General features: G+C 39.0%; 3 protein-coding genes across 5 annotated transcripts in view; 2 read left to right on the top strand and 1 right to left on the bottom strand.

Annotated features, from left to right (window-relative positions):
- Positions 1-4,897: 4,897 nt before the first annotated feature.
- GLRA2 (glycine receptor alpha 2) lies at positions 4,898-154,876 on the top strand. 2 transcript variants are annotated; one of them, XM_063304381.1, is made up of 9 exons: positions 4,898-5,091; positions 7,124-7,257; positions 28,650-28,717; positions 40,585-40,808; positions 53,959-54,041; positions 55,357-55,494; positions 57,378-57,592; positions 133,068-133,217; positions 153,436-154,876. In XM_063304381.1, the coding sequence occupies exons 1-9, from the start codon at positions 5,006-5,008 to the stop codon at positions 153,715-153,717; spliced, it is 1,380 nt and encodes a 459-aa protein (XP_063160451.1). In that variant the 5' UTR covers positions 4,898-5,005; the 3' UTR covers positions 153,718-154,876. The 2 variants fall into 2 exon arrangements, with proteins under 2 accessions (XP_063160451.1, XP_063160452.1); XM_063304382.1 differs by lacking the exon at positions 28,650-28,717 and adding an exon at positions 28,817-28,884.
- A 38,292-nt stretch (positions 154,877-193,168) lies between these two features.
- FANCB (FA complementation group B) lies at positions 193,169-202,630 on the bottom strand. The gene is made up of 9 exons (XM_063305107.1): positions 202,447-202,630; positions 200,484-201,509; positions 199,125-199,277; positions 197,966-198,058; positions 197,486-197,614; positions 196,784-196,941; positions 196,037-196,473; positions 194,974-195,211; positions 193,169-194,284 (listed from the first exon to the last, which is right to left on the bottom strand). The coding sequence occupies exons 2-9, from the start codon at positions 201,405-201,407 to the stop codon at positions 193,891-193,893; spliced, it is 2,526 nt and encodes an 841-aa protein (XP_063161177.1). The 5' UTR covers positions 201,408-201,509; positions 202,447-202,630; the 3' UTR covers positions 193,169-193,890.
- A 1,457-nt stretch (positions 202,631-204,087) lies between these two features.
- The window catches only part of MOSPD2 (motile sperm domain containing 2), a 20,559-nt gene continuing 16,137 nt past the window's right edge, over positions 204,088-208,509 (top strand). Inside the window, exons 1-4 of one of the 2 annotated variants that reach the window (XM_063305123.1) lie at positions 204,088-204,268; positions 205,495-205,558; positions 206,571-206,726; positions 208,002-208,088. In XM_063305123.1, coding sequence (XP_063161193.1) covers positions 204,260-204,268; positions 205,495-205,558; positions 206,571-206,726; positions 208,002-208,088 — 316 coding nt within the window. In that variant the 5' untranslated portion in view covers positions 204,088-204,259. Of the gene's footprint in view, positions 204,269-205,494; positions 205,559-206,570; positions 206,727-208,001; positions 208,089-208,509 lie in introns of those variants that run through there. The other variant, XM_063305124.1, reaches the window with a different exon arrangement.

Below are 208,509 nucleotides of genomic sequence, written 5' to 3' on the forward strand. Positions count from 1 at the left end.
AATTTCTCTTACATTCTCCCCAATCAGTATGTAATGTATACTTTTGCATATATTCTTTACTTCCAGATGAATGTAACTTTTAATTCAAACCTAGACATACACACTCAAAAGTTTGGAGGCTATGTGTAGTGCACGGACTATGAGCTGCCCGCCACAATGCAAAGGGTATGTCCAATTTCTGCAGGCACCGAAGTGGCATTTTTAAGATATTTCACAAGAAATCGTTTCTTCCTTTCCTAACTTTTAGAAGGGCTGGACCAACTCCCATAATCCTCAATCAGCATGCTCAATAGACATGTTGCTTGGTGCTTATGGGAGCTACAAGTGCTCTAAAAAGACTGCAAGTGTTCTAAGATAGACTTTCAGGGGACAAAATGTCCACTGATGACACAAGATACTCCATGCAGCTAAAACTAAGGAATGATTTTCAGTGCAGAAGCCATAGCCTACATCTTTTACACGTCATCCTGAGATGTGAACACACTGTTCACATTAAACATGCCTCCAATTGTGCTTTTAAAGTAAGAACTGCTTCGTATCTATATGTTGCTTTCTTAAATAAAATGCAATATTTTGGGAATAATATAGTATTTGACTATGCCTATGGAAGCAGCCTTTCAAAAACATTGCCCATGAAACTCTGCATTTGGATGCGCAAAACAATCTTCATATAAGTTCCACTCATGGGGATTCACACCTGCCATCTAGGCTTATGATTGGTTATGATTGCTTGCCTGCCACTAAAACATGGCAATGCCCCAAAGATTTTCACTAAAACCTTCCTTTTTAAACTTTCTAGTTAAGATTTATTCCAGTCTGGGATTGAATTGGAATGGTGTAAAGAGAAGAATCAGCATCACTTTCACCTCCTCCATTCTGGCAGTAGAAGGAAGTACTGTTTCTGAAACACCTTTCTCTCTTTCCAGAGATAGCTGGCTTACACCCAGTTGTAGATACAATGGAAGTATGTAAGTCATCCTATACTGATATGCTGAAGATATATAAGCCACTTCTGTGCCAAATGATGAAGTATTTTCTGATTTGTGAAGATAGTTTTCTTCAGGAATACAGATAGGCTGCTCCATAAGTATATGCAGCACTCCACAGCTGGAAAGTCTGCAATTGAGTGGCATATGCATCTTTCTTTAAAATCCAGCAGAGGTCCTGTCCTCCTTGTAAAGCTTTTTGAAGAAATGTAGATGTGAGACATGATAGCAGCTTAGCTCTGCAGTGTATCCAAACTCTTTTAAAAGTGGAAATATTGGTGTTGCTGCCTAATTAAAAGGGCTGGAGGGGAGGGGGCTTCCTAGTTTAGCAAGTCAACTGATCTAACAGCAAGATGGGTACCCTTAAGGAATATAATATTGCCAAATTATTGTTATTTGGTATGTTGCATTCCTCTGATGTTTTAGTATTTCTGGGTTCTAACTTCATTAGAACCCATTCATTTAACTTATATAACAGTAGCCCTTCAAACAAGACTCAGCTGCTGGTATCTTACATGAAAGTCCAATCTTCTTGGCATGCTATGGAAGTAGTTTGCCATTGCCTTCTTCCACACTTTTTTTTTTAAAATCCAGTCTAGCCTATACTCCTGAAGTCCCAGATGTCCCCATCCAAGTATTAATCCTGGACTTACTGCTAAGTTTTCTAATCAGCCAAAGATTCACCCATGCTAACAGTTAATGCTCATAAATGGCCTATATCCATGCAGTTCTGTTTTAAAGCAGGTACCGTATTGCAAAGAAAGAAATTCTGGAAAAGCTCTGCTACAGAATGGATGGCAATCCTACTGGAAGAAAAGTGGCTCTGTTCTGGAAACAGTCATAAACCAGCTCAGTTTTTGTGGATGAGAATCTTCCATTGGAAGGTGGCACAAACTGGGACAAGTGTAAGGATTTTTTTTTCATGGCTAAACCTGGAAAGTGGATATATTTCATCAAATGAAAGAACTAGCTAATACTGACGTGGTGGGAAAATACATATATTACATTTGTGATGGTCTAAAAGTATATGTGATTCAACAAGGCAGAGCAAATTCTAACAATGTATCTTCAATAATCCATTTTCCTTGCGAATAATGGAGAACACAACTTCAAGGCCACATTTAGCTTTAACATCCTAAAATGTCTTTCCCAGGCTGGTCCTACCATTATGCACATGGAGGCAATCATACAAGTTGCAGATTTTAGGTATTATGAGATGACAGCAACTGATGAATTCCCACCAAGAAGAGAGATGCTTAGAAGATCTGTGGTTTCAATACTCAGATGGACGGGAGACACCAGCTTATGAACCCTCACATATGAAAATGACAATAGGATTACCTCTTTTTAAAAATTTTTTAAAGAGCAGCATATTCACAGGTAAGATTTAAACAAAAATTATTTAAAACTAATTGAAACTTTCATCAGCAATGGCTGCTCACTTTATATAATTTTTACTAAACATTTTTAAAACGGAAGATGAAAATTAATACAAACTAATATAAAGTAAGAAAAAGAAAAAAATCAAAGAGAAAGCTAAAAATGCAAGAAAGAGGAAAAAAGTAAAATAGAAAAGAAAGAAAAAATACAAGGAAGTAGCTTCCAATCTTCCTTACAGAAGTTATAAGTACAATTATAAATTTATCTCTAACTCTATTGTTACAACATAACTCTCTTCTTTCTACAAACTATCCTGTCTAATCATCAAAACCAAAAAAATCATTTCCTGTTTATGCAAAAAGTCCATAAGGGGTTTCCAGTCAGCAATAAACATAGATATTGTCTTTTCTCTGATTAAAGGAATCAATTTAGCCATCTCAGCAAGGTCCATCATCTTTACCAATCATTCCTCAGTTGTGTGTAGTACTGAATCTTTCCATCTTTGTGCATACAATAATCTTGTTGCAGTTATCATGTACAAAAACAAAGTTCCATGACTTTTTTCCAATTGTTCATTCATCAATCCCAAAAGAAAAATCCCTCTGGTCTCAATTGTATATTACTATTTAAAATCCTCTGAATCAGTGTATGTATTTGAATCCAGAATTTTCTAGCTTTTTTACATGTCCACCAGACATGTCCCTTCTTGTTCACATTTCCAACATAAATTTGAAGAGCCTTTATACACTCTAGACAATTTCTCTAGTGACGTAAGCAATGGCTGCTCACTTTTAACTGCCCAGATCCCCCAATGGGAGGAGATAGACAGGGACAAATTGAATAAATAAATAAAATAAAATAAACAAAAAGTATTCATTCAGAAGATTAGAGTTTTGGAATCTTTTGTAAAGATCTCAGGCAATTCAGGTATTATCAACATGTTTATTGGAGTGGTTATGATGTATATAATGAACAAATTTCAACAGGAAATGATGCATGGTATAATAGTTGTTGGGTCCAAGCAAACTTTGGCTATCTTGGTTGGCAAATCCTGGAAGGTGAAGTTCCAACAAATCAGGAGTCTGCCAGTTGAGATAGGCTGACTAAGTCATTTGGCTACATCTCTGTTGTAGCTTGGTCTTGCTCATATTGCCTATTGGTCAATGCAATTGATTGGGAAGAATTTTGATTTAGTGCAGGAAGGAACATCTCAAAAGGAAAATTACAACTTCTTGCCATTTAATAGAGGACATTCCTTCCTAATTTTTCCAACCTCAAGGTTTAGTCTTATGCTTGTTCTTAGAGTATAGCTTAAGGAGAGAGAAATGTCTGGTTTCTTTCCATTATCCCCTAAAGCACACACTCTCTCTCTTCTTCAAATTACTTCTCTCTTCTTTCTAAGATAAGCATAGTATAAGATATCCCACAGACACAGATGATGAGGGTAGAATGGGTGCTACTCCTGGCTTATATTCTTCAGTAGGGACATGCTGTTTTAGAAGCAATTGTGGAATGTTTTAATTCATCACATTTAGTTGTTTTCATGAGCAGATTGCTATTACCAAATATGTGTTTTATATTCTTTTCTTTCTCTCCCAAACTTGTACAGCTCTTCTGCTGTTTGTTTTTGCAGCTCCCTTTGCTCAGTATCTCCTTTTCCAGTTCTACTTACACTCTGCAAAGAAGTTGCAAAATATTATTTCAGATTTTGGACTTTATTATTGCAATCCTCATTGCCTTTTCACACAATCCGCTGCCCAGGTTAAGTCTCTTTCAATGTGATAGCAATTTCCTTGTGCAATTTCTATTATTCATCCTTATCCACTAATGTATTAACTCAGCATCAGAGAATCCATTTGTGCACACGTACCTGCTATTCTCTGGCACAAATACAGCATTTCTAAAACAGGGAATGGGACAGCAGGACTACGTCCCTGTTTCTCGAAAAGAGAACGTCTCTGAACTCCAGTCACGTTTGATGGAACCAGAAGCATGCGCACAAGCTGAGCCTGGAGCTGTCCAAGTGCTGAAATTTATAGTCAGTGTGTAAGATCACAGCCCTCCTTCATTCCGGCACAGGGAGTGTAGCGTTTTTCCCCCCTTCCTTCTTTTTTGAGCACAACATCAACCACGCACCTTTGATATTTACAACTAGCTGCTAAAGAAATGGGTGAAAGGCAAATAGCTTCTCTCCCATTTTTATAATGCTTCAGACAAATACTGATTTGTAAGCCCAAGGGAACTGTAGACAGCTCCGGAAGACAGACCAACGTGGCAGCATTATTCTCATCTCCATAATGTTAAGGTAGAGAAAGATTGGGGTTTCCTTTGGGAGGGTGGGAAGACATTCAGCATTTCCAAAAGAAGCTTCCCAGAGAACTGTCAGTTCCAGATGGTCTGTACCTTTTGTGTTGGCTGCTTGGGAATGCGCTTAGGTTTAACCTAACCATGATTTTAAGGACTGATGCTTTGGATGTTTTTTCATCTCCAATGTATGCAAACACAGCTCTTCTCTTTCTGATTATAAAGAAATTTAAATTATTGCTGGATTTGGGAATTTAGAGAAGACAGAATACTTTCTGACAACCCCTTTTTATTGATGCTGGAATCGTTTCTGGAATATTTTTTTTCCACATTCAATGCAGAAAACAGGAGGAATGAACCGACAGCTAGTGAGCATTTTGACAGCCTTGTTTGCAGTTTTCTTAGAAACATATCATTTCAGGTAGGTAAAATCATTGTTTCTAAGCTTCTATTAAAGATGCAGGGATTTAGAGCTGCTTCACAATCACTATTCATTTTGCTGAATCTGAAGTCTGAGTATATAGGCTAGGTATAATTGTGCCATTGGAAATAGCTGTTGCTTGGTAACACACTTAATAATTCCACTCAACTTTAGTCTATGGAGAAGTTACTGAAATACTCTTTCCTTTAGGGTAGAATGTTTATGAGTAGCTAAAAATATTTCCTCAGGTCAATGAAATTTCATTTATCTTAATAATTTAAAACTATCAAACAGAATTATTTTCTTCTGGTGTGGGATAGTGAAATTAATTTGTGGCTGGGGATATACACTCAATTGTTACTCTTTAATGCATGTTAATAGCCCTGCTGAACTAAAAATCAAGACAATAAACAGGGGAAAAATATCCATGCTCCTCATGTATACTTACCTTTGTTGCAGCAATTCTAATCTGTGTTACAAAATCTTGGAGAACTGAAACTTTTCTGGATTAACTAAAATAATCTGTTAATCCAATCTCATGTATGTGATAGCAAAGAGGCAGATTTTTACTTGTGGAAGAAATCTAAAAAGAAGCCACCATCTCAACAGATGTTGATCAAGGAGCATCTTCAGTTCAGCATGCACATCTGATTCTACCCACTCCCCTACAAAAGGAAACAGTGAAGATATAAATGGAAAAATCAGTGTTTTAGCTTTATTCATTCTATTTTATTAAATGAATAATTCTGGGGAATATGTGAATTGATAAATACGTATATAGAGAAGAAGCTTTAGAATATTAAAATATGAATATTAATACATCAATATGTCAGGTTAAAATGATGAGGACTTTTGAATGTTACTTCCCATGATTACCATGTAAAGAATGTATTATTATACATCATATCCATTTATAGAGCAGACTAAAACAAACAAACAAAAAACCCTCCCTTGCTTAGTAAAGAAAAGTGTTGCTATGCTCAGTTTTGCAATATGTAACATGAGAAGATTTATTATTCTATAAAAGTTGATGAGGTTGTAACATGTTGCTGGCCTATAGTGCAGAATCTCAAGGAACTCTCATGGATTTTCAGTGTCAGATTATGTACCTTTCATGTGTTTTTAATGAGATGCACTATAGGTTCACTGTATAAGTGTAGTAATACATTTTTAGTTTCTGTGATCACATTTAACCTGTCTTTATCAGTTATTTTAAAGTAATGTAAGAGAATGAAATATAGTAAATTAATCTTCAGAAGGATTACTTCTACTCCCCTTTAGATAGTACACTGAAACAGATGTCAAATAAAGTACATAGTTTTAGACATAAAGGAATACATTAAACTCTTATGCAGTGGTGTTGTGTTAGAATTAATTTCCTTATGAATTAAATTCATGAGGGTTTTGTTCTTTACTTTGCAGGGAAGTGTTTTTACTTTATATTCAGAAAGCTATGATAGTAAAAGAGAACAATTAACACCTTATAGGCCACAAATGGATATGGATTTTGCAGTAAGGGCAAATCCATGGATGATATGGGCTGACAGAAAAATAAAATCTTCATACTTTTCTTTTTCCCAGAGTAAACAGACTTGATGAAGAATCAACTCATTTAATCAGTGCCTGTTAAGATATTTAACTATCTGATGTTTTCATATGGTTTGAACACTAACACTGTAAAAGTATTTTCTGTATGTGTGATAAGTTTGGCCAGTTAGTCTTTCAGAGATAATGTGGATCCATCATGGAAAGCAAAGGTGCCTTGAAAAAGGAATGCATGACTCTGCTCTGCAAATATAAACATTCTTTGAAAACAATTAAGTGAAATACTTTATTGAATTAAATACCTTAATATTTTTTTCAACTTGATTCCTAAAAGTTTTGATGTTCTTCACTGTTCTGCAAGAGTTATATTAATGTTAAGTGAAATGCATACTGGTGAACTATTCAAAATGACAGTACATTTCTCCCATGAAAGTGATGTGACTACACAGAACAAGCAACTGCTAATGGTAACTAATAATTTGTCTAGGACAACTTTCTGTAAAGAACATGATTCCAGATCTGCAAAATCCCCTTCACAGACACTGTCTCCTTCAGATTTCTTGGATAAACTGATGGGGCGGACATCAGGTTATGATGCACGAATAAGGCCAAATTTTAAAGGTAAGCCCTTTTTAGCTCATACAAAATTAACTGAGTGTTTGTAAAGCACAAATTGTGATAAATGAATATGAAGATTTTCAGGTACTTTATTCTAGAACAGTTCTCACCCACCTGGGGCCCTTCAATTATTTTGGACTATCTGGTTGCTCCATCAACCCTGATGGTGAGTCAAAATGGTTGGATCTGAAGGGACTTGTAGTCTAAAACAATTTAACTTGATACTGAAGGGTACCGTATTTAAAAATATATGGAGGACATCAGATGGGGAAATCTGATGAAGGTTTAGGTGTACAGGGAATTGTTTTCACAAATAATTAGAAGACTATATTTCATATATGAAGAAACCATCATAGCTCAAACAGCACAGAGAGGTTTGATATGTAATTTTGCATCTCTTCAAATGTTACATTAAAAGAACAGTTTACATGTGCAGTTTATGCCCTCAAAACACTTAGAGAGAAATTTGGTAAGACATTAATTTTGTAAAGTTTATCCTGTATATTCGATAATGAATATGTAAACCTGAATGTAAAAAAAAAAATGCTCTTATGAAGACCTCAGCCAGAATGAAACTGTGATGTATCACTGATTACCTGATATTTTGGTTCTCAAATAATGATAATCCATATATGAATCAGCTCTAAATGTTCAGTACTCAAATAATATGCATGACATCAGAACTTATTACTTTTGAGTTTAGAGTCACAGAGTTTGATGATTTCAACAGGTGGAACATAGCACAAATCTAAGGTGGCATAGCTGAGCACCCTACTCCAACCATGAAAATATGGTACAGGACTAGTACTTTGTTTGCATCTGACAAGTTGAATATATATTAATACTAATGTAGACTTTGTAAAATTAAATTAAGTTTGCTGATTATCAGAAGCAATTAATTTCCAAATAGAAGCAGATACAAATAAAGCAGGTGTATATTTGGATTCTTTATGTTTAGCCATAACATGGCATTTTAATTATTTATTCTAGGTACTTATTCTAGGTTACTCTGCAGAAGCTTGGTTTTTATTTAATGTACTCTGAAGTACTGAATGGTGGTTAAAGGTATAGAAGCTTCAATTCTGAACAGGAAAGAAGGGAGGGAGGGAGACTTGGAAGTCAGAATCCCTCAACTTAAAATGCACAATTGCTTTCTTGTCTATTTGTAATGTTGACCTCTACTATGCTTAAACCTGCCATACAAGATTTCCAGATTTTCCATCTTACTGGAAAAACAGATGATTCCTGTTCTTTGTAATTTTATACTCATACTTACAGCTGCAGGACATGAACCACATAATGTAGTAGACGTGATATTTGCATCATCAGAATTGTAAAAAATCCCACTTGTAAATATATTTAGCTGCCACTTTGTAAATCAGGAGCTGTATGTTAAAACGTTACTCACTTTTGAAAACTATTCATTATCATCAATTTCCTTTGCCTTCCAGTTGTTCCTTATTAATTCATTATAAGAGTCTCCTGAGAAAGTAAGGTAAATGTTATAAAATATGGAAAGAAATATGCTTGACTGTATTGACTACTCCACAATCAAATTGTTTCTCTGGTTAAAATGGCTGGTGAAGTCTCAGGTACAGTGTTGAATCCCAAGACTGATAGCAGATGATAGATTGGTGCTATGGACAAACTGCTTCAATCATAATCCCATACCTCTCGTGATTCGTCCTCTAGAAAAAACATGTGTCACCCCCTTCACCAACTTTTAATGAAAAAAGTAAAAGCAGGTTAATTAAAGCTGGTATATAGAAGCCACTCAAGACATAAGAAAGGCAGAAAACTAGAATGCCTCTTCTAAGAAACATTTTAAAAAATTCAAAAGTTGCAGTTCTAATTGTGCCAAACCCCTTAAAGTAGTTTACAACCAGGAAAGCAAGATTCTCACAGATGCAGTGTACACATACTTATTACAATAAGCAGGGGGACTTTTTTTACAGAATATTGGAAACTGGATATGTATACCTTCATTTATCAGTAAGTATGTTAACACAGGGCCTCCTTATTGCATTTGATCATTCCAATTGAGTTTTGGTTTAATAGGTAGGATGCTAAATGCTTATTTAACATTCTAACAATTTCATCTATTTTTGAACTGCAGTGTTTTCACAACATCCATTTTAATTCCCAGGTCAGAGAATTCCATCACACGCAGTCTGGATTACACAACACAGTAAGCCAAGATTTGGTTTGCTTCTTTGTTGCTTACCATGCTGTGTGAACTCAGCCATTGTGCTTTGTAAACCATGATTTATGGCTTAGTGATTTGTGTGAACTAAGCCAATCATGACTTAATTTGATGTGTGGACCACAATATATGAACAATCAATGTTAGTGCTTGACTTTGTAATTTAAATCCTTTATTAATTTTTATGAGACTAAGCATAAAATCTCTCAAGAGACTAAGCATACTTGTTAAGAATTATGAAAGATGAAGCCATTTATCAAACTCTTGGCTAGTGAAGTTCAGCAAGCCTAATGGGGATTTTTCCTCTTCCCTAGAGCTACCTATATATCTTCAAAATTGCTCTGGAAAAATGCAGAGCAAAGTTTAAGGATGTAAAAACTGCTTCAGGAGGGACTCAAAAAACTGCTGTTGTTTTTATTGATGAAAGCATATAACTAAATTTCACACAATATTTTTAATTACATTGAATTCTTCATAGGCAAGACTGTTCAAACTTTTGAATTGAACAGAACTCTTCATAGAATAAAAAGTTATCTTTTGAAACTCCAAAGCTTCATCCCACATTACTCAAATCAATATAGGAAAAAAAAAATTTCCTTCCTTGAAGCTTGTATTGCAAAAACTGCCTAACATAACAGTTGGAAGGCAAGCAATTGTACAAAATCTAATTTTGAGAGTGTGGGACTATGACTGTTATCCAAATATATCTCAGCCTTTCATCTCATGGAGCTTTTCAAACTGCAGCGTGCAAAGAGCTTTCAATACAATCTATACAAGGGTACATTGGCATTTATAATGCTTATTTAGTGGTTCATGTGGGAATGTTACAATAAACTGCTTATTTGAATTTACAAAAATCCAGAACATTTTAAACAGGAAGACTGGCTTTAAGGCAAAGGGAATAAAATTAATCAGAGATAATTAGCCTTTAGTTGAAGGCAAATAATTATTAAGAACAGAAGAAACTCTTTTTTTTAGTATAGTCTTCTAGTGTCACTTTCCTGTCACTAATTATTAAATAAAGACCAGTTAGCTAAATAGATGCCATTGAATCAGTTCTGATTCTAGGTAACTGTATGTGCAAACACCCTCTGTTTTGACCAGACCCTGGCAACAATTCACAAGTCTACAAGAGATATCCCAGTGATAAAGCTGATATCATCTATCAGTAGTATTCATGGCCTTTCCTTCTCTTTATCTTGCCAAGAGTAGTTGCTTTTTCTAGTCCATAAACCACTTACATCAGATGCCCAAAGTATGTGACTTTCTGCTTGACAATCATTGTTTCAAGGAAACAGCCTTTATTGCATCCAGGACCAATTGATTAGTTCTTCTTGAAGTTCATGATAATCTGAAAGACCATCTCCATATTCATAACTTAAAGCAATCTATCTTCCAGGGTCTGCTGCAGGGGGATCAAGGAGGGGCAAATGATGAAACAAATATTGTGCCATTGCAACACAAGCTCTGCTCTTACATATTTCCATCATGCTGTTTCACACATGTACAACAGAAGCAGGACTTGCGTGATGACAGCATGTCACTTGTTTCAACACTCTGACAAAAATCATTGGATCCTGGAGACACCTTTGCTATCTTCTTCTCTTTCGCAGTGTCTAAGTTTCACAGACACGGGGAAATGCCATTGCTTTAAGTATTTCGATCTTTGCTGTCACAAAAATATCCTGAAACTTCATGAGCTTGTCTAAGTTTGTCATTGCCTGAATGTCTAGGACTAGTCTCCTCTTTACTTCTCAGATACTCAGACCATCATATTCTATTCCTAGGACCAAAGGAAGAAAGGGAATATCTACCACATTTTCCACTGTATCAAGTGGTGAATTCACTAAGCATGCTGACTGACTCCAGTTTTCTTTTAGTATTTGACTTTAACTAGATTTTCAGATTTCATCTTTATTTTTCCTGAAGAGGTCTTCTACTTTCAGTTAACAAAGTGGTGTCATCTGTATATCTCAGATGGTCAGTACTTCAGTCCACAATGTTGATTCCAGTTGCCACTTTTATAATAGAGTTGTTTTTATATAGATATGCTGAAAATATGTATCCCTATATTACTCCTTTCCCTTCTCCATCACTATTACTGCGGTTCTTACAGGAATTTCTTGTTCATTACAAAATTTCCTCAAAATAATAATCAGTAGTTCAAACATCCTCCACATAAAATATAAAATACCCAATATTCTGACATAATCTACAAAATCAAAGCCATTGTTGTAGTTTATAAAACAAAGGTAAATTTCATTATTAAATTCTCTTGCTTTTTCCCATATCTATCTGTTTCTATCTGATTTCTTGTGCTTTTGCCTTTTCTGAAAACTTTACTGTTTCTCTTTCCATGTATAGCTCCATTCATCTTGGTAATATATAAGCAAAACATTTTTGTATGTGTATTTAGTGCAATAATTCACTAATAAGCGCATTCTCTAGCCTGTTCTTTGATCAATAAAAGTACGTAAACAAAACTAGCCCAGTCCCTTGGCTGCACATTCTTTTTCCATAATTGTTCACAACAATTTGTACACTGCAGCTTTAAACAGTTCTATGGGTATTTCATATGCACCTGATACTATTCTGTTTATTCTTGTTTATTGCCTCTCATACCTCACTTTCTATGAAGTTTGTTCCCAAATATATTTTTCTTTATTCATGTTTCAGTCATTGTATAACCCTACTTGTAAAGGATTTCAGTGTAGCCTTTCTATTTTCCTTTAACATCATTTGCCTCTATTAGTCTTCTTCCATGATTACTCAAGTACTCTTTCTTTGGCTGTATTTTGCTCTGAAGTTTCTCTGCTCTTCTAAAACCCTCTGTCATTTTTTATTTCTTGTTTCCAAATAAATTGTTGACAATTTGACTGTGATAGCTTTCCTCATCCTCTCTTGCTTGACATTGAAAGGCTGCATTTAGTCATTATGTATGCTTATTACTCCATTCTCCATCTTTCCCTCGCTATCGTAATGGCCCATCCTGAAACCCACTTGGATATCTTTTTTCTTCAATATTACAGGAATATTCTGCTTTGGATTTTAGAATGCCTCTTATATCTCCCCAATTTAGCACAGGTTGAGTGTAATGAATCTGCTACTTAAGTTTAGTGCATTAAACTTGTATTTCGACTGTATGTCCTCTGGTAAAATCTTATGGGCACACCTACTTTCTCTAATTTTCTACATTTAACATATATTTCCGACACCAGTAATTTATGGTCTGTTCCATACTCTGTATCTGGAGGTATCCTGGCTGACTTGATTGCTGTTCTCCATCTTCCATTTCCTATCATGTACTTGATTTGATTCTGAGATGGTGCCCATCTGTATTTATGTTGCTTGAAGTAGGTAGCAGCAATGAACAAAGACTTCTCTTCTTAAGACTCTGTAAACCTATCTTCTGCATTATTGCATTTTCCAAGTACAACAGTTTCTCTATTATCCAGTTCTGGATTCCTATCACCCATTGCTACTACACCCTTCTTAGAAGCTGCACTTACCACATTTTCTAATTTGCCATAGAATTATTCAATATATTCCATTATTGTTTTGATAGACTACTTTAACATTGATCGTCACTAATGGATCATATCTAATAGATCTGATGTTAAAATTCATTGAGTTGTAAATAAGCACATGCTTAGCAATGCTCTTGTTAAGCATCCTTGCTGCTCTTTTCTTCATGTGGTCTCGTGCTCTAAGTAGATATTCTAATTTAAAGGTTCCACATAAGCGCATTTTTCTTAAAACATCTAATTTAGGCAACTTCATTCCTACTTTTGCAGTTACAATTTCAAGTTTTCCTTAATTCATGCTTCTCCTATTCTCCTATTCCATTTTCCAATTGTATGTGTCTATGTTAAACAAGGAACTCCTCTTTCAATTTTTGAATTATCAGTTATCACACTTCCATGCAGCTTTGATTGAGACATTTCATCTCCTAATCTAATTGTGAAAATTATTCCCCAGTAGGAAGAACCTCTGAACTTGGGGGTCACATTATTTGGCATATAAATGAGTTTAAATGTTTGAGCTAGAGTATATCCATACAATTTTCTTGGCATCAGTAGAGAAGTGGTTTGATATTATCTTTTTCCAAATTTGATTTTGAAGTTCCTTTTCCCAGGTGAATTGACTTTCCTGATGCTTCCAGAGGACCAGTTACCCTCATGCCTCTTGTGGATTTCTTTTAGTTTCACCCTTCCTTTTTAAACTTCAATAGAAGTGAGCCCATCAGCAGCTCATGTCATGATAAGGTCATTGGAGTGCTGAACTCTCCTACCTCTGAAAGGATGAAGATCAAATGTATCATAGTCTAGCAGAAAAGAATACTTCTGACAGCCTTCTAACATATAACCTTCTACATTGTTGAAACATGCCATTCCTAAAATATGCAGTAATTTTATTATTCATATAAGCTTATTGAAGCTGTTATAGGGCTTCTAAATCTAGATTTGTCAGCCCTTCAAGGTAGACCAGACTAGGAAACCAAAGTTATGAATGCTAATATTATTTTTATTATAAGGTTACAGTAACAGAATCTTGCAAGTCTAAAAGCACCTCCTCCCTCCCTCCCTTTATCTTCAAAGAACTAAGGAGTGTCAAGCCTGAGACATTTTCTCAAATTACATTTCTGCCTGGGACTCAAATTTCTGTTGTCTGACCTTTGTCTTGGTTGCAGCTCTTCCTCCTGTTCCTCAGGGTTACTCTTACAGCCCGTTACAGGATTCCAACAATCCAGATTACCACAAAATGGTAGCAAAGAGATACAGAAAACTCTTACCTTATACTGCCAACTAGTGCTCATGTGAATTTTTGCACCCAGGACTTCTGGAGAAGAAATGGCAGACTGAAGATGGCTCTACAAAAAGCAGAGCTGATGACTGCAGTGGAATGAACAGCTGACAAGTAGACCAGCTATTCAATTCCTCTCTGGACAAGGAGAGGACTTGAGATCATCCACAAGTGTTCCAGACAGTTGCTCCTCATGAGGAGACCACAAGACAGCAGTCTCTGGCAGGTTTAGAACTCTGGGAAACGAGGGAATAGCCATCTTGCTCAAACTGCAGTCTTTGAAAGGACATTAAGTTTGCATGCTTCTTTTCTAATCACTTTTGGAAATTGCTTATTAACCGTTTTCCAGCTGTTAGGAACCTTCAGATCGACAGGTTTTACAGCACCAGGTGAGTTTCCTTCAATCCTTAGCAAAAAACAGTCTTAACTACAAGTTTAAGAACTTTTTGGGGGGGAGGGAATAAACAGCAAAAGGGTGATTAAAACTTTGATTTTAGAAAGTTACAAATGGGCTAAGGGACCAGATAAATTTGAAATAAGATTTTGGAAATAATTATAAAGAATCTTTCCTGTGGGAAAATGCTTTTGTTTTAATTTTTTTTTTTAAAAGTAAGTTAAGACTGTAAGAATTTGACAGTAGAGAGAACTAGAAGGAACTAAAGATTACGATTAAAGGAGAACACTCATACTCAACTTACAATTACAGAATGAAGCAAAATATTTTAACATTGGACATATTGACAGATATTTTTGAACAAAGGACCCAGAAATTAATTTTAAGAGTGTCTGCCTCTATAGATAGACTGTGTTTAAAAGATGACGAACAAGTTCTACCTGACAAGATTGAGACTGATTTGAAAGTGGATTTAAAATTACAGCCTACAAGAATGATATGGAAAAAGATTTTACACTGGACATACAAAAGAAACCAGCTGATGTCTTAATAATTAAAAGGGATATACAAATAACAAACCAAGAGAATGACCTGGATAATTTTCCTTTACTGGATTTACAAAAGAGGCTTGTTAAGGTTTTGAAGAATGTTGTCAGAAGGAGAAAGAAAAAAATGAAAAGAAATCAAGTTCTATGAAGTTGTTTGAAGGGACTAAAGATCAAGATAGTTAGAAATAAAAGGAAAGAATATAAAGTTGGCTTATTTGATCAAGGTTAAAATAAATATGTTGTTATCTCTGGTAAACCTTAATGGGCTTTTGTTGACATCATGACTGAAGTGACGATGCTTTATGGATATGTTTATAGATAAGAGATGGGATATGGGAAGAAGAGATCATTTGTTGTATTTTAAGAGAAGGTGATAGATTACTAAAGTTGTTTATACTTGTTGAATGAGGGGGAAGTCACTACTTTATATATTTTTCTTTTTCTTTACTATATTCTTATTTTTTCTTTTCTATTTCTCTGTTTTGTCTCTTACTTTTCTGTTCTGCACCTTTTACTTTTACTTTTTCTTTTTATTCTTTTTTTGTTTGTATTAGTTTTTATTGTTGTAATTGTAATCTTTAATAAAATCACTATAAAAATGAATTTTTGCACCCAGATCTGATAGCCCTACTTTCAGTTCAATTAATAATTCACCCATTAAATTTCAAATAATTTCACTGACAATGATTCACACTACTTCCTAGTTCTATACATGTTTACTCAGACATAATATCTGTTGATTTCAATATACTAGTAACTTTGCTTTTATGGTAACAATCTTAAAGGTATCTCTTTCAGCAACTTTTAGAAACTTCTTCCTATTTACAGCCTGGCCAAGTATTTCTTATATTTCAATCTCTTCTATTCCCTAGAGTAAATACAACTCAGTAACTCCTGTTTGGAAAGCTTTATTTATGGTGGAAAGAGCATTGTGTTTTGAAGTATTTTATCTGTAAGCTAAACTGAAAGCATGGATTTTTTTCTAAGGAACACCTTATTCAACCTTTTCAGTCCTGGACAAGGGAAAAAAAGGGGAAGGGGGAGGGGGAGGGGGAGGAGGCACAAACATCTATTTACAGTATTTTAAAATTCAGATGTACTACGATTGCATCAATGATGTTAATTTATTATGTATTTAATAATTTCTACTAACATGTTGTGCCAACTTTTGGAATGGCCTTTTGGTACAGGGCCACATAGGCCCTGTGGGGCTCATGCTGTACTTTCTGCTGTAATACATGATATCCTCATGAGTGTAGCCTTGACCTTCTCTCATGCTGATATGACTCCTTTCCAGATCTTACTGGTGATTTTTTGGTGTCAGCACCATTAACCCTACACACTGCTTGATGTCTCTTTTAGTGAATCTAGTTTAGATGTTGAAGAAATAGGATTCTACTAGGAATACCCTATGTACTTTCAAGCAGCAATATTACATTACGGCTAAACCAAAGATGTACAAATATTTGACATTCAGTAACTTTTCCATTTTTTGAATGAGAAATGTTGAAACTCATATTTTTGAAAGCAGTGTTAATATCAGTTTTCATAAATAAATGCTTTTGATTTGCTGGCATTCTTTCAAAGACTTCAGAGACAAAAAAAAAATAGCTGTTAGCTGCCAAACACTAGATATAATTGCATGTCATTGATCAAATATTTTTATGGCAAAATCTGCCATAAAATATCTAAAGAGGAATTACATATACTAGTGAAGCCTAATTCAGTGGATGATGATGAGGTGAGATTCAGCAGTGCCTTATAGTTATGTAGACACAGTGAAATCATCCCAGAGTTCTTTGCAATAAACAGGAGTTCCATGGCATCAGTCTGAAATTTCTTGATTTAGAAGCTGTTCTAAATATGGAAGGTTTTAAATCATCTGCAATAGGGGGGTGGAGCAACATGGCCACAGAGTGATAGCATTTTTAGTGAGCTCTTAACTCTTCTATTTTAGTTATTCTTTTGTTTAGTTTTAGGGTAGTTTACTTAGTGATTTTATTTCATACCAATCATCTGCAATATGCCACTGCATATTAGTACTGTCAAATATTAAATATAACCATTTTATTTATTTATTTATTTAAAATATTTCATCGTATTATTTCCCATTGCTGAAAATTCAGAAGGAGATTTTTGATGTCCAACTACTTAAATCTCATATTAAATAATGGAAGATGCAAACATTTGCTTTTGGGAAAAATTTGCAAACATTAAAAGAATACTTAGAGCAAGGATGGTTATGTGTGCTGCTCCAGATGCTTTAGGGTGAGGGCCAAACACATAGCAGTCCAAGCAAGTACACTGTCCTAACAGTCAGGAACCACGCTGAGACAAGGAATAAGTCTCTAGTGTTTTATTACTGCTACATTAGACAGAAAATCCTAACAAACTGAAGAAGCGTGGGAAAAACCCAGACGGATAAACCCCAAAAGTTAAGGCGGGTCTGATCTGTGTCTCTTTGAATGGCTGCTTAACTCCTCAGTACTACGCATGCGTTTTCCCCCCTGGATAGGGGCCCCCTCCTGCTCACCATCAGTACTCATGACATACACCTAATGGAGCTGCAGCCAATATCTGGAAGACAATAAATTTTCAACCCCCAACTGGAGGATATTTGAATTCACAAAGAAAAAAAAAATTAAGAGCATTCATTGTATTTTTCCATGTACTATGTAACATGGTTTAGGTTTTTTTTTAAATATAAAAAGCTATAACCACCAATGGGATAAAAATAAGAATCCTTTCTAATAGTTCCTACAGTTCCTGCTAGAATTTTAACAATATTGGAATTACCAATAACGTTGTTCTGTATATTTATTTGGCATTACAGATCTGTTACGGTAAACACTGTAATGAACTAAGCTGATAGAGATAGAGATAGAGATAGAGATGGAGATATATAGATATTACAAATGTGTGTCTCATCAGGAAAACATACAGATTACTTCAAGGCATCCTAAGTTTCAAAAAAATATACTGTATACTCTTTTTCTTGACTCCTGTGATACTTCATTATTAAAATTAGGCAAAACTTCTTTAAAATTTTCCCATCCCATTTCACACCTAATGAAGACTTTTATGGTTGTTCTGAAGATTCCAGCCTTCTATTTTCTTACTGTTTGTACTCACTGAAAGTACAAAATAAGTAAAGCTGGATCAAGAAAATTGTGCAACTCAGATCATAAACCAGAAACTCTAAGTATCGATTAGCACAATACCTTAGCTTACCTCCCCTTTTTTCTTAGTAAAAATATCACAATTGTGCATTTGTTTTACAAAGCAAGATTCAAGACAGATGGATTGAATTTAAGATTAAAGGAAAACAACAAATAGCAGAAAGTCCTTCCTGATTTCTAGATATATAAATTCATGTCATATCATGCTCTCCTTTAGGATGGTATATAAGACAGGCTGGTGTCCAGAATTTCAAACCTCCATAGTCTTTGTCCATCCTGCTTGGATTCTGGCAGCTATACTGCTAGCACATCTCCTGGCCATCAGGTTGAAGATAGGTGGTGTAACTTGGAAGCTACTCAAGCGTGAAAGTAAATTCTCATGCTGCTCCTAAAAATTCTAGTTACCAAACCAATCAACAGATATAGATTAAATTTAGAACCCTCTTTCTAGCCCCCTCCTTTGTAAAAGAGAAAACAAACTAGGGTTTGCTTGCCATATATAATCTTTATAGAGGTACAACATTTAAAAGTACTCCCCGCTAGACTTATACTTCCCGCTAATAAATATTACTAATCTGAGAGACTTGTTCCTTGGATTAATTGCTTTCCATCCAGACTGCTACAAGGGAAATCTGACATCTCCCTGAAGTTCTCCATTTTCATTTTCCAATTGGGAGTCAGCATACTGTGGCTATTGAGCATGCTCAGTTTGCAGAAGCTTGTGTATGTGCCCATTTATGATTTGGTTCTGGTTTTGGTTTTGTTTGGAAGCATTTTTATACATATTTCTGTTGGGCACATTCTGTGTCCCTCAGATGCAGAAACCTTCCTTTGCCTCTTATATTTTGGCTACAATTCTTTTGGCACTCACCGCCTGAATTCACAAAGTACTGAAATGGTGAGGATGTTGTCGTGGATGGATTCCTGGTGGTTTATATCTGCATGAAGCTCTTGCCTAACTTATGCTAAGACTGATTATTGGCTTACCCAGTACAGTGCAAACTGGAAGGCAAATACTGAGTGGGTATATATTAATTTGCAAAATACCCATTCATTTCTACTGAATTAGGATGCTATACTTATATTCAGAATTGACAAAAGTGCATCAGTGAAATACGGTTGGGCTGTATTAGTTGCTACTGATTAATGCTTTGCCACTATGTTAATGTTTGTTATGTGTCTGTAGTAGTGCAGTTGAAGTAATACCCGATACTAATGCAGCTTGTGTCCTCCATACAAGATTCTCTTGTGGGTCCTTTGAAAATCACTGTGGCTGGTTAATATACACACGTCTTCACCCTAGTATTAGAGAAAGTACTACCAAATAACAGGAAGTAACCATACGATAAAGGTGATGGACTATGTGATAATGGGATTCCTTAGATAGAAAGCCCAGGCAAAGACTCAGGAACAGAAGCAAGCACTAAAAAGGAAGGGCTAGGTAGAACACTGTTTTCTGTGCCTATTTAAGAGGGTCAACTTTTTTCCTGAAGAGGTGCCAAAAGGCTTTAAGTTTGTGTGGTAGGCAGAAACACAATAAAAAATGCTCTCCTTATATCTGTATTGCAACTTTGGGGAAGGGCCATAATTCAGTATAAACATACCTGTCCAAAACCTTGGGGAGCTGTCAATATAGACAGTTGTTGAACTGAACTGATTGATGATCCAATTCATTAGAAAGCAGCTTTGTATATATGCTGTCCCACCTGCAGAGTTTCTGCTTCCCATGCTGTTCTTTAATGGACGAAATGTTCGCCATTTTGTGGCTTCTTCTGCCAGTTAGCAGAAGAAATAAGGTTCATTTTTTGTGTCCTAGATCAGCCATTATATCAGTGTTTCTCAACCTCAGCAACATTAAGATGTGTGGACTTCAACTCCCTTGCTGGCTGGGGAATTCTGGGAGTTGAAGTCCACACATCTCAGTGTTGCTGAGGTTGAGAAACACTGCATTAGATCAATCTTTAGAGAATAAGGCAATTTGTCTCACTCTATTTAGGCAAGTCTCAGACAGCAATAGGCACCAGATTTAGGGATGATTCAGATAAATTCAGAAGATGTCTAAATTCGAGATCTGATCAAAATGAATTGTTTTATTTAATTTGATTTATAACCCACATTTATTTTGTACAGCTCAAGGTACTGTACATAAGGCTCCCTCCTCCTCCTTTCATCACCACAACAGTCCTGTGAGGTGAGCGGGTTGAGAGAAAGTGACTGGTTCAAAGTCATCCAGTGCCTACTAGAACTCACAGTCTCATGGTTTCTGCTTCAGCACCTTAACCACTCCATTAAACTGTTTGCACACGTGCTCCTGGTTTCGTGTAAGTTCAGAAAATATGAATATGATACATTTGCACAAACACTGAGACAGAATTAATTTTTCATCTATATGATCAGGGAGAAACTAGACGAGGTCACCTTCCATGGACATGTTATCAAGAATGTGGATGGGGATATGCTTCCCTGACTATAGTCTAATGTGCTTCAGTCCTGGGACAATTGTACCATGTAAATCTTCATACAGCAGTACCCATATTGCTGTTATGCATGAGTACATTTATAAGGACTATAAGGACTATTATCTTTTCTCTGTTCAGCTATTGAACAGCCATTTATCCAAAAGGTCTGGGGGGACCTTTTGGATAAACGAGTCTGTCCTATATATAGTGTCATCCCTGCCAGACACCAGAGTGACAGGGCTATTATTTCATGCCCAAGAATGATAGTGTGCCCCAAGTTGTTCCTTCTGATGAAGAATGACATGCTACTTCAAACTTCCTCTTAGCTCATTATTAAGGTAAAGGTAAAGGTTTCCCTTGACATTAAGTCCAGTCGTGTCCGACTCTAGGGGGCGGCGCTCATCTCCGTTTCAAAGCCGAAGAGCCAGCGTTTGTCCATAGACACTTCCGTGGTCGTGTGGCCGGCATGACTAAACGGAACGCCATTACCTGCCCGCCGAAGCGGTACCTATTAATCTACTCACATTTGCATGTTTTTGAACTGCTAGGTTGGCAGGAGCTGGGACTAGCAACGGGAGCTCACCCTGTCACATGGATTCAAACTGCCAACCTTCTGATCGGCAAGCTCAGCAGCTCAGCGGTTTAACCCGCAGCGCCACTGTTAGTGAGCTACAATTTGGGTACCAAGGACCATAGTTATGAAAAAGAATCTTGTTGGATTGTAATTCATCTCTTGGCATAATATCATTCCCATGCTGGACCAATGAATTTAAAACTGGATAATAAACATATTGGAATAGGTCATTTATTTATAATTTACTCTGACAATAGTTATATATAATGGTTTATGTACTTTATCTTCTGACAGAATATTTTCCCCCTGCACTTAAGCTTAATTGCTTAGAAATTGGAAAGTTTTGCATAGAAAGAATGGGTTACATAAACTACTGAGTAATAATAAGAAAAAAGAGAGCATTGAATATCAAGTAAACAATAGCATGAAAGTAAAAACAATTGTTAAATGGAAACAGCCATTTAGTGTGCCATGAGAGGTGGTTTGCAAAACGATTGGTGGAAACAGATTTATTTTTTGTATTGTTTTAAATACTGATCTTTGCTTTGAAAATGGCTCTGTTATATGGAACTGGGGAGACAGAGGCCTGATTAAATCATTCACAGGGCTGGCAGGGCCAGTTCAAATGGTGGGGAAGCAGCACATCTGATGTCCTTCAGCAGGCACAAGCAAGCCATGGCCTGTTTTGAGCAATCTTTCAACCACCTTTTTCAGGAAGGAAGGAATGACACAGATTGGACCTATTAATTTTACAGCCTTGCACATAAACTGATACCTGTGGTGGAAGAGCAGAGATCCACTGATACCCATCACATGATCTCCATTGGGTGTCTGATGCTTTAATAACTTACAAAGACCTTCCCCAGTCTGAGAGCCAGTTTGGTATACAGGCTAAAGTGCTATGTTAGAACCCAGGAGGTTGTGAATTCTAGACCTCCCCTGAGCATGAAATGTGGTCGGGTGAGTTTGGGCTGGCCATTCTCTCTCAGCCCAACTCATCTCACAGGGTTATTGCTTTGGGGAAAGTAGGAGGCAGGAGCATTAGTATATTGAATTGATAAAAAATAAAGGTGAGTCAAAAATCAATTCAATAGATAAATATCCCCCCTTACTACATGACTAGTTGAGGCTAAAAGTTGATGTGATGGTAGGGTGCAGAAATGACATCACAAAGGAAGATCGATTTGGTACATTGAGTATTTTCTTTCTTCTGGCTATTCACTAATGGGAAGGTCCCTAGTTATTTAAAAACCTTCCTTTAATTTGCTACTGCTACTACCAACTTGGTCCAAAAGTAACATAATTGCGTCAGCTGTATTTTAACTACGGAGGAAGGAGTAAATCTTGTTTGTATCTCTGAGACCTGGACATCTAAGGTGTGAGGAGTTAACTTCTTCCCGCCAAGCAGATCTAAATATTTCATTTATCATCAGCCTAAGCTTTAAGTTGTGGAAAATCTTGCTTCTGAAGATTCTGAGAATTGCTGTGCCCAAATTTACTTTGCAATTTCTCAAATGCTTTGCTCCTTTGAGCAGGAAGCTTCTATCTCATTATTAGGGTAGTTGAGAATTTATTTTGAATTTCTTTTAGTTGCTGTGTTTGAGCTTACCTGAGATTTAATTAAAGCATTGAGAGCCACCAGAGATAATTGTACAATAAAATACAAGAGATTTACATGCATCCCTTTGCCAGCTTGTAGCTAAAGAAGTACAAAAATATCCCATTCTGCTTATGAGAATTTTACTAAAATTTCTATTTTACTTTGAAAGAATTTTGAAAAAAAACCCCACTTCCATTGAAGTGAATGAGAACTGGAATTAAAAAAATGGGTACATTTTTTGCTTACCTGGTTTCAATTCCAGTGAAGCTCTTGGCTGGTTGCTCCTTCCTATTTTATTCAGAAAGAAAAATAAAACTGTGTAATAGTGTTGGATAGATTAGGCAGGGCTTAAAGGGGTATCCTATAAACCAATGCATAGAACTGTGTATGCTTAATTAGTTTTTAATCATTTTCTTGTACCTTAATTGTGCAATTTGTTTTGTGAGCTGCCCAGAGAAACTGTAATGAAGCTATGTAAATTGAAAACTACATAAAAGCTGCATGAAAACAAAGTAAAACTGTCTGGGCATCAAAGTAGTGCTGAACTAGGTTTCTATGACCTGTTCAGGTCAAAAAAGTCAAGATGGCAGCTGCAACCACACAATTGTCATATTGACTTTTTTGACCTCACTCCACATATGCTTCTGTGGCAACAGATGTAACTCCTTTCTATGCCTCACCTCTGCCATTTTGCTAAGTTAAAAAAATTATTTTAAAAAATCTGATTAAGAGAGCTCCCTAGTGTGAAGGCTCCTGTTGCTTTTTTTTTTTTTTTTTAAAGTCTGGGGATGGATGAATGAGTGAATCAATGAAATGATTTCCATTGCATTTATAGTAAAGTTTGTAAAGTTTAGTAAGTGCTTTAAAACACACATACATCCCAATGAAATCCTCACCTTCTACATTAGCTAAAAACCATTCCCAGCATGAAGAAAATCATATTGTTTATATACTAATGCAGGGCATCAGAAAAAAAGAGACGACAGTCCTAATTCACCAACATAACATGGCTGAAGACATTCAAAAACATACTTTTAACAGCTATTTGGTTGGATGAATGAATCTGTCACTTCTCTTTTCTCCCACTCAGATTGTTTCTGTCCCAGGAAAATAAATCAAACATGATGTTCACATTTCTCTAGTGGTATCAAACAGGCATCTCATCCCTCAACAAGGCCCAGTCTCCTGCTTTCAGAATTGAGTGGATTAGTAGCTATCTCCTCTTTTAACTCTGGAGCACTCTCTTACTTTTTAAAAATATATTTTACTATGGCAACAGATTATTTGTGAAACAAGGCTACGATGACAATCAGCCTACTCATGTTTTTATTTTGCATGGATATGGTATGATATTGAGCTGTGGCAATGAGAACACAAATGAGGTCTTAGGGCATATGTAGGCCTCAAAGCTTTCACCCTCCAGATACCTCCAAAGTTGCCTCCAAATTGTGTAGTTTAAATAATTATGGAATAAACACATTGATTGTAATTTATATTTAATTTAAATGTAAAACTAAATCAGAGTTTGTTTGTTTTCCCCCTGACCCTACTTATTTCTTTAGCCCAGATCTGCCTACTCAAAGATTTAACTTAAACATTTTCAGCCCACAGATGAAGTATACCCCTGGCTTATTGGCCCTGGTCTTGAACTGATGCTAGTATATGATGAAATCTGAATCTTGATAAAACAAAAAGAATGGATCTTTCTGAAAATATTCTGATTCTTCTTTTACCTTATAGAAAATGCAGAAAGCTTCCCACTATTTAGAATGTAGGTATTATTCTTTCAGGGCTTGAAAACTTGAATTCAAATTTTGCTTATTGCTGCAGAGGAGGCAGAAAATCTCAAAGATGATGCTTCCCAAAGATATAATTGAATCATAGTGTCATGCAATGATATTGGTTTGAAGGATAGGTTAGGCTGACATATATAGAAGCTGAATATAGATGTCAGGCTTACAGTCCATATAGGAAAACAGGAAGAATAATAGAAGAGCACAAGACAAAATATTTTAGAGTGCGGCAAAAGTATTAAGTGTCTTAAGTCTTACACTCATTTGACCACAACATTTCTATTCCTTTTGTGTATCATAACACGTCTTTGTTGACTTTATTGAAATAGTTTATATTCATATATTGCCAGACCTGAGTAAGACTCAAGAGCAGCAGTACAATAAGCCATAATTAAACCAATTTAAATAAATTTCATTTTTTTAAAAATCTGCATAGTTGACAAGTGTCAATATTAGAAAATTGTTATTCTGTTATGTGAAAAATTCTCAGATGCTACAACACTGTGTAAAATTTGAAATTTTGTGCAGAAAAAAAATATTTCCAACATGTCTAGTCACATTTGAATCCCATGGTCATGTTCCTTTTCCTCAGCTAGAGATCCTAGTTGCAACTCTTTTTCCTTATGGGCCATAATACAATGTTAATGCTTTGCATCAAGAATCCTCTTCAGTCTTCCCCCAGGGATTGTTCTTGCCTTGCTTATTGACTTCTTGGAAGCACCCAACTTACTAGATTTAAAATGGAATAGATGTACGATATAGTAAGTTGTGCTTGCCTGTTTTTTGTTTTTTTTTAATGATCTAAAAGCTGAATTATAAAAAAATCCAATTAGGAAAATGTATGTGTGTATATATATATATATATATATATAGAAGGAAAGTAAGGGCACCAAGGAAGGGTACAAGGAAGTAGCAATTCTAGAGATGGTGCCAGAAAAGAGAAAGCTTGAGTGAGTTGAAATTAGTGAAGAACATTAAGAGTAACAAAAAAGACTTTTTACAAGTTCAAAAGAAAATCAAAAGAAAATAATCAGTATACCAACTGTTTGATGAATAGATCAAAATGCTAACAGGTAATAAAGAAAAGGTAAAGTTACTCAACTCCTATTTTTGTTCAGTTTTTTCCAACCAGAAAGTAAGTATTCCACCAGGAAATTGTAATGAAGAGGAGAGAATTGAAGCTTGACACTGATATAAATATTTTTAGGAAATACCTTGTTATTTGAATGAGTTTAAATTTACAGGATGAGATGAATTGCATCCTAGGTTACTGAAGGAAGTAGGTTATGGTCTGGCTGCATCTTTATGTGCATCTGAGAAATCCCAGAAAACAGTGCTAGCTTATTGGGGGAACAGCAAATGTTTTTAGGCCTAGTGTTCTTATCCTCAAAAAGAGGAAAAAGGAAAATTCAGCAAACTACAGACCAGTCTGACTTTGGTACCTGGGAAGATATTAGCGCAGATCATAAAGTGATGGATTTGTAAGTACCTTGAATACAATGCAGTAATTTTCCAAAAATCTACATAAATTTGTCAAGAACAAATATTATCAGGTTAGTTTTAATCATATTTTCTGATTGGGCAATTTCTTTAATGTATTGTGGATTTGCTACACACACATATCTATCTATCTATCTATCTATCTATCTATCTATCTATCTATATCTTGATTGCTGGAAAGCATTTGAGAAAATATAATATGACCTTATTAGCAAACTAGTTAAGAGTAGCTTAAATAGCATGACAATTAAGTGGAAACTTAGATGTGTCAAGAACCACACTCAAGGAGTACTCATTCACAATTTATCTTCACATTTTAGAGAAATATTGAAGGATGTGTCAGAAGCTAAGCCCTCTATTGTTCAATATTTTTAATATTAGCAATAGAATCAGAGGAACTGCTTGGCAAATTTACAAATGAGATAAAATTGGGTTTCATTATTTTCTTCAAAAGATTTATATTACATCAAGTTGGTGATAAAGATACCATTTTCCCAGAATTACATTGGGACTAAGTAGAAGCTATGGATTGACTGATTGATTGATTATGTGCCATCAAGTCATTTTTGACTCCTAGTGGACCTATAGATAGATTTTCTCCATGACAATCTGTCCTTAACCTGTTCTTTCAGGTCTCTGAATGGTGCACTCATCACCTCTGTAACTGAGTCCATTCACCTTGCTGCTGTTCATCCTCTTCTTCTTTTTCCTTCCACCTCTCCCAGCATTAGGGCCTTTTCCAGAGAGCTAGGTCTTTGCATAACGTGTCTGAAGTAGGATAATTTGAGTGTCCTTTTTTTGCTATTGGAAGGGAGTAGGCATACAGGTCCTAATATTTTAAGCCCAAATTTTAATTAAATTGATTGATTTAATTGAACAAATGAATTAATTGTTTAATTTAACTGTCACTGGCTTTTTTGCCTGTCCTTGGCAGCTGTAGGTTTATCTGCAAATATTACTAAGTATGAAATACTACAGCAGTGGGAAGGGCAAAATGGTGAGAATAGAACAGTTTGCATTGCTCAGTTATATGGCTTTGAGAATACAACTGTTTGAAGTGAATCACGTTGGAAACAATTTGCATTCTGACAAACTTGTGCTCTTCCAACTCAGTGATCATCTGCTCATTTGATTATTGTTGATTATAATGTGTAGTGCTGTTGTAATATTATAATTAAAATTTGCATTGTGAGTCAGGAGCTCCCATTCTATTGTCATTTCTGTTTTGGGTGTCTTAATTGCCCAACTAAAACACTCATCTCTTTTTCCTTTGTGCATTTATTCAGTAGAGACATCATACTGGCTTACCTTTTTGTGTTGATTATAGATTATATATCTGTAGTGCTTTGCAGTATAATGCATATTTGCACATAGCACATACAATATAAATGCCAAGCATGAATAATGCAGTATGTCACGATACCTTGATCTGAAAAAGCAAATAAATTAAAGCGTCGTTGTTTATTATCTAGTTCATTGGAGAAAGTCCATTGTCTTTTCACACCTAATTATAGTCTGTGAGTCAGCATATGAATTATATATATAAATTTTAATTGAAATAGATGTACTTTTTATGAGAATGGAAAAGATTGCGGCCATGTGAACTAATGCCTGCTTAGTTGCTGTCAAGTTCCTAACTACAGATAGACCACTACCACCCATCTCTCCCCTTTACATCTTTGCTGTCTTTAAAATGGACATGAACCAGACAACTCCTCCAACAGAAGACTGTTTTCCCTAAAATACACCTGTCACCATATGCTTTTATGCTTTGCTTATTACAGGAGACAGTGGCGTTTAAGGTCGCTTGTTTAACACAATGGGATTCCAGAAATCATTGTTTTAAGAAAAATATCCCCATATTCACCCAAGAAAAATATCAGAAGCCAGTTTAGCTCACTCATTCTATGTGGCTATTTTCTAAGAATCCATTTCTCCTCCTCCTACCCTAATCTAAGACTGATGAGGGGAAATGTGTAGAAAAACAACATATCCAAAGAGTCTAGTTTGTTTGTTATACTATTTATCAGAGATGAGAATTCCAGACTACAGTACTCTTATGCGTACTTTCTCGGTAGGGACTCCTACAGTTGTCTCAGATTACAATGACTATTTGCTCTACAAGATAATTTTTGTTGCATTTGTCATTAACCAATAAATTGAATTAGTAATGTTCACTGCAATGGTGGGGGGAAACTATAAAAATTGATCAATTAATATCATTTGTTGTTGTGTCTCACGTTTTGCTTAATTTCAGCAGCCACTGCTCCAGATGGCTTAGATGCTGGTGGAGAAGAACTTTTCTATGATATATATTGCAACATTTTTATTGCATTTCACAGGTCCTCCAGTAAACGTTACTTGCAATATTTTTATCAACAGTTTTGGATCAGTCACAGAAACCACAATGGTAAGTGCTGCAATGCCACTGGCACTGAAACAACTATCCTTGATATATGTCATAAACACAACCTGTCATTTTTTTTTCTATTTATTATTCAACTTGCAGGTCCTCCTGTAAATGTTACCTGCAACATATTTATCAACAGCTTTGGTTCAATAGCTGAAACTACAATGGTGAGTGGGGATGACCATTGAAGCCATCTTGTGAAGGAGAGGCATGTGCCATTGATCTGAGATCTCCTGCATATGGAGGCCTCAGATGTGAGGGTGACCAACAGTGTATATTATTGTCTTTCAGACAAATCTAAAAAGTCATTTCAGGGCGGGGGGGGGAAACAACTTTTGAGGTGATTTTTTTCCTCCCTAGCATTCAAATTACAGCTATAAATTGGTTGTTGTATGCCGCCCAGAGTCACTTTTGGTGAGATGGGTGGCTGTATAAATTTGCTTAATAATAAAATAAGTAAATGAAATTCTTTAATTTCAGAATAGTGGGCCTACACAAATACCAGGTTTACAAGGCAGAATAAAAATGTAATAAACAACACTTCATGAAGATCAAATCAGCCAATTGAAGTAGTTGCCTTTCTTATATTGCCTACTGGTAAGACAGGCCCCATGACTTTAACTCTGCATGAAGAATGGGGCAAATAATCATTTTTGTTTACATCAGCGGTGGCCAACTGTTCTGGCAACTGCATCACAAGTCAGTCTAGAGTATAAAAGAACATGATAAGTAATCTATTAAGCTCTTCCATCTACTGAGGTGTGTTTTTACCTCTTGGTTTAGAGGGATGGAAGATGATAGCAGCATCTAATGGGAGAAACAGCTGAGTGTGCAGGGTAAACCTGAGGCATTAGGGCTGTCCTGCTTTTATTCACAAACAATTGGTGCCAAGTGCACCATTGCTAATCTGAGTTAGACCATCTTACGGACACCAACTTTATTCCTTTGGGAGGAAAATAAAGTCACTTAAAAATCTAGATGCCAAAGCAAAGGAAGCATATGCCAAAACAGCAAGGTTATTGATAAGGCCAAGACGTTGCTCCCAGCCCACATTCAGTGGCTGATTAGCAAGATGATATGGAAGCTGGCCTGAGTTTTTCTTCTCTTCTCTTCTTTCTCACACATATTGCAGCCACGTAGGCAGAATATGGAGAAATAATGGACTATAGACTCCCTCTTCAAGCCCTTATGTACTTCACTTCACAATTTTTTGCTCTGCTTGAGAAAAGAAAAATAAAATTGGGGCATGAAATGGGAATCTATTTAGCTTCCTTTGGAGCAGCAGCACAAAACCAGCTCTTTTGATAGTGTGCTGCCATACACCCTGGTAAGTCTGTAACTAGGAGAGAGGATTATGAGATGGTTCGTGTTATGTGAACAGCGCTTCTATGTCTTCCCCAGAAAGGAGACATATCTGAGATATTTTCGTGTATCTCTGAAAAGTGGCAGTCATCCTTCAGCTCACGTTTGCTCAAAAGAAAAGTAACAGTGTGGTCCCACTAGTATCCCATGGCAATGATAAGCCCACCCCCATCTTAGCTTTTTTATTTTAATGGATCATACTATTTAAATTCATGAATCAACCATACCTTGGAATTCACAAATTAGCCACACTGTTATATTTAATATACCAAGCATGAGTCTGTGACCAGGTTCAGTTAAATATAACACAGATCATGTTTCTCAGTTAGTGTGTGAGATTAGCTCCTGCTTCTTAAGGGCTGGCTTTAAGCAGCATTTCAGTGTTTTTCATACTTACGGGATTTTTTTCCACTCTGGGACAAAAGCAGAAAACTTCTCTACATTTTACATCTCCCTGATGACATCAGCAGCCTGCACCTGCACTGCAGCTTTGTACTTAGCAAGCATGTGTTCTGCCCTGATTTCGTACTTCATCATATAACCTATGCAGAAAACCAGTCGGAACAAAGCTCCTTTTTGCCTGAATCCTCCAAGCCTTCTCAGTTATGTTGATACCCTTAAATATATTTCTTTCCTATATAGTAAGGGAAGATTCTGTGAGGAAAGTCCTAGTCCTAATTATAGGTCAGTATGAACAATAATGCAATTTTAAAAAACTGAAGTAGGGTGAATTTTGCTTGTCACTGGCTTTACAAGATGGCATTCAGTGATGATATTTGCACGAACTAATGCTAATTGCATTGATCAGACTCCTCCATTGCATTTTATTCTCTCAATAATATATTAATATGCATCTATTGTGGGTTTATGACTGCTTTTCAACTAACAAAAAAAGAGCTAAATATTGGAGTTGCTTCAAACAAAGACTATCGGCTGCCTCATATGCTAAATCATAATATACCTGCTGACGGTGTCAAAGGAGATCTATGTTGTTCAGATGTCTGTTGCTCAGTTTCTTAAGGCTGACATCTCACTAATGAGTATCTTTGACACAGACTGAAGGAATGCTCTTAAAAACAGACATCAGCTACTACTCATTCGCTTTGCTTTATGAAGTCAATCTAATAATATGTTAAGCAGTGTTGTGATGTAATAAAATTCTGAGTTTCCTGGGACTTCCAGAAGGATTCTGCTGAGTATCTATCAATATTTGCCTAGGTGTCTGAATATGGCTGGATCTTTATGACAACCTGAATGAAGTTAAAGTGGAAAATGAATGGAAAACTGAAGATTATTCAGTGTGTGTTGATATAAACCCACTTCTTAATAAGAAATTCTGTTTCTGGAAAGAAAGAAAAAATCTTCCCCTCCCAGAAACTTCCTTCTTAATTCTTACTTTCCTCTGAGATGGGTTTAACAAATATAAATGTATGTGGCTTTAAATGCTTAAATTGCATATTATCTGCAATTTTAAATTAAAAACAATATTTCTGTTTCTAAAGTTCTTGCATTGAAATTTCAAAAATTGGGCTTGATATATATTTATATATGCATTCATATTTTGAATTAATGCACTTGGCTTTTTTTTTTTTTGTGTGGCATTTCATTTTCATCCCTGCCTTTTTGTTCTCACTCCAAATGCTTGGCAAGATGACAAATATTTCCACATTTTTGTGTCACTATTTTTTATGTTAAGGATTTTTCTGAGGCACAAAGCCAAAATATGTTAGATCAACAGCTATTAAAATAACATGCTGCTACATTTTAACACAGTTCCAGGACTCAGCATTTCCAAAGATTCCAAAATGATAAATCTATATTTTATACAGCTTTAAAAGGTTATATCTATATCCAGTTTTAAGCATTTTTATATACGTATGCATGTATGTTGTCAAGTAGTTCAGGAGTTCAGCTTACTTTGTCTCATTTCTTTTAAAAGTCTTCTTTTATTGGTATAATAATTTGCCAGGCAGATATTCCAAAAGAATTAAATAATGTTGCCATTTAATTTAACACCTTGTAAAACATCCTTGCTTTGGACACACACATATATAAATACACACAGAGATATGCACTCTATTTTAAGCACATTAAGTAGATTTCCTTTAAGAAAATATAGTATCTAAGTATATAATACCTTACTATCTAATTAAATACACTATATTCTTAGTCTTAGATACTAAAGCATATAGCAGGGAAGTACCTTGTGTGATAAAATATAATCTTCAAACCATATATGTCCAGTGGTCCTTCTAACTGTAGCCTTTTAATTATTTCCCCACATTCATAGTCCACAGAGAGAGAGAGAATCTGCTTGCCAACTTTCTCTTTCTACCATATGTCTGAAAGCATGTCCCAGGGGCCAGTGTTGAAAATCCACAGTTGGGAGCTGGCTATACTTGTGAAAACTCTCCATGGGCTTTAGGATACTAATGACATATGAAAACCTCTATAAGAAGTGCTGACTCTCTTACTATATAGATCCAAGCTTGATATATGGAGGATGACAGGACTTGGTGAGGGCTGAACATCCACATTGGGGAGCCGGCTGTACTTGTGAAGACCTCCTGCTTGCTTTCGAAGGCTGATTGCATACATTTGTAATTGCATAGAGAGCAATATACATAGACTTGGCTCTCTTACAGTATACTTTTCAGTTCCAGCGACTGGAGGCTGGCCAACCTGGCCATCAGGAGCCTGACAGTAGCAACAAAGAAAGATAGCACACTCTTTTTCTTTTCCCAAATAATGGGTAACATGTGAGAAAGACTATTTGTATAAGGGTTATGCCAAAGTACACTTTTGGTTAATTTGGGGCATTTGCTGGGGGATGAAAAAGGTACTCCTCACTTGTGAACATAGCAAAGGGTACCTACAAAGGGTACCTACAATCCCTTTTTAGCTCAACTTCATCAGGTTGTGTCAATGCTCTGTGTTCACCTTCTAGTCAGTTATTTAGGAGAGGAGAAAAAAGTGTAATTTGCAGGAATGGCTTTTAATATCTACACACATTTTTGGGGGTGGTTCTAAAAGGTGTATAAAATTTTTAAATGCTTAAGATTACAATCCTACTTATGTGAGAATAAGGTCCCATGAAATTAGACATGAGAATCATATGTAGGATTCTATGCTATTAATTTCGATGAATTTTTCAGTGATTAAAAATGATTCTCCTTTAAAGCTACTTCCTCTCTTTTCTGTTTGCCTTGGACAAAGATGACATTTGATCATCCAGGTTAAAATCTGATGTTGTGTCTACTGCTAAATATAAATGCCAGACAACAGTGAGAGTAATTAATACAGGTATTTTATGGACTGAAAATAAGTAACTTGAAGAACAAACTCCATGTTATCCAGCCATGTATATGCACAAAAGTATATGGTATGCATTTGCATAATGTAAGTGCATTATGCACAAATGTATGAAACATCCAGTCATTGTCCCACTTTCTCTAATGGAAAGCTTCCTTGCTGAGGATGGATTTCATTTAATGCCACTCTAAAGAAATAAAACTTCAGGGCTTCGTGATATCTGTTCGACCCAAGCATTAACTGTGATTTAAAAATCCATAAATATCGATATTTAACCATCCCTACATTATGCCCACATTAGGCTGACATATTGCCTGTGATATATTCAGAAAGATCCAGGCAGAGCCGTGTTCCCAAAAAGTTTTCACCCAAGCTCTACCAGATGCTATGATGGTTTCAGCATGTACATAAGATTATTCTTTGGAATTGCTGGGATAAAAAAAAACAATCTTCACTCACATTTCATTTTAGGATTTGGCAAATTGCCCAAGGTTAAAACATTTGGGGAAAAGATTTTCAACAGAGAATATGATGGCCCAGAAGATTCTGTTCTGTGTGCTACTCAGTCTGATTCCATGTCTGTTAAAGAACATTACATGCAGTATATTCAAACCTTAATTTTCTTCCTGTTATTTATACCACAGTCCACTGACATCTGTTATGGCAGAAATGATTCTAAGATGTGGAATATGGCTTTCTTCTTTCATGAAATGTTTGGATTTTATACACACACACACACGTTCAAGCCATATATAAAACAGTTACCGTACAAGAAGATAGATAGATAGCACCTTCATCTCTGACTTAGGAAGGATAACAACCTTTCTTTTTGAAACACCCGTTGGATATTTTAAATAAATCTATTTAAATAAACTGCCCCAAAAGGTTCTGTTGAATTAAAACTTCAGACAGTTAGTTTTGGAATATAGAATACTCCAACTTTCAATTATCTAAACTTACTTTCATGAATAGCTTTTATAAAAACCTTTTCCAAATGCTTTGAAAGCTACAGGACTTCCAGTGCTGCAAAAGCAAATCAAAGACTATAACAAAAATGAAATTGAATATATTGCCATCTGTCTGTTTTAGGTAAATTAGATTCTTCTAACAATCTTATAAAAGTTTTAAAATATCATTACTAATTAACTGATTGAGAGTGACTATCCCATTTTCTGATATTTTTTAAAAAAAAATTCCCACCCTTGTAAATTTAAAAATAGAATTCTCAACTCTTCATGAGAATTCAGATATAATTTTGATTTCTTGCCAGATTGTGCTCAAAAATGGATGTATATGTCTATATATTTGCTAAGAGTTTTTTTTTTTTAAATGATCCAAACAATGCAAAGGGAAATAACTGAAAAAATAACAAAATCTTAGAAATCAAGCATTCTACAAGAGTCACTAGGAAAAAAGCCTGGGAAGAGTTCATTTTAAGAGTCCATTGTTTACCTAAGGTCAAAGTGGGAGCCATTTGGAGCAGGGGCCATTCAGAGTGGGGGGATGCTATTCCAGAAGGCAGGGGCTTGGCAGAGAAAGCCTGCTTTATGGGTCCCTGGGGTTATGAAGTGACCTAATTGATGGGACATGCAGCATGTCAAATCTGAGAGATTACATAGGATGAAAACTTGGGAAACAGATAGTCTCTTAAATAACCAGTCCTTATGCCATGAATGAGTTTATAGGTGATAACTAGAACCTTAAATTGCACCTGGCAGCCAACTCTTCAGCAAAGGATCATTACCTTGTCATGGTGATGGAGCTTGAGCACCTCAATGATGCCATGAGCTAAACCGTGAAGGGCCACCCAAGACGGGAAGGTCATGACAGAGAGGTCAGACTAAATGCGATCCCTGGGGAAGGTCATGGCAACCCACCCCAGTATTCTTGCCGTGAAAACTAAATGGATCAGTACAACCAGAGATATGTCGGTATACCATCGGAAGATGACACCCCCAGGTCAGAAGATGGTCAAAATGCTACTGGGGAGGAACAGAGGATGAGTCCAACTAGCCCCAGAAATGATGATGCAGCTAGCTCAAAGCCGAAAGGACAGCTAGCAGCCGACGGTGCTGGTGGTGAACGGCGAATCTGATGTTCTAAGGATCAACACACCACTGGAACCTGGAATGTAAGATCTATGAGCCAGGGCAAATTGGATGTGGTTATTGGTGAGATGTCAAGATTAAAGATAGACATTTTGGGCGTCAGTGAACTGAAATGGACTGGAATGGGCCACTTCACATCACATGACCACCAGATCTACTATTGTGGACAAGAGGACCACAGAAGAAATGGAGTAGCCTTCATAATTAATAGTAAAGTGGCTAAAGCAGTGCTTGGATACAATCCAAAAAACGATAGAATGATCTCAATTCGAATTCAGGGCAAGCCATCTAACATCACAGGGATCCAAATATATGTCCCAATCACAGATGCTGAAGAAGCTGAAGTAGAGCGGTTCTATGAGGGTCTGCAGCACCTACTAGACAATATGCCTAAAAGAGACATTGTTCTCATCACAGGAGACTAGAATGCTAAGGTGGGCAGTCAGATGACACCTGGAATTACAGGTAAGCATGGCCTGGGAGAACAAAATGAAGCAGGACATAGGATGATAGAATTTTGCCAAGACAACTCACTCTGCATAACAAACACTCTCTTCCAACAACCTAAGAGACGGCTTTATACATGGACTTCACCAGATGGACAACACCGAAATCAGGTTGACTACATCCTTTGCAGCCAAAGGTGGTGGACGTCTATACAGTCGGTAAAAACAAGACCTGGAGCTGACTGTAGTTCCGATCACGAACTTCTTATTGCACAATTTAGGATCAGACTAAAGAGATTAGGGAAGACCCACAGATCAGCTAGATATGAGCTCACTAATATTCCTAAGGAATATGCAGTGGAGGTGAAGAATAGATTTAAGGGACTGGACTTAGTAGATAGGGTCCCGGAAGAACTCTGGACAGAAGTTGGCAGCATTGTTCAGGAGGCGGCAACAAAATACATCCCAAAGAGAGAGAAAACCAAGAAGGCAAAATGGCTGTCTGCTGAGGCACTAGAAGTAGCCCAAGAAAGAAGGAAAGCAAAAGGCAGGAGTGATAGGGGGAGATATGCCCAATTAAATGCAAAATTCCAGAGGTTAGCCAGAAGAGATAAGGAATTATTTTTAAACAAGCAATGCGCGGAAGTGGAAGAAGACAATAGAATAGGAAGGACAAGAGACCTCTTCCAGAAAATTAGAAACATCGGAGGTAAATTCCAGGCAAAAATGGGTATGATCAAAAACAAAGATGGCAAGGACCTAACAGAAGAAGAAGAGATCAAGAAAAGGTGGCAAGAATATACAGAAGACCTGTATAGAAAGGATAACAATATCGAGGATAGCTTTGACGGCATGGTCAGTGAGTTAGAGCCAGATATCCGAAGAGTGAGGTTGAATGGGCCTTAAGAAGCATTGCTAATAACAAGGCAGCAGGAGATGACAGTATCCCAGCTGAACTGTTCAAAATCTTGCAAGATGATGCTGTCAAGGTAATGCATGCTATATGCCAGCAAATTTGGAAAACACAAGAATGGCCATCAGATTGGAAAAAATCAACTTATATCCCCATGCCAAAAAAGGGAAACACTAAAGAATGTTCAAACTATCAAACAGTGGCACTCATTTCACATGCCAGTAAGGTAATGTTCAAGATCCTGCAAGGTAGACTTCAGCAATTCATGGAGCAAGAATTGCCAGATGTACAAGCTGGGTTTAGAAAAGGCAGAGGAACTAGGGACCAAATTGCCAATATCTGCTGGATAATGGAAAAAGCCAGGGAGTTTCAGAAAAACATCTATTTCTGTTTTATTGACTATTCTAAAGCCTTTTGACTGTGTGGACCATAACAAATTGTGGCAAGTTCTTAGAGGTATGGGGATACCAAGTCATCTTGTCTGCCTCCTGAGGAATCTGTATAATGACCAAGTAGCAACAGTAAGAACAGACCACAGAACAACGGACTGGTTTAAGATTGGGAAAGGAGTATGGCAGGGCTGTATACTCTCACCCTACCTATTCAACTTCTCCGCAGAACACATCATGCAACAAGCTGGGCTTGAGAAATCCAAGGCTGGAGTTAAAATCTCTGGAAGAAACATTAACAATCTCAGATATGCAGATGATACCACTTTGATGGCTGAAAGAGAAGAGGAACTGAGGAGCCTTATGATGAAGGTGAAAGAAGGAAGTGCAAAAGCTGGCTTGCAGCTAAACCTCAAAAAAACCAAGATTATGGCAACCAGCTTGATAGATAACTGGCAGATAGAGGGAGAAAACGTAGAAGCAGTGAAAGACTTTGTATTTCTAGGTGCGAAGATTACTGCAGATGCTGACTGCAGTCAGGAAATCAGAAGATGCTTAATCCTTGGGAGAAGAGCAATGACCAATCTCGATAAAATAGTTAAGAGCAGAGACATCACACTGACAACAAAGGTCCGCATTGTTAAAGCAATGGTGTTCCTCATAGTAACATATGGCTGCGAGAGCTGGACCATAAGGAAGGCTGAGAGAAGGAAGATAGATGCTTTTGAACTGTGGTGTTGGAGGAAAATTCTGAGAGTGCCTTGGACTGCAAGAAGATCGAACCAGTCCATACTCCAGGAAATAAAGCCAGACTGCTCACTTGAGGGAATGATATTAAAGGCAAAACTGAAATACTTTGGCCACATAATGAGAAGACAAGACACCCTGGAGAAATGCTGATGCTAGGGAGAGTGGAGGGCAAAAGGAAGAGGGGCCAACCAAGGGCAAGATGGATGGATGATATTCTAGAGGTGACGGACTCGTCCCTGGGGGAGCTGGGGGTGTTGACGACTGACAGGAAGCTCTGGCGTGGGCTGGTCCATGAAGTCACGAAGAGTCGGAAGCGACTGAACAAATAAACAACAGCCAACTAGTAACCACTGTGTCTCCCTTAATTGTCTTAAGTGTTGGATATATCACAGAATCCTAACTGTAATGGGAACCAAGTACATTACTTTACTGAACATAATAGATAGGCCCAAGACATAGTTTGAAATCAAGAAAACTAAGACCACTTCATACAGAAGCTATACTTTAAAAGAGAGATCATAAGTGTTGGAGGTGTGTACAATGGAAAGAAAGCCAAAATGGAAAGTGCAACTGTAGATCAAAATCCCATCTGTTTCTATGTGTGTCAACATCAAGTAGTTGCATCCACTATTTTGTCCCCCTTGGTGCCTTCATTGCAGATGCCTCTGCTACATGTTTGATTATTTCATTATTTTTAAAAAATCCATTAACTTGTTATTTTGTTTAAAGTGTCTGAGAAGATTCAACACAGGTAACACTGTCAAAGTATACATCTATCTTGTAGCCATATTCATTTTCATTACATTTATTTTTCCCCACAGTCTCTTTGGTAATCATCTATCTCTTAAGTTCCTCATTTATTTGTTATTGAGCTTGAATACTGGTTTCAGCTGAAAATTTTTTTTCTAGGAACAAAGTCCAATCTATATAATAGAATCAGAACAATATACTAACTTTCTTATATAGATATCTTGGCAAAATACTAGATTTATTCCAGTTTATAGTGTACTTAGAGTAACTGCTGTATCACATTCAACAAATCTGATACGGCAGTTACTCTAGGCACAACAGATCATATCTGCTGTATCAGATTCAACAAATCTGGCTAAATATCATTGATAATAATTAAAAAGACCAGGATGTGATCTGCATGTAACAACTTGTATTCACTTTCTGCTGCCTAAACACAAGTTATCAGATTGTCTTATTAAATACACCAAAAGTTTCATAATGATTTGGGTATCCTCTGGTGTACTTTTGTTGCCATTGCAATTTTTGAAAAGCTGATCTAAAATTATACTTTCCATGGAGTGGAAAGCTAACCAAACCAAACCATGTTATGATCACATAGTTACCTCTATCATTCCTAGCAAAGATAAGCTGATGAACCAGAGCTAAGGGTCTAGGCTCTTCCTTTAATCCAGGGTATTATTGTTTTACAAAATCTCATTTTGTCCAGTGAGCTTACTCTCTAGTAACTGCCATAAAGATTGCAACATAAAACTAATTTCAAATACAAAGTCCTTAAAATTCCTGCATTGTCTCTTTGGGACCCTTTTCTTCCTTTGCAAAGCCATTGGTTACCAGATAGACTAAAGTTTTCATATTATTTTTGCAATTACAAGTAATGCCATTATGGCATAATTCCAACCAATCAGTCAGCACAATGTAAATATAAAGAAGCTCTGTGTAGCCAAACAGTTCTGCACTCACTTTCAATGTGATGTGGGAAGAAGAGAAATGTCTCTTTATGCCTAGCAGTTAAGTTGATGGTCAAGTTCTTGTTATGTTGCCATAATAATTGTATTCATTCATTACAAGAACTTTGTCCAATCTGCTCCAGCTACACTTAGCATATGACTGACTGTGACAGTGGCTGGTATATGGGTGTGTGTATTCATTGAAAATGCAGATGTGTAAATCCATCCAAATGCAAGATTACTTTCAATGGAACAGGTGTTTGAATGGCACCCCCTTTCACATTTCTGGCTCAGCTGGAAAACTGAAGAAGAGGTGTTTCTGGCATGGGCTTGATTGCTTCATTTCTATCCAAGAAGCCATTAGGATAAAACAAAGCCTACATGGAAAACAAAACAAATTAAGCAATATCTTAACTGTAGCTTGAATTTTAAAAACGAAATTAGATATATTTTAAAGGAAGATGAAGACTGTTGGGTTTTCATGCCATTGCTCTCCATGCTTCTTTGATAAGCAAAATGCCACCTGACCTCATAGCCTTGAAGTAGGCACCATGTCAACACTCACGCCTAGAATATTTCTTATTTCCAAAGATACAGCTGAAAGGTTGAAAGAAATTTGGTCCAAGTTCCACTCCATGGTACAGTCAGACTTTTGTTTTGGTCCTGAGAAAACTGAGGTAAAATCACCACTTCATAGCTTTATTATTTCGATAATAATAATAATAATAATGACAACAACAATTCCCAGATTGTCCTTGACCAACATAAAACATAATATTGCATCAGCTAATTCAATAATTGATCTAGTATATCTGAAAGTCTGAAAGTATAATGACATCTCACCCAGGCAAAAGATTAAATAATCAGTATGTCTGACATTTCTATAGGACTACAGAGTGAACATTTTTCTGAGGCAGCAGTGGAACGACTCCCGTCTTGCCTACAGTGAATACCCCGATGACTCCTTGGATTTGGATCCATCAATGTTGGACTCTATTTGGAAACCTGATTTATTCTTTGCCAACGAGAAAGGTGCAAACTTCCATGATGTTACCACAGACAACAAGCTTCTAAGGATTTCCAAAAATGGGAAAGTATTATATAGTATCAGGTAAACCTCTATATGTGCATATTGGGCCTATGCTTGGTTTCTGAAAAATGTGTCTTAGAACACAGAATGGAATTTAAATGTTCAATTGTTGTTTTTTTTATGCCCTAATGAGGTTTGAACCCAGCAGGGTAGGAAATAAGTCTCTACTTTGGTTGGTTTTTCTCTTCTCAGATGAGAAAAAGCAGCAGCATCAAAAGACCAAGGACTGGTGAAATGTAAAAGAAGCTCACACTGTTCTGAAACAGCATTCCCATCTTTATCAGTTGAGAGTGCAGAAAGAAATAGGCTTTCTTTTGTGTGAATTGCATTCAAAAGCAAAAGGAAAATCCAGTTTTCCAATTGTCGGAGCATTTTAAATAAAATGACTGGCTTTGGTTTTCTTAAGAGAACAATTCCGACATATTCACTCCACATGGTTTTCCTGGTTTTATGCACTTTAAGTTGTAAAGCATAGTAATGTGTTGAGCTCAGGTGGTTCTGCTTAGTATATCCTATTGTAATAATCCTGCTTTTATCAGCTCTGATTAAGCAGAACACAGAGAATCAGAGTGAGGAAGACTTTAAAACAGCAAGGCTAAAACACTTCTACACTGCTGAAGTTGCAGCTGTGGCATACAGTATATTTCATGTGCTTCATTGGGCTATTAATAGTTTAATTTTTGCAATAGAACCTTCAAGACAGAAAGTACACTTAATTTATGAAGGTAGATTAATAATTTCTATAGTCTATATTCTTCCCTTTCTTGCTGCAATTTATTCTTATTGCCAGCAAACTACTTAATTGTATAGTGGACAGTTTGAAGCTATAATCTGAAATCTCACAAAATTCTTCATAGATGCAATACAGAAATAAGGGCTTTCATCCATATAAAAAAGAAGTGGCTTTCAGTGTATTTTCAGCTTTATCTGCTATGGTTTCTGACTTCATTTATCCAACTGTGAAGAAAGGCAAGAGTCTAGCTAGTTTTAACCCAATTCCTAAGTTCCATTTTTAGGTGTACACCAGGGATGAGCAAATGCTGGTTCCTGTGAACTATTGTTGTGTTGCTTTTGTTGCACTCCGAGGGTCATAATAGGCTGGATAATGACATAATACCCTTATTGCATTACTTGTGAGGACAAAGACAATATTTTAAGGGTTTTTTTTTTTGAGTTTGCAGAGGGTTGGGTTCTTTTGCTCACACACTTGTCTAGGTGTATGAAACATATCATAGACTTAACAGGTCAGGTTTATTTTTGTTTCCCTCAAAAAAAAAATCAGCTGAAGTCACACCACCACTGTTTGATGGGTTAGGCTGAGTTCTAGTGGTACCATCTCAGGGGATTTGGAAACCATATGAAACAGTTTGGGTTGTCTGCAGCCCACAGTTGTGGATCACCAATTTTTCATGTACACATCCCAAAAACAAAATAAAAGGAAAATCTGTGAACTCCGGCTGTTTTATATTAAGCTAGTTGATTGGTAGAGAAGTCAGTAAAAAGCCATATTAGAGGACTGGTGATAAGTGTTTTTCCATCATCAAAATAAAGCAAGGATGAAAGGCTCATGGAATACCGTCCTGGTGCTTGCCACTCTTCTGCTTCAGAACAGGCAGAAACAAATCATAAGAAAAATACAAACAGAATTCAGGGAGAATAAAATATTCATGCCAATGCATATTGTACACAGTCGGTTATGATCCAGACTTTTTTATTCTTAACAGAAGATCCATTGAAAATAAGAGGACTTAATTTAGTCTTTCATTTAAATATGTATAATCTAAGAATTAAATTGAATTCCAAGCCAGTGCTTTCTGCACTGCAACTGACTTGTTTATTTGAGTAACAATCCTTCATCTCAGTTATATACTGTACAATTCAGTAATAAACACTGAAGGTCCTTTTCCTTAAACCACCATCACAACTAGTGATGAAGTTTTAAACCAAGATTAGTTCTCATCTTAGACTTATTTTAGTTTATTTCCTTTTTATTGACTGAATTTATGAAAGCCTGTAAACTTGTAAGAAGTATTGTTTTATAATTTTTTCTTAATATAATAAACTTTCATTAAGCCCTTAAGTCAATTCTGAATGTTTTAGTACGTTTTATTTTATTAACCTGATTAGCATTCTATCATTATGTAATTTCAGTTTACTTGTATTTTAATGTTTTTATTATCTTAAAGATTGTACTTATACCTTTAATAATAAATAAACAAACAAACAGAGTCAGGGGGAAGGATAAATGTGGTAAGGTTAAAACTGCAGTTGTGCCTATGCACATTGGGCAGAATTCAGTAGCATTTAATCATGACTTCTGCTCAAATTATGGAAGGCCAGTTTGGGTGAGTTGGAGGGTGGAGGCTTAGAAAAACCAAAAAGCTCTAGACTCTTGGCTTATTCAAATTTCAGCTAAAATATTTCACTCTGAAAATCCTAAAAGATAAGAAACCTTTACCTCTTGTACCTAGTCTCTCAGTAATTTTAGAACTGCTTCTAACAGACATAACTATTCAGGATTGTAAAAGGTGAAAGGTCCCCTGTGCAAGCACTGAGTCATGTCTGACCCTTCGGAGGGATGCCGCTTTCACAACGTTTTCTTGGCAGACTATAGAGGGGTGGTTTGCCATTGCCATCCTGAGTCGGCCTGAGCCAGCTACCCAAGAGAGAATCCAGCTTCCGCTGGGATCGAACTTGGGTTGTGGGGAGAGTTTTGCTTGCAATACTGCCACCTACCGCTCTGCGCCACATGAGGCTCATTCAGGATTCGCTTAGTATATTAATCCCAATTTGACAGTCCAACCACTGTTCAAGATAATGGCTTCACTCTGCCTGGAATGCTTTTTGAGTTATAAGTCTAGACTACAATCCAAATATTATTTATTTATTTATCATATTTCTTTACTGCCTATCTCGTATTGCAACGACTCTGGGTGGTTTACAAGTAAAATTAAAAATAAAATATTAAAATATCGTTAAAATGAATGCAGTATAAAATATACATACACATAAATATAAGAAATATAAAATATAAAGTATAAAGTATAAAGTCCAAGATGGTGTCATCATTGGCCCTGTTAAGGTGCCAACCACACCCATGCTTGACTGTCCCCCCTCCCACTCCAAGCAAGGTGGCACAACCAAATTTTAACCCCCTTTCGGAAGGCCAGGAGAATGGAGGCCTGCCTCGCCTCTGGGAGTAACTTATTCCAGAGGATGGGGGCCATGGCAAAGAAGGCCTTTTTCCTGGACCCTGCCAATTGACAATCTCTCACAGGCAGGGTCTGTAAAATGCCCTCTCTGCCTTACTGGGTGGGACGGGTTGATGTAATGGGGGAACAACCTGCCCTAAGCAGTCTATTTAGCTTTCAAGCCCAAGGTTAGCTAATTACAGTTATGGTATTTCTGTGTAGGGATTTTAGAAACCTAAATTATCTTCTAGCTAATCCCTATCAGAAGTCTCACTTTATTTTCACATTTTTCTTTTCATATAGTTATATACACATATAATTACTATATGTGTATATAACTATAATTTGCATTTTATTAAGTTCAGTAAGCTTTATCTTACAGCAAGCCCAGATCCAAAAATACAATTAACTGGCTTTCTGAATGGGAAAAGTTAATGAGGTGCAAACGCGTTTATTCAATGTGATATTCTTTCATCGAGATCTATCAGCAGCCCAGAGTGAATGGGCACCTGAATTCTCAACAACACAAGTAAATATGCTGTTACTTAACAGTGCTATTTTCACCTGTTTAATCTGAAGGAAAACAGAATGCTCCTGTTTGCTTGAGTGATACCAGACACATCTTACTAGAAGCAATCATGCAGTAGTGTGTTATTTGGAGTGCAGTTGGATAATTTTTCTGACATTTGTACATGCTGCAAAAATGATATTTTGGGCTGTCATATCAGATTTGTAAAATATAGATGCTTGAATGAAAGTTAATATGATAGAGTAAATATAAATAATAGTTTGTTTTGAATCCAAAGCATATCATCTCCCTGTTTTATTCTATTGACTATAAATGCCTCTTTCACAGATAATCAGTGTGAAGGAGGCATAATGGAATCTTTACCCATCAAATGTTTAAGAATTACTCAGTAAAAGCCGGTGGGATGGTATTTATCATCCTACTTCTTTTCAATGGATGCAAAACCATATAAAGTAACCTTATACATCTCTCAGAATTTCCAGGACATCTGGAGGATGGCCTTTGCAAATGGCCGACGTAGAGAAAGATTACACCAATTATGTCAGAGTCTTATCATGGTTCTCTTTTTTTCTTATTTTTTCCTTCTCTGCTTCCTTGGCATTTGAAGCTCTGAAAATCCTGGCAGGATAGAAACTTAGTTAGAAGGTTATGTACTTGTATGAAATTTGCAGTAGATTCAAGATAAGCAAAGAAAGTTTATCATCATGCCAGGCATAGCAAACTTTTGGCTTCACTCTTTAAAAAACATGATTTTGACAGGAAAAGGGAAGGCCATATAAACAGATAACAAAATTCTCCTCTATGCCAGAGTTTGGTATGAAAAGCTCTTGCCCAAAGAAGAAAGGCGCATTTAAAATTAAATTTGTTAAGCAGATAATACTGTACATCTCTGCCTCTGCTCTTCTCACCTTCTCTGTATGAGTTCTGCCCTCATTGCCAGCTTTTGCCTCACCAAGAGGCAATATCTGAAAAATGTTTTCATTTCCAAATGGTCACAGTCTCAGACCATTTGTTCAGCCTCCATGTCTGTGAGGAGGGGTTGTCACCTCCAGTTTAACTCATTTTGCTCCTTCTAGACCTGAGGGATGAGTACTGTGTCTTTTCTGCTGATCAAACAAACAATACTAGAATCAGGAATAATTTTTTTTCTGCTTCTTGCTTTCCTGAAACATCTGGAAGAACTAACTCCAGTGAGTCAGCAAGAATTATAATATATATAGTCAGGCTCTGGTAACTGAGTAACAATACTAAATTATAGTCAATCCTGATCCAGTCAATCAGGAACAATAATAACAACACACTACAATGAGCACCCTTAGAAGGTACAGGGATGGAACATTTATGGAAAATCTTTTTTCTCTACCAAGTGTGGAAGCTTCATGAGTTCTGATTATTATATCTATATCTTTTGGGAAAAATGGAACTAGAAGCTTGTACTTGTTTTTTTTAATTAAGAAAAATACAGATTCACTATCATATATTATTACCTTTTTATATGGACACAACTGAAAAAGCATAGTAAGATTCATTACAAATAACCATGTTGGTCAATAAGTAATTAAGATATGATTTACATAAAACTATGTAATAAAATCATATAATTCAACATTTAAAACATGAAAAAGAGAAAGATGGCAGAAGAATATCACACGCTGCAAAAAAGCCAATGTAAGTTTCTTTAGTAACCTACACATACTGGGTAATACATCATGCTATTACTTATTGTTTTGTTCTGTTTGCTTTTGGCTGAGCATGATGCAGTGATCTATCCATTATGGCTTAGTATTATGGATGAACAAGGCTATCTTGGTTAGTTCAACAAAACAATCCAAACTAATATTATTGAATTAGGGTAGTGGTTAGCAACCACTTCTCTCATTGAAAACAGCATCAACTTCTACATGATTCCTTACTTGTTTCTCAATGAGGAAGCTCTAGTTTCTTCATACTTACAAGTTTAATGTTACTCAGTTTCATAGAATTATGCCAATTATTTATTATTTACCATGTAATCAAATAGCAATGCCCTACCTTACTTCAATATTTTTTACAACTGAGAACAAAATTATCTAGTTGGAACCTTTCTTTGATCCAACAGGGCTCTTCTGTTTCCATTTAAGTATGTGATTTGAAGTAATGATTATAGACCCAACATTAGTTATGATGGCTGGTTCAAGAACAACACTAGTAGCCTCAAAGGCTTCCTCAGATCAGTATTGTTGAACATAGATAGCATGCTTTCTCTCTATTTTGATGCAAGAAACATTTCAAAATGGCAATATAGGTCTTCCTATAGAGTTAATATTTTTTTAAAAAACCATGACACCCTCCAAAAAAACTAGAAAGAATCAGACCTACCCATTTTGTTTCATTGTCTTCCCCTCTGTGGTCTTCAGGTTCACTCAAAATATCAACTACCAACCCCAACCACTGAAAAGTTTCTCACCTCTGAATTGCATAGAAGAAAAGTGAGGTTCCTCATAATATTTTCCTGATAGAATAAACCAAACTTGAAGATCTCACATAAAAGTAGCAACAGATTATTTCCAGAGAAACATGGTGCTGAAGCTTTAAACTTCAGCTGACACTGATCTATTTACAATGGCCAACATTACAAAGGACACTGTCTCTTTTAAACCCAACTGAAATAACTGCCCTTAAATAGTTTATATTTATTCTAGCGCATTTGACTAGTAGAGTCTTTGTAACTTTGGCCTGTACTGTTAACCTGAACATGGAATCCTCAGAATTCCAGATAACATTCCTATGGTTTGTAACAGTATGTGGATTTGTACTTTACTTTGTGTATGTGCATGCAGTGCACACACACTTCAGTCTGATTTTAACTTTATTCTATAATCCACTGTAGCATTTAAGAGGATTTTGATTTTCTGGGTAACAGTGCCTTATCCTGGGAGAGATTAGCAGTGAGAGCACAAAGGTTATCATCCAGACCAAAAGTCATTCTTTGCTATCCAAGGCCAGGAAGGTATCCCTCCTCCCCTTCATACAGATACATTGGTTGTGCCGGGATAACACTGATAGGTTGTTTGTGTGGTGTTTTTTTTTAAGAAAGACAAAGCATTGGATCTTGCACTCCCAATGGAACTTTTTTTAAAAAAGCACAGTGTAAGAAAAATGATTCAATTATCCTCAGGCAAAATTGTATGAAATTCTTGGCTATTTGAAATGACTTTTTAAAAATGTAAAGCTTTCCACTGAGGCTTGAAATAGCCTCCCAGAATAATGAAAGCAGACTTGAAGAATGTGAAAATATGGAGCATGCTAATTGATGGAGAAAGTCTCAATCGAATTAAAGCAAGGATGGGATGGGATGGGATGGGATGGGATGGGAAGGGAAGGGAAGGGAAGGGAAAGCAGGCCTTACAGACACATACACAGCTTATTATATATTTTATTACTTATATGAGGATATGGTTTACATCTGCATATGTGGATCCTGTAACCCTGAGAAATAAATTGCCTTTTTCTGATGAGAACCTAGAACTCTACTATGCTCCATAGCACTGTAGTTTTCACTGTTAGCTGCATCTTTGTGGAAATTCTCTCATGCTATAAAGCAGTGACACATTTTAGCAACTGAAAGTAACACTTTCCCTTCTAAATCCAAAATGCTTCTGCTTTAAATCCATCCTGGTCCTGTGGCATTGCTTCACCTAATAAAAATGAGGATGCCATATTTAATTAAAAATGGGAGAAATGTTGGCAGAGTCTCTGTATATTTTGCCTGTGGAGAGCAGTACTCTTGGCTGGAAAGATTTTAAAAAATTGGCAGTTTCTTATGGAAATCAGGACTAATAGGATTTTTGAAAATGTTTACTGGATGTAGGCCAAAGAACACATCTGTGTACATAAGTGTCGAACAGACAGTGGTTTCAGCTGGCATAAACCGGGGGTGACTTATGGCAATCTGTGAACTATGTGGAACGTTTCTTTTGGCAATGCAGTAACAGCATAATGACACAGTTCAAAAAATCAACGTTCCTGTGGGTCTGGTTTGTAAATGAATGTCATTAGACTAAGAAACAGAGGCATTTTTTTCTTTAGTCAGTGCGGGAGGGCAAGAACAGTTTTGCTGGATTCTATTCAGAGAGCCATTGTTTTCTTTTTTAAGAATACTATGTTGAGTCCTAACAAATTGAAATGGTTCATACTAGAGCTACAAAGTTGTTAATGGGTCATATCTTATGAGAACAGATAGAAAAGACTGATGTATTCACCTGTAAGGAAAAACTACGCTTTGGGTAGATAAAGAACAGTGCACAGATGTATGTTTCAGATAAAAGTGGTCTTAAGTCCCCTGGTAAACTAAGAAAGCATCATTCTGAATTCTCACATTATTAAAAAATTGCTGCCCTATTCCCTAACTATGATCTCCCCCTTATTAGGCTACAGAAACATTAATTGCTAAATGATGATTGCCAGCATTTGGCTTCAAGGTTGCTGCTAAGCTTTTAGTGTTTAAAGTGTGTTTCTGATAAGAAATACTTTTACCTAGAAATGAAATTCTCAGTCATTTAATATTTGTGAAAAAAACAAACTGCTGTTGATGGCAAAACATCAGAAAAAAGTGAAAGGAATTTGCAAGAAAAGCCCAAGGGTAGAGTTTGAGGAACTGTATTCTACTACTCTATAATACTAAGAACCTTGATTAAAGGTCCGAATGATCCCATTAGTGAATTGATACTTTGGGTCAGATCATTGTACTGGAAACAATGCGCATTTCACATGCCTTCCCTCTATTTATTCCCATAAGCTTGTAAATTTATTTGGATCTGTGGTAAAAAGGCAGTAAGCCCCATTTCTGCTATCCCAAATGTGCAGGTTTCCATTATTGCTATCACTTACATTGTGTGGTTTTTTCATCAGGGAGCTTAATTGTACATGAACACATATAATAGCTCCACCTGCCCAATGCAAAGGTTGTAGAGAAGAAAATGACCATGATTTGGGGGTAATAATAATGGTGTTACTTTGGGGTAGTGTGACCATGTAACTCTGCTGTCTCATTTGCCATGGATATCTTTTGGTTTTCTGGAGGACAGTCAAGGTACATGTGCTTCCACAGAGCTTTTGACTGTTGAAAAATGGTGTAGTTATTTTGACTCCAGGGTTTATTCTGGGGAAGGTGGGAGGGGCTCTTTTATAATGCTATAATTTTATATGGTTGCTGTAGAGCGGTGTTTCTCAACCTTGGCAACCTTAACATTTGTGGACTTCAACTCCCAGAATTCCCCACCCAGCATGCTGGGCCCTTAGGGTAGGAGGCTGGAACTGTCAGACCTTCTCACCTAAAAGCCCTCTGGGTCTTCACACTCTGGCCCTGTCTCGAGCCCAGGGTGTTCCTGCTGCTATCATCTGCCTTACAAATGAGCACCTCACTTGTCAACCTTTCCCCCAACCTCTGGTGTGTGAAAGAGATATTGCTGCCTTTCTAGCAAGTAAAACAATGATAATTAAAAAATGGCTATAGCATCACCTCCTGGCACTATATCATCAAGGTGTGTGACTGGAGATATCAGTCCTTCTTTCCCCCACTGCCTCTCTTCGAAAATAGGTTAATCTCACAAAAGATAAATGAAAAACATTTTTTAAAAAAAATCTTTGTGCCTTCAAGTCAGACTTGACTACTGGAGACTACTAGACCAGTCCCTGCAGTTTTCTTGGTAAGATGATCAGAAGTAGTTTGCCATTGTGTGCTTCCTAGTGCTGAGAGAGAATGACTGGCCTCAAATCATCCAGCTGACTTTGTGTAGCAAGCTGGCAAATCAGTTAAACTGAAAAATGCAAAAGACCACAAGATGGCATTGACCTCTTACAATTACCCCAGGCTCTGAATGTTAAAGATCTGAAAGAATTTTTCAGAGAAACATTACCATTTCAAGAGATTTATAAGAAAGTAACAATGAGCAACCTCAGATACGAATATAAGACTAAAGTATAATATTATATAAATATTATATAATAAATATTATATATGTATATGTATAATATGACTAATCACTAAACTTCTATAAAGGATATTGGATTTAAGCACACACAGACAACCAAATTAAAACATAGCTTCTGCCTAAACCATTTACCTATTTCTTAGAGACAATCTGAACCCCAAAGCAAAGCCCTTCATTCTTTCCCTTGGACTTCATACAGGCTCTGGGAATAATTCCAGCCATTTATTAGAGCTCTTGAAGAGATGGAGCATCCACTTCCTTTTCAGCTCAGGTACAGCAATTTCTTTCTCTGTTTCCCGGTGTTCTGTATGTGATTTCAGAAGAACAAAGCTTGGTCCTATCCAGGAGGTGGAAGGACTGGGGCATCTGCCTTTGATTTAAGTGGCAGAAGTCTTTCTTTCTCCAATGCTGTATCTGCTTGAGAATCAGAAATGTGTATTCTCGGTCTGGGAAGCCAGCTGTCATTCTTAGGAGTGTTGGCTAGCATCACACCAGTTGTAAACCACCAGGAGTCTTTACAAAATTGCTAAGTTAGAAACAACATAAATAAATCAAGAAATCAAGAAATGTAGTCATGTGAGTAAAAAGGTACTCCAGAATTTCTGTACTACTTATTATACTAATTTAATTATGAACCATCCCATTGCACAGGGAATAATGATACTTTACTCTGTATAATGTAAATGAAAGTAGGATTCTGTACATGGTAGTATTTTAAAAATCATGACTGAAATATATATATCATTCGAAAACCACACAGCTATAAATAGAAAAGCCAAGGAAATCTCATTTTAGGGGAGTGGTAGATTTTTGTTAGTTATTTCTGATGATTAGATGAGCTACCAATGTGATAGAAAGGTCATTTATATTGTATGTGCTATTTCTGCTGATTAACAAGATTATTAAGAAGGATAATCAAATACAGGAGAGCTTCTGGTACCACATCCTACAAATGTGACAAATTCAGATAAGCACAACTGCATCTTTCAAACAAATCAAGGTCTAACAAGCTAATTTAGTATAGGCTGGATGGTATACTTACAATGTGGATCCAGAGCTGGTTTGAATACAGTATTCAAAAAATGTTCAACAATGATTCTTTATCAAACTGGAGTGAGTCATCAGTGGGGAGAAACAGAATTTGGTCTTAGACCTAGTACTCTTTGTTATTTAAATTAATGTCTTGAAAAAGGAGATGGGGGAATTGTTTATTAGATTTAACAAAAGACACAAAAAGTAGATGGTATCATTAAGATTCTTTAGAAAATGAAAAACATTCAAAATGCCTGGATAAATTAGTGAAGGGGGCTGAAAATAACACCATGAAATTTAGTGAAGTGGGCTGAAAATAACATCATGAATTTAATAGAGACAAATGCAAAGTTCTTCACTTACAGAAAAAAATCACATGCATAGTTATAAGATGGAGAGTATACTGACCTGACCTGATCTATGCAGACAGGATCTAAGAATCCTCTTCTCCCAGCAGCTTCTGCCCATCCAATAAGATTTAGTTGGGAAGGTGAGTCTCATCTCCAAAGGACTGCCATCATCAGGGACCGTGGGGGCATGCCTTTTCTATAGCTCTCTCTGTCTCTTTCTCTTGGCCTAGTGCTCCATCTGAGGGCAGGTCAACACCATCCCTGTGGGCATTTAGGAAGTCTACGAAAAACTGGCTATTCCAAAAAGTCTTTGGGGGCTGATGGTATGACAGATCCCTTCCATGCATTAGAAGTTTTTTTGTTGCTGCTATGACTGTTTTCCTCGGTGTGTCAATGGCTAGGAAATTGATTGTTATTGGGTTAGAGGGAGTTGGTTATTTTTTTCTCTCTGTTAACTTCTTCAATTTGCTTTTGCATTATTTGTAAGCTGCTCAGAGCCTTTTAGGAATTGAGCCGCATATAAATTGCAGTAATCAAGACAATTTAAGTACCAAAGGGAGTAAGAAATATTATGCTGAATATGCATCAGCAGTGGGATGAGGCTTCTAAAAAGGCAAATGTAGTTTTAGGCTACCTGAATAGCAATTTCGTTTCCAAATTATGGGAAGTAGTAGTTGCATTTTATTCTGCATGAGTGAGACTCCACCTCAAATTCTGTGCATTCAGTTTTAAGAATTCTTAAAGGAGGGGGTTAATGGTGGAAGGATATTCTTAAAGGAGGGGGTTAATGGTGGAAGGATATTACAGCAAGAATTCTGGGCATTCCGTTTTAAGAAAGACTGAGAGAAATGGTAGTGGTCTAGAGAAGAATCAGAGGGCTAGAAAATAAGAGAGGAGACTAGAGGAACTGAGTATGTTAGCAGTGAGAAAACATTACCAGAAGGAATGTTACAGAAAAAGATAGAGACCCATTCTCTAATATCCCAGACTGCAGAACCCAGAATAACTGGTTTATGGCACAGAAAAACAGATTCTGGTTGAATGTTAGTATCAGCTTGTAAAGGTAACAGACTAGGAGTCAGTGATTAAGTGTGGTGGCTCCCTTCCCCCAGATGTGATTATATATTGGGGAACTATATACTGGGAAGGCTTTAATTGTACTTCTGCAATAAGTAGAGAGTTGGACTCCATGACCTAAATGGTTCCTGATATGGCGGTTCTATTCCAAGGAAGTGTGTTGAACTACAACTGAGACTGCATGACATTCTTGCAGTAACATCCTTCCCCCATTAACCCCTTCCTTGCATGAAGCTTTGCATCACTTGTATAAACAGACTTTGCAATGCTCTCATTCTATTTGCATTCATTGACTGCAGGTGGCCCTAGTTGCAATCATTTCTTGATCAGGCTCACTAAACTTCAGTACAGCTTCTTATAGCAAATATACATTTAAACATCTATTCATACATATTAAGGGAGGAGTTGCACTATGTATATGGTCTCTTGCTAAGTAAAACAAAATCTTAATTATGAAAATATAACAATTTTTTAAAAAATAATTACTTGTTTTGTGATAGACAACATAGTTCAACAGGCTTAAAGCGATCAGATTTAAAAAAGAAAAAGACATGCCTCTAGACCAGTGTTTCTCAACCTTGGCAAGTTTAAGATGGGTGGACTTCAACTCCCAGAATTCCCCAGCCACCTGGGGAATTCTGGGAATTGAAGTCCACCCATCTTAAACTTGCCAAGGTTGAGAAACACTGGTCTAGACTCTCTCATTGTGCATGTACAGATGTGTTTTTGTGTGTCTAAAAGAAAAAGAACACAGTGATTGTAGAACAACATGTTGAAACCATTCAAAGGATTAAATTCCATGCAAGTCAACACTAGGCTGCTACCTGCAAAAGAAAAACAACAACACATAAACAGTAGAAAATGCAGTATTTCATTTAACAGTAGGTGACAAAAGGCTCCAAAATGAATAGATTGTAATAGGCTTTAACCTTTTTCCTTCTAGGAGTGGTTTTTAAACATTCATGTTAGCTGTAACTCCATGCTTACTAAAGACATTTACATTTCTTTGCACTCCTTTAGGCTAACATTAACTTTATCCTGTCCCATGGACCTAAAGAATTTTCCCATGGATGTACAAACATGTACAATGCAACTAGAAAGCTGTAAGTCAGATACTACTCTTTTTTTTAAAAAAAATACACCAGTCATATTCTGACTCTTTGAGATGTCAGCATTTAATATCACTTCATAGAGTATAATACCGAGCTTCCGGCATATATAGAGTGTGTGACTGAAGAAAACAAATGGAGAAAGCAAACAAACAGTTGATACTGTGTCTCTACTACAACTGCTACTATTTTTTACTTTTCTCTTTTTGAAAAGGAAAAAGTAATTTCACTGGCTTTAATTTGTCCTTCTTTGTAATGGGACCTATTAACTGTCTTAAGACCAGGGGGATTTTGAGAATATAGAACTAAATGTTCTAATTCAGCCTCCTGTAACCTGGCAGAACCTGTGACTTTCCAAATCCCCTCTAGGCAGGTGGCTGGGGATTCTGGGATTTGCAGTCACAATATATCTGTAGAGAGCTGACTTGGGGAAGAGGGCCCTACTTCTTGACCTTAAGGAGTGGGCATGGCCTCCTTGGATGGGGTGAAGAAATAAATTCTGAGCTGTTTGTCAATACTTATCAGTAAACAAGCTATTTGCCTGCTTTCTCTACTTCTTTCTCTTTAGCGATAACATGCATGATTTTCATACTTTAAGGTCCCAAATTAAAATTCTCTTTGGGTAATTAAAATTTTTCAGTTGGAGGGCTATTTGCCATTTGCAATGCACACCTAAAGAATAAATACATGGAGTAAATAGTGACATTACCGAGGCAGGCTGTTGGTGTGTGCATCTTTGCATTCAACAGTGTCAATCCCTCACGTCCCCAAAGGCAAACAGCATGAACCAAATGGGATGTTAATGGTCAGGAGTGACAGATACAGAAGCAAATGTGGACCTGGATACTCCTGGGGTGCACAGATGCAATATCTGGTGCTGCTAGGTAAACACAACAGGATTGGAGACTTGATAGCATCTAATGCAGATTTTTCCAATATAGAACTGTCCAAATGTATTACTATAGACCTGCAAGTGCCTTAATTTGCAGCTGCCATGCTGCTGTAATCCATAAATTGTAGCCTCACCTTATCTGGAGGATAAAAATTGTAGAAAGTCCAATACACTTCACTTTAACATCATATTATTATAATTGTTATAGATATGTTTATGGTCAAATGTTCCCCAAGTTTAGACTAGATACCCATAATTCACTGGTGTCATGCCATTCCTTGTGATAACCATAATCTGAATGTATTGATCTATTACCAATGCTTTCTCTTTCAGAACTAAAATAGTTTTTCACTGCTGTTATTTGCCTCATGTAAAGACTGCGTTATTATCTAATCACAAATGATTTGTTTGTTCTAGTTGGCTATACAATGAATGACCTGATATTTGAATGGATGAGCGATGGTCCAGTACAAGTAGCAGAAGGCTTAACTCTGCCACAGTTTATTTTGAAAGAAGAGAAAGAGCTTGGTTATTGCACAAAACATTACAATACTGGTAAGCACTGTGTTACTCAACAATGATCTCCAAAATTCATAGGCAATATAGGAAGCTTATTGAAAAGGTTAAAGAATCCTGGCTATTAACATCATTAATTACATAGATCAATCAATAAAAATTGATTGGATTGCATTTCTAATAAAAAGAACTAATTTAAATAATGAGCCAATGTACCCATACCAGCAGTCAAGCTGCAAATTAGATACCGATTTATTTGCCAATGTTGCATAATACTTTGGCTATCCCACAAGCATGAAGGGTCTATTAACTCTTGAGGTCTTGATAAATTCCAAATACTGGGAATATAGCTAAGGAAGACAAACAGCAATCCCTCTTTAAAGTCATGCCAACAGTTCTAAGAATTTCTGACCAATATTTGAAAATGCTAGAATAGGGCCAAGCCATATTATTATATTCAATTTATTGTGTATCTACATTTATTGCATAGTTTTATATTGTATTGTTTTAATTCTGTTTTATTGTAAACCGGCCAGAGTCCCTCCTAGAGGGGAGATGGGCAGTTATAAATTTGATAAATAGACAGATAAACAAATAAATAAATAAATAGGAGTTGACATTGCAAATCCTGAGTTAAACTTCCAAGTACACATTATTTGTAATCAATCTTTATTCAATATATCTATCATGTCCAGTGTACCAGAAATAACATCAGCACAGCGTAGTGGTGAACTCAGTGGGCTGGCATTTGGGAAATGCCAGTTCTAGTATAGCCGCAGCTGCAGAAACTCAGTGCCCAAGACTGAGCTAGTTACTTTCTCCCAGCCCAGCCTACCCTACAGGATTGTTGTGGGGAAAAATAAAAGAAGGGAATAGTATTTGTGCCACCCTGAAGTCCTGGCTGAAAGGTAGGATATAAATCTAACAAATAATTTTTAGGATGAAGGAAAGGAGCTTCATAGCTTTGAAAATAATCCATCAAATCACAGAAATAATTACTTTCAATTTAATCTACTTCCTGCAATTTCTTATAAAAAATTACTGACTTTAAAACATCAATTCATTTTCAAGGCTTTAACAGATATGGAATTTCATAGGGAAAAATGCCCCCATTGAATAGGACATGATCCAGATGTGTCACTGGGATATATCCATCCAAAAAGAACCCTGAGGACATGTATTCTCTAGGAGATCCAAAATCAGAAGGAGTCTGGTAGCTCCTTTTCTGACTAAGAGATTCCATTAAAAGGCATAAGCTTTTGTGAGCTTACATCCTTATTAAAGACCTGGGCATAGTGGGGAGAAACCACTATCTAGTTGTACCCAGATAATTCTATTGCAATTTGCAAACTACCAAAGAGAAAATGTGATAGAGCCAGAGAATAATTTTTTAGGAATACCAATTTGTAAAGGCAGTTGAGCATTACAGGTTCATACCAAGACAGATTCCACTAGCTCCTGTTGCCAAAGTAATTTAGTTGTTCAGTTTTTTTAAAACAGCTTGTCCCTTTCATACATCAAGTCCCACTGTCAACAAATGCTGTCATCAACCTCTTTTGGGTCTGAACCTTCAAAAGCACAATTTTGTTTATTATTTCAAAAAATAGTATAAAGCTATATTAATTTTTAAAGCCCTCATTTTTTAAATATTAAAAAGAGTGCTCAACCAATTGTATCAGTTGTTATCACTGGAGTCATCTTTGTGTAAAGTGATATAAAAATCTCAAGTAACTAACATGGGGTTGATTCCTTCAGGGTAGAATATCAGTCATGTTGTATTATTACTGAAGGAATGATGACCGTCCAACTAAATATTATCCAACATTTCACAGTCCATGGGCCTGAGGCAGTTTATTTACACTCATAATATAACAGGATTAAAATGTACCAAAATGATTTATAAAAGCAATTTCATGTTCTAGGAAAATTTACATGCATTGAAGTAAAGTTTCATTTGGAGCGTCAGATGGGATATTATTTAATCCAGATGTACATTCCTAGTCTGCTGATCGTCATTTTGTCCTGGGTATCTTTCTGGATCAACATGGATGCTGCTCCAGCCAGAGTTGCTTTGGGCATAACTACAGTCTTGACAATGACCACTCAGAGTTCAGGTTCCAGAGCATCTCTTCCAAAAGTAAGTAGTATCTGCTCAATCAATCAATCAATCAATAAAATGCCCTATTTCGTGTGATTGTAAATTGGATCTCTTTTGTTTCATGTGTATATAAGCAAGTGAGTATATAAGATGGAAGGGTTTAGTTGGATTGTGGATGGCAATTTGGTACTCAACCTTTTTTCTAGGCTGAGGGCTGTACTCAGCTTTTGAATATCTGACTGGGTGGGGAAAAGACAAAAGAAGCAGGTTGGTCAGTACAAAAGTTATGTATGGTTTAATTTAGATTACATTAATTAGATATAGTTTATAGGATTGTCTTGCATGCATTTCTTAATTTTCTCCTTTATTACATCAAATGATATATTTGAAAAAGGTTTTGGGGTCTGTACCCAAGGTTTTAGGGGCTACATGGTTGGAGTCTCTATGACACTCAGTAGGAGATACTGTCTGCCCATTACGATACTAAGCTCCTTTAGCCTTTCACTAAAAGGTAGTAGTTTTAGCACACACATGTATGTGTATATGTATATATGTATGACATTTTACAGAACAGTTCAATAAAAGATGACCATATTTCATTGTAATCATCCAGATATTAACTTTATCTATAGGCAAATCATAAGTCACAGGAAACATCAAGTCTTCAACACACTAGTATAAATTTGTCTTTCCAATGTTGAAAAACTAATCTTTTGGCAATGTCAATTTCTATGTAATATGTATGTTGTTCAAAAGAAAGCATCATCCAAAGTCAAATTACCATATGTAATTAGTTCTCGCCAGAACATAATAACTTAGGACATTGCATGAACATGTGTTTTAATGAAGCTTTTTTGGGCTGCATCTCCAACAACATGATTTACTCATTCTTTTCTGAGTATCTCAATGGGATCCAATATGACTAAAATATTTTTTCTTATCTAAGACATAATATGAGATCTGGTAAGGTTTTTGGTATTAAGATAAAAATATTTTCCCATTCTTTAGACAAAATAAGGTTATTCAATTCTTTATTCCATTCTGGCTTTAAAATTTGGATATCAGATATATTTATTGATAATATTTATAAAAATTGATTGTGTATTTTTTGGTCTTACAGATTTTAATAATCCCTTTTCAGAGCTGTTAAGTAGGGTGTCATACAAGTTTAATAAAATTATTATTAGTAGTAGTAGTAGTAATAGTAGTTGTCATACAGGTTTCTGTGAGGCTAAAAATGTCACTGCTTCCAATAGATATGTTACTAATTGCTGTAATTGTAAATACTGCCAGTGGATGCCAATCGAAAAATGGATTTTATCTTTTAACATAGAAAATGGTAAAAACTCGTTGTAATCAACTAATTGATTTAATATAAAGATCCCAGAATTCATCCAGATCTTCCATAAAACCACTTTTTTCTATCAGTTTTGAGGTCTGAATTACTTTGTAGTGTCAATTTAGCATGAGAAAAAGGATCAAAATGGATTTTTCCAAAAATAATATACCACTGATTCGAGATATGAAACATATTTTAAACCCCAAGCAGTCTAATTACCTAAAGGTATTATATACAAATATTCCAAAAGGGCCCAGGAAGGAGAATCTGCCAAAGTTGTCCAGAATTTGTGACCAGTCAAAAGATATGCAGTATAAAATTTGGAAAACCAAACCCCTCATCTTTAACTGACCATTGCATATTTTTCAAACATATCTTTGGAACTGAAAAGCCTCATAGAAATGTATGAAACGATATACTGGGTTGCCTATATTGAGTACATATTAAGCTAACAGATCCCTGTTGATGGAGAGCTTTGCTTGAGCATCAGCTATTCTCCTACCTACTAATGGGGTAGCAGTATATATATCTCAATAATTGCTTTGCGCATGACACTTACATCCCTTTTCAAGGATCTATAGCTTATCTGAACTTGGGGACTGTGGGCATCTGGCAGTAAACTGCACAGAGTTTCATCATATTTCATTACCGTTATGACTTATCTTTCAGTATAATGTAATCTGTTTCAATTGAATATCTTGGAGAAACATTAAAAATAGCACAGATTTTGTTGATATTGCTCTTTGGGTTGTAAAATAAAATGCTGCTAAACAGACTGGTGATTTGTCATTGTTGGTTCAACTTACTGAGTTGCTTTACAAAAATCATGGATTTTCATGCAAACTATTCAGAGGAAAATCCTTCATGGTGAACTAAGAACTTTTCAGTGGATGTTTTCCTCACCAATGTGTGAATTAGTTTCATGTTCTGGTTTGTTTTTTTATAAATACAGTAAAATATCTTAAATTAGTACAGAGTAGTTCTTCAGCAGTTCTTTCCCTTCTCATGCAAGCTTTTCCTTTTAACAATAGATGCTAGCCCTAAAGTGCGGATTGTGTACATGCAAAAATTCTACCAACAGGTCTTTCTGTCAAATTTAGGTTATTGGCAGATTGAGACCAAAGTTTAAGTTAGCAGTGTGCTTATTATGCTTTAGTTGATCCAAAAATTTAATAGGAATTTTATATTGGTTTAATACTTCACCAGGTTCACTAGCAAGATGTAATGGTAAGCCATTGTTGTATACTGGTTAAGGTAGGCAGAGCTAAGATGGCGACGGAGCAGCAGCTTCTCTGCTGAGCTCCTTGTGGTATTTTATTTGTCCTATCCATTTTTTTTATAACTAGCCTACTGGTTAAGGTATTGGAGACTCAGGGTCAAGTCTACCCATAGCCATGGAAATTTACTGGGTGACTTCAGGCCAGTTCTCTCTCAGCCCAAGTGACTTCACAAAGTTGTTGTTGTGAGGAAAAATAAGAGGAGGGAGTGCTATATACATTATCTTTAACAACTGAGGAGGTGGCATATAAATCTAAACAGATAAATATTTATTTCCTTGCTTGTATGTAATTTTACTGTTTGAAAAGGAGTGGAAGATATTGGGTTTAAATCTAGATTAATGTCATACCTCAGTATTGTATGTTGTATGAGGACAGTGTGAAGCTGAAAAGAGATTTAGAAAAATCTGCAACTGCTGAAATTTCTTAAATCTACAATCAATTAATTTCAATCTAGTATTGTCTTTTAAAATCCAATCTATGTTGCACTAAATAAATCATGTCTCAATGCAATAACCACTCAGAGTCCCCCTTTGGGAGAGATGGGCAGTAATAGAAATCCAAAAATAAGTAAGTAAGTAAGTAAGTAAGTAAGTAAGTAAGTAATAACCAATGGTGCAAAATATGCACCATTCAATTTGCAGCAGCCTTGTTTCTTGTTGTAAGGGGTTCCTAAATTGGGCCTAAAGACGGAATACCTTTTTCAGATAACTGTTTGTTGTAGTCAATAATCCTAAAGTATATCAACTTTCCTCAGGATAGTGCTTCTAACCATAACACTAGAATTCCCAGCCAGTATGGATATTCATAAGGAACAGTTGGAAGGCTGAATTAGATACTGTACCTGGGTTTACCCAGAATTTCTATAGCACAATTATGTTTGAGAGACAGAAGTACTTGATATTATTATTAAAAAGACACATGAAATTAAGAAAAAGTGTTGTGGAGTATTATTGAGCTATATGTTGGAACTGTAAGTATGATTACTTATTTCATAGGCATAACACTTCTTCAGTTAAGACTCAGTGAATGTCACCATATATGGAAGAATGCTGATTTCTCTGAAGCTGGTACAAAGACAAATTTAGATGTCTGTAACATGGTTCTACAGTACTTCCTGGAATTACCCCCTCTGTGCACTTCTCTAACTAAGCTTTGGTAGCCTAAAAAGTGTGCAAAAAGAGTTAGCCAAAAATGGCAAAAATGAGCTAAGGTCAAAATGTTTCTAATAATCAAGGTTAGTGTGCTGTCTTGAAATTTCATTTGCATTTCATTAGATTCAATACACCTAGAATTGTAGATAAGTCTGTAGATAAATCATGGTGATCATGGATTTTCTTCATGCAAATACTTTCTTAATGCCAATATTTGCATTTTCTTGTGGACAGAGAATCTTTGGCCATGGAATGTTCCAATTCAGTCTAGAACTTTTCTTCCTCAACCTGCCTCTCCCTAGAGAAATTAGGCTTGAATTAAATCCCTTTTGTGGCTTTAATTAACTAATTGCAATTGCACTTTGGGAAGAAGGCCATTTCAGAAAAACTGCCAGAGGAAAAAAAGGGACTAAAAACTTCTCCCTAACTATGATCCGGAAACCACCCTCCCCAACAATTACCTTGTGAAAAAGCCTTGCAGCAGGTTCAGTGAAAAGTATTTTGGAGTGGTGGGGAGATGGGCATCTGGTGTGTGTGTGGGGGGGGGGGGGATTGAGAGAGAGAGAGAAATGCTGTGTATGTGATGTGGGTGAATCAAGCAGCATGCATTATGTGCAGCTCTGCCTCATGTGTAGCTCTGGAAGTGTGTTTGCTTGCATATGTGGGTGCTTAACAGACCTCTGAAGTGCAGTTGCTGGAAGGAAACCTGGCTGAGAATGAAATCCTCAGATAGAACAGGTTTTTTACTCCTGACATAAACGTATAGCTCTATCTCAAGGTGATTTATAAGTTATGCTATACAAAAGCATGCTCACATAAAAAAATGCATCTCAGCACCATGCTTCTTTTGTAAAATTCTATATATAAATGCTTTATTTTATAAAACAGTAGGCTTAGGTTTGAGGATATGTATATATACAGATAAACAGAAATTTTACGTTTGTGTGTGTGTGCACTCACATACACAAATGTACAGTATATAATAATAGACACGAGGTGTCAATTTTTGGGTCTGGTTTCCATGGAAATGCTGGCTGGGATTAATGGCAACAGGTGTGCTGTATAATTATAGGCACTAGTTCTTACTTAGCCTAAGAAACTACTAAATCACTAAATGCCACAAAACATTTTCTATAGCAAATACAATCATTTTTCTATTTCTGTATCCAACTCATTTGAGAGGGTGATCAGAAACATTCTGTATTGACTTGAAAGAAGGAAAAGAACTTGTAAAGAAAAAGCAACTATATAATTGGGGATTGTGGAGGATAATAATTATAAATTATAATTTAGAATTATAATTATAATCATAATTCACTTCTCTTGCTGATGCTTGAGGGCCATCTGCCTTTGGCCTGCTTTTCTGTAATATCAGAACAGTTTTAGGTGAGCAGCTTCAATATACGTAGCTCCCTTCAAGTTCCTTCTTAAGAAGTCAGACTTCAGAAGAAACACAATATTTTAAATTGGCATCTGTTAAAAAGACCAACAACAGCAATTAAAAACCTGCATCACACTTATAAACTGCAAGGGGAAATCTGCACTCCAGACCACACCTCCTACCATCTCCAACTATTGGCCATGCTGGTCTGAACTGATGGGAAACATACAAGTTACACTCCAGTCTGCAAGCATATAGCTACTGAGCCACTTTGGAACTGCTGATACATTCATCCTCTGATATTGAAGTGAACTAGACTGCCCCCCCCCCACCGGGTTAATGCTCTGGTTAACATTGTCACCCCTACATTCTATTTCATTAATTCCATTTAAAACTGAAATGATTTGGAGAGTATCGTTAACATGGCTATGGAAGAGAGAATCATCAGATTGGATAATTGTTGGACAGCCAGCTACACAGATGGTTCAATAATTAAATATTTATCAGTGACTGACTTGTGTGGAAAGCTGTCCTCAGTTAGGGGGAAATACATTCACAAAGTGTCATTTTCTACATGTTATTCTTATACCATTTCACAGTGGCTTTTAGACTCCTGCATTTTGGGTTTTCATAAAAGATCAGGGATTGTACAATTATAATACTCATGGATTTTTCAGTCTGGTTGGCAAATGGCTGTGCATGTGTCTAAAGCTTTTAATTTTTTTTTTCATAGTGACTATGTCATCTTTTGTTATAACTGCCTTTTCTACATTTGTTACATTTTGATGAGTAAATCATTTAGGCATGTATAGTCATATTGATATTATTATTCTCTTTAAGGAACAGCCAAACAGAATAATATACTGTATATTTTGCTCCAAAGCACAAAGCAAAAATTATTGCACATTTGTTAGTTCTGGAAAAAATATTTTTTTCTGGCCATTGTTATCCAAGCTATTTTGAACTAAGGGCTTTGAAGAAGAAAATGGAATCTGGGCTTAAAATATTTAACTTTGCAGCAGCATTTCAAAATCAAATAGTGTGGCTGATCACTTTAGATTGTATTCTGCACACATCAACAAACAGAATTAATTATATTATATTTGCAGTCAGATGAAATGTTACTGTAACTGTACTACATACAGCTTTCTAAATCTTTTTGGTGTCTTGCTCAGAATTGGTATGTTGCAAACAAAATTGCAGTTATCATCTTGTGCATTTTCTGTATCTCTTCCGATCAACTCAACATTCAGCTTTCTTTTCTGGTTGCATAAATACAATAAGTAGCCCAAGAAGATATTAACCTGAACTAAAGCCTATATGTAGGAAGCAAGAATGCTGCCTGTTTAACTGGTACAGTCTTGATATACCTCAGGGAACTAATCTGATGCACAGCATGAAGTAGAGCTATGTAAGGTCTTTGAAGACAGTTTGATCACCCAGTGGGAGCCAATTCTAAGCACCTCTTTTCAAACTGTTATAACCGCCATGCCATTTGCAAGGCCTCTATGCCACTTTAGAGCCTGGTCTCAGAGCTTTTCAAAGCCTTGGCATAGCTTCAGCAGGCAGTGAGATTCAGAGGTGAATCATGGGCAATTGGCTGCACTGAGATATTGTTGTGATTGAAACACAACCCCGGCACAAAGCAGTGGACTTGTAAATGTGGAAAGAACATGATAATAAATTTGGTATGTCATGTGCACTAAATAATTTAGCCAGGCTTAGCAACAATAGGCATCAATTCTTAATTGTGCAGGATGCTATCCAAAGATTTATCCTTTTGTTTTTAAATTGGTGCTCAAACAAGAGCAAAGAATCAATGGCTCTTCAATTTTTTTCCTCTCCCTTTTTAAGAGTTGGAAGCAAGGAGGGGGAGGGACATTGCAGGTGACAATCTGGCATTTCTTGTTTTTCTGGATCAGCCTTCCAATACCTGGAACTATCCAGAAGTGTGGGGTTCCGATCCACAGTCTATCATGTTGGCATAGCACTGTAGATATTATAGTCCAAACCCATCAGAAGGATGCCAATTTGACAAAGTCTTCCTTTGATACTAACTTCAGTATTTATCGTACTGTTAAAAAAAAAGTTACACGTTATGCAACATGTCAGTGTGTGCTGAAAATTTTTAAGAACCAACCGGAACCCTGCTAGGATATAAACAGTTTTCCTGTGCTTTTTCAGAGTTTTCTAACAGTGATTATTCAAGGACTAGAATGTCAGCTGATGAATAACTCATTTGGTTTCGAGTAAGTGGGAAGGAATAATATTTGCCTGCAATCTCACTCCTTCATTTCTTACCTAATATTCATGTGGTCTCTCATACTTGTGTATCTCCTTCATACTCTTGCAAGTGATTTTTTACAGCTTTTGACAATTCCCAAAGGGGTGAGCTGCACTGTTGTTTTGCTTAAATTGTCATGAAACTGCTCTGAGAATAGCTACATAGAGCATTTCTTGTTCCTTTATATTAATTCCCAATGTTCACTACTTCACTGATTCTGGGATAACTCAAGAAATGAATTAAAAAATCAGAGTAATGTTGTTTAAAAAAAGTTTGTTTGAAAATCTATTTTTGAGATTTCAAGGTCATCATTGCCACATTCCAGATGCAATCAATCAATCAATCAATCAAACCTTTATTGACATTCTGGATACATCTTGAGTAGTATGATACAACAAAACATGAGTTTAAAAAATACTACAGAATTCTTATCAGGTTATAAAAGGGGCCAGTCTGCCATCTTGACTTGTAATCCATGCCAGGATAAACCTGTCTTACATAGAGTGCTACTCATATAGTATCAGCTGATATCTATACCCTTGCTTCTCAGAAGAAATCTGGGAAGAATAGAGATGCAATTTACTGTTTCTTATGTTAATGTTATTGTTCCAAGCCTACGTATTTTCCCATTGGATGGAGATAACAAATAAGCCTCAATAAATAAATAATTTTTGCAAACCAAAATGTGATGTTATTAAAGAATATGCTTTAATTTGGATTCTTGGTTTGAGCAGGGAATTGACCTGAATGTCCCTTTCTAATTCTATACACATTATTTATAATACATATTTTATTTCATACCTTTAATTTCCAAGTCGTAGCTTTCTTGTTATAACTGAAGTATGGTTTAGGCAACTGTACTTTGTATATTTCGCAAGATAATGCATATATAAAAAAGGAAATATATATTTTTTCCTTATAAAAGTTGGCTGAAAGTTTGCTCCAGAACATCTGCTTCCATGCTCTATCTGCTACTTGTTTTGCTTCTCTCTCTTTCAAAAAAAAAAAAAAGACAAGAGTAATATGTTATTCATGTTGACTACTTATCATGAAGTAGGTGCCATAACTTTGGAAGTAAAATATTCAGGATTCCCCAGGATGAGTAGGGCAAAGAAAGTTGTTTTATAGTCTTGGCTAAACTACCATGTATTCTCTGCAGGAAAAGCCTTTCTGCACAATCTCTGCTATAAAGCAAACTAGTTAATGTAAAATTTGCCAAATGCAAATGGCTTTATGAGTTGATTAGCTTCACAGTTTCCATACATTAATGAGGCTTTTGTAAAAGCTGTTCACAGTTTACAAAAATTGCTCTGAGAATCATCTAAATTACAGGCATGGAAGACAACGTTGAGCTTGTAATGAACTGTGCTGCAGGTTCATGTGGTCCAACTCACAGAAGATGTGGATGAAGACTGCGTCCTTCACATGTCCTGGCCTCTTAATTACAGAATGACAAGGCTAATAGCAACTGTTGATTCCAATAAAGTTTTTAAAGCCTCGTTATTCTCCTGACAGCTCTCAGAACCAGACTTCTTAAGTACTCACATCTTGCTCTTATCATTTGAAAGAATAAAAATGTTCTGCATCCTTTTTTTTTTTCCTGACAGAGATTCTTATAGAACTAGAAGGAACTTTTGGGTTTTGACAGTTACTTTATCTAGGAAGAGATTAGAAATGCAGCTTGAATTTTTTTTTTAAGCAATAAACTATCATTCACAACTATATGTCATGTTCCCCATTTCAATGTTCTGTTAACATTGTAACATTTCACATGTCAAGTTATTTCCCGTGTTCATTCGCTCGTTCAGGGTTTTTCCATTCCTCCACCCTCCGTTGTTTTGGAGCCTTGGAATGTGTGTTTGGATTTGCGATCCTGTTCAAGGTTACTTTCCCAGGCGTGTGTAACGGTTCCTAGCACCTGGGAGGGGGTGCGCACTGACGGGTGCTTGGGGTGGGACTAGCTTGCAGGCAAAGCTTTTAAGTTTGTATTTGGCGCGCTTTTGCTCATTCTCAGCTTTCTCTGTATTTGCATACTATTCCTTTAATAAATCAGTTATCTTTAAGCCCGAGCTTGTGAGACTGAGTATTTGGGATTAGGCAACCATTACTTAAAGCTGAGAATCATTTAATTACTTTCCGCTAGCCCCATCCAAAGTTTGGGTAGAGAGGAGCGCTAGCGATGATCGAACCTCCAATTCGCGAGAGTGAAGGGAGCGAAGAAGAGCCGGACTCGACGAAGACTCTGCTAGCTCCAACTTCGAGAGCGCAAAGAGCCGCACGTCGGGAGAGGCGAGATGCTCAACTGGATGAGCTATTGTCAGCGGTGCAGGGTGCCACGGGGGGTGTGCTCCAACCCCAGCCCGAAGTGGGAGCAGCACAGGGGGGGGGATCTCCACAGCCGTCCTGGGAACCCGGAATCCCCTTATCCCCAAGGGTGGTGGTAACCAACAGACCCCTTGAAGAGCCGGTCACTCCTGCCCGCATGAAAGCCATAGAGGACAAGATGGAAATGATAGTGACCTTCATCAAAGATGCCACTAAGAGTTCGGGGTCCCTACAGGAAGACTGGGAAGAGGAACCCTCTCAGCTGTTACCCCCCCCCCCCCCGACGGAGTTCCCTGTCATTCAGGGGAAGAAGCAAGCTGCGAATTCCCCGGACCGTGGGGGGGAGAGAGCCAAGGGCGTCCCGAGATCGGCCACCACTGGCGGCTCGACGCCCGCTGTTGTTCGCGGAGACACCACAGCCGGTGGAGCCGGTAAGAACCTTCCCACCTTTTGGGGTAAAGTTTGATGGGGATCCTACGACCCTTTCCTTCTTCATTACCAATGCTAGACATTATATGGAGGATTGGGGCCAAAATTTCTGCTCTGAACAAGGCAAGATTAATTTCATTGCCAATAAGCTGAAGGGGAGGGCAGCTGACTGGTACGTAACATTGTGCCAAGCTGAAGCCACCGAATTAGAGGACTTTGATGAGTTTTTGTGGGCGCTGAAGCAGCACTTTGAAGACCCCTTAGCCCAGGAGAGAGCGAAAAACGCCCTGAGGAAACTCTACCAAGGGACCCTCTCTGTCGCAGACTACGCTTTAGAATTTAAAGCCCTGGCAGGGAAGGTGGAAGACTGGTCCCAGTCGACTTTGGTGGTGATGTTCAAACAAGGGCTGGAGACGGAAATCTTCCGTTGGGCTTTGGGCAGGGACGATCCCAAAACACTGTATGGTTGGATACAATTGGCAGGCAGTGCGGAAAGCGCTCTACAAATGTATGCCCAGAGTAAGGAGATGAGACAGACCCGAGCCGCGAAGGGGGCCCGTGCCGCTGGATTTTTGAGTCGCCCTAAGCCAAAAACTTGGGAAGAAGAGAGGGAACGACGATTGGTGAAAGGGCAGTGTTTAAGATGCAGAAAAGAGGGGCATCGCGCTACTTCGTGCCCGAGGCGCCGACCAGAAGAGCGGCCCGGGAAAGCACCAGGAAAATCGCCCTCCCTGCCGCGCAAGCTGAAAGCTGCCTGTGCTGAGCTCGACCCTCCGGACCTCCCATTCGGGGAGGAGGACGAGGAATTACAATTCGACAAGCCGGCGGGAAACACCTTCCACCTGTCCTGAAGGGCGCCCTGGGACAGGTGGAGGAAACCAGGCGCGACCACGATTCGGTGAGTGGGAACTTCCCTACAATGACTGTCAAAGTGAAATTGGGCTCTAGAACTAAAACTGTTGAAGTCTGGGCCATGCTGGACTCGGGTTGTTCTCATTCGCTGATGCATCCTGACGTCGTAGCTGCCCTAGAGCTACCCACGTTCCCTCTGCCACGGCCCATGATCTTCACGCAATTGGATGGGACCATGGCAGGGGAGGAGGCAGTCACACACTCTACTGGACTGGTGGCTTTACAAATGGGCACCCATTGGGAAAAATTGCCATTTGTCGTAGCTCCAGTAGGGGGCCCTTTGGTGATTTTGGGAATGCCTTGGTTTGTGCAACAAAACCCTTTTATCAACTGGTTACATAGAACAGTCACGTTTGCTGATGGATTTTGTAAAGTACCTGAAAAGGACTTGTTAGAGGACATGGAGGGAGGTTGGGTGGCTAGCACTACAGTACGAACTCTTTCACCACTAGAGGGCTTGCCCACTCAATATCAGGATCTAGCTGATGTGTTTGGGGAAAAGGAAGCAGATCGCTTGCCACCTCACCGAAAAACAGACTGTGCCATTGAGTTCTTACCTAATGTAAAGTTACCTCACCCAAAAATCTACCCCATGTCTCCCAAAGAGCTGGCTACGCTAAGGGAGTTCATTGACAAAAACCTGGCTAGGGGTTTCATTGAGCCTGCTAACCCCCCGGTAGGGGCTCCTGTCCTCTTTAGACCAAAAAAGGATGGCTCATTGAGGCTTTGTACTGATTTTCGCCGGCTCAATGCGGTCTCAATATTAAATAAATATCCTTTGCCCCTGATCAAAGATATGTTATCACATCTGGCCAGAGGCAAAATCTTCTCAAAACTGGATTTAAGAGAAGCCTATTTTCGCATTCGCATAAGGGAAGGGGACGAGTGGAAAACAGCGTTTAACTGTCCTCTCGGGGCTTTTCAATACAAAGTCTTACCCTTTGGTTTGTCGGGGGCGCCTGCGGTTTTTATGCAACTTATCAATGAGGTCTTGCATGACCACCTATTTAAGGGAGTACTGGTGTATTTGGATGATGTATTGATTTATACTGAAACCATGTCAGAACATATTCACTTGGTGCGTCAGGTACTGGCTAAATTGAAAAAAGCAGAGTTGTATGCTAAACTGTCTAAATGTGCCTTCCATCAATCACAAATTGATTATCTAGGATATAGAATTTCCGCTAAGGGCATTGAAATGGACCCTGCTAAAGTGGAAGCTATTGTGGCATGGGAGCCTCCACGTACCAGGAGGCAATTGCAAAGTTTCCTTGGATTCGCCAATTTCTATCGGGCATTTGCCCAAAATTTTGCTGAAATCGCCCTCCCCCTTACTGAACTGTTGAAAACTAAAGCGCAGGGGGATACGCGACGTTAAAAAAACCCAGGAGCGCTCCTTAAATGGACTCCGGCCTGTCAACAGGCGTTCGAAGCACTCAAACAAATCTTCACTACCGAACCAATTTTACAGCATCCAGACCCTGCCAAACCATTCGTTGTACAAGTGGATGCTTCTGATTTCTCGGTCGGAGCACTACTGCTTCATTCGGACCACTCTGGCGCCTTAAAACCCTGTGCTTACCTCTCGCGAAAATTCACCGAAACAGAGAGACAGTGGCATGTTCCCCATTTCAATGTTCTGTTAACATTGTAACGTTTCACATGTCAAGTTATTTCCCGTGTTCATTCGCTCGTTCAGGGTTTTTCCATTCCTCCGCCCTCCGTTGTTTTGGAGCCTTGGAATGTGTGTTTGGGTTTGCGATCCTGTTCAAGGTTACTTTCCCAGGCGTGTGTAATGGTTCCTAGCACCTGGGAGGGGGTGCGCACTGACGGGTGCTTGGGGTGGGACTAGCTTGCAGGCAAAGCTTTTAAGTTTTTATTTGGCGCGCTTTTGCTCATTCTCTGTATTTGCATACTATTCCTTTAATAAATCAGTTATCTTTAAGCCCGACCTTGTGAGACTGAGTATTTGGGATTAGGCAACCATTACATATAGGTGTTCAGGCCTGGCAAGGAATCAGGAAAAAAGCAGCTTTTCTTCCCCTAAAACATTTTTTTCTGATACATTAGAAAAATACAAAAAAAGTTATGAAATACTTCATTTTTTTCATTTTTAATAATACATACAAGTATAAAATGTGAAATAAATTGGCCAATGTTTCAAAATATATCAAATTGGTAAATAAATTGCCTTTAAAAGAGTAGAGAAACTGTTTAAATACAAGTGAAACTCTTGTTCTCGAAGTTACAGATAATGATAAGATGTAATATATCAGAAAATGAAACAACTTAGATAATATGACAAAATGTGTATTCTGGGTCTTCCCTCCTTGCCCTTTCCATTTTTCCTTTTGGAATTTAGTACATTCTTTGAATTGTTTGATGCGCAGAGAATAAATCAAGAGAATGTAACTGTTTTACTACATTGTTGTTGGCCTCTTCTATTTTCCGCATTAAGATTTTGTTTGCCTGCTTTCCTAAAATGAAGAGGCGCTACATTTCTAGGATCTCAGCAGATTATTTTTTTATTTGTAACAAAAAATTGAAACATTTTAAAATAAATTCAATCAGTAGCTACATAACTATTGTCTGAACATGCTTTTCTGTTTTATACACCAAGCATTCTTTTATAAGCAAATCAGTTGTACATAATACAGTTTATAAAATAACAAAGTGACATTAGTTCTTTAAAGCATATCAGTAATTAAATGTGAGATATATTTCCATTTCCCCCTAAAAATTTCCATTTTCTTTTTAAATGGAACCCTGCTTTTTTTTGCTTTCTGGCTAGGGAATTCTGAGAGTTGAAGGCCACATATCCTAAAGTTGCTGAGACTGAGAACCACTGCATTCTACTGACAAAGTTAATGTTATAGGAAGGATTCACTAACATCTAATCTGATTTGCTGGATTACACTGTGCTACCTTGCTGCCAGTAGAATGTTTAACTGGATGTTCCCGAGACTAAAAAATCCCTTAAATAATTTGAGTTTAAAGATGCCATTTTGGGTCTATTTGTGTGTGCATTTATTTAATGGTATTATTCCTGTACTTATAACAATAGACTGATCTGCAACATTCAAGCTACTGTAAATGAAGCTTTCCCAGCATGTTTATTCAAAACTTGCACTGTGTTCTTTTGCTAAAGTAAAACATAATGGAAGTTGAATTTTAATTTTAAATACCAGCAAAACCAGATTACTGACACTTTTTCTATCCAAGAAGGGAAAGAGACCAGATATTGCAGTGAGGGATGAATGACAGAAGGAAATGTAGCAGGTGTTAAATTATAATTATAAAAATCAATCAACGATCTTGCTGGCTAAATAGATTCATATTGTATATATTGTATACAAGATGTATATATTCTATTCAAAGAAATTTTTGCTATGTTTTAATGAGAAAAGGTTTTACAGATTTGTACAGGGAGAATTCTTTTAGGAAAAAAACATTTTCTTCCCCTCTACCATTTTGTTGATAGTTTTAGATTTTTCTCTTGATATTTTAGCATGTCATTACATTGCAGATTAATCACTTACAGTTGAAGATAAGGTAGAAACTCCTCAACTGCCCAGTTAAATGGACTTTGAAATATGGAAATATCTTTTGAATTGGCATCAAGGTCCAAAAAATACCACTTACACTGCAGTTTGAGCTTGGGAAATATTTCTGCTGCAATTTGTGTGGGAATGGAGATCTTCCTTCTTGTTCTAACTTTTGACAGCATGGAGAGTGTATAAAGTGGCTTCACATTATTAGTGATTCACACAGTGTTAACTGTTGTTGAAATAAATTTACCTCAGTATGTTTTGCATATACTGTAAGCACTGCTTTGCCTTGTAATTTTAGGTTGAATTTGTTAAGAAACATTATCAAGTCTGCAGCAAAAGTTAATTTCCAAAGCCATTCAGTATTCAGTAATAATGGTTAAGGGTGGTTCTTCTCATTCAGAAAAAAAATCAGTCTTGACCCTGAGCTCAAAAATTCACAATAAAACTTAATGTCTACTAAACCATCAAATTGCTGTGTGATAGTGTAAATCAGGATAGTCAGCTTCTATTTCTGACAAAATTCATGGAACTGACAATGGTTAAGTCCATGAGAGTGAATGAAGTTCACTGTTGACCCTATGGGTTCAATAACACATGATAGATTCAAATATTTTCTGCAGAGTAGGTGCTGATGTATAATACAATGAATGGCCATAAGCTTTAAACACCTTATATTTTCACAAGCTTTGTAAATCTGTCCAACCAAGCCTTTTATTGCTCTACACATATATTTCTTACCATCAGTTGTAACACATCTTAGCAGATTCCACGTCAGGTTGTACCAAATTAGTGTTTCCTCAGCTTCCTTGAAAATATTCTCGCACATAATTGTTCCATGCAAAGTATTCATGGAGACTAATTCTTCAGTCACTTCAAACTTGGCATTGACTTCTTGAATAAACAGCAATTGAGCAATATCGGTTACATCTGTTGATTCATCAAGAGCCAAGGAAAACCACTCAAAATCACTTGCCTTGTGATGTTGCTCCCAATGTCCTCAACTCTTTGAGCAGCTGTTCTCAGCAACAAGCTAATAGTCTTAAACAAGTTTATTTTCTCTGGACACATTTCTTCAGCTGCTGCAAACAAACACAATTTAATTAACTTGCCATCAGCAAACAGCTTTCCTTGCTTGGCTAACACAAGAGCCACTTAGAGTCTTACTTTGGTTCAGTATCATTTTTATTTTTGTGAAGAAATTCTGCTGTGATGAAATATTCCATTTTTAATTTTCTAAGTATTCTGTTTCTTTCCTTTGAATTGGGAATATTGTGATGGGTGCTTAGTCTGGTAATGTCGACATGTATTTTATTCTTTTAGTACAGCTATAGTGTTCTTGCATCATAACACTATTTGATAATAAAATAATCCACCCTCCACTGTGCCTTAAAAGCAAGTTGTTCAAAGTCTACTTTTCTTTTCTTTTTTCTTGTTTTGACATGTTGAGTATGCACTGGTAATAAAAATAAAAATAAAATGTTGCAGTATGGCAGTACTCATGGCACTCAAAATGCTGTTCAGTTATAACTTGTAGCGTGCTGAGCAGCAGTGTGAAGCAATGGGAGTGCCACATACAGCCTCTGTCACAACTTCTCAACTCTGCTGTTAAAGTACGAAAGCAGTTGTAGATAATACATAAACAAATGAGTGTGGCTGTGTTCCAATGAAAGTTTATTTATGGACACTGATATTTGAATTTCATATAATTTACACATGTCATGAAATATTATTTTTCCTTTTGATTTTTTTTCAACCATTTAAAAATGTAAAAAACCATTTTTAGCTTGTGGGCTACTCAAGAGCAGGCAATGGACTGGATTTGGCCCATGGGTTGTAGTTTGCTGACCCCTGGTTTATAACATTTGCCTTTTAAATTGAAGGTTGATGGTTTGAACCTTTTTTAAAAAAATATAATTTATCTTTCCCTGAGCTAGCAATTTTTCCCTCAACTTTTTTCTTTTTAATAAGCCCAGTGGTGCTTATTAAATGACTTGAAAAAAATGATGAATTGAGACTCTGCTGGACTTATTTTTAAAAATATAGGGAGAAATAGTTAACTAAAACAAAATTAAAATAGCAATTAAAAGAACATGCCTATCTCTGTTGGGTTTCAAATGAGCAACCTTCTATTTATAAGGCAAGTGTTATAACCACTGTGTTGTTACAGCATTTTTAGTAAAGTTTGTCCTAGAAGTAACAGGTCAATAAGGAAAAAAAAATTGTAACTGGTTGTTATGCCTGTATGTATATGCTATGATGCTTTAACTTATATATAAACTCAGTTTAACCCTGTGCTGTGTATGTAGGGAGAGAAAGAGAAGTAGATATGTCCAGTGAGACCCACCTACAGGAAGGAAAGTGATTGGCAATTGTTTTCCTAAAACAGAAAGGTGGGAGGTGGGGGTATGGCAGTAGGGGAATTATTCAATGGGAAGACATACAGTAGTAGCCTGCAGCCCAGACTGAATGCCTTGCTAGCTGTGGCCAAAGCAGCTGAGTCTGGACAGGATTTTCTTAAGCGACTTTACAGTTAATCCATCATAAGCACAGGATAAGAGCAGCTTAAATGCTTAAGCATGATATGCTTTTGATTCCCCCAAATGCAAGCAGGGAGATACTGTATACTGTAGGTTGTGGAACAACATTCCCAAAGATGGACAAAAATTGTTTTAATTTTATAAAACAGGTGAAAATGATTTTTAGTTCTCAATCTTTAAATTGATTCATTTTTCCTTCTAAGTTGCTTCTGCTCTTATACTTTTATGACTAAATTTCACATGGTGTTATGCAAAATAAAGGGTATGAGAAACACATGCACAGAAATGTTGTTTCTTTGTTCATTACTATCAGCTCAATGAGTGCAACCGTCATAGCACCAAGTACAGCATCATTGGGAAGTTCTGCTGTTATCCCATATATTGCATCTTGAAACTCAGACCATACAAATTTGTGACTTTATCATCAAGTCCTTTCCTCCTCTCCACTTGTATGCAATATCTTGGCTGACTGAGAGATTTGATGCTTTCAAAAGCTTGTACAGTGATTCTAATGAGGATTTTGAATTTTTAAAAACACCGCAAAATGCATAACTTGGTTTTTATTTTTATACTATTTTTAAAGCATTTAATACCCCTTTAAAATGGATTTATAATAGAAATAGTATAGATGGTACTATAGTAGTTGGTAGAGAAATAGACAATTAAAACTGTTGTCAATCCTTGCTCATATGATGCTTGGCTACATATATTCTCATAGAAAGGGAGAGGATGGGATACTTTAGAAATTCATTCCCTAAAGCAAAACAAGTACGCCTGAGATTTCACCATGTCTATATCCCCAAAGCTTATTTTAGTATTGTTTTCATATACTCAGTATGGATACAAAACAAGAAAGCATAGTTTTCAAATATCCAAACTTTCCAAATATGAATAAATTCAAAATAACCTTGGCAGGTGATGGATGAAGATAAAATTTTAGTATCAAATGAACCCTGTTGGTATAACACTTACTTAGATACCTTGAGTTAAAGGCACAAGGACTTCCACTGAGAGTAAAAAGTTGCAAATCTAACTTCATATGAGTTACCAATGCAGTGAAAAATCCAATTCTGAGGAAATATATCTTGTACTATACACTGCTCTCTAGTCATATATAATAAGTTATTGGTTATTTTTTCCTCTATTTTTTCAGGCTACTATAATTGCCCATTCATTTCTAAAAGTAAAAATCACCAGAAATTTAGGCATTGTTATTGCTGATTTGTTTTCTTTAAATTACTTCACAGTTTAGAAGAGCATAGGAAAACAGTGTTATATTTGCTTTAAGTTTTGTTTATTCGTTTAGTCGCTTCCGACTCTTCGTGACTTCATGGACCAGCCCACACCAGAGCTTCCTGTCAGTCGTCAACACCCCCAGCTCCCTCAGGGACGAGTCCGCCACCTCTAGAATATCATCTATCCATCTTTTGCCTTCCACTCTCCCTAGCATCAGCACCTTCTCCAGGGTATCCTGTCTTCTCATTATCTGGCCAAAGTATTTCAGTTTTGCCTTTAATATCATTCCCTCAAGTGAGCAGTCTGGCTTAATTTCCTGGAGGATGGACTGGTTTGATCTTCTTGCAGTCCAAGGCACTCTCAGAATTTTCCTCCAACACCACAGTTCAAAAGCATCGATCTTCCTTCGCTCAGCCTTCCTTATGGTCCAGCTCTCACAGCCATATGTTACTAGAGGGAACACCATTGCTTTAACTATGCGGACCTTTGTTGTCAGTGTGATGTCTCTGCTCTTAACTATTTTATTGAGATTTGTCATTGCTCTTCTCCCAAGGATTTCCTGACTGCAGTCAGCATCTGCAGTAATCTTCACACCTAGAAATACAAAGTCTTTCACTGCTTCTACATTTTCTCCCTCCATTTGCCAGTTATCAATCAAGCTGGTTCCCATAATCTTGGTTTTTTGAGGTTTAGCTGCAAGCCAGCTTTTGCACTTTCTTCTTTCACCTTCATCATAAGGCTCCTCAGTTCCTCTTCGCTTTCAGCCATCAAAGTGGTATCATCTGCATATCTGAGATAGTTAATGTTTCTTCCAGCAATTTTAACTCCAGCCTTTGATTCCTCAAGCCCAGCTTGTCGCATGATGTGTTCTGCATACTAGTTGAATAGGTAGGGTGAGAGTATATGGCCCTGCCGTACTCCTTTCTCAATCTTAAACCAGTCCATTGTTCCGTGGTCTGTTCTTACTGTTGCTATTTGGTCATTATACAGATTCTTCAGGAGGCAGACAAGATGACTTCATACCACTAAGAACTTGCCACAATTTGTTCTGGTCCACACAGTCAAAGGCTTTAGAATAGTCAATAAAACAGAAATAGATGTTTTTCTGAAACTCCCTGGCTTTTTCCATTATCCAGCGGATATTGGCAATTTGGTCCCTAGTTCCTCTGCCTTTTCTAAACCGAGCTTGTACATCTGGCAATTCTCGCTCCATGAATTGTTGAAGTCTCCCTTGCAGGATCTTGAGCATGACCTTACTGGCATGTGAAATGAGTGCCACTGTTTGATAGTTTGAACATTCTTTAGTGTTTCCCTTTTTTGGTATGGGGATATAAGTTGATTTTTTTCCAATCTGATGGCCATTCTTGTGTTTTCCAAATTTGCTTGCATATGGCATGCATCATCTTGCAAGATTTTGAACAGTTCAGCTGGGATGCCGTCATCCCCTGCTGCCTTGTTATTAGCAATGCTTCTTAAGGCCCATTCAACCTCACTCTTCAGGATGTCTGGCTCTAGCTCACTGACCACACCATCAAAGCTATCCCCGATATTGTTATCCTTCCTATACAGGTCTTCTGTATATTCTTGCCACCTTTTCTTGATCTCTTCTTCTTCTGTTAGGTCCTTGCCATCTTTGTTTTTGATCATACCCATTTTTGCCTAGAATTTACCTCCAATGTTTCTAATTTTCTGGAAGAGGTCTCTTGTCCTTCCTATTCTATTGTCTTCTTCCACTTCCATGCATTGCTTGTTTAAAAATAATTCCTTATCTCTTCTGGCTTACCTCTGGAATTTTGCATTTAATTGGGCATATCTACCCCTATCACTGTTGCCTTTTGCTTTCCTTCTTTCTTGGGCTACTTCTAGTGCCTCAGCAGACAGCCATTTTGCTTTCTTGGTTTTCTCTTTCTTTGGGATGTAGTTTGTTGCCGCCTCCTGAACAATGTTGCGAACTTCTGTCCATACTTCGTCCGGGACCCTATCTACTAAGTCCAGTCCCTTAAATCGATTCTTTACCTCCACTGCATATTCCTTAGGAATATTAGTGAGCTCATATCTAGCTGATCTGTGGGTCTTCCCTAATCTCTTTAGTCTGATCCTAAATTGTACAATAAGAAGTTCATGATCTGAACTACAGTCAGCTCCAGGTCTTGTTTTTACCGACTGTATAGATGTCCGCCACCTTTGGCTGCAAAGGATGTAGTCAATCTGATTTCGGTGTTGTCCATCTGGGGAAGTCCATGTATAAAGCCGTCTCTTAGGTTGTTGGAAGAGAGTGTTTGTTATGCAGAGTGAATTGTCTTGGCAAAATTCTATCAGCCTATGTCCTGCTTCGTTTTCTTCTCCCAGGCCATGCTGACCTGTAATTCCAGGTGTCATTTGACTGACCACCTTAGCATTCCAGTCTCCCGTGATGAAAATAACATCTCTTTTAGGCATGTTGTCCAGTAGGTGCTGCAGACCCTCATAGAACTGCTTTACTTCAGCTTCTTCAGCATCTGTGGTTGGGGCGTATATTTGGATCACTGTGATGTTAGATGGTTTGCCCTGAATTCGAATTGAGATCATTCTATCATTTTTTGGATTGTATCCAAGCACTGCTTTAGCCACTTGACTATTAATTATGAAGGCTACTCCATTTCTTCTGTGGTCCTCTTGTCCACAGTAGTAGATCTGGTGGTCATTTGATGTGAAGTGGCCCATTCCAGTCCATTTCAGTTCACTGACGCCCAAAATGTCTATCTTTAATCTTGACATCTCACCAATAACCACATCCAATTTGCCCTGGCTCATAGATCTTACATTCCAGGTTCCAATGGTGTGTTGATCCTTAGAACGTCGGATTTGCCGTTCACCACCAGCACCGTCGGCTGCTAGCCGTCCTTTCGGCTTTGAGCTAGCTGCATCATCACGTCTGGGGCTAGTTGAACTCATCCTCTGTTCCTTCCCAGTAGCATTTTGACCATCTTCTGACGTGGGGGTCCCATCTTACGATGGTATACCGACATATCTCTGGTTGTTCTGATCCATTTAATTTTCACGGCAAGAATACTGAGGTGGGCTGCCATTACCTTCCCCAGGGATCGCATTTAGTCTGACCTCTCTGTCATGACCTTCCTGTCTTGGGTGGCCCTTCACGGTTTAGCTCATGGCATCATTGAGGTGCTCAAGCTCCAGCACCATGACAAGGTAACGATCCTTTGCTGAAGTTGCTTTAAGTACTGAATATCAAAAGATGGAAAATTCAGGAGTCCCAGTGGAGACCAATGGAGGCTTGTGCTGGTTTTTTTCTGCTGTCTGAAGACTGACCTGTCAGAGTGGCTTCTTTTCTTGGGCTCAGGCAGGCTTTCTTGGAGCCCAGAAGTGTTCTCTGGAATAAGGAGAACCCCAGGAATCACCCCATGTGTTCTCCAGATGGCTGATCACAGCCAGAAGACCACAAAATGGTCTTTCACAATCAACTGGTAAGCAATCAGCTGGGAGGCGGGGCCATCATCTTCTTCCCAAACTGCTTTGAAGCCAAAAATGGACCTTAAAGCTGTCCATCCCATTTCTATAGCACTAAGGTTTTTTTGTTTGAATTTTCCAAAGAGAGGCTTTCTACAAAAGAGAAATGGTTAATCTCTTGGTGACTCTCATTATTTTTTAAAATTATTAACTTGGTAATTTGGCTTTTTTATATAATTTGTTAAATTGAGATTTAAGTAATTTTGTTTTTTTATTGCTTTTTTTATTAAAGTGATTTTTGAGGAATATAAAACTTTCTCTTCTTCGCTGAATCTGCGGATTGGAGTTCTGATCAATTTGCTTCCACTTTCCCATGGGAATGCTGTTTGTTATTACTTTTTATTTTCCTGATTGGCCACAGCAGAGATGAAAAGGCTGGAGAGAGAGCTCAGTTACAGCGTTAATGACTTTACCTTCCTGAGGCTCTAGAGGCACCATAAACTATCTTACTCTTAAGAAATATGGAGGAAATGAATTTGATATTTAAAGATCTCTACAATGCTGTTATTCAAGTCTCGGAGTCTTTCTCAGAATTTGTGGACTCCAAATTGTCACAAGAATCGAGAGAAACTGATAAGGCTGAAAACTACCTTAAGAGTAAAGTGGGTTCTCCAAAGAAAAAGATAAGAATTGGTGACTTACATTTAAATAGTCAAAGGAAGATTGAGTTGTCAAAAGTTGAAGATAAGAAGACAGTGTTGCCACCACACCATGAAAAAGAAAGAACTGAACTCTACAGGCTGGAAGATTTTGGACAAATATTTGGACTTTTTAAATCAGGTTGTAGAATTTGAAATTGACAAGAAGGAAGCTTTGTACATAATACTGAGACATGTAAATGCCTTGGTTTGCTTTGAAGTGGGATAGTTGTCTAAATGTGTTTATCAGGATGGTTTCTTAAAGGTTATGCTGTTTTGAAAATTCTTACATTTTTGGTAAATGCTTAGGTTATTGTTTAAATGTGGTTATCTGGATGGTTTTTTAAGGGTTTAGATAAATGTTTATGCTGTTTGGAGAATTCATTCGGTTATTTTTTGTTAGTTTAGTTGGCAGATAGGAGCAAATTATAATGAAGAAGGGTAGTGTTTGTTACTATATTAGGTTCCAAATTATGTTTGAAGGGTTTTATATGTTTTTTCTTTAATTGGGAGGGTAATCTTGTTTTAGAAGGGAATGTAATAACGAGAATCTAAATCTTTATAGAAATAATTTTTACCATAATATGAATTGGAGTAAGAGATTGAAACTGATTTATGTACCATATATGTCCTGATTACCAGGAAACACACTGAGGCGAGGACTTGGTCTCTAATATTTATTAGTAGTACTTAACAAGAATCCTAACAAACTGAGAAAGCGTGGGAAAACCCAGCCATATAAACCCCAACGGTTAAGGCGGTCCCGATCTGTGTCTCTTTGAATGGCTGAACAGTTCCTCAGTGCTACGCATGCGCTTGACAGTCTGGGTGAGAGCCCCCTGCTCGCCATCCTTACTCATGACAATATATCTTTGTTGTACAAAGTCAAAAGTCACTTTATAGTAGCTTGTTTTGTGTTTTTTCACACCTTTTTAGTTCTGTTTCTTTTTCTTTGTAGGGTTCCTTGTTTCAATTTTTTTAGTTTTTATGTGTATTTTGAAAATGTTTTCATAAAGTTCTTTAAAAAAAGATGGAAAATTAAGAAACTGAAATAAAACAAAAGCAGACATTAACTTCATTTGACAAATAAACATTCAGTGAGCTGATTCAGGCAATCTGTTGTTCTGGAAAATTTGTCAAGAGAGGCTTATACTTGAGAGATAAAAGCATCTGGACTTCACAAAGTAATTCTATATACAGTAGATTTATACAGAAATAAGACCCAATGAGGTATACTTGCAGGAAACTGAGTATAGATAAGCAGACTCAGAGCAGGTTTATGGAAGCCCCAAATACTCAGTTTTATTTAGCACTGGGAATATAAAATTGTCCATAAAAATAGTTTAAATTTCCATGGCCAGATGAAACCTAAATTAATGAAGGGACTCACTGATGATCTAGCTGAACGTTTATGACTTTGAGAAATACTACAGAAATGGTGAAGTGCCAGATGACTTCAGGATAGTAAATGTATTTTCAAAAAGGACATGGAAATCATCAGGGGAAATACAGACTGGTGAGTCTGACATCACTTCCAGGGAAGTTTCTAGAGCAGATCATAAAGAGATAATTACCAGAAAATAGCATTGTCTTGTCAACAACAAATCTTGCCAAACTGATATCATCTAATTTGTTGATAGGTAACTTCCTTCCTAGATTGCGAGAATGTTATAATTGTAATATATCTTTAATGTAGTAAAATATTTGATAAACTATCCAGTGACATTCTGATTAGCATGCTATCTGGATATATTGTATAGCTGGCTCAAAAATCATAGTCAAAGAGTGTTCATCATCAAACTGGAGGAACGGATTGAGTGGGGTGCTGCAAGGTTTGGTCCTAGACCTTTTTTTTTTTTTGGTGTCTTTGAGTCAGCGTGGACTCCTGGCTGTTTAGTATTTTTTAATGACTTAGATGGAGCAAGGTCATCAAATTTCCGGATGACACAAAACTGAGAGGCAGAACTAATATCCTACAAGAAAGAAAGAAATCAATGTGGATAATTTAAAAATGGATTCAGAGTGAGGTAATTATATTCACAGAAACAAATGTTCTTCACTTAGGAAACAGAAATGATTTGCACAGTTACAGAATGGGTGATATCTGTTCTAAGAGTTGTGCTTGTAAAAAAAAAGATATTGTTTGGTTGCAAAGTAAATGTGAATTAGTAGCATGATGTGGCTGAAAAAAGATAAAATGCAATTATACTTCAACAGAAGTATAATTTCCAAATCAGGGGAGGCAATGATTCCACTTTAATCTGCTTTGCTCAGGTCTTAGATGTAGAAAAAGCACAATAAGGAAGGATTAGAGAAACTGAAAGAAGTTCACAGAAAGGCAACAAGAATGACCTGTGAACCAGAAACTAAATCCTATGAGGAGCGTTTGAAAGGGATGGGCAGGCTTTATCTCGAGATTAGACTGAGGGGGGCTATGCAATTGCTGTCTTCAAATACCTGAAAGAGTATCACACAGAAGAACGTCAAGTCCTTTTCTTCATAGATCCACAATACAGAGCAGGGAGTACAGGGAACTCTTGCTTTCATAATATAGTTGGGGGTAGCAGGGAGGGATGTCAGTTAAAGCACAATGTCTATTACATCAGAATGGGATTTTACAGGCACATGTATAAAGTGAGAATGGGGGTTTATGCTTGCATGTTTTAAGCATTTTATACATGTGTAAAATGGAAGATGAAATTTTATTGAGGCACAGAAGCGTATGTTCAGTTTTTGCTTGGATATATCCAAAGTCCATTGAACCAAGGTCTGTCAAATCAAGGATCTCTGTAATGGACTTAGGTTACAGAAACATATAGAAAAAACTTTGCAACAGCAATGATGGTTCAACAATTGAACCTATTTCCAGATATCTTTTACTGCATATTTTCTAGCACAGTGTAATGATTGCCCTAGCCCAAATACTCAGACTCACAAGAGGCTGCTTTATGAATTCTGATTTATTAAGGAACTAAAGGCAAATACAGAGAAAGCTGAGAATGAGCAAAAGCGCGCCAAATACAAACTTAAACCCTTGGTGCAAACATATCCCGCCTCCCTCGTAACAGCCCCGCCCGGCACAGGTGCTAGCAATCGTCAGAGTTGCTAGCCTGGGAAAGTAACCTTGAGCACAGTAGATAATGTAAATACATTCCAAAGCAAAGCCAAAAGATAACTACTCCCATCCTCCCGAGAAAGATGAAACACGCATCCAGCTAATGACATGCGAACCGTTACGATGTATCAAAGACATTGAAACGGCGAACATGACATACCGCCCCCCCAAAAATACCCTTAGGGACCCGGTTTAGCGGGATAGGCTGAGTGGAAACGGGCAACTAGGACAGGGGAAGCCACATCTGGTGCAGCGACCCACTCTGGATGAGGAAAATGTTTCCAGCGAACTAAGTATTGGAGAGTATTGCGAAGGCGTCTAGAGTCCAACATTTCTTTAACTTCAAAGTGTTGCTGACCGTCAATCATGATGGGGGTTGGAGGTGGAGGTTGGCGGTGCCAGCGGTCAGAAGGAATAGTCGGTTTGAGCAAACTGCAATGAAAAACAGGGTGTAAGCGTTTGAGGTTATGAGGCAAGTCAAGTTTAAAAGTCACAGGGTTGATTTGAGCGGTAATTGGGAAAGGACCCACAAATTTAGGAGCCAGTTTCTTGGAAGGTTGTGAGGACTTTATGAACTTGGTGGAAAGGTAAACCGAGTCCCCTACTTGAAATGCCGGCTGAGGAGCCCGCTTCCGATCAGCGTACTGTTTATAATCCAATTGTGCATCAGCTAATGCCTTTTGAATCATTGGCCAGGAGTCTGCCAATTGCGTTGCCCAATTATCCGGAGTGGCCGATCTGCCGGTAGGTTGCGGTAGATCAGGGATAGGGACAAAGTCTCTGCCTTGGGCCACACGAAATGGGGTTTGGCCAGTGCTTTGATGTACTGCATTGTTATACGCAACTTCAGCAAAAGGGAGGAGGTCTACCCAGTTGTCCTGTTGGTAATTCACAAAAGCTCGGAGGTATTGCTCCAGAGTAGAATTTAAAGCCTCAGTGGCCCCGTCCGTTTGAGGATGCCAAGCCGTGGAGAGGGCTTGCTTTGTGCCTAACAATTTAAGGAACGCCCGCCAAAATTGTGAAGTAAATTGTGTGCCCCTGTCCGAAATCAGACGTGAGGGACATCCGTGTAGCCTGTACACGTGTACAAGAAATAGGCGGGCCAACTGACGTGCCGACGGAATGGACACGCAAGGGATGAAGTGAGCTTGTTTTGAGAAATAGTCTTTGACCACCCAAATGACTGTTTTGCGTTGACTGGGTGGTAGCTCAACAATAAAGTCCATGGAGATTTCATCCCAGGGGCAAGAAGGAGTAGCCACCAGCTGCAGCAGTCCCTGGGGTTTGCCCACCTTGCGTTTAGACATGGCACAAACAGTGCAGGAGGCAATGTAGTCTTTAACATCCTTACGTAATGTGGGCCACCAAAACTGTCTCCGAACCAGGTGCAAGGTTTTGACAAACCCGAAGTGACCTGCCAGTTTGTCATCGTGTGAACGTAGTAACACGTCTTTTCTGAGGCTTTCAGGGACATAGAGGCGATTAGATTTCCATGCGAAGCCTCGGTCGAAAGTAACATTGTCTTTATTCGCAAGTAACCAAGTATCCGTTTTCAGTTCTTTTAGAAACTTTTGTTGCAACTGGGAGGGAATTGACAAGGCGTTCGGCTGGGCGGCGTCCGCAGTGGGAGGCTGCTGCGCGCGTGTTTGGCTACGCGTCACAGCCTGCATACCCAATTGGGGCGCTGTCCACAGGGTGCTGACCACTTCTGGCGCTGCCCCGGAATCCTGAGGTTGCCTGGACAACGCATCAGCCAAGAAATTCCTTTTCCCTGGAATAAATTTCAACTGAAAATTGAATCAGTTGAAAAATTGAGCCCACCGAACCTGTTTGGGGCTCAGTTTTCGAGGGGTACTAAGAGCCTCTAAGTTTTTGTGATCAGTCCATACTTCAAAGGGATGATTCGCCTCCTCCAACAGATGCCGCCAGGCTTCTAATGCGGCTTTTACTGCAAATGCCTCCTTTTCCCATACATGCCACCGTCTCTCAGTCTCAGAGAACTTGCGGGACAAGTAGGCACATGGCTTGAGGCACCCTGTCCCGTCTTGTTGCATCAACAATGCCCCAATGGAATAATCGGAGGCATCCGCCTGCACCACAAAAGGTTTTGAGGGATCAGGATGTTGTAAAATGGGCTCTTTGACAAAAGCTGCTTTTAGCCGCTCGAACGCCGTTTGACAAGCAGGCGTCCAGCGCAACAGCGCCCCTGGATTCTTTACTCTCCGAGTATCACCCACACCCTTGGTTCGAAGCAGTTCGGTGAGTGGTAAGGCAATTTCAGCGAACCCCCTTATGAACAATCTGTAGTAGTTGCTGAACCCCAGGAAACTTTGAAGCTGCCTGCGGGTGCGGGGGCTTTCCCAGTCCATGATAGCCTGCACCTTGGCAGGGTCCATTTCTATGCCTTTATCTGAAATTCTATATCCCAAGTAGTCAATTCGGGTCTGGTGAAATGCACATTTAGACAGTTTGGCATACAATTCTGCTGATCTGAGTTTACTCAGTACTCTTTTTACCAGAGCCACATGCTCTTCCATGGTTTCAGTATAAATCAATACATCATCCAAATACACCAATACCCCTTTAAACAGATGTTCATGCAGTACTTCATTGATCAATTGCATAAATACCCCAGGGGCCCCAGCCAACCCAAAAGGTAACACTTTATATTGGAAGGCTCCCAACGGGCAATTGAATGCGGTTTTCCACTCATCCCCCTCCTTGATTCGTACACGATAGTATGCTTCTCTTAAATCCAGTTTAGAGAAGATCTTTCCCTTAGCCAGATGTGACAACATGTCTTTGATCAATGGCAAGGGATATTTGTTGGAAATTGAGACGGCATTTAATCCGCGGAAATCGGTACAAAGTCTCAATGTCCCATCCTTTTTCGGGCGAAAGAGAACTGGCGCCCCCACCGGTGAATTCGCCGGCTCGATGAATCCGCGCGCCAAATTTTTGTCCACAAAGTCTCTCAACAAAGTCAACTCCTTTTGTGTCATAGAATAAATCTTTGGCTTGGGCAATTGGGTGTTGGGAAGCAGCTCGATGGCACAGTCCGTCTTTCTATGAGGAGGCAACTGGTCGGCTTCCTTTTCACCGAACACATCAGCAAAAGTCCTGTACTCCGCCGGCAAGCCTTCCAGAGGAGGGGCCGGGCAATGCGGAGTCGCAGCTGCCGCAACCCCCACCATCTCCTCTGGGGCCCCCTTCCCCTCAGTCGCTTGGTAGAACCCATCCCTAAACGTGATAGTCCGGTAAACCCAGTTGATTTGAGGGTTTTGCTGCACCAACCAGGGCACCCCCAACACCACCAAGGGACCCCCTACTGGAGCCACGACGAAGGACAAATCTTCCCGATGGCTGCCCAGCTGCAAGGCTACCCGCCCCGTGAACTGGGTGACCGGTTTGCCCCCTGCCATGGACCCATCCAGCTGTGTAAAGGCGATGGGTCGCTGTAAAGGGAAAGTAGGTAGCTCCAAAGCCGCTACCACATCGGGGTGCATTAGGCACCGGGAACACCCCGAATCAATCATGGCCCATACTTCTACAGTCTTGGTTTGGGAGCCCAACTTCAATTTCACCATGAGAATGCGGTAACTACCACTCACCGATGAAGGCTCGCGCCCTTCTTCCACCACCTGCCCTGCGGCGCCCTTTAAAGCAGGTGGCTGGCGTTTCCCGCCGGCTGCAGGATTTCAGGCTCACCCTCCTCCTCGTAGAACATCGTATCGTCTCCCTCGGTTTCAGCCACCGCGGCTTTCTGCTTCCTCGGCAAGGCAGGGGACTTCGCCGGCGGTTTTCCAAGCCGTTCCTCTCCCTTTGCCTTCGGGCACGCCGCCACTCGATGCCCCTCTTTACCACATCTCAGACACAGGCCTTTCGCATACCGCTTCTCTCGCTCCTCGTCCCAGGGTCGTTGTCCTGGTTTTCCCCCGGTGCTCGATGGGCGGCTGGGCTTCACCTCCCGCCCCGATTTGGCGGTCTTTCGATGGGCGAAGATCTCATGGGCATGTTCAGCCCTCCCCGCCAGCAGGATCCATTCGTACAGCGTATATGGGTCGTCCCTCCCCAAGGACCAGCGCAGCACCTCTGTATTCAAGCCATCCTTGAATAGCTCGATAATGGTGGCTTGGGACCAGTCATCCACCTTCCCAGCCAGCGCTTTAAACTCCAAAGCATAATCCGCCACGGATCTGAACCCCTGCTTAAGTTCCTTCAGGGCTCGCTTTGCCCTCTCTTTCGCCAAAGGATCCTCGAAGTGTTGTTTCAATGCCCAGAGGAACTCATCGAATTTTTCCAGTTCAGGCGCTTCCGACTGGCACATCTGGACATACCAGTCTGCCGCCTTCCCCTTCAGTTTGGTGGCAATGGTAATGATCTTTGCCTTTTCCGATTGGAAAAGCGACCCCCATTCCTCCATGTAGGCTTTAGCATTCGTCAAGAAAAATGAGAGTTTGGTCGGGTCCCCATCAAACTTGACCGGGAAGTCTCTCATCCCGCCTCCCGCCGGGCTGCGCCCCGCCGCCGGTGCTGCAGGGGTTTGTGCTTCCCTGGCTCGCGGCGGTGCGGGGGCCCGGGGCGGTCGCCCTGGCGATGCCGCGATTTCCATCTGGACCGACTGGTCCCCTTCGCGTCTCCGCACTGGCCGTTGCTGCTCCGGGGACTGCACATGGGACGAAGGGGTTGAATACCGTTGGCTTGACTCTTCCCGGACTTCCCGCAACGAGGTTACATCTAAGCTCAGCTGTTTCAGGATAGCTTCTAACGAGTCCATTTTTGACTCCAGCACTCGGATCCGATCCGGGGTGGGAGAGCCCTCCGTTGGCTGCACCTGCACCACGTTGGGGGATAATGGGTATCTCTGCCTCCAGGATGGGCCCCCCGCCACCGTGGCATCCCCTTGGGTCTCATCCCAGGTGACCAGCTCGCCCGGAGAATTTACGGTAGTCTCCGGGGCGGTTTTAAGACCCTCGGCTTCCCCCTCCGACTCGGAGCTCGCCTCTTCTAGGATGGCGGACAGCTCCCCTCCCTGGGACAGTCGGTCGCGCCGCCTCATGGTTGAGTCCGGTTCCCCTTCTTCCATCCTCACGATGTCGGGTTCGGTCATCGCTGGCGCTCTCCCTCACAGGGTTAGACAACTTGTCTTTTCCTGGACAGGGGCCAGCGGAGTTAGGATCTTAGATTCTCAGCTTTATGTAATGATTGCCCTAGCCCAAATACTCAGACTCACAAGAGGCTGCTTTATGAATTCTGATTTATTAAGGAACTAAAGGCAAATACAGAGAAAGCTGAGAATGAGCAAAAGCGCGCCAAATACAAACTTAAACCCTTGGTGCAAACATATCCCGCCTCCCTCGTAACAGCCCCGCCCGGCACAGGTGCTAGCAATCGTCAGAGTTGCTAGCCTGGGAAAGTAACCTTGAGCACAGTAGATAATGTAAATACATTCCAAAGCAAAGCCAAAAGATAACTACTCCCATCCTCCCGAGAAAGATGAAACACGCATCCAGCTAATGACATGCGAACCGTTACGATGTATCAAAGACATTGAAACGGCGAACATGACACACAGGCTGGATAGCCATTTGTCAGGGTTACTTTCACTGAGATGCCTAGACTAAACCATGAGTTGGATTTCATGGCCTAATGGCCCTTCCAATTCTATAATTGAAAGGTGGTGTGAGAAGATCGACAGAGGTTGATGAAAGACCCTAGGCCTTTTCTCCTGTCTGGACCTGGAGAATGTCCCTATCCTAGCTGAACAGAATCTGGTCTCTTCAAAATGGGCCCAGTTGCCTCAGGGTATTGTTTAGGACTGAGGCTTTGGTTACTGGACTGTGTATCAGTGGAGAGGAGCATGTCTGTGTGTAAGAGAGAGAGCTAGCTGACACCCCAAGAGCTCCATGCTGGAGAGGGAAACCCAAAGAAAGCAGTGGCAGAGAGACACCAATAATGGGCTACTTCTGCACAGGAAAGGAAAAGTTCATGAAAACAGCTACCTTGAGGCAACAGCAGTAGATGTGAGGAGGAATGGGCCCTCAGAACCAGAAGGTGTGCATGGAAAATGACTTAGGTGGCAGTCCAGAGATGAGAAAGGATGAGCGCAGAGATATAAATGGATGTGATAAGAACCACAGAACAGCAGGAAGTAAGGTGGCAAACTGCAATCCTAAAAGCTCCAGGCAGCTTAAGTAGGGAAAGGAGGAGGTTGGAAGAGAGAGGGGCAGGTTTTTCTTCTTTTCCCTCTCAGAACCAGTCAACTGAAAAAACACCCTGGAGGCCCTCAAGAGAGAAGCCAAGAAGCAGCTACAGAAGATCTACAAACCCTAACACAGTGTTTCTCAACCTTGGCCACTTTAAGATGTGGCTGGCTGGGGAATTCTGGGAGTTGAAGTCCACATATCTTAAAGTGGCCAAGGTTGAGAAACACTGCCCTAACAGTTGGCCTTGGAATGCTGGTAAGCAGCTAGGCCCCAGCAGAAGAGAGGTCTAGAGCTGAACAGGAGATATTCAGTGCCATGCACTTACAAGACAGACCAGACAGAGAAGAGTCCAACCCAGTAGTTGGGAGTAACCAACAGTAATTTTGGGGAAAAAGAAAGTATGGCACTAGGCATAAAATTCAGTATTATCAGTAGAGGAATAAAGACATAGTTAATGGAAGATGGAGAATAAAAGTAGAAATAAGAACCTAAAACAAGGTATAGAATTATAATAGTGTACAGCAGTGTAGTATAAGATATAAAGATAAGAAGAGATGACGAATCAGGAAATAAGTGGAATAGAAATTTAAAAAAGGACAGAACAGGGTAAAGAATTGGAAATATATAAGGTAAGGTAGAAAAGAGCAAGTTTCTAGAACAAATGTGAGCTAACAACCCTGTTTATGTGACAAACAATATTTATTTTTATTTAATTTGTAATAAAAACCTATTTTCCCTACAAGAGTTGGCTTAGGTTGTTTGGGAGTCCGTGCCATCCCTGAAGCTACAGTTGGTGGCTAATACATCTGAATGCATGTTGAATAGAAAATGCAATAAATAACTGAAGGGCTAAAATTCCAGTATGAGGTCTTTAGTACCAGCAGTTGTCAGACTGCAGATCTATGAAGAGTCCCTTTGTCTACATTTATACAGTAATTTGGAACTATAAAATTACATATATAACATAAAGTTTAGACACAGTACACAAGATACACATATGAGGTTCCCTCTGTGTGCCTATCTCTGATTTTACACTTCCCTTTCCTGAGACTCTGGAGTGTCCTCAGGCTTTCCAGCTGTGACTGGGGAGGAAAGATCATAAAACAACCTTTTGTTAGTTCCCTTTCTCAAGAGATGTTGAGTCACTCGGCCCTGAATAGTTTCAATAAGTTACAGAAAACAGGGAAGCTGCTCTCCCTTGTTCGAATGCAAAACACAGACACATCAGAAGAACAGTGAATGCCATTCGTCTTTTGGAGTCTTTCACACGTGCAAGCATTCCCCACCATACCACGCCCACCACGGCATCAGTAACACAGTTTTGCCTGGTAGTAATTGCTTGCCTTATTTTTCTTTAGGCAAGGAACATAGATAAACAAACACATCTGTTTTGCTTTCTAGAAGGGAAGCATTTTTCTGTACAAGCCCACTTGCTCACATTTCCTCATCAGTTTGCAAGCTTAAAAAATCAGCACAAACATTCATATATATTTTTGACATGCAATTTTCTATTTGGTGTGTACATTTGACCATATTTATTTCATTAGAGAACAACAACACAGAGAGAATTGGAAAGTGCCAAATCAGGCCGGTTTCTTTTAAAATGAAAAGCAAAGACATTTCTACCCATCTCTTCCAGCAGTGTATCAGCAAATTCCTCTGCAGGTTAAACAAGAGACATTAACTGTAATCCCAGCCACATTGTGTCCTCCCCTATTCACTGTGGTCTTCACTCTGTGTCATCCCTCATTGTTTAAATAACTCGTAACATTTATGGTCTGCCTCTCTCCTGTAGAACATAAGCTGGCTAACATCAGTATGGTAACAAACAACTGGAGGATAATGAAACTTTCAAAAAGCCGGTTAGCAAAACTAGTGCTGTTTCATGGGTGAGGATTTGAATCTCGATCTGTCCAATCCTGGTCCAAAAATTGTCACTATTATACCATATCAAGTTCTGTGGGATTACCAAGAAAGCTTAGTGCTGTTTCAGTTCTCCTAACTGGATCCACATGTGCACATTACATTGAGCTCCTCAGGTAAATGTGATACTGTTGGTTGCAATCAGTCATGAGAAAGCATAGGAATGGAGACATTTTACAAAGGGGGTGGGGGGACAGGGAGAGAGATTTTGCTTTTACATATGAATAAATACTAGTTTGTTAATGACAGTGATGGTGATGAAAAATGAGCTGTAGAGAGCTACATGCCAGAACATTTAAAAACAGGTAAAGGAAGTCTAATTGTCTCTTTAAACATGTTATCAAGGAAGAACTTTGCACAGTTAGTTTCTTCTCATACAGAACCAGGGGCGGGGGAGACAGTAGAAGAGAAACAGAGACTTTGTTACAGGTTGCATCTGCTCCTTTACAAAATAGTAATAGTAGTAATAATAATCACAACTTGAACACCATCAGCATTGACAAAATCACTATCGGTCAATTCCAAAAGGCAGCTTTACCTGAAACAGCTTACATCCTACAATGATACCTTTAAATTTATTAAACAACAACATCTGCCTATCCCAGGTCCTTGGGAAGGACAGAGTAGGTGGATAATCCAGTCTAAACATCTGGTAGATTGCGTGACCAACCATAATAATAGAAAACTGAGGATGTAAGTTAAGTGAAATTTGCATCTATTACATTCAGCAACAGAATTTTAAAAAGTCCCTTAAAAGCCAAATCCTGAGTATATTTTCAACTGTAATCAACAAATATTAGGGGAACAGAGGCTGGTGTAACAGCAAGAAAATTGATCCTTCCTTCCTTATCCTGCACTCATTCATTAGAATAGCTGTCTGTATTTTGTGGCATAAAATTGGATGGATGTAGCTGTAATGGCCGCCACAAAAGGATATTAAAATAGCACACATGGAAGTTCCTCTGTCACCAGAGCCCTGCAGCTGAGATTTCATTGATTTGGGGGAATGATTACATGAATTTCATTGCTCCATACATTTATAACTCCTGAAAATATATAGTTCTTGTCTTCCCCCATGCCCTGATTCAAATTCCTTTTTCTGGACCCATTTATTCCTCTGGATGACTTCCCTTTCCATTGTTTCTTGTCAAGCTATGCATCCTTACTGCTTCCCTTGGTATACAACTACCTTCTCAGTCTTCTGTCTCTGCTTGCCTCTAGCTTCAGATGAGTCTCCTTAACGCTTTTCACCTCTCTCTTTCTGTGCCTGTGGTGGATCTTTCATGGTCAGCCAAAAACTTCTGTGCTTGCTGCTCCCCTCTGTGCAGCTGTAGAGCTCCGCTAATCCTAGCCAGAGGATCCTCTTCACATCCACCATAATTCCAACACATGTTACAAATGACTAAGGAGCTGTCGCTCAGCAATCATGCCCTGCACACATTCTTTACTTGTAGAAGTCCTTTGTTCAGTTGTCAAGATCTTCCATAGGGCTGTCTGTTTTGTTTGAAATCCTGGGAACGCATTTGTTTCAAATCTTGGGAAAGTGGTTCTTATCAGATCCAATAATACTGAGCTAGTATATCTTTGTAAGCAGAAGAAGCAATATATAAAAATTTATGTATTTGCCTCTTCCTAAGTAGAACTAAGAATAGTCAAGGGTTTCATTTGGTCTTTATTCTGAACAAACCACTTTGCAGAGTTAGATATGATCAGAATGCACTCTTACATTAGTTCTCACAACATTCTCCAAATGTTGGCTCAAAAAACCCCCCTATGAAATGTCATATAAAAGATGTGCTTTGGGTTAAATACAAAAAGGGTGTACTTTAGAAAAATATATACTCAAATAAAAGCATACCTTAGGTGTATAAAACTTGAAATTTTTCTGCTTCTTGCTTCCAAAATAAAAATTGCAGATCGAATCTATTCCATCATATTTTCATCCAATGAACAAGCAGAAAGCTGAGGTGGTCTGGAAACAGTCTTTCAAGGCTACGTCTCATGGCAGCCTTGAGTTCTTTGTCTCCCACCCTTAAACCAGCTGGCAATGAAGCCGGCCTGAGAAATCCCTTTGCAGATTTTCTTCCTCCACTTTGGTCATGATGATAATCAGGTGCTTTGTCCAAACCATAGTTAAGATGACCATCTGATTGCTGGAGTCTCTCAAAGGTCCTCCAGAAATATCCAGCATCGGCACTACAACAATGTGGTAATCTAGTGGTAATCATTTTTGTATCAATATACTGTAGCTCTTGGCTTTCATTACTTATATAGTCCTTTCAAGAAACTTAATGCCATTTACAGGGTAAAGCATCCAATAGTGCAATAGGAATCCCATTTGCCTCAGGAGCAAAAGGTCCTGAGTTAAAAACAACAATGAGGAACAACTTCTTTTCTGAAAACATTACTGTACTTCCCCTAAACTATGCACATCTCCCAAGGCGGATGTTTCTTGTGTGGACTAGATGGCAGCATAGAATGTGGACTGTTGAAACAGTGGAGGTTTCTGCCAGTTTCCCTCTCTGCCTCTAGTGAAAATACAAAAAAGGAAGTTTGACTTTAAAGCTAATTGTTGGACATGCATAAGTCTGTATTTTGATACTTTCACTTGGTAAACAGCATTAATTTTTTCCCCAAAAAGTATATATAAGTAATACTCAAGATCAAAGGACTATTTTGATGGTGTGTAACCAATAGCATGAATAAGAAGAAGTTTAATGGTTCAACGTCTTAAAGCCTAGGAAGGTTCATTCCAAACAGGGCAAAATGGCTTTGGAGGATAGTGACTAGAGACAAGATGGGAGGGTGCATTCCTGTTGCAAGGCACCTTAGCCAGCTGGAGCAATGACATTTTCCTACAACTCCATCGAAGGGCAGCCAATGACCTGGTTGTTATCCCTTATTCCATCATAGAGTGGAACTTACTAGTTTTGAAACAATGAACAGAGGTTGCATTCACTGCAGGTGGGGATAAGTAGAAGACATGATGACTTCCAGAAATGATGGTGGCTTGTGCTTGCACTGGAGCAAGCAGGAAGTACAGATCTGCCCTAAGTAGAACTGTTAGTTTATGTAGCCAAGAATTTCATATTCTGAATAGCAGCAACCCTCCATGGTATTAAGCATATAGTTCTCATTGTTTGGTTCTGTGAGACCTTTTAAAGGAAAGATGCCTGTGAGTTAACTTGTATTCTGGTATTGAGCTGTTAAACTTTTTTAAATAAAAGAGTAACTACATTTGGGGGGAAAATAATGTAATGATGGCATTTGTATTTGATGGAACGTATCCCTGCAAAAATATTAACACACAACTTTTTTTTTGTTTCTGGAGTGGGTCAAATTTCAATCCAGCCTGGATTTTCTATATACTATGGATTTTGTTTACACAGCACATGCTGTCTAGCTTTTCAAGAACAGATTGAACATGACAAAGAGAAATGTAAATGCATTTAATCGTTTGTACTAGTTTTCTCTGCATTTTATAATTTTCCAGCTGGTCCACTGTCTTCCTGTGCTGAAATTTCTTCCCAGTCTTAAGGGCTGAGCACATGAAACAAGATACTTTTTTGTTTGTTTTTACCTGGCAATAATCAGTGAAATGTTGAGCTAACATTGGACTTTTACATGTGATGTATATCCAGAAATAGAACTTTGAAGTAAGTCTACGCAGACAGGATTGCAACCTAAGGCTGCCTTAACTTGGAATCCTATGCCCAAATAGCTTGGAGTAAGCCCAATTTAACACAGTGAATGTTAGATAAGACAGTGATGTTAGAGGGAGGATAATTTGCCCAAGGTAGCCTATTGTGTTTCATGGCTCAGTGGGAATCAAACTAAAATTAGGCTCTTCACATCAGTCTTCTCCCACGTCATACTGTTTCTCTTTGCTTGCAGCTCTAGCTCTAGCTTTTAATCAAATAATGATGCAAAAAATAACACAATTACTGGTTAATAAGACCTTCTTTAAGTGGAAGTGAATGCTTAAAACAACTTCACAACTAATGCCCTTGTACATTTAATGCCCACAGATTGTTACAGTGTACTGGTTACTTGTTTACATTGAGACAATTACTGTAGCCACAGAAGGTTTGGTTAACTACAAAACTAACAAAGTTATCATTGTAGCAGTAAACCTATTGTTCATTAACTGTCTTCATTTCTCATTAACTGTTCATTATAAAAAATGTTCTGAAAGCCTCACAAAACCCAGTTTTAATTGTGTTAGTGTTTTTAGCTCTAAAAATGATTAAACAGTATTCTTGCTCAAAGCAAATGCAAAGATCTTCCATATATAATTCTGGATGTTTATTTCATCAACTACATACCACGTTAGAGTGAGTTTTGTTCTATCAAAGCAGAAGTCTTGCTCAGAAGCAGAAGAGGTCTTTTTTCCTTCTGTCTACTTTACTTTTTTCCACTTAAAGTTACATTTTTAACCCAGCTATTTGCAAAATAATAACTGCTCCAGCACAAGGACTGCCTTGCTATGTGAATTTTATTTTAATGTATTTTAAGCATTTGTTCTGTCTTGTTGTGTGATAAATGGTTTTATTGCTCATTTTTCATTTGTGCTTACTTATTTTTTTTTCTTTTTTAAACATTCTGGGATATTTTGGAAAGAACAGTTGTATGAAAATAAAATAAATAATGATGCTCTCACTTTCTCATATGTATTTTCTAAATTGGTAATTGTGCAATAACTTTCCTTTCTCACATTCATTCATTTCACAATGACATCCAGACTAGCAAAAATTTGGTCTACACTTCTCAAATATTGCTCCCCTCTTGTATGCTTTTGATCAGAATTTTGTCAAATATCTTCCAAAACATACTTAATAAATGAATTCCACTGAAGTCTGCATTCATTCTTACTACATTTCTCTTTGTATAGGATAACAATAATGGCATTTTTCCAATTGTTAGGCATAGATGCAACTTCAGCAAAGGGGAGCAGGTCAACCCAGTTTTCTTGTTGAAAGTCGATATAACACCGTAAGAATTGCTTGAGAGTAGACTGGACTCGTTCAGTCACTCCATCCATTTCCAGATGATGCGATGAGCTTAAAGCTTGTTGCACCCCAATTAGTTTCAAGAAAGATTTCCAGAATTTGGAAGTGAATTGTATGCCGCAGTCCAGAATGACACATTCAGGACAGCTGTGTAGTCGGTAGACATGCTGGACAAAAAACTTGGCTAGCCGCAGAGCAGTTGCGACTTTTATACAAGGAATAAAGTGAGCTTGCTTGGAAAACAGATCAATGACAGTCCATATAACTGTTTTATTCTTGTTGACAGGCAAATCCACAATAAAGTCCATGGTAATGTCCTTCCAGGGTCGGGAAGGGTCAGCTACTGTTTGAAGCAACCCTCAACTCTTGCCCCCTCTCCGTTTTTCCTGTGCGCACACTGGACAAGTATTTACATAGGATTTTACATCAGGCCATAATGTTGGGCACCAAAATTGTCTCCTGATGAGATGAAGTATTTTGGTAAAGGTGAATGCCCTGCAGATTTATCATCATGAGACCGCTGCAATATTTTTACACATAAAGCTTCAGGGACATAGGTTTTGTTATTGCAATACCAGACGCCATTCAGTTCAGTTAAAGTGCCTTTGTTACATTGTAGCCAGGGATCATTAACAAGCACCTGGAGCAGTTCCTCTTTTAAATCAGCCTGCACTTTCACTTTTGGTGCTGCCACTTGTTTGCATGTTACGCATGCCATTCCGAGCTGCTTGGCAGAAAATACAGTGTCAATTACCTCCGTCTGCTGACTGTTGTGCTGCGGCAGGTGAGAGAGAGCATCTGCCAAGATGTTCTTTTTCCCAGGAAAGAAATTCAGAGTGAAATTGAAGCAGCTGAAAAATTGAGCCCAGCACAGTTGTTTCCCATTCAATTTTGGGGGCATATGCAATGCTTGGAGGTTTTTATGGTCAGTCCACACTTCAAACGGGTGCTGGGCACCTTCTAAAAGGTGTTGCCAAGTGAGGAGAACTGTTTTCACAGCGAAAGCTTCCTTTTCCCATACATGCCAGTGCCATTTGGCATCAGTAAATTTATGAGACAAATAGGCACAGGGATGGGGAATTTGATTTGCATCCTGTTGGAGTAATACGGCTCTAATTGCTTGGTCACTGGCATCAGCCTGGATTATAAATGGTTTGTCAGGATCAGGGTGTTTTAGGATGTGTTCTGCAGTGAAGAGAGCTTTCAAATTCTCGAAAGCCTCCTGACATTCTGATGTCCAGTGCAGCTGTGTTCCCGGGGTGGTTACTTTCCCCTCAGTCAGGGGAAGATCTCCACAAATACAGTAGGCAAACATCATCTTGTTGGCTTACCAGGTAGTCCAAGGCTTTAGACATGTGCTTCAACATCTCTTCCATAGTGTCCATCCGAGCCTCTAATCCTTGGACCCGCTGCAGGGTTGCTCCCTCCTCACTCTCAGTCACTTGGGAGCTGAGTTGGAAAACTTGAACATGAGCCTCAATGGGTACGGGTGGTCCCTGTGCAACCCCACCACCCACAGCAGCAGTCCAGCCCAGATCCTTGCATGGTAACCCATCTGATTCTCCATAGTCCAACCTCCCTTTGGGTGGCAACCAGCGTTCAGTGCTCCAGGATCCCTGGGTCACATCTAGGGTAATGAGCTTGGTTTCTAGCTCGGCTAGGTAACCCTTCAGACCCACTGATTCCTCTGTGCTCTCACTAGCTGAATATTTTCCTTTCTCCACCACAGGCTCCAGCTCTTGCACATACTGATAGTATCTTCCATGTCTTCTGATAGTGAGGGTTCCCTCGATTTCTGGTTTGACATGTCAGACATGTCCTTTGACTCTCAACTGGGTACAGCAGTCACCAGGCAGAGTTGCTGGTTAAGAATTCACAACTTTATGTCAGTGACTGTCCACTCAAGCTTTCATTCAATCATGACTCATAAGCAGTTGCTTATAAATCTGTTTAATGAAGCAAAGCATCCAGTACAAGTTAAAAGTTGTGAATGGCGTTTCCCACATGTTCTACAATTTAAAATCACGAACTTCCAGTTCCCCCCTCCCACTACCCTCTTAGGAATGCGCCCCTCCTCCCTGTGCCAGCAGATGGCCAGAACAGTTTCTCTCTTGATGACCTTGGGGCATGGGGCATCTAGCCCAAACAACACAATTCACACTCCAGTCCATCTCCCCCTCCCGGCTGGTGACTTGCAGGTTGACACGGGTTGCTCGAAAATGGATGCAAGTCCGATAAGATGCTCTGGGAACATTTGATTGGGGAGTGTGACAATATACACTTTAGACAAATCCCACAGCCACTCAATAAGCAAACGGGATTTGTGTGTGTGTGTGTGTACTTTCAAATCAGTGTTGACTTCTGGAGACTGCCTGGATAAGTCAGTTTTCTTGGCAAGGTTTTTCAGAAGTGGGTTACCATTGCCTGCATCCTAGGACTGGCTTCATGGCCAAGGAGGTACTAGAACTCATGATATCCCAGTTTCTAGCCTGGTACCTTAATCACTATACCAACTGACTCTCATAAACCAACTATATCCATATTTTAACATTTCTCCAGTTATACTATCTACAACTGTAACCATATCATTTTTCAATACTTTCACAGAATTTATACTTCATTTTTCTCATCTTTTTCTTCAACAATAATATTTATTGCGTACATTTCTATTTCACCCCTTAACATACCAGTATCATTCCCATACACCTCTCTAAAATAGTCTTGCCAGTATTCCTTCACTTCTGTTTAATCCTAAATCATTTTATCTTCATGTTAATTTTGCTCACCTTGCTGGAAGCTCCTTGTTTAGCCCTTTTCACCCAGTTCCAAAACAACTGTTTATTTCCATCAACATCTCCTTTGCATTTCCTCTCCATCTTTTACAAAATTAACCATTCTTAGCTGCCTTTGACTTCATTCTTATATAACTATAGATATAACTATAGATATAGTTATATCAATAAACACATTATAAAATATATTTCTCTTGTCCTTATTTTTTACTTTATTATTCCATCAAGCATTCTTTTTCATAGTTCTTATTACAGTAATTCCATACTTCTGCAACACTTGGCAACATAATTCTCTTGTCTCCTTCAAGCACTTTCTACAACCTCTTTTGCAAAACTCACTTTCCATTAATTCCATTAGGTGATTAATATAACACCTAGTTTTAGGTGATAAAGTTTTTTATACAGACTTGTGTTTCTCTTCCCGTAATTTTCTCCTTTCATTATAGTTCTTTCACAGTCTTCTTTTTCTTCTATGTCCATTTTTCCCAAGATCCATTTTTCATACTACTCAAATTCAGAAGCTCCCTTATCCTTATTTAATTCAGTAATTCTTTCAAGCTTTCATCCCAAACAATCAAGCATGCTTTTAATAATGTTCTTTCCTTTGCCAAAGGTATGTGTGAATAGATTTATGCTTAAATCACATAATCAAAACAGACCTTTTTCTAAGCAGATATTCACAATTCTTAATCCTTCTTGGTTCTCCAAAGAGCCCAAGAGATTTTGTTGCTATGATCCTTTCCTTCATTAGGAAGAGGACATAGAATTATCCCCACTAAAATCTTAAGATTTCCCACATGTTCTTGAGAAAAGATACAATTTCAAATGAAAAAGGGATCCACTGTTCTTAAAGTTTACAAAGATCTTATAATAATCAAGATGAATGAAAGCTATGTTCATAGAAAGGAGGAAGCAAATGTTGATAGATCTCTGTTTGTCATCTCCTTCTCAGCTGCAACTGAGATTTACATTTAATAGTATCTCACTGAATTGTGCTGAATGATTGAAACATTGAAGAAGAATAAAGCATTCACGTTTGGAAGACTTGGAAGGGGGATGTACAAGGATGGAGGGGATTGTGAAAAGGGACAAAAACTCTTTCGTGTTGAAAGGAAGATGAACAGCTGGAGGAAAAACAGAAATGTAATGAATTAAATGTTTTACAGCTAATTTGCTCATGAGTAATTAAGCTGAGCTTCAAGGAATGCTTTTCTAGTTAAGTAGTTCAAGACAATGGCACATCTCCTGTATTTCATTAATCAGCTAAATCGCTGATTACAACTTTCACCTCTATTATTCTTTTAAAGCAGTAAACATAATAATCATTATAAAGAGGTGAACAAAACTAGGAATGACCTTTGAAAATTCAACAAAATCTCATTAGAAACCCCCTATGTCTCAATGATCACTAACCATTGTTTAACAACATGTCCCCCATGATACAGCTGTAGCCTCAATCCATGTGATTCTTTCCATACCTTTACACTAAATAAATTTCCCCATGGGTTTGGTAGTCTAATATGTTCGTAAGTTTGTAATTTATTTGCTTGCTTGCTTATTAGTAAGATTTAGAGGCTGCCCAATTCTCTAAGATCCTGGATGGTTTACAATTTTAAAAACAATGAACAGTAAACAATAGAACAATAGATAATATTACTCCAGATTCTTAAACAACAGAATTCTACAGGGGCTTAACACCATCCTAACCTTGGGCCTGGGGCAACAGCCAGGTTTTCAATGACTTCTTGAGCATCATCACGATAGGAGCCATATGAATCTCTGAGGGGAATGCTGTTCCAGAGCGTAGGCACAACAGAACAGGCACATTTCCTAGTTACCTCTGGTAACCTTAAACAATAGAAAAGATCTGCAGCATACCCACTCTGCCTGATTGTACAGCACAGGGAGAAACTGTTGGAAATACTGTAGGTGGTCCCTCATACCTCTGGGCCCAATGCCTTGAAAGGCTTTATAGGTGGTTACCATCACCTTGAATTGCACCCAAAAGCTGACTGGCACACTGTGGAGGGAGTGCTTGTGAAGGAGTGGTATTACCTGGGCATACTGAGATATGCCCATTAATGCCTGCACCAACTGACTTCTGGAACAGTTATAGCTTCAAGGACAGCCCCATGTTGAATACATTGCATTTGTGAGGTGACCAAGGTCTGAGAGGCTGATGAATCTGTGCAAACACCTTCTTGGCCATAGCTGCCATCTGCTCTTTGAACTGGAGCTGCAGATTCAAGAGAACCTCCTGAGTGTGCACCATTCTTGAGTGGAGAATTACTACCCCATCCAAGTCTAAAGATGGAAAGTTCTTAGAGTTGTGGCGGAGAAAGAGGCAAATACCCACAGCTACTCAGTATTGTCAAGATTGATCCTGAATCTGTTGTTCCCCATCCAGACCCTCATAGCCTCTAGACAGTGGGACAAGACATTGACAGCATCACTTGGGTACTTCAGGGTCAAGAAGTATAATTGGGAATCATCAGCATACCTAATAATAACAGACACAAGCTGTTGGATGACTTCACCAAAGCGAGAGGCCACAAGTTTGACCTTCCCCCACTGCCATCAGCACTGGCAGGAACCAAGCACAGAGAAAGGAAAAGACTGCCAATCTCTGCTGTTTGTCCAGAAGGTCTGATGATGATACTACTACTGAATATCAAGGAGAACCAGGATGGACACATTCCCCTCATCCCAGATCTGCCAAAAGTCATCAGTGATCAGTGTTGTCTCCGTACTATGCCCCAGTCTGAAATCCAACTGAAATGGATCCAGGTAATCTGTTTCTCCCAGGATCCCCTGGAACGGTAGCCTAATCACCTTCTCAATAAAAGACCGCACAAAATTTTCCAGAATTGTTAGGTTCAGTGATGGCTTCTGGAGGAGGAAGTGCACCACTGTCTCCTTTAAGTCCCCTCCCTCACAGAATCCAATCACACCACATGGACCCAAACAAATGTTGTAGAAGGTAATCTGGTACTCATTTCAACCTATGAAATCTGAGGAAATTAATAGGATACTTTGCAGTATGAGCTTTTCTACCTGTGGACTGAATTGAGACCCCATCTGGCTCTTTCAGGAGGGTGGTGAGGAAGGGTGTGGTTGGATCCAAGACATAGTTAATATGTGGTGCCAGTGATCCTTAAGGAGGCATTGGTGTACCCTTTCCTGAAGTGTGTGTATGTGTGTGTATGTAATTAGATTTTACACACAGTAGTAAAATCTAATATGAACTAAACTTAAAAGAGAATAAAGAGGAGTAAAAACTGCAAGGAAAAAGAAAGAGAAAGAGAAAAAAGAGAAAAGTAAGAATATAATAAAAAAGAGAAAATAAATATATAAAGAAGTTACTTCCATCCTTCATCACAAGTATAAACAAATTTAGTGATCCTCTAAGGTTACAAACATTTATTTCTTCATCCCATATCCCATCTCTTATCTATAAACAAATCCATCAAATATCATCTTTCCAGTCCTGGTGTCAGTAGAAAGTCAGGGTAAAGGGTATAAAGGGTAGCCAGAAGTAACAACGTATCTTGTTTTAACCTTGATCAAATAAACCAACTTTATATTTCTTCCTTTTACTTCTAACAGTCTTAATCTTTAGTTCATTCAAATATTGTCATAAGATTTGATTTATCTTCATTTCTTCTTTGTCCCATCTCACAGGGGGGGACAGAATCTTCAAAGCTTTAACAAGCCTCTTTTGTAAATCCAATAGGAAAAAAAATATCCAGGTCACTCTCTTGGTTTGTCATTTGTATTTCCCCTTTAAATTTTAAAGCCTCAGCCAGTTTCTTTTGTAGATCCAGTGAAACATCCTTTTCTAAGCCATTCTCTTGGCCTGTCAGTTATAAATCCACTTTCAATACCATCTCTATCTTGTCAGATAAAATTTGTTCTACATCTGACATTTCTTCAACAGCATCTTTTGGACATAGTCTATCCATAGAAGCAGACATCATTACTGACATTGTTGATATTGTGGCTACTATTTTTTGATTCCATTCTTCAAAAGTCTCCTTCAGTATTTTTACTATCATAATGTTTTGCATCATCTTACAGGCCTGTATATCTTTCTTCTACCTAAAATCTTTACTCCCCTCTAGTGTCCAGTCTTTGAAATCATGAAATTGCTTATCTATGTTATGTCTTGTAAAAACCAAAACAGGATCTATTTCCCAGGATAAGCTGTTTGTACTTTATAATTAATTCCAAAACCTTATTGTAAAAGTTTCAATGTTCCAATTTTAACTGGACCTTTAGTCCATTTATAACTTTCTAAAATCAAAATCTTATTTAGCTTTTTGCTGCTTATTTCAGATTCTTTAAATTCTTGAGCTTATGATTAAAATTTTCTTTCATTCAGGATTGAAGGCCAACTCACCTGGCATTTTCAAACTTACCATTCCGAAGGTCTCTCATAGCTTAGAAGGAGTTAATGAGCAATTTCCAAAAGTGATTAGAAAGTGAAGTTTGTGAACTTAGTGTTCTTTAAAAGTCTCCACCGTGGTTGATGGCTAATCCTGTTGTTTCTCAGAACTCATACCCACAGAAAACCGCTGTCTCGCAGTCTCCTCACAAGGAGCAGCTGTCTGGGGCATATGTGGGTGATCTCCCACCCGCTCCTTATCCAGAGAATTCTACTCATCATTTCCTTGGTCTTTGCCACAGTCATCAGCTCCACTTTTGCAGAGCTGTCTTCAGTTTACCATAACTCCCCCAGAAATCCTGAAGTGTCCATCTCCCAATACAATCTTATTAGACAATTATCTCAGTCTTCAATATTACTTTTAGGGTAGATTTCAGAAAAGATTTTAGGACAACCATTGCAAAGAATCTTAGATAAAGAATATCCAACACCTTTTCAGAAAGTGTTCAGACCTAGACGTGATACTAAAATTGCATTGGTCACTTCATTGAAAACCGGATAGGGCATATTCTGCTCTCCTGGTCCTACTAGACCTCTTGTCAGCATTCAGTACAATTGAGCATGATATCTTTCTGGATCACATTCAAGAATTATAAGTGGGGAAGGCACTGATGCACTTTAATTCCACCCCTTCCTGAACAGGCAGTCCTAATTGGTAGCTCTAGGGGAGGAACAGTCAAGCCCTTGGCCAGGTCTTTGTGATGCTATAGGGTAAAAATCTCTCTCCCTTGTTATTTAACATCTATATAATACTGCTGTAAGAGATCATCCATCAGCTTGGAGGGGGGGGTATAATCAATAAGCTGCTGGTATTCAGTTCTATATCACCATCCCAAGCTAAGCCAGAGAGCAGTGGAAGACTTGAGTGTGATGGAATGTGAAGGTGACCTTGGAAGATGGGGTGAAGAAATGCCACCTAGGGAATGATCAGATAAAAGAGAAAGGAGCCCACAACATAGTAACGGCCAAAGAAAGAAACATAGGAAAGACCCACCCTAACTACTCAGGCGGTAAATAGGAGGGAAGGGAGTTTGTAGTTTCAAACTTGCAAGGTTCTGTTAATGTAGCCTTACAATAAAGTAGAATTCATCTCATCGTTTTTCCCGCCTGGTTACCTGGGGGGGCTGACACTCAGTTACTATTCGATGGAATATGATTGGATGGGAAAAGCAGGCTGAAATTGAACTCCAGCAAGACAGAGTTGTTGTTTGCATGTAAACATTCTGCATGGGCTCTGGATGGGATCACACTCGCTCTGAAAAAGCTGGTCTGTCACTTGGGGCTCCTCCTGGACTCACAATTCTTGCTTGATCAGCAGGTGGAAGACATAGCTGGGAGGTATTTGCCCACTTTCAGCTGGTACACCAGTTGCAGCCCATCTTGGAGTAGGAAGCCCTTTTAATGGCAACTCATGCCTCCATCCCTTCTAAGGCTATTGTAACTTGCTGCCCTTGGGCTGCATTTAAAACTACCCAGAAACTACAAGCGGTACAGAATGCAGTTGCCTGCCAGCTGGTGGGTGAAAGCTACAATAGCAGAATAACACCAATTTTGTCAGCTCTGCATTGACTGCCAATAGATTTCTATGTGTTGGTGCTCAACTGCAAAGTCTTACACAGCTTGGGTCCCACCTCACTTCAGGACCAGCTCCTCTAAGCAGAATCTATTTATCCTGTTCATTCTTCTAGGGAGGGGTTGCTTCTGATCCCTACCCCCTATTAGATTAAGGGGACAAGAGCCCTGAAGTACTGTTTCTTTGATGCAGCCACATTCTTATGGAACAGCTTACTCCCAAGGTCAGATTGGCCTATTCCCCGCTGACCTTTCAAGAGGCATATTGTTCTGATAAGTGTTTGGGAATTGGGCTGCCTGGATTGGGCCTTGGAGTGCTCGTATTGTGTTCGCAAGTATATTTGTTTTTTGACTGCTTTAATGAGCACTATCATTTTCACTGGCTGCTAATTTTTTTGACAATTTAATTCCACTGTTGCTGCTATAAACCACTCATAGTTTGGGATATGATGGTAGAGAAATTGGTCTAATAAATATTTAATAATAAGTAATAATAAATAGCCAGTGTCATAATTAGGAAAAAAAAGCTGGATCCATTCTATATGATTAAGAAAAGCAAATAATTTATTGTCCTGGCAATAGGCAAAGACCTTTTTAATCTTCTAGCCTATTTAATACATTAATATAACTGCTTTATCTATCCAAGTTATGGGGATTTTTTTTAAAAAAAGGAAAGCCAAATAAACCTGAAGCCAGCTTGTCTAACTCAGTTTCCATGAGCAAGTTATAGCTTAACATTTCCCTTTTCACTTTTTCTTCCTTTAATCTGACAATCTTCCCCTGGGTTTGTTTGCTTGATGTTTGTTGGCTCTAAATTCAAGATGATAGGTGAATAAATGTCAACTTACATGGAAAGAATAAGGTCAGTAGGCTATGTGCAAAAAAGGATTCATTGGCGAGACAAACATTCATCATTATAACTCTAATTAGCAATGACAGATGAGATTCTACTAAATGTAAAAAATCTTCCATAATTATCTTTGCCTAGCTGTGGCAGGACCATCAGTTCTCTGAATACTGAATGTGGATGGTTTCATGGTTATTGGACGGTAAGAACAAACTAAAAGTAAGACAAAGCTTTTGGCACCCTTGGGGGGAATTCCCTGGATATTAAAAAGAATATTCATTCTTCGGTTAAAATAAATAAATAAATGTCCCAATATTAGTATGTGTCAAGCTTTCTAGTTATACATTCAGGGGAATGCTGAAGTTGTTAGAGGAAAAAGCAGGAGTAGCACTGAAAAAGAAGCTAGCGTACTATAGCCTCTTATATTTTCTGGGCTACTTTAAGAAGAAAGTACTTCAAAAGGAAGTGAAAATATGCACAAGCCCAGATATGGAATTTGCCCAGTTATAGAAACAGAGTGCTTTGGCTGGGTTTCTTAGCAACAGCAAGTTTCCTCAGCTGGTTGAAGCTTTGCCAAGAAGCTAAGGAACATACTATTCTTTGCCCATCGTATGCTTAAAATGATGACAGCACATGGCTGAATCCTATTTGCTGAGTCATATTATGTTGCCATTGCCTTCCATGTCTGGCCATGGACTGGCTGTGATCAAAAGAATAGTAACGAGTCCTGAAGCAGCAACAATTCTTGAGACAATAAGTGTGTACAGCAGGCTTTCTCAACCTTGACAACTTGAAGAGGTGTGGACTTCAACTCCCAGAATTCTGGGAGTTGACGTCCCTACCTCTTCAAGTTGTCAAGGCTGAGAAACACTGTGGTACGGAGTAGGGAAAGGGGATAAAGGGGAAGGCTCTGAGCTCTGGAAAGACTCCTGCAGCAATAGATCATGAACATCCTGGCAGCTTTTTGGCCAGTAGGATATAGGTCAGCAAACAATCTATATCTTACACTACTCAAGAATGCAATCTGACTCTTTGGGGAGGATAAAGTTAAGTGACATCTTCGGCAATCTTAATGTCAGACAGAGTGATTTAAGGATCACAACAACTCTTTAATGATTGACTAAAGCGTCAGAAATGAGAAGTAACAGTTGTTAACTTGTCACCTTAAAAAATCCAAATATCGATATTTTAAATTAATAAAAAGCATTGTAAACATAAGTGTAAATTTACACTGTAAATGTAAATGGGGGTGGTTGGCACCCCAAAGATGCTCCCACAAACTAAGAACTTTTTAACAGCTATATCTTGGATTATATTTTTGTTTAAGAATATGGTTTTATTATATTTTAATGATTATTTATTCTGGTTTTATTCTGGTTTTATTGTAAATTGCCCAGAGTTGCTCTTTGGGTGACATGGGTGGTAACTAAATTCAATAAATAAATAAGTAATTAAGTAAGTAAGTAAGTAAGTAAGTTAGTCCTCTATGGACCCTAAAATGGATAGCTGTTACCATACTTCATCTTTTTTTTTTAAAGTATATATATTATTCAATTTTCAAATCCATGAATAATGCACAGGATAGTGATACGATACTGTCAGGGCCGGCCCAAGACAATGTCGAGTCAGTGTATTCCAAGTTCCAGTCCTTTACTGCTTTCACCAGACAGACAGAATCTTGCCAGACTAAAGCTACTCTAACTGACCTAAGGGTAAATAACCTGGGAGAGTCTAGGGCAGAGCTACCTTGAACCTCTTAACTTTCCCAGCACAGTCTCCAGACTGTGAATCCTCTTATCTGCCTGGAATGTGCTCCCTCCTTCCTGGGAATCAGTTGCAGTGCCGAAATCCACCACAACTGCAAAGATATAAAACATAAAAAATAAGTTTTAAAAATAATGACATTGCTTGGTGGTATCAGTAAGAACTGGACCCAACTGCATCCGCTAAGAACAAGTTACTGTGGTCTGGAAATTGAAACAAAATTAATATGTTTGCTGTATATGTTGTTCTTTGAATATTGAAGGAAAAAAGAGAAACTAAGATTTTGTTCAGTGAGGAAGTTCAGGGAAATTTCACAGCACTTTAAATTCACAATTGAGCATTATGAACTGGAGGTTACATGGCCATGTACAGCAGTTGCATGTATGTGAGATCTTCACGTTCTCTATTTCCTTTACAGACTTTGCTCTCCATAAAACACTGATCCTGAAGTATGGGGCCATATATACATTGCAAAAAGAGGGGATAAAGATTACTAAGAGTTGGCTAAAATTGCATATGCTAATTTAGATGTACATTTATATTAAATATATGTAGCATATATTCAAATTATATGCTAATTTAAAATGATTATGGGCATAGCCTGGATATTTTTGAACAACATCACCTAGTATTATGTACCATGCTCATCTCACTATAAAGGAAAGATGGTGACAAAGTGAAAATGTGTGCCTGGTCTGCCATCCAGGTGGTACGTGCTGGAGAGCAACTGCAAAATCCCTGCTGTCCCCTTTTTATTGCTCTTTATCTTTAAAAACGGGTTTGGGCTGTATTAACCTTTAAATAGAGAACACCTTCGAGTACTAGCTAATCTTCAGTAAGTAGGACACACAGCCACCATTCCTGAAAATTAAGGACTACTTAGAATATGATATCATACCAGAACAAAATGGAAATTGATAGTCCTTCCCCATTTGCTTAGAAGTATTTAAGACTTTGCAGGAAACTTTTCATATCCCGGTCAATCAATACTACATGCCTGTAGTATTTACAAAAAAAAATGTAAGAAAATGTCTGTGTGTGTTTGAATTTACTGCTTCCTCAGAAAGCTAGTTTTTTCTACGTAAGTGGAGAATAATTCCACAGTGTTGAACAAGTTGTTTGGTTTTTTTCCCAATCATTTCACAAATTCTTCCTGAAATACCGTTGCGCAGTTTTGACTGAATACCTTATGCCCTCCACATGCTTTTCCAAATTTAGCCTATCTGAACCTAATTTCTTCTGAGTATAACATCCTTCAGAGAATTCTCATTTCCAAGAAAAACTCTAATAGAAGAGGATATATGTAGCTCAGGTGTGAACTGGTGCTCTCTGAGCTTGGTTGTTTGCTTGCAGACGTTTGATTACCTGACCAGGTAACATCACCAGTGCTGGTGAGGGTGGGATTTGCTCCCTGTTTATATACGGTTGCTTTACCTGCCAGTGTTGGTGGAGGTGTGGCTTTCTCCTTGGTAATTCCTTGATTAGGGCATTGTTTTCTGTTTGATGGTTTGTCTGCTTGCTGGTTGGTCCCTTTAGTAATTCCTTGATTAGAGTGACTGTTTGTCTGGTATTAATCCCTGCTTATCTGGGTATTTGCAAAGGAACACAAAACTCCTTATACTTGTTCTCATTGTCACAAATCTATGGGAAAGCTAGATCTATAGGCCAGACAGAATTCATTTTGACATTTTAATCCAGTGGCTAGAAGAACTATATTTCTTGCATATATCATTCATTAACCATGGAAATTTGCAAGAAGATTATGTTTTGGAGGTATAGGGAAGTGGAACCATTCTGACAATGAGGACAGGAAATACAATTCAGTTTGCTTTCTGCTAGATGAAAAAGTCCAGAAGATTTATTTGTGGGGATGATGGGAAATCCTACAATAGTAAAAATATATGTGAACTGATGCATCTTACTCTGATACCTTTCTAATGGAAGACTTAAATATTCTTTTCAAGAATATTTGCTTGAATATTCTGAGAAACAAAAAGATTGTGCTAGTTTTGGTTAAAACGAAGTAATTTTTTTGTGTGTGTATGTTTCTGAATGTATGCATAGACATAAAATTTGTAAAGGTTTTGCCACTGAGAAAACTGTTGAAGTTGGGAATTACTGTTACTATGCAGGTGATTGGAATACCTTAAGAAAATATATTTTCCACACTGTTGCTTTGCCTGTAGTCATAGCTAAGTGAACCATTAAAGTGATCTAGTTCACTGAACCAAATAAGAAGAACTTAAAATTAGAAAATGTATGACTGAAGCCATAAATATATATTTTTACTGTTCATGATTACAAAATAGAGTGAGGAGGCACCGTTTGACTTCCTTTTCTTTTCAGACAGACAGATTGCATTAATGACTTTCTCCAAGGCATAATTATGAAAGGAAGAACATTGGTTTATTTCTCCTATCTCTCCATATTAGCAATACATAAATGACCTGGCACCACTAAAAACAACAGCGGAGTCAATGATAGCATGTGAGCAAATGACATATCTCATCACATTCATGCATTTTGTTCACTCTAACCCAGCATCCTTTGATCCTGCTTAGTTTATGGAATAGGTTCTCATCTTTGTGGTCATTCAATTATCCTCTTTCTAAATTGGGGAAATTATTTTTTTGTTGTTTTTGTTTTTAGCCATCATCAGGGCTAGAAGGATTCCATGCCAACAATAAGGTATTCCTCTACTGAAGCGAGCAAGAAGTCTCTTTGGTGTTTGATTTCAATTATCAGATGGGGAAATATTTTGAATCAAACATAATGACCATAACTTGCTCACTCTGCTACAGCTTTAGATAGATTTTTATGGTGATATTGAAATGAGATTAGTTGTACCATGTGGGGAAGTAGATGGAAATGTAGATCTCTTCAAAAGAATGTATAGAACTGAACAAAAGAGTCTTGCTATCTCTTCTGATTCCCATTGGAATAGAATTATGTAATAAATTGCAATAATCCTGAAATTACCTTAAGGAAACTCTGTATATGTGTACTAAGGAAAAAGCTGTGGCTAGAGATATAGAAAGTTAAAACAGAAACACATGGTTTTATTACTATGAAATAGCAAAGCAGAGATGACGACAAAGACTATCCGGTATAGGGAGATGGAGACAGCATTCTGTTGACTGTTGCCATTTTACTGGTCCCTAAATTAGATGTTCAGCAATCCTTTTGCAAGATCTCGATTGTGATAAGCAGCATGATAAGTGCCTGCCATATTTTGAGATTGTGAATTCCTTGGTACATGATTTTTTCCCCTGACTACACACACATGATTGAAGCATCCTTAAGCAAAAGGTAGAAGGACAGCAATAAGTCATTGTAAATTAAATTCATTTCCTTACCTTCTAGCAAGATAATTCAACACTCAATACTCACTAGTCTAGCACTTTGATGACCATTTCTGAATAGCTTCAAAAATATTTTTATTTTTCTTAAAGCTTAAAATGCCTTTTTTACAAACTCCACTTGAACATTCAACACTTTTTCTTCTTACGCAGCTCATATATTTGAGGTAACAAATCCATCACCTTAAACATAATGGAGGCACCAAATTGGAGAAGGCATTTTAAGAGAATGAGGATTGAATGACTTTTTGACTTTGCAACCAAATGGTTAAAAAGACTTGTGTTAAGGCAGGGATTTTCAAATTTTTGATACTGTGACCGCCTAAAGGGATAAAATAGTTATACAACAAATAAAGCAGATATAAATTCACCTTCATGAGATACAATTGTTGTATTGGAAATACCGCATCCCCCCCACCCTGTGAATTTTAAAATCTGTTTTTAATGGGAAGTATGGGCTTGCTTAATTTTTATAATTCTTGAAATTGGAGTTTCATTTTCAAGACATTTTCAAGACTCATTTCCCAAAGTCAAGAGAGAGAGAGAAATGGTGTTTTCTTGCCTTAAGCCACTTAAAATGTTGCAGCCTGCAAAACACTGGAAGGCTAGAAGTAGCTTTTCGAGCTCCATCTCTCCCAGTGCAGCTGCACTGAAATAATGTCACAAGTTGTCTGCTTGGTGCCTGCAAATCCCTCCACGAACACACATGCACACACAGCTTCCAATTTCTTCCTCTTTGCTCCTTCATACCCTTCTTCCCTTTCTCTGAGTCATAGTTCCTTCTGCAGAGTGAGTACCAAGTCAAATGATCAGACCTTTGCCCAGGTGCCTCACATCCTCCAGGCATAAGGACATCTCATTTGAAAGGGAGACACAGTGTGCTAAAAATAATGCAAATAAATGGTAAAATTTCAATTTAAAAAACCGTTCATACTTCATATAGGGTTCTGGAATTGTACCTTGCTTTACATTCAGAATATTTCTGTGTCCAACCAGTAAGCCTGCTCAGAAAAAACACAGGAGAAAGGCAATTTCTGGGGATCCCCTATCCTTGTCTTGCAATTGCTTTGGGAATTGTGACTCACACTTTGAGAAATGCTGGGTTAAAGAAGATGTCCTTGAATATATATTAATTATAATCTCTCTAAATCAATAATTAGGTGTGTGCATGTGTCTGTGCATGTGTGTGTACATATATGTGTAATATATATGTTCTATAGCTGGTATTATCCCAAATACCAATCCAAAGTCATCCTGTGAAGGGGATGGTTGGGATGGTTGGGGAGGATTTGAGATCTGGCTCATCAGATCAAACAACAAACATTACACAAATTCTCTCAACTATTGGATTGTATATATAAAAAATATGAATTCTGTATGAACATGTGAACATTGTATTACATGCAAATATATATACGTACAGCATGTTCTGTAAGAACATTCTGTGTACTTAGCTATTGCTGCTTATAGACAAAAATTCTACAGTTACAGCACAGGTAGCCAGGTTCTGCACTGCAACAATGTAGATTCGACACACCAAGAGGGGCCAATCTTTGTAATGTCTTGTATACATTAGTAAACTCTTTATAATCTTATCTATATATATAACATAGTCGCAATATAGTTTTTCATGTTTTATATCTCATATCTAATATATTCTTAAAACTTTACACTCTTAAATAGTTAAAATAGGCTACATATTAGACTTTACATATAGAGTTAGATAGATAATTAGTGTATTTTACCTGATCTTTAATATATATTTTATTACATATTTTTAATACTTTAAGCGTGACAATGTTTATCTCACAGAATAACATCATTGTATTGGTCTATGACCATAATAAAGACTGAAAGATTGATGATGTACCTAACTATCTAGGTGTACCCTTCAACAATCTATATGCAGGCATGCACAAATATACTGTAGATTGTTCTATTTGTGCATATGTGCATATAGATTGTAGATCTGTGACATTCACTAAAATTGAGTTGACTTGAATGTTCTATGATATCTTTCTTTTTTTAAACTGTAATATGTACTGGTGTTTTATTTTAATGTAAACATACAGAAATAGGATCTCCTAATATTGTAACTGGTGATTCTAAATAGGATTTGTGCATTAAAATGTAAGTTGTGACTTGTGGATCAGGCTAAGATCCACCTGGTCCAATATTTTTTGCAATAAATAGAGCAATCAGCTGGAACGTAATGATCTGGTAGAAATAGGGCAATGACTCATTATATATAACAATCTAGAGACACTGTTACCCAGCCAAGCTCTACTACATGAAACTGTGCTGAAAAGAGGAGTCATACACATTTTTGTCATCCTCCTCATATATAATTCTTGATGAATATACACTTCATTCTGAAAAAGCCCCTCAACCTCTGGTGCTAAAACATTGACAGAGTCTTTTAATTATTTGCATGGCTTAAAATACAATCAATAAGGAGCCACTGAAATGCTGGAAGGGCTTTTTACAGTATAAAGTAACATAAATTAAGGCTTAATTAGGAAAATAGATCAAAGCGTTATTGTAGTTTCCAAAAATGGTGAGCATTTCCCGAAAAATACCATCTTGAATAACTAATTCTGAGGGAGAACATGTGCTATGCTTAAATGTACTTTTTCGGAGTTGGTAGGAGGCATCAACAATGATCACTCATAACTATAATTTCTATACTGTATAAAGAAGTGTGCTTTCCCTGTTGCTTTAGCTAAGAGTGTTACGCAAATTGGGGACATTATGCAGCATTAGTGCATGAGTGACTCTTAAAGACTTGGACTGCACAATATGGTTAGGATATATCTGCACATGCAGCATAGAGAAGACAGTTAACAGTTAACAGGTGAAGGAATTACTGATCAGACACAAAAGTCTCTCTTTTACAACTGAGAATGCACAAAGCTTAGACTTGCTTTTCAGTTCTTCCAATTATATGGTTTCCAGTTGACATCCAAGTTCAGCTATTCTGTAACTGGGATGCAGATTTCCAGATGATCATTAGATGGTTGTTGCTACACAGGGGCTGGTTGGGCAGACAGAACCAGGAGACCCATTTGGGTTCAGCCACTATAGGGGTAGGCACAAAGCCTGACTCACTTTGGGCTGGAAACATCTTCTTTCTGAGCTAAGGTAAGCTTCCTTCCTTCCTTCCTTCCTTCCTTCCTTCCTTCCTTCCTTCCTTCCTTCCTTCCTTCCTTCCTTCCTGTCAGAACCCACAATCAAAGAATAGTTAAATCATTCGATTGTGTTCTCTGCCATTGAAGCAATGTTTGTCAGGCTCCGGATGGGTGGGGGAAAGATGCTGAGAGCAAGAAAGAATTATGTTTCATCTAATGGTGGGGTCCAAGGTTGTACTAGGTGGAGATGGGTAGAGTTGGAATGCTGAACTGTTGAAGGAAGGGGGGATGGAATGTCTGTGTGCTTTTTATTTGATAGCCTGTGTGAAAATTGTTTTTAGTCATGGCCTTTTGCTTTAATCTGTGCACATCATCAATAAATCTGAAATCTGCATTTCATCTGGATGCATGAGTCAGAACTTTATTGAGTCAACTGTGTCAGAACTTTACACTTTCTTACTTCTCTGTCTCTGTCTCTCTCTCTCACACACACACATACACACACATGTTCATACACACTATGGTTAAAATTATAACTCCAAGCAGCAAGAGTGAGAAGAAGCCAAAACTGCATGGTGGTGCACAGAAGCAAAAGCTGAGAAAATCACAAGAAGAGAAAGCAGCAGAACTCCCCAAAATTAGTTCATTCTTTCAAAGCCATAACAAGGAAAATGCCAACTATCCAAGAAGAGAAGGTAGTAGTCACAGAATCAGCAACACAAAGCACAATTTTCAAGAAGGTTACTATGACTTCTATGATTTTCCTACAGATCAAAGAAAAGTCCAGTCATGGGAAACCACTGAATTCAGTGTGTTGGTGGCCAAAATTGAGGTGTGCTTCACTCAGCAAAGAATGCTGAGGGGTGCTATGGCTATCAGTTCTTATGCCACCTTGATCTTTCAGGTTTTTCCCAGAGATAAAGTTCCCTTTAATGAACCTATAAGTGTGTATAAAAAAAAAGTTTAAATGGACCATCCCAGGCATCCATTTATTGCACCTTTGCTATTTTTCAACATTCTCACAGCATATATGACTTTCTTTTCATCAAGGTTGGTTTTGGGTTTTTTGTTTTTTGTTTTAAACTAACCGTTACAGCATTCATTTCGATTCCATTCTTCAACTCATCACTATTATCCCAATACAAATCTCTAAATATTCCTTCCAGCATTCCTTTGCTTCTATGGAAATTATTTCTCCATTCTTAACCTTCTTCCAAATTTGATCCTATGCTGAACAAACTCTTGAGTATGAGTGATCGAAAATAAAGTACTTCAGTCCTGACATGCAGAATGAACAGAGTTGCATTCTTTCTAACTCTTGTCAGAAATGGAATCATAAAAAATATAAAAGGATTCCAATTTTTCTCTATGATTATATATACAACCCAATATATTTGTGAGAAAAATCAGCCAAGTAGTTTGCCACATATCTACTGATAGCAATTTGAAGGAATGCTTAAGCATAAAAATACAAGAGTGCTTTTTGAGCTTTTTGGAAGTAGCTCAATCAGAGGCTGGTTTGATGCATAGCATTTTAAGCACCGCTGAAAGTAATGGACTGGATACATCAAAATTGCAAGGCCAAGGCTATCACGGAGCTGAGTGAATTGAGCGTATGATATATGAGTGGGTTGTATACTGGTGTCTAAGCTAGAATTATAGCATAGCAATCAATAGCTACATATGCCCACTGAGCTGGCCACAGCCTCAATTTAGTCTTGAATGATGCTATGTCAGATGTTCCAGAAGTGAGAAACTTCTTTGGAGTTATAAAATGTCTTTACAGTTATTTTACACATAGTATCCAACATATTCACATTTTTGGTATGAGAACTCAATACAAAATTATGTTGAAGGCATTATATGCAACAAAACAATCAACACACTACAAGACTCTGGTGCACATCCATTTCCATTTTAGAGATATCCACAATGTGCTAACAGATAATTCTGGGAGAGAAGGATGAAATAACGGAGGCTGGCGTTGGGAAATCTCAGAGTGGAGAAGTTCCAGTTTATCTTTTTAATTGTGCTGCTCACAAACCATTTGGAATCTGCAAACTGCATTTGAATACATTTGCAGTCAATACAAACAGCTGTAGGGCTTTTTCTGCCTGTACAACATCATGTGTGCGAGTGCTATGGCAATGCTTCAGTCTTGGATTGTATCTCAGGAATTTCAAACCATTGTATGCCAAAGTGAATATGTTTCATAATAACCTTTTGAAGATCGAAGACCAACACAATATCTGTAGACAACCAGTTCAGAATAGATGTGTTCTTGATAACACTGGACATAACAGTCTCAGATAAAATACAGATATCCAGGTGTGAATAAATAGTTTCTATACTGAAGTCAGTAACTGATGAGGGGTCATATGTAGCTAGAAAACTCCAAGATATAGGATAGTGATTGTTTATGTTGTTATTATTGACCTCTGTCTAATTGCATAGAATGGAATCTTTACTGCATTCAGTGATCAGCACGCTGATAATATGAATGGATTACATATATACAGGGGGTATTACCCATAAAATTAACTAGACATATCAATTAATTAATTACCATTTTAAATAGAACATAGCAAAATTTAGCTACAGAATAAGTAACAGAATCACATGCAAAATAAGTAAAAGAGGTAAATAAAACCAGTTGGAATGACTGGGGAATTTATGTAGATGTGGGATTATCAACCATAAATGTTATCAGCATAGAACAGACAATATATGAAGACATGGTTTATAGTTTCAATAGCCCCTCCATGGCACGGGCAAAGCCTTAATTGCAATGGAATGTCCTTGTATCTCCCTTCTAAAATTGCTGTAAGGAGGGCATTAAATGTGCCAGGGAAAATGTCTTCCTTTGTTTAGAAATTGTAATTTGGCTTAAATATCTGTAAAGTCCAAGGAGGGAAAAGGAATTTGTTGGGAATATATCCTTCGAAGAAATGCCAGCTCTGAGTATCAATATCTTTAATCTGTTGCTTCGAAGTTGCTATTGCATGCTCGTGCCCCAGTGTGCAGAGTTGAGTTAAAGGGAATCCAAGAAGCTCCATTTTTAATCTATTGCTTTAGACCATGATGAGACAAAGTTATCAATAAGAATCTAAGGAGTCAAACCTACAGGGTTTGACCAGTAGATGAAAATGTGTAGTCAGATGTTAGTCTCCATTTTACTAATATTGGCCTTGCAGAAAACTATTGGGACTGAGACACAGGGAATTTATAATATGTTCCCAAGAAATTTAGTCTGGATTCTTTCTAGGAGACCAACGGAACTACATGGGCCTAACTGGGCACCGAATTACAATTGTGTTCTAACTTTGGCTAAATATACTCAGAGTGCAGCAGAGATAAGTGATGCCCCTTTAGTACAGAAAAAAGATAGCAATGCTGCAGCAGATCTCTTGGCTTTTTGCACTAAGTATTTCCTGTGCATTCTGCATGGGTTTGTGGCATGAAAGACTACGCCTAGGTATTTGAACAATTTAACCTGCTCAGTGGGATCCAAGTATATATTTTGGGCCATTTGGCAAAGACCACCCTTTTAGTCTTATTGTAACTGATTTCCAAGGTTTCTGAATCACAGTAATTCATTAGTGCTTACAGTGTCTTTCTTAGGCTAATTAAAGTCTGGGAAAATAAAACTGCATCATCTGCATATAGAAGAATTGGAATCTGTTTAATTGCTAATTTCAGGAGTTCATAGGAGAAGTCATTCATCTCAGCTACTAGCTCACTAATTGAAGAGCAACAGGTGAGAATATAAATTCATTTAAATAAATACATAGAGCTCTAATATATTGTCTTAACAGGGATCTCATTAGTATAGGCCTTGGGAGCTACATCTAACTTTTATGGTAGATGCTATATATTGGGTCTGGAGACTAAATCAAAAGCAGCTTTAAAATCTATAAAGCATGTATAAAGCGAAGCAAGCTGGATGATTGTGAAAGCCAAAGAATACCAAAAAGAAGTCAGTATGTACTTCTCTGACACAATCAAAGGCCTTTTGATTATCAATCATGTCAAACTGTGAATGTCCTTAGAAAAATGGGAATCCCAGAATATCTCATCATTCTCATCTGAAATCTATGTAGAGGTCAAGAAGTTACAGTTGAGACAGAACATGACAAAAAAGACTGGCTCCAGGTTGTCAAGGGAGTGAAACAAGGCTGTATACTCTCTCTTTATTTATTCAGCCTATATGCCAAATAGATATTGAGGAAAGCTGTGCTGGAAGAAGATGAGTGTAATGTTAAAACTGGAGGAAGAAACATCAGTAATAACCTGTGCTGATGACACTACTTTGATAGCCTATAATGCAAATTAACTGCAAGCTCTAATAATGAAAAGCAAAGAGCACAGTGAGGGGGAAAAAAGAAAGGGGGCGGGGCTAAGATTAAATATAAAGAAGACCAAATGAATGACAACAGGTCCAGCAACCAGTCTTAAAATTGACAATGAAGATACTGAAGTGGTGGATAGCTTCTGCTCTAGGATCAACTATTAACAGCAAAGGAACCAGCAGCCAAGAAATATGCCACAGACTAGCACTTGGCAGAATAGCCATCAAGTTCTTGGAAAAAATAATCAGATGCTAGGATCTGTCTATACTGACAAAGGTCAGAATCAATGCAATGGTTTTCCCTGTGACACACTATGAAGCAAACGTTGGACTTTGAAAAATAAAGAGTATTGACACTTTTGAACTTTGGCATAGGAGAAAACTCCTGAGAAAACCACGAATAAACAAGAAAACAAGTAAATGGGTCATCAAATGAACCAATTCAGAGTTCTCACTCAAGGCACAAGTGACCAGACTCAGATTATCCTAGTTTGGATATATTATCCAAATATGTTGCTCTTTGGAGAAATATATAATGCTGAGAAGAGTAGAAGGAAAGATCAAGAGGAGGACCAGGGTGGATGGACTCAATTACAGCCGTAATGGGTGCAACATTAGACAAATTGAACAACTAGGTTAGGGACAGGATGATAAATATACTAATGAAGAATTGTGGTCTATTAATATATAGAACTGAAAGTGTTATTTGCAAAACAGAATAATAGAAGAAACAGAATAAAGTCTTAACCTTCTTCATTTTCCTCCCTCTTATGGCTCTTTCCTTCGCTTTCAACTTGTAATTTGTTACGGCTTTTCTCCCCCTTCCTTATCTCAATTACTGATTCTGAAATATCTCTAAGTTTTCCCGTGACGGTCTTGCAGCCAAACAAAGCCTTTAACTACAAAGTTCCACTGTGCAACATCTGAGTCTTGGTACACACAGCGTAGTCCATCCTCCTGGTCTTTCCACAAGCTGCTCCAGGCTTTTCCACCCAGTCTTCCTCCACATCCCAGGCATAGAATCTCTGGTCAGTCCTCCATCTTTGCTCCATGTTAACCAGGTGATGTCCTCTCCAGCAACATGTCCTGCAGCATATGAAATATACCACCCCCTTCCCTGCTTTCCCTTTCTCTTTTTATATCTAAGGCAGGTATGTGCCACTTTTCAGGTGCATTCTAGCATTTTCCTTTTTTCTGCCCATATGCTCTTGATCTTGTGCTGAGTCATCTGCTTACCCTAAAAAAAAGTCAACAACTTATGACTTTATCACAGAACCAACCACTTTCCCCCAATCAGGCACTTCACCCTGCCACAGGCACACAATCAATCAAGATCATATTTGGATTTCCTCAAGTATGCGGGAGAAAGTATTTCATAATCTGGGCTGATTGGTAGGTATTAAGAGTAAAGGAGTTTATCATTGGTTCCAGTTCTAGCACTGAAATTGCCTACTATTACTACATCAGCACAGGAAGCTTCAAGAGGTTGTTTAAATAAACATCTAGATCAACCCATAGTTCATTGGCCTGTGTTTCTGAACAAACAAATCAATTTGTTGTGGTTTTGGTGTATATACAGAGATGTGAATGGTCCAACTCTGTTAGGCTTTCATAAAGCTCTGAACCTCTGACTGTTCCCCTAGGTATTTGGGCCAGGAGGTTAGGTGAGCTCTGCTGGTGCTGTGGCTTTTTGTTTGCAGGGTTATTGTGGGGGGTTATTGTTGTAACCAGGGAATCATGGGTTGTGTGGTTTTAATCTTTGTATGCTGCCCAGAGTCACTGCTGTGAGGTGGGTGTCTCTATAAATCATTTAAATGAATAAATAAAATTAAGTAGATGCAAGGAAACCATAGTAAATTGAAGTGAGACAGCCTGGGCATAATGATTCAATGAGTCTAATAAGTAGCTTTGATTCTTGAAGTGAATGAGCAATATATATTAAGCCTTCCCAGTGATCTACTCTGACCAGCCCCCCAGACTGTGGGGAGTGACAAAGAATTGTTACCCTAATATATATAATTTGGGGATCTGGGGTCCTTAGATCTTATGTGCCACCCTGCAATATTCCATGATAAAAGTGTCATAGAATTCTTTGCACTTGATGTAAGAGGAATAGGTCCTCTGTGAGTGGTAGAAAGTCCCATGGGACTGAACTGGCGGTAAGTAAATGAAAACTGTCATTTGAAACTGGTGTGTGAATGGATGTATCAATAGGCAACTGAGTCTGTAGGGATCTACCCTCAAGAAGATTTTATTTTTTTATTTTTTTATTTATATTTATTTTCTATCCCGCCTTTATTATTTTTATAAATAACTCAAGGCAGCGAACATACCAAATACTCCTTCCTCCTCCTCTCTTCCCCACAAGAACCCTGTGAGGTGAGTTGGGCTGAGAGTAATTGGCCCAAGGTCACCCAGCCAGCTTTCATGCCTAAGGCGGGACTAGAACTCACAGACTCCCAGTTTCTAGCCCAGCACTTTAACCACTAGACCAGACTGGCTGTTGACAAGATGGGTGTCAATCTCAGCTGTGGACAGGATTAAACCACTTAATTGTCTGCATGGTGGTGTGGCAGGTAAGTTTAGCTATAATAATCATAATAATGATCATCAGGGGCTGATCGGAAGTTGATTTTGCTCTCTGATAGATAGAAATCAGTTGCAAAAAGCCACCTTGAAGTCACTAAAGGTTGTGGACTAAAGTTGAGGGAGCAATGCAGCCCCCATCTGGAGTGATTGCACATGGATAGAGCAATTTGGCTTCTGTCTGGTCAATTGTCCTGCAATGGGATATTTGGATATGGTGAATTCACTGACTTTGGTTAGTTGTGGGTCATCGTTCAAGTGGGCATGAGGGCTGGGTGCAGAGTACCACCTTCTCATTTTGGAAACTGGAAAACTAGCATTATCAGTGAGTCTTGAAGCTTTATAGGGAGCAAAGTCCCAAGTGATTTAAACATATAGTGGGCTGCCATGAGTGGGTCTTTAAACTGCATCTATCTTACTAAGTATGTGTTTTTGAAACAGGAGGAAGAAATTACTTCTGATCTACTATGATCAGCAGAGCCTTGCCTGCAGAGTCTTGGCCTTGGGTAAGAATGGTCACTATAGGAACTTGATAGTTGCTTAGTAACCTTGCTAAGCAGTTTACTTTTATCTTGAGAACTCCCTCCACACTGGTGTGTCCTTCTAGCTTGCGGTGGGGGGGGGGAACCAGAAGATATCATATGAAACTTCCAATAAGCCCTCATCCTTGAGAACATAGTATATGAAAGGTAAGGACTATCCTTGTGAATTTAGCCTGCCTGGGTAGCCACTTGATCTCACTGAATTCACTTGGGGAGACTTAGCAGAAAAATAGTTATAAGAGTGAGCCGACTACAGCCCTCCCAGTATGTCCTCTGCCACAGTTGGGGCTGTTCCTCTCAACTAGTAGCATCACTCTGTCTAGCAGGAGAATGTGCCTGTCATTGCTTCTGGTTCCACAAAGACATATAGGGAGCTGTCTGATAGGGCTGTGATGACTCCTGCTCACTACCATTATGCTGCCTCCCTATTGGGGTTTGTGGAGTTATCCCATGGCTGACACTAATGGATTTATTGTCAGGGATGTAGAGGAGCACAAAGATGATCGTGGAGGAACTATGCAGTGACCCTTAATAAAACAAGAGCTTATCTGGGGAAAATAAGAACAGGAGAAAGAAACAAATGATTGTCTTTCCTTAACTCTCTTTGGTATAAGAGGGAGGGAAGGGAAAAACACTGTCAAGCTTTCAAGATTCTTTTATTGTATAGTCTATATCAAGAAAGTACAGTTCTAGTACTTCTTGTGGTATCTGTTTCCTGACCTGGCCTGCTTTGAAGTGCACAAGTAGACTATCTATCACTGTAGATACAAATGGCTCCATTAGAGATGTTAAGTTATCAGTCTTAGTATTAGTCATTAGCAGGTGAGCATAAACAGCATAGTCAGGAGGTGGTTTCTGGCTACCAGGTCCATAACTAGGTTTGAGATCTGGCTTCATATTCTGGATCAAGATGAAGCTTGGCCTCCATCTTCAACTGCAGCTTATCTCCCCAAATTGCCAATTCTCCCAATTGAGCAAGGCATGATTATGAAACAGGCAACTGACCCATTTTGTAAACAGTCATTGTTATTAATGAAGCATAGCAAGTTCTCAATTGTCAGCTGAATGGGGCTTGAGATACTCTTTGATAATGCAGGGCTTATCCTTCAGTGTTTCTTTGCTTTTATTCCTGCCCAATTTCAGGAATTTCTTTGTTTGTATTTTGCCCTATTTTCTTGCTTCTCCTGTTGTTGTTAGCATTTCCCATCTGTAAGTCCTTATCAACGCAGCTTCAGCTGAAAACGTTGGCAAAAGAAAATCTTCCTGGTAGGAACTTGGAGCAGCAGGAAATATGAGTGAACAGGAAGGAGAAAGGAGGGGAGTAGGTGAGAAGTAATTAAAAATGAATAAAAGTAAACTGCATAAAACATGTAAATTATATGAGATTATATACAACATATAAAAATGTAGGATAGAATAGAGTGAAAGAAAAGAAGTTGAGGTAGCAAAATAGTTAATGCATGTCTTGGGGCCCCATTTTGCTTTCCCTTCGAGGGACCCATTCCACCCTAGCTATGCCCTTGATCAAGTCCAAATCAATGGCTCATTATATCAATGAATATATGGTCAATTTGATTTTGATATTGCCAATCCACTAATATCCACATATGGAGTCATCTTTTAGGTTTCTTCCTGGAAGATGGTATGTGCTATGAACATTGACTTTTCTTGGCAGAAACGTGTTATTTCATACACAGAGACAAAATTTTCCATTATCTTAGATGCTATTTTACTTCCATCTTTGTAATGATTGCCTATCCTAACAGAGTCAGACTCACAAGCAGGTACTTAATGATATCTGATTTATTGTAAGAATAGTATGCAAATACAGAGAAAGCTGAGAATGAATAAAAGCGCGCCAAATACAAACTAAAAACCCTTGCTTCAAACGTAATCCCTCCCCTCGCCCTGCCATTGCAAACTCCCCACCCCCCCAGGTGCTGGTAACCATTTGAACTGCCATCCTGGGAAAGTAACCTTGAACACATGAGATAACCCAAACACATTCCAACCCAGCAGCCAACAGATAACAACTCCCCGAGATGGAATCCTCCGCCCTTCCCAGATAAAACACATATCCGTAAAATGACATGTGAAACGTTATGATGTACCAGCAACATTGGAATGGTGAACATGACATACCGCCTCCCCGAAAAAAACTAAGGAGCAGGTTTCATAGGATAAGCGAGATGAAAGCATCTAACTAAAAGAGAAGACTGAACATCATGTGCAGCCACCCACTAAGGGTGGGGGAAATGCTTCCACCAAATGAGATACTGCAAGGTGCCACAAAGCCTGCGAGAATCAAGGACCTCCTTTACTTCAAAATGTTGCTGTCCGTCAATCATAATTGGTGCAGGAGGTGTAGGTTGCAGATGCCACCGATCGGAGTGGTTGACAGGCTTGAGCAAGCTGCAATGAAAAACAGGATGTAAACGTCTAAGGTTGTGAGGCAAATCCAATTTAAACGTGACAGGGTTCACAACTCCCACAATTGGAAAAGGACCAACAAATTTAGGAGCCAATTTTTTCGAGGGCTGAGGAGACTTAATGAACTTGGTGGAAAGGTAGACCTTATCACCAACTTTGAAAGCAGGTTGAAGGGCTTGTTTCTTATCAGCATGCAGTTTGTAGGCGGACTGGGCGTCTGCCAATGCTTGTTGAATAACTGGCCAGGAATCACCCAGGTGCGCAGCCCAATCAGAAGCAGAACAGGGCGGTGTTGTGGGTTGAGGTAAATCAGGAATGGGAACAAAATCCCTGCCAAACACAGTACGGAAAGGGGTGTGCCCTGTGCTCTGATGGATGGCGTTGTTGTAAGCCACTTCAGCAAAAGGCAGGAGATCAACCCAATTGTCTTGCTGATAGTTGACAAATGCCCTTAAAAATTGTTCAAGAGTAGAATTAAGAGCCTCTGTAGATCTGTCAGTCTCCGGATGCGAGGCAGTGGACAATGCTTGCTTAGTGCCCACCAGTTTTAAAAATGCCCGCCAAAACTGAGAAGTAAACTGTGTTCCGCAGTCTGTGACCAAGCGGGAGGGGCTCCCGTGAATCCTGTAGATATGGACTAGGAATAGGCGGGCTAATTGCTGAGCAGACGGAATGGAGGCACAGGAATGAAATGGGCTTGTTTGGAAAAGTAGTCCTTCACCACCAAAATCACAGTCTTTCTCTGACTAGGAGGCAGTTCAACAATAAAATCCATGGAGATCTCCTCCCAAGGGCGGGAGGGACTGGCCACAGGCTGCAGCAAGCCTTGTGGTTTGCCCCCCTTCCGTTTAGACATGGCACAGACAGGACACGAAGCAACATATTCCTTGACATCACATCTCAATGTAGGCCACCAAAATTGGCAGCGTACCAGGTGTAAGGTCTTCACGAAGCCAAAATGACCAGCAACCTTATCATCGTGAGATCTATTTAAAACCTCCCTTCGCAAACTGTCAGGGATATAGAGGCGGTTCTGCTTCCAAGCGAAGCCTCTGTCAAAGGTAACATTGTCTCTATTCACTTGCAACCAAGTGTCAGATTTCAGTTCGGAGAGAAACTTTTGTTGCAATTGCAAAGGAACCGCCGGCCGTCCCCCAGCCGGTGAAACTGAATCTGAGGGCAGCTGCGCACGAGTCTGACTGCGAGTGACAGCTTGCAATTCCAACTGGGGCTCCATCCATAGTGTACCCACAACATCAGGCACCTGGACCAAATCCTGGGGCAAGCAGGAAAGCACATCAGCCAGGAAGTTTTTCTTGCCCGGAATGAATCTCAATTTGAAATCAAAGCGACTGAAAAATTGAGCCCAGCGGATCTGCTTAAGGCTAAGTTTACAGGGCATACTGAGCGCTTCCAAATTCTCATGGTCAGTCCAAACTTCAAAAGGACATTTGGCCCCCTCTAAGAGGTGGCACCATGTGTCCAAAGCAGCCTTGACTGCAAAAGCCTCTTTTTCCCAAACATGCCATCGCCTCTCCATCTCAGAAAATTTGTGGGACAAATACGCACAGAGTTTCAGGCAGCCTGCAGCATCTGCCTGCAGCAAGAGTGCTCCAATTGAGAAATCGGAAGCATCCACTTGAACCACAAAGGGTCTAGTGGGATCAGGGTGTTGCAGAATAGGTTCAGCAGTGAACAGGCTTTTGAGTTTGTCGAAAGCCAGTTGGCATTCAGGCGTCCAACTGAGCAATGCTCCCGGGTTCTTCACCTTTCGTGTGTCCCCCAGCCCCTTCGTATGTAACAAATCAGTGAGAGGTAATGCAATTTCTGCGAACCCCTGAATGAACTGGCAATAATAGTTGGAAAAGCCAAGAAAACTCTGGAGCTGCCTGCGAGTGCGCGGGTGCTCCCACTCCAGAATAGCTTGAATCTTTGCAGGGACCATTTTAATACCTTTGTCCGAAATCCTGTACCCCAAATAGTCAAGCTGAGTCTTATGAAATTCACACTTAGACAGTTTAGCATAAAGCTCAGCCTTTCTCGGTTTGCTAAGTACTTGCTTCACCAAGCGCTCATGTTCCTCCACCGTTTCAGTATAAATCAAAACATCATCCAAATAAACCAGTACCCCTTTGAACAAATGCTCATGTAACACTTCATTGATCAATTGCATAAACACCCCAGGTGCCCCTGCCAATCCAAACGGCAAAACCTTGTACTGGAAAGAGCCCAGAGGGCAATTGAAAGCAGTTTTCCACTCATCCCCCTCCCGTATACGGATACGGAAATAGGCTTCCCTCAAATCCAGCTTAGAGAAGATCTTCCCCTTGGCCAGACGTGCTAACATGTATTTTATTATTGGCAAAGGATATTTGTTTAATATTGAAACTGCATTTAATCCACGGTAATCTGTACAAAGTCTCAATGTCCCATCCTTCTTCACTCGAAATAAAATGGGGGCGCCCACTGGAGAATTAGCTGGTTCAATAAAACCCCTGGCCAAGTTTTTGTCCACAAACTCCCGCAGCGCCGCCAGTTCCTTTTGTGTCATGGCATAGATTTTTGGCTTGGGTAGTTGTGCATCTGGGACTAATTCTATGGCACAGTCAGTTTTTCGATGAGGTGGGAGTTGATCCGACTCCTTCTCACCAAACACATCTGCAAAACTCTGGTATTGCTCCAGCAAGCCTTCCAGTGGGGTGACAGCGAAGTGTGGGGTTGCTGCCGCTGCCCTCCCCACTGCAGCCTGTGGAGCATCGTCCTCTCCAGGGGCTTGATAGAAACCATCCCCAAAAGTCAAAGTCCTGTGCACCCAATTTATACATGGGTTTTGTTGGACCAAGGAATCCCCAGAATGTCTAAGGGATGCCCCACAGGCGCCACCACAAATGGCAGCCCCTCACAGTGGCTGCCCATTTGCAATGCCACCATGCCCGTGAAATGGATGACTGGTTTCCCCCCCACCATAGAACCATCCAACTGGGTAAAAATCATTGGACATTTTAAAGGAAACCTGGGTAACTCCAAAGCAGCCACCATGTCGGGGTGCATCAAGCAAAGTGAACACCGTGAATCGATCAAAGCCCACACTTCAACAGTTCTTGTGCGGGAGCCTAGCTTCACTTTCACTGTCAGTGTGGGATAGTTGCCACTCACCAAAATGTGGTCACGCCCTTCCTCTACCACCTGCCCAGTGGCGCCCTTTAAAGCAGGTGGCTGGCGTTTCCCACCAGCTGAAGCAGATCGGACTCCCCCTCGTCCCTGAAATAAGGGACTTCCTCTGCCTCAGTCTCAGCCAAAGCCGCCTTCATCTTCCTGGGTAAAGAGGGAGATTTCCCCGACGACTTTCTCGGATGTTCCTCGGTCTTTCCTTTCGGGCACGCCGCTGCTCGGTGACCTTCCTTCCCATATCGGAGGCATTGTCCCTTCGCATAGCGGTGCTCTCTCTCCTCTTCCCACGCACGTTGCCTGGACTTTCCAGTGGGTGCAGTGGTGTGGGAACCCTTGCTGAGCTTAGCATTTTTCATCACCCTTCGGTGAGCAAAAGTTTCTTGGGCATCCTCAGCCTTCCCTGCCAGCTGTATCCACTCATATAAGGAGTCTGGATCATCTCGCCCAAGTGACCACCTTAGGACCTCCATATTCAGACCATCCTTAAAAAGTTCTATTAAGGTGGATTGGGACCAATCCTCAACTTTCCCAGCCAAAGCCTTAAATTCCAGAGTGTAGTCTGCCACCGATCGTGGCCCCTGGGACAGTTTCTTCAATGCCTGTTTTGCTCTTTCTTTAGCTAATGGGTCTTCAAAGTGTAATTTTAACGCCCACAGGAATTCCTCAAACTCCTCTAACTCAGGGGCCTCCGATTGACACAACTGCACGTACCAATCGGCCGCCCGCCCCTTGAGCTTAGTGGCAATGGCATTAATCTTGGCCCTTTCTGAATGGAAGCACTGTTCCCAGTCATCCATATAACTTCTTGCATTGGTAAGAAAGAACGACAGCTTGGTTGAATCTCCATCAAACTTAATGGTAAAGTCCTTTATCCCCGCTCCGGGTTGCCCCTTCGTCACAGCTGGATGATTGGGCTTCCTCGTAGCCCCCAAGGGTCTCCGCTCTCGAGGAGGGGACCTGGAAATTCTCACTCTCAGCGCTCTTACTTCCTCTCGGTGTCGGGTCCTACTCCTTTCCTCTGGGGAAGGTGGAGGCGAAGAAGGAGTCGAGTACCTATGACTGGACTCCTCTCTCCTCCTCTCTCACGGACCCCAGTCCATGGACATTTTTCAGAACATAAATTCTAAGGACTCCAATTTAGCCTCCAGCAGTTTTATATGATCAGGGATTTGGGATCCCTCCTGTTTCTCTTGCCTCACCATGGTTGGGGACAACCGCTGCTTCCAAGATGTTCTTGACGTCCCGGGTAGGGGTCCCTGTGTCTCATCCCAGGTGATCAACTCGCCCGGTGACTCGCCGGTCGGTTCAGGGGCTCTCTTGGCTCCAGCCTCCTCGTCCCCTAGGCTGAAGCTCGACCCCTCCCGAACTTCTGAAGCCTCTCTAGGGGGGACTCTCTCCGTTCTTACCACTGTAGAATTGGGTTCCCCCTTGCTCGACTCCTCGCTTTCCATAGCTTGTGGGTTTGGTTTGCTCATCGCTAGCACTTCCCCTCACAAAATAAATCTGGAAAGGGGCTAATGGAAGAAGTTTTTAGATTCTTAGCTTTTGTAATGATTGCCTATCCTAACAGAGTCAGACTCACAAGCAGGTGCTTAATGATATCTGATTTATTGTAAGAATAGTATGCAAATACAGAGAAAGCTGAGAATGAATAAAAGCGCGCCAAATACAAACTAAAAACCCTCGCTTCAAACGTAATCCCTCCCCTCGCCCTGCCGTTGCAAACTCCCCCCCCCCCAGGTGCTGGTAACCGTTTGAACTGCCATCCTGGGAAAGTAACCTTGAACACATGAGATAACCCAAACACATTCCAACCCAGCAGCCAACAGATAACAACTCCCCGAGATGGAATCCTCCGCCCTTCCCAGATAAAACACATATCTGTAAAATGACATGCGAAATGTTACGATGTACCAGCAACATTGGAACGGTGAACATGACAATCTTGAGCATTCCAGCCTCCCATAATTAGCATGATATCTTCTTTTTTTTTTTGCTGTTGTGATAAGTTGTTATAAATTACCATAGAACTGTTCTACTTTCTCTGCATCTGTTTCTAGAGCATAGAAACACCATAATATTGATTGGCTTGCGTCGGATGAGATATTGAGGTATTCTATCATTTTGGGCGGTTGTACCTGAAAGTTGAATTTTATGCTGTTTTCTTAATAATGATGGCTACTTGTTTCTTTTGTGGTTTTCTTGTCCCTAATAGAAGTCCAGAAGTTGCTGTAGTTTGAAATCACCCATTCAATTCATTTCTCTTTGCTGATTCCCAGAATGTCAACATTCAAAGAGCCAGTTTGGTCTAGTGGTTAAGGCAATGGGCTAGAAACCAGGAGACCGAGAGTTCTAGTCCTGCCTTAGGCATGAAAGCCAGCTGGGTAACTTGGGCCAGTCACTCTCTCTCAGCCCAACCCACCTCACAGGGTTGTTGTTGTGGGGAAAATAGGAGGAGGAAGGAGTATTAGGTATGTTCGCCGCCTTGAGTTATTTATAAAAATAATAAAGGCGGGATAGAAAATAAATAAATAAATATTTATAGTTTAACAACATTAAGCTTTCCTTGGCTCATGGTTCTGACACTCCATTTACCAATAGTATACATATCTCTGCAGCATCTAATGTTCCTTCATCTCTGATCACATCAGCAGCTGAATGTATTTTGGCTTTAATCCAGCCATATCATAACAACAAATGTTATTTGCACTTATTTGCTCTTCCCCAGTAGTTCATTGGATACTCTTTGACCAAGAGAATGGCTCCTCTTCCACAAGCATGTTAACACTGTCTTGGTTGTGAACCCCATTTGCTTTTCTTAGTAAAATACTGGAGTGGATGACCTGTTCCTTCTCCAGTGGATTGTATTTAGTCTAACCCTGCTTCCATGACCTTCCCATTATGGGTGACCTTTCTCGGAGTTTACAGTCCTGATAGCTCTTAGTGTAATTGGAATATGCATGCACCACTGCCACTACAAGGCACTAATCAATGAGTAGACATGAATAGGATTGATTTCTGAAAATTGTTTGGAATGAGCAATGTACATATCTACAGAGGTGGTTGATGCACTGAGACAGTCTTTTCAACCTATGATCATCAAAGATGACGGTAAATATCATATTCTCATAAAACAGAAAGGAACCCTACAAGAATCTCAACTAAATGTTAGGGCAACCAGGTTTGGCAGGGGAAAGGATAGTTCTTCAGCTGTGAAATGACTAGCTGCAGCTACATTTGTGATATTCACAAGCTGGAAGGAGGAGAGAGAGAGTGTGTGTGTGTCTGTGTGTACATATTCCCTGTAAAATATTATTAAAGGAAATACTATGAACCACATCAAAAAGGTATGAGGCAAGACACAGTGATCTTTCATTTATAGATTTATACTAATAGGCATATTTAATAAAGAAACCTCTAAAATTATATAGATTCCTATAATCAAATGTATACAATATATTAACAACAAAATCAGGGTGATTTGAATTTTTTAAAAATGTGCTTAGGAAATTTACATTAACAATTGCACAATTGGGGGAGGATGAATGCAAAATCTCCATATTTTCCAAATTATTTGGATATAAAATCCATTTTTTTTCAGATGGAGATCTGATTCTATTTAGAACTCCAGAAGGAACAGAGTTAAATGTTCTGTGGCCTTATCACCACCTGCCAGCATCCCACACTGGATTGTGTTTCTTGCACCTATATTTTCTCTTTCTCTCTCTTTCTTCCCTAGGTAACACAACTACTATTTATACAATAGCAACATACATAAATGGTGTCACACTTCTGTACTCTGCAGAATGCCGTGGAACACAGCAGTGAACCACCTACAAATACTGGTCAAAAGATCTAGCTTTGATTCCTGAGAAACTAAAAGTCAGTATGATAGCTGCTTCCCCAAGATCTGAGAGATACAATATTTATCTTGTTGACACCAGTGGGAGTTTTGCTCATGGTTGCTATGGATGCAGGATTTCATACCCTGGATATCATGTTTTATTTATTACATAGCAATGAAAATAACACTATATAGTTTTGTTTTGCATAAATCTGTATGTTGCTCTGCTTTGGGAAGAATGTATATACAATGCTGATTATTTAGAAAAATGCAAACATGTGAAAGTGATTCTCTGGAATAGATTCCTTAAAGAATGTTATATCCATGCATGTTGTGCGTTGATTTTATGGTCCATCTATAATGGAGATGGAAGAAATTAGTGGGTAAAATAGGCAAGGCCATTTTGCACATGTGCTTACAACTCTGAAAGTCACAGATCTTAATATATGTAAAACTCACTTCTTGTCAAACCATTCCACCTGTGAAGCCCCCATACCTGATTGCACAGTGCAGATAGTACAGCACTACAAGACAGAACTGCTATCTTACTATATTTGAATTTCACCGTTCTTCAGAGCAATATGACAAGAGTAAAATTATAGCAACTGGACCTTTGGGAGGAAGAAAAGCCAAGTCAGGATTTGTTTCTGCTTTTGCCTTCAGCTTCTTTATTCACATGAGAAGTGGTTTTGCTCGGTATAAAATGTTGATCCTTCTGGCTTCACTTCCAATGATAAGAGGATTCAGGAATGCCTTCCAGGTGGTTATGTATTCCTAATATGGTGGATGCATATATGAGATGGAGGAGGAAAACAATAAGCCAGACTGATAAAGCTATTGCAGAATATTTTTAGGACCACAAAGAAAGCCAACTACAGCTATATTAAAAGTGCCACAGCACAGTCTAGGTGTCCTCTGTGATATTTCGTTCATTTAAAGGAAGGAAGTAATCATCTTTTTTATAAAAACGTAACAGGAGAAACTTCTATTTGAATGTCCATCAAAACTAAATTAATAAATATATTTTTATATACACACCCAATTTTTTTTTTCCAATGTTTGGTTTTATGCCTTTTGTTTTTCTTTCTATCATTCTTTATCTCTTTGATGCTTTGTTGATAAACAATTTGGCTAGATTAAAAAGCAACATTTTTTTTCCTTCAAAGGTCGAAGGAAAAAATTATCTGTATCTGTACATTTGCCCTCAGTTCCATTTAATCCTAGGAGCTACTGTGACTTATTGATCATTGCTTGCTACATCTGAAGACATGATACAAGGAAGACCTGTAAAGGTGACCAATGAGACACCACAGTCAATCAGATTTTATTGGAATGCAGGCCAATCAAGCCAGTGAGGGTGAAGAAAAAGGCCCACAGCTCAATGGTAGGGCACATGGTTAGTATGCAGAAGTTCCAGGTCCAATACCTGGCACTTCCAAATAGGGATTCCAGATATACTGTATAAGTATATAACGTATGCTTATATACTTATACAGTATATAAGTTATACTTATACTTACATACTGTATAACTTATACAGTGTAAGTTGTTTCCTGTGTTCCTAAAACTGACACCCAAAGGAATGGAACAAATGAATACCTAAGAACAGCAGAACATAATGAACAATGTAGATGTTTGAAGTGTGCATTTTTCCTGCTTATCTGATGAGTTCCACCAAATTCTCTGCTTTCAAAAGCAATAATAAAATTGAAAAATATTCAGTGGAGCTTTTGTAGGTACCAAAAACAAATATTCGGTGTACAATCTACATCTCTGTATACATTTTCAGCCTTCTTCCCAAGCGCACCTGTCATTCCTCAGTGCAAGATTCCATGATTTTATTTCCTGCTTCCTTGTCTTGCAGGTCTCTTACGTAAAAGCTATTGACATCTGGATGGCTGTATGTCTTCTCTTTGTCTTTGCTGCATTGCTTGAATATGCAGCCGTGAATTTTGTGTCAAGGCAGCACAAAGAATTTTTGAGGCTTCGGAGAAGGCAAAGGAGGCAACACAAGGTACAATATCCTATCTTCAGCATAATTATTATTGCTCACCTATTCAGTAAAAGGAATTGAGAATTTAAAACAAATTCATTTGCTGCCTACGGTCTTTGTATCTGGCATCATACATATGAGGACAGGCGTGCCCACATTTAGTCAATATTTAGACTGAATGGCCTTTGTACTCAAACTTATGAGAATTATACAATTTCAAACTAGCTTTGGATATTAGTTTCCTAGTTAATGTAGATGGCTTTCTGGCACTCGTCCTTACCTGATACTTTTGACCATTATTCTGGTAATGATGAAAAGGCTTAGCTTCTGCTTTAGTTGCCATGGAATTGGTTACATGTGCATTGTATCAGCTAAGGTGTCTTTAAGGAATGGGAGGGCTACTAACAATAATCTATTTATTCAGAGTTGGTTTTGTCTTGGCTTTCCTTTGATATTTACCAGGCCATCATAAATTGTACTATTTCAGCTCTTCATTTATTATTTCATTTCACTTTTCATAGTCAGTTCCAACTGCTTTCCCTCAGAATTGCTTCCTGTGATTCATTCTGATGCTAACTATGCCATTCTTTTTTGTTTTTTATTTTACCTTGTTCCATATATTATTGCATCATTGCATCATTTCCATTTTTATGTTATTACTTTGCTACTTGCTGATCAACAAATTAGAGAACAGGCATAGGCTGGGACTGTGGGGATTGAGGACATCAGTCCATTGAATGAATGGCTTGAGGATAAAAGGATCATCAATATATGGAAAAATGAATCAGAACACCAATCCAAATTTCAGGGTAAACTGAGAGGTGGACAAGGAGGGAAGAAGCAAATGTGTGCATGATGTCATAAACTGGCAATCACCAGTATTCATAGCATCGCATATACTCCGGTTCTTCTATTAGACAAAATGCTCTTCTAAGCCTCATGAACTTTGTGTGTATTTCTTCTTGTGTCCTGGATTTTCCTAAGTTTCCAGTTCAATGGCAACACAACTGTTTCATTCTGTTTGGACTGATAATGGACTTCAGTAAATTTTAGTTCAGTTTTACAGTGCACAGATATTGAGAACACTTTGCAGTATTTAGTGTGGTGGCATTAAGTCAGGCTTAATTCCTGGTGACTACATGGACAAACACTCACCATTTCAATGTATCTCTAGGAGTAGCTTGTAACTCTTCCTATCACAGTCCTGTCATACAGTTTCTTTGATTTCATTGTTTTTCCCCTTTTCCACTTGCCAAGTGTGTGTTTTTGTTTTCTTTGCTCTATCATCTGCTCATATCACATGTCCAAAATATTTGAATTCACCCCCTCAATAGAAGTCAGTCATTGACTGACAGGTTGAATGAATCATTCGTCTTGCAGTTCACAGTAGTAACTGCCTCCAAATTAGTAATTCCTAAGTGTTTATCTTCTTTCTGTCACTCTTTCTCAATACTCAGTTTTCAGACCTATATATTACCACTGAAAATACCATTGTTTCATAGAATACCATTGTATTCTAACCTTTGTTGCCATAAAAATATGCTGACCTTAATGATCTTTCCTCCCTAGGATTAATGTCTTCTTTAATTCTCCATCATATTGTCTATTTTAAGTCTTTTTTAGCCCAAGAAAACTACTACCTTCACTTCTTTGCTGTCAGGTATAACTTTACTAAACATGATTGCTGACACATCAACAAACATACTTAGCAGTACAGGAGAAACCATGGTATTACTGCCATGCTGGAATTACAATTAAAATCTCCCTTCCAGCTGCTATTGCCCTTGGGAATGACCTATTTGCATCAGGGAAATTTCATTCCAATATTAATACCAACTCTGGAGGATATTTATTTTTATAATGATTGATCACACAATCAGCCAAATGTTTAGAATGGATTTGGCATTTTTATCTACCTATCAAGCCCCACAACCACATCAAAGTAGTGCCTCACTGGGTGATGATGATGATGATGATGATGATGATGATGATGATTGGCAGTTTCATTCTACCTATTGAGGTATGATTTCAGTATAAGAATGCTTTATTGGAAAATATTTACTCCATGGACAACATAATCCTAATTCTCATCTTTTTTTGTCACTTAACGTAGTTTGTTCTTCAGAAAGTGAGGAAGGTGGATTGATTTGCTAGAAGTCTATCATTTCTGTTACCTTACTTGGCCCAAGAAGTTGCTGAGTCAGATAAAAATCCCACATTCCTTAATAGTCAACCAAATACTTCTAGGAATCTCTCCAGGTGGGCTTGAAGACAATGTGTATCTTTAGCCAAATGTTTTCCAGAGGCCACTCCCTCTGAACATGAAGATTTCATGAAATGACATATAGCCTGTAATATTTTGTCTTCTGTGACTGACTCATCATCTTTTAAAGCTGTCTGTGGTCATAACCATTATTACATTTTACAGCGGATAATCTCATAACTTGATGATATGGAATACTAAGAAGCCTTTGTCAGTCCCGGATGTTCTTTATTAGAGCACGTCCACTTGCTTGCTCCTTTCTGATTTTTTTTTTTTCCAGATCTTTATAGGATGGAGCAACCTCCACTGTGGCTGACACATCTAGTATATCTACTGTGCAGCCAGATATATGACAAAACACCCACACATTTAAATAGAATCATTCACACTGAAACTATTTATCCTCTAATTTTGGAGAAGGAATCTGGAAAGAAAAAAAAGATTTCATTGCTGAATTTTGGATTGGAAGGTAACTTTTGACATGGATCAAAATGCAGTAACAAATCCCATAGTTTGCACCTAAAAGATGCTGGGATTCATTCAGAGCAGCTCCAGCTTCTCTTGGCCTTTTAGTTGATAGATAGCAGGTAATCTTAAAACTTCGGCCGTGGAGCTGGAGAGATATGGCAAGTCTTGTTAGACATCAGTAGGCCAGATAAAATGAAAAATAGTCTGACTTGATAGTTCTAGAACAGCTTTTTCCAGGGTGAGGCCCTCCAGTTGTATTGGACCTTGATTTCCATGGCTTCATAATGCCGGCATGACTAAGGCATTATGAGAATTGAAATTCAACATACCTGGAGCACACAAGTTCACTGGAAAATGCTGGATCCAAAGTCATGCTCCCATTTTTATTCAATCCATTCATCTCAGATGTGTATCTTTTTGTTTGCTCAGTGGAGATAGGAAAGCATCTTAGACTATAATCTAATACATGGATTGGTACCACATCCAAAATTGGAATTTATCTATGCATAGAATTTATAGTTCAATTTTATGAGATACTTAAATCAGAATGGAGTCTTAGGAATATGTAGTCAACTTATTACAATTTATAATTTGTAATTTTAAAGAAATTCTTTGAACTTCTTTGCATTTTGCGTTGTAAGGAAAGCATCAGGCTTGTGATCAAGACATAAAACACAGTGCACTATGCAAACATCTTTTCATTGTTTCCCCTGAATAATTTAACAAGCTCTTGTCACATGTGGCAAGTCAAGCAGGATGCCATCTATCTCCCAAAAGACGGAGCATCATCACAACACTGACAGCCAACCTTTCATATTAGACCTGACAATGTTTATTCTGATGTTAGCACTTGTGTTACCTAAAACTCCAGACTGATGGCATCAAAGCAACAAGAGCAGAGAGAAAATAATTCATTGATGTTATATACATAAAATAGTGTTCTGAGTACAGCCATGTGAATGAAGAATGGCTATTCCAGCCAACATTCTAGAAGCCAAATATCAATTCTTCTCTGTGTTACCATGATGACTTGTGACTTGCTGATCTATTGGTAGACCAACATAAAACAAAACATTACTTATGTCCTGGACACCAAACCACAGAAATGGAATGTTCCTGGGCACATCATTGATCTGCACAATATAGAAAATCAGGGGAACACATCCTTTATAATAATGGAAAAGAATGTGACATCTAAAAACAAGAGTCTTAGCAAGCTTCCTGGGTGTCAAGGTAGTTATCATGCCAGTCAGGAACTATGACAACCATTTATGCATTTGTTGTAACTTATCTATTAAGTTAACACAGCTTTCAAGTGGCCAGGCAACAAATCCAGGCAAATCCTACTATATGCAAAGACAGCTCAGAGCAGAGAACACTCAGCCTTGGGTGGAGAATGATGGTGCTGGTTCTCTTCAGGAAATATTTTGGGACCAGCAATTGCCCATTGTTTTCTAACGCCCAGTAATAAGGCACAAGCATCTTTTATCTTCCATGCTGACTTTTCCAAATATTTGTGAATTTTGTTGCAGCAAAGCTGGATCAAACTTTCGTTTGTAAACTGTTGAGGGGCTGTTACTGCTGCTACTTCATGCTTGAACTTACAGATTGCCAATTTGCCAATGTTCAGTCAGTTCACTGAGTTCTTAGGATGGTATTGACTCTTTTCTCCTTTTCTTCCCTTTACTTCCCACCCCAAGAACAATGAGAGCATATATGTACTGCGGGGCCAAATCTACGTATCTTTCAGTTTTCCAAACTTCTTCCTCTTTTCCAAACAAGTGTGTGAGTGTGTATGTGTGCACGCGTATATATGTGTGTATGTGTCTGTCTGTCTGTCTATCCTTACTTGACTATTGTAGAGAACAATGCTGGTTTGGGGTTTGTTTTATTTCAGTTATTACTACTGAGCTACTCTACCACATGGACGTTTGTCCTAACATTCAACTGGAATTTGTATACTTCCTATATTTAAGATTATTCCATGTCCTGCTCCCTAGGCAATACAGAACAGTTATTGGTGTTGTTTTGTGAGATATCCCTTGATGTACTTGAAAGTGATATTATGACTCCCCTCAGCTGCATGCTCTGATAGTAAAACAAACCAGTCTTTCCTCATTAGGTTTAGTTCCTAGTTCTTTCATTTTTCATGTTAGTTTTTCCATACCTGCTCCAGTTGCTAAAGTGTGGTGCCCAGGGGTACAGTGCTTGAAGTGGCATCTGACCAATGCAGAATATAGTGGAACTCTGACTTCCCATAAGTTGGCAACTAGACTTCCATTGGTTCAGCCAGCAAGGTGTCCAGTGAAGAGTAAAAAAGTCAAAGTAGTGGTCATGCCTTCTGGATCGAAGCTCCACACCTTTGCTCATGCACGTGATGATTTACAAAAGGAGTGAGGCTTTGATCACACACTTGTGATTGCCATCTTGACTTTTATTGACCCCACCTGTGGATGCACATGGGTGCAGCCTAAAATTACATTTGCCTATTTAGCTGATGATTCATATTCATATTCATATTCAGCTTGTGATCCAAGATCTGTTTTATTTGCACGGTTAGCAATATCTCTGCATTTGATTTCATTTTCCTAAGTAAAAACGTCTGCGTTTGAAACGATAACTTTTCAAATTAAATGAGAATGGTAGAAAGAAATACAAAATAAACTTCCAGCACAGTACTAGCCATACTGACAGCACTCATAATTGGAAAGAAGACAACAAAACACCAGTGACCTTTATAGAATAATAGCTTTATTGCTGTGTTTTGAAGTGAATCACTCCTATCTTTGAAGTGAATCACATCTTTCATCTGTAAGCATATTCATTCCTTAAACTGTTCAACATATTTATAAATGCTTTTGAGTTAGAGAATATGATTATCAGATTTTCAGGGGACAGAAAGATAAGGGAGATAGCAGACACTTTAAAAGACAGTATCAAGATTCAGGAGGATCTTGACAAACTAGAATATTGGGCAAAGCCCAACAAGATAATTCTCAACGAAGAAAAATTAGGAGTCCTACATTTAGAAAGGAAAAATCAAAGCCATGAGTTAAGAGGGAGGACCATACTGGGCAGTGGACAGCAGTACATGTGAAAAGCATATGGGTTCTTTGGTGGATCACAAGCTGAACATGAGCCAACAGCGTGATGTAGTTGCAGGAAATCGTGATCACAGGTTGCATCAAAAGAAGAACAGTGCCAAGATCAAAAAAGAGTCATAACTTCTCTCTATTCTGCATTGGTCAGACTGCAACTAGAATATTGTACCTGGTTCTGGGCACCATTAGGAAGGACAATGACAAATTGGAGTATATCTAGTGGAATGCAACCAGATCTGGAAGAGGGAAAATCCCCTATAATTAATGGTTGGAGGTGTTGGAAATGTTTAACTTGGAAAAGACTGTGGTTGTCTGTCATATAGCTGTCTTCAGGTATTTGAACACCTGTCATATAGAAAATGGGACAGAATTGTTCAAAGTTATTCCTGAAAACAGGAGAATAAATTAAAATTAACTAGTAAGTAGATTTTGGCTGGACATCAGGAAAAGTTTCCTAACATCAAGAACTGTTCAACAGTGGAGCAGGTTACATTGGGAGGTGGTGGATTCTCCTTGGCTGGAGGTCAGAAATAGAAGTTGAAAGAAAGGTAGCACTGCATTCCTGCACTGAACAGGGGACTGGAAGAGATCTTCAAGATTCTTCCTAACCCTTCAGTCTGATTCTAAAACCAGATTTGCTTTAAAAAAAATTGTTTACTTCTATTCCCAGTGAAAATATTTTATACTCCTTGAATCTTTGCATACACACTTTGTGATAATGGTAAAATGTTACTTGTGAGTGTATATAACAACAGCCAGTTTGGTATAGGCTAGAAACCGGGAGACCAGGAGTTGTAGTCCCCCAGGCACGAAGCCAGCTGGGTGACTTGGGCCAGTCACTCTCTCTCAGCTCTAGGAAGGAGGCAATGGCAAACCACTTCCGAAATCTTGCCAAGAAAACTGCAGGGACTTGTCCAGGCAGTTGCCAGGAGTCAACACTGACTTGAATGAACGACGACAAAAAAGGGTGGTGGTGGTATATAACATGCCATATCGTGTGACTAGTGAAATACTTGGGGCCAGGTCTGTTTTGCTTAATTATATTTAGCACTCATAATGCAAACTGGATTGTGTAAAAGAAAACTCTATCTCTAAATGGTGTTGTGATTTCCCCTCTCTTTAACATGTTGTTTGTAAGACAGATGAAAGAGAAATTAGTTCTGCTGCAAATGAATACTCCAGAAATATGCTGCCTATTTTTTTCTCTCCAAGGCAAGCCTAAGGACACTTTGCAGGACCTAGTGTTCCTACAAATTAAAGCACTCTGACTAATTGAGAACCATATATTGTAGTATATATTCACATGGAACTTTTCAGAGTGCCAGGTGTAATGGTTACAGTGCTGGACTAGGAACAGACCCAGATTCTAGTCCTTCCTTAGGCATGGAAGCCACTTTGGTGAACTTGGCCCAGTCATGACCTCTCAGCCCAAATCAGCATTAGACTTTGCAGCAAGCTGGCTGAAAATCAAAATTCTCATTGCATAATGCATTGATAAGCTTTGTGTAAGAACTAGGCAAGGACAATGCTACCTCAGCCCAACGCACCACAGAGTGGTCATTGTGGGGATAAAATTGGAGGAGGAAGTGCTATGCAAGATGAGATAGAAATCTAAAGAAATGGTTGATTATATTTTGAATAGGATATTATTCAATCATAGGAACTCATCCTTCCAGCCAAATGTAATACAGCACTGAGTGTAGCATCTCACTGAACAGTGTATCTCAAAAGCAATTTGAATGAGGGTTTTGGAAAATGGTGGTTTGCAGTTGCATGACCAAGCTAAGCTTTAGTTAGAACAGGAAAGTACCTGATGATCAAGATGGTTTTAGATCAAAAATATTTTCAAAACTTGGAATGAAACTTGTAGACTTTTCAGGAATCTGTGGCAGGTTGCCTCAGTACACCAAAAACAGAATGCTGTGGCCAGTTTGCTGCTTAATCTTGCATATCTGTTCTGCACAATTTTGTATGTCTCACCTAACAATGGACTATTGTACAATAGAGGATGACTGCTTTAACAACAACAGCAACAACTTAAAACTAGCACCTGATTGATTGTTCATAGGAAATGGGTTGTCCTTCAGTTGACTGGGTCCGAGATAGAATTTGTTTATAAACAGTAGGGAATTCATCACAATAGTAAGTTGCTATTTTCCTAATAATGAACATAGCCCACCTGCCAAGTGCAAATACTCCAGTTTTTCTTTTTTGTTTGTGGGTGTCTGTTATTCTTTTATGCCTTGAAAGTAGGGCAGGAGCAATTGATAAAGCCTCAGAAAACAAATCACACATTTTTAAAGTCAATAGAAATAAGTTTTAAAAATATATCCTTTAATTATGCCCACATGCACACAGAGTTTACCAACTACAGTTCTCTTTTTTCAGTTTCCAAATCTTTTTTTCTGATAATTTTATTAATTTATTTCTATTGTTGTCTTGTAGGCAGTTAGGGTTTTTTTTTTCTACCTCTACAGTTAACTTTCTTCCTTAATCCAGCATTCTCCAATTAACTAAGAATTCTAGGAGTTAGTAGGCCAAACATAATACATTTTGCACCAAGTTCTCTCTGAACGTTAAGTTTTCTTCACTTTCTTGTTTTTTTAATACTTTCTGTAATTTGGAATGTGGAGTACATGGAAATAAACAGCCACAGTTCAAATGATCCTGAAGTTGCTATCCAACTGTAAATAAATACATTTAAATAAAATTTCATTGCTTTACTGCAGTTTTTTAAAATTGCAGGCTTAAATGGATAAATAAATAAAAATGGGTAAATAAGAATGGTGGCTGCAATAGACATTGTGCAGATCTGTGTAATGCTGGATTTGTCCACAAATCTCTGACGTATCGGTATAAAGAACAGAGGCCCAAACTCTTTCAGCTGTCTTTGGAGGAACAGCATATTGCTTTGGCAATGTCTATAACAAGCTGTGGTAATCCAACAAATGCCACAATTATATGCTTATATCATGTCATCTAATGCAAGAATGTAAGTCACAGCATTTGTCTGGTGATATCATCATCCATGCGTCATCATTGGCAGACACCCATATTTATATCAGTTCTAGTAAGTTTAAGTAAAGATTATGAGTTTAAGTAACGTCTTTGCTCAAAAATACATCTTACAAAGTAAGAGCCCATACAGAGTGCAGAGCCCATTCTGAAACTGTACAGAGTTATGATACTGTAAGGCCTTTATGGCAGCAATGGGTTCTTTTCCCCACTCCCTCACTGGGCTTTCCCTACAGCTACATGAATGTCCTTGATGGACTATACTGTGGAGGTGGCATATAATCTACGCATAAGTGCATGAAGAGGAGAGCAGGATGATGCCTTTACTGTCTCTGCCTCTAAGCTCTGTGCATTCTTTGTTTTGCACAATACAGTAATATGTGCATATACTGTAAGTTGATTTATTTATTTTTTATCCTGCCTTTATTATTTTTATAAATAACTCAAGGCGGCGAACATATTTAATACTCCTTCCTTCTCCTATTTCCCCCACAGCAGCAACCCTGTGAGGTGGGTTGGGCTGAGAGAGAGTGACTGGCCCAAGATCACCCAGCCGGCTTTCATGCCTAAGGTGGGACTAGAACTCACGGTCTCCTGGTTTCTAGCCCAGTGCCTTAACCACTAGACCAGACTGGCTCTCTGAAAGTTGTAGACCTTATTTATTTATTTAATTTTCTATCCTGCCTTTATTATTTTTATAAATACCTCACGGCAGCTAACATACCTAATACTCCTGCCTCCTTCTATTTTCCCCACAACAACCACCCTGTGAGGTGAGTTGGGCTGAGAGAGAGGGACTGGCCCAAGGTCACCCAGCTGGCTTTCATGCCTAAGGCAGGACTAGAACTCTCAGTCTCCTGGTTTCTAGCCCAGTGCCTTAACCACTAGACCAGACTGGCTCTATATAAACACATATGTGAATAGACTCAGTAACGAATGCCTGACAGATATAGGGAGTAGAAATATTGGATTTTACCCATTTCCACATATTTATTATCCCCAGAGGACAGATCTTCAACACAAGAAAATCCAGAAGCAGGTCTATGATTTTCAACAATGAGTTACGGATTTGTAATGTCTGATTTATCTTTTTTCTAAGAGTTGATTAATGTAAATCTATATTTATAGCTACTGTACTGTATATATTATAATGGATTTGGAGTTGGTCTTACTATCATCTTACTATCATTCCTTAAACATAGGGCATCTGATTGCAAAAGGATTCAGGATTTTATCGGGAACACTTTCCCTCTGCCTCTCTATGAATATAATTGAGCCAGATTTTTCTGATATATCCTGAGAATCATCTGGTTTCATTTTTCATAATGCATAACAAAAGGGGAGGACTTAGCTGCTGTTTATAGTTATTTGATGTTAAATAATTACTCCCCTTTGAATTTACCCCATTCATTGGGGAAGGGGTGACTTTAAAGTCAAGCAATATTCAAAGGAGAAGAACACAAAAAGGGGAAAGAAAGAAGAACCAAGCTGAAGATAGTGAAAACTCAAGCACCTTACTTTGCTGCTGACTGGTGATCTTTGACGTATATATATTTTTTCTTTTACTTTTGAGAAAAAGCATGCCCGCACACTGAAGACCCAAGGGCTTGTGATTCATCTTCTTCGTTCTTTTGCCTTCTTACAATTATAATGTTGCATGGTCATGTGATCATTTGCAGAAGAATGGTGATGAATAAGTGAAGATTTTGTTCACTTTTTTGTTTTTAATAACAAAGGCAAGGGTGTCTCAAGGGAGACTGACCTCTGGGAATTCAAATACTCTTTGTGAAAAAGGCAGGGGGGGGGGAAGGATGCTCGTTTCACAGAAAATGAAAACTAACATCTATCTCTCATTTCTTCTCCTTCTCAGCCTTCATTGCCCCCTCTTTCTATTGTACTCTCTCCTCACTGGAAACACTTCAATTTTGGAAAACAGCATAACTGCCAGATACAACATACTGTATCCTCCATTTTTGTAGCATCAACAAGGAACTACTAGATTCCAGTGAACTGAAAGTAAAGAGATTAACATATTATATTCTACTATCTATTCTTGTACTGTGTGGGAATGGATGGGAATGACAACAATTAACAGTACTGTACATGTATTCCCAAGAACCTTACTATTAAGATCACAGTCACCCACACCCTAATCACCTCCCATTTGGACTAAAGTAATGTACTCTATATGGGGCTGCCCTTGAAGAGTACCTGGAAGCTTCAGTTGGTTCAAAATGCAGTGGCCTGCATAGTTTTGCGCAAGCCTAGATTTGTGTATGTGTCACCTGTTCTGCTGGAGCTACACTGGTTGCCGATTTGCTTCCAGGTCCAATTCAAGGTGCTGGTTATCACCTTTAAAACCCTACATGGCTTCTGGCCAGGTTATTTGCAGGATTGCCTTTCCCCAGTCACATCCACCCCACCCACCAGAGCGGGGAGGCAGGGAATGTTGCGGGTCCCTTCAGTTAGGGAAGTACATCTAATGGGGCCAAGGAAAAGGGCCTTCTCTGTGGTGGCTCCCTCCCTTTGGAACATCATTCCCCCAGAGATAAGATTGGCCCTCTCGTTGCTCCTTTTCTGGAAAGCCCTGAAGATGTGATTATCAGTGGGCCTGGGGACCCCAGGTCACTAAGGAGCCAATCAAGTAGTTAGTATGAGTGTGTTTGTTGCCGCCGTAGGGTGTGTGTTTTGTTTTACTGATTTTAATTCTGTAAGCCACCTGGAGTCACCATGTGTGAGCTGGATGGCCATATAAATCTGTCTAATACATACATACATACATACATACATACATACATACATACATACATACATACTATGCAGCTATTTTGTAAGAGAGACTCCATGGCAGAATGCACACATGGGTAACTATTCTTAACCCATGTGAGCAAGGCTGGCCCTCCCATTAAGCAAAGACAGAGGCAGCAGATGTCATAAAAGGATTTTCAGTAAGATGACAAGACTGTACATTGCTAGTTGTCTTCGCTTACTATTTTTGTGCTTTAACTGCTAGAGATGGTGAATGCCATTTGTTGGACTTTCTGCCTCATATGTCAACTTAGCTTACTTTTTGAGTTCCATACCCCTTGTCTTGGCTCAGATAGAGATGACTATTGCCTGTACTGCCATAGGCAGAAAATATCCTAGTCTAGTGGAAATTCCATGCAAGTAGAATTTTGCCTCAATCAATTGTTTGTGAGACCTTTACATAGTTTGCATTGATTTTATTCACATTAATGCACAAGCAAAAATAAAATTAACTATTGTATTATTGTCTAATTGCTTATTCATCTCTGCTATTATACTGTACATCTCCCTCAAAAGCATAACTGTTAATAATGTTAATAATGTTACAGTAGACTTTTATTCCATCTTGAAGGAAACAGGCTGTATTATTGTTTTTCAGTGCTAGACTGGAGGTAGGTTTATCTCTGCTGAGTGTATGCTAGGTATGTCATCTTTTAGCTATATCCTGCTTTTACAAATGTGTCAGATAATTCAGCTTTTAGACTGGTTGTGCAATTACCCAGCAGCTGCTCTGTCTTTTCAATATGGCAAGGCTGATCCAGATTGCTGTTGTTTACATGTAGGCAAATTGACTCAACATTAAGGTTAATGAATTATTTGGTGACTATCTAAACAGCTACATCATTAATATTACTAGCTAAAGTGTAATGCCCCAAAAGGGAAGGTAATAATGTGTAAAACAAGAGGAAGGGGGAGAAAAAGGGAGAGATTTTTCACAAGATTGCATGGGATATTGTGAAGCAAGGCAAGAACAAAGGAACATAGATAAATTGAGTAAGATAATTTCATTGTAGACACATTAGAAGGCTAACTGCAGGTCAGATCATGGAAAACAATGAAAACAAAATGCCAGTGTCCTAATTTGCCTGCCAGTTGAAACTCAATGGAAGCCATTTTATCTGATCTCATATATGAAGTCCTCAGTACATCTGAATAATTTTATTCTGGGTCCAGCCAACTGGGAGCTGATCTGGGCTGTAATCAAACATATATAAAAGGTTGCATAATGCTATACTAGAGTATTATCAATCTTGGGAACCTTGGTTTAGTTGCTCTCTTTCAACCTAATTAGTCTCACTGACTAGTACCAAAAGCCTAGACAAACAGATCTTTAACTGATATAAACCAGCAGAATCCAGAAAAGCAGCTATGGAAACTATTTGAGCTTTCATTGATAAGAGTAAAACTGAACCTATACTTGGACAACACAACTATTCCATCAGATAAAGGATTATCTCCACTTTTGGAAAAGAGAACTGTTGATCCCCAGTACTTTCATTTTTAGAATTCAACATCAATTATTGATTCTCATGCAGGACATTACTGCATTGAGACAATAATCCTTTCCCATTTTAGGTAATACAGAGACGTATCATCTCGAGTTGAATATCTTCAGCATACTGATGATTACACTTCATTCCAGATCTCCTAATGGGCACTCCCAATGGCTTCAACTCTGGATGGACTAGATCCTTTTGGGATCTAAATTAATTGCCATGAAGCCAGGATACAGTCTTTTGGATGCCATTGTGTAGGTTAGGAGTGGAACCACTCTTGTACAGTACCCCAAACTCTAAGCCCGCTGAACTATTCTAGCGGGGTTCCATAGCCCCCCATGGATACATCAAAGAGTATCAACAAAACTGCACAGTCCTGTATCTCTCCCAATAAAAGCAACCATCAGAGTGATCCAAGCTGACTAACTTTCAATAGTTAGTGAATAGTTAGTTTCAGTGTGATCAAGGCAGAGTAATTTAGAATAGGTCCAAATATTCAGATTCATAAATAATCTCACAGGCTGCACTGCCATCACTATCTCAAGCACCTTCCCTAAGAAAGGATTTGACAAGGCATCTATGTCTTGTCTTTAGATTGCAGCACTATGGGTGTCAAAATGCCACCTGGACACCATCCCCATGGCACCCTTAACCACCCAAAATAATTTTAAACATCTCTGACATCTTATATTTTGATAATCTCATGAGAACTTGTGTGATATTGATAGTCTTGCATGAGACCTATTCAATTTATCTATTTAAACAATATTATGCAATAGTTCCAGTGGGTGAAATATATTGGTTGGGTGATACTGTTTAACAGTATCAGTTTCTATACAACTTTCATTATGGTGTTTTAAAGACAGGGATTTTTTTTTTCCTTTAGATATAAAGCAACTAATAGCTCTTATTCCTCAATTTATATGCCCACCAACATACACACACATAGAATTTATATGTTACATATTTACTATATTTATGTGATGAGAATCAATAATATAGTCTCTAAACTGCAGGTATAAGAATACCACACTTTTAGGTGCTTGAGGCAAGTCATTATTTTTGACCCAGAAAATGTCGTCTAGATTACTTACTGTGAAGAAAGAATGCATAAACTGATAGAAAACAGTGGGCATTTTATGTACAGGCTCCTTGAACTGCTCTCCTACTAGAGGCTCTTATTTGTCATTAAATGCATGCAGTTCATCTTCTGTGGAGTCCTTGGTGCTCTCTGAGCATGGTTGTTGGCTTGCAGACATTTCATTACCCTCCTAGGTAACATCATCCATGCCAGCGAGTGTAGGGTTTGCTCCCTATTAATGTACAAGAGCTTGCCCTGCCAGTGCTGGTGGGGGTGTGGCTTCCTCCTTGGTAGTTCCTTGATTAGGGTCCTGTTTTATGCTTGATTGTCTGGCATTAATCCCCACTTATCTGGGTGTAAGCTGCTGGAGAGGATGTGTCCTGGTCTTTTTGTTTCCTTCTTAGCTTTTTTATTCACCTTTTATTCATCTTCTTGTTGCCTACCTTTATTTATTTCTTGAGTTCCATTTTTTTTTCTTATAGCTCTTGCCATAGCCTCTTAAAACAAAAATATTTTTATTTCATTTTACTCTTTCATAGTAGTGGCATACTTTATTCTTCCTTCCCGTATGGGATTTTGTGTTAGATTTTCTTGAGTTATTTTAAGGAAGTTTGCAACTATTTGGGCCACGCTGGCACCTTGCCCTAAGTGAAACGTTCTCTTCCAGAATTAAATGTTATCTTCCAGCACACTTTTTCATATGATATAACCAATGTGGCCTTGTTCTGTTGCTGTGAACTAATCTAATTAACTGAGAAGATAATAAAGGATATATACATGGAAATGGTTCCTGGGGATTGCTAATAAAACAACAGTCTGGAATTTCAGTCACTTGATCTTTACAAAAGTTAAAATTAAGATGGGGAATGAATGGGGGCATTATGGTTGATTTGTTCCTTCTACAGTGAAGTGAAATAGTCACGGGATTGTTTTAAAAAAACACGGCCAAGTCCTGATTCTCACTCCCAAACTATGTTGCCAAAACAAAGTTGTATTGTGAAGTTTTATATAGTTGACCCCTTAATTAGCACTATATATGCAGATGCCACCCCATTCCCGGGCTTATGATCATCTCTGACAGCTGCTACAGGTAACTGGAAGTGAAATCTCCTTACAGCCTTCACCTTGTAGTGTGTGAACCTGGCAAGGAGGAAGCTGCCATTGCTACCAACTTATTCTTGCTACATGTCCTTGTTTTTCTGTATCACAGAAAACAAAGACATTGTTATACTGGACATGTTCCCACTTTTCTTTCTCTCTCACTCTCTTTCAAGCAGTGTTTTCTACAGTCTGCAGATGGCAGGAGGAAGCAGTGGCCATCATAAGATAGAAGAAAGAAATAACCTGTTGTCTCTGATTAACAAGTAGCCATATTGCAGGCATAAATTATAGATTTATCCCGGTAACAACTTATTTTTATCTGCTCCATAGTTCTACTTTCTCTGCATGACCTATCTTTTCTGAGCTTGTTGGCTTTCATATAGCAGTGGAGTTCCTTTGCAAATATGTCATCACAATTATAAGTCACTCTGAGTTGGACATCTAGGTACTAAGAGGAATTTGGATGATCTTAAATTAAGTTAATCAAAATCATAAAAGAAATTTGCTGGTACAGATCAAAGCCTATCTAAATTTCATTGTTGTTAAATTATCCATATCATCATGGCTAACATGGCATGGGCTTTCAATTCATAACCTTTGGAACATTTTCAAAGTCCTTCACTGAAAACAAATGGAAAATATGTACTTCTTTCATAGGTGATGATGTAGCTAAAAACATAGTTTCTTTTCAAATTCATCAGGGCCATGTGAAAATAAAGGATTCAAACTATGGAGGAAAGATACAGCTAGTAAACTAAGTTCAAAGGATAGGTTTTGCATGGAAATCTTGCTGCCTGTTAATTTTTAACATCAATTTCAATATACTTTTTTGTTCATTTGGAGCAACAGGATGCTGGATTTGACAGGGACATAAATTTAGCAATAGAAAGAACACACACAGAGAGACTCATCCTTCAGAGTGACCCACATATAGCCATTTGAGTTAATGAGGTGATTGGAAGATTACAGCATCAGCAATCAATGCTATTGATGAGCTCTTTTCTGCAAGAGGTGATGGTAATTTAAAAAAAAATCCCACATGTTGGGAGATAAATTGCTTATCTGTTGAACATGTGTTCCTTACTAGCAGCATACTGGTTTAAGTTTAGGCAGGCAGAAAAATAAGGACAGAGTGGGGGGGGGAAGATTCAATTTTCTAAATTTTAATACCAGCGTATTAAAAAGTATATATACCTAAATTTTAATAACCCAATGTGAATTCAAACATTTATAATACAAGAAGCATGTAAACAGCAATACAGTTATGTGCTAATATCCCAATTTTTCTGAAATTTGTAATGTAGGAAATTAAAAATATGAGTACAAAAATGCATGTATTATGGGAAAGTGCACATACAAATTTATGTATTAAAGGGAAATGCCATTGTGAAGCTGAGGAAACTATTTCTTTGAACAATGGTAGAACTTTGGAAGAACAGTAGGAAAGATGATGTGCAGCTTTTAGCCATATGGTTGTGACACCTCAAAAGATCTGAAGTTTGGCAGCAGTTTTTGGTGGCATTCATTTTGTAGATCTTTTAAAAAAAACACAAGGCCAGCATTGTTATTTTGTTAAAATGCCCCCTCAATGTGAAAAAATCCTGGCCAAAAATGTCACTGGTGATGTTCGTGCATCCCTTAAAGACTCCTGGGATGGAAAAGAACAGAAATGCGGCCCTCAGTCTCCCCACATTTGCCTGACTCTGTTTCATGTTATACAGATGCCATATACTGGCCAGGTGCTTATTGTGAAGATGTCTTTAGATATCAGATTTAAATAAATTCTTTTTTGTTGTCGTTTCAGTAATTTTTTTAAAAATGTGCTTTATTATATTGTTATAAGACATAAGTACAATAATACATTATATTATTTTGATACAGCAGTATTTATACACTATTGACAAGACATTATTAACACTAATATTTAAATAACAGGCCTTTAAAAATAGAAAAAAATAAGGTTTATATCCATGTTATGATTTGAAACGTCAATATTAATAAGCATTAGATTGTTGAATGAATTCTATCATAAATTAAAGGTGCAATCCACCCAGAAATCATTCCCGTTTCAATGAACGGAAGCCACACAGGAACATAGTGCGGCTTCTGTTTCATTCATTTCAGTGAGCTGTCTCTTATATTGAGAACCTTATGGCAAATTGTGCTCCTACTTCAGTACTGAAATGATAAAACACATTTCCTATTCTGAGCTGACACATATTGAAACCTAATAGATGCCCTCCTTTGTCCTTTGGCAAAAAACCAGTGTTTGTATTTTTGTCCTTGAAATTCAATTAAGCCCTGCACTTGCTGAAGTTGTTTGCTCTCCATAGCAGTTCAAATGTAAAGAAATGAAATATAAAATAGAGAGTACCTTGAATGCACTTGGTTCAAAGTCACCATTCTTTCTGAAAGTGAGTCAATATTGAGAGTAAGTCATTTTATTCTGGACTGCAATAGTGGGAGGACTGTAGTGAAGTAACGATGTGCAATCTGTAAGAATTAGCTTGATAACTGAAGCGATCTTTCCAAACTTGTATGCAGATGGATTTCAATTTCAGCCATTCTGAACAATTGATTGTGATGGATGACAATTACAGGACTTGTAGGTGCCAAGACGTGAAATCATATTTTGTATGCCTCAAAATAGGAGGTATATGGAGGAAATAATTAATTATGATTTACACAACAGATCCATATAGGAATGTATAACACCAAACATTAGGAAGGGAAGGAAAAAACTTAAGATGCACATTATTAGTTGCAACAGTAACTAGCAATACCAAATAGTTTGTGAATTGAATGGGTTTTTTTTCACTGCAGAATCAATAAAAGAATTTCTAAGACACATTTTGTAAGAGGCAGATTCTGCTCATATTTAAATGATTGGAAAATATGTAATGCTGAAACTGGTGGGTAGAATGGCTTGCTTAGAATGGCTTGCTACTGGCATTCACTAATTACCATGGCATCGGTATTTGAACTGATCCCTAGGGATTTGTGCCCAGATTGTAATTAGGTCTTACTCCATATTATTTATTTGCCACTGTTACAACTACAAGTAGTCCTCTCGCTTAATGACCTCAATTGGGACTGGAATTTAGGTCCCTAAGCAATGCAGTTATTAAGCAAATCTGGACCCGATTTTACAACCATTTTTGTGGAAGTCATTAAATCAAATCACTTTGATCGTTAAGCAAATCACATGGTCTTTAAGCAAACCACATGGTCATTAAGCGAAACACACTTTTCCCTATTGATTTTGCTTATCGGAAGCTGGCTAGGAATGTCGAAAATGACGATCACATGACCACATGATGCTGCAACTGTCGTAAATGTGCAACAGTTGCCAAGTGCCCAAATCGCAATCACATGACCTCAGGGATGCTGCAATGGTCATAAGCATGAGAAGTGATTCTCAGTTTTTTCAGTGCCATTGTAACTCCAGATGGTTGCTGAACAGCTGTTAAGCAAGGATTACCTGTACCTTGCATATCTGTGACCTGCAAACTAGTAACAGGATCTCTGTTGGGCCCCAAAACAAGAGTAGGGAACCTCTATTCCAAGGGTGAGTATAATATTCTTATTAGTACCTGATATAAAACATATTGCTTGCACATCAGTAAGTGTAATAGTTGGGCACAAAATCCTTGTATTTTTTTAATGCACAGATGCATTCAAAATATAGCCTGTAGTAAGGTAATATATTCAGAAATACAGTATGTCAGTCTACTACCTCCTTTTTCTTAATGGGTAGAATAACTATTAAAATCCTCCTTTATTTCTTTACCAGAGGGAAGTTTTATAAGGAGGTATATGTATCTGTAACAGAATATTTCCAAAGTCCCCACCAAACCACAATTCCCAGAATTACTGTGGATAAAGGAGGAAGTAAAACTGTTCCACTTTATTTATTTATTTATTTTCTATCCCGCCTTTATTATTTTTATAAATAACTCAAGGCAGTGAACATATTTAATACTCCTTCCTTCTCCACAACAATCCTGTGAGGTGAGTTGGGCTGTGTTTAGACTACAAAATATGTACTAGAGGATTTTCAGAACTCATAATGGTGTTTTAATGCAGACAAAGATGGAAAGTTGTGTTAGCCTTTATAATCTATTTTTTTCTAGACCACCATTAATAATTCAATTCATGAGGAACTTCAGTCTACCTTGTGGAAAGCAGAAACTCATCAGGCCTGGGAAAGGCTAAAGAAGTCAGAACAGTAATTCATATAATAAGCTGTTATCACATCTGAGAGCATGCAAATAAATTTAAAACACAAAAATGGACTCCTAAGAATCTTTACTTCTTTAATTAATCTTTTGACCTGGATTTGCCTGCCTTCTCATGTAAAAAAGAAAGCAACTTGCTTTCACCAAAGTCTTTGGAAACTGCATTTAAAGGTTTAGAAGGAAACTCTATACATTCCAGATTTACCACAGTACTTTAATTTTTATATAAACCAGTTACCATTTCAGAAGTGAAAAAATCTTCCAGAAAGAATTATTGTACACTCAAATTTGCAGCTTTATGTGGAATTTGTTTATTGCTATCATTAGATCTATTTCTAGCTAAATTCTATATTAATCAAGCCATATGTGGAAAACAGCTGTACATTTTCAGCACAGATGTAGGGCTATTGGATCTGGGTTACCATTCCATATACCACTGGCATTCAGCAGGAAGACAATATAGTTTGAAGATATCTGTCTGTTCCTTTATCAAATATATATATTGGCCTTATCAAAGCAATGGGATTTCATAAAGCCATGCTGTGGCACAGCCTTAACACCCAGTCTTCTGAACCCCTGCAGAACATCCTAAGAACAAAAAACATAAAATGGAATTTAGTCAACTGATTGTTTTTGTCATTTCTCCTCTTTTTTTGTTACTTCTTCAGGAAGAAGATGCAGCTCGTGACAGCCGCTTTAACTTTGGTGGCTATGGGATGGGGCACTGCCTGCAGGTAAAGGATGGCACTGCAGTCAAAGGCACACCTCCCAATCCTCCACCCCCTCCCATGCCAAAAGATTCAGATTCCATCAAAAAGAAATTTGTGGACCGTGCCAAAAGGATTGATACAATATCCCGAGCTGCGTTCCCACTTGCCTTTCTCATCTTCAACATATTTTACTGGATCACATACAAAATTATACGTCATGAGGATATTCACAAAAAATAAGTAATCCTTTGCGAGCTGGGATTTCTAGCCAAAGTGACTTCCTTGTAAATAGTGAAGTGTCTTTTTTGTCCTTGGCACTGAAGATTTGTTGTCTTGTGATGCTAAACAAGTAAGGGGGGACCAGTAACCATTGCACAAAACAAGGTATGTTGATAAGATTGCCAAATGAGGAGGTACTCTCTACATGGGTCTTCCAGTACTCTTGCCAAGATCACACACAAGCAGGGCACATTTGTTCCAAGTTGTCAGCGTCTTTCAGCTCTACTTAAGGAATTCTTAAAAGCATATCTCATGGGATTGTCTGTAATGGCTGCACTGCAGTGAGTTTTAAGAGGACCAAATTGCTTTTCAGGGTAACACTGCCTTCCTTTAGGAAACAAATATCTACTAAACTACATTCCATTAATCTCTCTAGTTAATGGTTAGCCCAGAAGTCCCTTTGTCAATGGTAAATTATTTCTACTAACAGGGCATGGGAAGAAGAGCTTTATACTTTAATATCTTTATGGGTGTACATTTTAATATTCTTGCTTTCTTAGACTGAGGTCCAACTTGTACAGGCTGTGATTAATTTCACTGCTTGCATCTACAGAAATGGCCTGTGCTATGGATAATTTTCTTGTTTTAAGATGGTGCACTTATTTCAATTTAGTTAGTTTTTTAATTAACTATATGCAGCATAAGGTGCCAAACTGTACTTTACCTATCATAATTCCTACATCACACCGTTGATTAAGAACTTGTGTCCAAGAGTAGCTCAGTTTAGCATTGAATTTCTATTACTGATCTCCTTGTAGTTGTGAGTGGATAGCTCTGTAGGTAAACATGACTTGCTTACAGACCTTGAATTTATATCTTTACTAAAAAAAAAGGTGGCTATCATTTTAAATATCATTAACTTACTAAAGAGTTTTAAACTGTACTGTGATTTTCATAACCTGTTAGCCTTTTGGTGCCAGCGCTATGTGGTCTAAATCCTTGCTGTGTGTTTTAAAGTACATATTTTAAAAAATCAATTTAAAAAAGCAAACAGAAAATGGAGGTATTTTTGCTTACCCAGAAAAAGACAACCTGTCATATTTAAAACAAAGCAAACATTAAGATTTTACATTTGCTGTAAAAAAAAAATATTACAGAAAAGGTAATTGTTCAATTTCAATAAAGCTAAGTGTACAATTGATTTTTGTTCATCATTCTTTCCTACTCTGCAGTCCCCAAATGGTGGTGCATCAGGCCATCCGTAATTTTGTTATTATGGATTTTGGTATTTAAATTTTAACTTTTATGTGTTGATACCTTATAAGTTGCTCGGAATCTTTGAAAATGGAGTGGCATATAAACCAAGGTAATACCTAAATTGCTGCTTTTCTCATTGCAAAAAAATAATGCAATGTGTGAACCATCAGGAAGTATAAATAGAAGAAAACCTCTTCCTACTCTCTTACAAAGGGCTTTTTATTATAAAAAAGAGCAAAGTTAACATTTATTTCATAACTTATTAATTGGTATAAAAATGCCAAAGAATCCTGGGAATTATAGTTGTTGGAAAGCCTTTACTGCCTGAAATGTATACTTAAAACTTGGTTTCCACATGGGAAGTATTAGTAATGATTCTTTGAATGGCTGGGGAGGGGGTACTTATTCTTTTCTTACTGTTTAGTATTCAAAGTCTTGTTCAGACCCTATCTTTTATCAAAGCTGTTACCATCAGTTGCAACAAATGAAATTTATTACCAGCTAAATAACAATATATTTATTTCAGATTAAATGTGTTCATTAATTACCCTACTTCTCAATACTCTGCTGGTTAATAATTCATTGATAAATGCTTATATTAAGTTGATTGATTATTTAAGTGAAATGTTAGCATCAAGATTCTTTGATGTTTTGGTAATGTGCCTTCAAAACTACGGTATGGAATAAGAATTAGGGTAGCCATGAGTGCAGAGGGCTTAGTCGAGATAACACTGGGGCCTGGAGAGGCAAAGCACCTACCGAAGGTCTCAACATCAGCAGAGAGGACACTTACAACACTCTGCTGTTCATATTTACTCTTATTACCTCTGGTTAGCAACAATAGGAAGCATGTCCTCCTGAGAAGCCATCCCAATTACAATGAGGAACATGGGAACCCCAAGAATCTTAAAACAAAATGCATTTGTGATAGCAGGAGTATCTTACCTAGATTGCAAAACTCTGGATGTTAAGAGTTTTCAGTATTTCTTTGCTGTTACCCAGATTTTTGCAGCCCGGGTATAGTAGATCTATTAAAGGGCAATCAGAAGTTGGGAATCTTTCACTTTCAGACAGGAAAGGATTCCCAGAAGAAAAGGAAAAGGGAATATGGTTCCTCTGAGAAACCTAAGTACATAAGCACTCGTGAGAGAACTGGCCTTAATGAAAGCAAAAGAACAACAGGTGATGCAGCCAGCATCAGATTTCATTTGCAGGAAGCAGCAGAGCTCAGTTAAACACAGTAATGATCAGAGGCTCTTTTCTTGCCTACAGATAAGCTGGCATTGAAACTCCTAGAATTCTTTAGTCAGCATGGTCTCTGGCTAGGAATTCTGGGATTTTCAGTTAAAACATACCTGGAGGACATCAGGTTGGTGAAAGTGTTTGTACCTTTCAATTACTCTCAGTGATGTAACTTCAGAAGTTGTCAGGCCCAGCCCAACAACGACAAAGAATCACTCCAGCCAAATTTCAGTTCTTCATTTGCTAATGCCGTGTAGACAGAATCTTGCCAGACTAAAGCAACTCTACCTAACCTAAGGGGAAATAACCTGGGAAAGCTCTAGGGCTATTCTTCAGGGTTATTCTGAATCTCTTGGTTTTCCTACATTTGCCTTCTGGACTGTGCCTCCTCTTATTTCTTTCCCCTTCTTGGAATGTGCTCCCTCCTTCTGGGAACCAGTGACACTGCCAAAATCCACCACAGAAGTAAATCCTTAACTACATGATTAGAAAATCAAAATGATAAAAATGCAGCTATTGTGAATGTTGAGGTGTCATCTGTTGAGGTATACATTAAAAAAAAAGAGGAAATTTCCTGCCTGAAAGTAATGTCCTGCTGACATTCCCACTAGGCACTCCTGTTAACAGTACAAGAGTCATTCAGCAATTTCTCTCCCCTCCCCCCATCCCCACAGTCTGGCCACCTTAAATAGGACTGTGTGAGTAGTAATTCAGATGTTTTCCTTGGTTGATTTACTCTGATGATAGTGATTGTGGAAAATTGTTATGAGCTGCTGTGCAAGGAATAACGTAGGCTGCACCAGTCAGCCTATTGTGAACAGAATCCTTAATTATATCATTAAAAATCTCTGTATCAGTAGTTTTTGTTTGCTGTTAAATGATATGGAAGTGGTAAGTGGTACTAAAATTTGCAATATTTTAAGCAGATATGAAAAAAGGAACACAACTCAACTGGGATGTATTAATGGGAATTTTATGCATATTCTTTGTATGGTACTTCATTCATGTGCATAAAAATGTGTAGAAATTAATAAAGGAGTAGTGTTTTCTAAAAAAAAAAAAAAAAGACAATAGCATGTTTTTCACCACTCCGAAGTAAATGAGAAATATTAGCCAGAGCTATTAGACTTCACAGTTTGATTTCATTCCATTTAGATTTTTCTAACCCTTCATCTTGAGTGCAGGTCAAGTTTGTGAAAGCAAGCCTTCAGGCATATCACACCCACAACAAAGTGTCCATAATGCACCAGGCATAGCTATCAAGGAGATCATTAGAAGCTTTGTTCCTTTATGTTAACAGTATTTTTGACAAGGCTGATGGGTAAAATTTCAGTTTAGCTAAACTGGATTTTTTTTTTCCTATTACTATACAGGCAGGAATAATGTCATCCAACCATTCCCAATCTGGCACCTTCCATGTATGCTAGGATCACCACTCCAATAAAGCCCAACCAAAGACCATCAGATTGGGGAAGACTGGTCTAAAAATTCTTGCTCGTATCTGTAGAAATAGATGGCTTCATGGTAAAGGTTTTTCAAATAGAACAAATCTGTTCAAAACTAATTTCAGAAAGGGAACCAGTTTGGTGTAGTGGTTAAGGCACTGGACTAGAGACTGGGAGTCTGTGAGTTCTACTCCTGCCTTAGGCACAAAGCCAGCTGGGTAACCTTGAGCCAGTCACTTTCTCTCAGCCCTAGGAAGGAGGCAATGGTATACCACTTCTAAAAATCCTTGCCAAGAAAACTGCAGGGACTTGTTCAGGCAGTCTTCAAGAGTTGGACATGATTGAATGGAATATATATATATATATTTCAGAGCAGTCTTCATGCAGTGTCCAAGGATCAAGCCATGAACTGTGCTTGCAGATTCTTGAGGCTGTTGCCTTTTCCCCCCTCTGTCAACGGTTCTGCAGCTATTATATGAGAATAAGAATAATTATATAGTTAACTTTATGCTAATATTTAAACTCTATTTTAGGTTTAAAAATTTGTGTGTAAAGTTGGCATTACCATTTATATAGTAACTACTATTCTGTTGTCTAAAATGTCATGATTGGAAACAATAACTTTTCTCTGGATTAAAAAATTAACATTTATCCTCCTTTTTATTTAATATTTTAGAATGCTGTTACAGTATGTGGTATACTAAAATAATTATAATAATAAAACAAGACTCTTTTCTTCAGATTTGACTGAATCTTCTTTTCCAAAATTGATGTTTGATGTTGGTGCTATTTACCTACATGGTAACAAACAAAATACATCCATAAACATTTAGTTGAAATGTAACTAAGAAAAACCTGGTTTTCAAGCAATTCCATCCTTCAGTGGTTCACACCCTTATTTTCAAGTACCTTTTCAACTTATTACTATGAAGACCTCAGTGAAAGATGCATATTCTCCCAGACTTTCCTTTCATTCACCTTATCCCCCCAAATTCAAGTTTCTATTCAGGTAATTAGTTAGTTACCATTGACTCATGTGGAATTCCTAGTGATTTCCTGGACAAATGCTAGCCATATCGACCTGTTCCCACAAATATCTTGTAGTCCTTCAAATGACATTCCAGGAATTTCTTCTGTCTCATCCATCCACTGTATCCATTATCATCTCCTTCATTACTTTACATTACTAGTTTTTTCTAGTCCATCATTTACTTGCATCACATGACCAAAGTCTGTGAATTTCAGCTTGCTAATCATTGCCTTAAGGGAACAGTTAGCCCCTATTTCTTTCAGGATTAATTGGTTGGTTCTTGTACATTCCATGATACTTTTAATAAAAGTCTCTGGATTCATAACTCAAAGCTGTCTATCTTTCTTTCCTCACTCTTTCTGTGTCCGGCTTTCACAACCATATTTTACCATTGGATAGACCACTGCCTTTACTATTAGGTTCTTTATTATGAAAATGTCCTTATCTTTCATGATCTTGCCTAAGTTTGTCTTTGCCTTTCTCCCTAGGATTAATCTTTTATTTCTTGCTCTCCCCATTGTTTGTCTTAGCTACTTGAATTGATGTCTCTTTCTTTTCTGAAACTTGTTCATTTGGCATTTCTCTCCCCTCATGTGGCTTTATTCTTTTTTGTAACATCTTAAGTAAATTTTGCTTGCTTGAGGAACATGGCCATCCATGGCAAAGTCAACAGTGCCATAATGGCAGGCCTAGTCAGGCAATTAAAGCACCAACACTTTTTAATACGCATTGCATGCATTGTGCACTTGTAAAAAGGGACAGAGCTCTAACCGCTCCAGTCTTGGCCACCATTTTGACACCATGGACCCTTGAAGGACCGCCCCCCCTCCGAGGAAGTGGTTTAGCAGTTTATGCATTTGTGTCTACTTCTTCAGTATGTGTACTGTATACACACCAATGTTTTCCAGTAGGTTATTATAATTAGATTGACTTGACTAATTTCATTTTACTTCTTAGTGTGCTGTCTTGCTCTTCCTTTCTTTTTTCTCCACTATTCTCCAATTAACTTCTTTTTAAAACAGTTTAAACAAGGCTTATTCTTAACCTTCCCAGATTTAGAACTGTATGCTTGTTCTTAGAATATTCCAGAAAGTTTTTATTTTAAAAATATGTTTATGCTTTCTGGGCTTTAGCAAAAAAATATCTAAAATGCATTCATGTATTTATTTCTCTGCTACAGCAAAACTAGAGATGTTATAGCTTTCTAAGTTGGAAAAACCAAGATTTTCAGGTAAGAATTTGCTGCTGGTAACATCCTATCAAGAATAATTTTTATGAAAAACTTTTGTTATACATATATTTGTTTGTTTTATTTAAAACATTTTTATAATATCTTACCATAAACATCTCAGATCCATAATTTGGGGTAGCTATCTCCCATCTCACATCCAAAACAGAAGCATTTGTTTCTACATACAGTAGATGTTCCAAGAAGGCAAAAAAAAAAAAAAAACTTTCTTGAATTTGTTTAAATTCAGCATGAGCTAAATTACTGTGTGTAGGATGGAAAACAATGTTATTTAAACATGTTGTCTTAAACGAAAAAATAACACTAAACTTTTATTATGGAAAACAAATAAAAAGCATAATGTTCTGATCATCCATGCAGCAGCTCCCAACTAATGAAACAGCAGTTTCATTTCTTTTACAGTTCTTTTGGAAGAATTTAATTAGTCAATTGATAATAAATTATATATTCAACTGGATCCTGTATAATTAAGTTACTATTGTGCTTCAAAATTTAGTATTCTCTTTTAGGGCACCTTTGAGGAATCTCCAAGAACATAATTTCTTACTGAGCTAGCAAATCTGTTACTAGCATGCACAATCCTTGCCAAGACAACATTAATGTCAGTTCTTTTCTGGCACTGGCCATATAAGACAAATACAAACTTGAAGCTTGTGGCATATGGGTTTCATGGCCAGGCTGGCTGCTGTTGGGCTGGCATCAGCAGAAGGAGAGAGAAAAATTGGGGAGAATAAGCTCAGATATGGCCTTGGAGAGTGCAGTTCTGCTATCAAGTAAGCAGATCATCTGCCCCAGCTGCTAGCCAGGCCTGTTGTAGGGCAAATGAAGGCACTGCTTTCATTGGCCAAACCTATCTAGGTGTTGGGGGAAAACCCACCTCATCAGTTACTGGGGGACCTGCTGCCAGTCTGAAGTGGGGAGAGAGGGAGGGAGGGAGGGAGAGAGGGAGGGAGAGTCATTGCCACATTTGAGCCTGTGCAGCTTTGAGGCATCAAGGCAGGAAGTGCCTTTGGAGACACTATATGGGAAGTTGGTGGCTGGAGAGAGAGTCATTGGTGTGAGTGTGCTGGGCTGTTGGGGTGTGCAGGTGCCTGTCCTGGCCCCAGAGGGAGAAGAGGGTGAAGTCCTCAGTGGGAGGCAAAGAGAAGCAAAACCCTAGAGAAAGGGATGTGCTATAGCCCACATCAAAGGCAGACAGGAAAGGATGGAGACAGATGTTTGCAGACAGATGCTTGGAGTCCTCGGAGATGTTCCAGACCAGAAAGGGCTGGGCAGAAGGTCTGAAACCACAACAAAAAGCTTTAAGCACATTCCCAAATACCTCTGGGAGAGGGAGAAAAAGTTAAAAACCTGAAAGTCTGGAAACTCTGTTGTAAATAGTTGTTTTTTCACTAGTTCCTGTAAATATATCTATGCCAATATTCTTTTACACAGTGTAAGAAACACCATCTCGGTCTCTGTGAAGCAACTGTCCTCCTTCAAGACACACAGAAACTCAACTATAGAAGAACCCTCAGTCACACTGTGACAAGGCTACCACTATAGACTGTAATGTCATTTTGATTTTTGTAGGAGAGGTAACATTAATTTCATATATTAATTACACTGATCATTGCATATATCATCTTGCCTGCTTTATTTATTTATTTATTTATCAAATTTGTCACCATCCATCTCCTCCCACCACTTTTGCTTTTAAATAGTTACTAATATTTATTAATTTATGTGCTTCTATACATTACCAAAGAGATACAGTGTATTAATTGCTTAATATAATACAATTAAAAATCTCACCTGTGTTGGAGGTCCACTAATGGCTTCAACTTGAACATCACATGTTGACCCCAACGCAGCATGAACATCACCAAAACCCTGTTTAAAAAGGAAGATTTTCAAGAATTTCTTAATGCTAGCAGCCAGATTTGTTCAGATTAAATAGATTAAGTAATTCATCCATAAACTAAGACCTATACATCTAAATTTAATTTTTCTTTAATTGGATGTATCTAAGTAATAACATTTTAAAAACTAGAATAGTTTTGACTTTGAAAATTGAGATGCTTATAAATATTTATTGTGACTGTTGCATAGTATTCATATTTAGAACATAATGGCTGAGTTTCTTTTTTAATATATAATTTTTATTGTTTTTTAATTAATAAAAACAAAACACAAAAATAAAAATAAAGATACATACACTATCAAGAAGAAGAAAAAACATTTAAAAAGTGCTACTACAAAAAGTGAAAAAAATACGACAAAAGAAAAAAGCTTGGCATAGCATACCATAACAGTAAATAGTTACAAATCTCTACATATTTATCTATTGCAAATATTATTCAGATGTATATTTCTAATACATTTATATGACTACCATATTTTTTTAACCTACTATATTTTGTATAAATGACTCCTGCATTTCATTATATTTGTCCATACAAAGTCTATGTCTATAGGCAATCCACTCATAAGGGCAAGTGCAATCAGGTCTTCAATATGTTGAACAAATGGGGCCATACGTTTATCTTTCCAATGCTACAGTATCAATCTTTTGGCCATAGTAAGGGCACGGAGAATCCATTTATGTTGTCCAGATGTCAAATTCCATGTATTAGGTACATAATTCAAAAGAATATTATCCTCTGAAAATTGTAGCTTTTGTTGCATAATCATATTTATATAGTCCACTACTTCTCCCCAAACTTAGTAATTATAGGACACTGTAAAAGCATATGCTTTAAAGAGGCATTGTCCTTATTACATCTCCATCAAAATGCTGTTTTTGACAATCCTTTTCTATACAAAAGTAGTGAGGCCAATAAATAATAAATATTATTTTTTATTGTATAAGTCATAGTTTAAGGACCATTAACACTCTTGCTATAAAAGCTACGACACTTTCCCATTGTCTAGGCAATATACAAACCTCTCATTCTTTATTCCACTCATCCCTTAACTTCTACATATCACTTGATTTATTGATAACAAATATCTATAAAAGTAGGTTTTTTAGTTTTAAAGGATTTAACAAGTTGTTTCTAGTATCTCAGGTGTCTCAGAAGCTGAAAATGCTGCTGGTCCAAAGAAAGTTGTTAACAAATGTTGTAGCTGTAGTTATTGCCATTGGAATACATCCAATAGATGATATTTATCTCTTAACACAGCATATGTTAAAAATTCATCTTCACCATCTATCAACTGGTCCAAAGTCAATATCCCTGCTTCCATCCAACTTTTCCATATCACTATCCTTTTCCCAATTTTTAATCCTGGATTTCCACACAAAGTCAATTTAGCATGGGAAAAAGGATCAAATCTTTTTTATTATTATTAGACATCATCTCCTTTTCCAGCACTCTGTAAGAGTCCAAAGAATCCAAACTGTGATTTTCTTCTACCTATTGTTGCTTAAGCCAGACAAGGATCCCACCCGTTATTTGAGTCCATGAACAAATATTGTTACTTCTACAGCAAAACTATTTCCAAACTTACTATCTCATGCATCTTCACCGATACTGATCTCTATTTTTGACACATTCAGATTAATAAGGGCTACCATTCCTGCGCTACAAAAATTGTGATCACTGGCCGACAACAAGGAGATTACGAAACCTCCAGATCTTGTAGCATGGAATGACCTGGTAAATACAATCTTGGATCAGTATATGAGACCAAGGAAATGATACTTTCATAGTATCTCCTAGCCATATACACATTTTATCAGAACAGGTCCAAAAGTATGACTCAGCAAGTGCGTCTCAGAGATTACGCACACCTGTAATTGCTTCTCTTTTCCTGGGGACAGTTCATTTGGTTCTCTTCAGACTCCCACCTTGATCCTTAAGGGTTTTCCCCCATGTTATCTGTTTATTAGTAGAAGCAAGGAATTAGTTTCTGCTTACAAAACCTATGCATGTACCAGCACTGAATGCGGCTTTTATCCCTGGAAACAGCTCTTCTATGCAACATCATCCTCGCTTAATTCCAGAATCCTCCTGGGTCCATAATGAGTGTAGCTTGCAAAGGCATTTCTAATAATGCTGCTAACCTTCACAGTAATGGGTCACTGGATCCTCATAAATGTCAATTCAATGTTTATGACTCAGACTTTGGTGCCACATGGATGGCAAGCTGCTTCATCCTGGCCTTGAGCTGTATGTCAAATGGAATTGCTTGGGAAATATACCAAGGACAGTCCCTTGGTTATTACAGGTTTTATTCTAGTTTATTGCCATGCTTCTGTTGTTTTCCATGTTCAGTTCCAAACATTCTGCATGGAACCCTATACAATTTAATTATTAGTTAATTCAAAATTCATTGTTGGAATTAAGATGGATTCATAACTACTTAATTTTATGTTATTTTACTGAACAGAATTGCAGACTCGGGCCATTTCCATAGATCAGACCATGCCTCGGTCCTTACAATGCAGTGGGGCAGGGGAAGCTCAGCCAGTCAACTATCAGCCCAGCTCCTTCAGAGGAAGTGCTGCAAAGATAGGCTTGCAATATTTCCTGTGGAATTGGAAGACAAGCAGTTCCTCATTGGAGGGAATTTCCACCTTGTCCAGCCTCTTGGGCTCCCTTGTTGCCCAGCTGAAAGGAATACAAGCCAGATGAACTGAGGACAAAGTGCAGCAGTGAGGACACTCACACAGCAGCAAAATTGCTATGCAGGGTTTGATTGTGTAAGGCTGGTGACTGTGTGGAAGGGATCTTAGGTAGAATGATTTCCTTACTGCTTGCATCCTTTATCCACATTCTTCCTAGACTTTTGATACATCCCATTTACTCTAAGTATTGCAGTATTAGTGCTAACTCAGAAGAGGAACTCCCTGCTAAAACAATTCCTGATACTTCCCCATATTTTATATTTCTGGCTATCAATATGCTATTCCTATGCACAACTACTGGGCAAAAATTGATACTCTTCAAATCAGGAAGTCAGCTGTAGGGAGAGCTCCCAGCTAAAACCATTCAAATGCATCTTTAATGCTCTATAGTTCCAAAGTAATGACATTTCTCTTCCAAAGATCTGGAGTGTGAAACCTCTGCTCTTTCACATAAAGGTTGTTTATATAGAGTGCAATGTGGCATTGCTGACTAATGGGATATATATCACACTTAGAAGGTTGTGTGATATTAAATCTGGCAGCCTTTAAGATGTCATAAGACTCTTTGTTGGTGGGGGTTTGGGTCACTACCTACAGTAAATTAGTTCTGTCCGTCACGTGTCCTTTCACCATTTCCTTCTTCTTTCCTTCTTAAAAGAGCTATGTGTGTAGATGATACTCCTCTCCCAGGACTGAACTCAAATACCTTTGATGAAATAGACTGTGATACACAAAATGTTTTGTGATAATGAACTGTCTTTATGGTGCCACAACATTCTAATTATATTATAAGATTGGTTGTATATCGTTCCCTCACCTGAAGCATCTATTATGAAATGCTTTGTTACTATCCAGCACTCCAATTTCAGATGTTTTTGCTTCTGAGAAAAGTCAGATTTTACTTTGCCAAGGATGTATCTGGATGCAGTGGATACTCAGTCTGGGCTGGAGTCTGGAACCAGAGGCAATGGGGGTGGGGTGGGGGTCAAAAAAAATCATTGTAACACACACATAGAAAGCGTTGTTGTTGTTTATTTGTTTAGTCGCTTCCGACTCTTCGTGACTTCATGGACCAGCCCACGCCAGAGCTTCCTGTCGGTCGTCAACACCCCCAGCTCCCCCAGGGACGAGTCCGTCACCTCTAGAATATCATCCATCCATCTTGCCCTTGGTCGGCCCCTCTTCCTTTTGCCCTCCACTCTCCCTAGCATCAGCATCTTCTCCAGGGTGTCCTGTCTTCTCATTATGTGGCTAAAGTATTTCAGTTTTGCCTTTAATATCATTCCCTCAAGTGAGCAGTCTGGCTTTATTTCCTGGAGGATGGACTGGTTTGATCTTCTTGCAGTCCAAGGCACTCTCAGAATTTTCCTCCAACACCACAGTTCAAAAGCATCGATCTTCCTTCGCTCAGCCTTCCTTATGGTCCAGCTCTCGCAGCCATATGTTACTACGGGGAACACCATTGCTTTAACTATGCAGACCTTTGATGTCAGCGTGATGTCTCTGCTCTTAACTATTTTATCGAGATTGGTCATTGCTCTTCTCCCAAGGATTAAGCGTCTTCTGATTTCCTGACTGCAGTCAGCATCTGCAGAAATCTTTGCACCTAGAAATACAAAGTCTTTCACTGCTTCTACATTTTCTCCCTCTATTTGCCAGTTCTCAATCAAGCTGGTTGCCATAATCTTGGTTTTTTTGAGGTTTAGCTGCAAGCCAGCGTTTGCACTTTCTTCTTTCACCTTCATCATAAGGCTCCTCAGTTCCTCTTCACTTTCAGCCATCAAAGTGCTATCATCTGCATATCTGAGATTGTTAATGTTTCTTCCAGAGATTTGAACTCCAGCCTTGGATTCCTCAAGGCCAGCTTGTCGCATGATGTGTTCTGCATACAAGTTGAATAGGTAGGGTGAGAGTATACAGCCCTGCCGTACTCCTTTCCCAATCTTAAACCAGTCCGTTGTTCCGTGGTCTGTTCTTACTGTTGCTACTTGGTCGTTATACAGATTCTTCAGGAGGCAGACAAGATGACTTGGTATCCCCATACCACTAAGAACTTGCCACAAATTGTTATGGTCCACACAGTCAAAGGCTTTAGAATAGTCAATAAAACAGAAATAGATCTTTTTCTGAAACTCCCTGGCTTTTTCCATTATGCAGCGGATATTGGCAATTTGGTCCCTAGTTCCTCTGCCTTTTCTAAACCCAGCTTGTACATCTGGCAATTCTCGCTCCATGAATTGTTGAAGTCTCCCTTGCAGGATCTTGAGCATGACCTTACTGGCATGTGAAATGAGTGCCACTGTTCGATAGTTTGAACATTCTTTAGTGTTCCCCTTTTTTGGTATGGGGATATAAGTTGATTTTTTCCAATCTGATGGCCATTCTTGTGTTTTCCAAATTTGCTGGCATATAGCATGCATTACCTTGACAGCATCATCTTGCAAGATTTTGAACAGTTCAGCTGGGATGCCGTCGTCTCCTGCTGCCTTGTTATTAGCAATGCTTCTTAAGGCCCACTCAACCTCACTCTTCAGGATGTCTGGCTCTATCTCACTGACCACACCGTCAAAGCTATCCCCGATACTGTTATCCTTCCTATACAGGTCTTCTGTATATTCTTGCCACCTTTTCTTGATCTCTTCTTCTTCTGTTAGGTCCTTGCCATCTTTGTTTTTGATCATACCCATTTTCGCCTGGAATTTATCTCCAATGTTTCTAATTTTCTGGAAGAGGTCGCTTGTCCTTCCTATTCTATTGTCTTCTTCCACTTCCATGCATTGCTTGTTTAAAAATAATTCCTTATCTCTTCTGGCTAACCTCTGGAATTTTGCATTTAATTGGGCATATCTCCCCCTATCACTCCTGCCTTTTGCTTTCCTTCTTTCTTGGGCTACTTCTAGTGTCTCAGCAGACAGCCATTTTGCCTTCTTGGTTTTCTCTTTCTTTGGGATGTATTTTGTTGCCGCCTCCTGAACAATGTTGCAAACTTCTGTCCAGAGTTCTTCCGGGACCCTATCTACTAAGTCCAGTCCCTTAAATCGATTCTTCACCTCCACTGCATATTCCTTAGGAATATTAGTGAGCTCATATCTAGCTGATCTGTGGGTCTTCCCTAATCTCCTTAGTCTGATCCTAAATTGTGCAAGAAGTAGTTCATGATCTGAACTACAGTCAGCTCCAGGTCTTGTTTTTACCAACTGTACAGATGTCCGCCACCTTTGGCTGCAAAGGATGTAGTCAATCTGATTTCAGTGTTGTCCATCTGGTGAAGTCCATGTATAAAGCCATCTCTTAGGTTGTTGGAAGAGAGTGTTAGTTATGCAGAGTGAGTTGTCTTGGCAAAATTCTATCAGCCTATGTCCTGCTTCGTTTTGTTCTCCCAGGCCATGCTGACCTGTAATTCCAGGTGTCATTTGACTGCCCACCTTAGCATTCCAGTCTCCTGTGATGAAAATAACATCTCTTTTAGGCGTGTTGTCCAGTAGGTGCTGCAGATCCTCATAGAACTTCTCTACTTCAGCTTCTTCAGCATCTGTGGTTGGGGCGTATATTTGGATCACTGTGATGTTAGATGGCTTGCCCTGAATTTGAACTGAGATCATTCTGTCGTTTTTTGGGTTGTATTCAAGCACTGCTTTCTCCACTTGACTATTAATTATGAAGGCTACTCCATTTCTTCTGTGGTCCTCTTGTCCACAGTAGTAGATCTGGTGGTCATTTGATGTGAAGTGGCCCATTCCAGTCCATTTCAGTTCACTGACATCCAAAATGTCTATCTGTAATCTTGACATCTCACCAATAATGTGATGGTTGCCTTATTCCAAAAAGAACACAGACTCACTAGCCAGGGCTAAGGGTTTCTGGTTTATTAGGAATAGAATGCATACACAAAGAAAGACGGGAATGAGCACATGGCGTGCAAGGTAGCCGGTAAATACCCGCGGTGCGGACCTGATCCTTCCCCACTCCCCATTGTCCCAAAGTCCTGATCTGGAGTCTTGATGGGCGATCAGGGGGATTAGTGCTGATTACCTCTGTCCTCTTCCTGTGTCCGGAGCAGGTGTGTCCCCCGTGGTAATGCAGAGATGTCAGGGAGATAGGATGATGGCTTCTCGGGTCAGGGCAAAGGTATGGCTCCTTTGTCCTTTATTTGTATTTGTCTTTCAGTGCTTATAGGATTAGCACTGATTCTTTCCTCCTTCCTCCCCTTCCCTGGAAAGGCATATTCCCCGTTGTGATGTATGTATACATCGCAACGGGGGACATGACAAATAACCACATCCAATTTGCCCTGGCTCATAGATCTTACATTCCAGGTTCCAATGGTGTGTTGATCCTTAGAACATCAGATTCGCCGTTCACCACCAGCACCGTCAGCTGCTAGCCGTCCTTTCGGCTTTGAGCTAGCTGCGTCATCACGTCTGGGGCTAGTTGAACTCATCCTCTGTTCCTCCCCAGTAGCATTTTGACCATCTTCCGACCTGGGGGTCTCATCTTCCGATGGTATACCGACATCTCTCTGGTTGTACTGATCCATTTAGTTTTCACGGCAAGAATACTGGGGTGGGTTGCCATGACCTTCCCCAGGGATCGCATTTAGTCTGACCTCTCTGTCATGACCTTCCCGTCTTGGGTGGCCCTTCACAGTTTAGCTCATGGCATCATTGAGGTGCTCAAGCTCCAGCACCACGACAAGGTAATGATCCTTTGCTGAAGCATAGAAAGGGTGGGGTTTCAATTATGTGGTTGTAGCCACTATATTGACCTTTTTTAACCTCCTCTGTGGATATTCCTGGCTGGATATTGTTCATACTGTTTCACATGATCTGTAATTCAAACTGGTTAAAAAGATAACCAAGTGCTAAGAGGGGTTTGGAAAATGAATTTAGAATTTGAATTTCAGAAATTGCCAGCAAATTAAGTTGGATAACTTTTGCCTATATATCATTAGTCTTAATATGTTTGAACTCTTTGGAGCAGTTATGCTAGAACAGTAATCAGCTGAACAATATATGCTGTTTGTGGCAGGCCGCATCATTAACCAACCAATCTTGTTTAATGTACAAGAACCTGTGAAGTTTTATTGCTAAAACATTTGGCTTAGCTATGGGAGACCTACAGTATATTCAAAATAGCTCACAGAGGCACATTGGTAACTTTGTTATTTGATTCCTACTAACTTTTGAGTGCTTTCCCATTTATTAAAAGATTTTTCCCCCCTTTATTCTTTTGTTAAAAGAAGTCTTACTGTCTTGTGGTTTGTAGTTTTAACGGTTTTGCAGTTTTCATTGCAAATGTGAACGATTTTTGGATGAGGATGAGTTTTATTTTGACAAGCAATAGATAAATGCTGGGGGGGAGCACAAGCTTTAGAAATACCAATTCAGCTGTGATGGCCACAGAATAGCTTTGGGTAAATGAACTGCTTTCAAGTCAATTTCCTTTACAAAGTTTTCAAGATGTAGGATAAAACATTACCTTATACAGTCAAATAAAATGTAGCAAGCAAATAAATAAAAAATGCAGTAAACTATGGTCTTATTTGCAGAAGATACCTGCATACAAATGATTCTGAATTGAGTATATTAGCCTTTTCAATCCTCTTGCCCTCTAGTCATATTGACAGTGCCAGGAAAGTTGTGTGCATTGTGTCTAAAATAGAAACTAAGTGCTGTAAGATAAATGCCCTAATTATGCCTCTCTCTTCTTCCTTCCTCCCTCCTTACTTTCATAGCATGAAATTAAAAGTTTGGCAAGAAGCAGCAAACCCCTGAAATCAATTGATATGCATGAGTTCCATTATCCATGGAAAAAACATTCTCATCTTTAAGTCTCCAGTGTTACAAGTCAAATCCATCCACAAAACTCTTATTAAAAATTAACTTTATCTCAAATGAGTAAAATGGCAGGCTTACAGTAACTAGTTTACCTGGTTCTGCTGGTGGTCCCCAGCTGAGGAAATTATAGAGTGTTAGTATTGCTAAGGTTATTTCGATTTTGTTAAGGAGTGAATTCATCTGGAGGCAGGGAGTATTTCTTCAGGTCAAGAGCGGAATTTATTGCTGATCACCTACACCCCACCTTCTAGTCTTCCTAACCTGCTAGGTGTAACGGAATGACAACTCCCACAGTTCTTAGCCAGCAAAGGTTATTAACTTCCCATCAGGCTGGGAATTTATTCAGAACGCAGCAGCATGGTCAGTTGTGGGCATGCCTCAGTACAACCCTGTGACACCTCTGCTGCATGAGTTGCACTGCTGGTTGTCACCTATAAAGCCCTTCATTGCAGAGGGCCTGGCTCTCTGAGGGACTTCCTGTCTCCCACTCCCACCCTGTAAGATCTGACAAAGTGCCATGCTCCAGGTCCCATCTTTAAAGCAATGCCATCTGATGGGACCCAGGCGGCTTCTTCTGTCTGTCACAGTGAATGCCCTGTAAAACAGGATCTCCCCAAACTGTTCAAACAGCCTCAACCCTTCCAACCTTCAAAAAAGCCTTGCAGACCTCACTTCTTCCTCTAGCTCTAAAGTTGGTGGGGCATGTGTCCACCTGAATGAATTGACATTAATACATAGGGCTGTACTGATTCCCTGGTTATAGCCATCTTTTATTATTTTGTTTTATTGTATTGAGTTGTGTTTTTAATGTGTACATTGCCCAGAATTGTCGAGTTAGCAGCTTTATACATGTGAATTACAAATAATGTATAATCCAGCCAAACCTTGTTGTTGTTGTTAGTTGCCATCGAGTCATTTAGGACTCATGGTGACCCTATGTATAACAGAACAAAATGCTGTTCCGTCTTCCGCCATATGCCTGCCTGTTATTCAATTGTAGCTACATTTTCTTTTCTTCATGGAATGTTTATGTTCCCATTATTGAGATGGAATAAACTTGCATAGAAGATCACTAGTCCACCAAACCACCACCACCCTGTAGTAAGTTTACTAGTTTTAATGGTATTATAAATTTTGTTGATTTTGTTTGGAATACTTCCAAATATTCTTGAAGGAAAAGTATGCAACAATTCCCAAGAGTGAATCACTTTCAGTATATAAGAGTAAAGAGAGGTAAAGGTTTCCCTTGACGTAAAGTCCAGTCGAATCCGACTCTAGGGGGCGGTGCTCATCTCCGTTTCTAAGCCTTGGAGCCGGCGTTGTCATAGACACTTCCGGGTCATGTGGCCAGCATGACGACTCGGAACGCCGTTACCTTCCCGCCGAAGCGGTACCTATTGATCTACTCACATTGGCATGTTTTCGAACTGCTAGGTGAGCAGGAGCTGGGACGAGCAACGGGAGCTCACCCCACCGCGCGGTTTCGAACCGCCGACCTTCCGATCGACAGCTCAGCGGTTTAACCCGCAGCGCCACCGCGTCCCATCTGTATATAAGAGTACTATGGTATAATTAGCAACAGCTGAGATTATTTGCTTATTGCAACTTTGGAGTAAGAAACATGCTCCAAACTAGAAAATAATTAGTTGCTTTTGTCAACAATTATTTGTCTTTCCATGCATGTACGAAATTTAGCTGCTATAGGCAATTGAAATTCTTTGATCTAGGATAAAAAAGAACTTCTGATACTTCATTTTTTATCCTTTCCTCCCCTTTCCCTTAGATCATATCCATTAATTGCCACATACAAATTAGAAGGTCCATAGAGACAAATATTTTGTATACAATCCAGTTAGTAACCAGTGGTTGAAGTGAGCATCATTACATGCAACAGAGAAACAGCTTCAAGTGTCTTCTCATGATACTTAGTGAGGTCTTGCAAGGGCTGCAGAAACAGGCACATCTCCCAGCAACAGACTTTGGCAGCGCAGGAAATGCTTATTTCACTCACCTCTGGTGGCATCCACAGGTTCTCGCTGAATTCATCAGCTTAGTTCCATATTCCTGCCTATTGAAGGTCCAATGACAGGGAGGAATATTGTGTACACTTGTATGCAGATTCTGAAATGGATTTTTTTTATAGTATATATAAGTTAAACGTTTACTTTATTTTAAGGCCTTTAATTTTCATAAAATTTGAAGGGTGTTCTGCAAACCAGGTTTTCCAAACTACCAGCATACCCATAACATGCATTTTTGTAATGTACAGTTACAGTAAATACCTTCTGAACATTAATATTAATACATTCACTTTTTTCAGTAGTTTTCAAAGTTAGAATTGTGTCACGCAATTAGTGTCAGACAGCCACTAACACACTTCAGTAAAGTACCTCTGAAATGTATGATAGAGTTAAGTGATCACACGTCAATGCTTACAAAATAACTCCAGATTAATTTTGTGAATGCTCAAAAATCTACTGTTTGGTATATATTCTTGCTTTTGGGACATATGCTGGTGAATGTCACCAAAATCCAGCTTCAAAGCAGTATGCAAAGCTTTATTCTGCACTTTTTAAACTCCGCATAGACATCAATAAGAGGTGACTTCTAAAATACTGGATCTTCGTAACAGACTCAGGATGGGTAAGTTAGACTGAAATAGGATATAGACAACTATGATGTTACAGCAGAATATCCACACCTTCCAGAATGGAAGCTTTTCTTCAAGTTTGTGTTATGAAGTCTTCTACATTGTCAAAGTGCAGAACTGGAGCCTCACTTTCCCCAGTTTTTTCAAGGGCCACAGCAAGCTAGGTAGAAGCGAAGAGCTGATGAAAAACTCAAACAAGGTAATTAGCATCATCTTTGCAGCATGACGTGCTTCATTAAAACAAATCCAAGACACCTTGCACATGCCTAATCATCAGTGTTTGATTTTCCTGTCAATGGGGGCTCTTAAGACAAATGTTAGTATTTACAATTTACAAATACATTCCCCCTCTGGTTTATAAAAGTTAATATTTCAGATTTTCCAATTTTGATGAAAGTTGCATCATTTTGCTCTGGAGCCTCAAAGCCATAAAACTGATAGCAGCTAAGGCGACATCTTTTGTTTTGGAAACTGTGAATTTTGGTTTATGTGTGTGGGCTGTGACTAGACCCTTGAGAAGTTAGACTGACTTGTAAATGCAAAACTAGTAAACATTGTATCTGGGCCTGAAGTTTCATAACTTTGTTTAAAAGGTTTTCAGATTGCCTGAAACAAAATGGAGGGATAAAATGAAAGCAAAAAAGCAAGACAGCTTTAGTGGCCAAGAAAAAAACAACAAAAAGTGTGATGGATGTAATAGACTTCTTTCTCTCTCTCTCTCTCCCCCCCCCCTCTTATTTCTTTTCATTCTGGGGGTATAGTTGAGGAAAATGCATGTTAGCAAGAGACAGAAAAACCAACTACCTGCCATGGTAGTAGTAACAGAAAAAAGAAAAAAAACTACTTCCACTTTTTGGATGTCTCTGCCTCTCTAAAATTACGTTTTCTTCTGCTAGCTGCAAAAAATGAACACATGCACAGAAAAGCAGTCAATCTGTATTGTTTATTATAGTAGCAGTTAAGAAGGCATAGCTACAGTGTGATCAAGCATATTCTAATCACATTCTAATCGCATAAATTATGTTCATGTTTTTATTTTCTTTGGATAAAAATGAACAACTTTTGCAGTTTTCCAGTTATTATTAGTAATAGTAACAGTAGTAGTAGTTTCTAGAATCTGCATTTGTTTTAATAGCAAGATCAGATTTCATTACCAAACCAAGATTGAGTTGGTAACTATATCAGCTGAAAATTTTGCCGAGAGCATAAATGTAGCTATTCAACAGGTAAATTGATGTAGCAGTCAGCCATAAATGTCAAAATATTTCTGTAACAAGAAACTATTCATTCTGATATAAATCCTTTAAACTTCATGCATTTTTCCTTTTTGTGCACTGAGTGGGATATCCATCGGCTGAACTGTTTATGAAAATGAGGTTCAGTTTGAGGCAGAGATGGACACACAAAAACTTATTTTCAGAAAAGAACCTTTGGGAATCATGTATTAAGTATTCAGTTATACTTTTGTATGTAGTATGTAATTATTTAAACTTTTTTTTCCTTTAAAAAAGAGTTTCCTTGGGATAGCTTCCTGTTTTGCACCAACAGCTTTGCTTTAACTTCTTTTTACTGTAATTTACTTTATCATGCATGTTTGCAATGCCATATTCTGAAATAACAATATTCTCTAAAGACTTATACATCTAGATATAAGGTCTTCCCTGGACAGCAGGAACCTAGCAAAACTAATCCAAATGTCAAAACTAATTTTATTAGTTTGTTCCAATAAATTAGTTTGTTCCAATAAATTGTTCCTAATCCAGCAATGGGCAATTTGCAGCCTTAAGACTTCCAACGTCCATTTGCAAGAAATCAGTTCAGATCACTGGTTAGCTGATTGTTCTGTAGGAGATTGAAAAGAGGACACTTGTGGGTCCCCATCCACTTACAGCTCATGTCCACCTAACATGCAGCCCCCAAAAGTCTACACCTAATCTAATATTTTTTAGAAAGAGTCCAGTAATTCACTTGAATCACACCACATATATACATATATACATTATTAAAAGTTTTAAAGAGAACATAAAAACTCGAACAAACTAATACAGAATAAAAAGAACAAAGAAAGAAAGAAAAATGAAGAAAATACAAAGTGCAGAAAACAGAATAAAAAGAAATAGAAGCAGCTTCCGATTTCCTTTGCAGCAAATACATTACAAAGTTATCACTCTAGGATTACCAAAAAAAGGTCACTTTCTTATCCAATTTTTTTTTCTAATCATCAAATACACAAGTCATAAGTGCATTTTTTTCTGTTTCATGCAAAAAGTCTGTAGGGGGTTTCCAGTCAGCATAAATGTAGATACTGTCTTTTCTTTGATCAAAGAAGTTAATTTAGCCACTTCTGCAAGCTCCATCGTCTTCACCAGCCATTCCTCCATTGTGGGTAGGGTCAAACCTTTCCATTTTTGAGCATATAATAGCCTCACTGCAGTCATTGTATATAAAATCAAAGTTCCATAACTTTGTTTTTCCTGCCTGTTTGAATCACACCTTTCCTAACTAATAATGGTGATTAGATTTCTCATGTCCAATTGGCAGGCTCATTTTCTTTTTCTAGCAAGTTAGTCTGGATGAACTTTACATTAAAAGTATAAAGGGTGTATATTTAAAAGAAATCAGGAAATATACACAAGAGATTTTTGCAGAAGGCCTGCCAATTATTTTTCAGCAGCCATGTTGAATCATCCAAAATTCAAAGTGTACCATCTCTACTGGGCTTGTTGGGGTGGGGGAATATGAGGGCTATTACTTTGATCTAAAATATAGCCAAAGAAAACAGTCCACATTGAGCTTGGTGAGACAGCCAAAGAACTATTCTTGTCGAATCAGTATAGTTTTAGCACTGACCTCTATTCCTTTCAATGGTGGCTTTTCTACAGTCATAAAAAGAGGTAACAGTACAATAAATAATTTTGCATTAACTGAAAACTGCCCTGGGTATGATTTGATTAAAGTGTTCTATTAAAAGCCTACTGTTTACATGCTTTTTGTGTGTGAACTCACTGTGTGCATTTATTAAGCGCTTGACATACCATCAAGGAATGGGTAATCAGAAAGAAAAAAACAATGAACAGAAATGTTCTTTTAAAATCCAGGCAATTTTCAAGGTAAGCTATTGAGCAAAGAGCACAGAATATTTACAGACACACACACATACACACACACACACATTCAAATCAGATTTGTGACAGAAATGCAGGAGAAACTCTATTGATCTAGGATGGATCTCAGATTCCATGAATGTACCTTCATATTCTCTAGTAACCAACAAACTATGCATTAGAATTTTACCAAAGGAACAAAGGAAGATAGATTCTCAAGCCTCCTTCCCAGCTTCTATATCTCTCTTCCCAAATATGATAGTTCTCTAGATGTGTTCAGCTTCCCTAATTATTGGCTACCATGATTAAATGCTATGCTAGTTATGAACTGTATGAGATGAAGTCCAGTACATATGGAAAGTACAATCCTGTATAAAATTCTCTTACCTTGTGTAAGGATCTGACACAGTTGACTCAATAAGGTTCTGACGCATGCATCCAGGTAAAATGCAGATTTCAGATTTATTGATGATGTGTACAGATTAAAGCAAAAAGCCAAGACTAAAAAGTTCCCGTGTAAACTACCTAATTAAAAGCACACAGGCACGTCAGAACCCTCCTTCACATTCCATCCCCCCTTCCTTCAACAGTTCAGCATTCCAGTTCTGGCCATCTCTGCCTGATATGACCTTGGACCCCGCCATTCGATGAAACATAATTCTTTCTCACTCTCAGCATCTCTCTCCCTCCCCTCCGGAGCTCAACATGCATTGCTTCAATGGCAGAGACCACAATCAAACGATTTAATAATTCTTTGATTGTGGGTTCTGACACCTTGGAACATCAAAAGCCACCTTTGAAGAAGACATTCATGGCTTTTCCTAATAAACAAGCTGGTCTACCACTGCCAGCCACATTTATAGATTCAAGAGAGAATATATATTCTGTTTCAGTATCTCTTAAGTCTAACTGCCTCCTCCCTAATGGCAATTAGTTCTAGGAGGATAGTATTTGCTACTGAGATTTGGTCAGGAGGAAAATCAGTTTCTGGCTATCAACTGTACTAGGCCATATCTGGACTGTCAAAGCCAAGCATTCACTAGATAGCAGCAAAGAAGTACACAATACTATTGGCTGCCATCTAGTGGTTCTCTGGATTTTTGCAGTCCAGATATTATATGCCTAACTGCCTCACCATTGGGCTCAAACGCTATTTTTTTCCATTTGACTAAATTTAATTCATCAAACAGGTGAATGAAATGGGATCATCAGAGTAGAAAGTGTACTGGAGAAGAATGAGCCAATAGACTTTATTTTCAGAGATGTGGGTGAAAAAATGGATGGATATATGGATGGATGGATACTGGAAGACTTCCACCTACGGTGACTGAACTTTGTGGAAGATTCAAAGTAAGGCTTAGCTTTACATACTGAAGGCACTTGTACATCTCAAGCATATTTGCAATCACACACAGCGATTAAACTTTTACTGGCAAAGTAGAACTTTACTTAATTGGCACGCTATACTTACATCACTTCTAGCTGGAAACTCAACTATCACACTGAAGCAGAAGCTTATGTAAATGAAAAGGAACACTGTATAAGCCCTCAATGCCAACCAGGGCATAACAGATTTATTTTCACATGCACTAAAGCTGAAAGAAAACAGCCTCAGGAGAACTGATGCTTTCATGTTGGTTAATGAAAAGATACTTTAAAGGAATGAAGTTCTGATTTTAAAACAAAGAAAATATAGATGGAAACAAATTTAATCCAAGTCCCTGATGCTGCTGTTCATATATCCAGCCTCCTAAGAACAGGAGTTATATAGCACTACTTTGGCTTCACAGAGGATAAACGTTTTCCTTTTCTTCTTGATAATATACAGTATGTTTCTAAATTGCAAATATGTGTCTATACACACACACACACACACACACACACACTCATTCATTCATTCATTTTATAATCACTTATTGATTTTACAGTGGTACAACTGAGCCCATAAAGTGAAAGATTGGAAATTTCAAAACTGTTCTCCCAGAACTACACACCTGATGCTGCTTTCTGTCCTGGTAGATGTGTTTGGTAGTTACTGCTACCACCTGTTCTTGTAGGAACACCTCACCTGGCATTCCCCCTGCCCAGCTCTGTGAGGTAAGCACCCACCATCTGTACTGTCCGTAGAGAGTGAAGAGGATAACCTTGACAGAGATAGGCGAGATCCATTAACAAACAAAATACAAAAGGTACGCAAAAACATCTGACAGATACCTCCCTAATTCACAGGAGTGGGAGGAGGTAAAGCAGTGAGATGCCAGTCCATGGTTAGACCAGACCTAGAAATCAACTCCACCAGAAGATTAAACTACCCTCGTTAAGATTGGCTATAGTAACAGAATCTTGCAAGTCATTGCTTTTGTAACCGATGTTGCCAGTCTCTGTAAAGATAATCCTCTTTACTCTCTACACTGTCCTTCTGACATATAAAAGGTAGGTAAGTAAGTAGGGACAGACGGAGGGATTTTTATACCACAATCTCCTGGTCCTGTAGCATAGAGGTACAGTAATGTGAAAAAGTACACCCCATTAATTTTTTTTTACTTATATTTCAATATACAGATATTTGATCTTCATTTCAACAATATTGTTAAAGGGAATATAACAAATATACACCATTTATATTTTGTAGTCCATTATGTAATTTAAATAAACATAAATGCAAATTTTGCATGTGGAAAAAGTACAGTAAGTATACCCCTACATTTATCACTACTTCAAATCCCTAAAATTAGAATTGGGTGCATTAGATCAGATGCAAACAATTAGAACATTGTTAGAGAGGATCTGGAAGGAACCTTTCTCATTTAAACCTCAGACATTTAGTTTGATTTGCTCTTTGTTGTTGAAATGTGTGGAATCACCATGCCTAGATCCAAAGAGCTCTCTGAATCAGAGCTTTCTGACTGAGAAAGAAGGTCATAGATACCTATGAGTCTGGAAAGGGATTTAAAAAGATCTCCAAATAATTGGACATCAATCATTCCACTGTCCAGAAAACCATCTACAAGTGAGGAAAATTTCAAACAACTGCCAACTTGCCCAGGCCAGGCTGTCCTAGCAAGTTCAGCCTGAGACAAGAATACAAGATGATGCAAGAAGTCTAAGAACCCCAGAATTTCATCACATGATCTACGGGTAGCTTTTGCCACTCTTGATGTCAGAGTGCATGAATTTACCATAAGAAAGAAGCTGCACAAATTAAATCTACATGGGAGATGTGCCAGGAGGAAGCCTATGCTGTCCAGAAAGAACATCAGGGCAAGTCAAAAGTTTGTTCATGAACACCTAGGCAAAGCACAGGACTTCTAGAACAATGTGAGCTGGACAGACAGGGCAAGATAGAGTTATCTCACCATAATACCAGAAGATATGTTTGGCAAAAGTAAAGACAGCATTTCACCAGAAAAACCTGATACCAACTACAAAACATGGTGGTGGAAATGTTATGGATTGGGGCTGTTTTGCTGCATCAGGACCTGGGCAACTCACCAACACAGAATCCACCATGAATTCTTCATCGTACCAAAGGGTGCTTAAGGATAAACTGAGACCATCTGTCAGAAGATTGAAGCTCAACTGAAAGTGGACCTTGCAACATGATAAGATAATTCTAAACATTCCACTAAATCCACAAGGGAATTCTTGGGGAAAAAAAAAAAAAGAAATGGAGGATTCTGGAATGGTCAACTCAAAGCCCAGATATAAATCCCATTGAGATAGTGTGGGGTGATTTGCAACAGGCTGTGTACACAAGAAACCCCTCCAACATTGTGTCAGAGTTGCTGGAAAGCATTTGGCCCGAGAGATCAGAAAAATCACACACCAGGCATTTCTATAAAAATAAATGTGTTTACAGAAAGCACAAAAACATATTTTACAAGCTGTGCATTCACACGCGCTCAGAGGACTGGGAAGAGGCTGTGTGTAGAAAGGAAACAGAAACGAAACTAAAACATGTCCAGGCAGGTTCCTCCCCCAGGCAATGCAGCTTTTAACACCCAAACTGAGGACAATTAAGTTTGACCTCTTCACCCTGCCAATACTTAAGGAAGTACTCAATTACCATGGTAACCTAGTGGCTTGGTCCAAGCAAAAACAAAGAAATGCCAACACTCCCCTTTGTTTTGCTAAGGAGTAAGACACAAACTAATTTTGTCAACTCTGTATGTCTTGGTAGAGCAAGAGGTTTGGTTAAAATATCAGCAATCATGTCTTTTGATTCACAATATTGTAACATTATTTCTCCTTTGGCTATCGTGTCTTTGATATATTGATATCTAATATCGATATGTTTTGTCCTATTCTTGCAGGCTTCAGATTTTGCCATTGCAATGCAAGCTTGATTATCCTCATAAACAGTTATAGGCTGGTTCACTTCCATGCCTATGTCTTTTAGCAACTGTTTAAACCATATAACCTCGTTACAGGTTTGTGCTAGAGAATAAAACTGTGCTTCTGTAGTTGAAAGAGCAATAAGTGTTTGCTTTCTAGAATGCCAGCCTAAACTTGACCCAGCAAATTGAATTAAAATCTCAGAAGTAGATTTCCTGTCACTGACATCTGCTCCCCAGTCAGAATCGGCAAAAGCCTGTGATTTCTCTGTTCCACAGGCATTTAGCTTCAGGCAATTAATTCTTTGTTCCTTGCAAATACCTCATTAACCTCTTCAATGCTGCTTTTCCCGTAGATGTAGGCTTCTCTGTCTACTTAAAATGGCCAGAGAATTTGAGATATCTGGGGGAGAGTGATTTGCAATGTACAGTAAACTTCCAATTGCAGATCTATATTTCTCTGCCTCAGTTAAATGAGTTTCTCCTATTCCTTTCTGAAAATCTGGTATCATGGGAGTAGAGACTGGTTTACAGTCTTGCATGTTAAAATCCTCTAGGAGCTTTTGAATTTTACTACGTTGGCTTAACAGAAAACTACCATCCTTCTCTCTGTTTATTTCCAAGCCTAGGTAATTTGTTACTGTTCCAAGGCTTTTTAATGTGAAATGGCTTTCATGCAGGCTTCAAAATCAAGCCTTTGTTTTTCTGTTGATGTGAACAGCAGCAAACCATCAACATAAATGCACAGATATATACAGCCTTGTTTGTCTTTCTTCATATATACACATGGATCTGCTTTTCCTTTTTCAAAACCAAAATTCTGCAGTTTTTCATCTAATTTTTGGTTCCAGGATCTAGCAGCCTGTTTTAATCCATAGATTGACTTTTGCAGTTCACAGACCAGATTCTCCCCTTTTTCATAGCCAGGGGGTTGCTGCATATATAATTTGTGGTCTAAATCACCATAGAGAAATGCAGTTTGAATGTCATAGTGGTGAACTGACATTCCTTTCAGTGCAGCAATTTTTAACAGTAATCTAATTGATTCACCTTTAGTAACTGGTGCAAAAGTCTTGTCAAAGTATAAATCTGTCCTTTGAGTGAACCCTTTTGCAACCAACCTTGCTTTGTATTTTTGGATTTTTCCATCAGCATCCCTTTTCAGTTTGAAAACCCACCTACAACCTAGACAGCGTTCATTTGGAGGTAGATTTACCAGTTTCCATGTTTTGTTTTCTTTCAAGGATGCTAACTCCTGTTGCATGGCAGAATGTCAATTTTGTGCAATCTCAGGTGGTAAAGCATTCACTTGTTCTAAGGACTCAGGTTCTGTGAATATGTGAAAAGCTTTGACTGTTTCAGCCTGAAAACGTGATGGAGGAACACCTTTATTACTCCTCTGAGATCTGCAAGATAATACAGGGCTTGATTTGACTCCTATCACTTTCCTGAGAAGCATCTGTCTCATCAGACAGATCTTCAGTTTGCTTTTCTGGTTTATTGTCCTCATCAGGCAAAAGATCACCATCAGCAAGTCCTTGCTGTTCTGTTGTTGTTAGATCAACTGGAGAGCTAGAATTTAATCTCCCCCAGTTTTGCTCAGCAAAAGAAGTCCTTTTGCTAATTATCAATTTCTCTCCCACCAAGAACCTGTAGCAACTTTGGCTTTGTTCATATCCAACAAAGGTGGCTTTCTTTGTTGTGGGGCCTCCTTTCCTTCTCTGTTGTTTTGGTATATGAACCCATGCAGTGCTACCAAACACTATAAGATGGTTTACCTTTGGTTTCACACCATAAAACACGTGGAATGGAGTGTCCTGAATCACAGAGTTATACAGTCTGTTTTGCACATAACAGGCAGTAGATATTCAGAAATCTGAACAATAAATTCGAATCTTTAAGCATGGATTCCATCGCATTTTGCAAAGTTCTGCCCTTTCTTTCAGCAACACCATTTTGCTGAGGGGTGTAAGGGTTAGAAAGAATTTGTTCTATCCCCTTTTCTGCCAGGAACCTTTTGAATTTGTGAGAAAGGTACTCTCCTCCTCTATCACATTGGAGTGCAGATACAGGCCTAGGGAATTTTCCATTTGCCCATGTCACAAAACTTTTAAATTTCTCAAATGCTTCATCTTTATGTTTTAAGATGTAGATAAATGTGTATCTTGAGAAATCATCAATGATGGTCATTGCATACCTTGCTTGTCCAAGACTTGGAGCAAAAGGACCAATAATGTCAGGGTGTACAATTTCCAGAGGTCTAGTTGTAGCTCTGTCACTGTGCTTGCTCACAGGAGCTTTTAGTGTTTTGCATTCTTTGCAAACTGCAGTGTCTAAATATTTGTCACAGGGTTTTATCTTTAGGTCAGCACACAGCTATGGCATTTGTGCTATATACTTGAAATTAGCATGACCAAATCTCCTGTGCATCAGGTGTACACATTGGTCATGATATGGAGTGTTGCCAACTGCAGCTTTGCAGATTGGCTTCCTTGCATTTTGCACAATGTACAAGGAGTCTTTTAACATACCAGTAGCACACAATTTCCCATTTTTACGTATCTCACAACCATGTTTCTAAATGTTATGACACACCCTGTTGCAGCCAATTGTGCCACAGATAAAAGGTTTGACTGTAAATTTGGAACATACAACACACCTTTTGCAGTTTCTCCCAAGCAGGATAAATACAAGTCACCTTGTCCCATAATTTTGGTCACAGACCCATCAGCCAAAAACACACTTTGTCTGTTTGTTTTAGACAGTGACACAAAAGAGCTTTTACAATTACATAAGTGACAATTGGCCCCAGAATCTAACACTCATACAATTACCCTTCTCAGCAACCTGTGCAATTTGGGTTGTTTGAAGAGCCTTCTTCTGTGCTTCTATGTCTTTCTACTCTTGGGTCTCAAGGCACAGTCTTTCTGCAAATGTCCAGCTGAACCACAATTGAAGCATCGCTGGTTGGCTAGTGCTGTAGCCTCAGCTTCTTTTCCCTTGTTTTCTGGTGCTGCAGCTTTCCTCTCTCTTCTCCTGTTCAGCGAGTAAGCACTGTGTTACATACGATGGGGTGAGGTCCGCTTCAGGCATAGCCTCCAGGGTACAAATCAGCGTGTCCCACATTTCATTTAATGAGGACAGCAGGACATAGGATTTTGTGAGAGGTACAAATTCTATTCCTCTCTCCTGCAACTCAACAAACAGCTGCTGAATATGATGCAGGTGCTCACAAAAGGCTATCTCCTTCTGCTAGGCTTTGTACAGCTTTTTTGTCAGGGTAACTTTACTCCCTGCTGTTGCCTTTACATACAAGTCTCTCAAAGCATCCCAAAGTTGCTTTGCAGACTGCATACCTCGCACGTGCACTAGCTGATTGTCCTCAACTCCCAGGATAATGGTGGCTGTAGCCCGCTCATCTTGTCTAAGCCATTCAGCACTGGGATTTTGGGGGGTTTGCTCACCAATTGTCATGAGTGCCGTTGAGCTAAAGTCATCAGCGCAATGGCACTCATGACAATGACAAGGAAATAAGTGAAGGGGCACAAGTTAAGTAGCCATCAACCCACAACGACTAACGGCTAACAAACAATAGCTAAACGAATCACGGAGCCACCCAAGCCATCAGCGGCAATACAACGGGGATCGCCCAGCTGAAAGCAATCAGCAGAAGAATGGAAACCTGAGGATGGGCGATCCCGGAAACCCTCAACCAATGGCAGGGCAACGCATGGGACAAAGGGGGGTGACGTGACCGAGAGCGAGGGGGCGCTGACCGGCGCGGGGTATTTAAACCCCGCACCGGCGCGCTCCTGTCACTCTCAGCTTTTTTCTACCAACGTTGTACCTAACCTGAAATAAACCAGAACCTGCTTTGCAAACCAGCGTCTGAACGTTATTCAGAGGTAGGCAGCGCATGACATAAAGCTGAGAGTGATAAACTCAGCCTCGCCGAGCCCCACCGGACGACAACGAGCCGCGGGAGGAGTAGACGGCGAGAAGACCAGCAAGATGAGGCCGGAACGGCGCGGGCAAGGAGGGCGAGCCGCGCGGCAAGAGACAGAGGAGGACCGACCGAGGCCAGAGGCACCGCGGACTCCCGGAGCCATGGACGCCCACCCCACCCGACCCGAGCCTCAGCTCCAACCCCAAGGGGAGATGGCGACGGAGGCAACCCGACCGCGGGAGGGAGCAGCACGACTTCCGAAACCAGCGGAGGACCCCGCGCCCCACATCGCACCCCAGCAACGGGCGTGGAGCGACAGCCCCACGGTGCTCAACACGGAGGAGGACGACGGAGACACCCATCAGACGGAGGAGGAAGCGGACCCGCGGCGGAGGGACGATGAACCCCACCGGCAACCCACCCCCGAGGACGCGCCAACGGAACCGGCCCCAGCGGCGGCGCGGGCTGTGGACGAGGAGGCACGAGCTGAACTCGCGGCCATGCGGGCTCAGCTGACGGAACTCCGGACCATGCTCCAGGCGCTTATGCCCCCCACGCCACCCAACGACGTCCCCGCACAAGCCCACACCCCGAGCGAAGGACCGAAACCACACGGGCCAGCGGAGAGCCAGCAGACGGCACAGGCGGCCGACACCACACCCCGGGAAGCGAGAGGCGGGGCCGCACAAAACGCCCGGGCCCCAAAGGACTTCCCCATCTTCTTCGATGGGACCCCCTCAAAACTCTCGTTTTTCATTACCAACGCTAGGGAGTTCATGGGGAGGCACGGACACTCCTATGACTCCGAGGCCGACAAGATCGCCGCCGTGGCGATCAAACTCCAAGACAGGGCGGCGGACTGGTACGTCCAACTGTACGAGTCCAGCTCCCCCGCCCTCGCCACCTTCCCTGCTTTCATCAAAGAGATGAAAAACTACTTCGAAGACCCCCTAGCTAAAGTACGGGCGAAAAGCGCACTCCAGAGACTTAAACAGGGCACACGCACGGTCCCTGACTACGCCCTGGAGTTCAAAGCCCTCGCGGGAAAGGTCTGCGACTGGTCTGAGACCACCCTGCTGGAAATCTTCAAAAGGGGGCTCAACCGCGACGTTCTCCAATGGGCCCTCTACCGCGACGACCCAGAAACGTTACACGGGTGGATCCACCTCGCGGGGAGAGCCGAACACGCGCACCGCACCTTCCTTATGACAACCACGGAAGACACAAACTATGTCGGGAAAAAGGTACCCGCACCACACGGGGGGATGGCCGGCCCCATATACCCAAAAAAGAGGTTCAACCGGGAGCCCTGCGGGAGGTGTGGCAAATTAGGGCACAAGACGGCGGATTGCTTCGCCAACCGACCGCCGACCAGCGCGCCCAAGCCCGCCCCGAAAATTAGCCCCAAACCACCCAACCCGGGGCCGCCCCCTCACCGCCGAATGACCGTGGCCACAGCGACACCGGAAGAGGGCTGGGACGCGTACTGGGGGGAAGAGGACAATACCGACCCCGACCAGCCGGCGGGAAATGCTCCCCGCCTGCTCTGAGACGCGTGGCGAGGCAGGCGGTGGGACAGCAACGCGGACCACCTCAACGAAACGACAAAAGCTCCGTAATATTGGCAGCAATCCAACTCTCTGCCGGCAACGGAGCCACCACGGCCGCGGCACTAGTGGACTCGGGGTGCTCAAAAAACCTCATCCACCCCGACCTAGTTGCCAAACTCGACCTCCGCTGCTTCCCCCTCCCCACGCCGCTGGCATTCCACCAGCTGGACGGCTCTACAGCGGGAGGGAAACCAGCCACGCTACAAACCGAGCCGGTCACCCTGCAAATGGGCACTCACACCGAGCGCACATCGTTCGTAGTCACGCCCATCGGACGGCCCATTGCAGTCCTGGGGATGCCATGGCTCGCGAAAAACAACCCGCGGATCAACTGGGCGACCCGCACCTTCACATTCGGCGACGGCGAGTATCGAGCACCAGCACCAGCTGGCAAAAGCAACCCCACGGTAGGACGAGCGGAGGCGACCACACAAGACGCCGCTACCACAGCAGACCTACCAGAACAATACGCCGACTTCTCCGAGGTCTTCGGAGAGGCAGAGGCAGACCAACTACCCCCCCACCGCAAGACGGATTGCCGGATCGACCTACTGCCCGACGTCCCCCTACCTAGACCAAAGATCTATTCGATGACCCCGAAGGAGATGGCAACCCTCCGGGAGTTCATCGATAAAAACCTAGACAGGGGATTCATAGAGCCAGCATGCTCACCGGTCGGAGCCCCCGTCTTATTCCGGGAGAAGAAAGACGGGACCCTACGGCTCTGCACCGACTACCGGGGCCTAAACGCGGCTTCCCTGTCCAACAAATACCCCTTACCCCTGGTAAAGGACATGCTCGCCCACCTCTCCACGGGCAAAGTCTTTTCCAAATTGGACCTTCGCGAGGCGTACTATCGCATCCGAATCAGGGAGGGGGACGAATGGAAGACGGCGTTTAACTGCCCCCTAGGCGCCTTCCAGTACAAGGTACTGCCCTTCGGACTCGCGGGGGCCCCTGGGGTGTTCATGCAGCTCATCAATGAGGTACTGCATGAACATCTGTTTAAAGGGGTCCTGGTCTACATCGACGACGTCCTCATTTACACAAAAACACACGAGGAACACGTAACCTTAGTCAGGCAAGTCCTCGACAAGCTCAGAAGGGCGCAGCTCTATGCAAAGCCTACAAAGTGCGAGTTTCACAAAGAGCGCCTAGACTATTTGGGGTATCGAATCTCCGGGGACGGCATCGAAATGGACCCCGCAAAAGTCGAAGCGGTGCTAAACTGGGAGCGGCCCCGCAACAGACGGCAACTACAGAGCTTCCTGGGATTCGCGAATTTCTACAGGTCCTTCGCCCGGGGGTTCGCTGAGATAGCCCTCCCCTTAACGGACCTCCTCAAAACCAAAGGGGTGGGGGACACCCGACGCGCCAAGAACCCAGGCACAGTGCTGAATTGGACTCCCGCGTGCCAGACCGCATTCGACAAGCTGAAAGCGCTGTTCACGACGGAGCCAATCCTCGCACACCCGGACCCAGAACGGCCGTTCGTGGTCCAAGCCGACGCCTCAGACTTCTCCCTGGGAGCCATCCTGCTACAAAAAGACTCCACGGGGCTCCTGAAACCATGCGCCTACCTGTCAAGGAAGTTCTCCGAGACAGAGAGGCGATGGCACGTCTGGGAGAAAGAAGCCTTCGCGGTGAAATCGGCACTAGAGACATGGCGTCACCTACTCGAGGGAGCCACCCAACCATTCGAGGTCTGGACGGACCACCGGAACCTCGAGGCCCTACGAACGCCTAGACGCCTTAGCCCAAAACAGGTCCGATGGGCCCAATTCTTCAGCCGCTTTGATTTCCAGCTGAAGTTCATGCCGGGCAAGAAGAACTTCCTGGCCGACGCCCTCTCCCGGCTGCCCCAAGACGAAGAGCCCGCCCCAGACACCATTGGGACGGTCCTATCCGCCTCGCAACTGGGAATGGCCGTGACCACCCGAAGCGGCGCACGGAGGCAGCTCGACGCTACGGCGCAGCCGACGGCGGGACAACCGGCGACGGAAAGAAGCCAACCGCAACTACCAGGGGGAATGCGCACGGACCTCGCCGCCGCCCTCAAAACCGACCCCTGGTTCCTGGCAAACCCCGACAAGGTAACGATGGCGCAGGACCTGGCATGGGGGGAAGGCAGAATCTACGTCCCGGACTCGCAACGCCAGGCGATCTTGCATAGGTCACACGACGCCAAGCAAGCGGGACACTTTGGGTTCCTCAAGACCCTACACCTAACACGGCGCCAATTCTGGTGGCCCGCGCTCAGGCGAGACGTAAAAACCTACGTGGCGTCCTGCCCAACGTGCGCTAGGGCCAAACGGGCACCAGGCAAACCCGCGGGGCTATTGCAACGGGTGGCAGAACCCTCCCGCCCATGGGAGGAAATCTCTATGGATTTTATAGTGGACCTCCCACCCAGCCAGAAGAAAACGGCCATTTGGGTGGTGAAGGACTACTTCTCAAAGCAGGCCCACTTCATCCCCTGCACGTCGGTCCCATCCTCACAACAACTAGCCAAACTCTTCCTCATCCACGTGTACAGGCTACACGGATGTCCCGCACGTGTGGTGACCGACAGGGGCACACAGTTCACCTCCAAATTCTGGCGGGCCTTCCTGAAGCTGACGGGGACCCAACAGGCCCTATCTACGGCTTGGCATCCGCAGACGGACGGAGCCACTGAGGTTCTTAATGCCACCTTAGAGCAATTTATACGATCATATACGAACTACCACCAAGACGACTGGGCTGAACTGCTCCCGTTCGCCGAAGTCGCATACAACAACGCCGTCCACACGAGCACGGGGAAAACCCCGTTCGAAGTAGTCTCGGGGCGCGACTTCGTCCCCATACCGGAGCTACCTCAACCCCCGGAACCCCAGGTGGACGCCAGCGACTGGGGACGGAAGATCGCGGAAGCATGGCCAGTAATCACGGCGGCGCTGAAGGAGGCACAGGCTGCTTACAAAGAGCAGGCCGACAAGCACCGGTGCCAACAACCGCCGTTCCAGGCGGGGGATATGGCCTATCTCTCCACCAAGTTCCTAAAGTCAACCCAACCCTCGAAAAAACTGGGGCCTAAGTACATCGGGCCGTTCCGAGTCACGCAAATAGTGAACCCGGTAGCAATACGCCTGGACCTGCCCCACAACCTCCGGAGACTCCACCCGGTGTTCCATACCAGCCTCCTAAAACCGGCAACCACCTCCCGATGGCACCCAAGCACGCCACAGCCCGCACCGCTAATGATCGACGGGCAACACCACTTCGAGATCAGGGACATCCTCGACTCCCGCAAGCAACGAGGAACTCTACACTATCTGGTCAGGTGGAAACACTTCCCCCACCCGGAATGGGTGGCGGCGCACAACGTTAACGCGCCTGACCTGACCAGAGCATTTCACCGGGCATACCCCGACAAACCGCAATCAAGGTCAGCAAAACCAACCCCCCCCCGCAGGCCCCCCCCGCCTCCCGTGCCCCAAGGGAAAGGGCCCCCCCCAAGCCCGCGACTTGGGTGGACCTTCCCCCCCCCGGGACTCACTCCCCCCGCCCCGGGCCCACGGGGTGGTGACAAACGATCGCCAGCACCCTCCCCCCGCCCCCCGGCCGCGGGGGAGTGGCAAGCAAGTCAACAGGGCAACCTGGGGGCAACGCCCAGGAGACACAACAAAGGCGACGCACTCTAAATAAGAAAAGAAGGGCCCTACCTGGAGCTGAGCAGCACCCGACCAGCCACGCCTCTCGCCTCGCCGAACTGAGCCAAACAAACAGGGTGTGGTTGGAGCATGCGCACGCCAGGTCAGAACCCGAGCATGCGCACCATGGACACACCCTGGGAAGGCACGTGGTAGAGGGAGGAGCAAAGGGAGGGGCGACAACTACTCCGGCGGGAACTTTGAAAAAAAAAAAAAAAAAAAATGTGGCGTTTTGACAGCTCCACGGGGAAAACCAAGAAAACCGGGGGAGAACACTATTCGAAAAGGGGGCAGTATGTCATGAGTGCCGTTGAGCTAAAGTCATCAGCGCAATGGCACTCATGACAATGACAAGGAAATAAGTGAAGGGGCACAAGTTAAGTAGCCATCAACCCACAACGACTAACGGCTAACAAACAATAGCTAAACGAATCACGGAGCCACCCAAGCCATCAGCGGCAATACAACGGGGATCGCCCAGCTGAAAGCAATCAGCAGAAGAATGGAAACCTGAGGATGGGCGATCCCGGAAACCCTCAACCAATGGCAGGGCAACGCATGGGACAAAGGGGGGTGACGTGACCGAGAGGGCGCTGACCGGCGCGGGGTATTTAAACCCCGCACCGGCGCGCTCCTGTCACTCTCAGCTTTTTTCTACCAACGTTGTACCTAACCTGAAATAAACCAGAACCTGCTTTGCAAACCAGCGTCTGAACGTTATTCAGAGGTAGGCAGCGCATGACACCAATTGGCAGCCAAAGATTCTCTCTGTGAAGATACATTTCCATCTTCAGGGCCCAATTCAAACTGTTGGTCTCTGATAGGCGCTCAAGAGGCATCACTGAGGGCTGGGAGGCAGCCATGGCTTCTTCTTTCTTTTGCAAGGCATCTCAGCTGGCTTCTTTGTCCTGTAGACCAGCAGCAGCTGGAAAAACTCCAGGTGGCTCCAAAGAAAATCTTCACAGGTCTTTGCTACCTGCCTTTAAATGTGCATGAGGTGTGGAGATGATCTCTCTGCTCTCTCTGGACTGGGCCCATATCCTGTCAGAGATTGCTGGAAAGAGTTTGGCCCAAGAGATCAGAAAAATCACACACCAGGCATTTCTATAAAAATAAATGTGTTTACAGAAAGCACAAAAACATGTTTTACAAGTTGTGCATTCACACACGCTCAGAGAGGACTGGGAAGAGACTGCGTGTAGAAAGGAAACAGAAACTAAACTAAAACAAGTCCAGGCAGGGTCCTCCCCCAGGCAATGCAGCTTTTAACATCCAAACCAAGGACAATTAAGTTCAACCTCTTCACCCTGCCGATACTAAAGGAAGTACTCAATTACCATGGTAACCTAGTGGCTTGGTCCAAACAAAAACAAAGAAATGACAACACATTGCACAGCTGAAAAAAATTCTGCATGGAGGAGTGGGAAAAAATTTCTCTCAGTTGATGTCAGAGACTGGTTGTCCTGTTCAGACTATGAAGCGGCCAAACAGAACTATTATCAAACTCTTTATTTACAACAACTTTATTTACAACAACAGTAAAAGTCCTGGTGAATAAATGAGGCAATGCAATTCAATCAAGTCCACCCAGGCAATGACAGATGAACAGGCAAGACTGCAGGTTCAGACTGTGGTAGAACAGAAAGGCAGAATTCAGCTAATTCTCTGATCAAGGCTATCAGACTTGATGAAGCTAGAGTGCGTGGCAAGGAAGAAGCTGAAGGCAAGGTTCTGTGGATTGCCACACAGGTAGGACCAGGCTGGAATGTGGAGGCTAGGCAATGCTGGACTAGAACCTCTAGGCAAGGCTTGGATCTGGAGGCAAGGCTGGGCTGGACTGGAGAGACTAGGCAAAGTTGAGATCTGGAAGCAAGGCTGGACTGGCCTGAGCGTGTAAGCAAGGCCGAGATCTGGAAATAAGGCCAGACTGGACTGGAGAGTCTAGGCAGGGCTGAGAACTGGAAGCACACCTGGATCGTGCTGGAGCGATACAACGAGGCTTAGAGCTGGATGCGAGACGGTGCTCAGCAGGGACAGCAAGGAGAGGCTTGACTGGAGTGGCTTGTGCAGGAAGCAGTTCCACGAATGCAGAAGGCGTTGGCTCTGGTTCCGTGCTGGCTACAGGCAAGGCTTCTGATGCAAGTGCTGTGAGCTTGAAGGATCAGTTGTCTCTGGCAGCTTGCTCTTGGCGCGCCTGTCCTTTTAAGTGCTCCTTTTCGCACTGTTTTCCTTTAGCAGCCAATCAGGCTTCTTTCTGTTTCACACGCTTCTCCTCTCTCGAGCACTAATTGGAGGCTTCAAATCTCCCTCCAGAGTTTGTCCAATCAGCGTCTGCGATTTCTCCCACTCTGCTGAGTCACTTCCTGGTTTTAATTCTCCAAGTCCCTCCTGATAAGTTTCATTTTCTCCTTCTGACTCTGTATAAGTTTCATTTTCAGAGTCAGAAGCGGGCTCAAACCTCACGCTGGTAGACAATTATACAAAACACCTGCTTGAGGTTGTTTCTGCCAAAAGGGGCAATACCATGTATTAGAACCAAGGATGTACTTACTTTTTCCACAGAAGGAAATGGTGTATCTGTAATTGTTTGTTAATAAATTATTGTAAAGTCAATTTTTCATAGTTTTTTGTTCAGTTACATCATTTTTATCTTTATATATTCTTTAAATGAATATGAAATATTGATATCTGCGTATGTTAAAAAAAAACCTTACATTGGGCTATACTTGCTTTTTCACATGACTCCATATGTGTAGAAGTGTTTCAGCCCTTCCTTCTTCGAGATATAAATCAACCTCATACAGGATAAACAAAATAAAACTTTTATTTTAAAAAACCCTAAAATATAATTGAACCCCTATTTACAAAATACATACAGTGTTCTTGGCAGTCCACAAGATGATGCCAGTCCATTATAATTAATGTGCTAGGGGAAGATTTCAGTTCATAGATTACTGAAAAGCAAAATAAATCTTGGCCACAGCCAGATAATATACAGAATGCTCAACTTCTGCTGACAAATAAAGAGCAGAGACAATAAGACTTAACTAGTGCTATATCAAATATCCAGTACCTTTTCTACTTTCCAAAAATCTAACAGAGATCCTATCCTTTGTCCCATATTGCTTAATAATGGAAGTTTTATATTTGAATTGTTTTAAGTTACTTTTGAGTAGTGAGAAAGACTATAAGGATATTACACTTCTAAATAATTAATATTTGGGGATTTCTCACACACACAGAGATAACAGTCCACAAAAACATCTGTATGCACTAAAGCGGGGAAATAGTAAGCTAAGCAGCCCATGAAAGGCACAGTTAACTTCAAGACTGATGGATTTATTGATGTGTTAGAATGTGAATACTGACTGCTGTTAGTGTGCATGAATCTAGATATACACCGTATATTGACTTTGAGCATATCTTAAAATAAACAAAAACATGATAATAAAATATACTTATGTTATATTTATACTGAATACAACAGATACTTCTATACAGAACACATTAATGAGAGAATAGTTTTATTTACTCCTGCAGCAGGTTCTCAGATTTGTTCAACATTATTCAAGAGTATCTTGAATATAATTGTCAGTGGCCACCCACAGCACTCATAGATAAAAACTCCATATTGAATATTAACTGGAAAAAAATTATCCTGGATGCGGAGTCTAAAGCAATCATGGATCATTCCTGCTGTGACAAATTTTGTTTATACAAAATTAAGTGAACGAGTGATAGCTGTTCTTAGTATTCCATTGCGACAGGGTGCCTGTCACTCACTCCAATGCAACTATCCACTGCAGTTTTTCAAGATAAGGCATCTTAGAAAACTCAATGTTGAATACAGCAAATGTCAGGATGTGCCACTATGCCAGCCTGTATCTGTAAATGGCATCAAGTCAAGCACTTCATTTTATCCTCCCCCTCTCCTATAAAGATTTAATGCTGTTCCAGAATGCACTAATATGTGAATACAGAATTGTGAGAAACATGTATGTATGTATGTATATCTGCTTAGACAAACAACAGTCCTTTCCTCACAGCCACTGGACATTTTGCAAAATAATTTCCTTGTAATAGATTAAAACACTAGCAGGTTTGCTTTTTATCTTATAGACCAATTAAATGTAGAGTTAAATGTATTGTATTATACATGCATTATAGTTTTAGCTAATAAAAAAAGTCAAAATGAAGAGCATAGCCATGACATCATATCAGAATTCATCTGCAAATCAATTACATTCAAAATATACTTTCTGTATAAGGAGCCACTCACTGTTCTGTTCATACTCAGCATACTTTGCTTTTGTTCCTTTATAAACGCTTCTTTGAAGAGTTGCACTGCAGAGACACTACTGTTTTCCTCATTTTTGTCATTTTTCAGAGAAAAGTTATTTTCCGTTTGTCTTAGAGCTGACGAGAAAACATGTTGGAGAAATTCTGATTCTTTTACTAAAGTCAGTCCAAGCTGTTCAGCAAGTAGATTCTTATTTCCTAACTTCAGTGATTTTATCTTGCAAATTGGTGGTAGCAATCCAATGAAGGCATGAAGACACTGGAACAAGGCAAATTGATGTCTGTGAAATAGATGAACAAGTCAGTTGTTGCTATGTATGGTCTAGTGGAAAGGTTTACATGGAAAGCAAAGTTCATGGCAAAGAAACGGGTTTCTACCTTAGCTGAAAAAATGTTACTTTTGGATTAAATGCCATGTATAAAAACAGCACTGAAAGGCCTCAGTAGCAATTTTAATGACTGCGAACACCTGTCCTATACATTCAGAAACATGAAAAATTCAGAGGCAGCAATATGTACCATGTTCTCCTGATTCCTTTGGTGGTTCTTCATTCCAGTTCTGTAAGATTTACTTGACATTTACTTCTTACCTGTTTCTTAGCAGCACAACAACAGTGAAGAGGATACTGCTCTTCCAAAACATTACATAATAAAAATTTTAAAGGTTAGGGTTAATTAATGTTAATTCTGGAAAAAATCTTAAAGTACCCTTTTCAAGTTCCTCTTAACATTATCATATCAAGCAGTTAGTCTTTTTATGGCATCCTATGTAGACTATTTGAAGTTCTTTAAGAAACAAAACAAATCCCTTGCTTATCTAGCAGATACCAGGGAGACTAATCAAAAATAGTTTTTTAGGAGTTCTCTGCCAGCAACATACCTGGGTATTACCTCTACAAACCAATTTAGTACTATTGTAATACTCTCTACGAAGCTAGCAAAGTTTTTTCAGCCTCTCAATGGCTACTACCTGCAGAATACTGTTAAAAATCCTTCAAATGGTGTTTTTAGATTCCACTTGAAAAGAGTGCCATTCAGATTTCCAGATTTCCAGCAGATCATATAATCAGGATATTCCTTGATTGGTGCACACTCCATATGTTCCAATAGCCACTTGTTTACTGGAAGCAATGTGCAGTCAGGGGAGAGTATTTGAAAAGAAGATTTGTGTGATATTGCACAGAGTGCAAAAAGGTCTTGTGTAGAATCTGCAACACACACACACAAATCATAATGAAGCTAAGGAGTACAATATATTATAATCCATATCGACTTAATTTTGTTTTTAAAATGTATTTATCTATATACCACCTCAGGCATGACATAGTTTAGGTGGCACACAAAAATGCACAACAACATATAATAATACTGTAATCTTATATACTACAATGAAAGAATCTAATAAAGTGCACTACATTACACTATTTTTTGTATAGGAAAGCATCATATTATTTTTGATGCTTAAAATGTTGGGGGCAGAATTGAAGAAATTATTTAAATCTAATGAAATATACTTTGTGATAGACATATATTGTAATATTACTTGCTTACACCTTCCATATCATTTCTAGAATCAACAAAGAACATCTGGGGGCTGCTTCAGAATTATGAAGTTAACTTGCAGTAGACAAACACATTCTAAACTCTCTTCCAGAAGCCCTATGAAAAGTGGGTAATGTGGGAGGGAAGAAGGGTTGAGACATGGTTTTAAGACACCGATGGGTAGAAAAGTAAGTATTGTCTTATTTATATTTAAGCAAGGTATTATTCTAAAGAATTTTTCTTTTTAAGGTTCTTTTGAAATAAAAATACTTAATATTCTTGGGGATTTAGTTCCTGATTAGGAGTATAATGTACAGACAATACTGTATATATAAAACACTAAAAGAAGTCTTATTTTGAAAAACACAACAAAAATATAGTTTCATTCTTGATTTAATAGGGATGTATAAAAATAGTAGTATAACTTTATTGACTAGTCAATTGACCAAATCAAAATATAAAAATATTTCTTATAGCAAATATATATTTACCTGGATATTTATCATCTTTCAAATTTATTGAATGCTTTCCAGTAGAAATCTCTACTAGACTTAGTAAAATATCTCCACATAGCAAAGTCAATCTTTTGCTTTTCTGCCAGTTTTCACTCTCACCACTCTTCTTCTTTGCATGAAGCAGTACCACACAAGTTATTTCATGCCATGCCAAGAAAGGGGACAAGGGGGTCACTGCCATAAAGGCTTTTGCCTCATTCCTCTTCACTTGAAAATCTCCTCCATTGCACTTGTCTTCTTCATTAGGGCAACTTAACTTGACTTTTTTAGGCAATGGTTCCAAGTGCCAATATGACAAAGGCTCTGCCAGCATTGCTTTCTTCACTGTAACCACTTTACAGTGGCATTTTGTTGGAGAAAGGGAATGATGCTTCGGGCCCATTATCAGAGATAAGCTGGTATCACTGAGTTGCCTGCTTCAAAACACAAGAACACGATGAAGACAAAGATATTTATAGTTTCAGCATTTGTACTGTAGTATGCTCTTGTGTATCTGGTATTCACAACTGCTTTGTATCAACTTTAGATCAAATACAATGTAATCAAATATATCTTCAATTTTTACCCATAAGATATATCTTGTAACATTTTCTCTTGGAATACTTTTAAATCTCTGTATATCTAGATTTTTTTTTTATTTTGGAATTCAGGCTTCAGCCATACAAATGCTGTCAATGACATATGCTCAGTATTATGTTATTATATATAATTTAAACGACTCACAAGTCAAATGTGTCCATGACTTGTACTCCAACTATTAACTGGTCATCCACCACACGATACCAAACCTCTTTTACAATTCGTTCTTGATCTCCAGTTGGAGCTGATGCATCGTTATGAAATGCTTCCTCTGTTTCATCCCAAAGAGAAACAAGATTTTCCTTAGAGGGAAACATAAACATTTTTTAAATATAAAGCCAAATAACTTGTTGTATGAGAATTTGTTATTGTTACAAATAAGACAATCATGGAAATCAAAATGCATTTTAACTAATATATAAACTTGAGGATCAACTAAAATTATCACAGTATGCTATACATTTGCAATAGAAACATGAGATTTTAAATCATCCTCATCAAGTATTTATACTCATTCTGATTTTCCCCCCTCAGTTTCAAATTGAGAAAACTACACTGTACAAGTGCCCAGGTGATATGACTCCATATAAAATATTGAAAAGTTACATTATCCTTAATATTGAAATTATATGCAGATATACTGTATTGGCAGGCAGAATATTTCAATGGTCTTCAAACACTATAGCAACAATTTTTTTGACCAGCATTCTGTTAAAAATTAATCACATTACTTGTTTAACTGGATCCATTATTATTTTTTGCTTCTGTTATTGTAAATGGCAAGTTCTGTACCTATGTAATAGGAAAAAATATTCATACACCACTTTTAACTTTGCTGCAAAATACCTTTTTGACCCTGGGAAATCTTTGTTTCTGATCTTGAACAATATCTAATAATGCATGACAGCTTTCCATCAGAACTTTTTCTTTGAGTTGTAAATGTTGTTGAAGTGCTCGAACGGATGCAAAACCAGCCTATATAAGAGTACAGAGGCTTCATGATGATACAGTTGTGAGCATTATAGCAAGTAATTCCTTCCTGAAAGATGCTAAAGATCCAGTATGAAGTATTTTACTCATATGGTTTAAAAATTACTTAGCTTAGAAATCTGGCTTTGAGACTTTCAGAAAGTCTCAAAGTTGTATCTCTGAATTCAAGTGAAATAATTTATATTTAGTCATGTTTATAACTGCTAATAATCACTATTAATGTGTTCTGCCGATTATGACATCTACAAAGTAGAGGGACTGAAAACATTTTGTAATGCAAGTTTCATTAAATAAAACAAAATGTATGTTGCCAAGAGAAAGATGCTAGACACAAACCTGTAATCGTGCTTCAAGTGCTTTGATAGTAAGAAGGCGATTCTCTTGTATCTCTTCAGCTGAAGACAAGTCATTTTCATCGTTTATGTTACTCTGAGAAAAAGCAATATACATACTAATTCTGTGCCAAATTAAACATCAAAGACTTATAGAACACTCTGTGAAATGTAGCACATCGCAAGAATCCAAATGTAAGCTTAAGATCTTCCTACAAGGAAATTGAAGCTGAGCATGCCCCCTCTGGTCAGACACAAGAGGAGACTGGCAGGGAACTCTTTGTGTGCACCCCTGTATATTACAGAGTAGAAGACAACAACAGCCCACACCAGATGTAGCTTATACATATATTCCCCAACTGTTAAAAAAAATGCTCCATGTAGTTGCAGTGTGATTATTGACACAACAGATTCAGTTGGAGGAATCACAATTTAAAAAAAATTATTCTAAAGATGCCAATTACACCACTTAAGACTGTAATTTACAAGCTTGAAAATGAGACCTACACAGTGGCCAAGTCACTCATACCCTGGTCATCTCCCACATAGACTATTGCAATGCGCTCTACATGGGGCTACCCTTGAAGAGTATCCGGAAGCTTCAACTGGTCCAGAATCTGGCCACGCGAGCAGTTATTGGTGCCCCAAGATCGGCACATATGACACCACTGCTGCGCAAGCTGCACTGGGTGCCAGTTTGCTTCGGGTCCAATTCAAGGTGTTGGTTATGACCTTTAAAGCCCTACATGGCATGGGACCAGGTTACCTTCATCCCCTTAAAGTAATATGAGAACCTGAAATTAAACACAAATGGAAGCTCTGAACTACTTGTAGTTGTACTAGAGATGGTGATGGAAATATGCAAGCCCAAATGCTTAAAAGAATTTTGTACTGGAATAATAAACCATGTTAAGCCTTACATAAGAAGGCTTTTGTCTGCTTTCTAACTAACTGAAGTTGTTCAAAGTTCTGATTTGTAAAATATTGACATGACTGGCCCAAATTCAGTAATTTGAATCAAAATGTTCAGTGAAACCCTGTATTTAACGAGTGCCACAATCTCTATTCGAATAGGAGCAAAGGATTGCATTAAATACTAAAACAATAATCGCCCTAATCCCTTTTAAAATAAACCTTTCCCAATGATTTGTAGCATATCTTACCTCATAATTAATCTTTCCAAAATCTGTTATTTGAAATGCCCCTAGTGCTTCTGAAATAGAGTCACTTTTTAGAAAAATTAGTATTTGTTCAGTTCCAATACCAGCAAAATCATCTACCAGAATAGATTTCACCTTTTTCCAGCAAGAAGCCACCTAGAACATAATTTAGAATTGTAATTTTTTTTCATAATTTATAAACATACAGTGCATGATTAAAATGTAGAAGGGAGCCATCTTATCTGCAATTTTTGCAGTGATAGGTGTTACCTGCGTTTATTAAAAGATTTGAGTTGTACTTACTGAAAAGGCAGCTTAAGATACATGCTATAGGAACTACAAGATCACACTGCACAATTTTACTAAAAACTGCTGTTGTAATGGCAATTTACATGGAACATGTTCTGTAAATCCAGGATTGAACACAAGCATTTTATAATCCACTATGCACTGAATATTGTAATTAATATAAATAAATAAATAAATATGATCCTTCCCCTGGCTTACATTCCAGATCTAATCAAAATACAAGTACCTTGTTTTATAAATTGATTTAGAATTTCATTTAAACCAGGAATACCGTGGGCTTAGCCCCAGTATGTGTCCTAACAGTCAGGAACCACGCTGAGACGAGTAGGTCTCTAGTGTTTATTACTGCTACATTAAACAGAACCCTAACAAACTGAAGAAGCGTGGGAAAAACCCAGACAGATAAATCTGTTAGGTCGGGTCTGATCTGTGTCTCTTTGAATGGCTGCTTAATTCCTCAGTATTACGCATGCGTTTTCCCCCCTGGATAGGGGCCCCCTCCTGCTCGCCATCCGTACTCATGACAGTATGTATGTATGTATATATGTATATGTGTGTCTGTGTATGAGTTTGCAGCTCTAAAAAAAAAATATTTCTAAAGTATCTGTGAGCTTGTACTGAGTGTTTCGCTACTCAAAAACTACCTCCAGCCAGAATGAATATAGAATAAAGAGTAAGGATTTAAGAAAGAGACACAGCAGATATAAAATTAAAAGGAGTGAGTCAATTACATTATGGCCATGTCAAAATTGTATCACTCCTTTTATAAGTTGACCTTTGTCTCTACAAGGAACAAGCAAACCTTCATGTGTCAGAACTCCCTAAGGCACATTTAAGTTTCGGTGTAAGCACAGGCTGTCCCGTATCGTAACCGGAGGGAACAGTTTTTGTTTGATGGAATGTTCAACACTTAAGCACAACAACAGCATGTGCACCAGAATTTCTTTCATGAATTCTGGACTGGAATAACTAGACATGTAACATATTATGAAGCTGATGAGACAGAATCTCCACAATTCTAATAAAAATTGGTTTAGTACATCAGTTCAATACCTGTAAGTTATGTTTCCATATAGCACATACATCCCCGGAAGCAAATGTCACAATCACCAAATGGCGATCTCCATCCACCGCAGCTATTTGTACTGAAAAAGGATTTTTGTATGGAAGCTGTAGAACTTCTTTAGGCCAACCATCTTGAAAGAAAATCAACTGGCCTTTGCAAGTAACGGCAACGAGCGACGTCTTAAACCTGCTTCTTCTTACCTCAGCTTTGCAAACATACACACAATGCACCACACTGCCATAAGCATGAGGCAAAAAATTAGCATTCAGCAGCACTTTTTGTTTGTCTACTGCATATGCAAAACATTCATATCCCCAGATGGCCAAGTCTGAGTTAGCGTCACTTTGCTTATTGCCTCCTTCTGGAAAACAAGCAGCTCTAGTTCCCAAAACAACTGCACCCTGACCCTCAACGTGACCAGCCCATTGGACAGAAGAAAACTGAATAGGAGCACATAAAACAGTGCCAGTTTGGGGAGAAATATGTAACAGGTGTCTTTCATTATACCATATTATTGTTGGACCAGCCAATAATTTTACAGGTTCTTTGATTGCATAGTCTAGTTTAAAGTGCAGAACCAGTTCAAATTTGTTAAAGGTATGAAGCAACAACAACATATATTTAATTTTTTTCTTTGTTTTCTTTTTCAAGAGAATGCAAGGGTGAAGAATTCCAGTTCTGAAGTCAGATGCATTACTGCAGTAAATAATCTCAATACCTTCCCCACATATGCAAAATGATCCATTAGACATCTCATTAAACAATTTAGTGCCATTGTCAAATATCATCCTTTTAACATGCAATGTAGTAATTATGGTATCATCACTCTGTGTGTTCTTCCCTTTTGATAGTTGGAAAAGAAGGAGTTCCCCATTATAAGATACAAGTTTCTCTTGCTGATCCGTTGACATTTTTTTTTCTTAAATAGATTCCATAGCATAAAAATTGGTGTTTCTCTGAATTCCACTACAGGATTCTTCTGTAATATTTGATCCAAAGAGCATTTTTTCAATCTGAAAAATGTTTACAAGAGGTTTAATACTGCAATCAACTTTAGATTATTTTACCTTCAATAAATAACAATCAGTACTCAATAAGGAGACATAGTAATATGATTTATAATTTTAAAAATGTAGTGTAATGAATTCTAAAAAAAAAAAACTTTTGTCTAATCCTAAACATGGTTGTCCAAAAAGAAAACAGGATACGTTTTTATAACTGGGGGACCTTTAACTCTTCCATTAGAGTAAGAAAGAGTAAAACTATGGAGGCATACTTTTTCACAACAAAATCTTCAAAATGTTTCATAGCAAAATCCTTTGCAGCTGTACTTTAGTGGGATTTATTATAATATTCTTCTAAAGCTAAAAACAGTTCCCAAGATAATCAGAAAAATTTAGGGCAGAACACAAGGAAGCATTTACATAAATATAAACAAATGTTATTTATAAGAATTCCAACTATATGAATATATGGAGTCCCATCTCTGTTCCCATAAGATAATAACACACATGTCCACATTATGGATAAAAATAGAAGCCATATTTATGGAGAAGAGTGCTTGAATATTTATTACAGCCAACCCAAAAATCTCAATAAAACAGATGATAAAACAGTGTAAGCAATAGAACTAAGATGGGCAGTCAGCTCTTGCTGAGTTCAGCATGCAATAGAACAAACTTCTATGATATTTGAGGAAATTAAATCATTCTGGTTAAATAGTAATAAATGAAGAAAAAATAGAGTGACCTAGAAAATTAACTAACAAAGCAATTATAAAACATGCATGAATATTGTTTAAGGAGGAACAGTATAAAATAATAAGCTATTCAGTCAATAACAACCTCACCATGTGGACCAAGTGAGATTGCATATGGGATTTTCTTGAATTTTCTTTCAAGAATACTTGTAACCCATTAAAAACGGATTACAGCTTCCATATTTTGATACCTCTGAGTTGATTTAAGATTAGCTCCTCCAAAAGACATCTTGCTGTTCTTCCGTGTTCATAACTTGTTGTTTAAATGCAAGCTTATTCTGCTTGAAGTCCATTGTTACTAAAGCTGAAAAATTGCAATAGTGCAGCTGCTATTAAAGAGATATTTTTCCATCTTGCCAATTAATATCAGTAGGGTTAGTCCTAGAGGGGAAAAATCATATTTAATCATTAAGCAAAATTACTTATCCATAACTCCATCTCCACCTTGGTTACACTTGCTTTCCAAGAGAGGACCACAATGGGTAGGTTCCCAATGCTATTTAGTCATGATTTCCAAACAAATCTGCTACATGGCTCAAGTTATGCACCACATTGGAGCTATGTCAAATTTGGGCATGAAATAATTTTAGTGCCATGGAAAAGAATGGAAGGATTGAGTCGCCAGCCGATTTCTGGACATTTTGCAGCATGTGGGTCAAATGGATATCCAACTCATTAGAATCTTTAAAAACAACACCAAAATATTTGAAATTTAACCTGTTCTAATTCATGGTTTTTGACAGTCAATTTTCTAGGCAATTAAGCAAAAGAAGTGTCTTAGCATAATATATCTCTAGAGCACTGTTTCCCAATTATAGCAATTTCCAAGCGTGTGGACTTCAACTCCCACAATTCCACAGCCAGCACAGTCATTGGTGAGAATTCTGGGAGTTGAAGTCCACATACCTGAAGTAGGCAAGGTGGAACATACTGCTCCAGACCTTCCACCTTACAATATCACACCATAGAATGTAACTCTTCCAAGCCAACTAGAGTTTAAGATAAGGTAACACTGTCCATATAAAGTGTAATAATATGCTTACTTGCCAGCTTAAGGGGGCTGTAGGTCAAGTTATTTGGAGAGCAGGAATTCCCTGTTCTTTTTAGTTTTCAGCTCTAAATAAAGAAAAACCTGCATCAAGACTCAGTCACAGATCCCATTTTAATTAAGAAATCTGTGCTTCAACTTGTTTTTTTTTCGTTGTGGGCTGAGACCCTGCTGAAGAGATTTCATACTACATTGTGATGCCTAAATCCTGGATTCCATGAGAAGCTGGCGGGCGCTACTACGGACATCCTCCTCTTGATAATCCAGGCTACAAATGGTTCTACCCACCCATCTCCTTTGCTTAGGACCTGGATCCCATCTTCCCAATCGGAGGTGCCGGCGTGCAGAACGGAGCAGGGCATGGGAGTACAAATATTTATTAAAACATACCGTACAATTACTTTTATTACACCAGTACGCGTCCACCACCCCTTCCATATGCAGTGTAGCAAGCGCTCCTGAAAAGAAGACAAACACAGAGAAGAGCTCCTTCCGACCTCCTCTTCTCGCGCCCGAAACCTCTCTGCCGGGCTCCAAAGAGCCCGCCACGCAAGGCATTATGGGGCGGTTTCATACGGTCTGATTCCGGCTGGCTCGTGTTTCGCAACGCGCAGCGCGTCACAGGGTAGGACGGAACTCCCTGAGGAGACGCCAACGCCACCCATTAGCAGGGGGCGGAATTGCGCAAGGAAAGGGGTGGGCACGCTTTGAAAGGACGCGGAAGTAAAGGGTGGGAACTTTCCTCACTGTTTTTTTTGTTTAGAGGGCGGCCACCGCTGAGGATTGGCTGGCAGCAACGCCTGTTGTGCGGCGGTTGTCGCCGAAGGTGGTGTCCGGCGCCGGCTGGTGTCAATTCTTACTTCAGTCGTGTCACGCGCCCTTTTCTTTCGGTTGGTGTGTTTCTTCCCTTTTCTCGCTCGCCTTGCTGCGGCTCCTAGTCTGGTGTGGGCAGGACCATGGCGGATGTGAGTAGCCTTTGGGGGTAGATAGTCTGAGAAACAGAGCACAGAGATGGAGAGAGAGAATAGTTTCCGTATTTTCTCCTCCCCGGGAGAGGAGGAGGGAGGATATGGAGACGGGCAAAGCAGAAAGGCAGGATATAAATACATAAAATTAAATTAAAACAGCAGAGTATGTTCCCACTGTCAGATGGCTGGTACGGAGAGAGCATCCTCTTCTTTTGAGGGTATAGTAAGGCAGAGCTCCAAAGAAGATAATTTAATCTAGCTTTCCACAGACTATGTTGGAGAACAGCTCTTTCTTCGACAACCTGTGACCATACTGGTTGGAAATGATGCGAATTGTACACTGATCTATAGAGAGGCCCCTAAGTAGGGATAGTGGACTAGTCTAACCCTGTGAAGCTGATGCAGAATGCTCCCTTTATGTCCCTGATCTGCTTAAAAAGTTACCTCAGTTTTACAAAGAATGGTGGCCTCAGGTATTCCTTTTTGAGGAAGTCAGCCAAACAAAGGCTTCTGACTTTTAAGCACAGATTCAAACTTATTTATGAGAGGGATGTATTTGGACCTCCCCTTGCAGAACCCTCTATAAATCTTACCTGCCCTAACAATTAGGAAAGGATCTTTTCAAAACTCAGTGAACAGCCTCTGCTCATTTAGAAGCTGATGATGTAAGACTTACTTATTTCAACACCTTCTATTTCATTAAAGTAACATCATAATATTTCAGCACATTGTTATCATTTTGTTCTTTCATACTCAGCAAATTCCTCCATGGACAAGTGGAAAGAAAAGTTATTTTTCTTAATTATTTATTGTGTCCCTAAGGGTTTGTTATAGGAAAACATTTTCCATTATAACTTGGTGATACATATAATTATACTTTTTAGCGCACCCACTCTTTTGAAGGGTTGGACAAGAATGAGTGATCTCTGAATGACTTGTAATAGTCCTGTTCTCTATAGCTTGTAGATCCTGAGTAGTAACAACAGTAGAATGACTCTCAAATGAAGAAACCTGGGATAACCAATCAACTTTCCTATGGATGGAATATTTATAACAGAACATGTTCTGTTCTGCACTTGGTTGGCAACACTGCTTACCTAGCTCTTATTGCTGGAACTTGAAGTTCTGGTAGAAAACCAAAGTAGACCTAAGAAGTATGGAGTTTGCTCAACCTAATGTTTAAAATAATATACTGATGACTTTTCGTGTTCTTTCTCATTCAGCAGAGCAACAGAGGCCCATTAATAAATGAAATCAGACAGCGTTTTGAGACAGAATATATGTCAGGTTGGTAGTATGAATATTCTGTTCATACACTATAGTTTATCCTGTATATTTAACATTACAGAGTTTCTAAAATAGCAGCAATCAAAGAATATTGATTACTACCCAGAGATACATGTCTTAAAGGGAGGTTGACTCTTTGCACTTGGATTTCTTTATATTTGAACTCTGTGGCTACTAAAGGCCAAACAGTTTTGTGAATGACCACAGTTTTAAATTTGAAAATCTTCATGGTTAAGGAGACTATTAAGTGGTAAACATTTGGTTTCACTTGTCTCCTAGTGCACTCCAATTTATTATATTTACTGCAGTGATTTGCCTACTATGTTACAAACCACACTACCCTATTGTAAATTTAACCTTTTTGTATTGAATTAATCCTATTTCCTGGGTCTTCACAGCATATGGGTTCTCACAACTCACTGAACCAATACTAGTCTAACATGTCGTGTGAAATCAGGCTTATTCAATTTCTACTAAGTAATAGCAAGTTTCTTGCAAAGTTTTAGAGGAAATGAATCAAAATTGTTTGATAAGAGTCCCCTTTTTGGGAGAGATCAGTGGTGATAGAAATTTGAAATATAAATAAATAAATAAATGATAAAGAAAATGGAGAATCATGTGGATAGCCAGACTTAGAAAGTTCTATGGTTAATCAAAAATAAGATTTTCCGGTTCAGTTGTATAGCCCTCTCAATAGCTAGACTGCACTTTTCCTTTTTGCTCAAATATGATTTTGAAAAAGTATTTCATATGAAGACATTTAGGTATTAGATGTTTAAGGACTTGAAAATTAGTTAGAATTCATTTGCAGTTTTCTTTTTTATTAAGATCTTAAGACAAGGGAAGGTATAGATATTTTGTTTTATTATTTTATAAATTAAAGACTAGCTTGCTGCAGATACTTATTTTAATTTCTTCCTTTTAAAATGTTTAGCAAATATTTGCTAAAAATACTCCTTTATGACTCTTTATGTCAAGATATGTTTAATAATATTCTATTCATATTGATCAGCACAAAGAGATAAATATGATTCCAGGGATATAGAAAGATTACATCAAGATGATACCTGGGTTGATAATTTCTTAATATGGCGAGATGATATTGTGGATGATACATTGAAGATGATTGATGAAAGCTTTCAGTGGAGAAAAGAGTACACAGTTCATGGTAAGATTTCTATTTGTTTGAAAAAAGGTTTGTTATATATTTATATATTTTTATGTGTGTGATATGGATCTCATAAAGAAAAATAATGTAAGAAACAGCTAAAAGTAATTGTTGCCTGAGGAAATTGCATTCTAAACTGAAAAAAATGAAATTAAGAATATCAAAGCTGGGTATGTATGCTGTACTTTTATACTGTAGTTACATAATAACTATGTTTATACAGTAAGTGTGCTTATTATAAATACAACAATACAGAAATTTTAGTGTCATAAATGAAGGAGTTAAATGCATCAACTAAAATTCTATAACCAAAGATTCTTGATATTTCTGGTTTGTTCGTTTTCAGTTCTCAATTATTTTTTCTCTCTCTCTCTCTCCCTCTCCCTCTCCCTCTCCCTCTCCCTCTCCCTCTCCCTCTCCCTCTCCCTCTCCCCCTCTCCCTCTCCCTCTCCCTCTCCCTCTCCCTCTCCCTCTCCCTCTCCCTCTCTCTCTCAGAGGAAGCCAGTTAGTTGTCGTAGTTAAGGCACTGGACTAGAGACTGGGAGTCTGTGAGTTCTACTCCTGCCTTAGGCACAAAGCCAGCTGGGTAACCTTGAGCCAGTCACTTTCTCTCAGCCCTAGGAAGGAGGCAATGGTATACCACTTCTAAAAATCCTTGCCAAGAAAACTGCAGGGACTTGTTCAGGCAGTCTTCAAGAGTTGGACATGATTGAATGGAATATATATATTTCAGATCAGTCTTCATGCAGTGTCCAAGGATCAAGTCATGAACTGTGCTTGCAGATTCTCGAGGCTGTTGCTTTTTCCCCTCTCTGTCAACGGTTCTGTAGCTATTACATGAGAATAAGAATAACTATATAGTTAACTTTATGCTAATATTTAAAGTCCATTTTAGATTTAAACATCTGCGTGTAAAGTTGGCATTACCTTTTATATAGTAACTACTACTCTAGGTACCACTTTGGTGGGATGGTAACAGCGTTCCGTGCTTGTCATGCCGGCCACATGACTGCAGATGCGTCTTCGGACAGCGCTGGCCCTTTGGCTAAGAAACAGAGATGAGCGCCGCCCCCTAGAGTCAGACACGACTGTGCAGGGGAACTTTTACCTTTTACTCTTATGTCTGAAATGTAATGATTGTAAACAATAACTTTTCTCTGGATTAAAAAATTAACATTTTTGTCTTCCCTTTTTATTTAATATTTTAGAATGTTGTTACAGTATGTGACATAGTAAAAATAATTATAATAATAAAACCAAGACTCTTTTCTTCAGATTTGACTGAATCTTCTTTTCCAAAATTGATGTTTGATGTTGGTGCTATTTACCTACATGGTTATGATAAGGAGGGCTATAAAATATGTAAGTCAAATTCTCAATTTCATTTACTTATTCATTAATGCAAATGCAATCATACTTTCAGAATGAAAATCTTTAATACAGGGATTGATTATTGGTATAAAGTCATTGAAATCAGTGGCATTTGTGGTGGTGGTGTCTGACAAATTCCATTAAATCTGGTATTAATGTTGATATACATTTAAAATTGCTTATAACAACTGGCACCTATATTTAAGAGAAATAATGAAATCTTTATATATCTCAAGTAAAATAAAACAATTGTATCTTGTTTTTATTTTAAGAACAGATATATCTGTTATAAATAGAGCTTTAACTAGTATTTAATTTAGAGTCGATAGGTTCAGTATAATAAGCATACTTAAGGTTTCATTTTAAATTTTAAAGTGCTAATGGTTTTTTTCCTATTCTATCTGGTTCAGGG

The sequence above is a fragment of the Candoia aspera genome, chromosome 5 (assembly GCF_035149785.1).
Source record: "Candoia aspera isolate rCanAsp1 chromosome 5, rCanAsp1.hap2, whole genome shotgun sequence".
Classification (NCBI taxonomy): domain Eukaryota; kingdom Metazoa; phylum Chordata; class Lepidosauria; order Squamata; family Boidae; genus Candoia; species Candoia aspera.

What these genes read in the sequence shown, in the direction of transcription:
- GLRA2 (XM_063304381.1), top strand. Translation starts at nt 5,006, where the DNA reads ATGCAGAAAACAGGAGGAATGAACCGACAGCTAGTGAGCATTTTGACA. An exon ending in AATAAGGCCAAATTTTAAAG is followed by an intron (nt 7,258 to 28,649) that starts GTAAGCCCTTTT and finishes TGCATTTCACAG; the next exon opens with GTCCTCCAGTAAACGTTACT. An exon ending in GGCAAAGGAGGCAACACAAG is followed by an intron (nt 133,218 to 153,435) that starts GTACAATATCCT and finishes TTACTTCTTCAG; the next exon opens with GAAGAAGATGCAGCTCGTGA.
- FANCB (XM_063305107.1), bottom strand. Translation starts at nt 201,407, where the DNA reads ATGTCAACGGATCAGCAAGAGAAACTTGTATCTTATAATGGGGAACTC. An exon ending in TTGGAAAGATTAATTATGAG is followed by an intron (nt 198,059 to 199,124) that starts GTAAGATATGCT and finishes GCTTTTTCTCAG; the next exon opens with AGTAACATAAACGATGAAAA. An exon ending in GTCATGGACACATTTGACTT is followed by an intron (nt 196,474 to 196,783) that starts GTGAGTCGTTTA and finishes GTTTTGAAGCAG; the next exon opens with GCAACTCAGTGATACCAGCT.